Source organism: Oncorhynchus tshawytscha, linkage group LG06 (assembly GCF_018296145.1).
Source record: "Oncorhynchus tshawytscha isolate Ot180627B linkage group LG06, Otsh_v2.0, whole genome shotgun sequence".
NCBI lineage: Eukaryota > Metazoa > Chordata > Actinopteri > Salmoniformes > Salmonidae > Oncorhynchus > Oncorhynchus tshawytscha.
In genome coordinates, this window is record NC_056434.1 from 75,079,186 (window position 1) to 75,363,512 (window position 284,327).

The 284,327-nt window shown below is 42.3% G+C and overlaps 9 protein-coding genes across 28 annotated transcripts; 7 read left to right on the forward strand and 2 right to left on the reverse strand.

Moving 5' to 3' along the window:
- Positions 1-65,369: 65,369 nt before the first annotated feature.
- Positions 65,370-143,178, reverse strand: ccser2a (coiled-coil serine-rich protein 2a). Of its 5 annotated transcripts, none has more exons than XM_042323613.1 (12): positions 143,066-143,178; positions 142,539-142,678; positions 104,744-106,064; positions 104,371-104,576; positions 88,734-88,851; positions 82,735-82,846; positions 82,238-82,427; positions 80,608-80,679; positions 80,434-80,526; positions 79,387-79,515; positions 77,562-77,690; positions 65,370-67,297 (listed from the first exon to the last, which is right to left on the reverse strand). In XM_042323613.1, exons 3-12 carry the CDS (start codon positions 106,059-106,061, stop codon positions 66,578-66,580), a joined length of 3,087 nt encoding a protein of 1,028 aa, XP_042179547.1. In that variant the 5' UTR covers positions 106,062-106,064; positions 142,539-142,678; positions 143,066-143,178; the 3' UTR covers positions 65,370-66,577. The 5 variants fall into 5 exon arrangements, with proteins under 5 accessions (XP_042179547.1, XP_042179548.1, XP_042179549.1 ...); XM_042323616.1 differs by adding an exon at positions 72,531-72,615 and having other exon boundaries at positions 67,059-67,297; positions 142,539-143,166; XM_042323614.1 differs by having other exon boundaries at positions 77,562-77,687; positions 142,539-143,166.
- A 4,292-nt stretch (positions 143,179-147,470) lies between these two features.
- On the forward strand, positions 147,471-158,908 carry LOC112253435 (SPARC). Its single transcript, XM_024425411.2, has 10 exons — positions 147,471-147,622; positions 147,729-147,832; positions 148,020-148,109; positions 149,948-150,020; positions 150,935-151,046; positions 151,149-151,267; positions 151,370-151,524; positions 152,069-152,181; positions 158,384-158,478; positions 158,798-158,908. The coding sequence occupies exons 3-10, from the start codon at positions 148,059-148,061 to the stop codon at positions 158,851-158,853; spliced, it is 774 nt and encodes a 257-aa protein (XP_024281179.1). The 5' UTR covers positions 147,471-147,622; positions 147,729-147,832; positions 148,020-148,058; the 3' UTR covers positions 158,854-158,908.
- A 3,938-nt stretch (positions 158,909-162,846) lies between these two features.
- On the forward strand, positions 162,847-175,339 carry LOC112253085 (protein NDNF). 6 transcript variants are annotated; one of them, XM_024424990.2, is made up of 4 exons: positions 162,847-163,330; positions 166,007-166,217; positions 167,326-167,450; positions 173,267-175,339. In XM_024424990.2, the coding sequence occupies exons 2-4, from the start codon at positions 166,045-166,047 to the stop codon at positions 174,682-174,684; spliced, it is 1,716 nt and encodes a 571-aa protein (XP_024280758.1). In that variant the 5' UTR covers positions 162,847-163,330; positions 166,007-166,044; the 3' UTR covers positions 174,685-175,339. The 6 variants fall into 6 exon arrangements, 2 of the variants coding, with proteins under 2 accessions (XP_024280758.1, XP_024280757.1); XR_002953934.2 differs by lacking the exons at positions 162,847-163,330; positions 166,007-166,217; positions 167,326-167,450; positions 173,267-175,339 and adding exons at positions 167,476-169,012; positions 169,814-169,880; positions 169,966-169,973; positions 170,321-171,820; XR_002953932.2 differs by lacking the exons at positions 162,847-163,330; positions 166,007-166,217; positions 167,326-167,450; positions 173,267-175,339 and adding exons at positions 167,480-169,012; positions 169,814-169,880; positions 169,966-170,135; positions 170,321-171,820.
- Positions 175,340-176,758: 1,419 nt separating this feature from the next.
- On the forward strand, positions 176,759-182,507 carry LOC112253436 (dnaJ homolog subfamily C member 9). Of its 4 annotated transcripts, none has more exons than XM_024425415.2 (8): positions 176,759-176,897; positions 179,333-179,385; positions 180,348-180,566; positions 180,677-180,817; positions 181,123-181,377; positions 181,473-181,559; positions 181,653-181,791; positions 182,225-182,507. In XM_024425415.2, the coding sequence occupies exons 3-7, from the start codon at positions 180,393-180,395 to the stop codon at positions 181,758-181,760; spliced, it is 765 nt and encodes a 254-aa protein (XP_024281183.1). In that variant the 5' UTR covers positions 176,759-176,897; positions 179,333-179,385; positions 180,348-180,392; the 3' UTR covers positions 181,761-181,791; positions 182,225-182,507. The 4 variants fall into 4 exon arrangements, with proteins under 4 accessions (XP_024281183.1, XP_024281182.1, XP_024281180.1 ...); XM_024425414.2 differs by lacking the exon at positions 182,225-182,507 and adding an exon at positions 182,089-182,186 and having other exon boundaries at positions 181,653-181,779; XM_024425412.2 differs by lacking the exon at positions 182,225-182,507 and adding an exon at positions 182,089-182,186 and having other exon boundaries at positions 176,760-176,897.
- Positions 182,508-187,193: 4,686 nt separating this feature from the next.
- Positions 187,194-194,592, reverse strand: LOC112253087 (protein FAM149B1). 3 transcript variants are annotated; one of them, XM_024424992.2, is made up of 16 exons: positions 194,099-194,592; positions 193,562-193,678; positions 193,170-193,317; positions 192,400-192,542; positions 191,851-192,012; positions 191,486-191,644; positions 191,075-191,256; positions 190,773-190,915; positions 190,301-190,369; positions 189,749-189,861; positions 189,322-189,552; positions 188,817-188,940; positions 188,580-188,705; positions 188,350-188,431; positions 188,106-188,255; positions 187,194-187,933 (listed from the first exon to the last, which is right to left on the reverse strand). In XM_024424992.2, the coding sequence occupies exons 1-16, from the start codon at positions 194,143-194,145 to the stop codon at positions 187,851-187,853; spliced, it is 2,079 nt and encodes a 692-aa protein (XP_024280760.1). In that variant the 5' UTR covers positions 194,146-194,592; the 3' UTR covers positions 187,194-187,850. The 3 variants fall into 3 exon arrangements, with proteins under 3 accessions (XP_024280760.1, XP_024280759.1, XP_024280761.1); XM_024424991.2 differs by having other exon boundaries at positions 190,247-190,369; XM_024424993.2 differs by lacking the exon at positions 190,301-190,369 and having other exon boundaries at positions 194,099-194,591.
- A 43-nt stretch (positions 194,593-194,635) lies between these two features.
- LOC112253088 (protein ecdysoneless homolog) lies at positions 194,636-203,344 on the forward strand. Of its 4 annotated transcripts, none has more exons than XM_024424997.2 (9): positions 194,636-195,083; positions 195,478-195,922; positions 196,007-196,094; positions 197,536-197,713; positions 201,462-201,563; positions 201,868-202,090; positions 202,243-202,310; positions 202,396-202,574; positions 202,726-203,344. In XM_024424997.2, the coding sequence occupies exons 6-9, from the start codon at positions 202,059-202,061 to the stop codon at positions 202,888-202,890; spliced, it is 444 nt and encodes a 147-aa protein (XP_024280765.1). In that variant the 5' UTR covers positions 194,636-195,083; positions 195,478-195,922; positions 196,007-196,094; positions 197,536-197,713; positions 201,462-201,563; positions 201,868-202,058; the 3' UTR covers positions 202,891-203,344. The 4 variants fall into 4 exon arrangements, with proteins under 4 accessions (XP_024280765.1, XP_024280762.1, XP_024280764.1 ...); XM_024424994.2 differs by having other exon boundaries at positions 194,783-195,083; positions 202,723-203,344; XM_024424996.2 differs by having other exon boundaries at positions 194,783-195,083; positions 201,462-201,559; positions 202,723-203,344.
- A 24,291-nt stretch (positions 203,345-227,635) lies between these two features.
- LOC112253437 (probable rhodanese domain-containing dual specificity protein phosphatase) lies at positions 227,636-231,264 on the forward strand. Of its 2 annotated transcripts, XM_024425416.1 has the most exons (4): positions 227,636-228,228; positions 228,417-229,196; positions 229,488-229,624; positions 229,767-231,264. In XM_024425416.1, the coding sequence occupies exon 4, from the start codon at positions 229,838-229,840 to the stop codon at positions 230,417-230,419; it is 582 nt and encodes a 193-aa protein (XP_024281184.1). In that variant the 5' UTR covers positions 227,636-228,228; positions 228,417-229,196; positions 229,488-229,624; positions 229,767-229,837; the 3' UTR covers positions 230,420-231,264. The 2 variants fall into 2 exon arrangements, with proteins under 2 accessions (XP_024281184.1, XP_024281185.1); XM_024425417.1 differs by lacking the exon at positions 227,636-228,228 and having other exon boundaries at positions 228,262-229,196.
- A 277-nt stretch (positions 231,265-231,541) lies between these two features.
- On the forward strand, positions 231,542-249,431 carry LOC112253089 (prolyl 4-hydroxylase subunit alpha-1). The gene is made up of 15 exons (XM_024424999.2): positions 231,542-232,270; positions 240,492-240,589; positions 240,843-240,939; positions 241,023-241,174; positions 241,359-241,496; positions 241,577-241,816; positions 242,218-242,441; positions 242,662-242,838; positions 243,449-243,519; positions 246,242-246,341; positions 246,431-246,484; positions 246,945-247,010; positions 247,133-247,201; positions 247,315-247,411; positions 248,207-249,431. The coding sequence occupies exons 2-15, from the start codon at positions 240,493-240,495 to the stop codon at positions 248,275-248,277; spliced, it is 1,653 nt and encodes a 550-aa protein (XP_024280767.1). The 5' UTR covers positions 231,542-232,270; position 240,492; the 3' UTR covers positions 248,278-249,431.
- Positions 249,432-259,099: 9,668 nt separating this feature from the next.
- LOC112253090 (alpha-actinin-2) lies at positions 259,100-280,023 on the forward strand. Of its 2 annotated transcripts, XM_024425001.2 has the most exons (22): positions 259,100-259,407; positions 265,733-265,847; positions 265,941-266,060; positions 266,386-266,472; positions 266,700-266,787; positions 266,995-267,073; positions 268,478-268,559; positions 269,117-269,202; positions 269,606-269,698; positions 269,946-270,176; positions 270,415-270,562; positions 270,760-270,910; positions 272,471-272,579; positions 274,794-274,934; positions 275,272-275,454; positions 275,558-275,692; positions 275,872-276,051; positions 276,209-276,355; positions 276,755-276,832; positions 277,289-277,354; positions 277,520-277,678; positions 277,874-280,023. In XM_024425001.2, the coding sequence occupies exons 1-22, from the start codon at positions 259,276-259,278 to the stop codon at positions 278,030-278,032; spliced, it is 2,769 nt and encodes a 922-aa protein (XP_024280769.1). In that variant the 5' UTR covers positions 259,100-259,275; the 3' UTR covers positions 278,033-280,023. The 2 variants fall into 2 exon arrangements, with proteins under 2 accessions (XP_024280769.1, XP_024280768.1); XM_024425000.2 differs by lacking the exon at positions 276,755-276,832.
- The last annotated feature ends 4,304 nt before the right edge of the window (positions 280,024-284,327 follow it).

Consider the following 284,327-nt stretch of genomic DNA (forward strand, 5'->3'; position numbering starts at 1 on the left):
TATATATATATATATTATTTTTTTATTCAGATTTTCCGGGGGGTGCTGTAGCACCCTCAGCACCCCTAGTTCTTGCGGCTATGTCTGGTGCACTCAACTATTGTACACTGAGTGTACAAAACATTAGGAACACCTTCAGAATGTTGAGTTACACCCTCTTTTGCCCTCAGAACAGTCTCAATTTGGTGTCGAAAGCCTTCCACAGGGATGCTGGCGCATGCTGACTCCAATGCTTCCCACAGTTGGCTGGATGCCCTTTGGGTGTTGGATATTTCTTGATACCGATGGGAAAGTGTTGTGTGTGAAATACCCAGCAGTGTTGCAGTTCTTGACTCCCTCAAACTGGTGCACTTGGTATCTACTACCATACCCCTTTCAAAGGCACTTAAATCATTTTACTTGTCCATTTACCCTCTGAATGACACACATGCACAATCCATCTCTCTATTGTCTCAAGGCTTAAACATTCTTCTTTAACCCATTTCTTCCCCTTCATCTACAATGATTGAGTGGAGTCAACAGGTGACATCAATAAGGGATCATAGCTTTCAGCTGGATTCACCTGGTCAGTCTGTCATGAAAAGAGCTGGACTTCCTAATTTGTTGTACATTTCAAAGATGAAGAGAATATTCACTGAGTGTATCTTTGAATCATCTCTGATTTTTGCCTCTGAGCAGATTATTTAGTCAATGATAAATTACAATTATCTATGCAACATGAATGTCTACATATTCCACATAAATTTCCCCAAGTAGGGGCTGAAGCTGGTACGGTGCATATCTGAGACGAGACGATAAGTGTTGTTGGGGTACATGAGGTGTTGCTCCATCATCGCATCTCCATGGAGAGGACGACGTTGGTCTGAAAAGGAGGAAGGAGGAATACATATATGTCAACAAATGTGCATGTGGTCTCACTTGAGACACGACACAGTAATTGCAACCTTCTTCCCTACATTGGTTTGTAAAGGGTTCTTTTCAACTAATATTTTTTTATGTATTTGCATGATGTCTTAGATTTCAAAGATTGAGTAGAGTTATAATGTTAAGCATAGTTTTGCTTCTGAGCAGACAGGTGGTTAATCATGTTAATGTGATCAATCAACCCATACAATTGTCAATTGCTGTCTGTAGATTTCCATTTTAAGTTATTTCAGGCACATCACGTTATTTGTATAACCAGAATATTATTGAATTATACCATTACCATTATCATTTGCCAGCAGCATACCACCCTCCATACCACTGCTGGTTTGCTTCTGAAGCTAAGCAGGGTTGGTCCTGGATGGGAGTCCAAATGCTGCTGGAAGTGGTGTTGGAGGGCCAGTAGGAGGCACTCTTTCCTCTGGTCTAAAGATATATCTCAATGCCCCAGGGCAGTGATTGGGGACATTGCCCTGTGTAAGGTGCCGTCTTTCAGATGGGACGTTAAATGGGTGTCCTGACTCTCTGAGGTCATTAAAGATCCCATGGCACTTATCATAAGAGTAGGGGTGTTAACCCTGGTGTCCTGGCTAAATTCCCAATTTGACCCTCAAACCATCACAGTCACCTAATAATCCCCAGTTTACAATTGGCTCATTCATCCTCTCCCCTGTCACTATTCCCCAGGTAGTTGCTGCAAATGAGAACGTGTTCTCAGTCAACTTACCTGGTAAGATAACAGATAAATAAAATAAATAAATGTAACTTTGAAGTGCATGCCTTTCATATTTTAGTCAGTCCAAGTGTTTTTTCTCATTCCATACAATAATGAATCCTAGGATTTTCATCTGTTGTTGCTATGTGCTAATTTTATTGGAATAATTAGCATGGGTACAGTAGGCTGAAGACCTGCAATGGTATTTAAATTAAGATGCATATTTTCTTAAGCCTTACTGTACGATTTGTTGTTATGTAATGGTGAAATGTTTAGAATCAGATGGAACATTCAGTAATTATCCTTAGATAACGTAAATGTTTTTCAATCCTATCAACATGTTAAATGTGCAACCAGAGGGAAAAATATTCTAGAACACCTGTTCTTCACACACAGAGATGCGAACAAAGCTCTCCCTCGCCCTCCATTTGGTAAATCCAACCACAACTCTATCCTCCTGATTCCTGCTTACAAGCAAAAATTAAAGCAGGACGCACCAGTGACTCGGTCTATAAAAAAAGTGGTCAGATGAAGCAGATGCTAAACTACAGGACTGTTTTGCTATCCCAGACTGGAACATGTCCCAGGATTCTTCCGATTGCATTGAGGAGAACACCACATCAGTCACTGGCTTTATCATTAAGTGCATCTAGGACGTCGTCCCCACAGTGACTGTACGTACATACCCCAACCAGAAGCCATGGATTACAGGCAACAATCGCACTGAGCTATAGGGTAGAGCTGCCGCTATCATGGTGCGGGACTCTAACCCGGAAGCTTATAAGAAATCCTTCTATGCCCTGCGACGAACCATCAAACAGGCAAAGCGTCAATACAGGGCTAAGATTGAATCATACTACACCGGCTCCGACACTCGTCTTATATGTGGCAGGGCTTGCAAACTATTACAGACTACAAAGGGAAGCACAGCTGAGATCTGTCCAGTGACATGAGCCTACCAGACAAGCTAAATTACTTCTATGCTTGCTTCGAGGCAAGCAACACTGAGGCATGCATGAGAGCATAAGTTGTTCCGGACGACTGTGTGATCAAGCTCTCCGTAGCCGATGTGAGTAAGACCTTTAAACAGGTCAACATTCACAAGGCTGCGGGGCCAGACGGATTACCAGGATGTGTGCTCTGGGCATGTGCTGACCAACTGGCAGGTGTCTTCACTGACATTTTCAACATGTCCCTGATTGAGTCTGCAATACCAACATGTTCCAAGCAGACCACCATAGTCCCTGTGCACAAGAACACTAAGGCAATCTGCCTAAATGACTACAGACACTTAGCACTCATGTCTGTAGCCATGAAATGCTTTGAAAGGCTGGTAATGGCTCACATCAACACCATTATCCCAGAAACCCGAGACCCACTCCAATTTGCATACCGCCCAAGCAGATCCACAGATGATGCAATCTTTATTACACTCCACACTGCCCTTTCCCACCTGGACAAAAGAAACACCTATGTGAGAATGCTATTCATTGACTACAGCTCATCGTTCAACACCATAGTATCCTCAAAGCTCATCACTAAGCTAAGGATACTGGGACTAAACACCTCCCTCTGCAACTGGATCCTGGACTTCCTGACGGGCCGCCCTCAGGTGGTGAGGGTAGGTAGCAACACATCTGACACCTGTCCTGAGATCCTCAAAAGGTTCTACAGTTGCAACATCGAGAGCATCCTGACTGGTTGCATCACTGCCTGGCATGACAATTGCTCGGGCCTCCGACCACAAGGCACTACAGAGGGTAATGTGTATGGCCCAGTACATCACTGAAGCTAAGGCATCCAGGACCTCTACACCAGGCCAGAGGAAGGCCAGTGTCAGAGGAAGGCCCTAAACATTTTCACGACCCCAGCCACCCAAGTCATAGACTGTTCTCTCTACTACCACATGGCAAGCGGTACCAGAGTGCCAAGTCTAGGACAAAAAGGCTTCTCAACAGTTTTTACCCCCAAGCCATAAGACTCCTGAACAGGTCATCAAATGGCTACCCAGACTATCTTCATTGTGCGCCCCCCCTCCTCTTTTATGCTGCTGCTACTCTCTGTGCATAGTCACTTTAACTATACATTAATGTACATACTACCTCAATTGTCCCGACCAGTGCTCCCGCACATTGGCTAAACAGCTATCTGCATTGTGTCCCGCCACCCACCACCTGCCAACCACTCTTTTATGCTACTGCTACTCTGTTCATCATATAGGCATAGACACTTTAACCATATCTACATGTACATACTACCTCAATCAACCCGACTAACCGGTGTCTGTATGTAGCCTCGCTACTTTTATAGCCTCACTACTGTATATACCCTCGCTGCTGTTATTTTTCACTGTCTTTTTCCTGTTATTTTTATTTCTTTACTTACCTATTGTTCACCAAATACATTTTTTGCACTATTGGTTAGAGCCTGTAAGTAAGCATTTCACTGTAAGTCTACACCTGTTGTATTCGGCGCACGTGACAAATAAACTTTGATTTCATTGTTTTTTTCTGACAATTTGCAATCAATCAATCAACCAAATGTACTTATTAATCCCCTTTTACATCAGCAGATGTCACAAAGTGCTTGTACAGAAACCCAGCCTAATACCCCAAACAGCAAGCAATACAGATTTATAGGAAAAACTCCCTAGAAAGGCAGGAACCTAGGAAAAAACCTAGAGAAGAACCATGCTCTGAGGGGTGGCCAGTCCTCTTCTGGCTGTGCCAGGTGGAGATAAGATTACACGGCCATTAAGGCCAAATTGTTCTTCAAGATGTTCAAACACTCATAGATTACCAGCAGGGTCAAATAATAATAATCCCAGTGGTTGTAGAGGGTGCAACAGTTCAGCACCTCAGAAGTAAATGTCAGTTGGCTTTTCATAGCCGAGCATTCAGAGGTCAAGACAGCAGGTGCGAGGGGGGAGGGGAGAGAAAGAGAGAGAGAGAGAAAGAGAGAAAAAACAGGAGGAGACTGGAGCAGCAGTACAACCGTGTGGACTGGGGACAGCCAGGAGTCATCAGGCCTGAGGCATGGTCCTAGGGCTCAGGTCCTCCAGGAGGAGAGGGAGAGAGAATTAGAGGGAGCACACTAAATACAATTCACACAAGACACCAGATAAAACAGGATAATTATAACAGATATAACAGAATGACCCAAGCCCCCCAGCACATACACTGCAGCAGTGTTCATACAGCAGGGCGATGAATACCTCCAAATATGATTTCATTTGCATGTTTGCTTGTAAACAATTAATCCGTTTACAAGATAATCAACAGCTTTCCATACATACATTAGCCATTGGTGTCAAATTGTGACCGTCCGCCTTGATTCAGTCTTACAGTATGTAGCAAAATTTGAAATGGTGTTTTTTACATTGGATAAAAGCAGAGATACAGAGCTTCAAAATGGTAGGTCATACAATGCAAATGAGGAAACAGACTATCGAATATACAGTGTCTATGGGGTCATATTGGACTTCCTAAGGCTTCCACTAGATGTCAACAGCCTTGTTTCAGGCTTCTACTATGAAGGAGGGGGGAATGAGAGCACTTTCAATCAGGTGTCTGGCATGAGCTGATTATGCGCACTCCCGTGAGAGCGACCTGCAATTCTAAAGACAAAGGAATTCTCCGGTTGAAACATTATTGAAGATTTATGTTAAAAACATCCTAAAGATTGATTCTATACATTGTTTGACATGTTTCTACAAACTGTAATGGAATTTATTTTACTTTTCATCGTGTCGTGAATTTGGATTTATGAACTCAAAGCGCGAACAAAAAGGAGGTATTTGGACATAAATTATGGACTTTATCGAACAAAACAAACATTTATTGTGGAACTGGGATTCCTGGGAGTGCATTCTGATGAAGATCATCAAAGGTAAGTGAATATATATTTATTTAATAGAAACATTTTACCCCCTTTTCTCCTCAATTTCATGGTATCCAATTGTTAGTAATTACTATCTTGTCTCATCGCTACAACTCCCGTACGGGCTTGGGAGAGACGAAGGTCGAAAGGCATGCGTCCTCCAAAACACAACCCAACCAAGCCACACTGCTTCTAAACACAGCGTGCATCCAACCCGGAAGCCAGCCTCACCAATGTGTCAGAGGAATCACTGTGCACCTGGCGACCTTGGTTAGCGTGCACTGCGCCCGGCCCGCCACAAGAGTCTTTGGTGCGCGATGAGACAAGGATATCCCTACTGGCCAAACCTTCCCTAACCCGGACGAGGCTAGGCCAATTGTGCTTCACACCACGGCCTTTCCGGTCACAGCCTGCTTCGACAGAGCCTGGGCGCAAACCCAGAGTCTCTGGTGGCACAGCTTGCGCTGCGATGCAGTGCCCTAGACCACTGCTCCACCCAGGAGGCTGGTAAGTGAATATTTATAATGCTATTTCTGACTTTTACTGACTCCACAACATGGAGGATATCTGTATGGCTTGTTTTTGTGTCTGACCGACGTAATCAGATTATTGCATGGTGTGCTTTTTCGGTAAAGCTTTTTTGAAATCTGACACAGCGGTTGCATTAAAGCTTGATCCGAGTGTTCTGTACTAACAACAGCAGTCAAGCCCCCAAGTTAACTTGCTAAATTCCTATCTACCTCCAGAGAACAGCTCACTGAACATTACTCGCCCTAGCAGAGCTGGTTGGTGGTGACTGCAACTGTGCTGTCAAATTGTCCATTAGTAAATTCAGTGCATTTCGCTCTCAGAGCGTTCAGTGTGTACACTGATGACTAGGGTTGATCCAAAAGTTCTGACCTCACAACGGCAGTCAAGCACCCAAGCTAACTGGATGACATTGGCTCGCTTGCTAGCTACTTCTGGACACAAATGAGAGAACACCCCACTCTGATCATTTTACTCGCCCTAGCAGAGCTGGTTATGCTGTTTTCATGTTTTCCAGAGCATTGGTGACTGTAACATGCTTACCATACAGTTCGCAGAGGTTCTAATGTGAACTTTGGACTGGTCTCTTTAGATCAAGAGAAGGTTTTTGATAGAGTGGACTATGAGTATCTGTTTAATGTTATGTCTGGGTTTGGGGAAAGGTTTTTGACCTGTGTGAAGATGTTGTATGCTGTGGCGTCATGTAAGGCCAAGGTGGAAGGGGGGCTCAGTAGGCCAGTCTGGGTGAGACGGAGCATTAGACCAGGATGCCCTCTATTGGGGCAGTTATATTCACTAGCCATTGAGCCATTTTGAGCCTGCTACGCAGGAGACTGCAAGGGGTGTGCTGGAAAGGCATGGGTGTGGTGACAGGCATAGCAGTGTCAGCATATGCAGATGAGATTTCTGTGCTGGTCATGGATGGTCAGGATATGCAGGCACTAGAGATCAGTCTGAAGGTGTATGAGGGAGCTTCATCAGCTAAGGTAAACTGGGGCAAGAGCAAAGATCTGCTATGGGGGGACAAGGGCCCCTCCTCTGCTTCCAGGGGGTTTGCAGTGGGGTTGTGAAGGACTTCAAATTTTGGGGGTGTACCTGGGCTCAGAGAGGTGGGTCAGGAAGAACTGGGAAGGGCTGTAACAGGCAGTGGTGTCAAGACTGGCCGGGTGGCATAGTCACTTTAACTCTACCTACATGTACAGTTGAAGTCGGAAGTTTACATACACTTAGGTTGGAGTCATTAAAACTAGTTTTTCAACCACTCCACAAATGTCTTGTTAGCAAACTATAGTTTTGGCAAGTCGATTAGGATATCTACTTTGTGCATGACAAAAGTCATTTTTCCAACAATTGTTTACAGATTATTTCACTTATAATTCACTGTATCACAATTCCAGTGGGTCAGAAGTTTACATACACTAAGTTAACTGTGCCTTTAAACAGCTTGGAAAATTCCAGAAAATTATGTCATGGCTTTAGAAGCTTCTGATTTGAGTCAATTGGAGGTGTACCTGTGGATATATTTCAAGGCCTACCTTCAAACTCACGGCCTCTTTGCTTGACATCATGGGAAAATAAAAAGAAATCAGCCCGTGGTACCTCAGAAAAAAATGTTAGACCTCCACAAGTCTGGTTCATCCTTAGGAGCAATTTCCAAACGCCTGAAGGTACCACGTGCATCTGTACAAACAATAATACGCAAGTATAAACACCATGGGATCACGCAGCCATCATACCGCTCAGGAAGGAGCTGCATTTAGTCTCCTAGAGATGAATGTACTTTGGTGCGAAAAGTGCAAATCAATCCCAGAACAACAGCAAAGGACCTTGTGAAGATGCTGAAGGAAACAGGTACAAAAGTGTCTATATCTACAGTAAAACGAGTCCTATATCGACAGAACCTGAAAGGCCGCTCAGCAAGGAAGAGGCCACTGCTCCAAAACCGCCATAAAAAGACTACGGTTTGCAACTGCACATGGGGACAAAGATCGTACTTTTTGGAGAAATGTCCTCTGGTCTGGTGAACAAAAATATAACTGTTTGGCAATAATGACCATCGTTATGTTTGGAGGAAAATGGGGGAGGCTTGAAAGCAGAAGAACACCATACCAACCGTGAAGCACAGGGGTGGCAGGATCATGTTGTGGGGGTGCTTTGCTGCAGGAGGTACGGTGCACTTCACAAAATAGACGGCATCATGAGGAAGGGAAATTATGTGGATATATTGAAGCAACATCTCAAGACCTCAGTCAGGAAGTTAAAGCTTGGTCTTATATGGTCTTCCAAATAGACAATGACCCCAAGCATACTTACAAAGTTGTGGCAAATTGGCTTAAGGACAACAAAGTCAAGGTTTTGGAGTGACCATCACAAAGCCCTGACCTTAATCTCATTGAACATTTGTGGGCAGAACTGAAAAAGCGTGTGCGAGCAAGGAGGCCTACAATCCTGACTCAGTTACACGAGCTCTGTCAGGAGGAATGGGCCAAAATTCTTATTGTGGGAAGCTTGTGGAAGGCTAGTCGAAACGTTTGACCCAAGTTAAACTATTTAAATACAATGCTTCCAAATACTAATGGAGTGTATGTAAACTTCTGACCCACTGGGAATGTGATTCAAGAAATAAAATCTGAAATAAATCATTCTCTCTACTATTATTCTGACATTTCACATTCTTAAAATAAAGTGGTGATCCTAACGGACGTAAAACAGGGAATTTTTATGCCAGGAATTGTGAAAAACTGAGTTTAAATGCATTTGGCAAAGGTGTATGTAAACTTCCGACTTCAACTGTACATATTACCTCAATTACCTCGACTAACCGTTGCCCCCACACATTGATTGACTCTGTACCGGTTCCCCCTGTATGTAGCCTCACTTCTGTTATTTTACAGCTGCTTTTTAATTATTTGTTACTTTTATTTTTTACTTAACACTTATTTGTCTTACAACTGCATTGTTGGTTAAGCGCTTGTAAGTAAGAATTTCGCTATTGTATTCGGCGCATGTGACAAATACAATTTGATTTGATTTGAGATGTGGAGAAGTCTGTCCATAATAAAGCACTGCTCTGCCTTTTTAACTACACTATGAACAAGGCAGGTCCTACAGGCTCTTTTGTCGCACCTGGACTACTGTTTAGTCTTGTGGTCAGGTGCCGCAAAGAGAGACTCTGAAAAATACAATTGGCTCAGCACAACATGGCTGGCCCTTTAAAAAGTACATGGAGAGCTAACATTAAAAATATGCATGTACATCTCTCATGGCTCAAAGTGGAAGAAAGGTTGACTTCATCACTACTTGTTTTTGGAAGAAGTGTTGACATGCTGAATGCACCGTGGTGTCTATTTAAACTACTAGCACACAGCTCAGACACCCATGCATACCCCACAAGACATGCAACCAGAAGTCTCTTTACAGTCCCCAAGTCCAGAACAGACTATGGGAGGCGCACAGTACTACATAGAGCAATGACTACATTGAACTCTATTCCACATCAGGTAACTGATGTAAGCAGTAGAATCAGATTTAAAAAACAGTAAAAAATACACCTTATGGAACAGCGGGGACTGTGAAGAGTCTCACACACGTAGGCACAGACACACATACACATGATAAGACATGTGTTCTACACACACATACACATAGATGTTGTATTGTAAATATGTGATAGTGGAGTAGTGGCCTGAGGGAACACATTAAATGTATTGGACAAAGTGTTGTGAAATGTAAAGTCGTGTAATATTTGAAATTGTATATAACTGCCTTCATGTTGCTGGACTTCCAGGAAGAGTAGCTGGTGCCTTGGCAGCAGCTAACGGGGATCCTTAATAAATACAAATACAAGTACAAATGTAACTCATGTTAATTTGCGTGTTCCTTAAAGTCTCAATGCTTATTTTTGCCTCAGGATATTAATTTAACACCATTCCATTTAGGAAAGTGTAACATGCAATTGTATTGTGGATATTACAAGTTTCTTCCAAACTAACAGCCCCTCATTATACTCTACAGCCAAACAAACTCAACATGTGTCAGCTATGTGATAAGTAAATAGATATTTTGTTTATTCTTTGAAAACCTGAGGCCATTGTGGAGTAGTGCCTCTACCTGGCAGATTATCATCTTTTGCTCAGCCTGGTGAAATGGGCAGGCAATGACATAGAGAGGATAAGAAACCCAATGCTGCCAATTTCTGCAGAAAACCAACCGTGCACACCATTGCGGAAACCAAGTAATTCAATAACGTTGCTCCAACACAACATCTCCACTTTTTGACAGAGTCAACACAGAACTGCTTAAATTAGCATTTGTGCTGGTGTGTGTGAAAAAGATGCACTAGCTGGGGAAATACAGTCAATAAGTCGTAGAATGGGCAACAACACCTGTCACCCCCATCTACACCTCCTTTCATCCACTTTCTTCTACCTGGCTATGTTGCCATGGCAACTACAGCGTTTAAGCACATAGAGTATAGTAGGCCCTGGGGGTCCACCTAGGCTTGTAGACTTGGCCAGACAAATAGGGGTTGGTTCACCTTAAGTGATTCAAATGAAGCCTTAATAACTAATTAACTAATTTGGGGATAGGGCAGCATTTCACTCCTCAGAGAGTGACGACAATAGATGAAACTCCTGTTTTTTGCCAGCCAGATGTTCACGTGTAGATGAGAGGACATTTTCATTTTCTGTGTATGAAATGTGTCGTAGTCCAGTAGGCTATCACAAAACATGTGTGGTTTTTATTACCTGTGGTGTATGATGAATCAGTTATTAAACCCCTACTGTGTCAGACCTTAATTCAAAATTAAATTCCCCCATGCCCAAGTTTCATGTTAAAGGTGAACTCCACTCAAAAACTATATGTAGTTTTTATACAGTAATATATATATATATATAAATATTAGTCCACTCTTGATACAGTCCCAAAATGTTTTGCATGTCAGCAGTCAAGTTTTCAAGATATTGGCCTTAAGAAGAAAAGTGTCACCTGCCACATTATCATGATGATGCTAAATAGATTCATAGTCCATCAGGCGGTTCTTACAGATGTCTAAACTGCTGAATAATGGATGTTGTTATTGTCAGCTCTAGTGTTGAATGGTATATCAGTACCACAGTAATATCACAGTACCAAAACATCATAATACTTATGATACCAGAATTTTAGAATACCATAGTACTGTTTGATATGACTATTTCACTTTTGTTTCTAAATTCAGTTGAATTTAGGCATCCTGCTGGCGGAACAACTTCCGGTGAAACTGGAGGGCGCGTAATTCAAATAAATAATCATAAATATTATGGATTTTAAACATTTAGGTACATATAAGTGTCTAATATCTGCTGAAATCTTAAATTCTTGTTAATCTAACTATAACATCTATAACATCTAGCTATAACATGTAGTGTTGTTTTGTTAGATAAAATCCTTCTTTATATCCCAAAACGTCAGTTTAGTTGGCACCATCGATTTGAGTAATCTACTCGAACAACTTGCAGAGAAAGGAATCCGAAAATCTACCCCTAAACTTTGTTTCAACAAGTCAAAATATGTTTCTATTTACTCCTCAGATATCTAAAATGTAATCAAACTATAATATTTATTTCGGAAAGAAGTATGTTCAATAGCAAACCGATTTTAGCAGGTGCGTAATTCCTTCATTGCGAGCTCAATCACGAATTTCCAAGACTGTGTCCTTCTACTAAAACTGTTATTTCTTATTTGATTTTGAAGTTACAAGCCTGAAACATTGAAAATAGACTGCTAACAGTGGAAGCCATAGGAATTTACAATGTGACCTTTCTCTTGCATTTCTAAGAGGATGGTCTCTCTCAAAAAAAACTGGTTGGTTTTTCTTTGGATTATCTCCTACCAAATCTATTGTGTTATATTCTCCTACAGTATTTTTTACATTTCTACAAAAAGCAAAGTGTTTTCTTTCCAATGGTACCAATTACAGTGGGGCAAAAAAGTATTTAGTCAGCTACCAATTGTGCAAGTTCTTAAAAAGATGAGAGAGGCCTGTAATTTTCATCATAGGTACACTTCAACTATGACAGACAAAATGAGAAAAAAAATCCAGACAATCGCATTGTAGGATTTTTAATGAATTTATTTGCAAATTATGGTGGAAAATAAGTATTTGGTCAATAACAAAAGTTTATCTCAATACTTTGTTATATACCCTTTGTTGGCAATGACAGAGGTCAAACGTTTTCTGTAAGTCTTCACAAGGTTTTCACACACTGTTGCTGGTATTTTGGCCCATTCCTCCATGCAGATCTCCTCTAGAGCAGTGATGTTTTGGGGCTGTTGCTGGGCAACACGGAATTTCAACTCCCTCCAAAGATGTTCTATGGTTTTGAGATCTGGAGACTGGCTAGGCCACTCCAGGACCTTGAAATGCTTCTTACGAAGCCACTCCTTCGTTGCCCGGGTGGTGTGTTTGGGATCATTGTCGTGCTGAAAGACCCAGCCACGTTTCATCTTCAATGCCCTTGCTGATGGAAGGAGGTTTTCACTCAAAATCTCACGATACATGGCCCCATTCATTCTTTCCTTTACACGGATCAGTCGTCCTGGTCCCTTTGCAGAAAAACAACCCCAAAGCATGATGTTTCCACCCCCATGCTTCACAGTAGGTATGGTGTTCTTTGGATGCAACTCAGCATTCTTTGTCCTCCAAACACGACGAGTTGAGTTTTTACCAAAAAGTTTGGTTTCATCTGACCATATGACATTCTCCCAATCTTCTTCTAGATCATCCAAATGCTCTCTAGCAAACTTCAGACGGGCCTGGACATGTACTGGCTTAAGCAGGTGGACAGGTCTGGCACTGCAGGATTTGAGTCCCTGGCGGCGTAGTGTGTTACTGATGGTAGGCTTTGTTACTTTGGTCCCAGCTCTCTGCAGGTCATTCACTAGGTCCCCCCGTGTGGTTCTGGGATTTTTGCTCACCGTTCTTGTGATCATATTGACCCCACGGGGTGAGATCTTGCGTGGAGCCCCAGATAGAGGGAGATTATCAGTGGTCTTGTATGTCTTCCATTTCCTAATAATTGCTCCCACAGTTGATTTCTTCAAACCAAGCTGCTTACCTATTGCAGATTCAGTCTTCCCAGCCTGGTGCAGGTCTACAATTTTGTTTCTCGTGTCCTTTGACAGCTCTTTCGTCTTGGCCATAGTGGAGTTTGGAGTGTGACTGTTTGAGGTTGTGGACAGGTGTCTTTTATACTGATAACAAGTTCCAACAGGTGCCATTAATGCAGGTAATGAGTGGAGGACAAAGGAACCTCTTAAAGAAGAAGTTACAGGTCTGTGAGAGCCAGAAATCTTGCTTGTTTGTAGGTGATCAAATACTTATTTTCCACCATAATTTGCAAATAAATTCATTAAAAATCCTACAATGTGATTTTCTGGATTTTTTTTCTCATTTTGTCCGTCATAGTTGAAGTGTACCTATGATGAAAATGACCGGACTCTCTCTTCTTTTTAAGTGGGAGAACTTGCACAATTGGTGGCTGACTAAATCCTTTTTTGCCCCACTGTATATGCATATGCTGGCTTCAGAGCCTGAGCTTACAGGCAGTTTACTTTGGGCACGTCATTCAGGCAGGAAATTGAGAAAAAAGGGGCCTATCCCTATGAAGTCTTAAGCAACACTAGTCTCTTGTATGCGACAGTCCAATACTATCCACTTCACTTTCATGCACATATCACTTGTGGGAGCTGTAATCAGCCAGCCGGCAGCCACATTCCCTTCCAGCCATCACTCATCTGCTTCTCTCAGTCTGCAGAGTGCAGTGTGAGCAAAGTTGATACTTTGTATAATTTCATAAAGCACAGGCCAGTCTGAGTAGGCTTTGCAAGTTTGCTGTCACGCAGTCTCTAGGTGCCAGAGAGGAAAAATAGAGCACAGCTTCACAACAGGCAGGCTTGCAGCTTTACATCAAAGACAACTTATTGTCTCCGGCTCAAACGGTAATAAAAAATATGACCCATATTACTGGAGCTACCTTTTTTCCCTGCGCGTTTTCACACTGATTTTATATAATTTCACAAACCATGTCGCAGGTTGTTTTAAACTAATCCCAGGTTAGTCAGGCAAATGTGATTGGCGTATGAAGAAAGTAAAAGGTCTGCTTCACCACTCATGAGATGTGTTTCAAAGGAAGGATTCATATAGGCCTAATGTAGGCCTAAACTATATCAAACAATCTCTCTCTTTCTGATGGTCCTGATATTCTGTTTGGTGCTTAACATTTTCAAGTTGGGAACTGTGTGTGTGTGTGTGTGTGTGTGTGTGTGTGTGTGTGTGTGTGTGTGTGTGTGTGTGTGTGTGTGTGTGTGTGTGTGTGTGTGTGTGTGTGTGTGTGTGTGTGTGTGTGTGTGTGTGTGTGTTTGAGAGAGAGGGAGGGAGGGAGCTCTGTGTGGGTCTCTTTACTTTAAAGAAGGTTTCATGCTGTGTTTTCTGCTTACTGCCACAATGTAATGCAGATCATTATGCATGTATATTCCTTTCCCCCATTTCTCCAGCCAAATCACAGGTAGGCCTTTGAAAATTTGAGCATATCAGTCATTCTATGCAGCAATGTATTATACAGTGTGAAGTTAAATTATATATGTGTTGTATTGAGTAGAAGTGTGAATATAAGGGACATGTTTTCTGTGTAGCACATTCTCATAATGTTTAGAAAAGAAAAAGCGTCAGAGAGAATGGATGAAGAGGATGCTAGGTCACTCAGAATGTTTTTCTCTGTGGTGTCGTGATAATACTCGGTGTTGTGATACTTGGTCTGGTATGGTATTGTTAGTAAAATGTTGGTATCGTGACAACACTAGTCAGCTCAGCTCTCTCACTACCCATGGTCTATCAGCTAATAAGTCATGAGTTATGTCAAAATATGAAGACTCACTCCTAGCCTTAACCCCCACCCCTTCAAATATGTTAAGGACTGGAGCAGACATCTCAGTATGATAACATCTAACTGTCCCCTCCATGTATTCTAACAAGCTTCAAGACAACATTTTGTGAGACGTTTTTAGGCAGGCATATACAAAGACAATAGGCCAATTGCTGATGGGCCTTTCCTTTACAATTGGAACTATGGGAAGCATCTACAGTAAAATATCATAATTTTTTTCTCTGGTCCTTTCAAAATCTAATGAGACCTCCAATAGAAGTTGGCTGGTCTGTCTATGTACATTAAGGACCACACAGCAGCACATGCTTTTCCTGGACAGGGAGTGGGAGATACACACTCAACAGGAAATTGTGTCTGGCAGTTCGAGCAGCAAATATTTCGGAATTTAGCTGGCCAATGCTACCACTTTAGTAATAATGACATTCTTGCTCATTTTAAAGAAGTACTATTCATTTGGTTAGATTTTTCTTTTTGATTAACAAAATGTTTTAAAGTAGAAGCTTTGAAATAGGAAGCTTATTAGTTCAAAAGGACTGACGTTCTCTATCGTTTTTTAATTGTATTTAAGACATTGAGAGCCTCAGATGATTTTCAGCAGATTTAAACCTTTTCTTTAAATTACACAATGTAAGGCTTCAGCTAGCCCTTGCAGTTTTGTTTAGATTACAATGTTCTTCATTCTTTCTACAGCAGGTCTTACTTTCTCAAAATGTATGAGTAATTTCATCCACATCTCGAATGACTGACAGACAGATTGCGTTAGATGAGGCTAATGACATGTTTGAACACAATATTATTGCAAATAACAGTTTATTTACTCCCAATCTTCCATGGGAAAATGGAATTCATAATTTAGTAGATTAAAATCAGAAATGTTGGACAGTGAATGTGTGCGTAAAAAAAAATGTACGGAAACTGTCAGATGCATTATGTATTACATTTGTTTGGTGGCAGGTAGCATAGCAGTTAAGAGCATTGGGCCAGTAACCCAAAGGTTGCTGGTTCAAATCCCAGAGTTACCTATGTGAAAAATCTGTTGATGTAACCTTGAGCAAGGCACTTAACCCTAAATTGCTCTGGATGAGAGTGTCTGCTAAAATTACAATGTAAATGTTTGTATGGGGTAAACAATTGGTCAGATGGTACGAAAATTCATGTGCTAACAGGTTGGAATGTTTCTATTGGTTATTTAAGTCACATGTCAATGAGTTCTCCCTATGGGCATAGGGATGAGTGAACAGTGACTCATGAATCCCAACATGGTCATGAGTCATGCAAGTCACATTCTGTACAACATATAAGTTACCTATTTGGTATTATACTGTAAGTGATTGAGCGATCACAAGAAATATATTTTACAGTGGTAAATATATATCTTATCGAAGTCATCATTTCCCCCCCAAGTCTGATATTATCTGTGATTCAATTTGGAACATCCATTGAACAGTTAGGCTGTGACTACATGATAAGGCTTTAATTTGTGTATTATGGGTGAAAGCATAAGCTAACTTTACATTAGTCTCTGCAATGAAGCATGTCTTGTTTAATTAAACACAACCAACAGTCCTGTCTCTCTAAATGGATTCTGATTGTGTATGTGTTATTGTGATGAAACATGAAACAGTTGGCCAGGCTCAAGTTAACAAGGATCCACTATCAGAACATGTCTTGGTGTTACAGGGATTTGTATTAAACCCATTCCATCCTGGTAAAGTGCAAATCTCAGTAGTTTGTGACAAACTGTATATGACACTAAAGCAAGCAACATGTGAGCCCTGTGTACTTAGTTTGACCTTTCACTGCAAGCATGTTGTGTGACTTAGTGTTAACATACTGTAACGGTTCTCGAGCATATATCCCTTTGGAACACCTGTGTGGGACAGAGGCAGCAGCAGCAGGAGCAGCAGCAGCTGCAGTGGGAGAGGTTGCACTACCTGGAGAAATGGACATGGGAGGACGAACTGGACGGTAAAGGACCCTGGGCTCAGCCTGGAGAATATCGCCGCCCCAAGGAAGAACTGGAGGCGGCGAAAGCGGAGAGGCGCTGGTATGAGGAGGCAGCACGGCGACGCGGATGGAAGCCTGAGAGTCAGCCCCAAAAATTTCTTGGGGGTGGGGCTCACAGGGAGTATGGCTATGCCAGGTAGGAGACCTGCGCAAACTCCCTGTGCTTACCGGGGGGCTAGAGAGACCGGGCAGGCACCGTGTTATGCAGTGGTGCGCACGGTGTTCCCAGTGCTGCACCCGGTGCGGTATATTCCAGCTCCGCGTATCAGCCGGACTAGAGTGGGCATCGAGCCAGGTAAGGTTGGGCAGGCTCGGTGCTCAAGAGCTCCAGTACGCCTGCACGGTCCGGTCTATCCACATTCAAAAACCCATGCCACACCCTGGCCTGACCCAATACATGAAGATAAACACAAAATACTTCGACCAGGGCGTGACAGAACCCCCCTAAGGTGCGGACTCCCGAACGCACCTCAAAACAATAGGGAGGGTCCGGGTGGGCGTCTGTCCATGGTGGCGGCTCCGGCGTGGGACGTGGACCCCACTCAGTCAATGTCTTAGTCCCCTCTCCTCGCGTCCCTGGATAGTCCACCCTCGCCGCCGACCATGGCCTAGTAGTCCTCACCCAGAACCCCACTGGACTGAGGAGCAGATCGGGACTGAAGGACAGCTCGGGACTGAGGCAGCTCGGGAGTGAGAGGAAGCTCGGGAGTGAGAGGAAGCTCGGGAGTGAGAGGAAGCTCGGGAGTGAGAGGAAGCTCGGGAGTGAGAGGAAGCTCGGGAGTGAGAGGAAGCTCAGGCAGGTTGATGCATCTACCAGATCCTGGCTGACTGGCGGATCCTGGCCGACTGGCAGTTCTGGCAGATCCCGGCTGACTGGCGGATCTGGAAGAGTCTGGTTGACTAGCAGATCTGGAAGAGTCTGGTTGACTGGCAGATCTGGAAGAGTCTGGTTGACTGGCGGATCTGGAAGAGTCTGGTTGACTGGCGGATCTGGAAGAGTCTGGCTGACTGGCGGATCTGGAAGAGTCTGGCTGACTGGCGGATCTGGAAGAGTCTGGCTGACTGGCGGATCTAGAAGAGTCTGGCTGACTGGCGGATCTGGAAGAGTCTGGCTGACTGGCGGATCTGGAAGAGTCTGGCTGACTGGCGGATCTGGAAGAGTCTGGCTGACTGGCGGATCTGGAAGAGTCTGGCTGACTGGCGGATCTGGAAGAGTCTGGCTGACTGGCGGATCTGGAAGAGTCTGGCTGACTGGCGGATCCTGGCAGACTGAAAGATCTGACTGCTCCACGCTGACTGGCAGCTCTGGCTGCTCCATGTAGGCTGGCAGCTCTGGCGGCTCCGTGCAGACTGGCAGCTCCTTGCAGACTGGCAGCTCCTTGCAGACTGGCAGCTCCTTGCAGACTGGCAGATCCTTGCAGACTGGCAGATCCTTGCAGACTGGCAGCTCTGGCTGCTTCATGCAGACTGACATCTCTGGCTGCTTCATGCAGACTGACAACTCTGGCTGCTCCATGCAGACTGACAACTCTGGCTGCTCCATGCAGACTGACAACTCTGGCTGCTCCATGCAGACTGACAACTCTGGCTGCTCCATGCAGACTGAAAACTCTGGCAGCTCCATGCAGACTGACAGCTCTGGCTGCTCCATGTAGACCGACAGCTCTGGCTGCTCCATGTAGACCGACAGCTCTGGCTGCTCCATGCCTGACAACTCTGGCTGCTCCATGCAGACTGACAACTCTGGCTGCTCCATGCAGACTCTGGCTGCTCCATGCAGACTGACAGCTCTGGCTGCTCCATGCTGACAGCTCTGGCTGCTCCATGTAGACCGACAGCTCTGGCTGCTCCATGCAGACCGACAGCTCTGGCTGCTCCATGCAGACCGGCAGCTCTGGCTGCTCCATGCAGACCGGCAGCTCTGGCTGCTCCATGTAGACCGGCAGCTCTGGCTGCTCCATCTAGGCCAGCAGCTCTGGCTGCTCCATGCAGGCTGGCAGCTGGCTGCGCTGAACAGGCGGGAGACTCCGACAGCGCAGAAGAGGAGAAAGGCTCCGGCAGCGCTGGAGAAGCGAGGCGCACTGTAGACCTGATGCGTGGTGCTGGCACTGGTGGTACTGAACCGAGGACACGCACAGGAAGCCTGGTGCGGGGAGCTACCACCGGAGGGCTGGTGTGTGGAGGTGGTACTGGATAGACCGGACCGTGCAGGCGCACTGGAGCTCTTGAGCACCGAGCCTGCCCAACCTTACCTGGCTCGATGCCCACTCTAGTCCGGCCGATACGCAGAGCTGGAATATACCGCACCGGGTGCAGCACTGGGGACACCGTGCGCACCACTGCATAACACGGTGCCTGCCCGGTCTCTCTAGCCCCCCGGTAAGCACAGGGAGTTTGCGCAGGTCTCCTACCTGGCATAGCCATACTCCCTGTGAGCCCCACCCCCAAGAAATTTTTGGGGCTGACTCTCAGGCTTCCATCCGCGTCGCCGTGCTGCCTCCTCATACCAGCGCCTCTCCGCTTTCGCCGCCTCCAGTTCTTCCTTGGGGCGGCGATATTCTCCAGGCTGAGCCCAGGGTCCTTTACCGTCCAGTTCGTCCTCCCATGTCCATTTCTCCAGGTAGTGCAACCTCTCCCACTGCAGCTGCTGCTGCTCCTGCTGCTGCTGCCTCTGTTGCCTCTCATGTGGCTCCTGCCTGTTGACACGCTGCTTGGTCCGTTTGTGGTGGGTGATTCTGTAACGGTTCTCTTCTATCTCCTCCTCTGACGAAGAGGTGGAACAAGGATCGGACCAAAATGCAGCGTGTAGATTGCGATCCATGTTTAATCAACAAAACGTAAACACGAATCAATACAAACACTACAAAACAAAATAAACGTAACGAAAACCGAAACAGCCTAAACTTGTGTCAACTACCACAGCGACAGGAACGAAGACACTCAGGACAATCACCCACGACAAACTCAAAGAATATGGCTGCCTAAATATGGTTCCCAATCAGAGACAACGATAAACACCTGCCTCTGATTGAGAACCACTCCAGACAGCCATAGACTTTGCTAGATCACCCCACTAGCTACAATCCCAATAAATACACACCACATACAAAAACCCATGCCACACCCTGGCCTGACCCAATACATGAAGATAAACACAAAATACTTCGACCAGGGCGTGACACATACGGTTGTGTTTAGGAGTGGAAACAGTTTCATTCTGAGTCTCACTAGGTCCACCCTGAAAACAGAGCTGCACAAGCTTCTGTCGAAAATGATTGATGGGTAAATAACTGAAACTATGATGTTTCATTGCCGGAACGCTCTGAAAAAACTGCCAGGCTACTGTAATATCAATGTAGTGGAGGAATCACAGCAGAAGAAGAAACTTTGTTGATGCAGTGTTTGTATTCAAGTCTTTCAACTGGAAGATCTTAGATGATGGATGACGTTGGCTGAAGAGCAATTCCTATTAAGAAGAGGAAAAAGGACAAACTAGAAAAGATAGAACGAGAGTTCTGGAAGACCAGGAGTTCTTCCAGTTAAACCTCTTCAACGACTTTGTTGAAGAGGTTTATCTGGATGAACTCCTGGCCTTTGATAACCTACTACAAGACTGAAAACAGCCTGCCCATCGTAGTTCTCCAACTCACCTACTACAAGACTCAGTCTTATCTAAGGGCCTCTCTTTTGTACCTACATGTACAGATAAACCATTTGATACGAAAGTAGATCTGTTTAAATTCTTTCGCAAGATTAAACTTAAGCATGTGTTTTCGCGAAACACTGATTCAGGCCAAGAATCAGATCAAAGAACTGGAAACCATTTTAAGCCCAAAAGCAAATTCTGTCCCATGGTTTTAACAACTCCTCGATTAATACCTATTGTAGGTTAGTCGAACAAGAAGCCATGTCAGTATGTACGAGACAAACAAACCACATTCAGAAGAATCTCACTAGAACAGAAGAACAGGCACTCAATGAATTAATGAAAGATTCATCTTTGGTTATAAAACCTGCAGACAAGGGCGGTGCTGTGGTTGTTTTAGACTGAAAAATATAAAAAAGAAATTCAGAGAAAACTGAGCAATGAACGTTTCTATAGAAAACTGAGTGTTGATCCCACACAGGTGTTCCAAAGGGATATATGCTCGAATCTGGAGCCCTATTAAACCACGTGACAGCTTCCACCCTGAGCCAATTAAAAGAGGACTTCCAAGAAGCCAGTTTTTTAGACTGCGCCGTATATGTCACTCCACAGAGGATTATCTAGAAACAGCAGCGGAGATGCGCATGAGGTTTCTAAGAAGAGGCTATCCCTCACAATGTGTGGATGAAGCTCATAATTTGGCATTGGAAAAAACACGATATGAACTGCTACAAAAAGGACCCGCTAAAGCCAAAGAACACTCTGTAATGTTCACAACTACATATACTTTGAATTCGCGAAAAGTGGGAGGTGTGGTCAAGAAACACTGGCATATTTTATCATCGGACCCAGCTTTGCCGGCTGATTTTAAATATCCACCACATATTGTGTATAGGAGAGGTCGCAATTTACACAATAAATTAGTTCATGCCAACTTCCAGCCACAAAATAAAATTAGCCAAGCTCTTTTACGCCCTCTACCAAATGGTAGCTATAAATGCAGAGGATGAGCACAGTGCAACAACATGATAAAGTGTGAATATTTCTGCCACCCACACACAGGAAAACAGTTCCAAATAAATGACATTATTACGTGTTCCACCACCCATGTTATTTACATTATTAAATGTCCATGTGGGCTCTGTTATGTCGGTAAAACCACCCGCTCTCTCAAACAGAGAATTAGTGAACATAAAAGTTCAATCGGGAGAAATGACAGGGATTATCCAGTCGCTGTACATTTCAATGACCTGAAGCATGACATTTCCACCTTTAGATTTTGTGGCACAGAGAAAGTTAAGATATCAGACAGGGGAGGAGATATTAATAATACTCTGAGTAAAAGAGGATGTTTTGGGATTTTCACCCTTCAGACATTATTTCCTAAAGGTCTTAATGATGAAATGCCTATGTATGTTATGTTGTGAATTTGCACATGAAATATGTGTCTCTTGTAGATTATTCTGACGTTTCTCGTATGATGTACCCTATGACTAATGAAAACTTGCTATGTCCTCATTGAGATTTTACAGACGTGTTTAATACGCCTTATTTATACACTTTTGTAATTTATGAAACGCATATTGTTATATTTGGTAGCACTTATTTATTTTTCCTTTGCCTCCAACCCCCTTCGATGTGTAGAACGGACGTGGGTGGGGCCAGGTCTACATAAGGGTGAAACTCAAAAACATCCCAAAAGCTCTAACGAAGGCCGTGTGGCCGATACGTAAGCTTATTAAAGATCGGTGATACTATCAAGAGCAGTGTGCTGTTTCCTTTCTCCTTCATCTTGTTCAATTGTTGCCATGCACCTGCGAATTAGATTGCTCACATGTGCGAGTGCATGTAGCATTTTTTAAGATAAGAGTAATGACATTGTGTATGTAAACCATAAGATACTGCGGATTGCAACACAACATGAAAAGATGCAGGTTAAGTTAATGACATTCTCTGTTTTAATACTGTATGGAAATACTGAATGGTAGGCATACAACCAGGAGGCATTTGATGAATGCAACTTAGTTCGATATGGATGTACATACTGAACATGGGAGAAACTGATATTGGTTTCCATGTTGACATAATTCCCCCTGCCTTTAGAACAGTTGTACCATTTCAAATATTATGCAAGGATGTAATTATGGGTATGAACAATACTGAAAACCCCAGTGCTCAGACTCTAGTCTCACGTCTATTTCCTGTTGACAGATCAGTAGTCGAGTGTGATGAAACGCACATCTGTTGAAGATCAGCAACATATACTTAACATCACTGTACCACACCTTATAATCTTGTCACAAAAAAACTATAAATAACAGCACTGAGTAGGCCATAGGGCATATGAGAGCGTTTTGATGTTTGTTCTGAAATGAAGTAACCTACAATCAATTTTGAACTGGACCATCACATCACATCACCTCTTGTGCTGCCGTCTTCTGAAAGAGGACAACAAATTGGCCATTAGACAGCATGCATGGTAAGAAATTATTAGTAGCTAGTATAGTTATGGGTGAGCTATCGTGCCATGCTTCTCACTCTCTAACCTCTTGAGTGAAACGTGTACAGAACAGAATTTCATGTTCCATAGTTCTAGTTGTTAGTCTAATTGTCTGAAGGTGTATAAAGACTGCACCCCTAATCTACAAATAAGCACTGTGATTTGATGTACAGGATAAATTCAATATGCCCTGTTTTCTCAGTGAAAGTCTGTTGTACAGTACAATATGTACAGTACAACATGTTACTGCATACAGTTTAGTTTCTCCTGTGGCTTGACTCACAAATGGCTCTGTCACACTATTGGACATATATAAGGAAAATTAGTTCCATAGAGAGGGTGGCATGCAAAATCTATTACAAAAGCAAAAAATAGAGTCATTTGTCTGAAAGCTTCAATCACGACTGAATCACAGAAAAAAAACCTCCTTAAGCAACAGTGGAGCTCTCTCTGTCTGCCTCTGACCAGCGCTGTAATTTCACATGGCAAGCATTCATGCCCCCTATCTGTGAGGTGTTTGGCTAACCTTCATCAACATTGGTCATGCAGACTCTCACCAGCAGCTAAATGGCAGGAGATTATATGAGAATGGTCTCCATCTGACATGGGTGACAGCTTGCATTATCTCCCAGATGTGCCTCCTCTCCCCAAGAGCCACGTTAGTACAGCCTTAAAGCAACATTTTATATGCAACACCCACACAGTCACAATCCCTACTCAAAAGTGTTAGACAATGTCCCGAGGGGATGCCTCCTATTTGCAGCATATTCAATTAGACAAGCCAATTCTCCCTAGGATAAGGGGAAGAATTCTACAGTACACATCATAATAAAAAGAAAACTGATTGGCTACAGTGACTGTCTGAATACATGTTAATCAATCCTCCTTGGGGATTGGATATCCTGTCAGCACTGTCAAAGTCACCCTCGCTTTATGCATTCATGTCTATTACCCCCCTGGGCCATGGTACACAGTACACACATATGTCCGAAGGAATAGAAGTGGCTGTAGCGGCAGGGGGACATGATTTCTATGCTGTAGAATGTATGAATTCAGCACTGATGATGAGGTAAAAAGGCTCGCCATTATGTAACCCTAGGATTAAATAATAATGATTTAGCTTTCTGGAGGGGTAATACTGAAAGTGACAGCTGGATTTCAAGTTCCATAATAGTGCATACATTAAACCACTACTGGATCCAGGTACCGTGCCTTCAGAAAGTATTCACACCTCTTGTCTTTTTCCCCAAAAATGTTGTTATACAGAATTCATTTAAAATAGATTAAATTGAGATGTTTGAGATGTTCCACCCCAAAGTGGAATTGTGTTTTTTTAAAGTTTTTTTTTTACTAATTCATTAAAAATGAAAAGCTGAAATGTCTTGAATAAATAAGTTTTCAACCCATTTGTTATGGCAAGCCTAAATAAGCCCAAGAGTAAAACATTGCTTAACAAGTCACATAATAAGTTGCATAGACTCTGTGTGCAATTATAATGTTAAAAATTATTTTTGAATGACTACCACATCTCTGTACCACACACTCAGTTATCTGTAAAGTCCCTCAGTCAAGCAGTGAATTTAAAACACAGATTCAACCACAAGAGAGGTTTTCCAATGCCGAGCAAAAAGGGCACCTATTGGTAGATGTCAAAAAAATCATATTTAAACATTTAAACAAAAATGAAATAAAATACAATATCCCTTTGAGCATATTAATTACACTTGGATGGTGTATCAATTCACCCAGTCACTACAAAGATACATTCCTAACACAGTTGCCGGAGAGGAAGGAAACAACTCCGGGATTTCATGAGGACAATGGTGACTTTAAAACAGTTACAGAGTTTAATGACTGTGATTGGATAAAACGGAGGATGGATGAAAAAAATTGTAGTTACTCCTCAATACTAACCTAATTGACAGAGTGAAAAGAATGAAGCCTGTACAGAATAAAAATATTCCAAAACATGGAAAATAAAGTAATAGTGCAAAAAATGTGGCAAAGCAATACACTTTTTGTCCTGAATAGAAGGTGTTTTGTTTTATTGGATTTGGCCCAAACATTTTACTGAGTACCACTTTTTTCAAGCATAGTGGTGGCTGCAACATGTTATGAATATGCTTGTAGTCATTAAGTACTGGGAAGTTTTTCAGGATAGAAAAGAAACATAATGGAGCTAAGCACAGGAAACTCCTAATTCAGTCTGCTTTCCACAACACACTGGGAGATTAATTTACCTTTCAGCAGGACAATAACCTAAAACACAAGCCCAAATCTACACTGGAACTGCTTAACAAGAAGTCAGTGAACGTTCCTGAGCGGCTGAGTTACAGTTTTGACTTAAATCTACTTGAAAATCTATGGCATGACTTGAAAATGGTTGTCTAGCAATGACCAACAACCAATTTGACAGATCCTGAAGAATTTTGAAAAGAATAATGGGCAAATGATGCACAATCCAGGTATGGAAAGCTCTTACATGCTGACCAGATCGGACATGTCGCGCTGCGAAATAAATGTATGCATACACGTTAATCAATCATTGAACCCAAACTTCTCACGTACGTCAGCGAGCGTCTGCGTGTCCAGATGCTTAAATAGAAATTGGTTCTATTTGTGACGCTCAACACGTTGCAAGTCCGGCCTCTCCCATCTCCTCATTGGTTTTTAGGAACATATACCCGCGTGTGTGATTGAAAGATGAATTTAGGTCCACACTCGATTGCAGTAATGCACCTAAAGTTGGTTGCCAACTGCCATATAAAGTCCAAAATAATAATAAGAAGCCTGAAAGAAGAAGGAGAGATGACTAGAAACAAATTTGGTTTACCGTTTTATCTGTGGATGAATTGTCAGAGTAGCTGACCTTGTACATTTCAGGTAAAATAGCAACCCAATGTTTATATCCCAGGACAAATGAGCTAGCAACAGCAAGCTAGCTAGCTACATTTACATAAATGTTCAATGATTTTCGCCCTGTTCCAAAATTAATATGATCGGTTCTGAGTTTGTTTTGATATTTCAAACCTGCGTGTCCTGATCGTGTTTGGACGTAATGGAGCACGCGGGTCATGTTTCGGGGGACGCATGACTCGAATTTCGTCCCCCGAGCATGTTGGGGAGTTGCAGAGCTGAAACCAGATCAAAAAGGGGTGTATTATGGTGTATTATGTATGTTACGGTGTATTGGGTGTAGTTGGGTGAGAAAAATATGCTTGGTAGCCATATCGAATTCAGACTGTAACACAACAAAATGTGTAATAAGTCAAGGGGTAGGAATACTTACTGAAGGCACTGTAAATGACCTTGTTATATCCATAAGTGACAGGTTGATACATGGATGAGCAGGAGCTGTCATTCTTAAAGAGGGCCACAACCTTTGCATGTGCAGTCTGTCATCCTTGAATTCACATGAGTTAAGTGTCACAGACTTGTTGTGCAGGTGACCTCTGAAGGATCGATTTCTGCTTTATTTGTTCTTCCTTTTGGGCACGAGCGCAATAGATGGTTTGGTATGGCTCTGTGATGAAACCAAATAAGCTGAATTATAGAAATGTGGGAAGAAACGGCTGTAGTCACTTCGATATTAAACTGCTCGTTTATCAAGTAAATTGAGTGAACTACTACTTAACCCCTTAGTTTTTAGTTTGAGTTAGTGCCATTTCAAAAAATAAAATATTCAAGGGATATCTACACAGACCTGTGTCTGAATACAATTTATTGAGAAACAAAACTATTTTGTCTCTGACCTCAGTGACTTGGTGCTGTAGGTACAGGATTCCCAAGTAACATTGAATGCAGTAAACATTTGAAACTTTCGTTGTGAAATGATGTGGTTTAGGGCCATTCTTCAACCCTTCTTCTCTGATCTCTTATCTCAGTGGCAGCACTTACACAGTCACTCACAATAGACTGTTACCCAGTTAACAAAGGTGGACAGAAGACTTAAGGAAAGGTTCCCTGGCTCTTTGTTGATGTTATTTGTGAGAACAGAGTTCATTAAATATGCATAAAGAGGAAGAGAAGATTTTGTCCAACCACAACGCAGTGTTCATTTGACTGTGGTTATTTTTGTTATAGCCGGCCTTATTGATGTGGATGAGGAACTTTGAAGTTCCTAAAAACATGTTCAAGAGTAAACATGTTTGGAAATCATTTGTGAAGGCTGATGTAGAAGTGTAAAATCTAAGTTTAGACATAATCTACAGTTATCACACACAGGGAAAGTCAGCCTCATGCTTAAATGGGCAATCTGCATTTGCTACATATTGGACTTATAAATAACCTTATGATTCTTGAAGAATATTACTTATAAATGCCTCATGAGCTTAGTTCAACTGTCGTACCCCATCAGAAACCATAAGGTAGTACACTGTAAATGTAAACAAACACTGTAAACTAAATGTAAACAAACACTGATGTAAACCATCTATAATTCATTGCTATTGATACACCAAATTACAGGTGAGACACTTTCTCCTAAAGCACCAGGTGTATTGATCTAATCAGTGCACAACGTGGAGTAAATTACCATGTCATTTATAACAAAACACCTTTTAATGAAACATTTTACAGGAACATTTTTACAGGTCAAACAAGAAAATAGTTCCAATTTTTTTCACCATTTGTTCTTCCCATAGGAGATTTTTAGAAACGCTTAGAATAAGGGCTGTGTTTCCTGTTGACTTACCCTGGCATGACGTTTTGATAACCGTGTAAATCTCCCTAGGACAAGGTGGCTTTTATCAATATATTCACCTGTATTTACAGTCCATTCAGAAAGTATTCAGACCCCTTGACTTTTTCCACATTTTGTTATGTTACACCCTTATTCTAAAATGAATTAAATAAAAAAATAAAATCTACACACAATACCCTGTAATGACTAAGCAAAAACAAAGGAATTGTCTATAGAGCTCAGAGAAAGGATTGTGTCGAGGCACAGATCTGGGGAAGGGTACCAAACAATTTCTGCAGCATTGACGGTCCCCAAGAACACACACAGTGGCCTCATTCTTAAATGAAAGAAGTTTGCAACCACAGACTCTTCCTAGAGCTGGCAGCCCGGGCCAAACTGAGAAATCTGGGGAGAAGGGCCTTGGTCAGGGAGGTGACCAAGAACCCAATGGTCACTCTGACAGAGCTCTAGAGTTCCTCTGTGGAGATGTGATAACCTTCCAGAAGGACAACCATATCTGCAGCACTCCACCAATCAGGCTTTTATGGTAGAGTGGCCATATGGAAGCCACTCCTCAGTAAGAGGTACATGACAGCCCACTTGGAGTTTGCCAAAGGGCAACTAAATTACTCTAAGACCATGAGAAACAAGATTCTCTGGTCTTATGAAACCAAGATGTAACTTTTCGGCCTGAATGCCAAGCTTCACGTCTGGAGGAAACCTGGCCCATCCCTACGGTGATGCACAGTGGTGGCAGCATCATGCTGTGGAGATATGTTTCAGCGGCAGGGACTGGGAAACTAGTCAGGATCGAGGGAAAGATGAACGGAGCAAAGTACAGAGAGATCCTTGATGAAATCCTGCTCCAGAGTGCTCAGGACTTCAGACTGGGGCAAAGGTTCACCTTCCAACAGGACAACGACCCTAAGCACACAGCCACGACACCACAAGAGTGGCTTCGGGACAATTCTCTTGAGTGGCCCAGCCGGAGCCCGGACTTGAACCCAATCGAACATCTCTGGAGAGACCTCAAATAGCCGTGCAGGGAGGCTCCCCATCCAACCTAACAGAGGTTGAGAGGTTCTGCAGAGAAGAATGGGAGAAACTCCCCAAATACAGGTGTGCCAATGTAACAGTATAACTTTAGACCGTCCCCTCGCCCATACCCGGGTGCAAACCAGGGACCCTCTGCACACATCAACAATAGTCACCCACGAAGCATCGTTACCCATCGCTCCACAAAAGCCATGGCCCTTGCAGAGCAAGGGGAACCACTACTTCAAGGTCTCAGAGCAAGTGACGTCACCAATTGAAACGCTATTTAGCACGCACCGCTAACTAAGCTAGCCATTTCACATCCGTTACACCAAGCTTGTAGCGTCATACCCAAGAAGACTTGAGGCTGTAATCGCTGCCAAAAGTGCTTCAACAAAGGCTCTGAATGCTTATGTAAAATGTGATATTTCAGTTTGCATTTTTTATACATTAGCAAAAATGTCTAAAAAACTGCTTTTGCTTTGTCATTATGCAGCTATTGTGTGGAGATTGATGATGTCACATCTGCTCCTGCTACGCCCTCTGGTGTTAATCCGGTGTCTTCTTGACCTGCAGTTACTCCCCCTGTACACTCTCTCTCTCTCCCTCTCTCTGTGATTGTGTGGTTGGAGACAGGTATGCTGAGTCAGAGCAGATCCCTACCAGCTGCAACTCGTTCCATAATCAAGACCTCTATAAATACTCAGTCCTGCCACTTCCACTCTGCCAGATCGTAATCTCTGCTCAGTCAGTTCATGATTCTAGCCATGTATTATTACTCAAGATCCTGTTACTCTGCTGTGCCTGTTTCCCTGCCTAACACCGTTTATCCTCTCATTGCAGTTACTGCTCTGTCTCTGGCTCCTGTTCCACATCTCACCACCCAACTACCTTGCTCTGGATTTTACTCATCACCACTACCTTGGATTCCCCCCAGGACCTGTTTACCCTGATCTACACAGCCAACTCCAACCTCTGACTCCACATCTGGTTTTTCTGCAACACCATCCGAGCTACCCCAGATCTGTACTCCATATCTCTCTGTGCAACAATAAATATTTTGGTTCATTCCTGTTTCCTCATCAGAGTCTGCTCTTGGGTTCCCCTGTGTCGCTCCGCTTAACAGATGAGGGAACAAAACAGTTTAATCAATTTTAGAATAAGGCTGTAACCTAACAAATGTAGAAAGTCAAAGGGTCTGAATACTTTCCGAATGCATTGTACCCCCCAACAATGAAATGCTAATTAGCTGCTGATGTGGCTATCATAAATAACTGCAAATGACATGATGACCTGGATGAGACAAAGGTAAGAATCTCTGGATTAAATATGTAATGTTAGCCAATTTATTCATTACAAAATGTAATGCTATCTTTTTTTTTAAATGTACAATTATGTGAACTCTTGACACAATACCTGATAGCAAAGGTGTCAGTTAGATATGACGTACAGGAAGTTACAGGGATTTGTAGTCTTGCATGATGTCTACTTTGATGCTATTTAGAATTTTAGAATCTGAGAGTAAATAGAGCCGAATATATTGATAGTCACCTTGTTCGAGAGAGAGTTACATTGTTATCAAAACGCCAGGGTAAGCCTACAGGAAACACAGCCCTTATTTTAAATGTCTCTAAAAATTCCCCATGGGAAAAATGATTGTTGGAAAAACGATTGTAACCATTTCCCTGTTTGACTGCTAGGTTGTATGGGTATTATGACACCTCCACTGTGGGGCTCTATGAATGTTTTGTTTTTCAACGCCAAACCCACCATCGGTGTGCATGGCCAAAGAGCTCTATTTTCATGTCATCTGACTATAGCACCGCCTGGAGTTTGATCAATGCCATTAGCACTTGGATTGGAACCGGTGCTACGGTTAGATGACTTGAAAATAGAGCTCTTTGGCCAAGAACCAGTGTTGGGTTTTGCATCGAAAAACAGAAGCATATGCAGAAAGGTACCACATACCTACAGTAACATATGGTGGTGGATCTTTGTTATGGGGCTATTTTGCTTCTTCTAGTCCCACGGCCCTTGTTAAGGTCAACGTCATCATGAACCTTACCAAGTACCAGAACATGTACTTGAACCCCGTTGAAAGCCTGTGGTTTGAATTGAAGAGGGCAGTCCAGAGAACAAGATAAAGGATATCAAGGATCTGGAAAGATTCTGTGTGGAGTAATGGTCTAAGATCCCTCCCAATGTGTTCTACAAATAATAAAACATTTAAGAAAAAGGCTCAGTGTCGTTATCCCCGCAAGGGGAGGGTGCTAGAGTATTGAAAACGGGCTGCCAAAACTGTTAACCTTTATCTTTTAGATTATTTTAGATTTTTTTAAAACTTGTTTAACAACATCTCTTTCTCTGAGAAATTGTATTAGTATAAAATGGGGCTATTAATTTCACAATTTTAACATATAATTCACATTCACAATTTTATATAATTTCACCATTTTCTTTTGGCATACAACATCGCTTGGTGCTTGTTTTATTTCTTTCCTAGCATTTTTTGCTCATCTTTATCAAGGAAGCCAATAATTACCGACCTGATTGTATATGTTCTGGCTCTGGTCAGTGTTGCTTTCCCAAAATCGCAGACTTTTACTTTGACGTAAAAGCTCTGATGCAAATATGTCTGTTCTTCCTACAGAGAGTTTACCATTATTTCATTCTGGATTATTTGACTCACACAAATTATATTTGGCTTGGATGTTACTCCTTAATGTAACATTCTGGTAAACCTCCTTCCATGTCCATGGCAGCACTTTCTAGAGAAATATGTTGCTCAGAAAATGTGATAATAGGGAACTTGGTTACTCAGGGGAACCTATCTAGCTGAGATATGATAAAAGCCTTTCAATCACAATTTGATGAATCAAAGTGCCCTGCAGAGTCCATTCTTTGCCATAAAATGTATTATTTTTTCATAGAAAAAAAGACTTCTACAGTAAGTATATCGAACAAGATGAGGATGGCTCCCTGAGAACTCCCTAAATTATGAAACATGTTAGGGCTCAAGAAACTGGACACCAGCACTCATATCACAGCAACCAGAACAAGTTATATTGTTGAATCATGCTGTAGTTTCAAATGACTTCGGTTTCAATTCCTGCCTGGCATTGTAAGAAGTAAAACAGAACAACAAATACTAGCTTTATTGATTAAATCATACCCCCTTGTCCTGCTAAATGAAGGCAGGCACATATCCACAGGTATCAAATCAGGAAAACTATATAACAAGTCTACTAGTTTTACAGCTGAATATGTGGTGACAAGTAAGGAGGACATCGACTCATCATTGGGACTCAAGTCGTTTTTGGTTCAGAAATAGTGTTGATTTACAGAAATGCGAGAGTAATTACAACACTGCATGATTTGACAGGCTCACAAAAATAAGATCCTATTTGATGTCAGAGTAATTACTTTGTGTATTCCCCAAATAGATGACGTTATTAGCTGCTAAGATCAGAGAATTCACAATGAGTAATGGTTTGGAAGATAAATGGTCTAACACCTCTGTACTTTAAGCTTTTTATATATAATTTCCCCACGTTCATGGAAACCGCATTCACGGTAAACTCTTCATAAACGCTGCGGTCGGCTCAATTGGAAATTACCTTTAAATGTTAAGCGCATTTAAGGGCTGTTAAACACACTGTGTTTAGCAACAATATAGGTGTGTGTGTGTGTGCATGCGTGCGTGTGTGCGTGTGTTTTGGATTGTGTAGTTTTTTTCTTCTGTTTTTATATTTTCGTATTCCTACGACTATTCTGACAATGTGGTGCCAGAACAGGCGTCCCCAGTAGGTAGTATAAACACGTACAGTTGAAGTCAGAAGTTTACATACACTTAGGTTGGAGTCATTAAAACTCATCTTTCAACCACTCTACAAATTTCTTGTTAACAAACTATAGTTTTGGCAAGTCGGTTAGGACATCTACCTTGTGCATGACACAAGTAAGTTTTCCAACAATTGTTTACAGACAGATTATTTAACTTATAATTCACTGTATCACAATTGCAGTGGGTCAGAAGTTTACATACACTAAGTTGACTGTGCCTTTAAACAGCTTGTAAAATTCAAGAAAATTTGAATCAATTGGAGGTGTACCTGTGGATGTATTTCAAGGCCTACCTTCAAACTCAGTGCCTCTTTGATTGACATCATGGGAAAATCTAAAGAAATCAGCCAAGACTTCAGAAAAACAATTGCAGACCTCCATAAGTCTGTTCATCCTTGGGAGCAATTTTGAAATGCCTGAAGGTACCACATTCATCTGTACAAACAATAGTACGCAAATATAAACACCATGGGACCACGCAGCCGTTGTACCGCTCAGGAAGGAGAATCATTCTGTCTCCTAGAGATGAGCGTACTTTGGTGCGAAAAGTGCAAATCAATCCAAGAACAACAGCAAAGGACCTTGTGAAGATGCTGGCCTCTGGAGAGCCTTGCGGTTGTGGGCGGTGCAGTTGCCATACCAGACGGTGATACAGCCCGGCAGGATGCTCTCATTTGTGCATCTGTAAAAGTTTGTGAGGGTTTTTGGTGACAAGACAAATTTCTTCAGCCTCCTGAGGTTGAAGAGGCGCTGCTGCACCTTCTTCACAACACTGTCTGTGTGGGTGGACCATTTCAGTTTTTCCATGATGTGTACGCCGAGGAATTTAAAACTTTCCACCTTCTCCACTGCTGTCCCATCAATGTGGATAGGGGGGGTGCTCCCTGTGCTGTTTCCTGAAGTCCACGATCATCTCCTTTTGTTGATGTTGAGTGAGAGGTTGTTTTCCTGACACCACACTCCTCTCTGTAGGCTGTCTCGTCGTTGTTTGTAATCAAGCCTACTACTGTTGTGTCGTCTGCAAACTTGATGATTGAGTTGGAGGCGTGCGTGGCCACGCAGTCATGGGTGAATAGGGAGTACAGGAGGGGGCTGAGCACAAACCCTTGTGGGGCCCCAGTGTTGAGGATCAGCGAAGTGGAGATGTTGTTTCCTACCTTCACCATCTGGCGCGGCCCGTCAGGAAGTCCAACACACAATTGCACAGGGTGGGGTTGAGACCCAGGGCCTCAAGTTTAATGATGAGCTTGGAGGGTGCTATGGTGTTGAATCCTGAGCTATTGTCAATGAAGTGCATTCTTACATAGGTATTCCTCTTGTCCAAATAGGATAGGGCAGTGTGCAGTGTGATGGCGATTGCATCGTCTGTGGCCAAATTGGGGTGGTAAGCAAATTGAAGTGGGTCTAGGGTGACAGATAAGGTGGAGGTGATATGATCCATTAAAATAACATAAGATTTATCAGAAATACAGTGTACATAGAATAGACATTGTTAATGTTGTAAATGACTATTGTAGCTGGAAATGGCAGATTCTTTATGGAATGTCTACAGTACAGAGGCCCATTATCAGCAACCATCACTACTGTGTTCCAATGGCACGTTGTGTTAGCTAATCCAAGTTTATCATTTTAGAAGACTAATTGATCATTAGAAAACCCTTTTGCAATTATGTTAGCACAGCTGAAAACTGTTGTCCCTGATTAAAGAAGCAATAAAACTGTCCTTCTTTAGACTCGTTGAGTATCTGGAGCATCAGCATTTGTGGGTTCGATTACAGGCTCAAAATGGCCAGAAACAAATAACTTTCTTCTAAAACTCGTCAGTCTATTCTTGTTCTGAGAAATGAAGGCTATTCCATGTAGGAAATTGCCAAGATACTAAAGATCTCGTACAACGCTGTGTACTACTCCCTTCAAAGAACAGCGCAAACGGGCTCTAACCAGAATAGAAAGAGGAGTGGGAGGCCCCGGTGCACAACTGAGCAAGAGGACAAGTACATTAAAGTGTCAAGTTTGAGAAGCAGACGCCTCACAAGTCTTCAACTGGCAGGTTCATTAAATAGTACCCTCAAAACACCAGTGTCAATGTCAACAGTGAAGAGGCGACTCCGGGATGCTGGCCTTCTAGGCAGAGTTCCTCTGTCCAATGTCTGTGTTCTTTTGCCCATTTTAATCTTTTCTTTTTGTTGGCCAGTCTGAGATATGGCTTTTTCTTTGCAACTCTGCCCCCTCAGATGTGCATGACACTGCTGCCTGATATCCCTAAGGATGAAGTGAGAGCCGGGCCCACTAGCTCCTTAACCAGAGAGGCTCCTAGGGGTTCAGTGAAGCAGGCAGATCACCAAGGAAGGAGAGAGCTCATTAACCACAGGGAATATAATCACAATAGCTCTGCATCCTGCTGCTCATAAGAACAAAGGGGGAAAAACACGACACAAGCAGTGTTAACTGACAATGCGTTAAATGAACGGGGTGAGCCGTACAAATGGGAATTAGCTGCCTTTCACGGTGTGGTAATTGAAAGTGGTGTCTGCCATTTGAAGTTTAAAATTTCATTAGTGCTCTGGCTGGGACAGGATAGAGTAAGGACAGGGTAGAGGGCCGCTATAGTGTTGGCCAATCACTCAATCACACTACTTGATGAGGTGACTGGTCTGGCAGAGTACCTGCCATATGAGGTGACTCTGGTCTGGCAGAGTTCCTTTCAGTACCTGAAAGGAAGGCCTGCCATAGAGATTACATTATATGAAGTGACCAGTCAAACGCTTTTGGCAAAGTCTGTTCACAGCTGTAATTCCCAGTTAAAACACAGTAATCCAATGCAAATTAAATGTCTACATTGATAACTTGACAAGACAGTTGGTAGTCCATAGAGTATTACTTGGTAGTATTTAAGAATAGTATTTTTTCTGGGTGGCTTACTTTTCTTAGGAGTTCCATCTCATCATAAACTTTTAGAGGACAGAGCAGTAAGATGTTGAGTGTGGAAACATTGTTTAATACACACTTGGTCACTGATCCTGATGCCCCTTTCTTTAGGGGACTGTGAGGTGGGGGTGGGGAGGATAGTTGCTCAGGCTGGGTTGATTAATATTTCACAGTCGGCCCTCCGCCTTGTCTCTCTACATCAGTTCACACCTGACGCAGCTCTGCCGTGCCTCTAGAACACACCGTCACCGTTCTCCGCTGTGTCCTTGTTCCTCCAGTGCACGAACGCCCAGACAGGCTGCATTAGAGGGCCGCGGTCGACAGGTAACCTTCCACTACTGTCCACTCCGGTTACAGCAGCACGGCCAAATGGCTTAGCAATTCTTTGCTGAGCTGTGTGTCCGGGATGTTTAGTGTTTTAAATGGATCAGACAAGCATTAGAAAGAGGAAGACCAGAGGGCAAGAGAGCAGTGTAGTGTCCCTTGAGAAATGTATAGTGCAGCAGTCAATGTTTTCAACCAGGGAGAGAGAGAGCAAAGTTGCTGAGTCATTTTAATCCTGACTATCAGCGATCAGGACAGAAGCCGTGAGGTTGAGTGAGCGCTCTGTCACTAAAGATGCAGGTTAGAGACCACTTAAATAGAACTGATAGGTATTTCCGTTGCTGTCTGATGGTGTTGGCACTTTTCTCCTTCCTTGCATTTTCTTTGTGGGCACTTTATGGCAGTCTAGATCAGTGCCCACACACTGAGGTATGATTAGTGTCAGATTTGGTCTTGGGCTTGTGGTAACAGAGTAATTCTGCTTTGTAGTAAATGATAAAGACCATGTTCCCAAGTGAAAACCAAAAAGAAAAATAGAATAGGCATTAATTCACCCCCCACCAGACCACCAACAGGAAATGAATGAATTTATACAGCACAATTAACATTTTACCTTCTTATAGTTAAGTAAGGAATAGGTAAATTGAGGTTACTGCAACTACACTCCCAGGTGCAATGTTTGTTTTGCATTTGTCAGAATCCAATTGAGTTGCAACTAGAGCCCAATCAATCTCCAGAGATTCCCTGGGTGAGTCCAGCAAAGGCACAGAGAAAGACCCAGCTGTCCTGGCTGCTGCAAATCAACATCATTTCAGACTTGGCATTTGCAGCAATGAGAGTGAAAGCAAATCTGTTTGCTGCCGTTTCATAACCGAGGTCTGAAACTGATAGGTGTTCTTTCTAAAGCTAATCAACATGGTTGAATGAATTTAGAATAGTATATTCTCCCACAGAAAATAAAATGTTGGTGTTTTACTGTATCAAATTACCGTCTCCCCAATATTGGCCTCCCCAATTGTGAGGTTTCCGTGGCTTTGTTAGGCTGCCCTCTTGCTTTGTCAGGGAAATTGTTAATATTCCATATGCTCATTACATTAAGCGTTTTGGCAGCCAAGCTCCCTAGACTTGATGTTTTGTTTGTGTATTGTTAGCCACCACATAATGATGAACAAGGTATTTTTGGGGGAATAGAACAGTGTTGTTTGTGAGTGGTTGGGGAGCATTGTGGCCATGGAGCCCTGCGAGGCCTGACGTCATTCAAAGGAGATGTTCTTGGCGTCTGAGAAAATGTAACAATGACATATTTCATGTGTTAGTTGCGTTAGTTGCGTTAGTTAACAATGCGTTAGTTATACAAGACAATATGATATTAAATACTATTTTCTGGACTGGCCATTTACATAGCTTTGCTCTCGCTCCCTGTATCCGTCTCTCTGTCCCCCTCCCGCTCTCTCTCGGCCTCAAGGGAGACAGTCCTTCATTATAGACATGGCCCAGTTTAGCATGTACGGAGCAGTTCCCATCGATCTGTTTGGCTCTCCAGACCTATCCCATAGCACTCTCATTAGGGAGAGCCTGGGGGAAGTGTTAGCACACGCACAGTAATAAGGGCAGATTTAACAAGGCTCATCTCACCCATCTTCATCTCTCCTCCTCAGACCACCCCTCTCCCCTCTTGAACTTCTTTACTGCAGCTCTGCTAAACACTCTCTCCCCTCTCCCTCATAATTCTCTCTCTTCCGTCGCTCCCTGTCTGTCTCCCCCCTTCCGTCCTCTAATGTGGAATACACACACCTCTATATTGTAAAACAAGCTATATTTCTATTATATCTGGTTATCAGATCAAATCAAATTGTATTGGTCACATACACATGGTTAGCAGATGTTATTGCGAGTGTAGCGAAATGCTGATGCTTCTAGATACGACAGTGCAGCAGTATCTAACAGGTAATATCTAACAATTCCACAACAAAACCTAATATCTAACAAATTCCACAACAAAACCTGATACACATAATCTAGTAAAGGAATGGGATAACAACATATACGTATATGGATGAGCAGTGACAGAGCGGCTATAGATCGTAAAGAATAGATTGTGAAGGATACAGTATACAGTATGAGTAAGAGATGAGTAATGTGAGATATGTACAATTCTTAAGGTGTCATTATTAAAGTAACTAGTGTTCCATTTATTAAAGTGGCCAATGATATCAAGACTACAGAGAGGCAGCCGCACCTGTACTGACCTCGCCTTCTGGATGGAAGCGGGGTGAACAGGCAGTGGCTCAGGTGGTTATTGTCCTTGTTAATCTTTTTTGCCTGTGACATCGGGTGTTGTAGGTGTCCTGGAGGGCCGGTAGTTTGCCCCCGGTGATGCGTTGTGCAGACCTCACCACCCTCTGGAGAGCTTGCGGATGTGGGTGGTGCAGTTGCCGTACCAGGCGGTGATGCAGCCCGACAGGATGCTCTCAATTGTGCATCTGTAAAAGTTAGTGAGGGTTTTTGAGGTTGAAGAGGCGCTGTTCCTGAGGTTGAAGAGGCGCTGTTGCGCCTTCTTCACCACACTGTCTGTGTGCGTGGACCATTTCAGTTTGTCCGTGATGGGTACACCGAGGAACTTAAAATGTATGGAAGCATGCGAAACTGTATCCTATTCCCGAAAGACTGCAAAGAACCCATTACTCCTGCCAATAGTCAACCAATTAGTCTACTCCCTACACTCAGTAAGATATTGGAGGGTATTGTGAGTAGACAAATGTGGGAGTACATGGAAAAGAATGATCTGATTACAGCCAATCAGCATGCTTATCGCAAAAAAAACATTCCACTACCACCGCATTGGTTGACATGACTGACCAGTGGCTCAATGCTATGGATAATGGCAAGTTTGTGGGTGTACTATTTTTAGATTTCAAGTGCAGCATTTGGTTTAGTAGATCTTGAAATAATTTGGACAAAATGAATGCATTATGGTTTTAAGGAGGTAGCATTGAATTGGGTACAGTCATATCTAACTGACAGGAAACAGTCCACCTATATCAATGGTTCATTTTCTTCCCCTCATGTGTTAAACTGTGGAATACCGCAGGGCAGCTGCCTAGGGCCACTTCTTTATTTAATATATACCAATGATCTTCCCTATGCCTTAGCTGAAACTCAAGCTTCTATATTTGCAGATGATACTACAATTTATGCTGCAAGACAATCGGTTCAACAGGTACAGCAATCTTTACAAGGAGATTTGGAGAATATCAGGGAGTGGGTTTGCCAAAACAAACTTGTTTTAAACACCAAGAAAACCAAAGTTATTTTGGTCTGTTCAACTAGGAAAAGGCCAAAACAGCATGGGATACAATTAAGTATGGGAGGAGTACAAATTGAAGAAGTGGCAGAAACCAAACTGTTGGGAGTGCAGCTAGACATCATGGTCGTCTCAAATAACTAATCTATGTAAAAAAATATGTATATATATATATATTAAAACAGCATGCATAATCAGAAGGATAGCTAAATATTTACCAGGAAAACTTCTTCAGCAAATAACACAAGCATTAATTGAGAGTCAGGTGAACTACTGTTCAGTGGTCTGGGGAAATGCATCATCAAGTGAAGTTAGGAGGCTGCAGAATGCACAGAACAAAGCAGCAAGGATTGTTTAAGGTAGAAATATGGTTCTTCTGTTGCAGTCATGCGCAGTGTTCTTGGCTGGTCATCAATCGACAAGATAATTGAAAAACATGCTTATTTTATTTCATAATATAATCATTTAAAACGGCCAAGTTCTATTCACAACGGTATTCAGTTGGTAAGAGACAGACATTCCGTAAATACTTGGAATAGATTGTCCATCATCTATGCGTTATTCAGACAGAAAAGAGAAATAGGCAAAATAACATTTAGATTTAGAGCAATAAAGAAATGGAATCAATCAACTGAGCAAACTATAAATCTTTCAATAATAAATGTAAACATTATTTTAACATTATTTCCAAGATGTCGTAGCAGTCAGTCAGACGTCGTTGTCCTGTTGTGTCCCTTGTATATATCGTTTTTACATATTTTTCTTCGCATATCTTTTAAAATATTTTGCTAAACCTCAACATCTAAATACTCTCCTGCAACCCGCCTCACCCAATGTAGCGTGGATCTGCTTTTTTTTCTCTGAACATTTTCATCTGGATCTTCACAACTAGCTAACCACAACCCCGGATAACTACTCCTGGCTAGCGTTTCCATCCACTTAGCTTGAAGCTAGCCCGGCCAGAGCTCCTGTGCTACCCCCGAAGCATACTCCTGGGCTACAATATCCGGACCCCTTCTACAGCCGGTATGGGGCATGGAATCCTGCAGATCCCCTACGACTGGAATACCGACATAATCTGCCCAAGGACTCAGGCGTGACGCCCGCTGAAGGCCCATTATGCTAACCAGCTAGGCTTGCTTAGCTACCTAGAGCTACTTGGAACCCTACTAATAACACGACCGGTCTATCGACGTCATCGCACGAAGAGGCAAAATACAGACTCAACCCCATCGCGACGTCCCCCAAAGGCTAACTTTCTAGCCCTTGCTATCTGCTTGCTTGCTATCTGCTTGCCTGCTAACTGCTAACCTGCCCCGGTCTACTAACTGCTAGCTTGTTTAGCCCCGGTCTGCTAACTGCTAGCTTGTTAAGCCCCGGCCTACTAACTGTTAGCTTGTTAGCACAGGCCTGCTAACTGTCTGAATCGCCGTGTCCCCAGCCAGCCCAACCACTCACTGGACCCATATTTATTTTCAATCTCTTTTCGATTTTTAATTCGATTATACATTCCGGTAACCTGCCTCACCCAATGTGATACGGAATCGCTATTATTTTTAATTTTAGAACACATTCAAGAACCTCCAGAAGCCAGTATCGAACTGTCTCTCCACAACAACGCCGGATTCCTGGACACTGTGATCACTTGGCTACATAGCTGGTGTCTGCTGGACACTGTCATCACTTGGCTACATAGCTGATGCCTGCTGGACTGTCCATTAATCACGGTACTCCATTCTGTTTGTTTATGTTTTATCTGTCGGCCCCAGCCGCGAACTCAGGCTCTGTGTGTAGTTAATCCGACCCTCTCTGCCTAGTCATCGCCATTTTCCCTTGCTGTGCTAGTTGATTAGCTGTTGTTGTCTCACCTGTTGTTTTAGCTAGCTCTCCCAATCAACACCTGCAATTACTGTATGCCTCGCTGTATGTCTCTCTCAAATGTCAATATGCCTTGTATACTGTTGTTCAGGTTAGTTATCATTGTTTTAGTCTACAATGGAGCCCCTAGTTCCACTCTTCATACCTCTGATACCTCCTATGTCCCACCTCCCACACATGCGGTGACCTCACCCATTACAACCAGCATGTCCAGAGATACAACCTCTCTTATCATCACCCAGTGCCTGGGCTTACCTCCGCTGTACCCACACCCCACCATACCCCTGTTTGTGCATTATGACCTGAATATATTCTACCATGCCCAGAAATCTGCTCCTTTTATTCTTTGTCCCCAACGCTCTAGGCGACCAGTTTTGATAGCCTTTAGCCGCACCCTCATACTACTCCTCCTCTGTTCCGCAGGTGATGTTGAGGTAAACCCAGGCCCTGTATGTCTCCAGGCACCCTCATTTGTTGACTTCTGTGGTCGAAAAAGCCTTGGTTTCATGCATGTCAACATCAGAAGCCTCCTCCCTAAGTTTGTTTTACTCACTGCTTTAGCACACTCTGCCAACCCTGATGTCCTTGCCGTGTCTGAATCCTGGCTTAGGAAGGCCACCAAAAATTCTGAGATTTCCATACCTAACTATAACATTTTCCATCAAGATAGAACTACCAAAGGGGGAGGAGTTGCAGTCTACTGCAGTGATAGCCTGCAAAGTAATGTCATACTTTCCAGGTCCATACCCAAACAGTTCGAACTACTAATTTTTAAAATTACTCTCTCCAGAAATAAGTCTCTCACTGTTGCCGCCTGCTACCGACCCCCCTCAGCTCCCAGCTGTGCCCTGGAAACAATTTGTGAATTGATCACCCCCCATCTAGCTTCAGAGTTTGTTCTGTTAGGTGACCTAAACTGGGATATGCTTAACACCCCGGCAGTCCTACAATCTAAGCTAGATGCCCTCAATTTCACACAAATCATCAAGGAACCCACCAGGTACAAACCTAAATCTGTAAACAAGGGCACCCTCATAGATGTTATCCTGAACAACTGGCCCTCCAAATACACCTCCGCTGTATTCAACCAGGATCTCAGCGATCACTGCCTCATTGCCTGTATCCGCTACGGGTCCGCAGTCAAACGACCACCCCTCATCACTGTCAAACGCTCCCTAAAACACTTCTGCGAGCAGGCCTTTCTAATCGACCTGGCCCGGGTATCCTGGAAGGATATTGACCTCATCCCGTCAGTTGAGGATGCCTGGTCATTCTTTAAAAGTAACTTCCTCACCATCTTAGAGAAGCATGCTCCGTTCAAAAAATGCAGAACTAAGAACAGATATAGCCCTTGGTTCACTAAGGTCTTCAAAAGCCAAGTCAACAAACAGATCACTGACCATCTCGAATCCCAACGTGCCTTCTCCGATGTGCAATCGGGTTTCCGAGCCAGTCACGGGTGCACCTCAGTCACGCTCAAGGTACTGAACGATATCATAACCGCCATCGATAAAAGACAGTACTGTGCAGCCTTCTTCATTGACCTGGCCAAGGCTTTCGACTCTGTCAATCATCATATTCTTATCGGCAGACTCAGGAGCCTCGGTTTTTCTAACGACTGCCTTGCCTGGTTCACCAACTACTTTGCAGACAGAGTTCAGTGTGTCAAATCAGAGGGCATGTTGTCCGGTCCGCTGGCAGTCTCTATGGGGGTGCCACAGGGTTCAATTCTCGGGCCGAGTCTTTTTTCTGTATATATCAATGATGTTGCTCTTGCTGCGGGCGATTCCCTGATCCGCCTCTACGCAGACGACACCATTCTGTATACTTCTGGCCCTTCCTTGGACACTGTGCTATCTAACCTCCAAACGAGCTTCAACGCCATACACAACACTCCTTCCGTGGCCTCCAACTGCTCTTAAACGCTAGTAAAACCAAATGCATGCTTTTCAACCGTTCGCTGCCTGCACACGCACGCTCGACTAGCATCACCTCCCTGGATGGTTCCGACCTAGAATATGTGGACATCTATAAGTACCTAGGTGTCTGGCTAGACTGTAAACTCTCCTTCCAGACTCATATCAAACATCTCCAATCCAAAATCAAATCTAGAGTCGGCTTTCTATTCCGCAACAAAGCCTCCTTCCCTCACGCCGCCAAACTTACCCTACTAAAACTGACTATCCTACCGATCCTCGACTTCGGCGATGTCATCTACAAAATAGCTTCCAATACTCTACTCAGCAAACTGGATGCAGTTTCTCACAGTGCCATCCGTTTTGTTACTAAAGCACCTTATACCACCCACCACTGCGACCTGTATGCTCTAGTCGGCTGGCCCTCGCTACGTATTCGTCGCCAGACCCACTGGCTCCAGGTCATCTACAAGTCCATGCTAGGTAAAGCTCCGCCTTATCTCAGTTCACTGGTCACGATGGCAAAACCCACCCATAGCACACGCTCCAGCAGGTGTATCTCACTGATCATCCCTAAAGCCAACACCTTATTTGGCCGCCTTTCCTTCCAGTTCTCTGCTGCCTGTGACTGGAACGAATTGCAAAAATCTCTGAAGTTGGAGACTTTTATCTCCCTCACCAACTTTAAACATCTCCTATCTGAGCAGCTAACCGATCGCTGCAGCTGTACATAGTCCATTGGTAAATAGCCCACCCAATTTACCTACCTCATCCCCATACTGTTAATATTTACTTTTCTGCTCTTTTGCACACCAGTATCTCTACCTGCACATGACCATCTGATAATTTATCACTCCAGTGTTAATCTGCAAAATTGTAATTATTCACCTACCTCCTCATGCCTTTTGCACACAATGTATATAGACTATTTTTTTTCTACTGTGTTATTAACTTGTTTATTGTTTACTCCATGTGTAACTCTGTGTTGTTGTCTGTTCACACTGATATGCTTTATCTTGGCCAGGTCGCAGTTGTAAATGAGAACTTGTTCTCAACTAGCCTACCTGGTTAAATAAAGGTGAAATAAAAAAATAAAAACATTTTTTTAATGATTTAAATATAATACATAGAAATGCTGTGTGACTATAGTAGATGAAGAATCAATATTTTTTAGATTGAGTATTTATTGGGGCATTATGTTAGTATGTTATGTATGTTTGTAATAGTGTGTTATATGTGAAAATATGTTTGTACTATAAATTGTATTTTAATGTTTAAGAACTCTTGGAAGATTAGTCCAAATGGGGACTAAAAGAGATCCAAATCAAATCAAATCTCCACTGCTGTCCTGTCGATGTGGATACATGTGTGCTCCCTTTGCTGTTTCCTGAAGTCCATGATCATCTCTTTTGTTTTTCTGACATTGAGTGAGAGGTTATTTTCCTGACACCACACTCCGAGTGCCCTCACCTCCTTCCTGTAGGCGGTCTCGTCGTTGTTGGTAATTGTCTCCAAACTTGATGATTAAGTTGGAGGCGTGCATGGCCACAGAGTCAAGGGCAAACAGGCAGTACAGGAGAGGGCTGAGAACACAGCCTTGTGGGGCCCCAGTGTTGAGGATCAGCGGAGTGGAGATGTTATTCCAACCTTCACCACCTGGGAGCAGTCCATCTGGAAGTCCAGAACCCAGTTATCATCCCAGAGTTGAGGGAGGTCTCTGCATGACTAATAATGTTACATCATAATGATTCTGTATGTAGAATATCACAGCTATTCCCCAACACTGCACCATCATATCTCTTTCAACGCCTCTCATTCATCGCTTTGAAATGTCCAATAAGAAGGTCAATGACAGATGTGAAGGGGAAAGAACACATTCTAAGATTGTGCCTGTCTATCAACAGAATCCATTTTCAGTGGAGCACCACAGAAAATGAGAGAGTGGAGCTGGGTGTGTGTGTGTGTATGCGCCGTGTGTATGTGTTTCAAAGGAAGGATTCATATAGGCCTAATGTAGGCCTAAACTATATCAAACAATCTATCTCTTTCTGATGGTCCTGATACTCTGTTTGGTGCTCAACGTTTTCAAGTTGGGAACTGTGTGTGTATGTGTTTGTGGGAGAGAGAGTTGTGTGCGTGTGTGTGTGTGTGTGTGTGTGTGTGTGTGTGTGTGTGTGTGTGTGTGTGTGTGTGTGTGTGTGTGTGTGTGTGTGTGTGTGTGTGTGTGTGTGTGTGTGTGTGTGTGTGTGTGCCTGTGCCTGTTTCGTGTCTTGTTTAAGTGCTCTGAAAGACTGTTGACCAGGAGCATGTCTTTGAATAAAGGACAACTCTTTTAGGTTTTGGAGGAGGAGAGCAGTGCTACAGTATATGATTTTCTGAGCAGGTATTGAGTGATTGGTGTGTACCAAGTTAATCTCTCCCTTCCTAGTTTTAGGAGTACAAACACTTTTAAGGCAGCTGTTCCTCTTGAAGCTAAACTTTGCCTTCCTTCTCCATCGTGCCTGAGAGGCATTATCAATAGCTAGGTCATTCATTAAAGCAGCTAACCTCCCATCCCTATTCCTGTAGCAACAATCATAGAAATTGTTAAAAGGTAAAAAATTAAATAATTAAGATAAATGCAACAGTTGGACAATGGATGAAGATACCTTAAAAAAAATGTGTTGTTGTATTACACAACCTAACAGTGCTCCATCGCTGTGAATTGTATGGTTCACGTGTCCAATTCGAAGGTTAATGACAGATGTGGAGAGGAAAGAACACATTCTAAGATTGTGCCTGTCTATCAACAGAAACCATTTCAGTGGAGCACCACAGAGCACTGAGAGAGGGGAGCTTTGCGTGTGACTGTCTGTTTAAGTGCTCTGAATCTGAAAGAGAGGTGACCAGGAGGGTGTCTCTGAATAAAGGACTATTAGGTTTTGGAGGAGGAAAGTAGTGATATAGTGCCTTCAGAAAGTATTCATACCCCTTGACTAAATTCCACATTTTGTTGTGTTATAGCCTGAATTCAAAATGGGTTCAATTGATTTAGTTCTTACTCATCTACACACAGCACCCAATAATGACAAAGTAAAAACATGTTTTTTAGAATTTTTAGCCAATTCATTGAAAATGAAATACAGAAAGGTCTAATTTAAAGTATTTACACCCCTGAATCAATACTTTGTAGAACCACCTTTGGCAGCGATTACAGCATTGATTTGTCTTTGGCATGTCTGCATCAGCTTTGCACATATGGATTTGGGGATTTTTGCAGATTCTTCTTTGCAGATTTTCTCAAGCTCTGTTAAGTTAGATGGGGAGCGGCGGTGAACAGCAATCTTCAAGTCTTTCCACAGATTTTCAATGGGATTCAAGTCTGGGCTTTGGCTAGGACACTCAAGGTCTTCCACATTTTGGTTTTGAAGCCACTGCAGCTTTGCTTTGACTGTATGCATGGGGTCATTGTCCTGTTGGAACGTAAATCTTCTTCCCCAGTCCGTCGTTCTCATCAAGTATTTGCCACTAATTGGTTCCATTCATTGTTCCTGCTATCCTTACCGTCTCCCAGTCCCTGCCACTGAAAAGCATCCCCACAGCATGATGCTGCCACCACCATGTTTTATGTTAGGGATGAGCTGTGCCTGGTTTTCTCCAGATAAAATGCTTTGCATTCAGGCCATATAGTTACATTTTTGTTGTTCTTCTGGCAGGATCTCCCATCTTAGCCAAGGAACTCTGTAGTTATGTCAGAATGGTCATTGGGTTCTTGGTCACCTCCATGACGAAGGCCCTTCTGGCCTGGTTGCTCAGTTTGATTGGACGGCCCGCTCTAGGCGCAATCTGGGTAGATCCATATTTTTTCCATTTCCCAATGATGGAGACCACTATGCTCTTGGAAATGTTTAACATCACAACTTTCTTTGTGAGATCTACTGACAGTTCCTTGGACTTCATGGTATAGTTTCTGCATGCACTGTCAACTGTGGGACCATACAGTATATAGACAGGTGTGTTTCTTTCTAAATCTAAACAATCTCAAGGATGATCAAAGGAAATTGGATGCAACTGAGCTCAATTTAGAGTGTCATTGAAAAGGAGACTGAATAATTATGTAAATGACATATTTCTGTAATTAATTTAATACATTTGGTAAAATTTCTAAGCACATGTTTTATATGTCATTATGGGGTATCGTGTATATAGGTCAGACAAAATAGATCTAATCATGTTTTTATTGAGGCTCTAACACAACAAATGTGGAATAAGTAATGTGGTATGAATACTTTCTGCAGGCACTGTATATGACATCTAAGATTTTCCGGGCAGGTATACAGTGATTGGTGTGTACTGCAAAGATGGCCACACTATACCAGAAATTGCATATTATCAGATATGCTAATATGCTAAAATACAATACGTCAGAAATCTTCGTCATGAACCATAGTACCAAATGACACCAAATTTGGAATGTAGACCCATAGTGCATGTCTTAGCTTAGTTTGAGAAAGGTTAAGGGAATGGTAAAAAAAGGGTGTCCATTTAAACCACTATAAATCCATTTAAACCACTATGAATCCATTTAAACCACTATGAATCCATTTAAACCACTATAAATCCATTTAAACCACTATAAATCCATTTAAACCACTATAAATCCATTTAAACCACTATGAATCCATTTAAACCACTATAAATCCATTCCACAGTGGTGTATTAACATATCATGGGCATCCCTAAGATGAACCACACTGAATTTGGTGTTGGTATTTCAAAAAACAAAACTATTAACAACTCATTTTTTGCATTTGTAACGCTAATGCACAAAATCATCTTCCTCTAATGAACCTTAAGTCAGATTCACTCCAGATGTTGTTTATAGACTCATCATTGCACATAAAGGAAGATAGTTCCTACATGATAGAGCACTTACTTTGTTATCCGGCTGATCTTGTGTCCTTTCTGTCATACTGTGAACATCATTCATTGCTGCTCGCAGCTATATTTACGAATTACTGTTCTCACAATCTCTTGCGTAATTCAACAAGTGTGTAAAGAGAAGGACACCCACCCGATCAACAAGCCTTGCTCTAGAATTTTCCTGCACCACAGAATTGACATGAATTCACTGAAAACCTGCACTTACACACGATTATATTAACGTAGCTTAATTTTGGCTAGCTAATAGCCTAACCACCGATCAAGCAACATTACATCGTCAGGAAATTGTGAATGGACAAAACGTTAAAATCCTGTTGCTGCAGAATTATTTTGCTGTGACAATATTGATCAAATTAAGATCTTACATCTCCACATACTTGTTGTTTGTGAGATCAGACATAATCACTATAATCCAAGTTTTCATTTTTGGAAGTTGCTTTTCAACTATATTAAATGATTACTGTTTTCAATTGCACAAACAATGAACCTCCACCAAAATAAAGTTATCTTTCTTCATTTTCTTTGTGATACAAGTGCTGAGACGATGCATTACATCCAATACTAAGAGTTGCCATTCTTATAGATGCAACGAAAAACCATTGTATTCCATTGAGCCCACTTCAGACTCAACCGGCGTGTGTTTGACTGACAGGTCATTACAAACTTTTCCACAGTTGTAACATTAACAATAAAAAACGAATGGCACCACCAATGGTGTGGAAAAGTCGCAAGAGTAAAAGGAAATCAATCAATTATTCCAGTGATTTTGCACCCCTCAAATCCTCATTTGTGAGGGCCATACGTTTAGCTATTTTCTGTGCTGGAGTGTACAGTATAGGGCCATACAAAATGTTTGATTTTTTTGCCTATTTCTGTAGTTTTTTTCAGAAAATTGCGTTTTCTCAGTTTTGTTTTTCCAGGTATCAGATTTGTCTGTCTTTTTTGTTTTTCGCTTTCAAAATCACACTTTTTATTAATAGACCAACAATGCTTACAACTACATCAGGACACCACTTTGGATGTCTGGGAAAAATCTCATTTTTATTTTATTTTGGAGTGTAGATACCCTTTAATTCAAGTGCACACCAGCAAGAGACTGGTTTGGTCATGGTGTTTCTATAGCACACATGTTATTGCAGAGTTTGCTTAACAAATCGTCACTGAATTGATGCAAATAATGATATCATTCTACTACTTTGTAGTTAAAGGTCCAATGCAGCAAATATCTTCAAATATCTCAGTCAGGGTTTGCCTCTTCAGAAAGTTGAAGGAAAATATGATTCACTGATGAATTGTGTTCATGTCTTATGATAATCTTGGGCATATGAATTATTTTTCTAATAAATTCAATACATTCAGTTGATTTCCTACTAAATTCTAAGTACATTTTTGAATATTGTTGAATTCCGTTGTTATTGTTGATTCCGTGATTCCATCCGCGTTCTCTGCATCATGGATTTTTATAGGGCCGTAAGTGTAGGCAAAGCTCTCTAAGTATTGAGCTCAGTGGAGCCCAGAGGCTAGAATGCCACACCTTCTGCAGCTGTGCTTCTATGTTCTCCTGTTGGGAGGAAGTGGAATTCAATCAATCCACCATTGAGATGATAAAGCGGCCGTCAGTGGGGCTGGCCACGTTTATCAATTTCTGACAAATACGCTACCGGCAACATCAATCTAGCCTAATCCCACCAACTGAGGGACAGGTGGGAGAGCGATCAGAAGGGTGTCCGTGACCTCCCTCTGTTGTGTCATATAAAGAAGAGGACAAGCAGCTAGGTGAGGCAGGAGATAAGTGGAGGATCTTGTGTGACACACTCATGTCATTTTTTTATTTGTTGACGTCAACACAATATTTTGTTACTCATTGATAAATTGGACAATAAAATATTAATATGTGGCACTTAAAAAAACTGACACTAAAGTAAAGGAACAATTTTTTGATGAGAGGCAGAACTTTAAACGGAAGGTTCTCAGTCATTGAACTGTGTTGCTCTGACCATGATGAAGGACCTTCCCATTGAAGTGAATGAGGTTCCATGTGTTGCCGTTTTCCCTTCGCCTTACTCTTCATTTTTGGCTGGCTGTATTTTTCTTTGTTAGTCATTCAAGTCTATTATGAAGATTGATTTCACACCACTTTAATCCTTTTCATTCTCTAAAGGTTGCAATTATGTTGTTGGAGCCACAATACCTCTATTGAAGTGGAGGTGTATGTCTTTATGATTGGCTGCTCAAGAGAGCTACAGACATAAGTTGAAAGTATATTTCATGCCCCCATCCCTCACTTTTTGTTCAACACCCACCTGGCCCCCTCTGCCCCGCAGGGCTGCCTACTGAGAGTGCTCCAACTCTACACCAACAAACATTAGTCTGTAATGACAGCAATAACACTGCCAGCTGGGGAAATATGGGCTTTGGAGACTCAATCATGAGGTAACAAATAGGAACGAAACAGGCAAACAGTAATATGACTTCAAGGCAGTGGTGTTCTATTTGAAATAAAATAGTTTGAGCAAATATCGGAAATATATGTTGTCTATGATCTAATGACAAGTCAAGGACGAGAAAGCACAAAGGAAGTTGCAGAAATGAAACAGTTCAAATCGTCGTTGAGTATGCCATTCCCCGATTCCTTTCATCTCTCTCTACAGAGAACAGATAGGCTTTTGAAAAATGTTGTGTGGCAGTCAGTATAAACAGAAAGACATACTGGTAGCCTCTGTCAGGCACAGGTAAAGTATGACCCACTTAACAGACTAGAAGATTTCTCTAACATGGCGAATCATTTCCATATCAGCAAAATCAATGTAGTGGCAGAACAGCTGGCAATGAACTCCCCAAGAAATGTGCTGAGCCATTCCTTCTAGTAGAGGGCCCTTGCCTTGCTTTGCCTCTACTACTCAGCCTAATTATTAAAATCTTGAGGTGCTACACATTAAACAGGTCCCTACTTAAGAGTTAAAGTGGTTGGAAATCTCTGAGGTGAGGATTTATAATTTCAAAAACAATCTAGGTGAAACCACCTTGCATCCATCTTGGTAATGCCCCACCTTTGTGAAAATATTTTCAAAACTATGGAAAGGCATTTATTAATGTCTTCATTCATTTTTGCCACATTGTATTCAATTACAGACACCACTGAGACGCCATCGTCTCACCTAGCCAACAGGAAATGGAAATGCGCAACGCCAAATGCTAATAGTACTCGATAAAACTCAAACTTTCATTAAAACACACATGCAGGGTACTCAATTAAAGCTACACTCGTTGTGAATCTAGCCAACATGTCAGATTTTAAAAATGCTTTTCGGCGAAAGCATGAGAAGCTATTATCTGATAGCATGCACCCCCCGAAATACCTGAACGAGACGTAAACAAAAGAATTAGCGTAGCCGGCGCTACACAAAACGCAGAAATAAAATATAAAACATGCATTACCTTTGACGAGCTTCTTTGTTGGCACTCCAATATGTCCCATAAACATCACAATTGGTTCTTTTTTTCGATTAATTCCGTCCATGTATACCCAAAATGTCCATTTATGAAGCCCGTCTGATCCAGAAAAACAGCTTTCCAAAAAACAGCTTTCCAAAACGCAACGTTATTTTTTTAAATTAAAAAAGTTGCCTATAAACTTTGACAAAACACTTCAAACTACTTTTGTAATCCAACTTTAGGTATTTGTAAACGTTAATAATCGATCAAATTGATCACGGGGCGATCTGTATTCAATAGCAGCAAGTCTTGAAATCATGGACGATTTTCTCACTTTCATAACTTCCCAAGGTGTACCCTCTGACAGGAAGTGCCTATTCCTCATTTCACCAAAGATTAACTTCAACTCAATTCCCAAGACTGGCGACATCGTGTGGAAGCTGTAGGAACTGTAAACTGGGCGCTATCTATTTTCCTTTGCCATAGACAATACAGGGAACTGGCGGAGGGATATTTTTTTGTTTTTTGTGAACAGTTTTTCCTTGGGGTTTAGCCTGCTACACACGTTCTGTTATAGTCACAGACATGATTTAACCAGTTTTAAACTTCACCTCCTCTGATGTGCAGAATTCTGATGAACCGGCTGAGGTGTGAGAGCCTGATGAGCCGGCTGAGACCTCCCCGGTTGCTTCGGTCCTGACCCCCGGACCTGACACCACGAAACACGAACAACGCACAGCCCTGAAGCTGAAACAGAAACAATGACGACTGGGGAAGAAACCAAAAGGAGTGTGATATTAATTAAGGGCAGGTAATCAAGGAGGTGATGGAGTCCAGGTGAGTTTCATTATGTGCTAATGCTCGTAACAATGGTGATAGGTGTGCACCTTAACGAGCAGCCTGTTGACCTAGAGGCTGGAAAGGGAGCACACGTGACACCCTTTGCCTTGATGACAGCTTTGCACACTCTTGGAATTCTCTCATCCAGCTTTATGAGGTAGTCACCTGGAATGCATTTCCATTAACAGGTGTGCCTTGTAAAAGTACATTTGTGGAATTTCTTTCCTTCTTAATGCGTTTGGGCCAATCAATTGTCTTGTGACAAGGTAGGGGTGGTATACAGAAGACAGCCCTATTTGGTAAAAGACCAAGTCCATATTATGGTAAGAACAGCTCAAATAAGCAAAGACAAACAACAGTCCATCACCATCATTACTTTAAGACATGAAGGTCAGCCAATGCGGAACATTTCAAGAACTTTGAAAATGTAGTGCAGTCGCAAAAACCATCAAGCGCAATGATGAAACTGGCTCTCATGAGGATTGCCACAGGAATGGAAGACCCAGAGTTACATCTGCTGCAGGGGATAAGTTCATTAGAGTTAACAGACTCAGAAATTGCAGCCGAAATAAATGCTTCAGAGTTCAAGTAACAGACACATCTCAACGTCAACTGTTCAGAGGAGACTGCGTGAATCAGGCCTTCATGGTCGAATTGCTGCAGAGAAACCACTACTAAAGGACACCAATAAGAAGAAGAGACTTGCCTGGCATCCACAATCACCCGACTTCAACCCAATTGAGATGGTTTGGGATGAGTTGGACTGCAGAGTGAAGGAAAAGCAGCCACGTTCTCAGCATATGTGGGACAGTCTCCTTCAAGACTGTTGGAAAAGCATTCCAGGTGAAGCTGGTTGAGAGAATGCCAAGAGTGTGCAAAGCTGTCATCGAGGCAAAGGGTGGCTACTTTGAAGAATCTCAAATATAAAATATATTTGGATTTGTTTAGCACTGTTTTGGTTACTACATGATTCCATGTGTGTTATTTCATCATTTTTAAGTATTCTACAAATGTAGAAAATAGTCAAAATAAAGAAAAACCCTTGAATGAGTAGGTGTGTCCAAACTTTTTACGGGTATTTATTCCTTAAAGTATATCTATTTTTTATTACTTATGTTACTGTCCCCAATATAACAAAAACATGCTTAAATACATGAAACTCTGTCCTTGAAATTTAATTGAATTACAGTAGAATTCCATTCATTTCTATGGAGGACTGCTCCTACTAGGGAGTGCCAATATGGCACACAGTTGACTTTAAAGCCTCTCGATGGCCAATACATAGCATCAGCAATCCAGGGTTTATACATCATCGATTCTCACTGCCGTAATGTTATTTTAATATCATAATACTCCTGACATGATTATCCCTCTCATGTATGGGTGAAGCTTCTCATGGATATGAGCTATTACTCAAAGATGAGTGTGTGTGTGTTGTATTCGTGGGTCTGATAGCATAGTATGCTCTATGTGTGGGTGAGTGTACTGTATGTTCAGGAGTGTTTGTGATTTTTATTCCCAGTCATCTCAACAGCCCCTTGTTCTTGGAGCACCTCTCATTAATCTTTCATAGGTCCTCTAGTCACCGTGTGTATACTTTGGGCAATTAGCCGGTGTTCCCTGCTGTACAGTCTGGCCTGTGGTGAGCGAGTGATAAATCTTTGACGCGGTAGGTGTTGATAAATCAGTGGCAACAGGCCCCCTTAGGATCACCTCCACTACCATCATTAGCAACCAGGCTGCATCCTAAGACGGCTTTATAGTGAAGTGCTATTGATCTCCATAAACGTGTAGGGAGCAACACGTTCTCTTGCTCCTATCACGGTTATGTTGCGTTCTTCGTTTTGCTCCTGAAATGATGATTTGCTATCTCAGTCACACTTCAAACCATCCGCGAGGTTGTTTGATCTCTCAAGTACTGACACAGTCCTCCTAATTTGAGGCCAACTGAGAAACGACTGAGAGTTTAGGCTGTGATCCTGTGTTCAGTGTTTTGTGTCTCTCTATTTGTTGTCTTTAGTCTGACGGAAGAGATCATTTGATGCACCGGTCGGCGTTTGACAGTGTTGAGATTCACCCGGTAAAGTTTTTCTTCATGAGCCTTACATACAGGCCAAGTGAGGTGGTGTTTAATCTGGAATTTGTTCTGGAAGATACATTTTAACAGACCAATAAGCCTAAGCCATCCCTTGAAATTTGCAAGATACAGAGAAACGAACAGTTTAGGAAGAAAATTGTGCTTACAAGTGATATGGACAACTTCAAAGCTAAGGCAACAAATGATCAATGCATTGATACTGAGTAATAAAGCAGAGAGGAGTTCAACTAATTGCATTGATGGCGTCAGTTTACCCAATACAAACTATTTAATCATCATTGACAAGGCCCAATGGATACCCTGATGAAGGTAGTTTAATCGCAGAATACATTGTCAGAAATACTTTCTTTCCCAACTCTTTAATGGGTCTATTTGGATACAGAGTATACAGTGGGGCAAAAAAGTATTTAGTCAGCCACCAATTGTGCACCAACTGTATGTGTAGAATTAATCAAGCAGACCAGCTAAGACAAACTAATGACAGACTCTTATCTATTTTCATCCATAAAGATGCAAGTCATAAAATCATACAAATAAGCCTGTCCTCAAAGGCTGGTTCTTGTAATATATTTGTTATATGCCAGCAGGATTTTATCAATATCGAGTGATCTCTCTGTCTGAACATATAGTAGTCACTAGGTGGGAAGGAGAGAAAGGACACATAAGAAATATCTTCAAAGCTTAGTGGCATTTTCTGTATGTACATGTCTCTCCCTTTATTGCTGTCTGAAACACAGACACACACAGACACACAGACACACACACACACACACACACACACACACACACACACACACACACACACACACACACACACACACACACACACACACACAGTAGTGAAGCAGCTCCAATTGATTTCCTTTCTGAATTCTGTACTTGGATGAATTATTCCACTCAAGTCAAAGTCTCTCGAATAATGAATATTAAAATTTGAGATAAAAGATTAGCCAGAAAAGTGTGAATTATATCAAACATTAACATCTCAAACATGGATTGTGTTTATTAATTAATAACAACAAACTCAAACTTGAAAAAGAGGTGAAGGAGCTCTCTTTATATTTCCAAAAGCATTCTATCCCTCAGGCTTGTGTGTTTACAATCTTCAGTCAGAGGCTAGGTCAAGGTTATGATTACACACAGATTTTCTCACCTCTCTCAGACCTGTGTGAACTCCTGATTAGAGTGAATAGCTTGCTGGGAGTAGGAAATTCAATTATGTTGCCTTGGAGGCACCTGTGAAATAATGACTCTATATTCTTTTCTCACCTAGCAAACACTTTTTTCTCTGCAAATCAACACTGAATCAAAATGGGTAGTCTTTCTGAGAAACTATTGTGACAACATATTGATGTACAGTAACAGCATGCAGTTATATACTGTAACATTGTAATAACAGGTTCATGTCCCTTCTGTGTTTTACATTGTAATAACAGGTTCATGTCCCTTCTGTGTTTTACATTGTAATACCAGGTTCATGTGCCTTCTGTGTTTTACATTGTAATAACAGGTTCATGTCCCTTCTGTGTTTTACATTGTAATACCAGGTTCATGTGCCTTCTGTGTTTTATATTATAATACCAGGTTCATGTCACTTCTGTGTTTTACATTGTAATACCAGGTTCATGTCCCTTCTGTGTTTTATATTGTAATACCAGGTTCATGTCCCTTCTGTGTTTTACATTATAATACCAGGTTCATGTCCCTTCTGTGTTTTATATTGTAATACCAGGTTCATGTCCCTTCTGTGTTTTACATTATAATACCAGGTTCATGTCCCTTCTGTGTTTTACATTATAATACCAGGTTCATGTCCCTTCTGTGTTTTACAATTATACATTATAATACCAGGTTCATGTCCCTTCTGTGTTTTATATTGTAATACCAGGTTCATGTCCCTTCTGTGTTTTACATTATAATACCAGGTTCATGTCCCTTCTGTGTTTTACATTATAATACCAGGTTCATGTCCCTTCTGTGTTTTACATTATAATACCAGGTTCATGTCCCTTCTGTGTTTTACATTATAATACCAATACCAGGTTCATGTCCCTTCTGTGTTTTACATTATAATACCAGGTTCATGTCCCTTCTGTGTTTTACATTGTAATACCAGGTTCATGTGCCTTCTGTGTTTTACATTGTAATACCAGGTTCATGTCACTTCTGTGTTTTACATTGTAATACCAGGTTCATGTCCCTTCTGTGTTTTACATTATAATACCAGGTTCATGTCACTTCTGTGTTTTACATTGTAATACCAGGTTCATGTCCCTTCTGTGTTTTACATTATAATACCAGGTTCATGTCACTTCTGTGTTTTACATTGTAATACCAGGTTCATGTGCCTTCTGTGTTTTACATTGTAATACCAGGTTCATGTCCCTTCTGTGTTTTACATTATAATACCAGGTTCATGTCACTTCTGTGTTTTACATTGTAATACCAGGTTCATGTCCCTTCTGTGTTTTATATTGTAATACCAGGTTCATGTCCCTTCTGTGTTTTACATTGTAATACTGTCAAACGTGTTTTTCCCACAGCAATAATCGAGTAAATGTACATTTTTATAAACAATGCAGCACTGTTACAAATGAATGTTGGATTGCATTCATTCACTGGATCAGCTTTTAGAATATAAAGGGAAAGGGCCATACCTAGTCAGTTAGACAACTGAATTCATTCAACTGAAATGTGTCTTCCTCATTTAACCCAACCCCTCTGTAAAATCCCATTATTGACACCACTGCTTATCCTACCAGTCTTACTGCTCAATATGCTATCTGATAATTGATAATTGTGCGCTGATGCAGTCCATTTACATCTCTTTGAAGACCACCTCCCTTTAATAGAGGCACGGCAGCCTACACTGTGGAAGTGAGGCAGGAAACCCCTCAAACAATGCAAGTCAAATGTAAAAAGTTTCCTCTGTGCCTTTGTGCTGTGTCACAGCTTAGGTATTTAGAAGCCCTTGTATGAATTGACAAATGTTGCTTCATGGAGCAAAGATGAGAGGGATAAAAACAGAAAAATATAAAATATTTCAATACATTTCCTTTAGATTAAAACTGATAACTCATTAATGGACAAATCACAGACTTGCCATGCACATTATTAATACTGTTAATGTTTCATTAAGGTAAGATCTTCCTTGACATGTACTTAATGCATAATAAAGACAGAGTAAAATGTATTTATAGTTGATCAAACAAGCACTATAGATAGAATTATCATTACTCTCCAGGGTCTAGTGAGATTTTCTGAAAAGTTAACTGTCGGAATCAAGGCCAACACTTTCCTTACCCACAACTCCAAAACCCACTAGATGTTAATTAGCTCTAGCTGGTAAAGCTAGTGTGAGACCGTAATTAAGTGACTTTGATTTTGATAGCGGAAGCTGAAGCTCTAGGGCATAAAGATCAGGGGTTGCTGGGATAGCTCTTCAGTTTAGGGTTTGCGTGCCACGGCATGGGGGTCTTCATTATGCCTATTCTGTTGCAAAATGTTTCTTAAACGGAAACAAACGGAACTAGAAACTCCCGTTTAGCCTAATGATTACAACCAAGGTTCCAGCTCTCTACTCATATGATCTCTCCTTGCATTTTATTAGTCCCCTGAAGTTGCGTGGTCGCTCTAATTAAACATTGGAATCTATATCTGTGCATGGATATTTTTTCTTTACCCTGGCCTCAAAGTAGAGATAATCAATCAAATCTGATAGTATTGTACAGAATAGCCAGAAATACAGAATAAGTGGGGATGGGAGAACCTTGACCACCTGTCAGATTTCTTGTCAATCAGTCACCAAGAGTCTAAGTGCTTCCCACCAGTTTTCATTCACTTTTCAGCTAATTAACCTCCTACCAGTCTAATCTGTAAGTAAGTTCAAGTACACAGTTTCTTGAATGCTTCAGCAGAATTAGATTGATATTCCCATATTCTTAAAAGCTGTCACGTGGAGAGAGGTTAAAGTGAGCGCACTCTTAAAGGGCGTCCTATGCAGAGATCGATGGTAGAGAATATGGTGCACTGTAGAGAATACTAGACTGGAAGGAAATTGAAGTGACTCCCTTTAACTCCCTTTCTCCCTGGCATGGTTTGCCTCTGCCCTGTAGGCACACGTACTACACACATTCAATAACAGCACATTGGGATATTGGTGTCTCTAGAAACAAACACAGCGGGTAACATAGATTTTCTGTTTGACGTTGTGAGTGACAGAGTGGCTCATTTCTTCATTAAAATCACACAGGGACACTTCATGACAACCATGACTAGTGTTGTTTTGTCACTGTCTATATTGACACTGAAGTTCAAGTACGCACTTCCTCAGAGAGTTATGTGATCAACAAGTTCACACACACACACATGCATCTTGCTTTATATATGGGTTTAGATGACAATGTCACGAAAACGATGCTTGAGCTTCAAGGGGGAAGAAGGCTGTGTGTTGTTATGGTTCTGGATGGCCAGATACTGTAGCTAGCAACAATTACAAGAAATGGCCATTTGGTGAATTGTAAGTGGCTTGTTAAAGCTTGTTTGATCTTGTTCTTGATACCATGTCTTGTTTTAAGGTCACGTCTATGCTAATATGGATAACATTTGCTAGTTAGCAAACCATCAACTGTAACGATGTATTTGAGGGACATGTGCTCATTGTGCAACTTTATTTACAGTACCAGTCAACAGATTGGGCACACCTACTCATTCCAGGGTTTTTCTAAATGTTTTGTATTTTCTATATTGTAGAATAATAGTAAAGACATAAACTATGAAATAACAAAAGTGTTAAACAAATCAAAATAAATGGTATATTTGAGATTCTTCAAAGTAGCCACCTTTTGCCTTTAAGACAGCTTTGCACACTCTTGGCAGTTCCCACATATGCTGAGCACTTGTTGGCTGTTTTTTCTTCACTCTGCGGTCCAACTCATCCCAAACAATCTCAATTGGGTTGAGGTCAGGTGATTGTGGAGGCCAGGTCATCTGATGCAGCACTCCATCACTCTCCTTTTGGTCAAATAGCCCTTACACAGCCTGGAGGTGTACATGTCGAAAATAGTAAAAATAGAGAAAAACCCTTGAATGAGTAGATGTGTCCAAACTTGACTGGTACTGTATGTTTTCAATAAACATTAAAGACAAAATATAGTTTACATGTTATCAACAGAGATTTTGTTCTAAAAATCTTTCCTTTTAATTACTATGTTATTTTCCACAGGCGATATTCTGTAGCTGACAGATTATTTACTGCTGATTAACAAGGATGCAGGGACTCAATCTGTACTTCTGGACATAGCTATCATAGAGGAGGAAATATGAAACAAGAAGATCCTCCTTGTTCAAACACACAACCATAGACAACTGGGAGATGTTTGTTTACCTGACTTCTGCAAAACCTGGAACTCAGTACACAGTGGACTCAGTTATATATTTTTCGGATGAAAGCTTGCACATTCTGTATGTACACAGCTAAGAATTGTGTTTTTTATTACGATTTTTCAAGGGGTGCTGCATCACCTTCAGCACCCCTACTTACTGTGGCTATGCCAAGCTTTCAATAGAGCGAGGGTGATTGGTGCGGAAGTGGGGTCAGGGTTCATACACTGTCCTGCCAAGTGAGGCTTCAAAAGGATAGTGTCTTCAAAGACTCTGGTTCGCTCCCTTCCCCCTATTGCACCTTAGATGACTGGATCCTCCAGACTCCCCTTTGACTGATAACTCTCCCAAAGCTTCAAAGCTAGGCAACTAGCTGCAATACAGGCCCATGACACCCCAAAGACCTCTACAAACTGAGCTGTTATCTACAGTATGTGGGGTTTCTCATTCGTCTATCAAACCTACAGGGAATATCACTACAACTTCTGACATGGGATGTTGAAGTCAGCATTCTGCTCATAAGGATTCAGCTTTCAGCTGCGGAACGATTCTGTAGTTTGTTAGTGAAATATTACAACATTTTGACATTTTAGTCGTTTAGCAGATGCTCTTTGCAGCACGTCTGGTCCTCAAATGTACATGGAGGGCCAATGTCAATAACGTGCATGTCAGTCTCCTGGTTCAGAGTTGAGGAGAGATGAACTGCGTCACTGCTGGTCTTTGTAAGAAGTAGTGACATGCTGAAAGTATCTAATTGTCTGTTCAACCAGTTAACACACAGCTAAAAAAAAACATACATACCCCAAAAGACATGCAATCAGGGGTCTCTTCACAGTACCCAAGACCAGAAGAGAGGCTGGAAGAAGCACAGCACTGTATAGAGACCTCAAACTCAACTATGGACATCAAAACCACTTTCACAGTATTTTCTCCATTGTTCCCTTCTAACCAGGGACTGGTTTAGACATGGGACACCAGGTGTGTGCAATTAATTATCAGGTAGGACAGAAAACCATCAGACTCCAAACCTCAAACGGTAAGAGTTGAATACCCCTGATATATTGAGCAATGACTACATGGAATTCTCTTCCAGGTAACTCAGGCATGCAATAAAATCTGTTTTAAAAAACAGATAAAACAAAACCTCAAGAAACAACACAGACTCTAGTGACACACACCCACATACATTATTATTATTATTCATTTTTCTTTATCTTCTCTTTCATCTTAAAATAGTGCTAGTGTTCTTTAGTCGTAGTGTTTTTAGTCAAATTCAATGGCGACACGGCATTCATTTGAGCCCCACCTGTTAAGCTAAAAAAAGATATATACACAAGAAATACTTTATTTAAATTTAAAAATGGTGCCTGTTTTGCATTTATTTAGGAATTAATACGTGTCACATATCACTTTGCAAACAATGTATAAAAAAATTAATAAAGGCACATGCAAACATGGTCTCTTTTTTGCTTTCTTGAGTAAAGCAGCTCCAAAATGCAGGTGTTTCAGCCTAGCTCAGTGCTTTCTGTGGTTGTAGGGCAGCCAGTGGAAAATACAGGGTGTCGGGGTTGGTAATGTTCTCTAGTTGCTCTGTGATTGGCTCCGTGTTCTGTCACTCATGGGGACACTACGTCACCACAAAATCTATGGGGAGAGCTCGAAAATTCAAGTCCCTTTGGTGCTGCCATAGAGTTATAATAGAAGTGCCCATCCAAAAAGGCTCAAGGTCATTGGCCACAGATAAAATTACATCAAATCACATTATATCTACCGTAGTTTTGATTGGACTGATCATGTCAACATCATACTTTCAAAATCTTAGCTAGCAAGCTAGCAGTCATCATCATGAATCAAGTTGACAATCTACTGGCAAATCCTTTTCAATATGAAAAGAAATGAAGAGAAATTATAGATAAAACGTATCAGGGCTCATTGGCCATTGAACATAAACATTATACAAGAAGTTGGAAATCGCAAATTCAACAATGCATTTTGAAGGAATTAGTGGCTTACTGCAAGCATTAGTGGAGTGGGTGTGTGATCCAAGTCTGAGTTTAAGGGTCTCTTTTCCTACAAGAGCACAAAACGTGGAGGCGACATTTAAAGCTGTCTTTGAAAAGCCAGTCAGGTAAAAAGCTTATGTCTTAATTAAAGGGGCATTGTTGTATTTTGAGACAGTTTTGAATATGCAAATAAGCCAATAGGCAGATGGGTATTGTCAGATTTTCTGTATGGTAAAAATAATTAATTATATTTTGTAAAGTGGTTTCTTGCATCATACAACACAATACAATGCAATGTACAGTAACCTATTTGACCCATGGTGTCACAGACCAAGTAAATATTAATAATGTAAAAACGTTTTTAAGTCTCATGCAATGTAGGCCTGCATTGAACACCACCTATAGGCTATATCATAGAAATCAAAGCTATTTCCATGTGAAAATGTTATAGGATTTGCTACATTGGTTTGGTTGATAGGCCTACACTATGCTCAAACAGTCACAATAGCCTATTGGCTACTGTCGAAAACTGTAAGGGTACAGCCTCAGTGTTCACTGTAAACACGCACCGGAAGATGCACAAATGTCAAGTTTCCGCTCACAAGACCTAAAATGTATCATTGGTCGTGTTTTTCTTTAGTCATAGTGTTCTTAGTTAAAATTTGTGTTGCTGTTCCTGTCCATTAGAGAGCTAATTTTGTCATGCGCTATGTTTTGTGTGGACCACAGGAAGAATAGCTGCTGCTTCTTCTACAGCTAATGGGGATCCGAATAAAATAATTTTAAAAAATCCTAAATCTTATCCAGAGCAACTTAGTTAGGACTTGAACAATTCAGAAAACAAGACACAGTAGTTTCAGCACAATCTCCATTTATTCCATCCACAAAACTCATACAGTAGGGGCACAACACCAGGAAAACCATAGATCTGTTGCCATCATATAGACAGAGGACTCATCTTTGTATCTGTGCCATTTTAGCATCTTTATCTTTTTATTTAACCTTCATTTAACTAGACAAGTCAGTTAAGAACAAATTCATATTTACAATGACAGCCTACCCCAGCCAAACTTTAACCCGGACAACTGTGCGCCGCCCTATGGAACTCCCAATCACGGCTGGTTGTGATGCCTGGAATCAAAGCAAGGTATGTAGTGATACCTCTAGCACTGAGACACAGTGCCTTAGACCTCTGCACCACTCAGGAGCACTAGCATCTGTAACATGAGCAGCGCCATTGAGGCCGTCTCCATTTTATTGTAGTCAATTTTCTTCATGATTGGCTGATCCCTCCTGATGACCCAGTTAGACATGGACTACAACAGGGTCACCAGGAGCGATCAACCAATGAAGTTGTAAGTCCCACCCAGTTGACTACATTAAAATGGAGCTACAGTACCCATGCTAATATGGCCTATAATTCTCTATGGTTGCCGTCACCCTAGACGAAGTTGGCTGCAGAATCATTCATTCTCTCTTCCTCCTAGTATTACATTAATAAATGCCACGTGACATCCATATATCTGGCATGTCAGGTCTGAATCAGTTGATGAAAAGGCCTGGATGAAAACAAGCAACAGACAACAATGGCCCACAATAACAGGGTTTGATGCTGCCTGCTTTAAAGCATGAATAAGTGCAATCCTGCACAACAACAACTTGACATCTTTCACTGCTTGACCTGAGGTAAATGACTCAAAAACAGACGTGGCAAGTTTGATACAGTCTTTATTCTCACACAACCTCCAGGAGAGAGAACGTGACGTAGAGTACAAACGGAGAAAGGAAAACACGAAAAAATCCAGTCAAATCTTTAACAATTCTCCAGTTTAGTGTTCCTTCCGTCTCAACTGTCATTTAAAGTGCATCGCTGATTAGCTTAAAAAAAAAAAAAATCCACTTGCATATAGGTAAACAACAGTTGTTAGGCATATAGCGTTGCTTCAATATCAGTATCTATATTGGTTAATATAGCTGTTGTTTCTTACAATATTGCACGTTATGCAATGGGATAATGTATTACAGCAGGATGGGTGGATAGGTGATTTGACATGAAATACAGAAACAAGAAATGTTAAGCATTGAAGATAGACAAATACCTCTCACAACGGGTGTAACGGTTGTACACTTTAGTAACTAAGTAAGTAATCAGCAAAAGAGTTAACTGGTGTGTAACCGACTAGTGGTTTATGTGTAAGTAGTGGAGAAACAGGAGGGAACTCTAGTCCTGTTGCATTAACAGTGTAGGTAGATTTACAAATATTACTTAACCCCCATTTTGTTAGAAATGTGATCAGAGTAAGCCCAAAGCCTTGACAGACAACCAAACAGCAGAGTGGACAACCATATCCTAAACTGAACCTGCATGTAATCTGTAATCTTTAACAACAGCTACAAACAAGTAAAGCATAATATCCTAATGATGATAGGCAGGCAGCTATGTTCCATTAACTAACACGATGAACAAGGCTTGCTAGATTTGCCACTAAAGAGAACGTAATAGAAATGGCTACTTAATTAATTCCTCTTGTTTTGTTGTGTAACCGATGTGAAATGACTAGCTAGTTAGCGGTGGTGCGCGCTAATAGCGTTTCAATCGGTGACGTCACTTGCTCTGAGACCTTGAAGTAGTGGTTCCCCTTGCTCTGCAAGGACCGCGGCTTTTGTGGCGCGATGGGTAACGATGCTTCGTGAGTGACTGTGGTTGATGTGTGCAGAGGGTCCCTGGTTCGAACCCGGCTAGGGGATGGACTAAAGTTACACTGTTACAGTTGCAGTGTGGGCTCTTTGTTCTGGTTTAGCTAGCTCAGGGGTCTCCGGCAATTTATAACATGAGATCTACTTCAAAAAATGCTGCGAGTTACTCATTTATTTGCTTACTTTTTTATGTTGTTTCACTCAGACAATTACAATTACTTATTGAAAAACAACAACATTGGATGTTCAGAGTCCATGTCAATGCATAAATCACATCAAAATAGAAATGTTAAGGTCTTGAAAAAAACAAACAAATGTATACGTTTGAGTGTGATTCCCCTTTAATTCAAGTGCACACCTAGCAAGAGACGATGTGTTTGGCTAGCGATTTATCTGTTTAGGCCTAGTGCACATCATGGCAGAGTACGGGATGCAAGATCGACCTGTTGGACCCCCGAGATAGTTATACTCCTGCTTTAGAATAATTGATGAAAGCTATTGATTGGCTGATGGAGAGAACAGCATTACCCTTTCTCCCTGGTTTTATTTCTGTGGCCTGTGGGCACATACTGTACACCTGACACACACACACACACACACACACCCAATGAAAACACTGCCAGATTGGTATATCTAGAGACTCACACACATCCTCCCTTCTCACTAAAAACCAAGGTCCTATTGATTTCTCTGTTTGGAATTACCAAGCAGTATTGACTGACAGGTCTGGATGGCATGGGACATCTCACCATGGCAAACACAAATATTCTTTCTCCCACAAAACAGACAGACAGACACACACACACACACACACACACACACACACACACACACACAGAGACACACACACAGACACAGACACAGACACAGACACACACACACACACACACACACACACACACACACAGACACAGACACAGACACAGACACACACACACACACACACACACACACACACACACACACACACACACACACACACACACACACACACACACACACACACACACACACACACACACACACACACACACACACACACACACACACACACACACAGTCCTGTCATCACCTGGGCTCAGCTCAGTCCCCAAGGACCACACTGGCACCCATCTTGTCTTGCTGTAGGGGACAGATGGATCAATATCCCTATGAGAACTTTCCAGAAGTGTGTGTATCTCTCAGTCAGTCGGATTTATACTAAATGAAAAAACAAGACACTGTTGACCATCTAGCTAACTGTAATAAATTACTTGAAACAACACTACTGTGTACAGTGATTTGAATTTATGGACAGCGCCAAAGTGGTGAGAGTATTTGGTGTGTGTGTGTGTGTTTCATGTGTGCATGGTATTAATGGGTACTGTAAAACAGAGAGTGCCAGAGGCATTAACTTACAGCCATAGCCCACATTCATGGAAGCTGTCATAGTCTGTCAGAAACTGTTAAACACACTCTCCATGTCTGGATGCATCCAAACGTTAACCACTATTCTGAAGAGGAGATAAACATAACCCTCAAATCCTCAAACTGACCTTAGCTCTAAACTCAAAATACAATAAACACTGATGTTGATCTCAAAGGAAATGGAGAGCACCCACACAGACACACATCACCTTACATACTCATAGAGGTGGAATAGGACGACAAGATGAACTGTGGTTTATTCAGGAGAATTCTGTGTATGTTTGAGCCTCTTTCTTTGAATGATTCTTCATTCAATCCACTTCCCTGTTTGAGCAGAAAGCTCCACTCCTTATCCCCCCCCCCCGCTTTTTTTCTGTCATTCTATGTTTACCCTCTGGGGGTAATGTAACATTGCTGATGTCATGGAAGACCATGGTCAAACCATGTTCTGCTGTTCCAGAGGAAGGACCCATGTGAGTGTGAGTAGAGTTGACCGGAGCATTCTGTACATTCTTGGCGTTCTTAAAGAAAACACACAAGTGAGATTACCAAATAAAAAATATGAATGTTTGTCATATATATAAAAATAATGACTATGTGCAATGAAAGGCTGCTAAGTAAGTAACTGGACAATTTATGAAGGAGATTTGTCAGTTAGAAACAGTCCCTCCACGTATCTCAGTCATAACCATGAGGCTGTGGAAGAGGCGAGATGTTATACAGTATAGTATACAATATATTTGATGATGTGAACTCTTCAATGGATCTTTGGCTTGGGGAGGCGTGACAGGATGGGGGGAACCAGGACTCTAGCTCTGAGAAGTCCCAGGTCTAGCATTTCCAGACTAGGAGGGCTGGTGCTCTCGAGGTCCCTCCTGACCCCCAGCGTGCGGGGCTGAGCAAGCACACCGCGGCCCAGATAGGGGCCCACTGCCTGGGGACCAGAATTGAAGCAGGGTAGACCCCTGGAGGGAGGCGGCAGCTGCTTGGTCCTGTGGTTGGCCAGCAGTCCTACAGAGCTTGATCGGAGAAGAGAGCCATTAGTGTACCTCTGAGGCAGAGCTGGGACAGACACACGCTTGTGGAGGCGAGGCCGCTGCAGGACGCGAGGGCAGCCAGGGCCCTCTGGAGAGGCTCGCTGCCCCCCGTCTGGCCTGGACAGTGCTCCTGTTGCTGGGCTGCTGGCTGCAGGGAGCCCCTGGGTAGGGCTGGGGGTGGTCCCAGGCCCTTCTCTGTCATTGATGTTGAGCTGGGTGCTGAGTAGCACACTCAACTCGTCTGGGTTGGGCACTGGGGGAGTGTCGACACCCATGGCCGGGCTTCTAGCAGGGCGGTCAGAGTCTGTGCAAGGGGACCCATCTCCCCTGCTCCTCCTTCTCTGGGGGTCACTGTGGCCCTCTGTGAGGGCTGTTTTTACTAGTCTTTCCTGGGTGAGGTGCTCGTGGTGGCTGGGGCTGGAAGGCTGTAGTATTTGAAGCTATGGAAGAAAAACAAAAAACATACACATTATTATCAATTCACCAGTAGTGAGTTATCCTTCTTAAAGGTCTATAATTGATGAAGATGTTCATTTACAATGTAAATGTATTCTATCTACAATTTCAGGTGAGGTTTCCCCATTCACTTTTTCAATTCATTCTTGGAACAAAAACTTGCCCTTAAAAATGGGTGAAAACTGTAGACTGTGGACAGCGAGCCAAGATTCTTTGCCCTGAGGACTTGTTTGTACTCTCTAACAATCAGTGAGAGTAGTAGTAGCAGTAGTCAAACAGTGGTCCTCCCACCCACCTAGCACAGGCCAGTGCATCAGACAAACAGCAGATCTAACACTGGGTAGAGTCGGGGAAGAGCACAGCTGGCTGCTAGCTGTGGGTCCTGAGTTCAGGGTGACCTATCAGTTAGTATGTGGTACGAGATTATTCTCCTGTCGGGAGAGAACCAGGCTGGAGCAAGGAAAGGCCATGGTTAGAGCAGGGTTTTGAGGGCAACCATACTCCACTCTTCTTTACCCTGTGGTGATATCCAGGGAGAGGGGAATGAAGGCTTGATGTTGTGGTGGTTGGGGTTGTGTCTCTCAGACAGCCTGAGGGTCATACATCAACCAGATGTCTGTAGACATAAAACAGACTGGTATACTAACTGGTCTGTGGGCTTATATACATCCTAGTCAAAGGTTGAAAGCATGAACTTGTTAAGGACTAGGAGCAGAGGAGGCTGTTGGGAGGAGCTATAGGAGGACTGGCTCATTGTAGTGACTGGAATGGAATACATGGAACGGAGCCAAACAAGCGGTTTCCATATGTTTGATACCGTTCCATGTATTCCATTCCAGCCATTACAATGAGCCGGTCCTCCCATAGCTCCTTCCACCAGCCTCCTCTGCTCCTAGTCCTTAACAAGTTCATGCTTTCACGTCCTTTATTGTCTGTGAACCTGCAGTCAATAAAAAGGGACTATCTTGTGATGATCATCCCCCTAAATCCTACAAATCCTTAGGAGGCTGCCATCTTTATGATCTAGCATGAGTCAGTACTCTAGTTTTTTTTTATTTATTTAATATTTTACCTTTATTTTACTAGGCAAGTCAGTTAAGAACAAATTCTTATTTTCAATGACAGCCTAGGAACAGTGGGTTAACTGCCTGTTCAAGGGCAGAACGACAGATTTTGTACCTTGTCAGCTCGGGGATTTGAACTTGCAACCTTTCGGTTATTAGTCCAATGCTCTAACCACTAGGCTACACTGCCTAGTTTTGCTCCACGGCCCTGTGTCAGGGTGGGGCTGGGTTGGGCAGTCAATTCAGGAAGTGATTTGAATTTAAAATCTGAAGAAAAAAATGTGCTTCTACCTTTCAGTTTATTTAAGTCATTAAAAATAAATATCATATTTCGATTATTGAATTGTATTGTTGGTTTACTTCCTGAATTGACTGCCTACAAACTGAATTGAGCCCAACCCTGCTCTGTGTGAATCCCTCCTAAGCCAAACGCAACATACTTATGATGGCCCTGGTCTGGCCAAGGCAGTCTGCCTCAAACATCCAACAGGACACCAGGGAGGCGTCTGTTCCAGCAGTAACCTGACAGAGGCAATGGGATGACTAGGCCCACAGCTCCACCTGGTGGGCATCTCCCGTACTACACCAATCAGATATGGTAAACATCATGATTGTCTTTGGTGATTATGCTTTTTATTAGATTACCATGAGTACCTCCTGCCTGCAATTAATTTTTGATAACATTCTAGACATTGTCAAGCACAACCACCAAAAAGAACAAATGTAACAAAATACATTACATCACCAAAAGTATGTGGACACCTCTTGTCGAACATCTCATTCCTAAATCTTGGGCATTAAAATATGGAGTTGGTCCCCCCCCTTTGCTGCTATAACAGCCTCCACTCTTCTGGGAAGGATTTCCACTAGATGTTGGAACATTGCTGTGGGGACTTGCTTCCATTCAGCCACAAGAGCGTTAGTGAGGTTGGGCAATTAGGCCTGGCTCGCAGTCGGTGTTCCAAATGTGTTCGATGGGGTTGAGGTCAGGGCTCTGTGCAGACCAGTCAAGTTCTTCCACACCAACTGTCGACAAATCATTAATGTTTGGACCTCGCTTTGTGCAAGGGGGCATTATCATGCTGGAACAGGAAAGGGCCTTCCCCAAACTGTTTCCACAAAGTTGGAAGAACAGAATCATCTAGAATGCCATTGTATGCTGTAGCATTAAGATTTCCCTTCACTGGAACTAAGGGGCCAAGTCCGAACAATAAAAAAATAAGCCCCAGACCATTATTCCTCCTCCACTAATCTTTACAGTTGGCACTATGCATTGGGGAATGTAGCGTTTTCCTGGCATCACCAAACCCAGATTCGTCCGTCAGACTGCCAGATGGTGAATTGTGATTCATCACTCCAGAAAGCATGTTTCCATTGCTCCAGAGTCCAATGGCTCAACACCACTCCAGCTGACGCTTGGCATTGCGTGTGGTGATCTTAGGCTTGTGTGTGGCTGCTCGGCTATGGAAACCCATTTCATGAAGCTCCCGACGAAACAGTTCCTGTGCTGACGTTGCTTCCTGAGGCAAAAAATTGACAGACTGACTTGTTGGAATGGTGGCATCCTATGATGGTGCCACGTTGAAAGTCACTGAGCTCTTTAGTAAGGCCATTCTACTGCCAATGTTTTTTTATGGAGATTGCATGGCTGTGTGCTCAAATTTTATACACCTGTCAGCAACGGGTGTGGCTGAAATAGCCAAATCCACTAATTTGAAGGGGTGTCCACATACTTTTGCTGATGTATTGTATGTATGAAAAAATAGCACACCATATTGAAATCTAAAGCAGAAATGTGTAATTAAATGAGAAATCAAGTGAACAGTTTTCTATCCCACAGGAGTGGCCAGTGTATAAATAAGAGGTTCTACGTCTGTGATTTTGAGTTTATAACACCATTTACAAGTATCTGCCCGGGCTATCAAACCAATCTCAACAACCCATCCCGCTGTGTCAATAAAACTACAGTGATTTAAGCATAATGAGTGCAGAAGGACCTAGATATTGTGGAATTGAAAAATGATACTAATTTAGCTCCCTGGAAATCCCCCTATTATAACCCTCTGAATATTGCCAATGATGATCATTATCTATTTCAGCTCTAGTTTAGTGCACAATCGTATATTGGTTGCTGCGAAAATAGTGGCAATTTCAATTTTGTAGATTAGAGCCAATGATACAGGGGGAGAGAAGCCTGATTGCTTTCATTTGTCGACTGCTGGCTTAGCTAAACTGTTTGTGATTACATAGTGGGACAGCGAAAGCTGACAACAGCGATAATGGGGCTTCAAATACATGTGGCCTTGTTCAGGAGTTGTACTTTTTTTTTTAAAGCCAATTTAAAAATTCAGTTGATGTTTATTGATGCATGCATTATCATTTAACAGAGCAATGCAGGCCCAGCAGGAAGACAAGGTAGACTCCAAACTCAAGCCAAGGCATGCAGATGCACATCAACACTGGCATGCTTTCATTGTGCCACGTCATGCTACGCCAGCGTGCAGGGCCCAGGGTGATGGTTAGACGGTTACTGTACCACGCTTGTCAGTGATGTAATGCACAACGTGCTCCATTCCTTGCCAAAGGCATTATGGGAGAGGCAGAGGGAGAGAAAGAACATAGACATGGTATTCCCAGAGAGAGAGAGGGAGAGAGAGAGAGAGAAAGAGAGAGAGGCAGAGGGAGAGAAAGAACATTGACAAGGTATTCCCAGAGAGAGAGAGAGAGAGAGAAAGAGAGAGAGAGAGAGAGGGTGAGAGAGAGGCAGAGGGAGAGAAAGAACATTGACAAGGTATTCCCAGAGAGAGAGAGAGAGAGAAAGAGAGAGAGAGAGAGGGTGAGAGAGAGGCAGAGGGAGAGAAAGAACATTGACAAGGTATTCCCAGAGAGAGAGAGAGGGAGAGAGAGAGAGAGAAAGAGAGAGAGGCAGAGGGAGAGAAAGAACATTGACAAGGTATTCCCAGAGAGAGAGAGAGAGAGAGAAAGAGAGAGAGAGAGAGAAAGAGAGAGAGGCAGAGGGAGAGAAAGAACATTGACAAGGTATTCCCAGAGAGAGAGAGAGAGAGAGAAAGAGAGAGAGAGGGTGAGAGAGAGAGAGAAAGATGGGATGAGAGATCGATAGACAGATGAGAAAGACGAGCAGAAGGCAGACTGAGAGGAGAGAGACACACACAGGATTAAAACAGGGTTAAGATAGTAAGGTAGCTGAAAAGGAGCACTTGAGTGATGACATCTTCACTGGCATCCACATTTTCGCAGACAAATACCTTGACCAATAACCACTCCATCATAATGACTCAGTGTCCCATTCAGGCACAGAAAAATACAGACATACTCACATCACACCTGAATTCAAGGGTTAAATGGTTAATTGCAAACAAGCTCAATCCAGTGCATTTGGCTACAACACATTAAAACAGCTCCCTCTTTCATCTCTCTCCCTCTTTCTCACTCTCATTCTGTGTTTACATGGTACGAGGTAGACGGCAAACCAGATGTCGTTGTTTTCAATAAGAGCATGACGGTCAATGCCATTGAGGTTACTGAAATCACCATAGCAACGCATTCCATCTTGCTCGTTTGCTTTTGCCGTCGCAGTCTTTCTTGCTTTCTTGTCCCGCTATGCCGACTGGTATAACTGTTTTTGTGTCCCTCATCTAAACGCAGGATAATATCGTGTGTGGACTCATAACTCTGTCAATGCACCCCTTTGATTTGACAGCGGGATTGCCACATTATGTTTGTCAATCCTAATACAAGAGCAGCCAATAGACTGCCCCAGGTTGTGGAAATGCACCCTTCTTCGGAGTCTTGACTCCCTGTCACTGAACTCATCCAAGCATTAGCTAGTCTTGTTCCTTTACACTAGGGTGTCTGATAACGATCCAAGTCCATTTACTAAAACTACCCGTTGCGTTTGCTCACTCAACCTTGCTACCAACTGATTTCCCCAAACACACAGGTGACTGAACTGAACACCACTCACCCTCCTAACTGAATTCAAGTGTTAATGGGTAGATCATATTAAAGGAAGAAAGTAATGATATAGAGAAACATGTCAAGGGGGGCAGAGACACGGGATAATTGAGGGGAGCAGAGAAGGAGACAGAAGTGTAAGTGAGAGGGTCAGAGGGGGGTTGGGTTAGTGACTCACTCTGTCTGCGCTGGGGCATGCTGGTGCGGGGCGGCCCCTGGTACTGGCTCTGCCAGGGGGAGAGGAAGGGGGCGGGCAGCACACCCTGCACAGAGAAAAGACAAAGGAGGCGTGACATACAATGACACACACAGACACTGACTGACACACAAACACTGACTCACACACACACACACACACAGACACTGACTCACACACACACTGACACAGACAGACACTGACAGACAGACACTGACACACACAGACACTGACTCACACACACACTGACACACACACTGACTGACAGACACACTGACTCACACACACACAGACACTGACTCACACACACACTGACACAGACAGACACTGACACAGACAGACACTGACTCACACACACACTGACACAGACAGACACTGACAGACAGACACTGACACACACAGACACTGACTCACACACACACTGACACACACACTGACTGACAGACACACTGACTCACACACACACAGACACTGACTCACACACACACTGACACAGACAGACACTGACACAGACAGACACTGACTCACACACACACTGACACACACACTGACTGACAGACACACTGACACTGACTCTGACACACTGCCAATGACTGACACACACACACTGACAATGACTGACACACACAGACACTGAATGACACTCATACTGACACTGAATGACACTCACACTGACTGACAGACACTGACAGAGACACTGACTGACAATGACTGACACACACACTGAATGACACTCACACTGACACTCACACTGACTGACACACACACCCTGACACTCACACTGACTGACAGACACTGACAGAGACACTGACTGACAATGACTGACACACACAGTGACAATGACTGACACACACACACACACTGCCAATGACTGACACACACACACTGACAATGACTGACACAGACACTGAATGACACTCATACTGACACTGAATGACACTCACACTGACACTAAATGACACCCACACTGACACTGAATGACACTCACACTGACACTGAATGACACTCACACTGATACTCACACTGACACACACACTGACTGACACACACGGACACTGACTGACACACACACTGACACACACTGACAGTCACACACACGAACACACACACTGTCACACATTGACTGACACACATTGACTGACACACACTGACTGAAACTAACACACACTGACACTGACTGACACTCACACTGACACTGAATGACACTCACACTGACACTCACACTGACACTCACACTGACACACACACTGACTGACACACACACACTGACACACACTGACACACATTGACTAAAACACACTGACTGAAACTAACACACACTGACACTGACTGAAACTGACACACACACTGACTGAAACTAACACACACCGACACTGACTGAAACTAACACACACTGACACTCACTGAAACTGACACACACACTGACTGAAACTAACACACACTGACTGAAACTGACACTGACTGAAACGGGGACACACGGACTGAAACTGACACACACTGACACTGACTGAAACTGACACACACACTGACTGAAACTAACACACACTGACTGAAACTGACACTGACTGAAACGGGGACACATGGACTGAAACTGACACACACTGACACTGACTGAAACTGACACACACGGACACTGACTGAAACTGACACACACGGACACTGACTGAAACTGACACACACGGTCCCTGACTGAAACTGACACACATGGACACTGACTGAAACTGACACACTGACACTGACTGAAACACACTGACTGAAACTGACACACACTGACTGAAACTGACACACACTGACTGAAACTGACACACACTGACTGAAACTAATACACACTGACACTGACTGAAACTGACACACACTGACACTGACTGAAACTGACACACAAACTGACTGAAACTGACACACACACTGACTAAAACTGACACACAGACTGAAACTGACACACACTGACTGAAACTGACACACACACTGACTGACACACACTGACACTGACAGACACTGTTTTCTCCACAAGACATCCAGCCATGATTATGAGCGATTGTGTGAGTAGGAAGCATGACATCGACGAGCATGAAAAAACACACACCCTGTTAACATGCTAACGTTAGTGGCATGACGTTTCGACTTTGTAAAGACCATCTACAAAAGTAAGAAAGGTAGAGTCACATATTGTAAAGCCAGTCACCCTGTCGCAGAACTAGTGCTTAATTTGACTTCTCATTTCCAGGTGAAGGGGTGCAGGGAGGAAGAAGGAAGGGTTATCAACCCAATCTCTCCATTTCACTCTGCAGCCAGGGACAGACATCAATGTCAGTCAGCAGACAGCAAGTAGCCCGAATCAATTGTACCCCACTGTTCCTCCCACCGCTACCACCAAGACCACATCGCTCACTCTGTCTGTTATTTGTCTCCTCTTACATCCTCACTCTCTGTTTCCCTGCTCTAGGATGTCAATGCAAAAACATAACACTTTTGAAAGGCATACAAGTTAAAATGCATGTTGTACTTATGTGAACCTCTCTCTAATACTTCCTTTATTTTCAATCGGTGTCTCTCTCGCTCGCTCTTTCCCACAGTCTATTACGTTTAGCACTGAATAATCAGACAGAATGTTTGTCTGTGTGTGAGGGCGAATGCCTGTCCTCAATAACCGCCCCAATCCCACCTGAAGAGTCCCAAACTGGGCATAAACATAAAAGCATTCTGGGTAAAAGAGGAGTGGAGGGGCGGCCGCAGGCGCTACGTTAACCAGAGATGACAGTCAACAGGTTCTCCTGACTGTTTGGGGCCGGCTCTTAAATTGCTCAAATCTCCTCAAGCCGAGCGGGACATATATGCATCTAGGGTGAAAGAGATTGGACTCCCTGGGGGGCCCCGCGCTATTTCAAATACCCACACGTTTAGGGAAGTGGATGAGAAATGAGGTTTCTGATCAACCTCCTCCCTGTCATTCTTGTACAACACAATTACAGCAGAACCCTTCTGCATGGCCACCTGCCACGGCTTCATTTGCAGAAAGGAAAGTTTGAAATGGGAAAGAGGGCCTGTGCTTGCCTAGAGCTGACAGTGACTGGCATTTTTATTGGGCTGTCTGCAGATCAGGGAGAGCTTTCCCATCTTCATCTAACATTCTGGGGTGAAGACGTAGCTACTTCCCATGTCTGACAGTTCAGGGGGAACACTTTTACTTTACTGACTTTATTGTCCCAGTGAAATGTTGTTGCAGTATCATGTACACGCTTAAAGTGGTGTTTAAATACAAATTGACAATAAAAAATGAATAACAGTTACATACAGTGTATACCGATGAAAGAAGACCAGCCTGCTGACCTTACTGGGTGCATAAGATCAGAACATTAACCAGAGCTGTTTAGAAGGTATATCACACCTGACACAAATGATTGTCCAGTTCTGTTTTTCATGCCGGGGGTGTCCTATACCTGCACCCAGAGGGGAGTAGTTCAAAGTCCAGGTACAGGGGGTGGTTTGGGTCTAAAAGTATTTTGTGAGCCTTGCTGAGGGCCCTGACCTCAAAGATCTCATCCAGGCCTGTCTGTTTTGACTCCAAGTACCATTCTTCCTTTGGTAATAATCCTTCTCAGCATATTTTCTGTCTGACAGTGGCATTGCCAAACCAACAAACAATACAAAATGTTTTAAAAAGTGAATACTTGCTGTACAAGATGTACAGGAGTGGGGACAAAACACATCCCTGTGGGGAGCCTGTCTTGGTGGTGCGTTGGTCTGATACACGGGGACCCACCTTGACCTCTGGCTCAGGAAGTCCAACAGCCACAACCCCCCACCCCCATCTAAGAAGAAGTCCCTTACGAGTGAGTCTCTGTGCCAGAATGTACGGCTGGGTTGTGTTAAAGGCAGAAGAAATGTCAACAAACTTGGCGCCCTCCAGATATCTAGGGGTGGCAGGGTAGCCTAGTGATTAGAGCGTTGGACTAGTAACTGGAAGTTTGCAAGTTCAAATCCCCGAGCTGACCAGGTACAAATCTGTCGTTCTGCCCCTGAACAGGCAGTTAACCCACTGTTCCTAGGCCGTCATTGAAAATAAGAATTTGTTCTTAACTGACTTGCCTAGTTAAATAAAGGTCAAATTGAAAAAATCTATAGATCATGTTGAGGAGCGTAAGAATGGCATCATCAACTCCTCTGCTGGACTAAATGAAAAGGGTCGAGGACATGGCTTTTCACAATTTCCGCAAAGCATTTCATTACTAAGGATGTCAAGGCGACACGGCAGTTGTCATTCAGCACAGAGGTATTAGATCCTTTAGGAATGGGTATACTTGTTGAGTTGTTCCACAACAGTGGCAGGTGTTGCTAGATGAGGGAGGATTGGAAATTGTAAAAACACCAGATAATTGTTCAGCACATAACTTTAACACTATTTTGTCTGGGCCTGGGCTTTCGTGTGTATTACATTCCCTGAACTATTTCAAATCATCAACCTCTTTAACAATAAATCTCTCACACATTTGTAATGACACTTTCATTAGTTGCACCTCGTCTGATTCAAATTGTGAGAAGAAAACATTCAGTTCATTAGCCATGTTCTGCCCCACATGTCCACTGATTTTGTCTGGGCCTCAAGCACACAAGTAGATGGACCCGTTATTAGATGGATTTGTCTTTCATCATGATGTCATTAGTATGCTAACAGTGTCTTGGCCTAGCATGTCAGTGTGAAGCAGTAATAAGGTGTGCATACTGCTGTTGATTTGTTCATGATGAAGCAAAGCACAAGCAGTTATACTAGTAAAGTGTTCACTTCCCCTTTCATCTTACAAACTGGTCTGAGGCCTTATTTGTAGAGCATGGTGTCATTGCTCATTACAAATGATCAGGGCATTAGCAGTTCTGCTAGCAGTGTCCTGAAGTACCTTGTATCATCCACTAGATGAAAAGTATTTCGCTAGACTGAGGACAGCACCAAGAAAAGTGATACAACCCAGGTCTGTACACAAATGTTTACTTCGGTAGTTCTGGCAATTAAATTTGCACCTGTCTGATAATATGAAGTTGTTTTACAAAGCAGCAGCGTTCTGGTGGTAGCTGGGGGCAGGGCGGTGAGTGTGGAATCTCTGGGGTCTCTCTCTTTCTCTCTCTACCTCTCTCCCTCTCTCCCTCCTGCTGACAGGATGACAAGAGCATAGTGTCTAATTACCACTTCGATAATGATAGAAAGAAAGGGAGGGGAAAGGAGAGAGAAGGGGGAAAAGAAAATAGAAAAGTTTGAGGAGGAGAGACAGGAAGACAGTAATTAGCCTTTTGTCTTGGTGTGACGAAACAAGGTGTTGCATTCTATTATTCTTCCTGCCTGTTTGATTTTCTACATTATTAATGAGGCCATTTGGTATTCCCCTGTTGTCTAAGCCCTTTGTTCAGAGACCTCTTCTCCTGTCATCTTTCAATCCTGAACCTCCAGGCACACATGCGCACTCTCTCGATCTCTCTCTGTCACTCTCGAATCCCAGCATTGCATTAACAGTGTATCAATTAAGCCATAGGGAGTTATATCTCATACCATGAGTACCATTCATATCTTCTGCAGTTAATGTGGACTACGTTAAATCTATCAAAGTGTGGTGTGTAGAAGACTCCCGTTCCGTAAGAGATCAGAAAGCCCTGACAACATCCTGATCATCAGTAGTGTATTGGGTAAACTCTGAGTAGTGTATTGGGTAAACCTCAAAAAGAGACTGGTAGGCAAGGACCTGGATGTCACACAACAACAGTATCGGTAGTAATTAGGATCAGAGAAGATATTCGACTTCTGATTAATTATTTAATTAATAAGATGAGGTCTAAGGGCGTTCCATAGTGACATCGTGTGAGATAAGTCATGCTTCAACCACTGTACCTGCTAGCGACATGTGTCCCACATCCGAAGACACATCCATAATTGGTAGACGGTTCTGATTAGAGAATCGCCATTTGTATCGGCGATCAGTGAACAAGAAACTATTCAACCCAGTTTTTAGATGCACACCCCTCCATAAATCAAAATCTAATATGGATGCCAATGTTTTGTTCTGGTTTTGCACACACACATTTCCTCTACTGCAAGACTGATTAGCTAGACACACAGGTGTGAAACACAGACCAGTGTGTACGCAAAGTGAGGATACAACATGGAATGTGATGCCAATGGCGATTCTCCAATCAGAACCGTCTACAGATTATGGATGTGTCTTCGGATGTGGGACACATGTCGCTAGCAGGTACAGTGGTTGAAGCATGACTTATCTCACACGATGTCACTATGGAACGCCCTTAGACCTCATCTTATTAATGAAATAATTAATCAGAGGTCGAATATTGGGCCAATGTTCCACCTGCTCCAACAGTCCCTTTGAACTGTCTGTGGAGAAAGAGTGTGTGAGTGAGTGAGTGAGTGAGTGAGTGAGTGAGTGAGTGAGTGAGTGAGTGAGTGAGTGAGTGAGTGAGTGAGTGAGTGAGTGAGTGAGAGAGAGAGAGAGAGAGAGAGAGAGACAACAATAATAATTAAATAGGGAAAGAATAAGCAAGAATGACAAATACAGAGGTAGAAAGATAAAAGAGGTAGCCACTACACCTGCCTTGTGTGTAGATGGCTGAGGGCTGACGGCTTAAACACACAGACAGTCTCACTATCCATTAAGTGGTTCCACCATTTAGGACAATGGTGATGGGGTGGGGGATCTGGAGGTGTAGTACCAGTGAGTAAGTTGAATGGGAGGAAGGGGACTATAGGTGATGGACTGACTTGATGACTGACTAGCAGTGGACAGATGAGACTGGCTGTGGGTCTCCATTCTCCAGGTATATATTATACAGGTGTACTCACGGCATGGCTGTTTCCTTGTCCTCTCCAGGGGGTCTGTGTGGCCTTGTCTTGGTGCGTCTGTCTGTCCTCTTCCAGCGACGGTGCCCTCTGGTGACAGTGACAGCTCCCAGGCTGGTCAGCGTGAGCAGACTGGGGCAGGAGAGAGAGTTACCACTAATGTATCAGGAAAATACAATAACAACTGATCCACTAAGGTGAGTTGGTATTCAAAAACTACTAGACCCTATTAACTCTAATACTATGGAGGTCATTCCCAGTGGGTTTTCAACTTTAGACTATAGCAGTGGATCAGTTGCTAATTCACAGTTTGTCGTTAAATAATGTATTAATTCCAGGAGCACCAAGGTCAGATGAGGGGAGGTTAATATTCAATCCAATTGGTAACTTCATATAATCAATTAAGCTGAGCTACATTAAAATTCAACATACCCACATCTGTCTCTCTCCTCACAGTTCAATAAGAACAACACCAACCACCCTTTGCTAATGAGTAAAACAGAACATCTGCATGAACTCCTGGCAGCTCAACCCACAGAGCATTCAGTATTTCTTACTCCCTATTTGGCTAATTATATCATTCTCTCTATTATTCTTTCTCTCATCTACTATTCAATCAGTAACTCCCTTACTATTTCTCTCCATAGTAATGAATTATTATTATATCTCCCCTCTCCCTCTCCCTCTCCCCCTCCCCCTAATTGGGAGAACTAGAGCGGTTGGAACACTGATGTTGCTCTGACATTTGCTATTACTGTACCTTACGTTGCTCTGACATTTGCTATTGCTCTACATGGGGAATTTGAATAATGTCAGTGGACAGTCTGGTTGTTTACCTAACGAGCACACTAGGCCCTGGACACTAATGAACGTCACAACACTGATGGATCCATGTGAAAGCAAACATAACTGAGGTTAGTATGTCGGTGTCTTGACTATGGAATTCGTAGAAATACAACTCCCACGTGTAATGTGTTGCATTATGATGGAGGCAAAAGCACTGGCAGAGAATGACTGCCGTTGTCTCACTGACCCCTCCTGGAGACTCACCGCCTGTTGCTGTCGTGTGAGCTTCGTGATTGTCCTGTCCTTATCCCTCAGCTCCTCCCTGAGCTCCCGCACCTCCTTCATTAGCTCCTCCAACTGGAACACATACACAGTGGTTCATTCTGAACACGGCTAACAATGCTACTTGTCTTGGTTCCTGGATGTGGCTGACTGTACCTGTATAGTTGTGCTGTTATCCTCCTCAACCTCCTCGCCCTCTTTCACAAGCTCTGGGCCTCCATCCTCCATCTACAAACACAAAGCAAACACGGTTCAGTATTCTGAACTATACTACATGGGGGCAGACAGCATGACTAGCTGTATGGATATTGACAGTTGATTATAATGACACTACTAATTGCTACTAAGTTTGGAGCCTCTTCTGTAATGTCTTCTGTAGACAGGCCTTGCTCTAGCTAGCCTATAGCCAGCTGGGTACACTGATAAAGCCAGTTGCTCGTAGCTCAGCGAGATCAATTACGATTAAAGTAGAGCGTCATTCTACAGCTGCTGCCCACAGCACATCATCACAGCTCCAAAGAAAGATAATTAAGAAGAGAACATCTAATGGTGCCCAAGGCCAAACTACCCTGCTAAATACAGACAACAAACAGACAGACTTACTTTCAGACTTTCTCAATTAGACATTTTTGTCATTTAGCAATTAGATGACTATAATCAACAGCAACAGCATTACTTAGTGTTACGAACCTTGCATAGGTAGGCCTGTTATGACCCCCCCCCCCGTCCCGTCCCGTCCCGTCCCATTTGCTACAATCTCTACATTTTGCACAGTCAGAGGTCAAATTAACATGAATCAAATATTGGTACAAATAACTCACATTTATACTCACTTTGGTCACAATAAAAGATGTTCCTTTTTTGGAGATAATTAACATATTCTAGGCTCTGACAAGCAAATCAAATTACTATCACAGAGTGGCTGTGTGGTGCTTTGTCATGTCACAGACCCTCTTTGGGCACAGTTGACTTGTTTTGGAGGAATGTAATGTGCTGAGGGCTGTGAGGGCAAAGCCAATATCACCCAGCCTGACACTAACATAGATAATGGGGTCCTATAGGGCCAGACAGAGACGCTGTACCGTCAAAAGCTGTACACTACTGATTAACTGTCTCACACATCACATCACTGACACTGTGTGTTTGTGTGTGTGTCTCTGTTGAATGGAATGCTTCATCTGACAGATCTATTAAGTGATTAAGGAACCACAGGTAACCAAAAGGGAGGAGGATTGGCTCCAGGAGTAATAACAGGTAAGAAGAGATGACTGACACACAGAATAAAAACCTGTGCCACAGCTTAACTGTTGCTCACTCTCAAGACATGGGCATGAGACATGGCATTCAGAGTAAAGCCAGCAGCTATTTTCTACATCACAAAATGGATTAAACCAGTGCATCTCTGCTACACAGGCCTAAAGGGTCACTGTGACTGGCATGTGGCAGTGTATATTTCTACTGCCTTTAAACTTCAGAAGCCTTCTGTCACCTGGATATTTTGATGTGTGATAAACTCCTATAAAGCTACTGCTTAACAAAACATGTGCAGCCTCCGTCTGGCAAATGAAAAACTCTAACCTGACATCATAGTTATCCTAATCAAGTGACATTTTATTGGACGCTAAATCTATTTGATTCTAAAAGGAGCTGATGCCAGTGACAAGATGTGATTTCCACTTGCTTAGTCAGTAAATAGCTCAAATCAACTAAGTGATTAGATTGGAATTGTATTGAGTTCCTAAAGACTGCCTTCGAGACTTTGAGGGTGTGTGTGTGTGTGTGTTACCTGTAATAAACTCTTGAGTTTGAGCAGCTTGTTTTTCACAGAGCTGCAGTCCTGGGCCATGTGTTTGAGTGTGAGCTCGTCCAGCGCCCCCGAGTAGCCATCGTGTCTCCCTACAGGAGGAAGAGGACGGGGGCCAACCATGAACCCTCCATGACAAGTGTAACCCTCATACTGCTGGAACACTGGACCCCTGGGAGAGGATGGATAGAGAGAGAACAGAGAGAGAGGAGAGAGAAAAAGAGGAGCATGTGTTATTATTATATTATAGAAAGAGGAGAGGCAGTAAGAGAAGGACCTTTGCCACATTGACTAGGCTTAAATGGGAAAATTAAGTCACTTACCAAATGCACTCTGGCTTTATCCAGAAAATATCCAATAATGGCACATCATATTTCACACAGCAGCTTTATATTCATGAATACAGCACACCTAGTAGACTATGTTGTGTTTGGTCTTTTTTGCCATTTTCATGCTGTAGAACAGCTTCTGAGTCTCACCTGTTGTCATTATGGAAGTGGTCTAGTCCATTCCAGCGAGGCTGCCTCCTCCTCCAGTGACCCTTTCGTCCCCCCCTCTCTGAGCGGTCAGAATGGGCCATCTCATCAGCGTCTAGATGGATGGATGGATAGATAGATGGGTCATCCACAAGGTAGCTTAGAAGTGTGTGTGTGTGTGTGTGTGTGTGTGTGTGTGTGTGTGTGTGTGTGTGTGTGTGTGTGTGTGTGTGTGTGTGTGTGTGTGTGTGTGTGTGTGTGTTAGTGGTTCTATATTTTGCAACAGCAGAGGAGGCTGGTGGGAGGCTGAAATGGAATAAATGGAATGGAGTAGGGCTGTCCACGACAAAAACAAATCTTTGTCGACCAAGTGTTCTTTCGACGAATCAATGGGTCAAAATATTTTTAATCAACTGTATTATGCTCTGAGCTTGTCTGATGCTTTAAGCAAACTGTTTGATTAAATAATTAAGACACACAAATGACTACAGGGAGTCCTACTGCAATTGATTTGATTGTGCCGGGCTCAGACTTGCTGCGCTGTGTTAAAAAAGACAGAATGACTGTGTGACTAACACCCGTTGTCTCTATCTCCTCCTTGCTGCAGCAACCACCACAGAACATCAACAGTGTTAATCGTGCTGCATAATTACAGCCAATTCTGATTGTATTCGACATGTGGTTGCGTGAGGCTTGGTGCTCACGGAATCAGTAGGCTATTAAACAAACACACATATAGGTAACACAAGCAGGATCAATCTTATTTCTGTCGATCGGAAAGTATTCAGACCCCTTGACTTTTTCAAATTTTGTTTACGTTACAGCTTTATTCTGAAATGGATTAAATTGTTTTTACAATCTGCACACAATACCCGCATAATGATAAAGCAAAAACAGTTTTTTATAAATGTTTGCAAATGCATAACATTTTTGGAACTGAAATATCACTTTTACATAAGTATTCAGACCCTTCACCCAGTACTTTATTGAAGCACTTTGGCAGCGATTACAGCCTCAAGTCCTCCTGGGTATGACGCTACAAGCTTGGCTCACCTGTATTTGGAGAGTTTCTCCCACTCTTCTCTGCAAGTCTTCTCAAGCTCTGTCAGGTTGGATGGGGAGCGTTGCTGCACAGCTATTTTCAGGTCTCTCCAGAGATGTTCGATCGGGTTCAAGTCCGGGTCCTGGCTGGGCCACTAAGGGACATTCAGAGACTTGTCCTGAAGCCACTCCTGCATTGTCTAGGCTGTGTGCTTAGGGTTGTTATCCTGTTGGAAGGTGAACCTTTGCCACAGTCTGTGCTCCTGAGCACTCCATAGCAGGTTTTCATCAAGAATCTCTGTACTTTGCTCTAGTCTCCTAGTCCCTGCCGCTGAAAAACATGATGCTGGCACAACCATGCTTCACCTTATTTTTTGTATTTATTTTTTTACATAAATTTTTAATTAACATTTATTTAACTAGGCAAGTCAGTTAAGAACAAATTCTTCTTTACAATGACGGCCTACACCAGCCAAACCCGGATGTCACTGGGCCAATTGTGCGGCGCCCAATGGGACTCATAGTCACGAACGGTTGTGATACACCTTAGGGATGGGCCATTTTTCCTCCAGACGAGACGCTTGGCATTCAGGCCAAAGTGTTCAATCTTGGTTTCACCAGACCAGAGAATATTTTTTCTCATGGTCTGAGGGTCTTTTGGAAAACTCCAAGTGGGCTATCATGTGCCTCTTACTGAGGAGTAGCTTCTGTCTGGCCACTCTACCATAAAGGCCTGATTGGTGGAGTGCTGCAGAGATGGTTGGACTCCAATCAAGTTGTAGAAACATCTCAAGGATGATCAATGGAAACAGGATGCACCTGAGCTCAATTTTGAGTCTCATAGCAAAGGGTCTGAATACTTGTAAATAAGGTACTACTGTTTTTTTGCAAACATTTCTAAAAAACCTGTCATTATGGGGTATTGTGTGTAGATTGTAGATTGCTGAGGATTTTTTATCAATTTTAGAATAAGGCTGTAATGTAACAAAATGTGGAAAAAGTCAAGGGGTCTGAATACTTTCTGAAGGCACTGTATATGGATGATTTATGAAGCCAGGCACATTTAACAGTTAGGCTATTGATTATGGACCTAATTCAGTCAGGGTATCCTCTCGCCTCACTTTTCTGAGACAATTAAGGCAAGGGCTGTAATCGAACGTGGGAGAAAGCACATTTGTTTTAAAATAATTACATTTTTATTTGTTTGCACCATTGTTCTTACATAATATAACAATATACAATTTTAGTAGCACGTCTTAGACTATGGCGTTCCCATGGCCTCCACAATAGACAGGTGTCTTGTACATCATGATTTTTTTGTGTGTTTTTTTTGCTACTGCTCAACTAAAGAAATCTCGGTCGACCAACAGCCTATCGACCAAACAATCGACCAGTCGACTAAGTGGGGTCAGCCCTAGAATGGAGTCAAACGTGGCTTCCGTTTGTTTGATGTGTTCAATACCATTCCATTCTGGTAAGCAGAGTCCTGTATACACTGTGCCAAGCATACACAAACATTGCCTCATGGGACAAGGTTAACTTAGGGGACTTTTATTTGTTCTCACACACACACACACACACACACACACACACACACACACACACACACACACACACATCTCATAACACATTCACTGATTTGTACTGAATAAGACATCAAACCCAAGAAGAAGGCTTTAAGCTAAGGCCAACAGTCAGACAGTAGGACTCTCGGGGGTTAACATCAACAGAGAAAATTAACAATCTTATACACACCCACAAAACACTTACAGTGGGGAAAAAAAGTATTTAGTCAGCCACCAATTGGGCAAGTTCTCCCACTTAAAAAGATGAGAGAGGCCTGTCATTTTCATCATAGGTACACTTCAACTATGACAGACAAAATGAGAAAAAAAATCCAGAAAATCACATTGTAGGATTTTTAATGAATGTATTTGCAAATTATGGTGGAAAATAAGTATTTGGTCACCTACAAACAAGCAAGATTTCTGGCTCTCACAGACCTGTAACTTCTTCTTTAAGAGGCTCCTCTATCCTCCACTCGTTACCTGTATTAATGGCACCTGTTTGAACTTGTTATCAGTATAAAAGACACCTGTCCACAACCTCAAACAGTCACACTCCAAACTCCACTATGGCCAAGACCAAAGAGCTGTCAAAGGACACCAGAAACAAAATTGTAGACCTGCACCAGGCTGGGAAGACTGAATCTGCAATAGGTAAGCAGCTTGGTTTGAAGAAATCAACTGTGGGAGCAATTATTAGGAAATGGAAGACATACAAGACCACTGATAATCTCCCTCAATCTGGGGCTCCATGCAAGATCTCACCCCGTGGGGTTAAAATGATCACAAGAACGGTAAGCAAAAATCCCAGAACCACACGGTGGGACCTAGTGAATGACCTGCAGAGAGCTGGGACCAAAGTAACAAAGCCTACCATCAGTAACACACTACGCCGCCAGGGACTCAAATCCTGCAGTGCCAGACGTGTCCCCCTGCTTAAGCCAGTACATGTCCAGGCCCGTCTGAAGTTTGCTAGAGAGCATTTGGATGATTCAGAAGAAGATTGGGAGAATTTCATCTGACCATATGACACCAAAATAGAACTTTTTGGTAAAAACTCAACTCGTCGTGTTTGGAGGACAAAGAATGCTGAGTTGCATCCAAAGAACACCATACCTACTGTGAAGCATGGGGGTGGAAACATCATGCTTTGGGGCTGTTTTTCTGCAAAGGGACCAGGACGACTGATCCGTGTAAAGGAAAGAATGAACAGGGGCCATGTATCGTGAGATTTTGAGTGAAAACCTCCTTCCATCAGCAAGGGCATTGAAGATGAAACATGGCTGGGTCTTTCAGCATGACAATGATCCCAAACACACCACCCGGGCAACGAAGGAGTGGCTTCGTAAGAAGCATTTCAAGGTCCTGGAGTGGCCTAGCCAGTCTCCAGATCTCAACCCCATAGAAAATCTTTGGAGGGAGTTGAAAGTCCGTGTTGCCCAGCAACAGTCCCAAAACATCACTGCTCTAGAGGAGATCTGCATGGAGGAATGGGCCAAAATACCAGCAACAGTGTGTGAAAACCTTGTGAAGACTTACAGAAAACGTTTGACCTCTGTCATTGCCAACAAAGGGTATATAACAAAGTATTGAGATAAACTTTTGTTATTGACCAAATACTTATTTTCCACCATAATTTGCAAATAAATTCATTAAAAATCCTACAATGTGATTTTCTGGAATTTTTTTCTCATTTTACAGGCCTCTCTCATCTTTTTAAGTGGGAGAACTTTCACAATTGGTGGCTGACTAACTACTTTTTTCCCCCCACTGTAGATTACAGACACAGACAGACAAACAATTTATCTTCCAAACAGAGCAACCAAGGATCATAAATATTTGGCGACACTCTAATCAAACAAGCCATTAATGAACTGAGACAAAATAAAATTGTGTGCCAGTCTTCAAATAACTCAAACTGCCAGCCTTCAAATAACTCAATCTTACTGTTGTAGCATGAGAGTTCTTCAGCTGAGGACGAAACAAATAACTTATGCAGCCTCTCCACATACCGCAACTGAAGACGAGCCTGTCTAAATAGTTAGCCCAGTAATTCCACACGTGACCTGCTACATTCCAACATGCTCTGCTACATCCGTCAACTTCTTCTCAACAAAACTCAAATCCAAACATTACAAATCCAAAGTGGTAAAATGAAGAGGGAAAAGAGTGGGCTAAAGTCCTAGTCAGCTTTTTAAAGGGCTGGAGAAACTCTTCCACCCTGCTGTCTGTTTTCGGAGAAACTCCCCAAGTGGCCAGAGAGGGAGAGGCTGGGGTGGCTGTGTCTGTGGCCAGGCTGGGAGTCACCGGCTTGGGCAGGGTGGGGAGAGGCCACCAGGATCTCTCCTGTCATTGGAGCTGGAGCCTGCCTGCAGGAGAAAATAGCAGGGCCTCCTTTTCCCTTCTCCCTTTCCCCTTCCTGCTTGGCTGGCAGAACCTGTGCCCATGGGAAGGAGGGAGGAAGGGGAGGAGAGGGAGGATGGGCCTAAGGCTATGCTACATTGAAGATCCCTCCTTTCCTCCCCTCTCTTTAGGCCTGCCACAGAGGGCTGAGCTTGGCTGGACCCTCTGTCCGCTCCCCTGTCCCTTAACTACGACCCCTCGCTACGACATACAGAGCTATAAATAAATATGATCTCTTTCCAGGATGCCGGTTGGATTCACAATCCTTCAGAGTGAACATTCCTGTCACACACACAACACACTCAATGTAGTGCTCTGTGAACTGAAAAACCAGGCTCTGTGTGTGTTTGAGTGTATAGAGACAGAACGAGATGCACTTTGGGTTGTCTGTGAGTTTTATGGTCATAAAGGGACCCTTGTTAGCAATCCTTTGGCAGGACTGGTCAGCAGTCTCACACTGGGCCGAGTGTTTTCAGAGCAGTGGAAAGAACTGCATTCGCAATGAATGACACTGTCAGTATGGCATTCACAATACAGTGGAGAGACTTCATAACCTAAGATTCATGATCAATGACCAATGAGCACTGACGTAGGGAGTTTGTGATGGCTTGTATAATGTAACAAAATGCCAGAATCTTTCTCTCACGCAGACACACACATAGGTGCCCACGCACCCCCACTGCACACCTACACACACAAATACAATCCTGCTGTCTCTGAGAATAGAGACCTATTCACCAAAACTATCTCGTTACTTAATCAGCAGTTGAAATAGGACCAGAGGAACGTGTCATGATTAGAGATTAAATTGTAATTTCCATAGGTGTTCCATGATTACATTTACAGAATGGAATCAAAAGCTACACTCAAAAGGTGAGAGGGTCTGGTCACAGTGATTAGGCTTTCATTGTAATGATTAGGGCTCTACTGAACCAATCACTAGTGTTAATGAGCACCAAGCCTGGGGAAAGATGAAGGAAGCGATGACTGTACCTGGAGCCACTGCTGTCTGTGTTCGTTGAGAGCCGTCCTCAGGGAGGTCCACGTCCAGCATGAGGTCGTCATCCTCCAGGTCAGCTGGCTCCAGGGGGTCCAGGTTGTTCAGAATGTCCTGCATGGTGGGAGAGACAAAAGTTGGTTCAATTAATGTTATGTTATTTTGATTCAATTTATATTATGACAATAGTCAAGCTAGTAAGTCAACTGTTTTGTTTTGTCAGTTCACAAGAGATCCTCAAAAAAAGATTGTACAGAATGTCGGGGTATTTCAAAAAACATCTCATAATGCTCCCATCTGTAAAGGCATGATTAGTTCACTGTTTTTGTCTGCCGGTGCAAAAGTAGTGAGTACATTTTTATGCTAACAGTTCTCCTTTTGAATCAGACTCTCAGGGACAAACACAGGTTGTTATTCAAAACAACAAAAAGCAGAGTCGGAGACAACAAAAGATTTGCAGAAATGAATTTCTCAAAAGAAACATCACTCTTGAATGAGTATAATAATGTAAAATCGGTAAGTATGTCTTATTATTAAAGCTAAAATAGTCTGCACTTTGCTTGTTGTTGAATTCAAAGCATAACGTACCCAAAAGCAAAAAAGGCAAGAGTACAACTTACTACTTCAAAGTATGAAGTACTTGTATGAAGTATTGCTTTCCAAAGCATCAATTCCCAGGCCATTTTGTGCTTCAGCAGAAAATGAAAATACATAGCGAGGCCTCTACTTGAAGAAGTACCCATAACATGATGGTGGTTGGTGGTATTTAATGGATGGTGTGTTATTAAAGGTTAGAGAATGGTTATCTAAATCAAAAACTGGCATTGAAGCAGGGAACCATTGTAGAAAACAGAAAAATAACATCCAATATCTTCTGTTCCATACTTATATCTGCCAGTGCACCCAACTGAACTGTACTCAGTCTTTCTCCCACACGCCTGCTCTCCTCTGCTCCCTCCTCTGCTTTTTTACTACTTCTATTATCACCCTCTTTACTTCTCCCACTCTCTCTTTTTCCCTTTCTCTGTCCTCTTCCTCTCGTCTCCTCACTCTCTTCCATTTTCCTCATCTCCTCCCCCTCCCCCACTCTATCCCTCTCTCCTCTAGAGGTTCCTCATGCAGAGCAGGCCTTAGTCACGGCACGTTGCTCGAGAGGAAATGGCATTTCACACCGGTAGGCTGCAGCTTAGATGCTGAGCGGGCCACATAATCTCCCCCAAGGAGGAGGAGAAAAAGCCTGGTTGAATGAACTGGGAATCTGGGGTCATATTTCACACAAATCCCACTCCAGCTGACTGCCCTGGGGCTCTGACGTTAGAACCGCCAGCCAAACAGAGAGGACTGGGGGGTCCAACAGAACCACAGTACCACAGCAGGTCCCCATGTTGAAATTAAGCTAGCGCCAGTGGTGGTCCCCTCAGTGGTGCTACACCTCCTGTTCAGTAGATGGAGACTAATGGGCAACTGATTTACAGGATTAGCATGATTATCCCTCTCTCTCGTCATACATCTTTCATATAAAGATAATTCATTCATTGAGCTTACACGATGTTCAAATATTTAATCGATTGAGGTTACATATTATTCACATTATGATTACATCAATTCAGAATGCATTTTGCTGTGGTTGTGCACAGGTACTGTAACATGCTATGGAAATTCCTGCAACATTCTGTGTCCCTCAGTCAGTTAACCTCACATTCCCCATCTTCTCCCTACTACCCTCTCAATCTGCACCCGGTGGGGAGATCAATGAAGAATAATAAACCAAAGGAAAAGCCTTGGCCCATTCAACCCCATATTGAATTGAAACTTCAAACAAACACAACTCTCTGTTCAGATATGAATCTGAGGTTAGCTGAGGCTCAAAACCCACACAGATTACCTCATATGACCCACTAGTGTGATTAATATATGATGTAGCTTTGCCCCCACAACCCAAGCCCTACAGAACTTCAGTCTGCCTAACCCAGAAACGTAATCAATACAAAATGAAACTAGAACATATAAAAAATGATTGTTCTACTGTATAAGGAATTATGGGTACAAATATAAAAATCCAAACTTCTAATATATCCTAGAGAGGCTTAAGAAATTAGTCTGATCAAATCAATATCTGTCGCAGATTCTCAGACGTAGTCACCAGCCCCTCTGCCTGAGATTAGAATTATCATGGCATTTTCATTACATGTCCATTCTGTTTCCCATAACTCTCAATGAAGGCTTCAGAGCTGCCTGCAGATCAACTGCTGCTCCTTCAGTAGATCTTCACTCTAATTGAAGGTCAGTCCCAGACTAAATGTAACACAGTGGGGCTTACTGCAATGTGAGATACTGAAGATCTCAAAACTGTTTCTTTGATAAAAGACCCATACAGTATCTCCAAATCAAGTTTTACTAAGCTATGTGTGAGTGTGCCTCCACAATGACATTATGTTGACCTTATTCTACACTGAAGTTCTGAGTTGAAAGCACTAAGCTTGTCCTTTAAATATAAAATATGCCTTCTACCTCTACAATGATAGCACTTCTTTGTAATCCAATTATTCGACTCATTTACTGCTCTTGAACTAATGCATTTCCCCAAAACCCAATTCTCAGGCTCTAGCCAACTGCATATGACCATTCTCTGTGGTTCTATAAAAGATGTAATGTGGTGTAATCTAGGCGTCCGTTGCTGCAAAGGGCTTATTGACTTTTACAGGGACAATTAGAGGGTCACTATGAGCACGGAAAGTGTTAGAGAGATTGATGAGAGCAGAACTTCCCTTCCAAGGACACTAGAATGATACTGACTTGGGCACAAAAGAGAGATTTAAGGAGAGATGGCCCCATAGCACTGATCTAAGGTCAGTTGTGCTGCTTTAGGTTGGGACATTCAGGGTTGGGATGGTTAAAGGTGATAGGCAAACGTTTCCCTGTACATTTAAAAAAAATCTTTTTTTTTTATAACAGCTACATTTGAAAGACCTTCAAAATCGTGACTTGTCCAGATAATCAGAGACTAAAAACCAGCAAAACATAACAACATTTCTTATTCATTGTCATATCGCGCAGTCTGTTGACAGACGCTACGATACCATTTATGTTACATGTGTCTGTCCACAAAAATTATGAGCTCACAGGCTGGAGTTTGTACTGTTGGGAACACAAGCAGAATTTTCACATTTTCCATTAGAACCAGCTATTCCAGTGAGGAAATAATCCGGTGCCAGGATCATTTGCCCTCTGACTGCCTACAGTGACCTCACATTCAGAAACTTTCCAAAAAGCGGAATCCGCATTGACCACCATAGAGTCAGCGAACGTTTTATTTCTGCTTTGGTTATATGGGCAGCAGAAGTGGTGGGAAATAGATCACTGCTCTTTCTCTGCTTCTGGTGACATGTGCCTCTTAGTTCAGCCAACCCAAACCCACCAGAATGTGTTGGAAGGACAGTGGTCGGTGTAGATTGGTTTAAATTCATCCAGATTTAAAATGGGAAAAACGGGGGACATTATATGCACGCTTTCATTTGCGGAAGCAGAAGCGGATTCTGACGCCAGTGTGTGAATACGGCTTGAGAGCGGCGGCGGTCAGATTTATGCTAAATGACAAGACAAGAAGCTGTTGTACATCTAGCTGACTATAATAAATGACTTGAAACGACACTGTTTGCAGGGTTTTGTATTTAAGGGCAGTGCTAAAGTGGAGCGAGTATTTGGTGTGTGTGTGTTCTGATATGGTGTCTCTTTGTACTTGGCATGAGGGAATTAGGCCTTTCATAATTACACTACATACATCTCTCCCTCTTCACTCCATTTTCATCCTCCTGTCATCTCCATTTGATGTGAACAGAGCTATGGGGATAAGTGAGTGACAGATTCGTCCTCCACTCTTTTCATAAACCTCTGCCTTCATTATGCCTCCTTCAACCAGGTGCCTGCCTTTGCCTTGCCTGACTGCCCACACATGACTGCTTTTATAAACTTCATAATCAATTCAACAAACTCAAAAGTGGCAAAGTAAAAGTAAGCCTGGTTTACATCAAGCAGACTCCATAAGGAAAGACGCTAGGAGGCAAAACTAGCCAGTTTTAGAACGTTATGTTGTGGAAGAAAATGAGTCTAAATGGAGATTAAATGGAGACCTTCGACTATCACATTTAAAACAGACTAAGGGAGTTACTAATAGTTACCACTGTGGTCAGCAACCAACAGGAAAATATGATGACTACATTGAGCCCACTAATCTTAGGGCTGACACAGATCACCTTCATCATTGTAAATAGCTACTTTCAAAAAACAGTAGTAACCACTATCAAATGTGTTTGTTCTGGCTGACGACACATTGGTTCAGTATAGCAGCTATAAATGCATGCAGGCGTATGTCATATACTAAGAGGGAAGACAGAAGGCAAGAGAGAGAATTAAAAAATCAATGAATGATCAGACAAGACAATGTAGGGACATGTTGGCAATTTCTGCACGGCAAACAAAGCAGCCTAGATATTAGCTAACTAATACGACAACAGTCTGCTTGCTGAGTGTGTGTACTATAAACAGCAGTGTACTGCAGAGAGAAAGGCTTAAGCACCTAGCTCATTTATCTGCTAATGAATTAGGCTGTCACCACCCAGCGCTACAAAGCCTAACATTAGATCCAAATAAATAAATCAAGAAGCAGCAGCTCTGCAGCTTTGAAGTCAGAGAGGAGGCGAGGATTAGAGACAGAGCGCCGTCAGGAGCTTGCTCTGCTACTGAGAGGATATGTCTCACATGAGAGAAGCCGAGTTAAAATAAAAACACAGCAAATACTAGGTATCTGCAGGAATAAGGAATGAACAGGCCAAGGAGAGAGTAAGTGAAAAGAATAGAAGAGAGAGTGGCTTCACATTGTTTATTCCAATGTCTATCAGTTACAGCATTTCGGGGGAAATAGCCATTTCAGGTACATAAGAATGAATATAGACAGCCACTCTACAATATGTCTTCCTCTGGCTATTTATAACCAAATCACACGTTTTTATTTAAATGGAGGCTACAGAAGTGTCATTACACTTTTTGATTTCACTTGGTTTTGAGAAACTTACCCCACCCGCGATAGACCTCCTCGGGCTCATTGGGCAGTATTAGGGAAAGCAGAAAACATGAACAACGGCTACAGAAACACCCAAATACGGCATTTTAGAAACAGCAAAGCTCCCAATATAGTGAGGCAGGTCTTTAGATGTTGTACATATGAAACCGTGTCATTTCGAACTTTATCCAGACTGTTATATTTCATTTTGTTGGACTCAAGCGTTACACTTCATGCATATGCATGCACTTACATTCTTGTTTCCATTGTGATGATAGTGATGGTTTCTATAGCAACCAAATCAAGCCAAATAAATATTAGCTGTTGCCATATCATTATAGCCCATTTAGGACATATCTTTGCCGATATCCACAAAACAGACAAGCGTCAACTTTCATCTGCAGGATGCTTGTACACACGCAAGCAGGCGGAAGAATGGGAATGTGAACGTATCGCTCAAGTTAAACAAAATATCATGCCATTTATATCCAAAACAGAGATGAATAAAAATGCAATTATAATGCATTAAAACCTCTAATATGAGGGCAGGAGTACTTCTAAATATGAAGCTGGTTGTCTACTACTCAACAGCAGGCTATAGGAAATCATCAAGTGAAAAACATGGAAACCAAGTGATGTATTTCTCTTACCACACACACACACTTATGTCATATTTAACGTAACACTGCCATCAAGCGGAGTCACAGAGGTATTGCAACACAGCTTAACTAGGATGACTGTGATTTGTTTTGTCTGGGTTCTGTGTTATGAAGCTCTTTTACAACACAGGATCATAAGACGTTTGTCAGGTTAATCCTACACCAGATGACAGATCATCATGGCTGGCTGTTGCCTCTTAAGAGACTTGTCTGTCTACACTGAGTGTACAAAACATTAGGAACACCTTCCTACTATTGAGTTGCACACTCTTTCAGCCTCTGAATGGCACACATACAAATCAAATCAAATTTGATTTGTCAAATGCATTGAATACAACAGGTAGACCTTACAGTGAAATGCTTACTTACATGCCCAGAACCAACAATGCAGTTCATGAAATAGAGTTTGGGTGTCAAGGTAAATAGTCCGGGTGTCCATTTGATTAATTGTTCAGCAGTCTTATGGTTATGGGGGTAGAAGCTGTTAAGGAGCCTTTTGGTCTTAGACTTGGCGCTCTGGTACCGCTTGCCGTGCGGTAGCAGAGATAACAGTCTATGACTTGGGTGACTGGAGTCTTTGACCATTTTTTGGGCCTTCCTCCGACAGCGCCTAGTATATAGGTCCTGGATGTCAGGAAGCTTGGCCCCAGTGATGTACTGGACCGTACGCACTACCCTCTGTAGCGCCTTACGGTCAGATGCCAAGCAGTTGCCATTCCAGGCAGTGATGCAACCAGTCAGCTGTAGCTGTAAAACTTTTTGAGGATCTTTGGGCACATGACAAATCTTTTCAGCCTTCTGAAGGGGAAAAGGTGTTGTCGTGCCCTCTTCAGAACTGTCGTGGTGTGTTTGGACTAGAGGTCGACCGATTATGATTTTTCAACACGATTACCGATACCGATTATTGGAGGACCAAAAAAAGCCAATACAGATTAAATCTGATTTTTAAAATTGATTTGTAATAATGACAATTGCAACAATACTGAATGAACACTTATTTAAACTGAATATAATAGATCAATAAAATCAATAAAATCAATTTAGCCTCAAATAAATAATGAAACATGTTCAATTTGGTTTAAATAATGCAAAAACAAAGTGTTGGAGAAGAAAGTAAAAGTGCAATATGTGCCATGTAAGAAAGCTAACGTTTCAGTTCCTTGCTCATAACATGAGAACATATGAAAGCTGGTGGTTCCTTTTAACATGAGTCTTCAATATTCCCAGGTAAGAAGTTTTAGGTTGTAGTTATTATAGGAATTATAGGACTATTTCTCTCTACACCATTTGTATTTCATTAACCTTTGACTATTGGATGTTCTTATAGGCACTTTAGTATTGCCAGTGTAACAGTATAGCTTCCGTCCCTCTCCTCGCTGCTACCTGGGCTCGAACCAGGAACACAACGACAACAGCCACCCTCGAAGCAGCATTACCCATGCAGAGCAACCACTACATTACCCATGGGGAACAACCACTACAAGTCTCAGAGCAAGTGACGTTTGAAACGCTATTAGCGCACACCCCACTAACTAGCTAGTCATTTCACATTGGTTACACCAGCCTAATCTCGGGAGTTGATAGGCTTGAAGTCATAAACAGCTGCTGGCAAATGCGCGAAAGTGCTGTTTGAATGAATGCTTACGAGCCTGCTGGTACCTACCATCACTCAGTCAGACTGCTCTATCAAATCATAGACTTAGTTATAACATAATAACACACAGAAATACGAGCCGTAGGTCATTAATATGACCGAATCCGGAAACTATCATCTCGAAAACAAGACGTTTATTCTTTCAGTGAAATACAGAACCGTTCCGTATTTTATCTAACGGGTGGCATCCATAAGTCTAAATATTCCTGTTACATTGCACAACCTTCAATGTCATCTCATAATTACGTAAAATTCTGGCAAATTAGGCGGACCCAAACCGTTGCATATACACTGACTCTGCGTGCAATGAACGCAAGAGAAGTGACACAATTTCACCTGGTTAATATTGCCTGCTAACCTAGATTTCTTTTAGCTAAATATGCAGGTTTAAAAATATATACTTCTGTGTATTGATTTTAAGAAAGGCCTTGATGTTTATGGTTAGGTACACATTGGAGCAACGATACACACTGCATCGATTAAATGCAATGCAGGACACGCTAGATGAACTAGTAATATCATCAACCATGTGTAGTTAACTAGTGATTATGATTGATTGATTAATTTTATAAGATAAGTTTAATGCTAGCTAGCAAAGTACCTTGGCTTACTGCATTAGCGTAACAGGCAGTCTCCTCAAGGAGTGCAATGTCATCAGGTGGTTAGAGCGTTGGACTAGTTAACTGTAAGGTTGCAAGATTGAATCCCCTGAGCTGACAAGGTAAAAATCTGTTGTTCTGCCCCTGAACAAGGCAGTTAACCCACCGTTCCTAGGCCGCCATTGAAAATAAGAATGTGTTCTTAACTGACTTGCCTAGTTAAATAAAGATTAAATAAAGGTGTAAAAAAAAAATATCGGCCAAATCGGTGTCCAAAAATACCTATTTCCGATTGTTATGAAAACTTTAAATCGGCCCTAATTAAATCGGCCATTCTGATTAATCGGTCGTCCTTTAGTTTGGACCATGATAGTTAGTTGGTGATGTGGATACCAACAAACTTGAAACTCTTGACTTGCTCCACTTCAGCACCGTCGATGTTAATGGGCCCTGTTCAGTCCTCCTTTTCCTATAGTCCACAATCAGCTCCTTTGTCTTGCTCACATTGAGGGAGAGGTTGTTGTCCTGGCAGTCTCTGACCTCCTCCTTATAGGCTGTCTCATCGTTGTCAGTGATCAGGCCTCTACCTCTGTTGTGTCATCAGCAAACTTAATGACGGTGTTGGAGTCGTGCTTGGCCACGCAGTCATGGGTGAACAGGGAGTACAGGAAGGAACTAAGCACGTACCCCTGAGGGGCCCCAGTGTTGAGGATCAGCGTGGTGGATGTGTTGTTGCCTACCCTTACCACCTGGGTGCGACCCGTCAGGAAGTCCAGGATCCAGTTGCAGAGGGAGGTGTTTAGTCCCAGGGTCCTTAACTTTTTTTATTTATTATTTTAAATTGAATATCCAAAACATACAATATACTTGCAGTGAAGCCTCTCAACAACTACACCATACCAGTCATCCAATAGACTCCCATTCAGAGCGACACACAGAAGCATCCAGGGACAATGCCCTGCTCAAGGGCACGTTGACAGATCTCCCACCTGGCCAAAAAACATGAACCCTAACACTCCAAGATCCCCCCCCACAGTTCCCAATTAGCTGTCCCTCAACCATTCAAGACCCTCCCAAACCCCTAAGAATATATATATATATATATATATATATATATATATATATATATATATATATATATATATATATATATATATATATATATATATATATATATATATATATATATATATATATATATATATATATATATATATATATATATATATATATATATATATATATATATATATATATATATATATATATATATATATATATATATATATATATATATATATATATATATATATATATATATATATATATATATATATATATATATATATATATATATATATATATATATATATATATATATATATATATATATATATATATATATATATATATATATATATATATATATATATATATATATATATATATATATATATATATATATATATATATATATATATATATATATATATATATATATATATATATATATATATATATATATATATATATATATATATATATATATATATATATATATATATAGAATATAAGAATATATATATATATATATATATATATATATATATATATATATATATATATATATATATATATATTTAAATACAATTAATTTCATTATTCACCCCCAAGAATCCCCCAATGCACCAACAATCAAGAGAATGAAGTAAATAGAAAAAAGAAAAAGATAGAAGAAAACAGCAAACAAAAAATCTATAAAAAAGGACATAAAAAAGGACATCAAGGACAATGCCAACTGTATATGTTTGTGTGCATGTCTGGCACTTTTACATGTATGTGTGTGTTCTTGTATGCATTTATTTGAATGAGAGTGTGTGTATATGTATGTGCACAAACACCTGCATGGCATCAGCCTCAGGCAAACCGGCATTAGCTGTAAAAACACTGATCCTCAGGTGTCATTCAAACATACTTTTTATTATGTTTTATTTTGAGTGAGCTTTTCTCTAATGTGGTTATTGGATCTGATTTTAATGGCTAGCATTTTGATGGCCATAACGAATAGATATGGTGACAGTGGACACCCTTGTTTAACTCCTCTTGACAATTCAAAACTCTCTGAGAAGTAGCCGTTATTTACCGGTTTACACCTGGGGTTGCTATACATTATTTTTAGCCATTTTATAAGAGAATTACTGAAATTGAAAAAATCCAGGCATTTATAAATAAAATCCAGTCTTACTTTATCAAATGCCTTTTCAAAATCCGCTATAAATACAAGGCCTGGCCTCTTAGATGTTTCATGACATTCTATTATTTCTAGTAGTTGTCGTATATTATCTTCAATGGATCGTCCATGTAAAAAACCTGTCTGATCAGGATGAATCAGGATGAACAATACCTGGTAAAACCTTTTTAATTCTGAGTGCTATGCATTTCGCTAGTATTTTTGCATCACAACATTGAAGTGTTAGATAGACTGGGTCTTTATATTTGCCATCTGGGTCTTGTTTTAATCATAGAGAAATCAGACCTTCCTGCTGAGTACCCGACAGACTACCATTTCTATAGGAGTAGTTTAAACAATCTGACAATGGCGCTTTTAGTATATCAAAAAAGGCTTGACATACCTCTACCGGTATGCCATCAAGTTCTGGGGTTTTTCCAGACTGAAAGGATTTAATAGCATCAAAAAGTTCTTCCTCTGTAATTTGGTCTTCACACGGATTTTTCTGTACATTTGTTAACTTCTTGGATATAGGGGGTGCTCTTTTAATTTATGGATAAAAAAATGTGCCTGTTTTAAGCGCAATATTTTGTCACGAAAAGATGCTCGACTATGCATATAATTGACAGCTTTGGAAAGAAAACACTCTGACGTTTCCAAAACTGCAAAGATATTATCTGTGAGTGCCACAGAACTCATGCTACAGGCGAAACCAAGATGAAACTTCAAACAGGAAATTATCAGAATTTTTGAGGCTCTGTTTTCCATTGTCTCCTTATATGGCTGTGAGTGCGCCAGGAATGAGCCTGCCCTTTCTGTCGTTTCCCCAAGTTGTCTGCAGCATTGTGACGTATTTGTAGGCATATCATTGGAAGATTAAGAGACTACATTTACCAGGGGTCCGCCCGGTGTCCTTTGTCTAAATTGGTGCGTAATCTTCAACTGGAGGCATTTGCCCATGAGATTCAGAGGAGAACGCAATTAACCGATCGCTGCAGCTGTACATAATCTATCGGTAAATAGCCCACCCATTTTTACCTACCTCATCCCCATACTGTTTTTATTTATTTACTTTTCTGCTCTTTTGCACACCAATATCTCTACCTGTGCATGACCATCTGATCATTTATCACTCCAGTGTTATTAATCTGCAAAATTGTAATTATTCGCCTACCTCCTCATGCCTTTTGCACACAATGTATATAGACTCCCCTTTTTTTTCTTACTGTGTTATTGACTTGTTAATTGTTTACTCCTTGTGTAACTCTGTGTTGTCTGTTCACACTGCTATGCTTTATCTTGGCCAGGTCGCAGTTGCAAATGAGAACTTGTTCTCAACTAGCCTACCTGGTTAAATAAAGGTGAAATAAAAAATAAAATAAAACGCACACTTCCACGAACGATATATCATCGAAGAGATATGTGAAAAACACCTTGAGGATTGATTCTAAACAACGTTTACCATGTTTCAGTCGATATTATGGAGTTAATTTGGAAAAAAGTTTGGCGTTTTGATGACTGAATTTTCAGGTTTTTTTGGTAGCCAAACGTGACGCACCAAAAGGAGCGATTTCTCCTAAACAAATAATCTTTCAGGAAAAACTGAACATTTGCTATCTGAGAGTCTCCTCATTTAAAACATCCGAAGTTCTTCAAAGGTAAATGATTTTATTTGAATGCTTTTCTGGTTTTTGTGAAAATGTTGCCTGCTGATGCTAACGCTAAATGCTATGCTAGCTATCAATACTGTTACACAAATGCTTGTTTTGCTATGGTTGAGAAGCATATTTTGAAAATCTGAGATGACAGTGTTGTTAACAAAAGGCTAAGCTTGAGAAATAGCATATTAATTTCATTTCATTTGCGATTTTCATGAATAGTTAACGTTGTGTTATGCTAATGAGCTGCGGGGATAATTACACTCCTGGATACAGGTTTTTTTCGTAGCTAAATGTGATGTACAAAACAGAGCGATTTGTCCTAAACAAATAATCTTTTTGGAAAAACTGAACATTTGCTATCTAACTGAGAGTCTCCTCATTGAAAACATCTGAAGTTCTTCAAAGGTAAATTATTTTATTTAAATGCTTTTCTGTTTTTTGTGAAAATGTTGCCTGCTGATGCTAACGCTAAATGCTACGCTAGCTATCAATACTGTTACACAAATGCTTGTTTTGCTATGGTTGAAAAGCATATTTTGAAAATCTGAGATGACAGTGTTGTTAACAAAAGGCTAAGCTTGAGAGCTAGCATATTTATTTCATTTAATTTGCGATTTTCATGAATAGTTAACGTTGCGTTACGGTAATGAGCTTGAGGCTGTATTCACGATCCCGGATCCGGGATGGCTAGAATCAAGAGGTTAATTTTCTATTTTTTATATTATTTGGAAAGAATTCCTTACCGTAATCTTCATTCAGTGGGATAGAATGGGACGGAAAAGAGAACATCTGCCTAAAATAATTAGCTTCCTCTTTTAAAATATCATTCGGAAAATCATGGATGACTCTGTCTTCAGTAATGAGTTTCTCCAAATTATTTTTGTTAGCGTTCCTGTACTGGAGATTCAGGAAGCATTTTGTGCATTTTTCTCCATATTCCATCCAGTTTGATTTATTTTTGTAATAGATTACATTAGATCATTCTTGAATAAGTTCCTAAAGTTATTTTTGTTTTTCCTCTAACATATTTTGTATCTCTGTAGTGTCATTTTTATTGCTATCTACCTGTACTATTAGTTAGTCTTGTCTCTTTAGACAGAAACTGCTTTTTTATTATTGATGAATATTGAATTGAATGACGTCTGAAGGTACAATTGAAGGTAACCCAAACAATAAGGGGATTTGCTGAACCTATATTATACTGGAAAAATTCAGTTATAAATTATTTTTTCTTAGTTAAAAATATGTTGTCCTCCAATACACTTCGATACAATTTCCAATATCCCCGTCCTCATGGAAAATCTATAAGAGTTATGTGAATGCCAATTAAATGATGATCCGATCGCATTCTGTCTCCTATTAAAACTTTTTTTAACCTTTGATGAAAGAGAAGAAAGTAGTCAAGATGAATAGCTTGATTAAGTCTCCTCCATGTATATCTCGCTAGGTTGGGGGTTTTTAGTCTCCAAATATTAACTATTTCTAATGTGTCCATAATATTTGTGATTTCCTTAAGGGCACGGTGATGATTGTTTGTAGAGTGATTACCTTTACGGTCCATTGAGGTACTTAACACTGTATTATAGTCTCCTAACATAATGATTTGATCATTTGTTGCCTGTACGTTCAATAAGTTGGTACAAATGTTTTCGAAAAAGTATGGATCATCCTGATTTGGACCATATAGTTGAATGAGCCAAATCTCTTTTTCGTCAACTTTCATATTCAAAAAGATCCACCTTTCTTGCGAATCATTCCTGACTATTTGCAAATTCAGATCAACATTTTTGTTAATTAATATCATCACACCTTTGGAGTTCCTTTGTCCATGACAGAAAAAAATGTCACCACCACATTCCTTTTTCCACACAACTTCATCTAAGGATGTAGAGTGAGTTTCCTGTAAACAGTATATGTTATATTCCTTTACTTTTAGTCGCATAAAGACTGATCTTTATTTTTTTGGAATCTGCTAAACCATTACAATTATAACTGGCTATACTTATTTCACCCCTTACCATAACTAGATACTATTCTCAGTCTAAATTGACCATAATTAGTGCTTGTAAAATTACTGCCATCAGAGGTATTATGACGGTCAAAATTAGAGCATCAAATGTCTGATATTTAGAATTTAAGAAATAGGTTCTAGCAATATCGGTTTTATTCCCTTGCCTGTTTGCCTGTGAGCCAATGCCACAGATGTTAGAAAATTGAGACAAGATATTATGTGTGAAGTATATCTGAGTAGGTTGGTGTGTATGATTTAGGATGTGATTTAGTGAGTGTGTACGATGTCTGTATAAGAATAAGATTATAATGTGTGCTGTCCAAATAAATAATAACTCGGCCAATTTGCATGGTTGAGTGTCTGTGTGTGTAACATGTAGTGCGTATAGCCTTAATATTCATGATGATAATTGTAATCCATATCGTATCACTGTCATAGTTGCATCATAATTAACTTTAACATCATTGAAAAACACATCCCAGCATTTCCATAGCAATTGACGTTTCACATGATCATGAAAGACACATTGCATTACTCTAGAGACAGCTTCACTACAGTACAAATGTGTTCCGTACAATATGTTATTAGAGTCCCCTGTTCTACTCCAATCTATACTTCTTTATCGGTGTAACAAATGGCTTTGGCCACATGGTGTCACCCTACATACATGCTTTACTTTGCTGTGTTTGCTCTGAATCACGTGTTCCAAACAAATGCAGCACATCTCAAGGGTGCTTTGACCTAATAGGCCAAACAATTAGGACACATTATGTTAGATGGACCCTATTCTACTAGGCTTACCAGATACATGAATGTCATTGTCATTGTATCAGTGCAATGATTTATGGCTCAGTTGGATTGTGGGTTCGATTCCCGAAGCCGCACGCATGACTTTAAGTCGTTTGGATAAAAGTGTCTGCTAAATATTATTATTATATATTAGTGAGAGTCACTCACACCCACTCAGAACAGTTGGCATCCCCAGACAGCTCTCTCCCCAATACACACTGTCTCAGTTGTCTATGCACCACTGTTCGGTCAACAATTCTGTGTCTTCATGTAATGGTAAACCCCAGAGGAAGGGAAGAAAAGACTAAGCTGATTAACTGTTTTAAATCCCCGTCATTAAGCTCGTTAAACATTCCAGAGCCAATGGCACCGGAACACCGAGAGGAAAACAGAAAGAAACTGTTCGATTATCTCTAGGAGATCATATGTGGCTTGTAAGGAGCTATGCAGACATTCCAGAATCTGGGAACCCCACGGGAGGGAGACCTTGGTTGGGAGTGGGTGGCTGGCAGCCTTGGCATTCACATTCCCTTTCTGACCTGAGTCTTTGTCCTCCTAATCCCTAATTAAGGATCTAGTTTAACTGAATTTTTAGCAGCGGGATCAATTGATAGAATAAAGCAGGTAGCTCTTGCTGGGAGGATTGGACTGACATAATAGGGTCAAAGGTACACACTATCAGGCCTCTGGTGAATACCAACACTAGTCAATCTGATGAATTAACTTTGTACTGTACTGTGCATCATACAGAAATGACAGTATGTCATTACTAGTCAGTGATACTATATGAAGTGTATGCTAAGCGGAAGACAAGACAATTGCTGACAATAAAACAGTCTGTTTTTCTAAACAATGACTAAATATTCTCCTGACACTCTCTATGTTCTGACTGTATCTGACCAGCCAGGTAAATATGGGTGTTTTCGTGTGTATGAATTTGGTGCCCTGGGGCAAACCAAGCGTTGACTCACCATGCTGTTGAGGCGGTCTGAGTCGTCATAGCTCTCACATGGGTGTGTTCTGGGTCCCAGGGGCTCCAGATCCTCCTCGTCCCACATGTAGGTGCCCCCCGAGCTGTTGGAAGGGGACAGCTCCAGAGACGAGCCCTGAAGGAAGTCTGCCCTCTCTGGGGGCAGGATGTCAAGGGCTGTCCTCACCCCAACTTCCTCCTTCCGCCCTGCAAAGGGGACACAAACAGGACAATCAGTTCATACATTTTACTGACTGTCAGGAATTATGGGACTGAAACAGTGTTATAAAAGCTCTAGAGTGGTTAATCGTGGCAAATAGTAGTAACAAAAGAAGATAAGATTTCAGCAGGTGTTTTTTTTTTTTTTTGCTTACCTGAGAGGCTCATCTCATTCCAGTCCATGGTCTCATTCAGGAAGCTACGCAGGCGGGTCTGAGTGGCAGTACTACCTCTCGCCCTGTTGTCTGGGACATCCCCATCAGCCAGGTTATTAAAGTCATCCAAGAACTCCTCACTGGTGTCTCCTCGAGAGAGCGATGAGGCTGAGGAGAGAGACATGTCCTCTAGCCCCTCCCCTGTCCCCCTGAGCTGCCCCCCTGAGGTCCTGTCGCTGTCACTAAGGGGGTCTGGAGTGAGGGTGAGGGGGGGTGACTCTGCCCTATCCCCGTCCCCCACTCCTCCAGCCCTGACCTCCCCCTTCACCCTCCCTGTAAACAGGGGTTTCTGCTGCTTGACCTGGTCAGGCCGTGTCAGTCTATAGCCCAGAGCAGAAGGCTTGTTCAGAACACAGTTGGGGAGAAGAGGTTTTTTCAGGGCACTAGGGGTTGTGGAGGGGGAGCCGGCTGAAGAGAGGCTCCTAGGATACTGAAGCCCCCCCAGCCCTGTCCCCAGGCCGAGGCCCATCCCCAGGCCCTGCCTCCCATTCGACAGCTGGTGGGGTCTGATGTGGTTGGTCCTGGGTGGTTGTAGCTGTGTGTTGGCCAGAGGCTTGGCCAGCTCCACTGCCCGGTTAAAGGAGAAGGAGCGTGCCATGGGCAAGTTGGTCGGGGACGGGATCTGCTTGAAGTGGGTGAAACTCTGCGAGCGCACCATGTTGTCCAGTGTGAGGGACTTGAGGCTGTCGCTGGACTGGGACAGGCTATCTCTAGAGCTGCTGTGAGGGGAGCTGGAGCTGGCCCGTGGCCTCACCAGCCCTGACTGTCCTGAGCCATCAGTAGCTCCATTTTGGCCTAGTTTGGGGCCTCCACTGAAGGAGGCGCTTTGCCCCTGTCTGGGCCCTGCCTTGGGGCTGGTCTTTGCGACTTGGCGGGGGATGGCCCTGGGGCTTGAAGTAGATGACTCAGACGAACCAGAACTCCTGACCCTCTTAGGGGTAGATGGGGACGGTTTCTTGATCTCCCTCCCCCATGTGGAGTGCTGAGTCTTGGGCTTGTCCCCTCCCTCCTTTGGGCATGCATCATCTTCAAGGCTAGTGGGGGTGGTTGGAGTACTGCCACCGTCTTTCCTCCATTTTAGAGAGAAGGAGGAGGCACGGACCACCCCATTGGGTCTTGCTTGGGGGGTGGTCTTGCTGTCTTGGGGTGAAGGGGTGGTTCCATTGGGCAGGGGGCTGGTGACCCCCGTGGTGGGGCGGACACCGAACTTAGGCAGTCTGGACACCATGGCAAGCTTGATGGGTGTCTTCTCTTCCATCAGCTGCCAGCACAGTGTGTGTGAGAGAGAGAGAGAGAGAGAGAGAGAGAGAGATCAAAAGGGAGAGAGGTCAAAATTTAATTTCTGTTGCAAATTCATACTTTCATGCATGCGTGGATGTGGCGGTCCTGGGCTGGTGTGGTTACACGTAGTCTGCAGTTGTGAGGAAGGTTGGACGTACTGACAAATTCTCTAAAACAACGTTGGAGGCAGATTATGGTGGAGAAATTAACATTCACTTCCCAGGCAACAGCTCTGGTGGCCATTCCTAAGGTCAGCATGCTAATTTCACTCTCCCTCAAAACTTGAGACATCTGTGGCATTGTGTTGTATGACAAAACTGCACATTTTAAAGTGGCCTTTTATTGTCCCTAGCACAAGGTGCACCTGTGTAATGATGATGTTATTTAATCAGCTAGTTGATATACCACACCTTTCTAGTAGATTATATTGGTCAATGAGAAATGCTCACTAATAGGGATGTAAACAAATTTGTGCACAACATTTTGGAGAAATAAGTTTTTTGTGCATGTGGAAAATGTAGGAGATTTTTTTATTTCAGCTCATGAAACATCGGACCAACACTTTACATGTTGCGTTTATATTTTTGTTCAGTATATATACAGTATGTTGTAGCAGTGAGACAGACAATGACATGATGTCAGGATTCCTAGATTAGTAATAATTTATTTGGGTCAATGACTAGACTGGAAACCGGCATTGACACAAGGGTTCCGGCCCTACTGCGTTCTGTGTCGAGCGTGGCAGTCTGGCACAAGATCAAAGCTAATGTAACAGTATAACTTTAGACCGTCCCCTCGCCCATACCCGGGCGCAAACCAGGGACCCTCTGCACACATTAACAATAGTCACCCTTGAGGCATCGTTACCCATCACTCCACAAAAGCCGCGGCCCTTGCAGAGCAAGGGGAACCACTACTTCAAGGGCTCAGAGCAAGTGACGTCACCGATTGAAACGCTATTTAGCGCGCACCACTGCTAACTTGCTAGCCGTTACACTAACTCATTGTTATTTTTTTATATGCAAGTTGAAAAGAGTAAACATTCTGGAGTCAATCCCTGATAGACAGAATCCTTTGTTGGACTGTACAGTACCAGAAACAACCGTCTGTTATTTCACTATTTCAATATCAGCCTTTTCCTCTAAATCTACAGCGTTAGATTTTTAAACCACAGACAATGAAGAATGAACTTTGAAAGATATTTGGCGGACTTTCCCCATTGTCTTCTCTATTCATTACCACTTTAGATATGCTTCAATGGGACCTCTGGGTCCCCCCCCCCCCCACTTAGCAAAGCGGATGAGTCACAGCTACCTTATCATAAAAACACCAGAGCGCCATAGGCTTTATGATATCACAGAACCATAGGGCATAATAGTGAATCATATTTGGTTCAAAGGGAAGGGGAAGTTTTAGGTTCTGCATGTAGTATAGCTTCCTTTTCTTGCAGCATCTGGTAAAGAACTTTCATCTTCCTTATCCAACGGTTCCCCATTCCCAGACTCATTACTACTCATCTGGATCAGCTCCAGAACAGAGGCTGCATTAAGGCAGCATACACACACACACACACACACACACACACACACACAGAGGTACAAAGCAGGTCATTTCATATTGACAATAATAAGGGCTTTTGTAAAGACCTTGCTGATGCTGATATACGTGCCGGTCCCCTTAACCAGGTCAGAAGGTTGTGGAGGAGGGGAATTTGCATGTCTGGCTTATCTGACACAGGAATAGTGGGACAAGTATAGTCCATTTAATTCATGAGCATGGATAAACTGCTACACGGTGTCGCTCATCCAAGGGCCATGCTGACTGGCATCATTGTTTTTTTTTTTTTAATTGTCCATCATCAGATAAGTCCCTTCAAAGGGGAAATTCCAGGTAGTTATGGGAACTATAGCGGCTTAAGAGGAAACTCCAGGGTAGTTTTAGTTGGTCAACTTAAGACTATCAGAACATAATGGGGTAAAGAAGAAATGTGTTAATAGAAGGAAATAGAATTTAAAGGGATGTGTTGGCCTGATTCCCAACCCCACAGTGCAGCCATGTGAGATGTGGACATCAGATCCTGGGGGTAAGATGCCAAGAGGGCTTGGCCAAGTACAGGACAGGACCCCAAGTAGGACACTGAGGCTGGGACTCAGGCCAGCTCAGTCAATACTGAATGGAGGATGGACGTAAGCCGTTGGTGAGTTTAGGCCTAACTCCATTATCCTTCAGTTATAACCATTCAACTCAAATAATGAATGCAGCCTGGGTGGTCTGGGCAGTATATTGACAGACTCCAGTCAGAAGCCTGTCAAAGAGACACCATTGCCTGTAATAACTAGTAGTCAACTTCAAAAATAAATAATTCTAGAGGACTAATATGTGTTTCCATAGTATTCATACACAACCACAGAATACGGGGTGCTAGTTAACCTAATACATACGGATATCTACTGCTCTATTGGTAAAGGGAAATTCCACAGTAACAGGGACACTGAGACTCAAATCTTTCACATAAAAACGTATGTCAAACAAAAAACAATAATTGCAAAGTTAAACAAACCATGCAACTCTATGCACAATAAAATTAATTTTAACAATTTCCAAAGACATTTTTACAAAAACACATTTACTTTAAGAACAGTGCAGATGCAAAGTCTGGTAACAAAACGGATGACAGTAACAGCACAAACTGTCATTCTGTTAACAAACTTTTCAACTGTACTGTTCTTCAAGTAAATGTGATTATAAAATTATCAGTGGACATTTATTAAAGTAGTCCTTGTTTAAAGGCCCAAGGCAGTCAAAAACTTGATTTCCCGGTGTTTTATATATATTTCCACACTATTAGGTTGGAATAATACTGTGAAATTGTGATAATGCCCTTTAAGTGTACGAGCAGTTTGAAAAGAGCCACCTGAAATGTCTGCCTGCTTTGGAGGGATGGAGTTTTGGCCTGCCTTGTGACATCACCAGGCGGTCAATTAGTCAATAGGCCAATAAGAAAGACTGTTCCAAACCTCTCTGTCAATAACAGCTAGTTTTTAGGTTTTCCCTCCCCACTGAGATCACTCTCAGACAGTCTTGCTCTTAGATTATAAACTATTTTTGTTTATTTTTAACCATTTTAATTGAAAGCAATCAGTTCATTGTTACCCAAAAAGGATTTAATCAAATAACATTTTATTTGTTACATGCGCAGAATACAACAGGTTACTTACAAGCCCTTAACCCACAATGCAGTTTGAAGAAAATACCTAAAGAAAGTAAGAAATAAAAGTAAGAAATAATTCAAGAGCAGCAGTAAAAGAACAATAGTGAAGCTATATACAAGGGGGTACCGGTACAGAGTCAATCAATGTGCGAGGGCACCGGTTAGTCGAGGTAATTGAGGTAATATGTACAGGTAGGTAGAGTTATTAAAGTGACTATGCATAGATAATAAGGTACTTGATATTGAGAACAAAATGGATGCATTGGACCTTTTGTTACATCCATCGTTAGATGAATTAGACCAAGGTGCAGCGTGGTAGACGAACATCTTACTTTTATTTCAAATGAACAAATGAAAAAATACAAAACAAACGTAAAGTTCTGCAGGCTATACAGAAACTAACAAAAATCAAGATCCCACAAACTAAGGTGGAAAACAGGCTGCCTAAGTATGATCCCCAATCAGAGACAACGATAGACAGCTGCCTCTGATTGGGAACCATACCCGGCCAACAAAGAAATATAACACATAGATTGCCCACCCTGGTCACACCCTGACCTAACCAAAATAGAGAATAAAAAGGATCTCTAAGGTCAGGGCGTGACACCTTTAACTTTGCAATAATTGGTTTTTGTTTGACATACATTTAGAAAACTCAGAATCTCAGTGTCACGCTGTTCCCGTGGAATCGCCCTAAACCGGTGATAGGCAACTGGCGGCCCCGCTTTTGGCAAGTTAGTGTAGCGGCTAGCTATCTACACTTGTATTAATTATGGTCAAATCACTGACCGAGGGGCCCTCATTGATTTTGTTAGTTACTCTCACTCAGAAATCTAATTGTTCTCTCTACCCCATGGCAAAATGTATACGATTGCAGGAAGTTAGCTGTAAAACTGCACATTTTTCTCTCCACCCCATGACAAAATGAGTAGAATTGCATGAAATGTGTTATAAAATTCCAAAATCTGCTCTCCGCCCCATGGCAAAAGATTTAGAATTGCAACAAACTTGCTTTAAAACTGCAACATTTTCTCTACGCCCCATGGTAACATTTATACAATTGCAGGAAATTAACATACATTTTTTTCCTCTCTGCTGTCAAGAAGAGGTCCGCTAAAATTGTTGGTCGCAAGGTGGGGGGCCAACCCTATCAAAATTGCCCATCCCTGCCCTTTTACATTGATGTGCCACTTCCTATTCTTGCTGAGTAAATCATTGTGTTTTGGAAAAACCTACAGAAGTGTACGTAAAACTAAAGGATGACATTGGGCCATTAATCCACAAAGCTGGTTTGTGTGTGTGTGTGTCTGGGAACACTGACCTCACACTACACATTGACCCACATTCCCACACGCACACACTGTGCCATCACCAGCCCAAACTGACACTGCAATGTAATAGAGAATAGAGTTGCTGCCAGCCTCACTAATCTGCCTTGCACGCGCACACACTCTTAGAAATCAGGTCAGTCACTGGAGACAACGTAGCCAAAGCCTCTTTGCCCAGGGAGGGGGTAGGGCAGGGTTGTGGGGGAGGACGGGCATATACGGAGTTTCTCACTGACGCACTGCTGTCATAGTTCAATAACCTCACCCAGGTTCCATTCATATCCAGAGTGACACACGACTACACCCTGATGCAGCTTCGGCAACCATCTTCAGCTGGCCAGGAAGGCTGCCTGATATGTGCGTACTTATCCTCTATAACCCCCCACACACACACACACACAGAACATACTGTATCTTAAATGTATTTATTTCAAGAATATTCACACCAATAATTGAATTACCAAAACAGAATCACTAGACCAGTAAATGTAAAATACACATTTTCTCTGCTCTGTAATGTATGATATACACCCATTCACCTGAACAAAATTGCTAACAACTGCTGCTGTACTGAAGGCATTAACTCATTGTCCTCACAGCTTAATTTATGGCCTGCACTAAGACCAGTACAAACATGTTAGCACAGCCTCATTAAACAGAAACAAATAGCAACTGTAAGCAAACAGGGCAACTGACACACATCCAGTATAAGAAGTTCATAGAGTAAGGGTTACCAACACACCATCTGTCACTCACTCAAAGCTCCTACATTATCCCCTCCCCCAAAGCATTGTGGTAAATAAACATCCCTGAACTAACACACTATACCACCTGCCCTTCTATCCACACTCATCAAGTCTGATGAAACCTCGCAGATATCCAGTAATCCAGGGATGTATATACAGTTGAAGTCGGAAGTTTACATACACTTAGGTTGGAGTCATTAAAACTCGTTTTTCAACCATTCCACAAATGTCTTGTTAACTTCTTTGGGGTAGGGGGCAGTATTTTCACATCCGGATGAAAAGCGTGCCCAGAGTAAACTACCTGCTACTCAGGCCCAGATGCTAGGATATGCATATTAGTAGATTTGGATAGAAACACCTATGAAGTTTCTAAAACTGTTTGAATGATGTCTGTGAGTGAAACAGAACTCATATGGCAGGCAAAAACCTGAGAAAAATCCAACCAGGAAGTGGGAAATATGAGGTTTGTAGGTTTTCAAGTCTTAGCCTATCCAATATACAGTGTCTGTGGGGTCATATTGTACTTCCTAAGGCTTTCAACAGTCTTTAGAACCTTGTTTGAGGCTTCTACTGTGAAGTGAAAGAGAATGAGAGCTGATTGAGTCATGGGTCTGCCAGAAGGCCATGTGCTCAGTCAGGCGTGCGCCAGAGTTAGCTCCGTTCCCTTTCATTTCTAAAGACAAAGGAATTCTCCGGTTGAAACATTATTGAAGATTTATGATAAAAACATTCTAAAGATTGATTATATACATCGTTTGGCATGTTTCTACGAACTGTAATATAACTTTTTTGACTTTGTCTGGACCTAGTGCCTGCGCATTTGGATTACTGTACTAAATGCGCGAACAAAAAGGAGGTATTTGGACATAAATTATGGACTTTATCAAACAAAACGAACATTTATTGTAGAACTGGGATTCCTGGGAGCGCATTCTGATGAAGATCATCAAAGGGTAGCCTAGTGGTTAGAGTGTTGGACTAGTAACTGAAAAGTTGCAAGTTCAAATCCCCGAGCTGACAAGGTACAAATCTGTCGTTCTGCCCCTGAACAGGCAGTTAACCCACTGTTCCTAGACCATCATTGAAAATAAGAATTTGTTCTTAACTGACTTGCCTAGTTAAATAAAGGTAAATAAATACATTTTTAAAAAAGGTAAGTGACTATTTATAATGTTATTTCTGACTTTTGTTGACTCCATTACATGGCGGGTATCTGTATTGCTTGTTTTGGTCTCTGAGCGCTGTACTCAGATTATTCCATGGTGTGCTTTTTCTGTAAAGCTTTTTTGGTAAAGTTTTTTCTGTAAAGCTTTTTTTTCTGACACAGCGGGTGCATTAAGGAGAAGTATATCTTTAATTCCATGCATAGCAGTTGTATTTTCATCAACATTTATGATGAATATTTCTGTAAATTGACGTGGCTCTTGGCACTTTCACCGGATGTTTTGGAAGCAATATATAATGCGTCAATGTAAACAGAGATTTTTAGATATAAATATGAACTTTATCGAACAAAACATACATGTATTGTGTAACATGAAGTCCTATGAGTGTCATCTGATGAAGATCATCAAAGGTTAGTGATTAATTTTTATCTCTATTTCTGCTTTTTGTGACTTCTCTCTTTGGCTGGAAAAATGGCTGTGTTTTTTTGTGACTAGGTACTGACCTAACATAATCGCATGGTATGCTTTTGTTGTAGCCTTTTTGAAATCGGACACTGTGGTGCAATTAACAACAAGTTTTACTTTAAAATGGTGTATAATACATGTATGTTTGAGGAATTTTAATTATGAGATTTCTGTTGTTTGAATTTGGCGCCCTGCACTTTCACTGGATGTTGGTCAGGTGGGATATTAGCGTCCCACGTACCCTAGAGAGGTTAACAAACTATAGTTTTGGCAAGTCGGTTAGGACATCTACTTTGTGCATGACACAAGTCATTTTTCCAACAACTGTTTACAGACAGATTATTTCACTTATAATTCACTGTATCACAATTCCAGTCGGTCAGAAGTGTACCTACACTAAGTTGACTGTGCCTTTAAACAGCTTGGGAAATTCCAGAAAATGATGTCATGGCTTTAGAAGCTTCTGATAGGCTAATTGACATCATTTGAGTCAATTGGAGGTGTACCTGTGGATGTATTTCAATGCCAACCTTCAAACTCACTGCCTCTTTGATTGACATCATGGGAAAATCAAAAGAAATCAGCCAAGACCTCAGAAAAAATATTGTAGACCTCCACAAGTCTGGTTCATCCTTGGGAGCAATTTCAAAATGCCTGAATGTACCACGTTCATCTTTACAAACAATAATACGCAAGTATAAACACTATGGGACCACACAGCCTTCATACCACTCAGGAAGGAGATGCGTTCTGCCTCCTAGAGATGAACGTACTTTGCTACGAAAAGTGCAAATCAATCCCAGAACAGCAAAGGACCTTGTGAAGATGCTGGAGGAAACAGGTACAAAAGTATCTGTATCCACAGTAAATTGAGTCCTATATCGACAGAACCTGAAAGGCCGCTCAGCAAGGAAGAAGCCACTGCTCCAAAACCGCCATAAAAAAACCAGATGACGGTTTGGAACTGCACATGGGGACAAAGATCGTACCTTTTGGAGAAATGTCCTCTGGTCTGACGAAACAAAAGTTGAACTGTTTGCCATAATGACCATAATTATGTTTGGAGGAAAAGGGGGAGGCTTGCAAGCCGAAGAACACCATCCCAACCGTGAAGCACGGGGGTGGCAGCATCATGTTGTGGGGGTGCTTTGCTGCAGGAGGGGCTGGTGCACTTCACAAAATAGATGGCATCATGAGGAAAGACAATTATGTGGTTATATTGAAGCAATATCTCAAGACATCAGTCAGGAAGTTAAAGCTTGGTCGCAAATGGGTCTTCCAAATAGACAATGACCCCAAGCATACTTCCAAAGTTGTGGCAAAATGCCTGAAGGACAAAGTCAAGTTATTGGAGTGACCATCACAAAGCCCTGACCTCAATCCTATAGAAAAGTTGTGGGCAGAACTGAAAAAGTGTGTGCGAGCAAGGAGGCCTACAAACCTGACTCAGCTATACCAGCTCTGTCAGGAGGAATGAGCCAAAATTCACTTATTGAGAGAAGCTTGTGGAAGGGAATGCTGAAATAAATCATTCTCTCTACTGTTATTCTGACATTTCACATTCTTAAAATAAAATGGTGATCCTAACGGACCTAAGACAGGGACGGACTTCTTACTCGGATTAAATGTCAGGAATTGTGAAAAACGGAGTTTAAATGTCCTTGGCTAAGGTGTATGTAAACTTCCGACTTCAACTTCTGACTTCAACACACACACACACACACACAGTACCAGTCAAAAGTTTGGACACACCTACTCATTCCAGGGTTTTTCTTTATTTTTTACTATTTTCTACACTGTAGAATATATATATTCTCGATAAAATGTGTATGATTTCATTGCCAAAGTAATACTACGTGGTGGGTGTACCTGTAAGTGAAATCTCTAATGTAGTGTCTAATGTAACCTACATAATCCATATCAAACAGATTAGACATACAGCTCAGACATGGCCATGTCTTAATGTGTCCTCCATTCAATCAGAGTGCACTGCAGCTGCATCATCATCTGTTTAGAGAGTGGATCTTTCCTTACTCCCTTATGCGTTTGGAGAGCTTTTGATTTGGCAGTGCAGCTTTCCGGAACGCATTTCCGACCCAGCGGCTACAGTTAGTACTTGGCAAAGATACAGCAAGCCTAGAAAATGGTTTGAATTGTGCAGGACAAAATACAGACAGTATAGACGTTGAGTTAGATAATTGAGTTTTCTTGTTTGGCATTTCTGTAATGTTTAGAGTTTAAATTATTGGGTGATATGATGGCCCGACAAGCAGTGGGAGAGGGTCAAGGAATGGAGATTGTATAAGCAAATAATTATTACTTACTCCTCTAGCAAATCTCTCTTACTCTCACACACACACACACGCACACGCACACACACACACACACACACACACACACACACACACACACACACACACACACACACACACACACACACACACACACACACACACACACACACACAGCCTCGAATCAGTCCACGCCCCCTTGAAATACAGACTAGCATTCTTCAAGAGCAACAGGATGGACACAGATAGCACATGACAGCTCCTGGGCTGTAATCAATTGGGAAGTGGGGTTACGCATGAGTGCATCATACAGCAGCCGTCCCGGCCCCCATCTCCAAAACCCCATGCTGCCCTGCTATAACCCTCCCCACGCCCTTCAGTCTCCACTATCTGCCAATAGGTCTGAGTACAGGAGCGACCAATAACTACTAGGCCTTTCTCTCCATAGAAGTATCTCTCTTCTATCTTCATCTCAAACACAACCAACCAACCTAGGGAGCCTCTGTCTAGATACTAAGAGCTAGGTCATAAGGGCGGTAAGCAATGAAGGAGGGAAGAGATAGGAAAAGCGAGGGGGAAACTGGGTTATCATGCTGTATCTTCTTTCCATTAATGGGCCTTGGCACTGGTTTCCAGTAGGGCCGGGATGATACCAGTATGACGATACTTGTTAGTATCATAGCAAGGAAACAAAGTGCAAAGCAGAAATAACGTCTTTAGGAAAACAGCCCTAATGTTGGAAACATACATCATTATGTTGTCATCCAGAGTCACGTGTTGATTTTCCAAGCTCTAGCAGACAATATTTTATGCATAAAAGGTTTTTAAATTACCAAAGTTTGGTCTGCTTCTTGTTATCATTTTTGTCATGGAAAAGAATACTGGTATCTACTGTAACCTCCTAGTTTCCAGGAGGTTACAGTAGACCATGGCCTCTCCCAAGTCCTCTCTCTTCATCCTCTTACTGAGCAGAGCTGAGCCAGGCTCCACAGTTTGCTCTCTGCACTGCAGCCTCAGTAAATCTAACTGTCATCGGACTCTTAGAGTGAATCAATTTGTCTGATCATTTACTCTACACCATCAGTTTTGATGGGCAACTGGTCCCATTCTCAGACATACGCCTAGAAATAGAGAACTAGAGCTTTCCCAGTAGAGGTAAACTCACAGCCCCCCATGCAACACAACCCTGTCAGTCTAACCCAGATGCAGTAGTTCATCCATATCTGGACATGGACTCCTTCCACTGGCTCTGCAAACAGAAGGCTGTGTAAAAGAGAGACATCCATTAGTGTTTCTCAAACCCCGATACATGAAGCAGATGGTTCGCTGAAACTAATTTAAACAGTTCTCAAATGCAAGTTGTACAATCGGAGGGCCTTAGAGAACAATTGCGTGCCAGTCCTTGGAAAAGGGTTGAGAAACACTGCCTCAGTATAGTGTAACCTCCCTCCACCATTCCCAAAGGGATCCCAAATTAGCCATTAGCTGATGCTAATTGAATAAGACAGCGAGGAAAGCTACACTGAGGCTATGCTAACTAATGAAAATCGAATGCGTTAGCAAAGCTATACTCATGCTACGCCAAGTGATGCTAAATGATTGAGAGAGCATGGAAAGCTATGCTAGTGCTATATTCTAACAAGCAAATCAAATGGATGAGGAAGCGTGATGCAGGATAGGCTTCCATTACCGTGCTGCACTGCACGTGGTGCTCCATCAGAGCAACGCATTACACCACACTATGCCACCACCCATCTCTCACAGTGACTCAATGACAGCAGGGGACATCCCTGTAGACATTACAAGCAGCACTTCGCTTTCCGCGGGAATAATACATTATCTTTGCAGTCCACCTGCCTTGACACCACAAAGTCTTCTAGTTACTCAAGTTCCCAGACATCAATGTTGAAACCACAGTTAGATACTGTTTAGACATTCAGTACAGCTCATGCATTTTCTCCCGTGTCTTACTGTCACCCAGTTGCGATATTGCTACGCAGGGACACAGAAATAACCTTTTCAGTTTCAGTTTGCTATGTATTCAGTCTGACTGTATACAGCATGTGTGTGAGATTGGGTGGGGAATTAAGGGAGAACTGAAAGGGGCTTTCAAGGGTCCTTTAGTATTTGATGGGGCGTCTTTTAGGAGCCAGGTTAGAGATGTACAGCATACTTCACACAAGTCTCTCACACAAGGCAGTGTTCGGAGCAATGAAAGTGACAGTGGCAAATTTAGAGTACTGTAAATGAAAGAAAGGGTACATACCACCAAGAGATCATTCACACACACTTTACCCAGAAAAAGGCTGATGTGGCATTTCTCAGTGTGAAACTAGTCACAAGCACACAACTGTGACTACTAAATGAAATATCAACTTGGTAATAGCTATGAGAACCCATTTTAGAGGGCTCAACAGACACATTTCAGAGAGATATCTGCCAGTAAACAGGATCTGTTATCGTTCTATTAAAGACAGTGTCAATCAGTGAAGGCTGCCGAGGGGAGGACGGCTCATAATACTGCTGTAATTGAGTAAATGGAATTCCATTCACTCCTTTCCAGACATTATTATGAGCAGTCTTCCCCTCAGCAGCTTCCACTGGTTTCAAGTTGTTCCCCAGTCAGCCAGACATTCTGTAAAGAATAAGAACTATTGAGAATGTTCCTCAATAGCCACTCTTTACAAGCGTCTGTTGATGTCATACACCATTTTGATTCGCATTCAACCTTGGCTTGTTTTCACATCACATTTATTCTAGCTGCAGAATGGTTCTCGACCATTGATGGCCTGATAAATCCTACCCCTGCAAAACCTATGTGAACTTTCCTCCACATCTAAATGATGAGTTTGCAGCATATTTCAGAGATAAGATGACACCCATTAGGCTGGGTATCAGTCAAGCAAGACCTGAAGTTTGATGACATGTGCCCTAGCATATCACGCAAAGGCACTATGGATTACATTTCCGTGGATGACACAGACCTGCTCAGGAAAGTGATTTCTCAATTTAAGCCGTTTACCTGCCTTCTCGATCCTATCCCCACCACCTTCTTAAAAACAGTTTTTAACTGCATATCTGAAGAAGTGCAAACTATTGTTAATCCCTCCCTGTTAACAGGCGCTTTCAAACCCACTGCACTAAAAACCTGCTATAGTGGATTCTTCAGGTTTTAGCTATTTTCTCCATCCTTAAATTCTTAAGCAAGATTCTGGAGCAATTGGTTTTCAAACGGCTAAATGATAACTTTATTTTTGAAAATCCCCATCTGGTTTCCGGGCCCTTCACAGCATAGAGAACCCCTTAGTTAAAGTGGTAAATTAACTTAGAGCCAATACAGATGCCAAACAGCTCTCTGTCCTTGTATTCTTGGATTTAAGTGCTGCATTTGACACTGTTGACCATGATGTCCTTCTGGACAGAATGTAGAGATGGGTTGTCCTCTCTGGTCCAGTTCTAAATTGGTTTAGGACGTATTTAACCAGTCAAGAGTTTTTTGTCACCCTTGGTGAACATAACTCAGAGAAAATACATCACATGGCGTTCCACAAGGTTCGATTTTGGGTCTGGTACTGTTCAGTTTATATATGTTACCCCTTGGCAGCGTTAGCATTGATTTTCACTGCTACGCAGAAGATACACAACTTTACATTTCTGTGTCACCAGAGGATTTTAGCTCCAAAGATAAATTATTAGACTGTATTAGTGATTTAAATACTTGGATGGCTCACAACTTCCTCCGGCTAAATCAAGACAAGACCGGGGTACGGCAATAAAATAAACGGCAATAAAGATAGAACCCCAGTTAAAAGGCCTAGGTGTTATTTTATATTCCTGAACTCAATTTCAAATCACACATTAGTAATGTGACCAAAATAGCTTTTCACCAACTGAGGAACATTGACAAGGTGCGTCCGTTTCTCTCTCAGGTTGCTACAGAGAGACTCATCCATTCTTTTTTTACTAGCAGGCTTGACTACTGTAATGCTCTCCTGTCTGGTCTACCAAAAAAATCCTGCAAAACATATAGAATGTTGCAGCATGGGTACTGACCAAGACCAGACGGAGAGCACACAATACAGCGGGTTCAAGGTCTGCACTGGCAGCCTGTGAGTTTTAGAAATAATTTAAAGATTCATTTATTGTTTTTTAAATCAATCCACAATTGTGCACGCCAATACATGTCAAATCAAATCATATTCGTCACATGCGCCGAATACAACAGGTATTCAGGTACCTTACAGTGGAATGCTTACTTACGAATAGGCGCCCTGTGTGAACATTTTATGAAACAGTGACATATACTCTGAATGACCTAAAATCATAAATCCCATATTGTTCTTTCAGTCAGGCCAACCCAAGCTTCACTCTGCAAGTAGGCTAATAGTAGGCCTACTATTGAAATGAAGCTGTCACCTGAGGTCACCTATTTTGGATTCAAAACGGCAAACTTCGTCAAAAGGTGACTAGTTTGCATCCTTGATTACAGAACAACTTTATTGACCTGAAATTAGTGCTGATTGCAGGTTAAAAAAAAATAAGTATATGTTGTTCTCTAGAGTGCATACAAATAACACTAATGATTTAAGCATATGTACTTTGGTTGGTGTCCATATTGATCGTGTCCCTGCTTACAAATATCTGGGCATATGGATAGATGAAAACCTGTCTTTTAAAAAGCATATTGATGAGTTAGTTAATGGGCCATAAAAATGGGCTTCTTCTATAGAAATCTCGCTAAATAGTAGAAAGGAGATCATTCAGTCGACGTTCCTGTCAGTCCTAGACTATGGTGACATCATCTATATGAATGCAGCTGCCATTTCATTAAAGCAGTTAGATGCAGTTTATCATAGCCCACTGTGCTTTATTAAGGGAGACAGTTTTAGCACTCATCACTGCATTATCTTGCAGAAAGTTGGTTGGCCCTCTTTGATGTCACGTAGGTTGATACATTGCTATGTTTTTATTGATAAAGCCTTTCTACAAGAAGACCCACTGTACCTAACATCATTACTAAACTTACCACACCCGGTCTAAGGGACAGCTAACTCTGGAAATTCCTTTGGTCTTTACCTAGTTAGGTAAATTAGCGTTTTGTTTTCTTGTACCTTATTTGCGTAACAATCTTCAAAATGTTCTTAAATGTGATGTTCTGGTGCCTCTAGGGCAATTCAGAAAGTTGATTGAGGACCTTATTACTGATGAGATGAATGTGTTAGGTTTTTATGATAGTGTTTTCTTCTTTCTGCTTGCATTTTGATGTGTGTATTTTCTGTAATGTACAGTATGTAATTCAGAGCTCATCTGTAAAAGAGAGCTTGGTCTCAGTATGACTCCCCGATCAAATAAAGGTTCAATACAAATGTCAAAGTGGAATTCTGTTTTTACACATTTTTACAAATGAAAAGCTGAAATGTCTTGAGTCCATAAGTATTCAACCTCTTTATGGGGAGCCTAAATAAGTTCAGGAGTATAAATGTGCATAACAAGTCACGTAAGTTGCACAGACTCTATGTGCAATAATAGTGTTTAACATGATTTTTGAATGACTATCTCATCTCTGTACACCACACATACAATTATCTGTAAGGTCCCAAAGTTGAACACTGAATTGCAAACACAGATTCAACCACAAAGACCAGGGAGGTTTTCCAAAGCCTTGCAAAGAAGGGAACCTATTGGTAGATGAGGTATAAAAAAAAAGAGAAAAAAAAGCTGACATTGAATATCCCTTTGAGCAGGGTGAAATTATTATTATTATTAATTACACTTTGGATGATGTATCAATACACCCAGTCACTACAGTTGCCGGAGAGGAAGGAAACCGCTCAGGGATTTCACCATGAGGCCAATGGTGACCGTTACAGATTTAAATGGCTTTGATTAAAGAAAATTGAGGATGCATCAACAATATTGTAGTTACTCCACAATACTAACATAAATGACCAAGTGAAAAGAAGGAAGCACGTACAGAATAAAAATATTCCAGAACATATATCCTGTTTGCAATAAGGCACTAAAGTAAAACAAAAACAAAACGTGGCAATGAAATGTCCTGACTACAAAGAATTATGCTTGTTGCAAATCCAACACAACACATCACCGAGTACCACTCTTCATATTTTCAAGCATGGGAGTGGCTGCATCATGTTATGGGTATGCTTGTCATTGGCAAGGACAGGGGAGTTTAGGCATAATCCTAGAGGAAAAGCTGGTTCAGTCTGCTTTCCAACAGACACTAGGAGACAAATTCACCTTTCAGCAGGACAATAACCTAAAATACAAGATCAAATATACACTGGAGTTGCTTACCAAGAAGACATTGAATTTTCCTGAATGGCCTTGTTAAAGTTTTGACTTAAAATCCGCTTGAAAATGTATGGCAAGACTTGAAAATACCTGTTTAGTAATGATCAACAACAGAGTTGACAAAGACTGAATAATAAAAATAATGTGCAAATATTGTACAATCCAAGTGTGCAAAGCTCTTAGAGACTTACCCAGATTCACAGCTGTAATCACTGCCAAAGGTGATTCTAACATGTATTGACTCAGGGGTATGAATACCTTTGTAAATGAGATATTTCTGTATTTAATTTTCAATATATTTGCTAACATTTCTAAAAACAAGTTTTCACTTATATAGTATTGTGTGTAGATGGGTGAGAATTATTATTTTTGTAATCTAAATAACCTCACACTCAACGTCAACAAAACTAAGGAGATGATTGTGGACTTCAGGAAACAGCAGAGGGAACACCCCCCCATCCACATCGATGGAACAGTAGTGGAGAGGGTAGCAAGTTTTAAGTTCCTCAGCATACACATCACAGACAAACTGAATTGGTCCACTCACACAGACAGCATCGTGAGGAAGGCGCAGCAGCGCCTCTTCAACCTCAGGAGGCTGAAGAAATTCGGCTTGTCACCAAAAGCACTCACAAACTTCTACAGATGCACAATCGAGAGCATCCTGGCGGGCTGTATCACCGCCTGGTATGGCAACTGCACCGCCCTCAACCGTAAGGCTCTCCAGAGGGTAGTGAGGTCTGCACAACGCATCACCGGGGGCAAACTACCTGCCCTCCAGGACACCTACACCACCCGATGCTACAGGAAGGCCATAAAGATTATCAAGGACATCAACCACCCGAGCCACTGCCTGTTCACCCCGCTGTCATCCAGAAGGCGAGGTCAGTACAGGTGCATCAAAGCTGGGACCGAGAGACTGAAAAACAGCTTCTATCTCAAGGCCATCAGACTGTTAAACAGCCACCACTAACATTGAGTGGCTACTGCCAACACTGTCAATGACACTGACTCTACTCCAGCCACTTTAATAATGGGAATTGATGGGAAATTATGTAAATATATCACTAGCCACTCTAAACAATGCTACCTTATATAATGTTACTTACCCTACATTATTCATCCCATATGCATACGTAGATACTGTACTCTATATCATCGACTGCATCCTTATGTAATACATGTATCACTAGCCACTTTAACTATGCCACTTGGTTTACATACTCATCTCATATGTATATACTGTACTCGATATCATCTACTGTATCTTGCCTATGCTGCTCTGTACCATCACTCATTCATATATCCTTATGTACATATTCTTTATCCCCTTACACTGTGTATAAGACAGTAGTTTTTTGGAATTGTTAGTTAGATTACTTGTTCGTTATTACTGCATTGTCGGAACTAGAAGCACAAGCATTTCGCTACACTCGCATTAACATCTGCTAACCATGTGTATGTGACAAATAAAATTTGATTTGATTTGATATTTTAAATTCAGGCTGTAAATTTGGAATAATTCAAGGGGTATGAATACTTTCTGAAGGCACTGTCTTTTATAAAGAAAGACATCCTCATATGCGTTCTCCTGTTCTATTGGTTTTCTATAAACTTTCTTTCATTGTCTAGCAGCCAAAGGCATTATCCTAGTCATATTAGCAACCCATAATAGTTGTTGAATCTTAAAAACTCCCCTCTTTCTATATTATTAATTTCCATCTCTGTCCATAAAACCGCTTGCATGAACAGTGCGCATTTCAGAACGGTGTTTATCTGCACATTTTGGAACATTCGCCCATAGGCCTATTGATATGTGCACATTGCTGCACTTAAATAGGAAAAAATAGTTCATCAACATTTTAAGCTAAACATTGTGATCTGTTCCATCAGCCTTACCTATTGATACTGTGTATACCTCCACTAGACTACTTTGATATGCAGCATGGGGATAAGAAGTGAGTACACGCAATTCCCACTGAAAAATAAGTGGGTATGCGGTATATACCTGCATATACCCTCCACTTCACCACTGACCCACCCTGTCTTCAAGAGCATATTGTGTCTCAACCGATGGCAAGTACAAAACAAAAACCTCAGGTGATATAAAGTACAACATATGTGAATATGAAGAAAAAACACAGTTTTAGATAATTCACATTAAATTCACTATACCACGACAACCCTGTTTATAAGTTTTTAATGATATCAAACTCAACTGTTTATCTTTACCAGTGATGAAGACATGGATGTCTCATGGTATAGTGGGGTATGCAAAATGGGTCACCTTTGAGGAACTCCATCTCTTGAATGTTTTGGCATTCAGGTCCAAAAAGTAGACAAACATGTATGGAAGATTTTGTTGAATTAAAAGGGATGCTGTTAAAAAGTGCTTGAATTCATATGGATTTACCATATGTCTCTTGTCAATCACTGCTCCCCTCCAGGCCTCCAGAGTGTTGCAGCGGTCTAAGGCACTACATCGCAGTGCTAGAAGCATCACTACAGACCCGGGTTCAATCCCGGGCTAGATCACAACCGCCTGTTATTGGGAGTCCCAAAAGGCGGCACACAATTGGCCCAGTGTCGTCCGGGTTAGCAGTGGGTTTGGCCGGGGTAGGCCGTCATTGTAAATAAGAACTTGTTCTTAACTGACTTGCCTAGTTAAATAAAGCATAAATAAAATTAAAATAAATAGTCTATTGATTTCTGAATCAATATCGGGAGAAAATGACAAATAGTGATACAGTAGCAACTCAGAACCGCCGTCACAAACATTGAATCTAATTTCTCCATAAAAAATTATAATGACTCCCTAATATGATGTGTGCTTCCGGATAATGGCCCTGTGCGCTGCTGCAGTGGGAGTCAGGTTAGATTTTTAATATAGGAAATGTGACTTGAAAAGGTTTGAACAGCTATATCACTGAAATCACATTTCCCAACAACAGCAATCTTTTATCTTCTTAACACTCAGCCGTGTCCTGTGCAGTGTGCAGGCGTGTTAGTGCTCACATGACCTTCGACATCAAACACTGTTAGAAGACTGCAGTGCGTTTGACAACCCGTTTACTTCTTGGCCTCTGATTGGCTGCGGGGGAGAGCGAGGCTGATGAATGCCCTGCAGCAGCGTTGGTGGTGTCAATCACTGTCAGTGAAGTCATTAAAGGAGTTTATCGAGCGACAGGAGGACATACTTAACTCTACTCTCTCACCCATAGAAAATAATATCATATTTATGCTGACATGCCTTTTGCCATTGATAAAAGGGTAGAGTTGAGAATCCATTGGTAATTACATTTTAGTCGCCGTCATCAGATGCTCTTCTTAATTCAATAATGACTTCAACTCTAAAGTAGGCATCAAATCTGTGCTCAGTACTTCTGATGTTTTAGAACACATAGCCATATTCTTTATTCGCTGATGTGGAAATCACGTCTTTATTCCTGGCTGGTGGAGGAGGAATGTCCCTTGCAATGCCTGAGCAAAGACATGTTACAAGGAGCTGAACAGGCACGCTGGGCATGTGCCCAGGGAACCACCAACCAATTATTTTGTTTGGAGAGAGATAAGCCTTGCTTTTTCTTTCTGTGGCTGTGCCACTGTGTGGAAGTCATGTGACATTCATATGACCCAGCTTTCATGTACTTTAGACACACACAATTACACTGGAGGGTTGTGAACAGCACAAAGAAAATATGGAAATACTTTACCTTGAGAAATGGTGCATCAAGCTACTATGAGTTAGCCTGGTCACTGTGTTCACCATACTGTCATATATTGAAGTAAAATACCTTTTTAATGAAGTTCGTATCAGATACCCTAGTATCATGTTGCCAAAAGCACAAAGGAAGACAGCTGGTTGATCGCCCGTTCTATGGCAAAGTGGACATGATCACACAACCTGCCCATATCACAACATGAGAAGACACAGCAAATGCATCCACATGCAATATGACACCAGCATTACATTGGAGACCATTCAGTAGATCACAGATAAAGATCAAGACAGGAGAGCTGAACCACCAACACTCAACTAATCTCCTCTATGTTGTCAAATCTGTTTCACCTCGGTCTTATTGTAGCTGGGGACTTTAATAAAGCAAATCTGAGGAACGACAACACTATCAACATACAGCTGGCTGGTTACACACTGTACCGGCAGGATAGAACAGAGACGTCTGGTAAGACAAGGGGCGGCGGACTATGTACTTCTTGTAAATAACACCTGGTGCACGATATCTAAGGAAGTCTCGAGCTGTTGCTCGCCTGAGGTAGAGTATCTCATGATAAGATGTAGACCACACTATCTACCAAGAGAGTTTTCATCTGTATTTTTCGTAGCTGTTTACATACCACCACAGTCAGAGGCTGGCACTAACACAACATTGAATGAGCTTTATTACGCCATAAGCAAACAAGAAAACGCTCACCCAGAGGCGGCACTCCTAGCCAGGCACTTTGGATGCAGGGAAACTTAAATCTGTTTTACCAAAATCCTTCAGCATGTTAAATTATGCAACCACAGGGGGAAAACACTCTGGACCACCTTTACTGGTACTTCCTGCTTTAATTTAGCTTGTAAGCAAGAATCAGGAGGATAGAATTATGGTCAGATTTGCCAAATGGAGGGCGAGGGAGAGCTTTATTTTCACACACAGAGATGCATTTAAAGCTCTCCCTCGCCCTCCATTTTTGCAAATCTGATCATAATTCTATCCTCCTGATTCTTGCTTACAAGCAAAATTAAAGCAGGAAGCACCCGTGACTAGATCAATAACAAAAGTGGTCAGATGAAGCAGATACTAAGCTACAGGACTGTTTTGCTAGCACAGACTGGAATATGTTCCGAGATTCCTCCGATGTCATTGAGGAGTACAACACATCAGTCATTGATGCACTTACAGATGAAGACAATGTCGTCCCCACAGCGACCGTACGTACATACCCCAACCAGAAACCATGGATTACAGGCAACATCCACACTGAGCTAAAAGGAAAGAGATGCCGCTTTCAAGGAGTGGGACTCTAACCCGGAAGCTTATAAGAAATCCCGCTATGCCCTCCGACGAACCATCAAACAGGCAAAGCGTCAATACAGGACTAAGATCAAATCGTACTACACTGGCTCTGATGCTAGTCGGATGTGTCAGGGCTTGCAAACCATTACAGACTACAAAGAGAAGCACAGCCGAGAGCTGCCCAGCGACACGAGCCTACCAGATGAGCTAAACTACTTCTATGCTCGCTTTGAGGCAAATGGCACTGAAACATACATGAGAGCACCAACTGTTCCAGACAACTGTGTGATCACGCTCTCCGCAACCAATGTGAGTAAGACCTTTAAAACAGGTCAACATTCACAAGGCCGCAGGGCAAGACAGCTTACCAGGACGTATACTGCGAGCCTGCGCTGACCAACTGGCAAGTGTCTTCACTGACATTTCCAACCTCTTCCTGTTCGAGTCTGTAATACCAACATGTTTTAAGCAGACCACCATAGTGCCTGTGCCCAAGAACAGTAAGGTAACCTGCCTAAATGACTTCCGACCTGTAGCACTCACATCTGTAGCCATGAAGTGCTTTGAAAGGTTAGTCATGGCTCACATCAACACCATTATCCCAGAAACCCTAGACCCACTCCAATTTGCATACCGCCCCAACAGACGATGCAATTTCTACTGCACTCCATACTGCCCTTTCCCACCTGGACAAAAGGAACACTACAGCTCAGCGTTCAACACCATAGTGCCTTCAAATCTCATCAATAAGCTAAGGACACTGGGACTAAACACCTCCTTCTGCAACTGGATCTTGGACTTCCTCACGGGCCGCCCGCAGGTGGTAAGGGTAGGTAACAACACATCCGCCACGCTGATCCTCAACACAGGGACCCCTCAGGGGTGCTCGCTCATTCCCCTCCTGTACTCCCTGTTCACTCACGACTGCACGGCCAGGCACGACTCCAACACCATCATTAAGTTTGTCTATGATAGGTAGGTGGTAGGCCTGATCACCGACAAAGACGAGACAGCCTATAGGGAGGTCAGCGACCTGGCCGTGTGGTGCCAGGGCAACAACCTCTCCCTCAATGTGATCAAGACAAAGGAGATGATTGTGGACTACAGGAAAAAGAGGACCGAGCACGCCCCCGTTCTCATCGACAGAGCTGCATTGGAGCAGGTTGAGAGCTTCAAGTTCCTTGGTGTCCACATCACCAACAAACTAACATGGTCCAAGCACACAAAGACAATCGTGAAGAGGGCACAATAAAACATATTCCCCCTCAGGAGACTGAAAAGATTTGGCATGGGTCCCCAGATCCTCAAAAGAATTTACAGCTACACCATCAAAAGCACCCTGAATTTTTTATTTAACCAGGCAAGTCAGTTAAGAACAAATTCTTATTTTCAATGACAGCCTAGGAACAGTGGGTTAAATGCCTATTCAGGGGCAGAATGACAGATTTGTACCTTGTCAGCTCGGGGGTTTGAACTTGCAACCTTCCGGTTACTAGTCCAACACTCTAACCACTAGGCTACCCTGCCACCCCATAGAAGTTGACCGATTATGATTTTTCAAGGCCGATACTGATGCCGAGGAGGACCAAAAAAGCCGATACAGATTAATCAGCCGATTTTTTATTTTTTTTATTTGTAATAATGACAATTACAACAATACTGAATGAACACTTATTTTAATTTAATATTATACATCAATAAAATCTATTTAGCCTCAAGTAAATAATGAAACATGTTCAATTTGGTTTAAATAATGCAAAAACTAAGTGTTGGAGAAGAAAGTAAAAGTGCTATATGTGCCATGTAAGAAAGCTAACGTTTCAGTTCCTTGCACAGAACATGAGAACAAATGAAAGCTGGTGGTTCCTTTTAACATGAGTCTTCAATATTCCCAGGTAAGAAGTTTTAGGTTGTAGTTATTATAGGAATTATAGGACTATTTCCCTCTATACCATTTGTATTTCATTAACCTTTGACTATTGGATGTTCTTATAGGCACTTTAGTATTGCCAGTGTAACTGTATAGCTTCCGTCCCTCTCCTCACTCCACCCTGGGCTCGAACCAGCAACACAACGACAACAGCCACCATCGAAGCAGCGTTACCCATGCAGAGCAAGGGGAACAACTACTAGAAGGCTCAGAGCGAGTGACGTTTGAAACGCTATTAGCGCGCAAACTAGCTAGCCATTTCACTTCGGTTACACCAGCCTCATCTCGGGAGTTGATAGGCTTGACGCACAGCAAAGAGCTGCTGGCAAAATGCCCGAAAATGCTGTTTGAATTAATGTTTACGCGCCTGCTTCTGCCTACCACCGCTCAGTCAGATACTTAGATACTTGTATGCTCAGTCAGATTATATGCAACGCAGGACACGCTAGATAATATCTAGTAATTTCAGCAACCATGTGTAGTTAACTAGTGATTATGATTGATAATTTTTTATAAGATAAGTTTAATGCTAGCTAGCAACTTACCTTGGCTTACTGCATTCGCATAACAGGCAGTCTCCTTGTGGAGTCCAACAAGAGAGAGGCAGGTCGTTATTGCGTTGGACTAGTTAACTGTAAGGTTGCAAGATTGGAACCCCCGAGCTGACAATGTGAAAATCTGTCGTTCTGCTCCTGAACAAGGTGGTTAACCCACCGTTCCTAGTCCGTCATTGAAAATAAGAATGTGTTCTTAACTGACTTGCCTAGTTAAATCAAGATTAAAGGTGTAAAATATATATATAGTTTTAATTAAAAATCTGTAAATCGGCGACCAAGAATACCTTTTTCCGATTGTTATGAAAACTTGAAATCGGCCCTAATTAATCGGCCATTCCGATTAATCGGCCGACCTCTAATCCTGACTGGTTGCATCACAGCCTGGTATGGCAACTGCTCGGCCTCTGACGGCAGGGCACTACAGAGGGTAGTGCGAAAGGCCCAGTACATCACTGGGGCCAAGCTCCCTGCCATCCAGGACCTCTATACCAGGCGGTGTCAGAGGAAGGCACTAAAAGTAGTCAAAGACTCCAACCACCCTAGTCATAGACTGTTCTCTCTGCTACTGTATGGCAAGCAGTACCGGAGCGCCACGTCTAGGTCCAAAAGGCTTCTAAACAGCTTCTACCCCCAAGCCATAAGACTCCTGAACACCTAATCAAATGGCTACCCATACTATTTGCATTGCCCCCACTTTTACACCGCTGTTACTCTCTGTTGTTGTCATTTATGCATAGTCACTTTAATAAGTCTACCCACATGTACATATTACCTCAACTAACCGGTGCCCCCGCACATTGACTTTGTACCGGTACCCCCCTGTATATAGTCTCACTATTGTTATTTTACTGCTGCTCTTAAATTACTTGTTACATTTTATTTTTATCCCAAAAAAATGTAACTGCATTCTTGGTTAGGGGCTCGTAAGTAAAGATTTCACTGTTGTATTTGGCGCATGTAACTAATAAGACTTGATTTGAAGCTTAATGTACCAGGACAGGCAGTAATAGTTTATTAGCTTCCAGAACTCACAATGCCGACAAAGAAAAGTCACACCAAAAAGCCTGACTTAACAAGTGAAAGTTTAGAGTCTGAAGACAAAGGTGCCATGCAAGCTTCATGTGCTAGTGGTAGAAGCAGGCGATAAACACATGCAGTGCCGTTAGACCAGAAGATATCCTCAAGGCCAAAGATATGAATGCAGAATTCTCTATCAAATTCGAAAATGTACTGTCTGTAGTTGACAACGTTATAGAGGAAGTCCAAGGATGTGCTAGGCAAATCTCTTAGGCTGAGGTACGCATCTCTGGAACCGAAGACAACATTATAGCCCTGCAGGCACTGCTCTTGAGGAAAAGGTTGAATCGTTTAACTCTAAACTTGTTGATTTGGAGGGCCGCAGCAGGAGATCGAACTTGAGACTAGTACATCTTCCCGAAGGCGCTGAGGGGAGCGATGCTTGCTCATTCCTAGAGTGTTGGCTTCCCGAGGCTCTGGAAATGGAGCCACTCCGCTCTCCTATGATCATTGAGAGAACTCATTGGATTTCTGGCCCAGGATCAGACCCCAATGCACCCCTGCGGGCTCTGATAAGGAAGTTCTTAAACTATAAAGATGAGATGCACGTGGTGAATGCAGCCAGGGCGAAAGGGAGAGTACTCTACAAGTATTTTCAAGTTATGTTCTTCCCAGATCTTTCCATGGAAGTCCACAAGCAGCAGAAACGCTTCGACAGTGTCAAGCAGCGGCTACGGGCTAAGGCTATCCGGTATGGAATCATCTTTCCAGCGTGCCTGGGGGTCTCCCACGGCGATCGTTCCTACATTTTTGAAACACCAGCCGAGGCGGAGCAGTTTCTTGAGAAGCTAGGCAGAGGTGTGGAAGCGGAGTAACGCAGAATTGGCCATACCAACCTATTTTTCTGACATTTTTGGAACTGTTGCTTTTGGTTATGTCTAAACAAGTATTTAACGTTTGAGCCAGTTCACCGTGTTATAAATGATCTAGTAACATAGAAGCACTGTCTATTGAACTATAATAACATAGCCAGTTTGCAAGTAAGCCTTATTATAATTTCCTGTAGCATGAAACTTTGCTTTTATACATCGGAACAACCTGGTAGGGGTTTGTTTTATTTCGGCCTATATGAAGCTAGATCACGGTGGCCTTATATTCTGGCTCACTCCTGCTATTTTGTTTAGTTCTTTGTTAAATGGTGAACACAATATAGTGTAATGACAAGTGGCGGGGCAGAAGGTGTACAGAGGGGGAAAAACCGCAGAAGAGGCTCCTCACGTGTGTGTGGATCTGTTGAGCACCTTATACGGAGTGTCACAGAGAGGGGGAGGGGGAGGTCTGTTAGAGACTTTGGGGTAAGAGGGTTAATCACACATTCGTGGTTGATTGTTAGGCATGTGTTTTTGTACAATGACGTGCTTTAAAGCGTCCTTTGTGTTTTTGTTTATGGTGGTAACAGAGGTCTATTGGCATGGTTACTTTGATAACTCTACCTACATGTACATACTACCTCATCTGGCCGGTACCCCCGCACATTGCCTCTGTACCGGCATCCCCCCTGTATACATTGTTATTTTTTGCTGCTGCTCTTTAATTACTTGTTACTTTTATCTCTTATTCTTATCCATATTTTAAGCTGCACTGTTGGTTAGGGGCTCGTAAGTATAAATAAATACTTATTTTCCACCATAATTTGCAAATAAATTCATTAAAAATCCTACAATGTGATTTTCTGGATTTTTTCTTCTCATTTTGTCTGTCATAGTTGAAGTGTACCTATGATGACAATTACAGGCCTCTCTCATCTTTTTAAGTGGGAGAACTTGCACAATTGGTGGCTGACTAAATACTTTTTTGCCCCACTGTATATTTTTATACGGGGTACCTTGCTGTCTGAGCAGTTGAATTTAATTAATGTGTATGGTCCGAAACGAAGATGACTCTAAATTCTTTCACAATTTGCTTCTAAACCTTTCCACACTTACAGGAACTGATATTGTTGCAGGATACTTTAATTGCACTTTAGATTCTGTTAAAGATCGCACCTCAGGTTCAAACTACTCCCACACTGCCGATTTTGCAGGTTTACCTACTTACAAAGCATGTAGAGGTCTGTCATGTTTATCATAGGTACACTTCAACTGTGAGAGATGGAATCTAAAACAAAAATCCAGAAAATCACATTGTATGATTTTTAAGTAATTAATTAGCATTTTATCGCATTACATAAGTATTTGATACATCAGAAAAGCAGAACTTAATATTTGGTACAGAAACCTTTGTTTGCAATTACAGAGATCATACATTTCCTGTAGTTCTTCCCCAGGTTTGCACACACTGCAGCAGGGATTTTGGCCCACTCCTGCATACAGACCTTCTCCAGAGCCTTCAGGTTTCGGGGTTGTCGTTAGGCAATACGGACCTTCAGCTACCTCCAAAGAAGTTCTATTGGGTTCAGGTCTGGAGACTGGCTAGGCCACTCCAGGACCTTGTGATGCTTCTTACGGAGCCACTCCTTAGTTGCCCTGGCTGTGTGTTTCGGGTCGTTGTCATGCTGGAAGACCCAGCCACGACCCATCTTCAATGCTCTTATTGAGGGAAGGAGGTTGTTGGCCAAGATCTCACGATACATGGCTCCATCCATCCTCCCCTCAATACGGTGCAGTCATCCTGTCCCCTTTGCAGAAAGGCATCCCCAAAGAATGATGTTTCCACCTCCATGCTTCATGGTTGGGATGGTGTTCTTGGGGTTGTACTCATCCTTCTTCTTCCTCCAAACACGGCGAGTGGAGTTTAGACCAAAAAGCTCTTTTTGTCTCATCAGACCACATGACCTTCTTCCATTCCTCCTCTGGATCATCCAGATGGTCATTGGCAAACTTCAGACGGGCCTGGACATGCGCTGGCTTGAGCAGGGGGACCTTGATTGCGCTGCAGGATTTTAATCCATGACGGCGTAGTGTGTTACTAATGGTTTTCTTTGAGACTGTGGTCCCAGCTCTCTTCAGGTCATTGACCAGGTCCTGCCGTGTAGTTCTGGGCTGATCCCTCACCTTCCTCATGATCATTGATGCCCCACAAGGTGAGATCTTGCATGGAGCCCCAGACCGAGGATGATTGACCGTCATCTTGAACTTCTTCCAACTTCTTCCATGCCTTCTCACCAAGCTGCTTGCCTATTGTCCTGTAGCCCATCCCAGCCTTGTGCAGGTCTACAATTTTATCCCTGATGTCCTGACACAGCTCTCTGGTCTTGGCCATTGTGGAGAGGTTGGAGTCGTGTTTGATTGAGTGTGTGGACAGGTGTCTTTTATACAGGTAACGAGTTCAAACAGGTGCAGTTAATACAGGTAATGAATGGAGAACAGGAGGGATTCTTAATCTGTTGGTACTAGGGGGCAGTATTTTCATTTTTGGAAAAATAACGTTCCCAAATTAAACGGGATATTTTGTCAGGACAAGATGCTAGAATATGCATATAATTGACAGCTTAGGATAGTAAACACTCTAAAGTTTCCAAAACTGTAAAAATATTGTCTGTGAGTATAACAGAACTGATGTTACAGGCGAAAGCCTGAGAAAAATCCAACCCTGAAGTGACTCATCTTTTGAAAGCCCTGCGTTCCGATGCATCCCTATTGAGCTGTGAATGCCCTATCAACCAGATTATGCTTTCTACGTATTCCCCAAGGTGTCTACAGCATTGCGACGTAGTTTTATGCATTTATGTTGAAGAATACCCGTAGGCAGCTTCATTGCGCAAGTGGTCACCTGATGCTCCCAGAGAAATTCTAGCGTAAAATACAGAGGTAGCCATTATTCCAATCGCTTCTACTGAGAAACCAATTGTCCCATTTGATATATTATCAAATAGATATTTGGAAAAAGCCTTGAGAATTGATTATAAACAACGTTTGCCATGTTTCTGTCGATATTATGGAGCTAATTTGGAATATTTTTCGGCGTTGTCATGACCGCAATTTCCGGTCGATTTCTCAGCCAAACGTGAAGAACAAACGGAGCTATTTCGCCTACAAAAATAATCTTTTGGGAAAAAATGAACTTTGGCTATCTACCTGGGAGTCTCGTGAGTGAAAACATCCGAAGTTCTATTCAATGCCATTACAGTATCCATTGACTTAGGACTCAATTTACAGTTCCTATGCCTTCCACTAGATGTCAACAGTCTTTATAAATTGTTTCAGGCTTGTATTCTTATAAATGAGGCAGTAAGACCAGTCTGAATGAGTTGACCCTGACGTGTCACAGAGCTTTTTCATGCGCAATCCTGAGAGAGTGCATTTGTTGATTACCTTTTATATTGACAACATTATTGTCCGGTTGAAATATTATAGATCATTTCGGCTAAAAACAACCTGAATATTGAATATAAACATCGTTTGACATGTCTAGAGAGGTTAATAATGTTTCCATAATGTTTTATGTATTTCAGAGTATCCTACATAATAACTACTGCTGTACACACCTTTCTATTAATTTACTGCCCATAATGTCTATACACACCATCATATAAATATATATTTATAATCCGGATTCTGACATTGCTCATTCTAATATTTCTATATTTCTTAATTCATTTCTTTATATTTTGGGGGATTTGTGTGTATTGTCCCACTCCTTGAAAGCGGCAGCTCTACCCTTTAGCTCAGTGCGGATGTTGCCTGTAATCCATGGCTTCTGGTTGGGGTATGTACGTACAGTAATTGTGGGGATGACATCCTCGATGCACTTATTGATAAAACTAGTCACTGACGTGGTGTACTCCTCAATGCCATCAGAGGAATCCCAGAACATATTCCAGTCTGTGTTAGCAAAACAGTCCAGTAGTTTATCATCTGCTTCATCTGACCACTTTTTTATAGACCGAATCCCTGGTGCTTCCTGCTTTAATTTCTGCTTGTAAGCAAGAAGAATCAGGAGGATATAATTATGGTCAGATTTGCCAAATGGAGGGTGATGGAGAGCATTGTACGCATCTCTGTGTGTGGAGTAAAGGTGGTCTAGAGATTTTTTCCCTCAGGTTGCACATTTAACATGCTGATAGAAATGAGGTAAAACTGATTTAAGTTTCCCTGCATTAAAGTCCCCGGCCACTAGGAGCACCACCTCTGGATGAGCATTTTCCTGTTTGCTGTTATACAGCTCATTGAGTGTGGTTTTAGTGCCAGCATCAATCTGTGGTGGTATCCAGACAGCTACGAAAAATACAGATGAAAACTCTCTAGGTAGATAGTGTGGTCTACATCTTATCATGAGATACTCTAACTCAGGCGAGAAAAATCTTGAGACTTCCTTAGATATTGTTCACCAGCTGTTGTTTACATATATGCATAGGCCCCCACCCTGTGTCTTACCAGAGGCTGCTGTTCTATCCTGCAGATAGAGTGTATAACCCGCAAGCTGTATGTTCTTAATAATGTTGTTGTTCAGCCACGACTCGGTGAAACATAAGATATTACAGTTTTAATGTCCTGTTGGTAGGATATACGTGCTTTCAGTTCGTCCCTTTAATTTTCCATGGATTGAGCATTAGCTAGCAGGACGGAAGGCAAAGGCAGATTAGCCACTCGTTGTCTGATACTCGCAAGGCACCCTGATCTTTTTCCGAAAAATCTTTGTTTCCTTCTCCAGCGAATGACGGGGATCTGGGCCTGGTCGGGTGTCTGTAGTATATCCCTCCTGTCCGACTCACTGAAGAAAAACTTTTTGTCTAATCTGAGGTGAGTAATCGCAGTTCTGATGTCCAGAAGTTATTTTCGGTCATAAGAGACTGTAGCAGCTACATTATGTACAAAACAAGTTATGAACAATGTGAAAAAACAAACAAAATAGCGTGGTTGGTAAGACGTGGTTGGTAAGAGCAGATAAGACAGCAGCCTCCCCTCCGGCGCCATCGTCAGATTGTAGTTGTCATGGGCAACAGTCCCCTATGTGACTTCTGTATAACCACTAAAGCGCACCAACTATTGTACTTTACTACTTTCCCTACCTGCTAACTCAGTAGAGGTCAGACTAACAAACCAATAACACTGCACTGACAGTCACTGAGGTGAAAGCTTGGCGTAATTTCATTGACATGTTTAGGGTTCTCCTCACATGACATAGACAGACGGGCAGACTCAAAACAGATGCTCAAAACAGACATGCCACAAGTTCAATCACTTCAATTGCAGTCCTCAGCCACAATCCACTGATACCAACAATGACATCACTCACAACCCTCCCTTTGCTGTAAAGTGATACGACACTCCTCTCATATCTCATTTGACATATGTAACAAGATCAGACAACCATGACTGCTTATGAGTCATATGATGGATGCTAGCCAATCATAATGGGGGGTATGAGAGTGATGGAGATCAATGCTAATGCAGTTGGATTCAATACACACCCTATAGCTTCTTAGTCCACAATGTGTTTAAAATAGTATTTTATTAGCTCCATCTCATTTCCATGTCTTTAGCCAGTAGGAGGGGCATGCTATTGGGCTATGTATTGAACAGGAGAGCACTGGTTTCAAATGTCACCATCTCATAAATAAGTGAAATCAAAGTGTTACCAAGACCACAATCAGGTTGTTAGAGAGGCTATGTAGTGGTAGGTGAGAAGAGAGATCCCATCTGACAGTGAGTGCTTGGCATATCCTAAGCAAACTCTTTGGGAAGAATAAGAGCTTGCAGTAGGTGGAATGTTTATGGCAATGTTGAATAACAACATGAAAAATAGTGGAATGGATTTACTCCAATATTTGACACAAGAAGAAACCAATTCAAAAGAGAGGACGCTGAATGTCATCCTCACTTTCTTGTGTGTTATATGTTCAGGAAAACACCCTCATGGCAGTTAAGCATCACATTAGCCTGCATACTGGATGGCTATTTTAAATGTATAATAGCTTTTTTAAGCGAGCAACAGACTACATTAGACATGGTGATGCTTGGAATTGGAATGACTCAGCAGTTTAAAGTGCAGAAATCCAAAGCCAGCATACTAAAGCTTTTACATATAGGGCATTGTTCACACACACAGACATGCACACACCCATGTGCACTTTCTATAAAGGCACCACTTCAGAGTGCAGCAGCAGTCCATAAGCAGGACTTATTGGTCCCAGCCCTAGCCCTGGGGGAAAAGAGCAGACCCTATGCTGAAACTAGTATCACATGACATGAGGGGGGTATTATTGAATGAAACAACATGGAGGCCTAATGGAGGGGGCCTCTAGGGGCTCGTATAGGAAGGTCTCAATGGAGCTGCCAGCTGCTGTTGAGAGCTGGAGGGCATTACTAAGAGACTGGAAACAGCACATATGCTGCTTGTCATCCAAACACATTAGAGCCAAGATGGCAGTCAGCACAAATCAGACTTGAGGTGGGACACATCATGCTGATGCCTTGCCTAGCCTTAGTATACACATTGATACAACACACCTGTCTGCCAGTATTAGCAGCCCCTGCACATTAATAATCTACTTAAGTGCAATGAGGCTCATAAATATCCTATGATTCAAAACACTCCCAATCAAACAAAGATCCATAATCTTACCCAACACACCTGTGTACACACAATCCCTTCACATCCATGTCACAGTGTTGCTTTTGGCTAGTGGCAAGTCCAATCATACATTCTGAGAGTCTGTTTATTACTAATTTAGTTGAAAAAGATATGGGAATAAATGTTGCAATGATTGACAATGAGAGACTAAAAACAGTGCCACGCACACCTTCCACCCGACCGTGAAACACATAGCTCTGTCAGATAGCAGCAATAAGCAGGGCTAAATATAGCTGTAATGATAGGCCCCATAGTGAGACTGTGGAGACGGAGAAACAGATTAGACTACCGTCAAAGTCACATCAACCCCACATTACAACCAGCTCTACTGAAACTTTTCAGAGTGGGGTTTGCGGGCCACTCTGACATTCATGTTCTACTGTTACACACACAGTCTTCCATTGAGCACTGCTAGCCAAATCCTCTCTGGGGTCAGACATTCAATTGTTATAGAGATGTTATAACACATTGCTAAACCGCAATACAATTCAAAACAACAGACATGAGATTACACTGCCAGGCCACTCTGGCAATAAAGGTGTTGAGTTTAAACCAAGCTGTTAAATACTCAGTTGTTCAATGCTCACTCACCTTAAAAATAGCAGGTTAGTTGTAAATTCAAGACCTTGAGATACAAGTAAACTCTTGACTCTCAGTGACACAGTTCTGTGACTAAACATGCAACCTTTATGCTGGTGTGGTCTAGTAATGACATCTTATCTGCTCAACTAGACAGTTTTTCAAGGCCACCACCATTGCTGGGTATGACTGGTTTGTGCTGCTTTCACACACCGGCCATGACAGATTGTGTGTATTAGAAATACACGCACATATATACACAGACATACACACAACCTGAGTATACCCTGATACTACGAGTTGTGGAGGTCCTCCGTGGGCAGAACCTCTGTGGAGACATTCAGCTGTTGTGAGGTAGTGTGGTACTAAACACAAAGTAGCAAACGCAGCAGGCTGGGACCTACACAGACAGGTGCCAGGGGAACACACACAGAGATATGTTGAAGTGGAGGAGAACGCCTCCATCAGAGCACCAAGGAATGTCCAGCTCACTTACACTATGGAGTGTCAAAACTGGAAATGAATACAATCAGTCAGAGGAATTCTACTTTTTCTGTACATTTGGGGTGATGGTACAGAGAGCTTAGCGCTGTCTGGGTTATCTATTTCACTTGGCAGACAGTATCACATGTCATTGACAATAACTGGCCTTGGTGGATTATGTATCAAAATCATGTGTATTAAAAGATGCAGTCAGGGAACTTAAGCACAACAAATTTGTAACATATTGTACGAATTAGATTCATAACATATCAGACTAATTGCTAACATATATGTTAGCAATTTGTCTGATAGGTTATGCAGTGCCTTCGGAAAGTTATATATATGCAGTGCCTTCGGAAAGAATTCAGACCCCTTGACTTTATACACTTTGTTACGTTACAGCCTTATTCTAACGTTGATTAAATTTAAAAAATGCTCCCTCGATCTAAACACAATACCCCATTATGACAAAGCAAAAACAGGTTTTTAGAAATGTTTGCTAATTAATAAAAAATAAAAAACGGAAATATAACATTTACATAAGTATTCAGACCCCTTTACTCAGTACTTTGTTGAAGCACTTTAGGCAGTGTTTAAAACATTGAGTCTTCTTTGGTATAACGCTACAAGCTTGGCACACCTGTATTTGGGGAGTTTCTCCCATTCTTCTCTGTAGATCCTCTCAACCTCTGTCAGGTTGGATGGGGAGCGTTGCTGCACAGCTAATTTCAGGTTTCTGGCTGGGCCACTCAAGGACATTCAGAGACTTGTCCCGAAGCCACTCCTGTGTTGTCTTGGCAGTGTGCTTAGGGTCGTTATCCAGTTGGAAGGTAAACCTTCACCCCAGTCTGAGGTCCTGAGTGCTCTGGAGCAGGTTTTCATAAAGGATCTCTCTGTACTTTGCTCCATTCATCTTTCCCTCGATCCTGACTAGTCTCCCTGTCCCTGCCGCTGAAAAACATCCCCACAGCATGATGCTGCCACCACCATGCTTTACCGTAGGGATGGTGCCAGATTTCCTCCAGACGTGACACTTGGCATTCAGGCCGGAGTGTTCAATCTTGGTTTCATCAGACCAGAGAATCTGGTTTCTCATGGTCTGAGAGTCTTTAGGTACCTTTATGGCCACTACCATAAAGGCCTGATTGGTGGAGTGTTGCAGAGATGGTAGTTCTTCTGGAAGGTTCTCCCATCTCCACAGAGGAACTTTGGAGCTCTGTCAGAGTGACCATCGGGTTCTTGGTTACCTCCCTGACCAAGGCCCTTCTCCCCCGATTGCTCAGTTTGGCCAGGCGGCCAGCTCTAGGAAGAGTCTCGGTGGTTCCAAACTTCTTCCATTTAAGAATGATGGAGGCCACTCTGTTCATGGGGACCTTCAATGCTGAAGAAATGTTTTTGTACCCTTCCCCAGATCTGTGCCTTGACATAATCCTGTCTCGGAGGATGGGGGTATTTGTGTGTAGATTGCTGAGGAATTGTTTTTATTAATCAATTTTAGAATAAGGCTGTAACATAACAAAATGTGGAAAAAGTCAAAGGGTCTGAATGAAGGAACTGTATGTATAGTTTTTTTTTTTTGAGGACGTAACAGATCATATGAAATGGATGACATACTACACAAAAACTGGGACCCGTTTTGGCTTGTGAGCACAACTTCCATAACTACTGGCTGAAATTATACAAAAGATCTGGAGCGTCACATTAAGTGCCCTCTAGTACAAATGTGAACAAAAAATATGAATAATAATACGTCAATGAACAGTTACATAATTCCCGTAGTTATTTTTTACCACTATTACATAAATGTCTAAGCATAGCATAAACATTCACGGTACAGTAACATCCCCAGGGTTATAACAGTGTGTCTTCTGCATGGCTGGAGAGGAGTAGGGAAAGAGAGAGTTTGTACTATTGGCCTTAGGATGATCGGTTGACAGATGCAGAGCCGTCGGAAAACGTGTGGGGGGTCGGCATTTGCCACAGTATTTTTCAATTATGTGTGGCAGCGCCACACCACTATTGATTTAGTTTAACAAAATATATTGACGCAAACATTAAAATAGTTGTTTTTTTTAGACTGATTTGCCTCGTGATTTGTCAACTCACACACAATTTATCTGTCCTTCACATCAGAGTGTTGCTTCAGGCTCTTTGCAAGTCGTGGCCAATCAGATTCACAGAAATCGCAGGTTGTGAAGGCCGGGCACAAAGCACAAAGCTCAAGGCGTGCTCTTCACTTTCCTCCAGTATTTATTTAACAAGCGTGATAACACATCACTCCCGACAGACACAAGCAAAAACTCTATACATCTAACACGTGAGATCTGACATGCTGTATGGCATGGAAATTAGACTATTTTTCAGTCTGATCAACTGTAGGCTACTATCAACAGCAGCTGCATAGTTTAGCCTACTACATACAGTATGTGCCCTGTCCCTCTGGCCAGGGTAAACGAAGTGGTAACGCTGTGTATTTATAGTCCATTTGATTGTGAGAAAATGTGAATGGGATCACATTTGGTTTAAATTCAAACTTGGGCTGACTAGGCAACCCACACTTTTTCAATCCAAAATGATTAACTGGAATTAATCAATAAACACAATAGCTGACATAGATTGAGTAAATGTTTAATTAGGCCTACAGTTGCATAGGGCAGGACTACACAATGGCAACCTGGATAAAGCAAGCTCAGCCCTGTGAGTATTATTGTCCAATTAAGATGCTTTCTCTGTGTATAAATATAATTCATATGAACAAGTACAAGGCTGCTGCAGTTTGACAGGGTTTTTATATTCCCCAAGGTGAGGAGTTTTTCTAAACCATGTGACCTGATTCTAAAAAACTTGGATCCCATCATAGCCCATATTAAACCTTTTTACAACAGATTAATCATGTCATACCATGTAAGATCCATAGTTTCACCTGGTTAGGTTACCAGATCAGGAAAATCTATTGGACCCAGAATAGTTTTTCCGCCACTAGGGCTGTAGCAGTCATGACATTTTGTCAGCCGGTGATTGTCATGCAAATAACTACCGGTCTCAATGTAATTGATCATTCATAAACATAAACACGTTTAGCATCTCCTGGCTTCCACGCATAGCCTACAAGCCACAGAAGCATACCGTTGGAACATCTACATTTAAAAAGTTTTTTAAAAATCTATTTAATATAGCCTATACAATGGTATACTGGCCATATACCACACCTCCTCTGCCTTCTTGCTTAATAATAAGTGAAAGTCGTGGTATATACCACAACTATGACAAAACATATTTGTACTGTTCTAATTACATTAGCAACCAGTTTATACGAGCAATAAGGCACCTGGGGGTTTATGGAATACGGCCAATATACCTTAGCCATGGTATATTGGCCTGTACCCCCTCATGCTTATTGCTTAAATATACCAGTGACTAAACACAACAGTGATGAGAGACAGAGAACAACCATTTGAGCCATTGCAATATGCCCATTCTAGAAAATATTATATAAAATCATTTACAAGTGATCCATGTATTGTACTTTATATTCCTTACTCTTCTACAGGACTCAAAGGATTACCCTGAGTAATGACTTCTGTTATTGACATGTTATTGTGGTTATCATGTAAATATTGTATATTTATATACGGTGTCTCCTCTTTACCTATCACACAGGTGACATGCGCTCAGAATACCATGGATAAAGAAAAGTACTACAGCGTAGTAAACTAATTGTACACTTTGAATTAGTATAGTGGTAAACTTTTTAAAGTAAAATGGACTCCTACCTGGAAGAACAGAATTATGAAGTTATTCGGTCAGGTTTACTAGGGTCCACGGTCCAACGAAGGCAAGTGTCAGATGAAGGCAGTAGCTGTCCTGAAGTTGAAGTTATCCTCTTGGTATCACCATCGCCACGTTTGTTTCTCTATGTAACAACAGTTTTCTTTAGAATGTGAACAATAAGTGGAAAATGCAACAACAACAAAAATGGCAGAAAGAGAATTATACCGCATTTTCTCACTAAAGCCTTCTAAACTATTATTGTTGTTCAATAAAACATTATCTTGAGTCTTGACGTTGAAATGTGGTTACAATTCAATTATTGTAATATGCCTAATGTAAAGAACCTTGGAAATAACCCCAGGTTTCGCTATAATCTCGTCCCCAGACACTTCCGCTTCATATGCGCAATAGCCTGGGGACGAGGTTAGTTGCACTTTAGTCATGATAAACGCAAACTACAGCATTATCGTGTCAACACCGATACAATGTAATGATAACGTCGAATGATGTTCGGAAGCAACAGTCATACATATCCACGTGTCCGTGCCGTCAAATAATTCAAACGTCCATCAGAAAACAGTTCAGCGGAATTCTCAAAGGAGATTAGATGCATGATGCTTTATCATTCCAGCATCCTCCTCTACTTGATGGGCGGAGCGTTCAGACGTCACCTGGACCTCAATAGAGTCCCACGGCGGAGGTGTCATAATACCCATAAAACCTAGCAGTCAAACAGGGAAATGGTTCCAATCGTTTTTCCATCCTTAATTTTTCCCATAAGATATTTCAGAAACACTTAAAATACTGTATGTGTTTCGTGTAGGCTTACCTTTGCATGACGTTTTGATAACCATGTACTTCTCTCTTGGACAATATTACTTTTACCAATATATTCAGCTCTATTTACGCTCAGATTCGAAAATGCTAATTGATATCAAAGTAGACATGCAAAACTACAAATCCCTGCAAGCTCCTGCACATCATCTCTAGCTGACACCTTTGCTAACAGGTATTGTGTAAATGTAAAACTTGAACAAGTCAGTTTACAGAATTGTCCATTTGAAGAAATTTTGCCAATTTATTAATTACTACATTTAGCTAACATTAGATAATTAATCCAGAGATTCTAACCTTTGCCTTGATTCACCAGTCTCGTCCCGATCATCATAGCATTTGTAGTTCTTTATGATAGCCTCATTAGCAGCTAATCAGCATTTCATTTTGGGGGGGGGGGTAAATACAGGTGAATATATTGATAAAAGTCACCTTGTCTTAGAGAGATTGTCTTGTCTTAGAGAGATTCACACGGTTATCAAAACATCACGCCAGGGTAAGTCTACACAAAACACAGACCTTATTTTAAGTGTTTCTAAAATCCTATATGGGAAAAATGAGTACAGTAAAATGATTGGAACCATTTCCCTGTTTGACCACTAGGATTTTATGAGTATTATGAGTATTATTACCAAAATACTCAGAGTGATATTGTTCGTGAGCATTATTTTGGGTGGCAGGTAGCCTAGTGGTTAGAGTGTTGGGCCAGTGTTGGGCCAGCACACAGACACAGTATATGACTCTTTCTCTTCTCACATCAATACACGTACATTGAACAATTTTCAGAGGGATAAAAGTGCATGTTTTTGTTCCACTCTTAGCAGTTACCTCTCAAATCCCCTTTGGTGGTCATCCATGTGAAGGGAAACTTCTCTTCATGACATTTTAATCTAGTGAGAAACCTGAGAGCTCTCTGGTCTAAATGTTTAAAACCAATAAACGAAGGGAATAACTTACATTCGAATAGAAAATACATACATAAAAATTGAGGTTCTGTTGTGGGATCATGTACAGTACAATAAACCAAGTTATTCATGTAATGATATGTCTAATAGAATCTGTATAGTGGTCATGCATCACAATGACCACTAGGTGACAGTGTTAAGCTTCTCCTGACATCGCCCCCAAGTCAGTCAGTCATCTCACTATCTTCAGCCCACAACAAACTGTATAAAGTGTGTCCCTTTATAAGGACTGAAGGAAATATTAGATGTTCATACCTAGAAGTTTCTCTGAAAACTGAGAAAAGCAATTGCTAGGGGCATCATATGTTTGTCCATTGTGATTACAACACTCCCAGGACCTCTATACCAGTACCTGTCAGAGGAAGACTCCAGCCACCCAAGTCATAGACTGTACTCTCTGCTGCCGCACAGCAAGCTGTACCGATGCACCAGGCCTGGAACCAACAGGACCTTAAACAGCTTCTACCCTCAAGCCATAAGACTGATAAATAGTTAGTTAAATAGTTAACCAAATAGCTTCTTGGAGTATCTGCATTGACCCTATTTGCACTAACTTTTTTGACTCCTCACATATGCTGCTGCTACTGTTTATTATCTATCCTGTTGCCTAGTCACTGTATTCCTAGTTATATGTACTGTTGAAGTCAGAAGTTTACATACACTTAGGTTGGAGTCATTAAATCTCGTTTTTCAACCACTCCACAAATTTCTTGCAATAAACTATAGTTTTAGAAAGTCGGTTAGGACATCTACTTTGTGCATGACACAAGTATTTTTCCAATAATTGTTTACAGACAGATTATTTCACTGTATCATAATTCCAGTGGGTTAGAAGTCTACCTACACTCAGCTGACTGTGCTTTAAACATCTTGGAAAATTCCAGAAAATGATGTCATGGCTTTAGAAGCTTCTGATAAGCTAATTGACATCATTTGAGATGTACCTGTGGACATATTTCAAGGCCTACCTTCAAACTTTATTTATCCATTATTTTACCAGGTAAATTGACTGAGAACACGTTCTCATTTGCAGCAACGACCTGCGGAATAGTTACAGGGGAGAGGAGGGGGATGAATGAGCCAATTGTAAACGGGGGATTATTAGGTGACTATGATGATTTGAGGGCCAGGAATTTAGCCAGGACACCAGGGTTAACACCCCTACTCTTACAATAAGTGCCATGGTATCTTTAATTCCCTCAGAGAGTCAGGACACCCGTTTAACATCCCATCTGAAAGACGGCACCCAACACAGGGCAGTGTCCCCAATCACTGCCCTGGGGCATTTGGGATTTTTTTTAGACCAGAGGAAAGAGTGCCTCCTACTGGCCATCCAACACCACTTACAGCAGCATCTGGTCTCTCATCAAGGAACTGACCAGGACCAACCCTGCTTAGCATCAGAAGCAAGCCAGCCGTGGTATGCAGGGTGGTATGCTGCTGGTGAACTCAGTGCCTCTTTGCTTGACATCATGGGAAAATCCAAAGAAATCAGCCAAGACCTCAGAAAAAAAGCTGTAGACCTCGGCAAGTCTGGTTCATCCTTGGGAGCAATTTCCAAATGCCTGAAGGTTCCACGTTTATCTGTACAAACAATAGTACACAAGTAAAAAAGATAGACTATGGTTTGCAACTGCACATGGGGACAAGATCGTACTTTTTGGAGAAATGTCCTCTGGTCTGATGAAACAAAAATAGAACTGTTTGGCCATAATGACCATCGTTATGTTTGGAGGAAAAAGGGGGAGGCTTGCAAGCCGAAGAACACCATCCCAACTGTGAAACACGGGGGTTGCAGCATCATGTTGTGGGGGTGCTTTGCTGCAGGAGGGACACGTGCACTTCAAAAAATAGATGGCATCATGAGGCAGGAAAATTATGTGGATATATTGAAGCAACATCTCAAGACATCAGTCAGGAAGTTAAAGCTTGGTCGCAAATGGGTCTTCCAAATGGACAATGACCCCAAGCATACTTCCAAACTTGTTGCAAAATGGCTTAAGGACAACAAAGTCATGGTATTGGAGTGGCCATCACAAAGCCCTGACCTCAATCCCAAAATGTGTGGGCAAAACTGAAAAAGCATGTGCGAGCAAGGAGGCCTACAAACCTGACTCAGTTACACCAGCTCTGTCAGGAGGAATGGGCCAAAATTCACCCAACTTATTGTGGGAAGCTTGTGGAAGGCCACCCAAAATGTTTGACACAAGTTAAACAATTCAAAGGCAATGCTACCAAATACTAATTGAGTGTATGTAAACTTCTGACCCACTGGGAATGTGATGAAAGAAATAAAAGCTGAAAGAAATAATTCTCTCTACTATTATTCCGACATTTCACATTCTTAAAATAAAGTGGTGATCCTAACTGACCTAAGGCAGGGATTTTTGTATAGGATTAAAATTCAGGAATTGTGAAAAACTGAGTTTAAATGTTTTTGGCTAAGGTGTATGTAAACTTCTGACTCCAACTGTACATATCTACATCCATTAACTCGTACCCCTACACATGGACTCGGTACTAGTACCCCGTGTATATACCAAAGTTATCGTTATTCATTGTGTATTGTATTTATTATTACCTGTTATTACTTTTCTATTATTGCTCTATTTTCTTTATCTCTGCATTGTTGGGTAGGGTAAGCATTTCACTGTTTGTCTACACCTGTTTTATCAGACGGCTACAGTATCACGGTCCGCTAATACTAGTAATTGTTTTATTCTTCTGATTTTTCAGGTTGTTGCTGCAGCACTCTCAGCACCCCTACTTCCCGGGGCTATTGGGAAAGGGGAACTGGTTCTCATTGAGGCTGGCAGTACATCACAGGCACATACATTTACAGGCCAGAGCACACATGGATTCAGCCAATACATCTCTCTCTCTCTTTACATCATATGTAAAAATCAAACCCCCTAATAAACACTCTCACAACACCTACTGTCTGTCTGAATTGCATTTTCTGTTTTCATCTAATTGATTGATTGACTGACTGAAGGTGCATATATTTTCTCTGAGTATTTTGGTCTGCTGATGTGGCCTATACACAGGGGGCTATTGTGAACTGAAGATTAAGAGGAGGAGGTAGAAAGGAGGGGAGAGGAGGGGCAGATAAGGCAGGATTGTAAGAATAGGAGATCAAATAAAAGGAGGGAGAAAGTATAGGCAACAGAACTTAAAAACAGATACCTTTAAGGAACGGGTGTAAAGGAGAGGGAAATATGTGCAGCTGGCAAGACACAGAACAGCAAGCGGAATAGCAACAGAGGATAGAAGCAAGTGAAACTCTGGTAAGATTTCTGAAGCTGTCTGGGAAAATGACTTGTTCCATATAATGACTTCCTCTGTTGATGGCTAATGTCCTCCTGTCCATGTAACTCAATCTGTCTCCTACAGCACAGGAATTGGAAATTATTGCTTTCTTTTGACTGAGCCTCATTGTTTTTTTCTGGATGATTCGAATGACTGGTGAATAATGGAGGGATATTACACCAAATAAGGTAATATGTGTATGTTGTCCAAGCATATATCTCAAAGTTATATTTCACTTTCACTCTTCCGTAAGGGTTATTTTACAGTGGATCATATAAAAGGAAATTGTTTTATGTAATTCATTTGATATACAAGTAGTATACATAAATTGGCCATGTCAAAGAAATAGTTCTGTTTGGTTTATTTCTCCTGCAGGACTGTTAGAAACGTTCTTCTCTCGCGTTCAGCCTTACTATGAACCTGCTCTTTCTGCTGGTCCTGGCTTTTCACAATGACCTGACCATGGTGAGTATAACCATTCTCCTCCTTACATTAGGAGGCTGGGACCTGTTCAGGAGAGTGCAATGTTACAGAAGGTTCAGACAGAAATGTTACAGAAGATTGTAGAACAGATGTAATTGCTTGTCTGTCACAGTTTATGGTCTGTCATGTCGAATAGTGAATGTTGTCAGCTCTATTCATTATATATCTGTCTGCAACGTTCTACATTTCTGATCTGGTTAAATACGTCTCTAGTAGGACGGAAAGTTGGGACTTTTATACCTTGAAGAATGTTCATAGACGTCAACACATACTTTTATATCCAGCCAGGCACCTGGTAAAAGTGCATAGCTGAGGAAATCACTTGGTATGTCAAAACAACTGAAGGAAAAATAGTAAGTCTTTACTGAAATAGAAAAACTTGATGTAGCATACACATTGAGACATTTTCCCACATGTTGAAATGAGTTGGAGATAAATCAACATTCCTCTGTTTGTTATTGAGATGGATTTGAGTTGGAGTTGTTAGGCAATAAATTTGTGTTAAAGGAAAACTCCACCCAAAACTAGCTTTTGGTATTTGTGTAATTAGTCCAATGTTAATATAGTAAAAATATATTTTGCATGTCAGCAATCAAGTTTAAGATCACTTTCAAAATACAGAAATCACATGATGCAAAATGCATCACGGTCATCATATTGATGTGACCAAGGCGCAGCGTGATAAGCATACATTGTTCTTTTAATGACAGAAACCCACTGAACAACCGTGACGCTGTATACCACAAGTGCTGACAGGTAACTACACATAGACAATAACCCACAAAACCAACATGGAAAATGGCAACCTAAATAGGATCCCCAATCAGAGACAACGATAAACAGCTGCCTCTGATTGGGAACCAATTCAGGCCACCATAGACCTACCAATACCTAGACATACCAAAACCCCATAGAATTACAAAAACCCTAGACAGGACAAAAACACACATACCCACCCTTGTCACACCCTGGCCTGACCAAAATAATACATAAAACATAGATAACTAAGGTCAGGGCGTGACATCATGCCAGCTGTATTTCTGTATTTTGAAAGTGATATATCTTGAAAACTTGATTGCTGACAATGGACTAATGAAACAATTGGGTTTTGGGAGCTGAAGGAGCTAAAGGAGCTGAGGCTCCAGTATTTTGGGTCACAACCCACTGGGCACAGACGTCAACGTGCATTCCACATTATTTCAACGTAATTTCATTGAAACGTAATTTCATAGAAACAATGTTGATTCAACCAGTGTGTGCCCGGTGTGTGCCCAGTGGGATTGCACCTGTTTCTCATCAGGTGCATTCAGGGCAGATGTGGGTCTGGCTCAGACTACAAAGACCATAGTAGTGGATTGAGGATAGCCCCCCCCCCAGTGCCAGTCAGGGTTTCATACACTACAGGGATTATAGAGGAGACAAGTCATCGATTTACATAGCTTCAATACGAACAGTGAAAGGACTTGAATTATCTTGAAATTATTTGCTATCAGTGGCAGACTGTCAAGCATGTACAGATTTATCTTGGTTGAAGATAAATCTGAAAATTTGGGAGAGGTTCTGACTGTTGCTTGGCCTCTATTTGTCTGAGAACCCAACCACCCAAAATATAATTCAACACAAAAGTCTGTTTTCAAAACAGAGAAGTTAAGTTATCTACTCATGCTGAGTGGTTAGGCCCTACAATATGTTGTACTACTACAGCATTTTCAAAAGAACACAGCATTAAAAGACAAACACATGTTCAAGGTTTATTCCATGTTACAAACTGATAACAGACTAGTCTGTCTCTTTTTGCCCCCGAATTCTCTGTGTTCCAGGGAGGCAGAGCCCAGCGCAAACAATGGCAGGCTGAGAGCAGTCTGAGACCATATCTGGGTAGAGTGGACCCAGGTGAGATACAGTTGAAGTCGGAAGTCTACATACACCTTAGCCAAATACATTTAAACTCAGTTTTTCACAATTCCTGACATTTAATCAGAGTAAAAATTCCCTGTCTAAGGTCAGTTAGGATCAACACTTTATTTTAAGAATGTGAAATGTCAGAATAATAGTAGAGAGAATGATTTATTTCAGCTTTTATTTCTTTCATCACATTCCCAGTGGGTCAGAAGTTTACATGCACTCAATTAGGATTTGGTAGCATTGCCTTAGATTTCTTTAACTTGAGTCAAACGTTTTGGGTGGCCTTCCACAAGCTTCCCACAATAAGTTGGGTGAATTTTGGCTCATTCCTCCTGACAGAGCTGGTGTAACTGAGTCAGGTTTGAATTTTCCAAGCTGTTTTCTAAAGGCACAGTCAATTTACTGTATGTAAACTTCTGACGCACTGGAATTGTGATACAGTGAAATAATTTGTCTGTAAACAACTGTTGGAAAAAGGACTTGTGTCATGCATGTTCTAACCGACTTACCAAAACTATAGTTTATGAAGTGGTTGAAAATCGTTTCTTAATGACACCAACCTAAGTGTATGTAAACTTCTGACTTCAACTGTAAGTCTGCCATCATTAACCCTAAAAGCGCCAAATTGGTAATGCTGGCAAAGAGGCACTGTCAAGCAGTAACACTTTCTCTTTTATTAACCTTTTGTAACACAAGTAAATGGTTTTAATGCCCCCAAATTAACATATCTTTTAACATTTGCACACATTTATAGTGAAATTGGATGTTTAATACACGTTGACCTTGTTTGTTTAGACTGCAAATAACGCCATTGTAGTTCTGTATCGACTGATTTTATGTTCAAAGCATGAAGTCTCTTCCACCTCCCTCCCTCTCCATTTCTCCATCTATCCATATGCAAGTCCTACTATGTGAGCTTCTGAAGTGTCACAGTCCAATGGGCTCCTGGTGCCAGGTGGTGCAGGACAACGGAGTCCTCTTCCCAAAGTGTGTGTGTCCTAAGATCTGCCCACGGTAGGGCCACACCACAAACTTAATTAAGTTGTATTCAAGTGATAAAGAAAGGTGCCTTGCACTACAGTATGTCATTGTGCTTGTAATGACCTATGTGTGCAGGCAGGGGGCACCAGTGTGCAGTGTTCTGGGAAGGACCTATGGGAACGAGTGTCTGCTGCATAGAGAAGCCTGCCGCAAGAGACGTCACATTGGACTGGCTCATAAAGGGCCTTGTCTGGGTAGGACTCACAAACACACACAGTACTGCAGTACTATACCTACATAATAAGTCTTCTTCAAGATCAGGTTCCACTTCATGCTTGCTTATATTTGTTTCCAAGTTCCCAAGGCAAACTGTACAGAGGAGGAGTATGGCCAGTTCCCATACCGCCTCATGGACTGGTTCCTCCTATTGAGTCGCATGGGAGAGTCCTACGTCCCCTACGCCCCGCCTCAGAGCTGCCTGAGCCACACCCAGCGCTCCCAACTAGCCCAGGTAACAGACAAGACAGAAGAATAGAGCTGGGCTACTCTGGTCCTGGAGGGCTGCAGTGTTCGCAAGATCTACCGCACCTGATTACACTTATCATGAACTAACTTGAAGAGCATGAAGAGCACTTTGGCATAAGAGCACTTTGATTTGTGTTGTGGTGTGAAATTGTTAGTTACCTGGAGCAGATGTCATTTAAGGTTGAAAAGCTCCTGTGTAGCTTATTGTGTGGTCTTCCACTACTCAGAATGAGGGAGCATTCAGGAACCCCACTATAAATAGACTTAGTCAATAATCACTAAATGATTCAATAAGAAAGATAACTGGGTGGTAATATTATATCCTCATTCCTGCCTTCCTGACCTCTAGCCCTCCCTTTATCTATTCAACTAACCACATCTTTAACCCAGCTTTGTCCTCCTCCCTCTCTCTCTAGACTGTTCATCCTCCTTTTAGGTAAATTGGCATTAGGAGTGCTGGGGTGAATAGCTCATTGTTGTCATTCAATATTTCTCTGCTTCGATGTTCCTCTCTCTCCCGAATTGTATAGCGGAGGTTTGGCCTGCTGGACAAGAACAAGGATGGAAAGCTGAGCCGGAAAGACCTGAGGAAGCTACGCTACAAAAGAATGCCTCTAGAGCACTGTGCTACCTCCTTCTTCCAGTGAGCCCCACTCTGAATACACACTTACACTTAATCTTTCTTGTCCTCTATGCACCGCATACAAATTACGACATGTCCAAATCCCCATTATGTTTATCCCTGTCTTTATCAGTTGCCAACTGTCAATATACTTTAATCTCAGTCAATACAGGAAATCAATTCAAATTCAACTGATGATTTGAGAACGTCATGAAAAAATGTGAAATTGGGGGCAATGACCTATTTGTAAAGAGAAGGTCAAATGATTTCCTTAATGTAAAGGATTAAAATGTCAATCGCCCCCATTCCATGTTGCACCTCCCATCCTCATGTTCTCTCTGCACCCCATCCTCAGCAGACATCATCTGTGCCAACCCCCTTCCTGTGAGTCCCCCCTCTCCCTCTACTACTCAGCCAACCCACCTCCCCACTCATCACACTCTCCTCTCTATCTCATCCATTCCTCTAACACTCCCTCCTCCATACCCCATGTCCTCATCCCTCTCTTTCCTCCCTACTAAGTCTATCCTCTCTCTCTCTCTCTCTCTCTCTCTCTCTCTCTCTCTCTCTCTCTCCACCCCTCTCCCGCCTCAGTCATAAAGCTGGTGTGTGTTGCCAGTCTGCAGTGACAGGTTTTGTGGGAGTGGGGCTGGCTGGCTCAATGTCAACCTATTCCCAGCGATAATAATGTTTATTACCCACTGTGCTTCCCGCTGTGTGTGGATTAGCACAAATGGAAACGGTACCCTTCAAAGATAATGTTTCTGTGTGGGTGAAGACAAATGTCAGTCTGTTCATATTGTATGCAGATGTGTTGGTTTGCATAAGTCCTTTGCGTTTTTTGTCTGTGTGTGTGCATGCATGCATGTGTGTGTGTGTATTTGCAATAGTATGTTTGTTTATGTGTATTTGTATTTATTAAGGATCTAAGGCAGCAGCTACTCTTCCTGGGGTGCAGCAACATAAAGGCAGTTATATACATTACATTTCATACCACTTTTCACAACATATTAAGTGTGTGCCCTCTGGCCACTACTCTACTACCGCATATCTACAATACAAAGTCCATGTGTGCATGTGTGTAGAGTGTGTGTGTTATCATGTGTATGCGTGTGTCTGTGCCTGTGTTAGCGTCTCTTCACAGTCCACTGTGTATTTTTATCTGTTTTTGAAATCTGATTCTATTGCTTGCATCAGTTACCTGATGTGGAATAGAGTTCCATGCAGCCATGGCTCTATGTAGTACTGTGTGCCTCCCATAGACTGTTCTGGACTTTGGTATTGTGAAGAGACCTCTGGTGGTATGTCTTGTGGGGTATGCATGGGTGTCTGAGCTGTGTGCTAGTAGTTTAAACAGACCTCTGGTGGCATGTCTTGTGGGGTATGCATGGGTGTCTGAGCTGTGTGCTAGTAGTTTAAACAGACACCCTGGTGCATTCAGCATGTCAATACATTTTTACAAAAACAAGCAGTGATGAAGTCAATCTCTCCTCTACTTTGAGCCATAAGAGATTGACATGCATGTTATTAATGTTAGGTCACTGTGTATATATAAGGGCCATCTTAAATTAAGTTAAACATGTATTGTCAATGTTTATCAGTACAGCATTATGACAGCATTTTCTAAACTGCAGAGCCAATTGTAATTTTCCTAAGTCCCTCTTTGTGGCACCTGACCACACAACTAGACCACACAACATGTTTTGACCATGGTTGTTTACAATCCAGGTTTACTCCAAGCAGTTTAGTCACCTCAACTTGCTTAATTTCCACAGTATTAGTTGATGTTTAGGGTTTGGTAAATTATTTTTCCAAATACAATGCTTTTAGTTTTTGAAATGTATAACTTATTTTTTGCCACCCATTCTGAAACTGACTGCACCACTTTGTTAAGTGTTGCAGTAAATTCACTCGCTGTAACGGTTTTCGTTGGTGGAAGGAGAGGAGGACCAAAATGCAGCGTGGTACATATCCATAATACCTTTTAATCAGGAATGAATACAAATTACAAAGGAACAAGAGAATAAATGAAAACCAAAACAGTCCCGTATGGTGCAAACACTGAAACTGAAAATAATCACCCACACCTCAAAATGGGAAAACAGGCTACCTAAGTATGGCTCTCAATCAGAGACAATGATAGACAGCTGCCTCTGATTGAGAACCATACCAGGGAAAACAAATAGAAACAGAAACCTAGACCTACAACATAGAATACCCACCCACATCACACCCTGACCAAACTAAAAATAGAAACAAAAAAAGAAATCTACGGTCAGGGCGTGACACTCGCTGTGGTAACTGCCGTGTAAAGTATAGAGTCATCCGCATACATAGAAACACTGGCTTTACTCAATGTCATTAGTAAATATTGAAAAAGGTACAGAGCCTAGACAGCTGCCCTGGGGAATTTCTGATTCTAGCTGGATTATGTTGGTGAGGCTTCCATTAAAGAACACCCTCTGTGTTCTGTTAGATAGGTAACTATTTATCTACATTATAGCAGGGGGTGTAAAGCCATAATACATACATTTTTCCAGCAGCAGACTATGATCGATAATGTCAAAGGTCTAACAAAACAGCTCCCACAATCTTTTGATCATCAATTGCTCTCAGCAAATCATCAGTAATTTGTGTAAGTGCTGGTCATGTTGAATGTCTTTCCCTATAAGCGTGCTAAAAGTCTGTTGTCAATTTGTTTTTCTGTAAGATAACATTGTACGTGGTCAAACACCATTTTTTCCAAAAGTTTAATAAGAGTTGGTAACAGGCTGATTCGTCAGTTAATTAAGCCAGTAAAGTGGGCTTTACTATTCTTGGGTAGCGGAATGGCTTTTGCTTCCCTCCAGGCCTGAGGGTACAGGCTTTCTTGTAGGCTTATATTGAAGATATGGCAAAAAGGATTTTCCATCCAAGTTGTCAGACCCAGGTGGCTTGTCATTGTCACCTTAAATTTGATTTAAGGTGCTCCAAAGCTTTTTACTATCATTCTTTATATAATTTATCTTTGTTTCATAGTATAGTTTCTTCTTCTTTTTATTCATTTTAGTCACATGATTTCTCAATTTGCAGTACGTTTACCAATTGTTTGTGCAGCCAGACTTATTTGCCATTCCTTTTGCCTCATCCCTCTCAACCATAACATTTTTCAATTCCTCATTAATCCACATTAATTTAACAGTTTTTACAGTCATTTTCTTAATAGGTGCATGCTTATTAGTGACAGGAATAAGCAATTTCATAAATGAGTCAAGTGCAGCGTCTGGTTTCTCCACAGTCCAGAAAATATTCTCATCAACATAGGAATCAAGCTACTATATTTGCAGATGATACTACAATTTATGCAGCAAGACAATCGGTTCAACAGGTACAGCAAGCTTTGCAAGGAGATTTGGAGATTATCAGGAAATGGGTTTGCCAAAACAAACTTGATTTAAACACCAAGAAAACCAAAGTTATGTTGGTCTGTTCAACTAGGAAAAGGCCAAAACAGCATGGGATACAATTAAGTATGGGAGGAGTACAAATTGAAGAAGTGGCAGAAACCAAACTACTGGGAGTGCTGCTAGACAACTGCTTATCATGGTCGTCTCAAATAACTAATCTATGTCAAAAAAAGGAGTCAAAAAAAATATTAAAACAGCGTGCATAATCAGAAGGATGGCTAAATATTTACCAGGGAAAATCCTTCAGCAAATAACACAGGCATTGGTTGAGAGTCAAGTGAACTATTGTTCGGTGGTCTGGGGAAATACATAATCTAGTGAAGTTAGGAGGCTGCAGAATGCACAGAATAAAGCAGCAAGGATTGTTTTAAGGCGGAGATATGGTTCTTCTGTTGCAGTCATGCGCAGTGTTCTTGGTTGGTCATCAATCAACAAGATAATTGAAAAAAACATGCTTATCTTATTTTATAATATACATCATTTAAAACGGCCAAGTTCTATTCACAATGATATTCAGTTGGTAAGAGACAGACATTCCGTAAATACTAGGAATAGATTGTTCACCATCTATGCGTTATCCAGACAGAAAAGAGAAATGGGCAAAAGAACATTTCAATTTAGAGCAATAAAGAAATGGAATAAATTAACTGAGCAAACTAGAAACCTTTCAATATATAAGTTTAAACATTATTTAAAAACAATTTAAATATAGTATATAGAAATGTTGTGGGACTATAGTAGATGAAGAATCAATATTTTTTTAGAATGAGTATTTATTGGGTCATTATGCTAGTGTATTATGTATGTTTGTAATAGTGTGTTATATGTGAAAGTGTGTTTGTATTATAAATTGTATTTTAATGTTAAGGACTCTTGGAAGATTAGTCCAAAAAATATATCTCTCTGTTGATATCACATACATTATCAAGCATTTCACAAATATTGTCCAGACACTGACTGTTAGCATTTGGTGGTCTATAGCATCTTCCCACAAGAATGGGTTTTAGGTGAGGCAGGTGAACCTGTAGCCATATTACTTCAACCGTATTTAACAGTAGATCTTCTCTAAGCTTTACAGGAATGTGGTTCTGAATATAGACTGCAACACCACCCCTATTGGCATTTCTGTATTTTTTATAACCATGTAATGCTACAACTGTATCATCATCACTGTAAACTCTCCTTCCAGACTCATATTAAACATCTCCAATCCAAAATTAAATCTAGAATCGGCTTCCGATTTCGCAACAAAGCCTCCTTCACTTACGGCGCCAAACATACCCTCGTAAAACTGACTATCCTACCGATCCTCGACTTCGGTGATGTCATTTACAAAATAGCCAATACTCTACTCAGCAAACTGGATGCAGTCTATCACAGTGCCATCCGTTTTGTCACCAAAGCCCCTTATACCACCCACCACTGCGACCTGTATGCTCTAGTCTGCTGGCCCTCGCTACACACTGGCTCCAGGTCATCTATAAGTCTATGCTAGGTAAAGCTCCGCCTTATCTCAGCTCACTGGTCACCATAACAACACCCACCCGTAGCAAGCGCTCCAGCAGGTATATCTCACTGGTCATCCTCAAAGCCTACCCCTGCTTTGGCCGCCTTTCCTTCCAGTTCTCTGCTGCCAATGACTGGAACGAATTGCAAAAATAGCTGAAACTGGAGACTTGTATTTCCCTCATTAACTTTAAACATCAGCTAACCGATTGCTGCAGCTGTACATAGTCCATCTGTAAATAGCCCACCCAATCGACCTACCTCATCCCTGTATTGTTTTTATTTACTTTTCTGCTCTTTTGCACACCAGTATTTCTACTTGAACATCACCATCGATCACTCCACTGTTAATTTGCTAAATTGTAATTGCTTCGCTACTATGGCCTATTTATTGCCTTACCTCCTCATGCCATTTGCACATACTGTATATAGACTTTATTTTTTTTCTATTATGTTATTGGACTGTACACTTGTTTGTTCCATGTGTAACTCTGTGTTGTTGTTTGTGTCGCACTGCTTTGCTTTATCTTGGCCAGGTCGCAGTTGTAAATGACAACTTGTTCTCAATTAGCTTACCTGGTTAAATAAAGGTGAAATATATAATATATATATATATATATATATATATATATATATATATAAATATATATATATATTAAACATGTATTATTTAAGTGAGTTTCAGAGATAGTCAGAATATGAATGTTGTCTGTTACTAGCAAGTTATTAGTGCCATGAACATTGTTTCTTAGGCTGCATACAGTATGTTAATGTGGGCTATTTTTAGCACTTTTCTGGGATGCTAGATTGTTTTTATTGCTTTACTGGGAAACCTATCAGCAGCAGACATAACAATGTTATTTATGTTTGAGCTGATTTGAGTGGGGCAAACCTCCTCAGTGCTAACAGTATAACTCTGGTTCATAGGCACACGATTACTGTATACAATAGCTGTAGGATCGACAGAGGCATTCAGGGGAGTTAGAGGGACATAAATTAGGTTACTTACATTGTGACTGTCAACACTGCCGGGATAATGTACATTTGCTACAGCATTACAACAACGACACAGTGGTAGGGATTATCTGAGCTGGGCTTGGGTCATTGATAAGTCATGACCCAAGCCCGGCCAGGAGTCAAGATGATTTGGATGGACTCCTGTAGAGCATCTTCTGTTTCCAAAAGGTGTCAAAGTTATCTATAAATGTTCTTCCAACAGAGCTACAGTAATCTTTTATGTGGTATTGTGTATGTTTATTCTCTGCATACAGGTCGTGTGACCATAACAAGAACACTAAGGTGACCCTGCATGAATGGATCTCCTGTCTGGTGGATCGCTCAGAGATCTGGTTCCACAGCTTCATGTGTGGGTGCAATCCCTTAACTTCACTATCCAAACTATGCAACATTATCAAATCAAATCTAATTGTATTTGTCACATTCTTTGTAAACAACAGGTGTAGACTAACAGTGGAATGAGTACTTATGGGCCCTTCCCAATAACACGTAATAATAAATACACAATGAGCAACGATAACTTGGCTATATACACGGAGTACCAGTACCATTACCCTTAAAACCTAGTGAGTAATTTGTTTCGTCTTTAATTGAACTAAATTTGATTACAGCAAATGCTTTGATTACAACAATTGATTATAGCAAATGTTTCTTTCTCTCTCTGACAGCTATGAAAATGGGATCCGGTAAGCTGTGTCCCATGAAGACTGACAACCACCTTTGACCTGGATATGAACACCTCTCTTCTCGCATTGTGTATTATTGTGTTATCATTTTTTTTAAAAATGTTCTGTTACTTCTCATTTTTATCTCTCTGCGTTGTTGGGAAGGGCCCGTCAGTAAGCATTTCAATGTTAGTCTACACCTGTTGTTTATGAAGCATGTGACAAATAACATTTGATTTGATTTTAATTTGTCTACATGTGCATCTGTTTATCAATGCTATCTACATTCTACAATCATCAGCATCAATTAATCACCCACTGTCTGTATCATATTTCCACTACTCCCTCTAACGGTCACACTCGGTACTGCATTTATTTTTTATTAATGACATCATTTGTTTTGAGAAGTCCACTGTAGATTCGTCTGTGTGGAGAAATGGCCTGTAATAAATGTCTATGAGTCTTGGCTACCATCTTAGTGTCTATATGGGGATGGCCGGAGGAGAGAGGGTCTCATTAAGAACCAGGAGGACGTGTTGCATGGATCAAGCATTCAATTACTGTGGAGGGAGAGATAGATGGTGAAAGCCTCACAGAGACAATGGGACACTGTGATGGAGGGAGGATGGAGGGAAGAGATAGAAAAGAGATGATGTAAGGAAAGGAAGCTTAGTGTGAGAAGCCGTTACCAGGGAAGGGAGCAAGGGATAATAGGGGGAGACGGGGGAAGAAAGAGGAGTGTGGTAATGCACTGTAAACGAAGGAGGGAAGTAAGAAAGTGTGTTTATGGAAAGGGGGGTAATGCACTGTAAATGGGGAGTAGAGATGGCGGTGGGTAAAGTAATGCATGAAAAATGGATCAGAAATGAGAGAAAGAACAAAAGGGGGATGGAATAGTCTGAGAGAAGTGGGAGAAGAAGAGTCACTGAGAAGAGGTTTGATGTTGTGGAAATAGTAGCCATGGCGTATGATATTTGTCAACAGGAAGCAGGAAATGAAGAAATAATGCCCTCTTGTAAGGTCAAAGAGCCAAATCATCAACCCTTACACAGTCCAGTACATCATTTTGAGATATTTGATCTGATGCCTCAGCTTTTCCACAGCTCTCATTATGTTTTGTTTCATCTGTGCGTGTGTGTATTCTAAAAGATCAATAGGGGATGTGCGCGGCCCGGGGTGGGTTCCTCAGTTCCACTGGTGTCTCTGGATTAATTATCCCTCACATTTTTCTTTGCCGGGAGGAGGAAAGATAGAGAGAGATATTTCAATATTCAACATAAGATACAGATGCTTCTCAGACACGGGGCAACGGAGGAATGAGATTTGCAATGTGCCCAGATAAACCCCCAAAGAATAAAAACAAGATTTTTTTTCCTGATGTCTCAGATTCGCTCTCGTCACTTTTGATTAAGACGAGACCACTGGAGGCAGTATCAGAGTTTTAGAAAAGAAGAGAGGAAAAAACAGACGGTGAGAGGAGCTGTAAATGATCAGATATAGGAGCGTGATCGGAGATCAGCCAATTGAGAGCAGGCTGTATTTAGTAATGAGTGACCTGCACATCAAGCTGTTAACACAGTCACCACGGCAAGTGGAAAGGAGCTCTGAATACAAATTCCATCCCCCCCTTCAATTGCTCCCCCATCCCAGGGGACTCGCTCCTTTATCTGTGAAAATGAAATGTGTTGTTGGGGCCACCCCTGGAGGTCCCTGCCTCCCTCCCTCTTTGCGTCTTCATCCCCTACATTAATACATTCCCACTCATTACCTCAAGACCTCCTGCCCCACCTCCAACTCCACCACCCCCATCCCCCACACCCAGGGGAGGGTAAAACTGATCCACAGGGCCACCCTCCTGTCCTGCCCGTTGTCCCTGCCCCTCTATTCTTACTCACACTCACCTACAATCTTCTTCTCCTCTTTCTGTTGTCACATGTTGGATGTTGTATAGCTAGATCTTTCACATCCCCCAACCCAACCTTCTCCCCTCCCCGTGGTGATCTGATCTGAGATGGTGAGATAGTGTATGTCTCTCTCTCTCTCTCTCTCTCTCTCTCTCTCTCTCTCTCTCTCTCTCTCTCTCTCTCTCTCTCTCTCTCTCTCTCTCTCTCTCTCTCTCTCTCTCTCTCTCTCTCTCTCTCTCTTCTCTCTCTCTCTCTCTCTCTCTCTCTCTCTCTCTCTCTCTCTCTCTCTCTCTCTCTCTCTCTCTCTCTCTCTCTCTCTCTCTCTCCCTCTGCCAGCTCAGGAGCAGATGGGTGGCTGGTGATGATACGTTGTTAAAAATAAAGATTTCTGTTAACCCGTTGTCAGCTAGCAACCTCTCTCTCTTTCTCAATTCAATTAAAGGGCTTTATTGGCATGGGAAACACATGTTAACATTGCCAAATATCTCTATCTCAAACACTGGCCAGGCAACACTCCACAACACAGTCACTGCACTGTGTTGCTACATCCAGTCACTCTACAAACAGTCACCATGCTGTTTGTCCCGTACAACTGAGCCCCCAACCCTAAAAATATTCCATTTAATACATGATCGTCATAAAGACGGTGCCTGCATTATGCATGACTTGTAAGCAGACATAAATAATGAATGAAAGTGGCAATTGTGCAGTTTCTTTCATGCAATTATTTAAATGAAATTTTCTCTCTTGGTTTTTGTCGCTCTCAGCGGACAGAGTTAGTCCAGTGACTGTTTGTTGATAAATTATTAAGGGCAATATAAGAGAGGGAAAGCTGTGAGATCAAAAGAAATATCCAGGCCAGCTCTGATGGCGCAGACCCCACCAAAGAAAGAAAGAGAAAATGAGAGATGGAAAGAGGCTCTGCGTTTTATGGGTGTCTGACCTGGTATACCTGTCATAGGCTAGCAGGCAAGCTGAGTTACCTTATAGATACAACGGTGACAGAGGTGGATTCTGGAACAGGAATACTTTCCTGACATTACTTTCAGATATGCTGATCCATTTCCCCCCACTAAACAGCAGCACTGAAATAAATGTAATATACACGCAGTCAGCTGTAAATGGGCTATAACCCCCAAAGGTCAATCAGAATCTAGCCTTCAAAGCATCAGCTATATCGTGCTCTGCCAGATTTTCAACTTTTAAAACTTCAGAGGGATTCTAAAGTGGGCCAGGGAGGGAGAAATAGGGGGAGAGCTGATAGCTTTGAAAGAGTCCAGCAGCGGTGAGGGGTCCTTCCTAAAAAAGGTGACAGATTTTGATACTGCGCCGATCATTAATATTCTCATTAATACATTTGCAGGAGGTATTGCTTTAAGCCCCCATATTGCATAGGGCTCTGAGGTTAGTATAATGACAGACAATACCCCCTCTGGGTGAACTGGCGCCATTCAGAGCTCCTCAATAGCCTTGCTGAAGTAGCTAAAGAATGGGTCAGAAAAGCCCTGGTGAGGGAAAAAAGAGGGGAGTAGCACACAATGCAAACGATATTGATTAAAGACCAGAGCAGAGAGTACCTACATGAGGCTCTCTATTGTGTGTCTTTGTGTGGTGATGAGAGGGAAGGCTGGGTGGGGTTGGAGAGCCACTGATATCAATGTGCTTCTTGCTCCTCTGAGAGCTGTACTTGTCCTCTACGTGGCTCCGTACCTCCTCACACCACACCACTCCAACCTATTTCCCGGCTTTAGACATTGCTTGCCCCACTTATATACTGTGTTGTGCTACTGTCACTGGCTGGTGTGGACACAGTGGTATTTCATTGACATGTCTTCTGTCTGTTAAGCCATTATTCTTGTGTTCATAGTCAATTAGAGGAACTCTTGGCACCAAATCAAAGGCCAGAACAAGATGTGATCTCAAGCTCCCAGTTCATAATCAAGACAGATCTTATCAGATCCTCCAGCGAATGGTTAATGTGGGCTAGCTTTGTATCATCACCCTCTCCCCATCCTCTGCCATTGTTCCTGACAACCCCCCTCTGCACACTCCCTTCACCACCACCCCCACTCTGCGACCTCACCATCCGTCCCCTCACTCTCACCCACTCACTCACTCAGTCACTCTCAGTCTGAACAGACACCCACACACACACACACACATACACACATGAACACTACACACGTGTGTCTACCTCTGTTCGATTCTTGCTGCTCACTTTACAGTGAGCTCGGGACAGGACTGGAGAATAGGAGAGAAAAAGAGGAGAAGAGAGGAGAGGAGAAGAGAGGAGAAGAGCGAGAAGAGAGAGAAGCTTTACTCACGGACTGGCTGACATTCACATAGCCATCACAGATCTTGTAGGACACGTACAGAGCAAGGCTCCACATGTGACTGAGTGGGACCTGCAGATACCCAATACTGTGTCTTGGGACCTGAACACACACATTGGGAGTTGTGCCGTGGTAGCCAGACACCTATTAAAGCAGAGAGGCAAACCCCAAGGAAGGGAAGGGGGCGTCCAACAACAATCTGAGTGTTGACTCGAGCTCCTCCTCCCGTCCGTCTCTCATCCTCCTCTTGTCCATCTCTCCTCTCATCCTTCGTATTCTGCTCTGGAGTGCACTGTGAGGTAAGGACACGCATGTTGTCGTTGTCAAGTGCCTGTGTGTGCATCATCTTGAAATGTTCACATCGATAAACAAGCCTGGATGTTATTCAAACTTGTTTTCTACATCAGAGCCTTTTTTTTCTCTCAGTCTCAGGAGGTTGGAGAAAGCTATGTGGGGGTTTGGAGTACTTTGCATTTGTTGTCGGTGGGACAAATAGATGACGCAGATAGTGAAGCTTTTATGTTGTTCTTCTTGTTTTTATTTACATCATTTTCTGCATAGCTTTCCTCTAAACCATTGTATGTTTGACTATGACTGCTTGCTTGTTAATCATTTGTCTGGCTCCCTGTCCGTCAGACTGCCTCGTTCTCTGTGTCTCTCTGTCAGCCTGTTTCTCAGTCTGTTCCTCTAGTTCCCCATAAGAGTTGCTAAGTGTGAATGTGTAGTGGGAAGTGATAGCAGACGGAAAGAGGACCTATGCAATGAAGATCCAGCAAGGGTATGTGTGTGTGTGTGTGTGTGCACATGTGTGTGTGTGTGTGTGTGTGTGTGTGTGTGTGTGTGTGTGTGTGTGTGTGTGTGAGAGAGAGAGAGAGAGAGAGAGAGAGAGAGAGAGAGAGAGAGAGAGAGAAGGAGAGAGAGAAAGACGGGGTGGTGGATGTGAGGGAGAGAGAGAAGGCTAACACACTCAGACACTAGCAATGGGGTAGAAAAACAGCCGTAAAATCTTATCAAGGTCCAGCTCCCCCTACCCTCCACCTCCCACCCCCTCGCCATATCATGCACCCCCTCATGCCATTTAATCTGTCCCTCCAACCCACTCAAAGGAGGCAGATGGGACCCCTGAGTCTAGGACAGAAGGCATCTGACACCGTGTCCATACTGATAACTTACAGTAGGACTGAGCACTCTGAAACTGACTCCAGGCCTGTGTGCACTGAGACACCGCGAAGGCTGATTAGAGATAGCAAAAATAAAGAAATTAGATAGGAGCGACTTACTGTAAGAGAGACAGAAATGAGAGATGGAGGAAGAAAGAGAGACATGATAATAAACTCAATGCCCCAATCCTGTGGCAGGAGAATGTCTGTGAGGACCGCGTGTGTATTTATAGAGAGCTTTGGTTAAGTTCACCATTTTCTCTCTCTCAGAGAAAAAGGTGCTGTATAGAACCCAAAAGCCTTTCCTCATAGGAGAACCCTTTGAACAACCCTTTATCGTTCCAGGAAATACCCTTTTGGTTCCAAGTAGAATCGTTTTGGGTTCTAACTCTTTCCACAGAACATTCTATTTGGACCTAAAAAGGGTTCTACCTGGAACCAAAAGGGGATTTATCTGGAACCAAAAAGGGTTGTCCTTTTGGCTGTAATTTGCTGAGGAGACGTATGCATATTTTATCAGCAGGCACATTTAGAGAAAAAACAAGTCTGAATGAGAGAGAAAGACACAGAGAGACAGAGAGAGAGAGAAGGGGTGTGTGAGAGAGAAGAGAACAGAGAGACAGAGGGGGTGGGGGGGCAGAGGTCTGGTTTATAGTATGCATGTGGCACCAGTTATGAGCCAATTAGACATGGAGCTGTAGTCAACACCACTTAGCTTAAATTGTGTCTTCTTCCATCACACTTTCTCTTATTTTCCTGTCACAGTCTCTCTCCATTTCTCATTCTCTATTACTCTGGACCCCATGTCCTTCCCCTCCTCTCATTCTCTATTACTCTGGACCCCATGTCCTTCCGCTACTCTCATTCTCTATTGCTCTGGATCCCATGTCCTTACACTCCTGTCATTTCTCTCATTAGTCTCTCTCTCTCCCCCTCCCTCTCTCATTTATCTTCCTCCCCATCTCCCTCTCTCCCTGTAAAGCTTTATGGGTTGCTCACTCCTCTACTGAGATAATGAGATCCTCCGTACTTTGTAATGATGCAGCTGTTGTTGGTGTGGAACTTGGAGGTCCCAGGGCCTGATCAAGACTCAGATTCATCTGCCTACTGCCTATGTACGATTGTCATCTGATCTGCAGGGCACAGCCTTGACGCTGACAAACACACGCCAACAAGAGGACGTTTTTGAAGACTGTGACTTTGAACGAATGCATTTTCTCTCTGGAGACAAGAGCCAAGACCTGTAATCATATCTACAAATCATCACAACAGCGAGAACAGGAAAGAAAAAAAACATCCCAATCTGAAAACGGTTTCAAAGTTCTTGCAGCTTTGTCTGCTGTTGTCAAAATAATCTGTATTCCAAATGGATTATACTAAAGCACCTCCAGGTGTTGTTTACATCAATCCAAAGTAAATTGGCTGCTTTTCTCCGATAACAAGGGATGTAAAAGACCATGAAAAAATACCCTATATTTAGAGAACAAACCCATTTGAACTACCTTACTATAAATAGAGATATACAGTAAATTCAAAGGAATCCACTTCTGAGTGATATTTGCAATCCACCTCACACTTTGAAAGTCGTACAATGAGGGATTTTACACCACGTGTCAAGCTGCGCCATACAGATCCAGAGTATTATAGCAAGACAGTTTGCTTTCCTGCATGAATAATTCCGTGTGAACAGTGGAAATGTTACCTCACCTTAATGAATCATCTGCTGCTAGACCTCTTTAGTACTTGATGAATGGTAGGAGCAGAACTATGTGATGGAACTGATGGATGCTTTTTACCTTTCCCCTGATCTTTCAGTTCCTGGGGGACGGCATAGTGGTGTCTGAGTGTGAAGGATGGCATCGATGGCCTGGCATCTCTGCCTGGCCGTGTCTCTCCTCTGTGGCACCCCCTGGCCCCAAGGACACTCAGCTCTGGCTCCTGAGAACGAGGTGCCACTCCGCCCCACCGCCTGGCTGCCTGATGGAAAGGTCACCACCATGCATCTGCCCAAAGGACGCACCCGGAGGTACAGCACAGAGACCCCATCAGGGGAGGTGGATAGTATTGCACACTAAATGTTTGTGTTCCATGTCCTGGACATAGATTGAAATACTTAAGAGAGGCCTCTGTTTAATATCCTGTTTTTGACCAACTTTATACTGTCACTACAAAGGGCTATAATTACAAGGTACCTACATGGTGATTTCCTGTGTAATTCCTCATGGGTTTGAGCAACAACAATGATGGTCTTAATCTTAATAGCCATTCCTTTAGTTGTTGGAAAGGCAGTGGTTCAGTGCTGTGGCCCCATGGACAGGAAGAGCAGCCCACTTGGCCCAGGCTCTGCTGATCAGTGCCAGTTGTAGAGCTCTAACACTGGGAGCTGTAAATTGGAATCTGGGCATCCGTGTGAGCTGCAGTCTGTCCATTGATGCATTTGTGCATGATGAAACAACATTTTTAGAAAATGAGAAAAAAAATCTGTTAATGATGATTCTAATGAATCAATCAATTAATCCAAGTATTACCCTTCACAACTTTAGCATGGCACAGCTGTTGAGAAACAGCAGCACAGTAGCAGTTGATCCAGAACATACATGTAAAAGAAGGACGATACTTTTCAAAGGGCAGAGTAAATATTCTGGTGGCTGTGATAACATAGAGGTCAATTACGTTACGTCTCGATATTGAATGACTCACCTTGATGAGTGATGCTGGTGACAGTACAAAGACGATCAAATAATGATGTCAGAATCAGCCGGTGATAATGATGTAATGGTCAGTTGGTGAGTTTGAATCTAATTCTATTGTGACGATGAACAATAAGCTTGTAGAAGGAGACTATAATGTCTAAGCACAGAGATGTGGTGGGTCTAATGTGGAGATGTGAGCAAAGAGATCTCTATCTGTACAGCGCAGGTCCATGGAAGTTCATCACGGATTGTTAGTTGACCTCTCCTTCTTAACTTTATGGGTTTATCAGTGTATGGAGAAAAAAGCTGATAGACATTTTGTACATTTTTTAAATGCCTTGGTGGCTACATGTTACAGTACCTTTCTAAGTGTGGGACAAAAAAGGCATGAAAACGTTTGAAGTGGAATCTCTTTTTTGTGTGGTACCTAACTTCGTGCAGGCTGTACTTCACACTGAAGAAGAAGGTTGCGATGATGTCTGTGACCGTCAGTCCCTGTGACCTCCCCATCGAGTGGACCCTTGAAGCCCGAACCCTGAAGGACAAACCGCCTAAGAGTCTGCACTGTGAGTGTGAAACACTGATAGACAATAAAAGCAATTACACATAACACCCTCTCACATGTAATTTATATTCATATCAATTCGGTTTCATTACACCACAATCCAATTCAAACTGGAGACATTTATTTTTGACATAGTGGCCATTAAAAGACTAACCCTGGTCATAAATGTCTACAAGATAGGAGAGACTTAATCAATCAATTGGTCTTGTTCTCTCTTTCCACATCTTTGTTTTCCTCTCTCTCGCTCTCTTACTCACACCCACAGTACTGAGCCCAGGATACTGAATAAAACCGGTTTCGTATATCACTGGACAATCTTTCCAAGCATTTTACCTTTTGCTTTCTTTAATTTCAAAGCAAGAAGGACAGTAATATATCTAAATGTCACACTTTTTTCCTGAATGTAAGAGAGATTAGACTGAAGTGTTGCCAGTACTTGAGAATAAGAGAGTTAAAACATTTGCCATTTCAAATAAGACATATACTGAGTGTGAAATAGATAGGTTTGTACAGAACGGCATGCAAGTTCTACTCTGTACAATATAAACTGAAATTCAGCTTAAATTAGACCTTTACCATTCCATTGAAAATGTATCATATTCTCGCCCAAGATCAGACTCTGCAGTTTTTATTTGTGATGCTATGGGCTAAGTGAAACCCGAAATAGAGCATATCTGGTGAAAACCTCTTCAAGAGTTGCAAAGATATAACTTGAGTGACAAAATAAAGAAGATATAAATCTAAGCTACATTACTACATTAATTTAAATGTTATAATAATCTATGCTTGTGCATCAAAAAAAAAAAAATAGTACATCGATTAAACACAAAAGTTGCCTATTTAGGCCAGAAATGAACATCCTCCATGACCCTCATCAGCCTGCTTAGTTAAAATCAGTGGCTATTCTAGATGGACAGACAGCTTTATGAAGTTAACAGCGACACATACACTGAGTGTACAAAACATTAGTCTTTTTCTGAGGGCAAAGGAGGGTGTAACTCAATACTATGAAGCCGTTCCTAATGTTTTGTACACTCAGTGTAAATCATTCAGTGTGGCTTCCCAACCTATGCTAAATTATTCAGTTTGATTGTGTAACATTTGGTACCCTTTCATTTCAGTAATAAAGAGTAACTGCCCCTAAAACCCAGGAATCCCTTTGAAAACAGTATATGTGGCATTGATGTCAGAAACATTTATTCTAGTGTCGAAATTGACTAAAAAGTGTACATTGGATACATTTGGTAATAAAGTCAGTATCGTCTAAAACGGAGTGAAACCTCCATACTTCAGAACGAGTAAATGACGGTTGGGGTTGGATTACGATGTCAACATATCATGCCCCCTTTTTCCAAGCTCCACGTGCACATCGCCCCTCCGCCCACGTCGCTTCCCTTCCTTGAATGTGGCTTCATTATTTCTTCGCCCTCAACGCGTTCAAAGAATCACGGCGTGAAAAGCCCAATACGGATTGCACAGCCAACAACTATGGTTTGCATGCCCTGCGGCTGGACCCTATCACGCGGAATAGGTGGTTGGAGTTTATTGCGGTCTCCAGTGGTGGTGAGTATACCGGTTGCTAGACCATAGACTGCTGGTGATGTATATTTTGATCATCATTATCACTGTGATCGCTAGCATAGCTGACTTTAGCTAACTAGTTAGGTACCAAGCTAACGTTAGCCTACCTCAGTACAATTCGGATTTGGCTTGGAAACATGATAACATTTCAAAAGAAGGCAAATAATTAGTAGCAACACCTTTTGTCATGATTCTGATGTCACCAGATAGCCAGCCAACTAAGATTGAGGAAACCACCATATTTTAGCTAGCTAACGTTAGCATTGCTAGCTATCTTTGACGAACTTTTCTAGTAACAGTAATGACAACATTGGCATCTCTCTAAAGTCAATTTGATGACATCATAATATGGCACAGTTGTTTCCTAATAATTATTTGCGTACTTTAACAATGTCGTCATATTTCCATGCAGCTCTAAATTAGTGTAATTTAGACGAAACTGTCACATTAGCCGCAGAGACGAGATGCAACCCATGTAGGGCACAAATAGATACTGAATGCAGCTAGCTAGTACCACCATAACTAACTCATGTCTGACAACAACAGTGTAGTGACTAGCAGCAACAAACTTAAACCAACCCAGGGCCATAGCAAAATATGTCATATAGTTGGTTGCATGGTGTAACGGCGTCACTGCCCTGAATCTGATCCAATCTGGAGCCAGTCAGTTTTACATCTGTAAAACAGAATTACGATCCAAATGAAATGACGTTATTTTTCGAGCTCTGTTTGTTTATAATTGAGGGATGATGATGATAATCCTTGACCCTGTTTTTCTGTTAGATAAAGTGCACAGTTGGGTGCCAGACTGATCCCCTGGTCATGAATGGACCTACCAAAAGGAGCAAAGGTGGGTATCATAACATGTCCAGCAATGTGATTGCAATGGTTTAGAGACCTCCAAAAATAATTTAGTTCACCTGTTATTTTCACAGCTTCTAAGGTAAGACCTCAGAATAAAAGTTGTCATGCGACACAATTACTCGTGACACCTGTTGCCATTCTCCCTCAACGATGAAAAGGACACGCCATCATGAGGCCTCTGATAGTGGCCCGCGTTACTGCACAGATGACACAGTCGGCTTCATCAACAACAACAGGGAATGTGTGTTATGTGAAAAGTTGTATTAAAAAATACATGGCTGGATAAACTAGTAGGCTAATTCCCCAGCCAAGCAAATACAATTAGTAGATACATTTTGGTTAAGTGCATTAGCAAAAAGCTTTGTCCTTTCTTTAGAACAAAATGCAATTTACTACTTGGCTGTCTATTATATCACCCTGTCACAGGCCCTCCCTGTCAACACAACCTCATAAGATTGCCTGCTGCAGTTGTTCGAGAGCTGTCCAGTTTACAGCCAAACATCCAGCATAGAGAAGACCAACAAGGGGGCCCTCATCAGCATCATGCAGACATGCCCTGGTGTAACAGTATAACTTTAGACCGCCCACTCACCCATACCCGGGTGCGAACCAGGGACCCTCTGCACACATCAACATGAAGCATCGTTACCCATCGCTCCACAAAAGCCGCGGCCCTTGCAGAGCAAGGGGAACCACTACTTCAAGGTCTCAGAGCAAGTGACGTCACCGATTGAAACGCTATTTAGCGCGCACCACCGCTAAATAGCTAGCCGTTTCACATCCGTTACACTGGCTGTGAGCATTCCTATGAATGGAACAGTCAATCACATGTTGGCAAGTATCTGGTTAGCAACCTTCACCTATCGGTGGCAACTGCTTTCACAGGGTCATCTTCTGTACAAATACAGAAGGTAACCTATTTCATGATACATTTGATAACCCAATTGTGAAACATTTATGTAAACTGATTATTTGTTGCTTATTTTCTAATTCTTAGATGCATGTAGTGTCCAGGGTACAACCTAGCCTGGTGAATCCAGCCTGATCGCTGTGTTCATCATTCTACTTCACTTCACATTTTAGGATATCTGAAGTGAAATAGAAAGGTGAACGCAGTGATCAGGTTGGTTCCACCAGGCTAGTCATACCCACGATTGATATTGTAATCGTGTGTGACCAACCAGTATCTTTGATAAGGGGCCAGGAGCTGATCGATGCTGCTATGCCCATCAATGGGATGACCAGACTCACGTAGGTTTAGTCTGACCTGTTCAAACTTCTACATAAAACCTGTTTGTGTAACCCAGATGTTACCTATGTGTTCACAGAAACATGTATGGAGCCAGCACATGTAGACTTGCAATATTATGTGATGAAGTCCAGACTGACAGACAGGCTTGATACTGATGTTTTTGAATGGAGACCTGGCACTCAGCATTCAAATGTAACTAGACACAACTTATTTGTATTGTCTTTTTTGTTTGTTTTTGAATGCTTTCAGTCAATGAGGAGAGAGAAACCTTGTGTATTCTGCACTGTGATCAGGGAACTCCTGTTATATACAGTATAACACACAGAAAGGTATGACCATACTTGACATGTTTTCCAAGGTAGCCCCATTACCACCAGACAAAATACCAATAGGCACAGTATCTGTATCACCTGGGAATGACAATGAAAGGTGTACATTGTTATGTTAGCTGAACACTGTTTTTATGGCAGTGGTATTAAAACTTTTTCAGCGGGGACACCCACTGCCGACCCCATATCTAATGACAACCTTAAAAATCTGTAAAATTAGATTTTCACAACAACAAATAAAATTGAGATCTGTTGTATACATTTACTCAATTGTATTTTTCAAATGATCTTCCTCTGTAAGGTTTGTATATTGTCCCATGCAATAAATAAAACATTCAGAGTACAGATTATTATGTGATGGGTTGTTTATTCTACATGGGCCTGTTACTACTTTTGAAAATGATCAAAACTCTTAGTTTAGAATATCTACATAAATTCAGCAATTGCATTCTTCCCATGTCACTCTGTAGGATACTGACCTATTCAAAACTTCCTCCGGCATCTGACCATCTGCCTGTAGTTATTGAACTCAACCTGCAGGAGGTTTGTTGTGATTGAGTTTGGGGGAAACGGCTGCGGGCAAGGTTCTGTCAGATGGGTGTCTTGGTGGTGGAAAGGATACGCCCACATCAAACGACACCTCCAAGCCAACTCATGTTTGGCTTCAATCATGGCCGTCAATCCCATTTTATTTATAAAGCCCTTCTTACATCAGCAGTTGTCTCAAAGTGCTTATACAGAAACCCAGCCTAAAAACACAAAGAGCAAGCAATGCAGATGTAGAAGCACAGTGGTTAAGAAAACCTCCCAAGAAAGGCAGGAATTTACAAAGAAACTTAAGAGAGGAACCAGGCTCTGAGGGATGGACAGTCCTCTTCTGGCTGTGCTGGGTGGAGATTATAAGAGTACATGGCTATTAATGCCAGATTGTTCTTCAAGATGTTCATAGTGGTGATGACCAGCAGGGTCAAATAATAATCCCAGTGGTTATAGAGGGTGCAACAGGTCAGCACCCCAGGAGGAAATGTCAGTTGGCTTTTCATAGCTGAGCATTCAGAGGTCGAGACAGCAGGTGCGGTAGATTTTGGGGGGGGCAGTGCATCCGGTGAGAGAGATGGGAGAATTAGAGGGAGCATACATAAGATCACACAAGACACCAGACACCAGATAAGACAGGATAATTACACCAGATAGGACAGACTGACCCTTGCCACCCAGCACATAGACTACTGTAGCATTGATACTGGAGACTGCGAGGGGGGGGTCGGGGGAAACTGTGGCCCCTTCAGACAGGGCCAACCAGGCAGGATACAACCCCAACCACTTTGCCAAAGCACAGCCCACACCAAAGTGATATCAATAACTTAGTACCCTGAGAAAAGGCGGAATAAAGCCCACAAAGTTCTTCCCCACCGCACGAGCCAAAGGGGACGCAAAACCGGATAGAATGATCACATCAGTGACTCAATGCCGCCAGCATTTCTTGAGGCGCACGCCAAAAAACTAGGCCAACTCAGCAGGTGCAGTTCCCCTTTATGTCAGGAGAAACTATAAATGCTTATGGTGAAAAGGGGTTCATATGAATAAGGTAAACTCTTTTTAGCACTTCATTGATTATAGTTGAGTACTGTATGAATTAAAAGTAATCAAGATGCATATTGAACTGTAAGACTATCTTCAATGACTGTGAGAGCACGTTCTGTCTAGTTAGTGTAAGTCTGTGTGTGGCACTGTGTGCATGTATGAGGCAGAATATTCATGACCTATGGCTTAACAGTGTTTTCTGCACAGGGAGTACCAAGAAGAGTATGCCAGAGGTGTGGTGGAGAGGACCTGGAACTAAAGCCAAGATACACACCTACACTGGCAATGCCATGAACACCTACACAGGTCCTTCGTACGCCCCAGCATCTATCTACATCCTCAGGCTGCGGTCCAAGGACCAGGACACCAGGGCTACTGTGTACCTCCATGAGGGCTCTGGGACCTCCTGGGCCTTCCCACAGCTTCCCTCTGACTCCCATGTCCACACCCTGGGTGTAGGAATGACCAGTGTCACCCTCAGCTGGGCCCCCAGTGCCCCCCTCAAAAGGCTGCACACCCAACGCAGCTATGACTACTGTGTCCTCGTCAATCGCAAACACAACTACCGCAACCTTTGTGCCGCCCAGGAGGGCATCAGGAAGGAGCGGGAGAAAGACAAGAAAAGGGAGAAGGACAAACAGAGGAAAGTAACTGTGTGGCCGATTCTCAAAGACTGGTGGTGGCAGCAGTGGGATGCTGACACTGAGCTCCAGTCACCCGCTGCGCTCCGTAATGACTATGGTCATCTTCAATGTGTTTGTAAGGGAACAGAGAGCGTGTGCACGGTCTCTGAGCTCGTCCCTGACACGCAATACTACTTTGACGTTTTTTTGATTGACAGGCTAAATGGAACCAGTGCCGCATATACTGGAACATTCGCTCAAACACACGAGGAGGCCCGACCAGCTATCACACCACTTAGGGAAGGGGAGCTCCGGTGGGTGACCTTCCGGGATGGAGGCTCAACCTCTGGGGAGATCTTTAGCTTCCGCCCCCGGGGCTGGCAACAGAGTGGCCTGCTCACTCTACAGAGCTGCGAAAGCAGTGAGAAGATCAACATCACTGTTTCCAGCAAGGGCAAAGAGCTCAGCTCCCAGGCTGTGGGAGAAAACCTGGCTCAGATCTGGCTCCAGGGCAGCCCTTCCTACCTCATCCACTTGGAGAAAGAGGGAACGGCAGCTCCCAGACAAGCTGCTCCAGGAGTGCTGAAGGCCTCTGTTAAGATGCAGGTGTCCTCCACTTACCATCGTCAAGGGATACCTTCGCTCCCCTCCACTCTGCAGATAAAGTCTTTCAACAGGCTCAGGAGCTGTGAATCTGTCACCCTGGCCTGGATGGGCACAGAGGAGAGGAGCCTTTACTGTGTGTACCGCCAGAGGCTGGGTAAGGGGGGTGGTAAGAAGGGAGGCACGGCACCCTGCCTGGGGCCTGAGTCACGGTCGGACACTGAGAGGGTCCTGTGTAAATACTTCCAGGAGCTCAACCCTCGAAGGGCTGTCACGACAGCCGTGATCGGAGGCCTGGAGCCTGGGGTGGCCTACATATTTGATGTCTATCTAATGAGACGCTGGGGGATCCCCATAAAGTACAGCAGCAAGACAGTAAGAACCAGGAAGGAGTGCTGAGCTGCTGCCCACTCCTAGTCTCAGTCTGCAGCAGCATTGGACTTAACAAAGAGATGATTCACAAAGACTTACCATGAAAAAGTAATTCTACTACGAGGGAGACTGTTAAGAAATGTGGTACACCCTGTGAAGAGTGGTCACATTTGAACACTGGTACTCATGGATTGGGTAGGAGTAGCAGAGGGATGACTGCACACCAGCAAAATTCATTCCATTTCAGTAACCTGTGCTTTTTGTCTTTTTGTTTATATTTGTTGATGATGTGCCAGTTGTCTAGGTACTAATTGTGTGACTGAGTACAAAGGAGGATATACGTTTTTGATTAATACAAATTTTTAGTGAAGACTGTGCCAAAAAATATGCAACAGAAGCAGATAGAGATTTGATTATACTTTGCAATGGGGAGAGAGAACTTCTGGCAATGACCTACAGTATATATTTAGTGCTGCATTGTTTTGTTTCAATATTCTACAGGCTTAAAACACAGATAGGGTAATCTATTGATGCTTAGCGCAAAGTTAATGTGTATCTTGTGTTCTGCTTTCGCATGAAGTAGATAAAATTTGTTAGCGACTAGCTTCATTGTCGTTGATGTATTATTGTGCTATACTTCAAATACACCAATAAACACACATTAGGTATCTGTATCCTGGAATCAACATTCATCACTATCCTCTTTTGGTTGACTTGTCTCTTTGCTTAGTTAGTTGAGAAAACAAATTGAGAGATCAACACACCCCTACCCTATACTAACTTGCATTTATTTATCTCTAGGCTGCTTAGATGATTACTACAAAACTAAAGAGTAAGACTAAAGATCATAAATCTCAAATCTAAAGAACATGATTTAAAATACTTTCAATGACAATATTATTGATATAGAGGCAATAATGATTGAGAGATCACTGCACTTCCTGATTTGACCTCATTAAGAAATGCTAGCAGCCATGACTGAATTCAAACTTGAGTTGGTTTTTGGGTGTGGTTTGATGTGGGTGTCTCTTGTTGTGTTTGAAGGTGGGAACAGGTAGCCAAATTATATTGGCAATTAGCTTCAGCTGGCTGGTGTGAAATAGTGGCAAAGTTGTCCCTACCCCATTGAAGTTGAAATTTAAAATGGTAAGGAATGGTTAAGATTTAGGGTAGGTATGTCCCAAGGATCCCGGATAACACTGACCAATTTCAAACAAAATTGACCATGGGCTTTACAATGGCATCGCCTGCAGCTACTCCGAATTGATGATTACTTGGGAGCAGCCAGCTGTGGGCAGGATTAAATTAACCCAAACCAAGGAAAACTGTTAGGATATCCTTCATTCAGTTACATTTTTTTCTTCCTATCAATCTGTTTTGGACAAGACTGACTTTATGACCAACATTTACCTATTTACACTTTGTAGTCAATTTTGACACTAGAATAAATGTTTCTGACTCATATCGATTCCACATAGGCCATTTTCAGAACGAGAAGTTTTGTAGGCGAAGTCAGTTTTTTTTTTATATATATAAAAAAAGTACTACTTTTTCTCCCAGATTTCGTGGTATCCAATTGGCAGTTACAGTCTCGTCTCATCTCGGGAAAGCCGTGCGTCCTCCGAAACAGAACCCAACCAAGCCGCACTGCTTCTTGATACAATGCCCGTTTAACCCGGAATCCAGCCGCACCAATGGCGTTTTGACCACGTGCTTTAAGACCCAAACGGCGTTTCATACGACAGAGCCTGGACTCACTCGAACCCAGAATCTGTAGTGGCACAGCTACTGATGCTGTGCCCGACCACCCCGCCACTCGCTTAAGTCACTGTACCTGCTTCAACAGACAGAATGGGTGTTCGTCAACCTGTGCCTAAAATGATTGACACAAATAGTTACCACAGTCAAAGTCATAAACCCCGCCCATGTAAAAAAAAAAAACATGTATCTTCTAAAAATGAGATTTGAAACCTAACCTCCACCAAACTGCTAACTGTATGCCCAACACTAACCTTAAATTAAGACATATTAAGCACGTTTTTCATTATCTTTTACGATAGACTTTGCTGCTATGGTAACTAGTGAAAGCCACACAAACGTAACATACGCAACAACAAAAAAAGAAGCGCGTTTACGCTACGTACACTCCGTTGACAGGACAGCGCGCCAAATTTTGTAAACAAAGCAAGTGAAGCTTTCAACCAAATATCCACCATTTTGATAAAGAAGAAGGTTTCAAGGTAGGTAGAGGTTTTAAAACGCTATTACAAATAACGTTATGAATAACGTGTGCAGACAATAATTGTTTTGAAATCATTTACAGGGGCTTTCTGCACTGCATTTAAAAAAAAGAAAAAAAAGGGCGACATTGCCACTGTTTTGGTAAACAAGAGGGCTGGAGAAATGTAGCGAAGTACGTAAGCGAACCACTCAAAATTGATGGACAAAACTAGCTATGCATGCATACATACAGTAGCTACAAGGACTGAACATCAACGGGAATACAATTGCAGTTTTAATCATGTTTTGACGCAATACAGTGTTAGCCTAAAATGTCATTGTTTACAAACAATGGAGTTAAACAATATTGTATTTAGGGTTCTGATGGGGTATAGCAGTTGAACTAAGCTCATGAGTGATTTATAAGTTATATTCTTCAAGAATCATTGGCTATAACGTTATGTGGTTACATTTCTCCAGCCCTCAGTGATATATATATATATATATATACACACACACACACTTGAAGTCGGGAAGTTTACATACACCTTAGCCAAATACATTTAAACTCAGTTTTTCACAATTCCTGACATTTAATCCTAGTAAAAATTCCCTTTTCTTAGGTCAGTTAGGATCACCACTTTATTTTAAGAATGTGAAATGTCAGAATAATAGTAGAGAGAATGATTTATTTCAGCTTTTATTTCTTTCATCACATTCTCAGTGGGTCAGAAGTTTAAATACACTCAATTAGTATTTGGTAGCATTGCCTTTAAATTGTTTAACTTGGGTCAAATGTTTTAACCATAAGTTAGGTGAATTTTGGCCAATTCCTCCTGACAGAGCTGGTGTAACTGAGACAGGTTTGTAAGGCCTACTTGCTCGCACACACTTTCCCCACACATTTCTATAGGATTGAGGTCAGGGCTTTGTGATGGCTACTCCAACACCATGACTTTGTTGTCCTTAAGCCATTTTGCCACAACTTTGGAAGTATGCTTGGGGTCATTGTCCATTTGGAAGACCCATTTGTGACCAAGTTTTAACTTCAATTGTCTTGATGTTGCTTCAATACATCCACATCCTCCCTCATGATGCCATCTATTTTGTGAAGTGCACCAGTCCCTCCTGCAGCAAAGCACCCCCACAACATGATGCTGCCACCCCCGTGCTTCACGGTTGGGATGGTGTTCTTCGGCTTGCAAGCCTCCCCCTTTTTCCTCCAAACATAACGATGATCATTAAGGCCAAACAGTTATTTTTGTTTCATCAGATCAGAGGACATTTCTCCAAAAAGTACGATCTTTGTCCCCATGTGCAGTTGCAAACCGTAGTCCGGCTTTTTTTTATGGCGGTTTTGGAGCAGTGGCTTCTTCCTTGCTGAGCAGCCTTTCAGGTTATGTCGATATAGGACTTGTTTTACTGTGGATATCGATACTTTTATATCCGTTTCCTCCAGCATCTTCACAAGGTCCTTTGCTGTTGTTCTGGGATTGATTTGCACTTTTCTCACCAAAGTATGTTCATCTGTAGGAGACAGAACGCGTCTCCTTCCTTAGCGGTATGACGGCTGCGTGGTCCCATGGTGTTTATAGTTGCTTGCTATTGTTTGTACAGATGAACATGGTACTTTCAGGGGTGTGGAAATTGCTCCGAAGGATGAACCAGACTTGTGAAAGTCTACAATTGTTTTTCTGAGGTCTTGGCTGATTTCTTTTGATTTTCCCATGATGTTAAGCAAAGAGGCACTGAGTTTGAAGGTAGGCCTTGAAATACATCCACAGGTACACCTCCAATTGACTCAAATGATGTCAATCAGCCTATCAGAAGCTTCTAAAGCCATGCCATCATTTTCTGGAATTTCCCAAGCTGTTTAAAGGCACAGTCAACTTAGTGTATGTAAACTTCTGACCTACTGGAATTGTGATACAGTGAATTATAAGTGAAACAATCTGTCTGTAAACAATTGTTGGAAAAATTACTTGTGTCATGCACAAAGTAGATGTCGTAACCGACTTGTCAAAACTATAGTTTGTTAACAAGAAATTTGTGGAGTGGTTGAAAATGAGTTTTAATGACTCCAAGTGTATGTAAACTTACGACTTCAACTGTATATACAGTACTATTCAAAGTTTGGACACACCTACTCATTCAAGTTTTTCTTTATTTTGTACTATTTTCAACATTGTAGTATAATAGTGAAGCCTTCAACACTTTATTTATTTTTGCTATTTTGCACCCCAGTATCTCTACTTGCACATCATCATCTGCACATATATCACTCTAGTGTTAATGCTAAATTGTAATTATTTCTCCTATTGCCTTACCTCCCTAATCTTACTACATTTGCACACACTGTACATATATTTTTGTATTGTGTTATTGACTGTATGTTTGTTTATCCCATGTGTAACTCTGTGTTGTTGTTTTTGTCACACTGCTTTATCTTGGCCAGGTCGCAGTTGTAAATGAGAACTTGCCTCAACTGGCCTACCTGGTTAAAGAAAGGTGAAATATATACAAATATTTTTAAAGATGGAATCATGTAGTAACCAAACAAGTGTTAAACAAAGTAGCCACCATTTGCCTTTGACAGCTTTGCACAATTTTGGCATTCTCTCAACCAGCTTAACCTGGAATGCTTTTTCAACAGTCTTTAAGGAGTTCCCACATATGTTGAGCACTTTGTTGTCTGCTTTTCCTTCACTCTGCGGTCCAACTCATCCCAAACCATCTCAATTGTTTTGAGGTCGGGTGATTGTGGAGGCCAGGCAAGTCTCTTCTTCTTATTGGTGACCTTTAGTAGTGATTTCTCTGCAGAAATTTGACCACGAAGGCCTGATTCACGCAGTCTCTTCTGAACAGCTGATGTTGAGATGTGTCTGTTACTTGAACTCTGTGAAGCATTTATGTGGGCTGCCATTTCTGAAGCTGGTAACTCTAATGAACTTATCCTCTGCAACATAGGTAACTCTGGGTATTCCTTTCCTGTGGCGGTCCTCATGAGAGCCAGTTTCATCATAGCGCTTGATGGTTTTTGCGACTGCACTTTAATACATTTTTAATGTTCTTGAAATTCTCCTCATTGGCTGACCTTCATGTCTTAAAGTAATGATGGAATGTCTTTTCTCTTTGCTTATTTGAGCAGTTCACGCCATAATATGGACTTGGTCTTTTACCAAATAGGGCTGTCTTCTCTATACCCGCCTACCTTGTCACAACACAACTGATTTGGCTCAAACACAAAGGAAAGAAATTCCACAAATTAACTTTTAAGAAGGCATACCTGTTAATTGAAATGCATTCTAGGTGACTATCTCATGAAGTTGGTTGAGAGAATGCCAAGAATGTGCAAAACTGTCATGAAGGCAAAGGGTGGCTACTTTGAAGAATCTCAAAGATTAAATATATTGAGATTTGTTGAACACTTTTTTTGGTTACGACATGATTCGATATGTGTTATTTCATAGTTTCAATCGCAGATTTCCCTTTTAACCTAAAGTTGAGAGATCGGGATGTGGCTACTCGACCAGTGTCAAGCACTGTTCAACACCTCCAGCCTCTATGGGGTGCTGGGCGTTTCCAAGGATGCGACAGACGCAGAGATCCGACACAGCTACTACAAGGTGTCGCTCAGGGTTCACCCAGATCGTGCTCCCGAAGACCTGCAGGCAACAGAGAAATTTCAGGTGGGAAAGTGTCATCTAAAACACCTACTCAAATCTGCAGTTAGCCTAGTTCACCTAGCTAACTGTCTAGAGTTGTATTTTACTGTATTTACCTAGCCCCTATCTTTCAGGTGCTTGGGAAGTTATATGCCGTGTTGAGTGACAAGGAGCAGAGGGCAGTGTATGATGAGCAGGGACTTGTGGCTGAGGAATCTGACTCACTGCAGCAGGACCAATGCTGGGAGGAGTACTGGAGGTTGCTGTTCCCTAAGGTAGCCTAACTATATAACTATCTAAAGCTGATTAACATCTTCTCCATACACCGTATTTACTTTTTAGGCCCTCCTGAGAGAACTTTTCTTTTTCATACCTTAGCCATAAAATAGTCACTAGACGTGTGTAATTTTGAGTAATGTACCTTAATCATTACAAGACTGTCATCAGCATCACCCAGTACCATCTTCCTCTGTATCTCCCCAGCTTCTTGACTTTCTTTATCCGCCTGGAAGCAAATAACAAACACCCAGTATAATGTCACAATTAGAATTTGTTCTAACAACCATCTCTCCTTCATTAGATCACATTGGAGGACATCCAGGAGTTTGAGAGGAAGTACAAAGGCACGGAGGAGGAGAGGCAGGATGTGATGCAGATTTACCTGCAGCACCAGGGGAACATGGACGCCATCATGGCCTCAGCCCTGTGCTGCTCTCAGGAGGACGAGCCCAGGATCACAGCCCTTATACAGACAGCCATCCAGGCAGGGGAGCTCACGGCCTACCCTGCTTTCACCCAGGAGAGCACCAGGAAGAAGAAAACACGCAAACATAAGGTACAGTGTGCTTTATACAAATACTTGTACACACTCACTTCCTCTGTTGGTAATTCTTTTTAGTTCATATTTGTGAGAATACTTTGTTCTTCCAGGCTGATGAAGAAAGACAAGAAGCTGAGGAGAGGCAGAGAGAGATGGGACTCAATTATGCTGATGACAGTCTTGTAATTATGTTAAAGGTAAGTTGAATCACACAACCAAGATCTTAACTGGTGACTGTTTTAGGGGTTCAGGTACAGCATTAATGGTGTGTATTTTTGTCTCGTTAACAGCAAAAGCAGAAGTCCAGAGAGCAGAATTTAAACTCTTTCCTGTCTGACCTGGAAGCTAAATACTCCAAGGGAGGAAAAGCCAAAGCAGGAGGGAACGGAAAAAAGTGAAGACTTCAAACCCTTGAAGGTAGAGGTTAAGGTAAAAATTTGATCAAAACTTGACACCTGCATGCCCCCTAGTCACACATCTATCACGTATTTCGTTACAAATTATCTTACTGATCTAAGCTCCGCTAGCACCTCTGCTGAAAGTAGAATATGGCTTCTACTGCAGTGAGGTGAATTGTCCCAGTACTTAAACAGCCCCTCTATTCCCTCGAAAGTCTCCTGTGCCTTACACTAAGCCCTCATCACATTAAGGTTTGTTAGGAAAACATCTAACACCTACCTTTTAGTTGGAGTCTCTCTAAGGCTTGTCTTTTCTCTTCCCATTAAGGTATGCTATGTGAAACCCCAAAGTTTTGTGCTTGTCTTTTTTACATGGGAAAATAAAGGTAATGTGCTTATAAAAGTACAAAGAAGCCAGTCGAAGCATGTCAGTCTTCAAAAGGCTTTTGTTTCTCCCTGCATAGTTGGACTTGCCATTCGGGTCATCCTACGAAAATTGTCTTTCCTGTCCCCTACCTTAACCACCAGGATAAACACGTATGTTAGATAATGACATGTTGTTTTAATTTAAGTGTTTTGTTAATAAAACATATGTAAAACAGATATTGCAAACTATTTGTATATAGTGCGTTCAGAAAGTATTCAGACCCCTTGATTTTTTCCCCCCACAGTACTACTTTACAGCCTTATTCTAAAATGTATTAAAAAACATGTTTTTCCTCAATCTACACATAATACCCCATAATGACAAAGCAAAAAAAGTTTTAGACATTTTTACAAATTTATTTAAAATGAGCTATCATATTTACATAAATATTCAGACGCTTTACTCAGTGACTTGTTGAAGCACCTTTGGCAGCGATTACAGCCTCGAGTATTCTTGGGTATGACGCTACAAGCTTGGCACACCTGTATTTGGGGAGTTTCTCCCATCTTCTCTGCAGATCCTCTCAAGCTCTGTCAGGTTGGATAGGGTCGTCGCTGTACAGCTATTTTCAGGTCTCTCCAGAGATGTTCGATTGGGTTCAAGTCCGGGCTCTGGCTGGACCACTCAATGACATTCATAGCCTTGTCCCGAAGCCACTCCTGCATTGTCTTGGCTGTGTGCTTAGGGTCGTTGTCCTGTTGGAAGGTGAAGCTTTGCCCCAGTCTGAGGTCCTGAGCACTCTGGAGCAGGTTTTCATCAAGGATCGCGCTGTACTTTGCTCTGTTCATCTTTCCCTTTATCCTGACTAGTCTCCCAGTCCCTGACACTGGAAAATATCCCCACAGCATGATGCTGCCACCACCATGCTTCACTGTAGGGATGGTGCCACGTTTCTTCCAGACGTGACGCTTGGCATTCTGGCCAAAGAGTTAAATCTTGCTTTCATCAAGATTAATCTATAACGAAACAAAATGTGGAAAAGGGGAAGGGGTCTGAAAACTTTCCAAATGCACTATATATACACAGTTGAAGTCAGTACATACACGTACATACATTTAAACTCAGTATTTCACAATTCCTGACATTTAATCCTAGTAAGAATTCCCTGTCTTAGGTCAGTTAGGATCACCACTTTATTTTAAGAATGTGAAATGTCAGAATAATAGTTTAGAGAATATTTTGTTTCAGCTTTTATTTCTTTTATCACATTCACAGTGGGTCAGAAGTTTACATACACTCAATTAGTATTTGGTAGCATTGCCTTTAAATTGTTTAACTTGGGTCAAACGTTTCAGGAAGCCTCCCACAAGCTTCCCACAATAAGTTGGGTGAATTTTGGCCCATTCCTCCTGACAGAGCTGGTGTAGCTGAGTCAGGTTTGTAGGCCTCCTTGCTCGCACACGCTTTTTCAGTTCTGCCCACAAATTTTCCATAAGATTGAGGTCGGGGCTTTGTGATGGCTACTCCAAAACTTTGTTGTCATTAAGCCATTTTTCCACAACTTTGGAAGTATGCTTGGGGTCATTGTCCAGTTGGAAGACCCATTTGCGACCAAGCTTTAACTTCCTGACTGATGTCTTGCGATGTTGCTTCAATATATCCACATAATTTTGCTCCTTCATGATGCTATCTATTTTGTGAAGTGCACCAGTCCCTCCTGCAGCAAAGCACCCCCACAACATGATGCTGCCACCCCCGTGCTTCAAGGTTGGGATGGTGTTCTTCGGCTTGCAAGCCTCCCCCTTTTTCCTCCAAACATAAGGATGGTCATTATGGCCAAACAGTTCTATTTTTGTTTCATCAGACCAGAGGACATTTCTCCAAAAAGTACTATCTTTGTTCTCATGTACAGTTGCAAACCGTAGTCTGGCTTTTTTTTATGGCAGTTTTGGAGCAGTGGCTTCTTCCTTGCTGAGCGGACTTTCAGGTCATGTCGATATAGGACTCGTTTTACTGTGGATATAGATACATTTGTACCTGTTTCCTCCAGCATCTTCACAAGGTCCTTTGCTGTTGTTCTGGGATTGATTTGCACTTTTCGCACCAAGTACGTTAATCTCTAGGAGACCAAATGCATCTCCTTAGCAGTATGACGGCTGCGCGGTCCCATGGTGTTTATACTTGCTCACTATTGTTTGTACAGATGAACGTGGTACCTTCAGGCATTTAGAAATTGCTCCCAAGGATGAACCAGACTTGAAGGTCTAAAAAAATAAAAATAAATTGGAGGTCTTGGCTGATTTCTTTTCCTATTCCCATGATGTCAAGCAGAGGTACTGAGTTTGAAGGTTGGCCTTGAAATACATCCACAGATACACCTCCAATTTACTCAAATGATTTCAATTAGCCTATCGGAAGCGTCTCAAGCCATGACATCATTTTCTTGAATTTCCCAAGCTGTTTAAAAGCACAGTCAATTTAGTGTATGTAAACTTCTGACCCATTGGAATTGTGATTAAATTAAATAATCTGTTTGTAAACAATTGTTGGAAAAAGGACTTGTGTCATGCACAAAGTAGATGTCCTAACCGACTTGCCAAAAGTTTGTTAACACGGAATTTGTGGAGTGGTTGAAAAACAAGTTAATCCAACCTAAGTCTATGTAAACTTCTGACTTCAACTGTATATATTTTGCAGAAAATATATTTTTCTCCCACTCTAAATGTCATAATACATTAGAAAGTATTAGTTATTTAGTGGATTACTTAAACTAATGTCAACTAAATATAACTCATTTACAGGGAATAGCTGTCCCTCAATTTCATGTCAATGGTGTTACGCCATTAAATAACATTTATAAAAGCAACATCCTTGTGAACTTCTTCCTGGGTCGAATGTTCATTGGAGCTGTTTTGAAAAGCACATGGTGAGTCTGCAGTAGAGGTCGACCGATTTATGATTTTTCAATGCGGACACCGATTATTGGATGACCAAAAAAGTCGGTAACGATTAATCGGCCGATTTGTGTTTATTTATTTGTAATAATGACAATTACAACAACTGAATGAACACTTATTTTAACTTAATATAATACATCAATAAAAATCAATTTAGCCTCATAAATAATGAAACATGTTCAATTTGGTTTAAATAATGCAAAAACAAAGTGTTGGAGAAGTAAAAGTGCAATATGTGCCATGTAAAAAAGCTAACGTTTTAGTTCCTTGCTCAGAACATGAGAACATATGAAAGTTGGTGGTTCCTTTTAACATGAGACTTCAATATTCCAAGGTTAAGAGGTTTTAGGTTGTAGTTCATAAGAAGGTATTTATAGGACTGTTTCTCTCTATACCATTTGTATTTCATATACCTTTGACTATTGGATGTTCTTATAGGCACTTTAGTATTGCCAGTGTAACAGTATAGCTTCCGTCCCTCTCCTCGCCCCTACCTGGGCTCGAACCAGGAACACATCAACAACAGCCACACTCAAAGCAGCGTTACCCATCGCTCCACAAAAGCCGTGGCCCATGCAGAACAAGGGGAATAACTAAGTCTCAGAGCGATTGACGTTTGAAACGCTATTAGCGCGCACCCCACTAACTAGCTAGCCATTTCACATCGGTTACACCAGGTATTAGGCTGATAGACTTGAAGTCATAAACAGCGCTGTGCTTGCGAAGAGCTGCTGGCAAAATGCACGAAAGTGCTGTTTGAATGAATGCTTACGAGCCCGCTGCTGCCTACCATCGCTCAGTCAGACTGCTCTATCAAATCATAGACTTAATTATAACATAACACACAGAAATACGAGCCTTTGGTCATTAATATGGTCGAATCCGGAAACTATCATGTCGAAAACAAAACGTTTATTATTTCAGTGAAATACGGAACCTTTCGGTATTTCATCTAACGGGTGGCATCCATAAGTCTAAATATTCTTGTTACATTGTACAACCTTCAATGTTATGTCATAATTACGTACAATTCTGGCAAATTAGTTGGCATATACCGACTCTGCAATGAACGCAAGAGAAGTGACACCATTTCACCTGGTTAATATTGCCTGCTAACCTGGATTTCTTTTAGCTAAATATGCAGATTTAAAAATATATACTTTTGTTTATTGATTTTAAGAAAGGCATTGGTGTTTATGGTCAGGTAGGCGTGCAAAGATTGTGCTTTTGTTCACAAATGCACTTTTGTTAAATCATCCCCCAGCGTTGCATCGATTATATGCAATGCAGGACACACTAGATAAACGAGTAATAGCATCAACCATGTGTAGTTATAACTAGTGATTATGATTGTTTTTTATAAGATAAGTTTAATGCTAGCTAGCATCTTACCTTGGCTTCTACTGCATTCACGTAACAGGCAGGCTCCTCGTGGAGTGCAATGAGGCAGGTGGTTAGAGCGTTGGACTAGTTAACCGTAAGGTTGCAAGATTGAATCCCAGAGCTGATAAGGTAAAAATCTGTAGTTCTGCCCCTGAACAAGGCAGTTAACCCACCGGTCCTTGGCCGTCATTGAAAATAATAATGTGTTCTTAACTGACTTGTCTAGTTAAATAAAGGTGTAAAAAAAAAAAAAACGGCATCCAAAAATACAGATTTCCGATTGTTATGAAAACTTGAAATCGTCCCTAATTAATCGGCCATTCCGATTAATCTGTCGACCTCTAGTCTGCAGTCTCTTCATGTTAGCAATTATGATTAATTTGGTCATTTCATGCGACGCTTTAAGATTGGTCGCTGGTGTTACACAGTTTATAGTATGGGGAAAAGGAAATTTGTTTAAAATAATTGATCAAATCACATGATTAAGTAATTTATTAACAATTTAAGAAGTGTGGTTTGAGCTACTGTGGCCACCATCTTAGATATTCTATATTTTCTGATTTTTTTCACTGGTTAATGTTCGTCACTGGTGTTATAGAATATGTTTTGTTTAAATAATTTATATATTATCATTAACCTTTTTCGTCTTGGAATATATATGTAAAGTAAATACTCAAATTACATTCTGGAAAGCCTTAATTGTCATTAAAATATAGGGAACACCGGTGACAAAGGCAACACACATTTTAATGTAATATACAAAAAATAATATGCTGTCATTTATTTTCATTAACATTGTTACGGCATTAACTATTATGACTAATTTGTAAAAACTTTTTATTGGCTGGTCAAAAAGCCACCATTTTCATAGAATGACTCATTCCCTGCATAGAAGAATTTAAGAGTATAGAGATCAGAGAACATAAACAATATACATACATACATACAGATAGGTTTAATGAGACGGGTTACTGTCTTTGGCAGCCAGGTAAGCAGAGTTCCAACATACAAAAATAGGGCTCTAGAAAAACAAAAAAAGCATCAAGTAAAATCACCTAACAGTACAATGTAGAAATGTTCTTTGTTATATAAAGTGTTGTTGAAGGCCCCGTTGGGAGTGGCAGCAGGGCCTTGCATCCTGCCGTGCTGAGGTGGTTGGTGGAGGCGGCCGAGGTTGATAACACAGCCACAAAGCCAAATTCCACAGCCAAAGTCAAAATTAGCAAACAATGTATAGCTTTTCACTTTAAAGTTAGGCATATGGTTAGCAGTGTGGTTAGGTTTAAAATCATATTGTAAGAAGAGAAATTGTAGAAATGGGTGGGGTTTAATGATAATTAAGACTTTGTGGCTGTGTTAACTAGTGACAACTGGTTGAAGGGACTACAACCCAGGTCTGCTACTGCGGGATGTGAAGCCCCCCCGGCTGTAGGAGCGTGCTGGGACTGACACAGGCACCAGTACAGCTGAGGAGAGCAGGACAAAGATGAGTGTTGATAGTTAATATTCAAATCATCTGAAAATAATGACTTTTCTCATTAGATAACCAGAGGCTACAACCAAATTCTCTCAAACATAATTAGACCGCAACCCAGCGACATGTTTTATAAATGCGGACCACAGATGGCTCCTACTGACCTGGGGGAGGGGCTTGTGTGTCAGGCTCCTCCTCATCCTTGATGGGGGAGTGGCCCAGAGGGTGGTGGATGAAGGAGTCCAGGAAGGAGGAACTGCTGATACCCAGACTGATGCCCAGACTGATGCCCATCACTCCAATGCCCAAAGAGTCTGCCAGTGTCCCAGACAGAGAGTCAATGAGTCAGCCACAAAAATTAATGTGTAGAAATTGTGTACAGTATTCAATGTAAAATGAGGTGCCCACCTGTACCCAAAGATTCTCTGCCAGGACGCCCCTGTCCAATGTTGTCCAGCACCGTGAAGGAGCGGCGGTAAGGGGTGTCTGACTGCAACAGAACCCAGAGTTAAATCTCACGGACTGGGCCGCAGGCAAACATATTCCATATTTATCCATTACAATACAAACCTACAAAATATGCCTAAATCGTTCTGTAGTGGTATAATAACTTTTACCGTGTGTGACTATAGCCATACCCTGTAGGTGTGGGTGGTGTTGGGACGGGAGAATACGTCCAATTGATGAAGCCGATCCCGAGGAAGCAAACAACCAGCTTCATCTGTAACAGCACTATGGGCACGACTGGACAAGCCTCTATGCCGCTACACACACAAAATAAAATAATGTTGTGTTATTAGCAGGTGATAGATTTAAGTGTTGTCAAGTCAGTGCAAGATGTACAACTATTATGCAGAGTTCTACTCATCCAATACCTGAGTAGGTCTGAAGTGCTGTCCAGAGTGCGTGGGTTCAGCTTCTTCTGTGCCGATGGGGGGAAGGAGTGTGTTCCTGCTCAGAGGTATCAGAGGCGAGGCCAGGCGGTCACTGGCTGTGGGTCTGGAGAGTAACAGCCCTGTTCACTTTCCACACTTTCCATAAAGTTACACAAGTCTCTTTAACATGGAGCAAACTGAAATCATTCCACATGAGGGCAAATTATACTGTATGCTTCACACAGATCTTCTTTAACTCAGGGTTCATTAAAAGTTCACCCGTTGGTACTTAATCACACACAACTCCTCACATCTCTTCCACTTCCCTTCTGCTGAACAGAATGCCACAAGGCAAGAGTTAAACAGCAAACAGCTTTCAAAGTAATCTCTCTGAACAGACGGTTCTCCAGCTTCAGAGCAATAAATAAGACGGGAGGGAGGCGGTGTACATGGAAGAGGACAGGGACCAGATGGAGAATGGGTAACCCCGTTTAAGTTAACTCACAGGCGTGTCCCACGGATGACCTCCTCCATGGAGCCGGCGGCACTGAACTGTGTCAGGCAGGGAACCAAGGGCAGAAGGGTGCGTGGGGGGGGGTTACGGCGTAGCGCCGACTGGGGCGGACGGGACAGAGAGGAGGAGCTCTGCTCTAGCACCCGGCGAGGACGGGGCTTGCTGGACGGAATCACACTGGACCCTGGCCGGTGGGTCACCACCACCCTCTCCTCAGGATCCCTGAGAAGGAAGCAGTGAACCTTAACTCAAAGTAACATATGCAAAAACCTACATATCCATAGCTAATAACCGTCTCTTGCTCTCTTATTTAATGAGATAAAAGGTGAGTGGTTCACGGCTACAGTTAACTCCTTATGCTACACTCTACTAATAAAGATTGTTATAGTATCATCATGAGTATGATCAGTCTCCATACTGAGCTCTCTCCATCACGCCCAGGTTCCTCTGCTGCAGGGGGATGCCGTGGATCACTATGAGGTCGTTGAGGTTGTGATGCGTCACCGCTGCCCCTACTGGTACCCGACTGGACTGTAGGAGGGAGGGAGGCAGAAGAAGATACAGTTAGACTAGGCAAAAGTGGTCATTCACCTAAAAAAAAAAACAGCCACATCATCCCTACGGACACTTGCACGTCACCACAGTCAGCTCCAACTTGGAATTTCTACATGCAACCAAGTGGAGACGACATACCACCACCCACTTGAGACCAAACAGACGATTAGACAAAATAGCAAATTAAAGCGGGAATTAAATAAAAGCATTCCAAAATGGTCATTATTGAACTAAATAAGAGACGTGTGTAAAAGAAATACTCAACAATTGGTTAAGAAGTATGAAAGTGACTAAAAGTGGTATGGTTTGTGTTATTCAACAGGCACAAGCACATTCAGTCTAGGAGTGAATAATAACATGCCGCTGTGGATGGCGTCGATCGGCGCCATTTTGGCTCTGGGTGAGAGTTACATACAGTGGATGGCTTTTTCTGCTTTTTGGATTTCCGTCTGGACTTGTGCTTTGAGACCCTTGATTTTGTGGTCTTTGGGGGAAAAACGGATGACCAAATGAGAGAGAGAAAAGGAGAGAGTGAGGTGGACAGATACAAGGTTGTTGGTTTGAAAGGTGTGAAACAGACCAAGGAACAAGACAGTAGGGGACAAAAAGAAGGAAGGAAAGAAAAAAGGATTAAAGTTAATGAATTGATAGCCTTCAAAACAAGAGTGAGAAGAACTACGGACAGCAGGGGAAAACAATTCAGCATCAGTGTGACTGTTTTCAGTTTGCCGAATTTGTCCTAAACTCTCAAACACATCTGAAGGTTATTATGGAGTTCAATCACAGTGCTTATTAACATTTCTTATTGACATAAAACCTACATCCTAGGAGTCGGATGTTCCACTCTCTGAGAAGGTGGTCCTTCAACCCCCTCTCAGGGCACTGACCTGGGGTTGCAGGCTGCCTGTTAGCTGGGGCACCCTGACCTGGCCTAGCCTGGGGAGAAGGGTGGGATGTGTGGACAGAAGCAGGAAAGGATTCTCAGCATCAGACTGTGATGGGATGAAGTTCACTGCAGTCTTCTCATCATCTGTCAATAAGAAGGGGGCAGAATACTGTCAATTTGACTGATGGATTTGTTGGTTTAAAAGTCAATGACAAGTCAAAAGTGCCTATAAGACATAGCCCTGTGGTCCTACTTGAGACATAGTCCTGTGGTCCTACCTGAGATTTTGCTCTGTGGTCCTACCTGAGACATAGCCCTCCCAATGCCTGCGGACCAGCTCCTCCATCCAGCCAACCAGCTCTCGCCACACGTCGTCAAAGAGCAAGTCCAGGGCCGCCTGTCTGCGACAGCGATAGGGAGACACAGGAGGCAGGCAGTACCTCCGCCGACCAGCCCCCACCCACCCCTGCTCCCACTCATCATCCCTGTAAAAGTCAAACCACAGATTAAACCATCAACACAACAAACCTTTTGCAAAATAATGTCAAAGTCTTTCAAATACTAAGCTTTGTTTTAGGTTACTTGGTACAATGGAACCCTTGGAATAATCCTAAAAGTAGGCTACAAGCTCAATCAAGTGCACCATACTTTAAAGTATTTGAAATGCCCCTACATTTAAAGCGTCCTAAATAGGAGAGCTGGGTGGTGACTCACAGGTCCCTGCTGTCAAAGGCCAGGTACTCCTCCACCAGGCCTTCAGCCTCGATCACCTTGGGCCTGTCATGACCTCTGGATCCACTGGGAGTGCCAGGGGGGTGGTCAACTGCCACACAGGGCCTGGACAGCACAGCCCTTCTCCCCTGCACACACAGACTGGACACACAAACAACATGGTTCACACTGACATCGGTTTCTCAACAGCATCAGTCCAAACTTTTTAGACTAGCCAGTGCCAGTATGCCTTGTGTTACTTAGTTCACTTGCTGTTTGACAAGCCACACAGTATGTAGGTCACAAAACCACAAAGCCAACGGTAATCTATAATTGATGGGTTAACAGCATCAGTAGCTAGTGCTCACTCTGTGCTGGGGCCGGGCTTGTCCTTATCCTGGGGCTTGCTACTACTGCTGTCCTTCTGTCCAGCTGCAGTGGTGCTGGCGGGTGTCCCGGGCCCCTTCCCTGAGATTGCGTACCACTGAAAGCCCTCGTCACTGGGACACACCAGCTGACTACCCAGAATCCTGTGGGTTCACATAGTAGGGTGGATAGGAGGTGAAACAGTGATTAGAACTTAAATGAATCCAACTGACAGGAAAATTCATTTATTTGATTAACAATTTAATTTTGTAATGCTGAGCCAATGGTCTAGGACACATTCTCTCATTGTGTATAGGGGCCCAATGGTTTTGGGCCGATCATTATGTGGTAAGTAGTTCCTTCTCGGGTTTGCAAACAAATCTAAATCAGATTTATCTTCGGTATCTTTAAGTCAGACTGCTCTTTTTAAGAAGTATCACTATACAGCAGCCAAATGACCTTCAGCAATACATTTACAGGTGAGAAGTGGAAGGACCCAGGCTAGAGTGGCAGTAATGTGTGAGATGAGGGGGTGTAGGGTGAGGACCCACCGTAAGTGAGGGAACCTGAATGCCCACTGATGACACTCATCTTGCAGCCCCAGTAGATGCGCCCCACCCCGCCCCTCATAAAGCTCCTCATCAATCTCCTCAAACATTTGCTGCACCTGTTGCGACGCCGCCTTGTCAAACTCCTGAGGGATGGAGAGAGGGAAGGGAAAAAGAGAGTGAGAAGAGCCCCGACCGAGAGGCACACTATGACAGAAGGTCGTTGCTTTTCAAGCTACTTATCAATTATTAGCAGCATGTCGCTGAGCGCTGTTCATTTCACAGCACGCTACATGGCTCCCAGGTGACTGTGTAAGTGATTGTGCTGGAGCAAGTAGTACCATTTGCATGTATATTTCAGACTGTGTGTGCGTGCACAGGCGAGTGTTTGTGTGTACTGTACAATGTTAAGGTCGTAACTTAGGACTGTAGGGGTATGAGTTCTATGAGGCCTTCTGAGGACATGGCTGTGTAAATAAATCAGAGATTTTTTGTTTTGTTTCTGAAGACAAGCTCTAGAAAGCTCAGCATCACGACGAAGCAAAACCATGAGGGAAATGACCTCTGCAGACAGAGCAGATTGTCCTCATTACAATACAAGTCATTACAATACAAACATGATTACTCTAATTTAATGGTAATCTGCATACAAGACTGTTGTAGCATTCAGCATGGCTATGCCTCGCTATATATGCACTTCAAAATACTCAGAACATAGGGCATTTGAACTGGAAGATTCTGGCAGCCAGCTGAGAAGGTGAGGTGAGACTCACATCATAGCCCCAGGAGAAAACAGAGCTCCTCTCTGTAGAGATGCCTGTCCCTGTGTAGCTGTGGATCCCAGACCAGGCCCGCGTTGTGTTTCCAGTGGTGACCGTTGGAGAGTCTGATCGGTTAGAGGCTGCAGACGTCGTCTCTGAGCTGCAACAGAGGACAGACATTGTTTACATGTTGCTGTACGTTACAGTGTTGTGTGTTGTTGAGTGTACCAGGGAATATTTTAGAGCAGTGAGGTATATTACTGTGCTGTTCAGATTATGTAACTGGCTACCTCCCTCTATTTTGTCTCCTTCACACATCTAAACAGGATCTGTGAAAGCAATATGGCTGCTCCCTACAAGTGTACATGCTTTCACCTGTCCGGTTCATGAAAAACAGGTCATACCTGTTGTAAGTTGAGACAGCTTCCTGAAGGTCATGGAGGAGGTGCTGGGGGAGGAAGTCATCTTCTACCTCTTCTGGGAGAGGGTGATGGTCAAGGTGGCTTCGGGATAAGCCACGACTGCAGAGAAGGGAAAATATAGCTGAATAAAACATGAATAAGCAATAGCATTGATATATATATATCTTTCATTGTAATACTTTGGTGGGTTGATATTTATTGTTGTAAAAAGACATTGATCCCAAACAAACAAGGAGTGAAATATGAGGTAGAAGTGGGACCCTTACGTCATCAGTTACAGCATTGAACAACATCATCCTATTGCATCCATTTGTGTAATGGAGGCAACTGACCTTGGCTTAGTTTGATAAATGGGCTCTCACATGATCACTACATTATCCTTTACGTTGTCACCCGATAATTAGCTAACCAACAATCTAACTTTAGTCTATCAGGTTACCATATTTCAATCTCGAATGACAGAAATTACAGTTAACAAAGAATGAAAAACTTGTCCACTAGCTAGCAACTATTACTTACATCTCAAGACTGTGCGTTACCGGCCGCCTGGTGTATCGCGAAATCATCCTTTTCTCCGTTTTTATCGCCTCATGCCCCCCCGAGTGTCCTCTCTCACCGTGCTTCCCTCTGATTCATGGCCCCACTTGCCCTTTTGGCAGAGGTTTGTCATTTTCAGCCGCCCGCGGTTCAATAACACCTGTACACCCTAGCAAGTTACCTAGCTAGCTAGCTTCGTTGTCTTTGATGTGGAACTTAATTGCAGCGAACTTGCTAACGTTAACAAACATTAGCTAGCAATCTAGCTACTAGATTCGCTAACGTTAGCTAACTGAGAGGGAGAACCAAACCGCGCAGTTGTGCACGAAGTGGCCTATTAATATACAATGCAGTGGAATACTTCAAATAAAACGCGGCCTAAAAGTATTATGGTATTATAGGTTATGTTTCAGGCAGTGCCAGTAAAATAATCAATATAGCCATTAACTACAGCATCCCTCACGACAACAATAACAAGGCTGTCATGGATACCTAACTTTCTTATCCCTATACCTCACGGGAAATGTATTTTGATCTCCTCTAAATGACCTTTTGCAAAAATATAAAAGACTACAACTCCCTGTGTTCTGTGCGATATTCCTATTGCGCTACAAAATTATGTCCGTCTCTCACCTGGGAACGTTGTCTACGTATAGAATTCAAAACAATTGTGATTCCACATTTTTTGTAAATTGTACAACTTTTCTATTGATTCATTATATTTTTTGTGTATCGTAATTTTGAAGCAAAATTGAATCGAAGTATATTATTATTTCTGGGATAAATGCGTGTCGTATAGGAACCAATTACAAAAACGGTAGTATTATAACCGAGATCTATTAATGGTAGGGGAAAAAATAGTTCCTCTAACGGCATGAGAATGACAGAACTTGACAACTAATTTTATTTTTATGGGAGTCCTTCTTGAAGATTAACGTTAAAACATATACATAATAAACAAGGCAAGGTAAGACCTCTCTCAGAACTGTGACCTAAGTTAACGTTAATTGATCATGCGGTTAGCTAGTGAAGACACTGACTAGTTAGGATGCTAGCTTCATTTTATTGACATGACTTCGTTTGCAAATGTCATGTAATGTTCAGTGTAAAAGAGTAGGCCTATCATTGAAGACTTATAGATCAAGATATCATGTGATCAATGGCAGTTACATATAGTTACACAATAAGTTTATCGATAAGACAAGCTGCCTGTCTGAACAGTTTGGAGGCTGAGCTTGTACCCTATAATTCAGTTATGATTCAAATGTCATTATAGAGATGTCGTATGATCTGACCTACAACAGTCTCTGCTGATAACAAAGCAAAGAACATAACTTATCTTGTTATTGCTCATATCATAGGTTCATCAAGCCACCCCCACTATGGACCCACTTGGGAGAACAGCCTTGCTAGATGGCATGGTCCAGTACTATCTCTTCTTGGTTCAGCCTAACCTCTTAGACACACAGTCTGATGATCTACGTCTGAGACTGGCCAAGGTTGCCCCTCTCCTTGTGCAGTATATCTGGCAAGAGCAGCCATTCAACCTCAAGTACCACACTGAGAAAGGCACAGTACTGGTTCTGACCTGGATACAAATGTTTTTTGAGGATTGAAGGATTTGTTATACAAATCATTTTGATGCTTTGACTGAATTAATGGTGATCATGTCTTGATTGTACCTGCAAGGGGAGTTCCTGCACACTTTGGAGGCAGCGCTGTGTTTGGGGACAGTGTGGAGGATGAGTGGTTCATCTTATACCTCCTGCTTCAGATCACACAAGCCTTCCCAGAACTTGGTGCCAGGTAGAGTGGAGCACACAGTCTGCAAAGCTCTGTATTACTTCCAGTTAGTTTCAACTTCCCAGTGATATTTATTTTAACTTGCAGGCTAGAGTACAATAATGGGGAGTTCCTTCTGATTGAAGCAGCAGACTATCTTCCCAAGTGGTTGAACCCAGAGAGCAGTGGAAACCGAGTAAGTTGTCTACTTTTGATGTAGCCCATTTAGCGCCTATTTACGATAGTATTTTCTGTCCAGGAAGTTATGTTAAGAGCCCTGACACTTGCACTAAAAGTTAACACACATGCGGTACTATTTTCACATCAAATTAAATTTTATTTGTCACATGCACTAATTACAACAGATGTCGTTTTTACAGTGAAATGCTAACTTACAAGTCCTTAACCAACGATGCAGTTTTAAGAAAATACCTTAAAAAAGTAAGAGATAAAAAACAAATAATTAAAGAGCAGCGGTAAATAATAACAGCTGGGCTATATACAGGCGGTACCAGTACAGAGTCAATGTGGAGGCTATATACAGGCGGTACCGGTACAGAGTCAATGTACGGGGACACCAGTGTTGAGGTAATTGAGGTATTTATGTACATGCAGGTAGGGTGGCTATGCATCGATGATAACAGAGAGTAGTAGCAGGAGTCTTATGGCTTGGGGGTAGAAGCTGTTTAGAAGCCTCTTTGACCTAGACTTGGTTCTCCAGTACTGCTTACCGTGCGGTAGCAGAGAGAACAGTCTATGACTAGGGTGGCTGGAGTCTTTGATGATTTTTAGGGCCTTCCTCTGACACCGCCTGGTATAGAGGTCCTGGATGGCAGGAGGCTTGACCCCATTGATGTATTGGGCCGTACGTACTACCCTCTGTAGTGCCTTGCGTTCGGAGGCGGAACAGTTGCCATATCAGGCAGTGATGCAACCCATCAGGATGCTCTCGATGGTTAAGCTGTAAATTATTTTGAAGATCTGAGCCATGCCAAATCTCCTGAGGGGGAATAGGTTTTGTCGTGCCCTCTTTACGACTGTCTTGGTGTGCTTGGACCATGTTAGTTTGTTGTTGATGTTTTGGAAACAAAATGAAAATTTGTACACCTTTATAGGGTTAGGGTTCCCACATGGCCATACTACAGCAGTTGTTTACGTAAAACAGATGGAAGACAGTTGACTACCTGTGCTAATTAGCTATCTGCGTCTCTGAACACCTGTGCGTAAATGGAAGACGGACGCCATAAACGTTTTTTCACTGAAAAATACTGTCGGTTGCAACTGTGTTTAAAACAGTGTACGACAGTGTATATTTTACATTTGTGAATGAATTTTTATGTGATATGATAGTAGATGGCTTTATGTTTCTAGAACCGTACTGCAATTGACAATCGATTCACGTTTACATGGAATGTTTGGGCTGCCAGAGCCAATTCTCCTCTAAACAGAACATGTAAGGTCCTTGAACTGTAAGGAGTAACATCAGGCTCCATTATTAGGCTATGTGTGATGACTACAAATTGTTTATCACAGTCTATACATCTCTTCACATAGCTGACTATCCCTTCGTTTGTTGCCTCTGTAGGCCTATATCAGTCTGTCCATCTGTGTCTCTCCCCCTGGTTCTGGTCTGCTAGGTGTTCCTCTACAGGGGTGAGCTGTACATCCTGCCCTGACCTCCCGCTCTAGTGGAGTTGGCCTGCCCATGAACGCAGTGCCCAGCGTGAACCATACTCTGGTCCTGCTCTCGTCCCACACACAGGCCTGTCTGGCCTGCCCCAAGATCCGCACTGCTCTAGGGAAAAGACTGGAGGGGTGAGTGACGCAGCAGAAACAACACTATGAAGTGTTGAAGTGATTGTAAGGTTTCTGTTTGAGGGTATATTTGAGTCTTATGATTAGGGCCAGGCCTTTGGCTGTTTTCTTTCTAGCCCGCATTTCGATCATCTGACCTCAAGAGGCCGATATAGCGCCTTCTCACACCACATGTGAATTAATTGTCACGTGTGCACACGTGACAATCTAATGTAATTATCCAATTAGTCCAAAATAAATTCCCAACCATGTGGATTGACTTCAAGTCAATTGTTTGCTGAAAATTGTCATCAGCAGCCTACACTTTAGACTAATGCACCAAATTATTACACAATCAACATAAATATTTAACTTATTGTTTGTTATCAACATTATATAGGAATAATCCGCATTTTATCTATGAAAATGGAGCCTATTGTCGAACAAAGTAGCCATTTTCATTCGCTATAGAAATACATGTAAATGTTGAGGATATGCAAGCGCCAATATCCCAAAATGTGCGATTTTCATTAACACAAGTAAAAAACCGAGTTGTAGTCTGGTCAACCAAAATAGAAAGCCTCTCTATAATAATGGACGAATCCACTGACTCCACAAGACCAATATTTTTCATGTAGGAGAGCTGGGTGAAGATGTTTAGTTGTTCTGACTGCTACAGTGTATTTACAGGAAGTGAACTATTCAAGTGTTGGCATATCATTCCAAGTAGGCTACCTGCGCTTTTACGTGCGCTTTGTGGAGGCGGGGAAGTGTATCTCTCCAAATCCTCGGTCTTAACAGAGTTGGAGAAGTTGTTGGGTTATTTTTATAGTGAATGAAAATAGGCTAGCCATTTTATGTTTTGAAAATAATTTCCCCCTCTAAAATTTAGGATATAAAAAAGTCCTTGCTATCCTGAATTCTTGGGACGTCCCAACTCAGACGTTACAATGTAAAAAGATTAAGGTTTAGGTAAGGGTAGGGGTTAAGTTTAGGGTAGAGACCTCTTAAGGACCCAGATAGCAGTAACAGATGTAAAAATGGCTATCGTTCCCATATGTTAATGGCCCAATGCAGCCGTCAAATATTTTCCTGGTAACAATTAAGTACCTTACTGTTTTCAATCAAAATGGTAAAAAATTAACCGGTAACTTCTTAGCAAGAGCAGTTTCTCCTGCAAAAAAGAATTGAGTGGGGAGGGGAAAACTGAAAATGAGCTGTTATTGGCAGAGAGGTTTGGAACTCTTTCTTATTGGTCTATTAACTAATTAACTGCCAAAACTCCATCCCACCAAAACATGCTGAAATTTAAGGCAGTCTGTTCAAGCAGCTTTTACACTAAAAGGTCATTATCATAATTGTCATAGTGTGAAAAAATAAAATAATATTTTGTATGTTCACACACACATAGTTGAAGTTGGAAGTTTACATACACCTTAGACAAAAACATTTAAACTCAGTTTTTTACAATTCCTGACATTTAGGTCAGGTCATCTTAGGTCAGTTAGGATCACCACTTTATTTTAAGAATGTGAAATGTCAGAATAATAGTAGAGAATTATTTATTTCAGCTTTTATTTCTTTCATCACATTCCCAGTGGGTCAGAAGTTTACATACACTCAATTAGTATCTGGTAGCATTGGCTTTAAATTGTTTAACTTGGGTCAAACGTTTCGGGTAGCCTTCACAAGCTTCCCACAATAAGTTGGGTGAATTTTGGCCCATTCCTCCTGACAGAGCTCATGTAACTGAGTCTGGTTTGTACATTTTCTATAGGATTGAGGTCAGGGCTTTGACTTTGCAGGAACAGGTCTAATAAGCAAAGAGAAACAACAGTCCATCATTACTTTAAGACATGAAGGTCAGTCAATCTGGAAAATGTCAATAACTTTGAAAGTATCTTCAAGTGCTGTTGCAAAAACCATCAAGCGCTTTGATGAAACTGGCTCTCATGAGGACCGCCACAGGAAATAAATACCCAGAGTTACCTCTGCTGCAGAGGATACATTTATTAGAGTTAACTGCACCTCAGATTGCATCCCAAATAAATGCTTTACAGAGTTCAAGTAACAGACACATTTCAACATCAACTGTTCAGAGGAGAGTGCATAAATCAGGCCTTCATGGTTGAATTGCTGCAAAGAAACCACTACTAAATGACACCAATAAGAAGAAGAGACTTGCTTGGTCCAAGAAACACGAGCAATGGACATTAGACCAGTGGAAATCTGTCCTTTGGTCTGGAGTCTAAATTGGACATTTTTGGTTCCAGCCGCCATGACACGGTGTGGGTGAACTGATGATCTCCGCATGTATGGTTCCCACCGTGAAGCATGGAGGAGGTGTGATGGTGTGGGGGTGCTTTGCTGGTGACACTGTCTGTGATTTGTTTTGAATTCAAGGCACACTTAACCAGCTTGACTACCACAGCGTTCTGCAGCAACATGCCATCCCATCTGGTTTACGCTTAGTGCTTATCATTTATTTTTCAACAGCTCTATGAACCAACACACCTCCAGGCTGTGTAAGGGCTATTTGACCAAGAAGGAGAGTGATGGAGTGCTGCAGCACATGACCTGGCCTCCACAATCACCCAACCCCAATCAAATTGAGATGATTTGGGAGGAGTTGGACCGTAGAGTGAAGGAAAAGCAGCCAACAAGTGCTAAGCATTTTTTTTTTCATTTAACTAGTCAAGTCAGTTAAGATCAAATTCTTATTTACAATGACGGCCTAAACCTGGCCTAACCCGGAGGATGCTGGGCCAATTGTGCACTGCCCTATGGGACTACTAATTGCGACCGGATGTGATGCGGCCTGGATTCCAACCAGGTACTGCAGTGACGCCTCTTGCACTGCGGCGCAGTGTCTTAGACCACTGCGCCAATCGGGAGCCCTATGTGGGAACTCCTTCAAGACTGTTGGAAAAGCATTCCTCATGAAGCTGGTTGAGAGAATGCCAAGAGTGTACAAAGCTGTCATCAAGGTGGCTACTTTGAAGAATATAAAATATATTTTATTTGTTTAACACCTTTTTTGGTTAATACGTGATTCCATATGTGTTATTTCATAGTTTTTAATGTCTTCACTATTATTCTACAATGTAGAAAATTGTAAAAAATAAAGAACTCTTGAATGAGTAGGTGTGTCAACTTTTGACTGGTACTGTATATGATATAAAATTGAGCAGACACTGTAGCACATAGGATTTGTACCAATGTACGTCAGGAGCACTATCTGTAGCCTAATGGTTATTAGACAGCTTCAATCTTGACAGCATGGCATTTGCTTCTATTGATTGTTAACCCAGAGAACTGATTACACATGTTGGAGTATAATTGTTCTATTACTGGTTAGAAACAGAAACAAAAGATTATGCAATCTTGCAAACAAAAGTAAATCATTGTTCAGTGTGTGAGACCGCTAATCTCTGATGCTAGCTAACCAGTAAGGTGTTTTTATATTCTCCTGAACAGTAATATTTCCTAGATTACTCATAACAGCCCTCTATTTTACGTTTCAATGAGCATAGCGGTATCGGGCTGTTAGCATTGCAATTGTCAGTGATTCATAATGTTATCCCTTTTGGTGATGATGTGTTATTGTGGTTGTTGTCTGTGTCAGGGGTAGCTGCAGGGCTCTGCAGGAACACCAGGAACACTGGTGTCTGTTTGTCTACATGTGTGCCTGCATATATGTGTGTGAATACACTCTATCCTGTGGTGTGTGTGTGTGTGTGTGTGTGTGTGTGTTTAACTCTGGTGGCAGGGCCCCAGGTGAGGAGATCCTTCAGCTGCTACAGAGCTGGGATCCCTGCAACGTGGAAGAACTGAGGAAACGCGAGGCCCATCTTCCCCCAGAGGACAGTGGGTAAACACCTCCTATTACTACAGTACAGCAGTCACTCAGTCTAGTATCAGCTCAGGTGTAATGAGTAAAATCCCTGTTATTATATGACACTTACCGCGCTGATATGTTCACATCACAAAGTAGACTGCTGGCTTTCGTGTCAGATAAAACCACACGGGCATAAGGCCTGGTGATTTTTAGAGGAAGGGTTCAGCCTTTACTAAACATACCCATATCGTAAACTGGTTAAATAAGCGGTTTCCAAAATGATGAGCTAGAATGAGTTGGTTGAAACACTGATTTTTCTAATGCCCCCCATCTCCAGGTGAGAGTTGGCTGGATATTTCAGCCCAGGAGCTAGAGCATCTGTTGGAGCATAGGTCGAGGAGTGGGGGTGGGTGGCTTAAGCCAATCCACACCGAACAGACGCAGGGGGGGGGGAAGGGGTGAGGAGGAGGAGGGGGCAGCTACAGCCTGGTGGCTGTGACCCAAGGCATAAAGAACTTCATCAACGCCATGTCTTCACATGAGGGGGCCCATCTACCCTGGTGAGACTGACGGACTGTCTGTCCACACTGTTCTACTTAGCCCTGTATGCGGTATGCTAACTGCTATGAGATAATACTGTGTAGAATGCTAACGTATGCTAGCTGCTGACTGTAACGGGTATCAATGTAATTTGCCTTTGTTTATGTTACAGGTCCCATTCAAATGAGCCTTTCGGGTTTGATCCAGACTCTATGGCCAGTGCACTGGACAGACTACTGGGTATGTAGTTGCTAGTAGTAAGTTCAATATGAAGGCCATATGTCACAGGTGGTCAGTGTACTTTTTAGCTATGTCGACATGTCAGGGGCTAAGGATGAGGAGTTGGATTCAGGTGACCTAGATGATGTCGATGAGGCCGTGGATGGTCCTACCGGACTGCGAGGGGATGAAGGGGCAGAGGCTTCGGAAGGTCTTAGGAAGTACATGGATGAGATGGACCATGACCTTTTGGGCACCAGCATGGGACAGAGCTTCAACCAGCAGGTAAGATATGTGATTGATATTTACCACTTCTTGTTGCAGTGTGCAAATTCTGTAAAGAGTTCTTTGGAAAGAGGAAGGATTAGGGATATCTAAGTTGCATTAATTGCATATAAATATGTCAAATAACGATTGTATTCTATGATTCCAGCAGGGCACCAATAAAGCAGGCCCAGCAGCCAATGGCTGCCCTCGTTCCCCCAGTGGGGAGGGTGTGCTGGGTGAGGATGAGGAGATCCAGCCCCTGGACATAGACCTTAACATGGTCACTAACCTCCTGGAGTCTCTGAGCTCCCGGGCTGGCCGGGCCGGCCTCTAACCTGCTGCAGAGTCTGGGCATCCACCTGCCACCCAATACTGACCGTTCATGCTGAACACCTGCCCCTCAACTCTGACCATTCATTGAGAACTCTGACCGCTCATTATGCCCTAGCAAAGAAAATCACCCAACACCTAGTTCTTACTGTCTGCGCAGCCTAGATACACTGCCCTTTAAACTTTTTGCTCACAGAGTACACCATGGACCACACCAGAATCAATAATGTACATCAGGACAGTGGTTTGACAACTGGATCATGTTTGCCATTCTGAATGCAGGATCTAAAAGGTAACTGTAACCCTACAAAGTTGTGATCCTAACGTAGAGGCACTTTCTCCCCTTTTGGATATTTGAATCGGATTGTCCTAAATATAACATGTAGTTTCAAATGTTTTTTGTTTGTTTTACAGCACTTAAATCATTACTTAGTCAAATAATAAAGTCGTACAGCACATTGATATATCAGCTGATGTAAGAAGGGCTATATAAATCAATTTGATTTGATAATTTTTTGGGGACAAAATGTGTAGTCATTTTCTAAATATATGATGTTAAATGAGGTTTCAAGGCAGTGAAAATATTATTTTCTTCGCTTACCCTGTGCCTTATTATTACACAATCTCATTGTGATTCAATATTAACCAAAGCCCAGACAATTTTAGTAATCCATTTGAGATAAACATGTGGACTTGCTTACTGTTAACTTTTTATTGTTTCATGTGGGGATTTGAAAAACCTTGAAGACATAGTGTGTCTCTATGCAGAGTTTCCCAAACCTTATCTTCGGGACCCCAAGGGGTGCACGTTTTGGTGTAGGCCCTATTTTGGTTCAGCTTTGTAGTTTCTAGGGCAAAAACCAAAACGTGGACCAAGTTTGGGAAACACTGCTGTATTGGTTTCTAGCACTTTGAGTAGAGATCACTTTCTGAGTCTAAATGCAAGCTGAGATCTACTGCTCAGATTTGAACTATGCAATTAAAAACAGTTCTGTATCAATGAGGTTTGTGCAATAGGCTATAGGCCCAGTACATTATCACTGCCAGTTGACTATGCTTGAATTGCCCTGTCAGTGTTGTTCTACTCAAACTATTTTAAAATTATATACAAAAAAAAAATAGGAATATGATCACACTGGTAGTATATAATTTGTTGTGCCTGGGTGGCAGGGTAGCCTAGTGGTTAGATCGTTGGACTAGTAACCGGAAGGTTGCAAGTTCAAACCCCCAAGCTGACAAAGTACAAATCTGTCATTCTGCTCCTGAACAGGCAGTTAACCCACTGTTCCTAGGCCGTCATTGAAAATAAGAATTTGTTCTTAACTGACTTGCCTAGTAAAATAAAGGTAAAATAAAAAATAAATAAAAGTATTACTTGTGAGGCTGACGAGCATAATATACAGCGCATTCGGGAAAGTATTCAGACCCCTTCACTTTTTCCACATTTTGTTACGTCAAAGCCTTATTCTAAAATGGATTAAATTACAAGTTTTTCCTCGTCAATCTACTCACAATACCCTGCAATGACAAATCAAAAACAGGCTTTCAGACATGTTTGCAAATGTATAAAAAACATATCTTATTTACAGAAGTATTCAGACCCTTCCAGAAGGACAACCATCTCTGTAGCACTCCACCAATCAGACCTTTATGGTAGAGTGGCAAGATGGAAGCCACTCCTCAGTAAAAGGCATGTGACAGACAGCTTGGAGTTTGCCAAAAGGCACCTGAAGGACTCTCGGATAATGAGAAACAAGGTTCTTTGGTCTGATGAAACCAAGATTGAACTCTTTGGCCTGAATACCAAGTGTCATGTCGGGAGGAAATGTGGTACCTTCCCTATGGTGAAGCATGGTGGTGGCAGCATCATGCTGTGGGGATTTTTTTCAGCGGGTGGGACTGGGAAACTAAATAGGATCTTAAAAAAATGATGAATGGAGAAAAGTACAGAGATCCTGCTCCAATCAAAATATATTTGAGACTTTAGATTTTTCAAAGTAGCCACCCTTTTCCTTGATGACAGCTTTGCACACACATGGCATTCTCTCAACCAGCTTCATGAGGTAGTCACCTGCGATGCATTTCAATTAACAGTGCCATGTTCATTTGTGGAATTTCTTTCCTCTTTAATGAGGTTTGAGCCAATCAGTTGTGTTGTGACATGGTAGGGGTGGTATACAGAATATAGCCCTATTTGGTAAAAGACTAAGTCCATATAATAGCAAGAACAGCTCAAATAAGCAAAGAGAAACAACAGTCCATCATTAAGACATGAAGGTCAGTCAATGTGGAAAATTTCCAAAACTTTGAAAGTTTATTCAAGTGCAGTTGCAAAAACCATCAAACGCTATGATGAAACTGGCTCTCATGAGGACCGCCACAGGAAAGGAAGACCCAGAGTTACCTCTGCTGCAGAGGATAAGTTCCTTAGAGTTAACTGCAACAGATTGCAGCTCAAATAAATGCTTCACAGAATTCAAGCAACAGACACATCTGAACTTCAACTGTTCAGAGGGGACTGTGTGAATCAGGCCTTCATGGTCTGTACCACTACTAAAGGACTGCAATAAGAACAAGAGACTTGCTTGGGCCAAGAAACATGAGCAATGGACATTAGACCGGTGGAAATCTGTCTTTTGGTCTGATGAGTCCAAATTTGAGATTTTTGGTTCCAACTGCCTTGTCTTTGTGAGAAGCAAAGTAGGTGAACAGATTATCTCTGCATGTCTGGTTCCCACCGTGAAGCATGGAGGAGGTGTGAAGGTGTGGGGGTACTTTGCTGGTCACACTGATTTATTTAGAATTCAAGGCACACTTAACCAGCATGGCTACCACAGCATTCTGTAGCGATACGCCATCCCATCTAGTTTGCACTTAGTGGGACTATCATTTGTTTTTCAACAGGACAATGACCCAAAAACACACCTCCAGGCTGTGTAAGCACTGTTTGACCAAGGAGAGTGATGGAGTGCTGGTTCAGATGACCTGGCCTCCACAATCACCCAACATCAACCCAATTGAGATGGTTTGGGATGAGTTGGACCGCAGACTGAAGAAAAAACAACCAACAAGTGCTCAGCATATGTGGGAACTCCTTCAAGACTATTGGAAAAGCATTCCTCATGAAGCTGGTTGAGAGAATGCCAAGAGTGTGCAAAGCTGTCATCATGGCAAACGGTGGCTACTTTGAAGAATATAAAATATAACATATATTTTGATTTGTTTAACACCTTTTTGGTTAATACCTAATTCCATATGTGTTATTTCATAGTTCATTGTTCAAACTTTTGACTGGTATTTTATATATTTTTTTATATTTTCTGGACTGATGGTCTGCATCTGATGTTCAGTCTGAGGGGAGCTAAGGAGCAGCAGTGAGGCTGCCTCTCACTGTCCCTCCTCTCTCTCCCTCTCAACTGAGAAAGGGGACACAGTCTTTCAGCTGATGGCCAAACTCAAGTCGCACTGCATTATTTCTGCCTCATGCACACATCCATGTTGTTACTCCTATGATCAGTGAAAGTGAAATATTCCTAGATTTAAAGAAAGACAAGCTGCTAATAATAACAACGCAAGCTAATCGGAACACTTTGCTATACTCATTCATTGCAGCTGCAGTGCTGGTTGTAGTGTGAGTTGAAGTAAGGAAAACACGCATTTCATTAAAACAGCAGACATGGTGATCTGACCAGTTGGTGACCACCGACATGGAGTGTATTGCTTATTTCCATTCATCTTCTCACTAACCATGTTTCCATCCACAGTTTTTATGCGAGTAAAGTCATACCAAATGAAAAGAAATCATGACAGTTGTGACGGAAACAGGAAGCCGACAGATCATTTGTTCGTTTGATATGTTGGGATCTTTTTGTGTCTGTAAAATGTATAATGCGAGAAATTACATCCTCACCGAGCGAAAGGATGGAGCTGGCGCTTTCAAGGAGCGGGACACTAATCCCAACGCGTATAAGAAATCCCGCTAAGCCCTCAGACGAACCATCACACTTTAAACAGATCAACATTCACAAAGCATGCGTGGACCAACTGGCAAGTGTCTTCACTCACATTTTCAACCTCTCCCTGACTGAGTCTGTAATACCTACATGTTTCAAACACACCACCATAGTCCCTATGCCCAAGAAAGCGAAGGTAACCTGCCTAAATGATTACCGCCCCGTAGCACTCACGTCGGTAGCCATGAACTGCTTTGAAAGGCTGGTCATGGCTCACATCAACACCATCCTGCCGGAAACACGAAACCCACTCCAATTTGCATTCAACAGATCCACAGCTGACGCAATCTTAATCGCACTCCACACTGCCCTTTCCCACCTGGACAAAAGAAACACCTTTGTGAGAATGCTGTTCATTGACTACAGCTCAGTATTCAACACCATAGTACCCACAAAGCTCATCACTGAGTTAAGGACCATGGGACTAAACACCTCCCTCTGCAACTGGATCCTGGACTTCCTAACTGGCCACCCCCAGGTGGTAAGGGTAAGCAACAACACATTGGCCATGCTGATCCTCAACACTGGGGCCCCTCAGGGGTGCATGCTTAGTCCCCTCCTGTACTCCCTGTTCACCCACGATTACAACACCATCATTAAGTTTTCTGACGACACAACCGTGGTAGGCCTGATCACCGACAATGATGAGACAGCTTATAGGGAGGAGGTCAGAGACCTGGCAGTGTGGTACCAGGACAACAACCTCTCCCTCAATGTGAGCAAGACAAAGGAGCTGATCGTGGACTATAGGAAAAGGAGGGCCGAACAGGCCCCCATTAACATTGAAGGGGCTGAAGTGGAGCGGGTCGAGAGTTTCAAGTTCCTTGGTGTCCACATCACCAACAAACTATCATGGTCCAAACACACCAAAACAGTTGTGAAAAGGGCACAAAAACATAATTCTCTCCTCAGGAGAGTGAAAGATTTGTCATGGGTTCCCAGATCCTTAAAGTTATACAGCTGCACTATCGAGAGCATCCTGCTGACCAATTAATCAAATGGCCACCCGTCTATTTACACGGCTGCTACTCGCTGTTCATTATGTATGCATAGTAGAGGTCGACCGATTAATCGGAATGGCCGATTAATCAGGGCCAATTTCAAGTTTTCATAACAATCGGTAATCTGCATTTTTGGTCACCAATGTTGGTCATCAATATTAACTACACGTTTGTTTGTTTTTTTACCTTTATTTAAGGCAAGTCAGTTAAGAACAAATTCTTATTTTATGGTTGATGATATTACTAGTTTATCTAATTTGTTGCATATAATCGATGTGGTGCCAGTTAATTTATCATTGAATCACAGCCTACTTCGCCAAACGGGTGATTTAATAAGCGCATTCGGGAAAAAATCACAGTCATTGCACGAATGTGTACCTAAACCATAAACATCAATGCCTTTCTTAAAATCAATACACAAGTATATATTTAGTTAATATTTTGTATATTTAGTTAATATTGCCTGCTAACATGAACTTCTTTTAACTAGGGAAATTGTGTCACTTCTCTTGCCTTCTGTGCAAGCAGAGTCAGAGTATATGCAGCAGTTTGGGTCGCCTGGCTCGTTGCAAACTGTGTGAAGACCATTTCTTCCTAACAAAGACCGTAATTAATGTGCCAGAATTGTACATAATTATGACATTGAAGGTTGTGTAATGTAACAGCAATATTTAGACTTAGGGATGCCACCCGTTAGATAAAATACAGAACAGTTCCGTATTTCACTGAAAGAATAAACGTTTTGTTTTCTAAATGATAGTTTCCGGATTTGACCATATTAATGACCTAAGGCTCGTATTTCTGTGTGTTATTATGTTATAATTAAGTCTACGATTTGATAGAGCAGTCTGACTGAGCGGTGGTAGGCAGCAGCAGGCTTGTAAGCATTCATTCAAACAGCACTTTCCTGCGTTTGCCAGCAGCTCTTCGCTGTGCTTCAAGCATTGTGCTGTTTATGACTTCAAGCCTATCAACTCCCGAGATTAGGCTGGCGATACTAAAGTACCTATTAGAACATAGAATAGTCAAAGGTATATGAAATACCAATGGTATAGAGAGAAATAGTCCTATAATAACTACAACCTAAAACGTCTTACCTGGGAATATTGAAGACTCATGTTAAAAGGAACCACCGGCTTTCATATGTTCTGAGCAGAGGAACTTAAACGTTAGCTTTTTTACATGTTATATATTGCACTTTTACTGTCTTTTCCAACACTTTATTTTTGCATTATTTAAACCAAATTGGACATGTTTCAATCATAATTGGTCAACCTCTAATGCATAGTCACTTTACAAATTACCTCAACTAACCTGTACTCCTTCACATTGACTCAGTATCCCCTGTATGTAGCCTTGTTATTGTTATGTAATTTTCTTGTGACAAAACTATAGTTCAAAATGTGATGGAAGCACATATAACTTAAACGAAAGTCAGTTTGAAATAAAAATAGAACTGTTTGGCCATAATGACCATCGTTATGTTCGGAGGAAAAAGGGGGTCAAAGAACACCATCCCAACCGTGAAGCACGGAGGTGGCAGCATCATGTTGTGGGGGTGCTTTGCTGAAGGAGGGACTGGTGCACTTCACAAAATAGATGGCATCATGAGGTAGGAAAATTATGTGGATATATTGAAGCAACATCTCAAGATATCAGTCAGGAAGTTAAAGCTTGGTGACAAATGGGTCTTCCAAATGAATAATGACCCCAAGCATACTTCCAAAGTTGTGGCAAAATGGCCTAAGGACAACAAAGTCAAGGTATTGAAGTGGCCATCACAAAGCCCTGACCTCAATCCTATAGAAAATTTGTGGGCAGAACTGAAAAAGCATGTACGAGCAAGGAGGCCTACAAACCTGACTCAGCTACACCAGCTCTGTCAGGAGGAATGGGCCAAAATTCACCCAACTTATTGTGGGAAACTTGTGTAAGGCTACCTGAAAAGTTTGACCCAAGTTAAAAAAATGTAAAGGCAATGCTACCAGATCCTAATTTGAGTGTATGTAAACTTCTGACCCACTGGGAATGTGATGAAAGATATAAAAGATGAAATAAATCCTTCTCTATACTATTATTCTGACATTTCACATTCTTAAAATAAAGTGGTGATTCTAACTGACCTAAGACAGGGACTTTACTAGGATTTGTGAAAAACGGAGTTTAAATGTATTTAGCTAAAGTGTATGTAAACTTCCGACTTCAACTGTAAATGTGATGAGTTTGCGGCATATTTCAGAGATAAAATGACACCCATTAGGCTGGGTATCAGTCAAGCAAGACCCGATGAGAAGGTCTTTATGTGCCCTAGCCTACTACGCAAAGGCACTATGGATTTATTTTCCCTGGTTGACACAGACATGTTCAGAAAAGTGTTATCACAATTTAAGCCTTCTACCTGCCTTCTCGATCCTATCCCCACCACCTTCTTCAAAACAGTTTTTAATTGCATATCTGGAGAACGGCACGCTATTGTTATTAATCCCTCCCTGTTCAATGGCACTTTCCCCACTGCACTAAAAACTGCTATGCTGAAACTCCGTCTGAAAAGTAATCTAGATTCTTCAGCACTCCAACATTCCATTCTTAAGAAAAATTCTGTAGAAATTGGTGTTCAAACAGCTCAATTATTTTTTTTTTTGCCAACTAAGTTAAAGTGGTAAATGATCTTAGAGCCAATACAGATGCCATACAGCTCTCTGTCCTTGTGCTCTTGGATTCAAGTGCTGCATTTGACACTGTTGACCATGATGTCCTTCTGGACAGAATGTAGAGATGGGTTGTCTTCTCTGGTCCAGTTCTAAATTGGTTTAGGACGTATTTAACCAGTCAAGAGTTTTTTTGTCACTCTTGGTGAACATAACTCAGAGAAAATACATATCACATGGCGTTCTACAAGGTTCGATTTTGGGTCTGGTACTGTTCAGTTTATATACTTTGGGGAGAACAAGTATTTGAAACAATGCCGATTTTGCAGGTTTTCCTACTTACAAAGCATGTAGAGGTCTGTAATTTTTTATCATATGTACACTTCAACTGTGAGAGACGGAATCTAAAACAAAAATCCAGAAAATCACATTGTATGATTTTTAAATAATTAATTTGCATTTTATTGCATGACATAAGTATTTGATCACCTACCAACCAGTAATAATTCCGGCTCTCACAGACCTGTTAGTTTTTCTTTAAGAAGCCCTCCTGTTCTCCACTCATTACCTGTATTAACTGCACCTGTTTGAACTTGTTACCTGTATAAAAGACACCTGTCCACACACTCAATCAAACAGACTCCAACCTCTCCACAATGGCCAAGACCAGAGAGCTGTGTAAGGACATCAGGGATAAAATTGTAGACCTGCACAGGGCTGGGATGGGCTACAGGACAATAGGCAAGCAGCTTGGTGAGAAGGCAACAACTGTTGGCGCAATTATTAGAAAATGGAAGAAGTTCAAGATGGCGGTCAATCACCCTCGGTCTGGGGTTCCATGCAAGATCTCACCTCGTGGGGCATGAATGATCATGAGGAAGGTGAGGGATCAGCCCAGAACTACACGGCAGGACCTGGTCAATGACCTGAAGAGAGCTGGGACCACAGTCTCAAAGAAAACCATTAATAACACACTACGCTGTCATGGATTAAAATCCTGCAGTGCACGCAATGTCCCCCTGCTCAAGCCAGCGCATGTCCAGGCCCGTCTGAAGTTTGCCAATGACCATCTGGATGATCCAGAGGAGGAATGGAAGAAGGTCATGTGGTGAGACAAAAATAGAGCTTTTTGGTCTGAACTCCACTTGCCGTGTTTGGAGGAAGAAGAAGGATGAGTACAACCCCAAGAACAACATCCCAACCGTGAAGCATGGAGGTGGAAACATCATTCTTTGGGGATGCTTTTCTGAAAAGGGGACAGGACGACTGCACCGTATTGAGGGGAGGATGGATGGGGTCATGTATCGCGAGATCTTGGCCAACAACCTCTTTCCCTCAGTAAGAGCATTGAAGATGGGTCGTGGCTGGGTCTACCAGCATGACAACGACCCGAAACACACAACCAGGGCAACTAAGGAGTGGCTCCGTAAGAAGCATCACAAGGTCCTGGAGTGGCCTAGCCAGTCTCCAGACCTGAACCCAATAGAACATCTTTGGAGGTAGCTGAAAGTCCGTATTGCCCAGCGACAGCCCCGAAACCTGAAGGATCTGGAGAAGGTCTGTATGGAGGAGTGGGCCAAAATCCCTGCTGCAGTGTGTGCAAACCTGGTCAAGAACTACAGGAAACATATGATCTCTGTAATTCCAAACAAAGGTTTCTGTACCAAATATTAAGTTCTGCTTTTCTGATGTATCAAATACTTATGTCATGCAATAAAATTAATTACTTAAAAATCATACAATGTGATTTTCTGGATTTTTGTTTTAGATTCCGTCTCTCACAGTTGAAGTGTACCTATGATAAGAATTACAGACCTCTACATGCTTTGTAAGTAGGGAAACCTGCAAAATCGGCAGTGTATCAAATACTTGTTCTCCCCAATGTGTGTTACCCCTTGGCAGCGTTATCAGAAAGCACATCATTGATTTTCACTGCTATGCAGTGCATTCCATGTCTGAAATGTGCTGTATAAATAAAGCTTGATTGGATTTTATTCAAGTCCACTGATAATTCCTGTATGGTTGAAGTTAACAATCAATCCAGCCCAAAGGTTAGGAAAAAAATGCAATCGTAGTAAAAGTCCCAAGAAATGCACCTTGGGAGTTGAAGTCTTGGTCTTAGAGTGAATTATACTGCTCTGTAGTAAAGCTATGTATCCTGCTCCTGGCACAGATCTAGGATCAGATTATCCTTGACAAATCCTCCCTTTTATCATTAGGAGGAATGCAAAACTGACTTCAGACTGACTAGTCTCTACGATCAACTTAATCCTCTATGTTGGATCTCTACAACAGGCTGTACAAAGGTCTTGTTAATCCTCGTGCCGTGTGAAGTAGTGCTGCAGCCAGCGGTGAGAAGGCCAGAGCGGCCATGTCGACCAAGAGATTCTGTAGCGCTCCCAGCAGCAGTATGGCCAGCAGGTACCCCATGAATAGCAGACTATGCCAGCTACCCTCGCTCAGTGCCCGGGGGCCCTCTGGGTGCAGCAGGCACAGGAAGCCCAGCACCAGGCTCTGGTTCACCATCAGGGTGAAGTACAGGTCAAAGGGTGAGATGTGGGAGCTGATGTGGCGCCGGTGCTCGTTTTCAGCCACCTTGGCCAGCCAGGTCAGAGAGAGGCTGTGGAGAAGGAGGGCCAGTGGGGCGTAGAGCCACTCCAGAACCTCCACTGATGGGACACCCTGAGACACTGCAGGGAGAAGGGGTGAGTTAGTGTACTGACACAACAGATGATTGACACACCATCACATTTGAGGCTATGAGTCTGTTATTAACTGGTAAATGCTGGTTAGAGAGCCGACTTTCCCCTCAAGCTAAACACTGTAAACGCATTTACCTGTGATAGTGACAGAGGTGAAAGTGATGACTGTGATAAGGCCCATTAGGTGGACTGACGGGAGTAGTGCCAGTCGCAGGCCGTGGCTCCAGCCCACACAGAGCAGAGGCAGCAGGCCCATGGTGAGTGGGTACATGCCAGAGTGGGCACTGGCCTCTGCCCACACACCCAGTACAGCCTGGGCACTCCCACAGATAGAGGGCACCAGCAGGCGCTCTCCCAGAGACAGAGAGTAGGGCTTCAGTGGTGCCAGGCCCACGGCATGGAGGACCAGCAAGTATAGCAGAGTCACCAGCACCTGGGAGAGACATGCCACAAACACAGGTAAACATTAGCCATTTTAAACATTAGCCATCAATAGCCATTTTAAACATGAACCATCGTGGAGATTGCAAGAGTTAGCCGATTATGTCCTGCCAGTATCAAGAAAAAAACAAACTCAGGTGATTTAGGGTATTTCATGCCTTGGGCCTGGGTCTTCCAATCATGCATGTGCAAAACATGTACTGTATCAATTCACCCAGGATCCCACTCACAGATATACTGTAGTTCAACTTCACATGCGCAAGTACAGTGAAATGCTTCACTTGCAAGCTCAACCCAACAGTGCAGTAATCAATATCAAAATAGTATAACAAATAAAAAAATGAAATGTATATATACTTTTTTAAAAACACAATAAATAAGAGAAGAAGCTATATACAGGGTCAGTGCCAGTACCGCATTTACAATGTGCAGGGATACTGAATTATTTGAGGTAGATATGTACATGTAGGCGGGGATTAGGAGAAAGTGACTGGTAGCAGGATAAATAATAAATATGATAATAATAACTAGATTGCAAGTAAAGTTGTGAGGCTTGCTAAAGCTCTTTTAAAAGTATTTTTGTGATAGTGAAAGAAGTTTAAAAAGTTGTACTTTGGTTATATAACTTGAATAGTGAAATCATAGTCAGTAGTGATCAGTAGATTTGGTCAGTAGTTGTGTGGTTCAGTAGTTGTGGTCAGTAGTTATGTGGTTGTGCTCAAAATTTGTGTGGATATAGTAGTTAGATGTGTGCTCAGCAGTTGTGTGGTTGTGGTCAGTTGTTGTGGTCAGTAGATAAGTGGTCAGTAGTTGTGTGGTCAGAAGTTTTACAGTTGTGGTCAGTAGTTGTGTGGTTGTGGTCAGACATTGTGTGGTTGTGGTCAGTAGTTGTGGTCAGTAGATGAGAGATCAGTATTTGTGTTATCAGAAGTTGCGTGGTTGTGGTCAGTAGTCATGTGGTTGTGGTTACTAGATGTGGAAAGCAGTTGTGTGGTTGTGGTCAGTTGTAGTGGTCAGTAGTTGTGTGGTCAGAAGTTTTGCGGTTGTGGTCAGTAGTTGTGTGGTTGTGGTTAGAAGTTGTGTTCTTGCGGTCTGAAGTTGTGTTGTTGTCTGTAGTTGTGTGTTTGTGGTCACTAGATGTGGTCAGAAGTTGTGTTTGTGGTCAGTACTTGTGTGGTTGTGGTCAGAAATTGTGCAGTTGTGGTCAGTAGTTATGTTTTAATGGTCACTAGATGTGGTCAGCAGTGGTGTGGTTGTGGTCAGAACTTATGTGGTTGTGGTCAGTAGTTGTGTGGTTTTGGTCAGTAGTTGTGGTAGGTAGTTGTGTGGTTGTAGTCAGAAGTTGTGTGGTTGTGGTCAGTAGTTGTGTGGTTGTGGTCAGGAGTTGTGTGGTTGTGGTCAGACGTTGGGTGGTTATGGTCAGTAGTTGTGGTCAGTAGAAGAGAGGTTAGTGGTTGTGTGGTCAGTGTTGTGGGGTTGTGGTAAGTCGTTGTGTGGTTGTGGTCAGTTGTTGTGGTCAGTGGTTGTGGTCAGTAGTTGTGTGGTTGTGGTTGTGGTCAGCAGTTGAGTGGTCAGTAGGTGTGTTATCATAAGTTGTGTGGTTCTGGTCAGAAGTTGTGTGGTTGTTGTCAGTATGCCTGTAGTTGTGGTCACTAGATGCGGTCACACATTGTGTGGTTGTGGTCAGTAGGTGTGTGGTTGTGGTCAGACGTTGTGTGATTTTATCAGTAGTTGTGGTCAAAAGTTGAGTGGTAGGAAGTTGTGTGGTTGTGGTCAGACATTGTGTGGTTGTGGTCACTAGATGTGGTCAGAAGTTGTGTGGTTGTGGTCAGACATTGTGTGGTTATGTCACTAGATGTGGTCAGAGGTTGTGTGGTTGTGGTCAGAAGCTGTGTGGTTGTGGTCAGTAGTTGTGTGGTTATGGTCAGAAGTTGTGTGGTTGTGGTCAGAAGTTGTGTGGTTGTGGTCAGACATTGGGTGGTTGTGGTCAGTAGTTGTGGTCAGTAGAAGAGAGGTCGGTAGTTGTTTGGCCAGAGTTGTGTGGTTGTGGTAAGTCGTTGTGTGGTTGTGGTCACTAGATGTGGTAAGAAGTTGTGGTCAGCAGTTGAGTGGTCAGTAGATGAGTGGTCAGTGGTTGTGTGGTTATGGTCACTAGAGGTGTTCAGCAGTTGTGTGGTTGTGGTCAGAAGTCGTGTGTTTGTGGTCAGTTGTTGTGTGGTTGTGGTCAGTAGTTGTGTTTTTGTGGTAAGTCATTGTGTGGTCACTAGATATGGTAAGCAATTGTCTTATTGTGGTCAGAAGTTGTGTCATTGTGGTCAGTAGTTGTGTCGTTGTGGTTAGTAGTGGTGTGGTTGTGGTAAGTCATTGTGTGGTTGTGGTCACCAGATATGGTAAGCAATTGTGTTATTGTGGTCAGAAATTGTGTGGTTGTGGTCAGTAGTTGTGTGGTTGTGGTCAGAAGTTGTGTGGTTTTGGTCAGTAGTTGTGTTTTTATGGTCACTAGATGTGGTCAACAGTTGTGTGGTAGTGGTCAGTAGTTGAATGGTCATTAGGTGTGTTATCATAAGTTGTGTGGTTGAGATCAGTAGTTGTGTGGTTGTGGTCATAAGTTGTGTGGTTGTTGTCAGTAGCTCTGTGGTTGTGGTCACTAGATGTGGTCAGAAGTTGTGTGATTGTGGTCACTAGTTGTGCGGTTGTGGTTAAAAGTTGTGTGGTTTTGGTTAGTAGTTGTCAAAAATTTGAGTGATCAGTAGTTGTGTGGTTGTGGTCAGAAGTTGTGTTGTTGTCGTCAATAGATGTTGTCAGTAGTTGTGTGGTTGTGGTCTGTAGCTGTGTGGTCAATATTTGTGTAGTTGTGATCAGTAATTGTGGTCACTCTCTTCACTCTCGTCATCATTTTTGCCCTCTGTGTCTGTGAGTATCAATAGCAACGGCTCCATTTAGGCTGCTCAATGATGACATAGAGACCTGTTAGTAGACTAGAAACTTTTTGTCGCTCTAAACTCTGTCAAACATCCGTAACTTTTTATTGGTATAAACTATTCCTAATCCGCTCTATCCAAACAGAGGGGTACATCCCACCCTTCTCTTTAGAGACAGGCAAACTAGCCAGTTAAGTTATTTAGAGCACTTAGCATGATCCTGCAAAGGAGGACGAAGCTAGTAAGCATTATAAATCTTCTCTTTATCATTCCAGATTGTCCAGACCGGGAAAGTATTCTTAATCTTAACGTTAGCTGTTTGGTCTGAAACAGATTGACAAATCATGGCAATTTGAAGAGCTATGGAGACATTCGATGAAGCGAGTCAAGCATTGCTAGGCAACAGTAGCATTGGCAACACTGCTGCCTTTTGGCTAAAGCAAGTGTGAGAAACCTGCTAACATACAGTACAGTGCATGAAGATGAATGGAGCAAAGTATATAGAGATCCTTGATGAAAACCTGCTCCAGAGCGCTCAGGACCTCAGACTGGGGCGAAGGCTCAGCTTCCAACAGGACAGCGACCCTAAGCACACACCCACGACAACGCAGGAGTGACTTCGGGATAAGTCTCTGAATGTACTTGAGTGGCCCAGCCAGAGCCCGGACTTGAACACATTCAAACATCTCTGGAGAGACCTGAAAGTAGCTGTGCAGCAACACTCCCCATCCAACCTGACAGAGCTTGAGGGGAATTGCAGAAAGAATGGGAGAAACTCCCCAAATACAGCTGTGCCAAGCTTGTAGCATCATACCAAAGAAGACTTGAGGCTGTAATCACTTCCAAAGGTGCTTCAACAAAGTACTGGGTCTGCATACTTATGTAAATGTGATATTTCACTTTTCTATTTATAATACATTTGCTTTGTCATTATGGTGCGGCAGGGTAGCCTCGTGGTTAGAGCGTCGGACTAGTAACCGCAAGGTTGCAAGTTCAAACCCCCGAGCTGTCAAGGTACAAATCTGTCATTCTACCCCTGAACAGGCAGTTAACCCACTGTTCCTAGGCTGTCATTGAAAATAAGAATTTGATCTTAACTCACTTGCCTGGTTAAATAGAGGTTAAAAATAAATAAATGAGGTATCGTGTGTAGATTGATGAGATAAAAATATATATATTCCCCGATATTCTATTGTTTCCAGTACTTGTCTAATATTATCTCCAATATATCGTCCATGTAAAAAAAACTGTCTGATTAGGATAAATAATATCTGAAAATACCTTTTTAATTCTATGCTCCAAGCATTTAGCTGGAATTTTTGCATTACAGCACTGAAGTGTAAGAGGCCTCCAATTTTTTAAATGGACTGGATCTTCATACTGTATATACCACTTGGATCCTGTTTCAGTAATAATTCAATCAGACCTTCTTGTTGCATGACCGATAATCTACTGTTTATATAGGAGTGGTTAAAACATGCTAAAAATGGTCCTCTGAGTATATCAAAAAAAGTTTGGTATACTTCCACCGGTATGCCATCCAGCCCTGGAGTTTTCCCGGACTTAAAGGCTTTAATTGCATCAAGAAGTTCTACACTACTGACGATGCGCTCCCAAATTTCACCACGCTCACTGTTCATTAACTCTTGGAAGTGCTTGCACAAAGGATAGTAACATCTCATCCTGTGTTCTTGTAATCTGAATATCTGGACTTGTCCAGTGATTGCTGAGAAAGATCAGCTGACAACAGGGGAAAGTCCTTGTGGCGGCACGGAGAGACGGCTGACCGGAGGGAATAGACCCCACTGGGACAGTCATGGGGTAGCTTCCCATTTCTGTAGTTTCCCATGCTTCACAGTATGTTGGAAACACCCGCTTTAGCTACAGAAAGTCAACATACGAGAATACCCCTAGAGTCTGCGAGAGCGGGGGCGGAAGATGACTCATCGGCTGACAACATGGTAACGACTGGACTGGAAACGACTACGAGTAATGAGAGCACAGCACAAGAGCACACCACAGCAACTGTCACAAGTTCTGCTGCAACAGTGGGCCACAAACAGATGCAGGTATGTGTCTGTGGTTGGAGGAAAGTTACATCACACCATGGGTTGAGGATCCACCAGGGGAAGAAGGGGTGTTTGGGTAAAGAGAGACAGAGAACTCGCATTGATTACTTTCTGCGAAAGCGATCAAATCAGTCGAATGAAGCACAGCATCTGGACGTAAACCATAGTTTGCAGTGCATCAGTACCACTGTCATGGAGGACGTAAACTCAAGCACCGAAGTAACAACTGAGGTGGAACCAACAACAGGAGTGGAACTCACCCAGCCTCCCAGACCTGCAGTCGAGAGGAGACTGCCAGGGCACAGACCGTATGTGAAGTGGCCTGGCGCCAGTGACAAGAAGTTGTGGGAAACAGTGAATACTGACCTTACCTTGACCCTCGAGAAACTTCGAGGCACAGTGGAGAAGAAGTTGGAGAGGATGGGGGACATCATCTATGAGTACGGGACAGAAAGATTTGGAGTGGAAGAGGCAAAAGGCGGGAGAAAGGTTCCAACCCCACCAGTTTCCAGGAGGCAACAAGAAATCAAGTGCCTCGTTCAAGAAAGGCGGCAGCTTAAGAAACAGTGGAAGAAGGCCTCGGAAGTGGAAAAGGAGGGCATAGAGGCACTTCAGGCTGACATCAAAACCCGGTTGGCATCCCTCCGTAGAGCAGAGAACCTACGGAAACGCAGAAGGAAGAAAGAGCAAACTAGAACTCGATTCTATAAAGATCCCTTCAAGTTTCTTAAAAGTCTCTTCACAAAGGAAAAAGTGGAGCTCTAAAAACAACAAAGAAAGACCTAGAGGAGCACCTGAGAACAACAAACTTTGACTCAAAGCGACATGAACATCTGGCCATCCCATCAGATATCCCACCCATTGAACCCCCGGAACATCATATTGAGACCAGCCCTCCGACATGGAAAGAGGTGGAAAACACAGTTCGACAGGTAAGAACAGCATCAGCCCCCGGGCCAAATGGAGTCCCGTACAAAGTGTATAAGAACGCAACAGACATCCTGAGGTTCCTCTGGAGGCTTATGAGAACAGCTTGGCAGAAGAAGATAATACCCAAAGTGTGGTGTAGGGCAGGCGGGGTCCTGATCCCTAAGGAGATGGATGCAGTGAACATCAGCCAATTCCGCCCAATCTCCTTACTGAATGTCGAGGGTAAAATCTTCTTTAGGGTCATTGCCCAGAGGATGGCCGAGTACCTGCAAAGGAATGCGTACGTCGATACATCTGTACAGAAGGCAGGAATATCAGGGTTCTCTGGCTGCTTGGAACATTCCAGCATGATCTGGCACCAGATCCAAATGGCCAAGGTGGAGAAAAGGGACCTCCATGTAGTCTTCCTCGGCCTCGCCAATGCATTTGGTTCTGTGCCCCATGAACTCCTGTGGTCTGCCTTCAGATTTTTCCACATACCGGACACCATCACAAACCTGGTGAAGTCGTACTTCCAGGATCTGCAGTTCTGCTTCATCACCTCAGAGTTCACCACCTCACGGCAGTGCCTGAATGTAGGTATAATGGCGGGATGTACCATTTCTCCGTTGGCATTCACAATGGCAATGGAGGTTATCATCAGATCCTCAAAATGGGTTGCTGGTGGACAGCGAGTCGACTCTGGTTTCCGCCTCCCTCCACTCAGAGCCTACATGGACGACATGACAACATTGACCACCACTGTCCCATGCACCAGGAGACTGCTCAGAAAACTCGAGGAGAACATCAGCTGGGCCCGTATGAAGATTAAACCATCCAAGTCACGCAGCATCTCGATTGTGAAGGAAGTACTCTCTGACCTGAAATTCTTCATCGGAGATGACCAAATCCCAACAGTGTCTGAGCAGCCGGTAAAAAGCCTTGGAAGGTGGTATGATGCAAGCCTGAAGGACAAAGACCAGGTGCAACAGCTGTGCAAAGACATCAGTAGTAGCCTACAGTCCATCGACAACACCCAGCTACCTGGAAAGTTAAAGGCCTGGTGTCTGCAGTTTGGTCTCCTACCCCGGGTGTTGTGGCCCTTAGCACTGTATGAGGTTCCAATCTCAACAGTGGAGAAGATGGAAAGAGGAGTCACAGGCTACTTAAAGAAGTGGCTCGGAGTTCAACGATACCTTACCACCATAGGCCTCTATGGAGATGGTGTCCTCAAGCTGCCCCTCACCAGTCTAACAGAGGAATTCAAGTGTGCAAAAACCAGGCTCCAGATGACACTGAATGAATCTCGAGACCCAGTGGTGAGCAACAACGCGCCGACCTTGGCAACTGGGCGAAAATGGAGGCCAGGAAAAGCAGTCCAGGAGGCAACAGCAGCCCTCAGACATGCTGACATTGTGGGTCATGTTCAGCAAGGGAGAGGAGGCCTTGGTCTAACTAGCCATGCTGCTTGAAGTAAGGCCACTGCACCTGAGCGGCGGAAGATGGTAGTGCTGGAAGTACGCCATCAGGAGGAGGCTGCAAGTTGGGCCAAGGCAGTCTCTCTTGCCAAACAGGGACAGTGGACTCGATGGGACAGTGTGGAGAAGAGGAAGATCAGCTGGAAGGATCTGTGGGCCATGGAAGCGAGGCGGTTGAGCTTTTCCATCAGAGCAACATATGACGTCCTTCCAACACCAGTTAATCTTCACCAATGGTATGGTGAAGATCCGGACTGTGCCCTCTGTTCCATGCCAGCCAACCTCAGGCACATTCTCACAGGGTGTAAAACAAGCCTCACCCAAGGACGCTACACTTGGCGTCACAACCAAGTCCTTAAAAACCTTGCGTCCGCCCTGGAGGACAAGCGAGCTGCCACCAACTCCCTACCACCCACAGCAGCATCACACTCCTTACGGACAAACTTTGTCCGTGAAGGGGCTAAACCACCGAAGAGCGGCTCTACACCATTAGAGCGAGACCAGCTGTGCTTGGCCCGCGACTGGAAAATGCTAGCTGACATTGGCCGGCAACTTGTGTTTCCTCCGGAGATCGCAACCACCACCCTAAGACCTAACATGGTGCTCTGGTCCCGTTCGCTCAATAAGGTCTTCATCATTGAGCTCACAGTACCCTGGGAGGACTCAGTAGATGAGGCTTATGAGCGAAAACATCTGCGCTATGCTGATCTAGCTGCCGAAGCACGGCATCATGGCTGGAACACAGAAGTCCGACCAGTGGAGGTGGGCTGCAGAGGTTTTGTGGCAACATCTACAACCAGACTGCTTAGAGACCTGGGAATTAAGGGCCAGAGCCAGCGTTCGGCAATCAAAGCTGTATCGGAGGTGGCAGAAGGCAGCAGTCAGTGGCTCTGGATGAAGAGGAAAGACCCCAGCTGGGCCCCGAAGTGAGAGGGCCAGGAGGTATGCGGTCAACAATGCTTGACTCAGGGAGGAGGACGCCCCTGCCATGCATAGTCCCATGGGATGTTGGCTATCAACAACTAGGCAACTCCTATGACTAATTGGGAATGGGACGCAAGTGTATTATTGATCACCCTGTCGCTGGCCGCCTTTGGGGTGGGTGTATAGTGTGAAAGGCCGAAACACCCTAGGAACCAAAGGTACATTACTGACGATGCGCTCCCCAAATTTCACCACGCTCACTGTTCATTAACTCTTGGAAGTGCTTGCACAAAGGATAGTAACATCTCATCCTGTGTTCTTTCAATCTTCCTCTGTAATTTGGCCTTCACACGAGTCTTTCTGTACAGATGTACATTTTACATTAATAATAGGAAAAAAATCTATACAATTAGCTTCGGTTACTGGAGATGGAGGAGACTGAAATGAAAACATATTCTTAAAGTACTTCACTTCCTCTTTCAAAATATTGTTCGGTGAATCATGCAGGACTCCATCATTTGTAACAAGTTTCAATAAAAAAATTGGTAGCATTTCTATGTTGATGACTGAAAAATTATTTTCCCCATATTCCATCCAGTCCATTTATTTTTTATAATATGTTACACTGGATCTTTCTTGAATAAGTTCCTCCATTTCTAATTGTTTTTCCTCTATCTTAACATATGCCTCTATGGTACAGTTTTTATTGCTATCAAACTGTACTGTTAGTCCTTCAATTTCCTTTGTTAATATGTACTCTTTTGACCTAAATTGCTTTTGTTTTATTGATGAGTACTGAATTGCATGGCCTCTAAAGGCACATTTAAAAGTGTCCCATACAATAAGGGGAAGATGTACATTCTCCCTACTTCCACTCACACTACAACCAGCACTGCAGCTGCAATGAATGAGTGTAGCAAAGTGTTCCGATGAGCTTGCGTTGTTATTATTAGCCGCTTCTGTCTTCTTTATTATCAAGGAATATTTCACTTTCTCTGGTTATAGGAGTAATGCAGGAATAATGCAGTGTGACTTGAGTTTTGCCATCAACTGGAAGACTGTGTCCCCTTTTCTCAGTGGAGGGAGAGAAAGTGGAGGGAAGGTGAGTCGGGTGAGAGGCAGCCTCAACACTGCTCTTTGCCTCCCGTCAGACTGACCATCAGATGCAGGCCATTAGCCCAGTAAAAAAAAAGCTAATGATTATGCTCATTTAGCTGTGCCTCACAAATTATACAACAAATGACCTATTACCAGTGTGATCATATACTGTACACGGTTTTTTATATGTGTATATATAGATGATTTAAAAATGGTCAGAGAAGAACAACATTGGCAGGGCAATTCAAGCATAGCCAATATGCAGTAATAATGTATTGGGCCTATAGCTTACTACACAAATGTCATTGCAACAGAACTGTTTTTAATTGGTTAATGTTGCATAGGCTTACGTTGTTGAAGTCATGTTTTTTTTAAATTGAGTGGTAGATCTCGGCTTGACTCAGAAATTGATCTCGACTCAGAAAAGGTTGGTGACCGCTGCTGTAAGTGTACACATACATGGAGACTCCCTAATATACAAGCACACATGTTCACTCATAACCACATTATATAAGCACATAAATCAAGTCAAATTGTATTTGTCACATACACATATTTAGCAGATGTTATTGCGGTTGTAGTGAAATGCTTGTGTTCCTCGCTCCAACAGTACTAGCATCAGGGGAGTACCCATACTAATCTATGGGAACAGATTGATAATATGTGACTAGAAGCACATTTCAGGAATTAGCAATATTATTATTTGTAAAAGTTACCACATAGCAAAGGCCTAATGATGATAAGAAACATTATGTTGGCTCATGATAAATCCCAACACCACAACTCAAAACCCGACACAGATTATTCCTATAATAACCTTGAACAAATGGTGGCCTACCTGTACAAAGGTGATTGGTACAGCAAACGGGTAGTGGTACTGGGGAATGAAGATGTCAGCTACAAAGCTGCGGAGCCGATCTGCCAGGGCATATAACACCACGACCACAAGGGTGGCGCTAAAGCAGAGTAATGGCACCAGAGGCTTCCATACATCAGATGAAAGCCTCCTCAGTGTACAAGCACTCCTCCTCCATCGCATCCACCAGGGACTGCTCAGGGAACACAATGGTACAGAGTGTTACGCATGGAGTGTATGTAGTTCATGAGATTATTGATTAACACGTACACTAATTGGAATGCACTGCAATTAACTGCTTATCAAACAAGTGTCTACATTTAAGTACTATTTAACTATTGTCTACTATTATACAAAACAGGTGAATACCATTCTGTGAGGAGACAGCCCACAGTAGTGGGGTGGGTACCCCTGTGGTTCATTGTCATAGTCCAACTGCCTCTCAGCGAGGGGAAGAGGGGCTGGAGTCAAACTATCAGCCCTTCTACTGCAGCAGGTAATGGAGGTAGAGTCATCGTTCCTCCACTCCCTAAATATTGGGCGATCACCGATCACTTCCATGGCATAAATCACATTGATATCTTTATTTCTTTATATTTTAACTTACCATTGTGTTGAGGTACTGTAGTTGTAATTGCCAAAACACTTTGACAGAACAATAAATGGAATACACCCTATATATACTCAGACACTAATCTATAAGCCCTGAACTTTAGACTCTGTCACTAACCGGCTACCACCTGGTACTCTACCCTGCACCTTAGAGACTGCTGCCCTACACTCTTAGAAAAAAGGTGCTATCTAAAACCAAAAAGGGTTCTTTGGCTGTCCTCGTTGAAGATCCCTTTGAATAACCCCTTTTGGTTCCAGGTAGAACCCTTTAGAACCCGTTCTATCTGGAATAAAAAAGGGATCTCCTATGGGGACAGAACCTTTTTTTCTTAGAGTGTATGTGCTGTACATAGTCATTGAACACTGGTCACTTTAATAATGTTTACATACTGTTTTACCCACTTCATATGTATATACTGTATTCTAGTCAAGGCTTGTCCTATTTAAATACTGCTGTACACACCTTTTCTATTCACATACTGTCTATACTGTCTATACACATAGCTAATTTCCTGCAATGCTATTCATTTTGCATGAGGTTTTGTACTGTGTATTTTATATACTGGATTCTTGACATAGCTCACTCTAATATATCTACAATACATATCATTCTTAGTTTATCTTGTGTAAATGCATCCGGTGTATACTGTATATGTATAGATTGCATTTGGATTACTTTTACAGTGCTATTTCGTTCTACATTTCTTAATTTCTTGTTATTTTAATCATTTTCTATTTGTGTGCTTGTTTGACATTTTACTGCATTGTTAGGAGCTAGTAAAATAAGCATGTCGCTGCACCCGCTATAACATAGGCTAAACTGTCTACGCAACCAATAAACTTTGATTTGATTTATAAGAAAATGTTCTGCTGTTTCCTAGACATTTCATATCCACCTTTCTATCTGTAATCTGTAATATAGGGTGGGAAGATTGGTTTGATTTTACAAAAAGGCATGCTATTAGTAACATTATCAGATTGGAAATGTCATTATGTAAATAAACCATGCATACATACTTATTTTACATCTTGGTAAACGGAACTTACTGAAGGGACGATGATACTGTACAATGGTAGTGTACATAGCTAGTCTGTTATGTAACCTCACACACGAGAATCATAAACATGTGACATAGGCACCATATAAAACTCAAATAGACCCAAGCATAAGAACAGCAAATCTAACATTGTTACACTTAATATGTGCATGATGGAAACGGTCAAACTGATGGACTTACCATTGAGTCTCTATTCCATCATGGTGTTTTTACAGTAGGTGTTTATTCCACTTATTCAACATTCCACAATCTCCTCCAGCGTCCCTCTTCTTCCTCTCCTCTCCAAGCAATATCCACATATGAAACAGGTTGGTGGGGTATATTAACCACAGAAGCGTGTTCCATATCAACCAGGTTTAAAACAGTGCCCTTCCTCTGTTCTGTGGGGTAGCGGTGGAGTGTGTGATGGCCAATGGCCCGAGCGGAATGCATTTTCCATGAGAACCTACATGAACACTAAGCACTCATTTAGGTATTGACATCTAGATGGACTTTAACCTCACAAAGTGTCTCTGTTGGTGGGCAAAATCCACTAACAAATAAAGTATGTGTCTATATATTGTTGAAAAGGGAAATATTGTTACATTTGCATTGCATCAAACCCCATCTCTATTGTGTTTAACAGAAAAGGATTAAGCAACAGTAGCCCTCTAAAATGAGTGATGAACAGTTGTTCTACACACCATATGTAAATAGATCACCCAACGGTGGCTGATATAATCCCTAAAAGGAGAGGTGTTTTCAGATAGAACAATCTGACAGATTTTACCCCATGCATGCCAGCTGGTTATATACCCAGGATGCAAATGTATGCATTGTATACCCTGAAGCTATTTGGAAAATAACTGTGAGCCACATTGTAGATGGTTATAAACTTTGACACATTGTACAAACAGCATGGCTTGGTCCTGGTTTTATGCTATATGCTTGTAGAGCTCATACTATATGTAGCCTATTGTTAAAAGCACATATACAGTACCTGTGTGTGCCATGATTGCTTTCTATACTGTATGGAAGTTCTGTTAGACCTATGTATGATATTTGACTTTCCTTTCTTAAATTCCTAAATAAACAATGTATTTGTCTGATCTATGCTCAGCATTTGTAGCCATACATATTTACCTTATCATTCAACTAGGACACTAGAACACAAATGTGACATGCCATACTGCTTAGTATGACTTCATGGAGGTGTGTCTAATCCTACAGTAACCCTGGTGGGAATCTCATCACTGATCATTCACAGCGTGGTACAGACATCTGCTTGTGACATTGTTGACCCCCCCTCTCAATTCAAAGGGCCTTATTGGCATGGGAAACATACGTTTACATTGCCAAAGCAAGTGAAATAGATAATAAACAATAGTGAAATAAACAATAAAAAATGTAGAGTGAACATTACACTCACAAAAGTTTAAAAGGAATAGAGACATTTTAAATGTCATATCTCTCTCTCCGCTCGCTCTCTCTGTCCTAACTCTCCGCAGCACTGACACTCCTGTGCTATTCCAGCAGAGGAGAACAGCAATTATCAAGTATTTCTGAAAACATTTTATTTTTTTGGCCTGAACAAATGACTGAAAATACATGTGTTAGTGAACACAGAATATGCATGTGAGTGTGTATACTAGCTGGCCTCTGTATCTCCCTACCAAACTTCACAACACCTCAGAAATGTCTAGTAACCTGAGCCATGAAGCCATCTGGGCAAAGCGCTCAAAGTAAACAGACTCATGTGACTTGAGAAGAGAAGGAGGTTCTCTGGTCTCTGTATTCAAACAGCAGAGAGGGCCTAATGCATAGCCAGGGTACTGTAGCAACATGCCTGATCAAACTAGCACACAACACAGTGTGGAACCTGGAGAGACGGATTCATCAAGATTGGTTGATACTTTATCAGTAACATCAACAGTTCTACTTATCAAAATAATTAATCAAGCTGAAGTCCTCACCATTGTGTGGTTGTGTTGTATTGTATAATAATATAAGCTTATACCCCTAATATATTTCAGTGTCTATGACTGCCATAGGTATTCATAAAAAGATCAACAATTGAAATATCTGTTGAACATGTTGGAGGTGTTTAATGGATCTGTCGATTGTAGAATAATATAGAATAATTATTGACTGAATCATTTGATTTGGGAGGGATGGAGTCATATGACAGGGGTCCATGAGGAAAACCTGATTTGGGGTGGTGTTCATGGTCTGACTAAATGGTAGACTGAGACCGAAGGCCATTCTCTTCTTTCTATCACTCTCCTCCCTCACCTGTCACAGCCAGCACCCATGTGGCATTCTAGAGCACTTATCACTGCTAAGTCGTCAAGGCAACCCGCTAAAATAAGGCCCTGACAAGGAGGTGTGAGAGTGACTGAGAAAAAAGGCAAGGAAAACAACTCTTTTACACCGGAGCCAAGCAAACCAGTTTTGTGGCAATTTGACAGACATTTAACCGTATATATATTTGGTTGGCTGGTCAAGAATTTGCCAGAAATTTTGACTATTCTCACTATGGAAGGATATCTCCCTGATAAGGGAACATAGGGGGCAGCAGCTGCGCCTCCCAAATGTCTGGCACTAGGAAACAACATGGGCATAGTGGTGTCCAGGTGAGTGTAAGGTCTAACTGCTAGCTATAGGCATCTCAGCTTGTGTCAGTAGTCTAATATGGGTTACCGTGCATGCATCCCTGAAGAATATAATTATGTTGGTCAAATATATTGCTGAATAAATAATACATCTAATGTCCTTTGTTAACGCTGGGTAATGCAGCTCTGTCTTTGTGTATTTGTCTCAGAGTGACTAACTGTCGTGTAGAACCATCCAGAAAACGCAGCAGCGCCTTGCAACCAAAAAACAACACCCCCTACAGGAAGGTCAATGGTACTATCAAATCATCCCAATGTAACACACTGACTCCAGTGCAGAGACATACCCAAGGTAGGTTATCAGCCCATATTAGATCAAGTGGATATAAGATTAAGTATAAATGCGGATTTAAAGTTGTGACTGGAGTTATCATGAGGGGATTTATGATCAAAGGACCACAATCTGGGCCTCCCGAGTGGTACAGCGGTCTAGAGCACTGCATCGCAATGCTAGATGCGTTACTACAGACCTGGGTTCATTCCCGGGATGTGCCACGACCGGCCGTGGACGGGAGTCCTATAGGACGGCACACAATTGTCCGGGCGAGGGGAGGGTTTGGCCGATGGGGCTTTACTTGGCTCATCATCATCACGCTCTAGCGACTCCTTGTGGCGGGCCGGGTACCTGCAAGCTGAACCCAGTCGCCAGTTGAACATTGTTTCCAATATGCATTTCGGCTCTGTGTGTATGATTTTCTCTGATGTGTGTGTGCGAGCGCAGGTACATGTGTGTGTGCATACTGTTGTCCAGTAGTGTGTGAGCCTGAGGTGCAGGAGGTGTTAATTCCTACCTTCCCAGAGAGGGTAAGTGTGCAGAGAGGCTACATCACCCCCCAGCAGGTATATAACCTGTTGAACGCAGAGGCTGGACATCCCGCTCTACATGATCCGAATTACATCCTCATCCTGGACTGTCGCAGTGCAGAGAGGTGGGAGCACTCACGCAACACAACTTCAGAACACAAACATGCACATCCAATGTAGCCACTTGATCACTACACCTCACAGACTTGTTGTAGATATGTGGAAGTAGTGTAGGGGCCTGAGGGCACAGTCTTAATGTGTTATGAAATCTGTTAAAATTGTATAACTGCCTTCATTTTGCTGGACCCCAGGAAGAGTAGCTGCTGCCTTGGCAGGAACTAATGGGGATTCATAATAAATATAAATACTTACTGTAAAAGCATTGTGTTGATATGTGTGTGTTCATTGGTTGTCAGGTACAAGCAGAGTCATCTGGTTACAGCCAGGGCTAGTGTGACAGTGATCCACCCAGATCTGGGCTGTCTGATCAGCTGTGTGCAGCTCCAGGAGTTCTCTATCATATTGTTGTACGCTGAGGAGGGCCACAGCCCAGGTAATACACTGCACACTCCTTTGCTACAACATAGGGAGCATCCGACACAATCAACACAGACACTGTACAACCTCAGCAACACAAAAGCACCCTTCTAACCTTCACTGTGTGGTTGTTTTATGTCTGTCTGTGTGTGTATCAGTGGGCAGTTTGGAGGCCAGGGCAGCCTCCCCGTTCCTCCAGCGCTGCTTCTTCCAGCTCAGTGACCTGGGCATGGACCCTGTCATCCTCCTAGGGGGCTTCGCCGCCTTCCACACCCTCTACCCCTTCCTCTGCAACTCCCGCATGCCTCTTCTAGAGCCCGACAGGTACGCCCTCACCATCTACCCCTCTGAGATCCTGGAGGGGGAGCTCTACCAGGGCTCAGCTGCTCAGGCCTCTGACTACCACATCCTTGAGAACCTTAACATCACCCATGTGGTCAACGCTACGGCTGAATGCCCTGATGCATTTCCCAGCACCCTCAGCTACCTGAGGCTGCGGCTGAGCGATGACGCCCAGCAGGACTTAGTGGAGGCGCTGCCCCAAGCTGCGAGGTTCATCGCTGGAGCCCTGAGCAGCGAGGTTGGGGGTAGGGTGCTGGTGCACTGCAGCATGGGGCGGAGCCGTAGCTCAGCGCTAACGCTAGCCTTCCTAATGCAGCACCAGCGCTGGACACTGCTGCATGCCATCCGCTGGCTGAAGGAGAGGAGAGCATGCACGGCGCCCAACGTGAACTTCCTGCGGCAGCTGTTGACCTACGAGGAGCAGCTGTTCGGACGAAGGCTTACCTCGCTGGACGACATCCGCCTGTGAAGTTATGTGGTTTGGGCAGTGCAGTTTCTGTGCATAATTCATGGAGAGAGAGGTGGACTGTGGACAGAGCCCACTGTGATTCAAATAATGGCGTTTTTAATGACTCATTGGGAGAGTTGTATGACCTTGATGGTCTTAATAACTTTAAGCAGTTTGGTTTTCTTTGTCATTGTTGCCCTAGGTCTAGGACTGTGTTTTATTAAGGGTTATTTGAGGGATGATGTTTTTTCAGAACACTAGGACGCTGATGTTGCAGCATTAGAGTGAATAAGGGGAGAGGAAGTGAATATATTTGCATCAGTGCTGATACCAGCTTATACAGAGGCCATCTGTGTATTCAATGCTTGGTTAGAAACTTGTTCAGCTCTAATATTTTGTCTGGGACCTGGTAGAGCTACAAATAATATAAACATATTTCCCTGTTCTCCTATCACTGAACATAAAACTACTGAACAGTTATGCTTAGAAGAAAGCAGAGTCATTTGGTGGTTACTAGACATTTTGCATTCAAAGTGAGGATGCTCTGTGTATGAAACACGCAGACATAAATTCCAGTTGAAAGGGCCTCAAGAGGTCAAAGTTGGGTTGTTATTGCCATATCGTTTACACCTGTGTCCAGGCCTTTGAATGGAGTAATGAAAGGCAGAGGAAATGGAGGAAGTAACCTACATAAATTAGTACAATAGTGTGTTTTAAAAACTGTGAACAGGTCACTGCAAGGATAAAGGAGAATGGGTATTGAGTTGTTTTTTCCCCCAATACAAAAGTGGACACACATACAAGAGTTTGTTCACACTGACTGTACCGTGCAGAAAGGTACTTTCTTACAAAGTAATAGATGGTTGTTTCTGTACACAGTGCTAACAGTGGACTATCCCATTTGATTCATAAGACTGAATGTGACTGAATGTACTGTATCCCCCCCCCACACACACACATACACCAAGCTCCTCCCCTGCAGCTCTCTCCAGCCAGCTTCCTTCTAGAAAAACTGGGAAGCAGATCGAGACTCTTCTGGAATGTGGAAGGACCACATGATAAATGACCCCGCCTCCTACTACTGGGGTGAAATTGGCGTCTATAAAGTTCTTAGTACCTGTGCCTGTTAAAGAAATAACCATGAAACTTACAGTTAACAAATCCAAATAGAGAAATTCAGTTTGGTGTGACTATTGCAGCCTGACCTTTAGGCTAAGGGCCTATAATGGCTTACATTGCTTAAATTAGTTACATACACATATTAAATTTTTAGGGGCAAACTGTCAAAGTAAGAATCAACCAACATAAAAGGACAAAAACATTTTTTAGTAGGGCTTGGGTCTAGGCTAATTAAATGTAAAAGTGTTCAGATGTGGACATAAACCAAACACCAGTGGTCCTCTACAATACACACTGTAAACAATAGTGCATTCTGGAATGCCTAATAGACTAATTATTCATCATATTTAGGAGTAACATCATTTTATCACGTGTCTGGAGCAAAACGTCCATGTTAATGGTTATATCCCAATAATGACAGGGAAGTAAGGGAACACTTCAGAATTGGTGTGGAGGCATGCTCAAAAATTCTCCTCTGAAATTTCCCAGTACCAAACTAGGGTTGAGTGCGTGTGTGCGACTCTGCACGTAGCAGTTTCCGTGGATAGAACCTACCGCCAGATGGCGAGCCGAGGACCGATGACACGCCGAGGCGAGGATAAGAGCGACTGGAGGTTGGGGCTGTCATAAACGGTACCAAAGCAACGAGCAGGGACACCTTTGGAGAGCTTGCGAGCGGCTGCCGGGAATATATTTTGGCCACCGGAGTGTTTTTGTGCCACCGTTCCAAGACAAGTCTCTCTTATCATTTCGGTAATAATTCATGTTTGTTTGCATGTTGACAATTATCTGTTTGTCTAAACCTAGCCTAGTGTTGAATTTGATTACCATATCGGATGAGACCTGTATTATTAATATATCAATAACTTTCTCTACAAACACGTTGCATGTCCAATATGTGATATCAATTGCTTTTAGTCAGCCTATTGTCTCTATTCTATCAATCACTCGTCTTGCCATTTATTTATTTGTAGCCTACTTTACGCACAAAACCTAGCGCCAGGCATCCTATTCCAAACCCATCCACTGCGTAAAATTCCGATGCAACGTGGGTATGAGTTTATTTACACATGACTGTGCCTGCGAAATCTCTCCGTCTCAATAGACTAGAATGCTTTGAAAACGTTACAGATATTGCTATATTAGGCTATATTTTAAAATGGACATAGTTATGAATATGCCATGGCATTAGCAGGCTATCAAAAGGAAATGTTATACAAACCTTCCTTGGCTAAAATTAATAAACCTGACACTAAACGAAATCGACAACCGTGGCTGTTACGTCGTTGTTAGTGATTGTTACATAGCGGCAAGTCATTTATGCACACGTTGTTACATAATTAACGTGTATTTACTGATCTACAAAGGCAAATTGTGTTTATTGACTGAAGGGGCTAACTGAGTTACTTACTGAATTAACAAGTTGTCTCAATATTCAGTTTCTTGCCGATTGCACGTAGTAGAGCAATCACATCATTCACAAACTCACATCCCGAGAAACGTCCTTGCGGGGGAGGGGCGAAGACGTGGCAGTGCTCTCCACCTTCTCTCTGACTGATTCTGGAACTTTCACTCATAACTACAATACCGGTCAAAAGTTTTGGAACACCTACTCATTCAAGGTTTTTTAAATTTTTAAAAACTATTTTCTACATTGTAGAATAATAGTGAAGACATCAAAACTATGAAATAACACGTGGTAAGCAAAAAAGTGAATAGATCAAAATCAATTTTATATTCTTCAAATAGCCACCCTTTGCCTTGATGACAGCTGTGCACACTCTTGCCATTCTCTCAACCAGCTTCATGAGATAATCACATGGAATGCATTTCAATTAACAGGTGTGCCTTCTTAAAAGTTAATTTGTGGAATTTCTATCCTTCTTAATGCGTTTGAGCCAATCAGTTGTGTTGTGACAAGGAAGGGGGGTATACAGAAGATTGTCTTTTATCAAATAGGACTAAGTCCATATTATGGCAAGAACAGCTCAAATAAACAAAGAGAAACAACAGTTCATCATTACTTTAAGACATGAAGGTCAATCAATACGGAAAATTTCAAGAACTTTTAAAGTTTCTTCAAGTGCAGTTGCAAAAACCATCAAGCGCTATGATGAAACTGGCTCTCATGAGGACCGCCACAGGAAAGGAAGACCCAGAGTTACCTCTGCTGCAGAGGATAAGTTCATTAGAGTGACCAGCCTCAGAAATTGCAGCCCAAATAAATGCTTCACAGAGTTCAGGGAACAGACACATCTCAACATCAACTGTTCAGAGGAGACTGTGTGAATCAGGCCTTCATGGTCGAATTGCTGCAAAGAAACCACTACTAAAGGACACCAATAAGAAGAAACACAGGCCAAGAAACACGAGCAATGGACATTAGACCGGTGGAAATTTGTCCTCTGGTCTGGAGTCCAAATGGGAAACTTTTGGTTCCAGCCGCCATGTCTTTGTGAGATGCGGTGTGGGTGAACGGATGATCTCCGCATGTCTATTTCCCACCGTAAAGCATGGAAGAGGAGGTGTTGTGGTGTGGGGGTACTTTGCTGATGACACTGTCTGTGATTTGTTTAGAATTCAAAGCACACTTAACCAGCATGGCTACCACAGCATTCGGCAGCGATATGCCATCCCATCTGGTTTGGGCTTAGTGGGACTATCATTTGTTTTTCAACAGGACAATGACCCAACACACCTCTAGGCTGTGTAAGGGGTATTTTACCAAGAAGGAGAGTGATGGAGTGCTGCATCAGATGACCTGGCCTCCACAAACCCCCGACCTCAACCCAATTGAGATGGTTTGGGATCAGTCGGACCGCAGAGTGAAGGAAAAGCAGCCATCAAGGCAAAGGGTGGCTATTTCAAATATAAAATATGTTTGGTATTGTTTAACACTTTGTTGGCTACTACATAATTCAATATGTGTTATTTCATAGTGTTGATGTCTTCACTATTATTCTACAATGTAGAAAATAGTTTAAAAAAAGAAAGAAAAGCCCTTGAATGAGTAGGTGTTCTAAAACTTTTGACTGGCAGTGTAAGTCTTTATTCTTCTTAGCCTGGTGTCATAGACTAGATTTAACATATTCAACTTAAATCCGGATCACTAAATTGAGTATGTTAAGCTTGGCATGGTTACATAAGACAGAAGGTTACTTAACACAAATACGAAAGTAGGGTGGCTGGGTAGGCATATAATGAGAATGTCATGCAACATGTTCGAATCTCATCACAGACAAGTTTCAAATTTGTGCTAATTAACAACTTTGCAACTACTTAGCATGTTAGCCAAACCTAACCGTTTAACAGAACTCCTAACCATATCCCCTTAGCCACCTAGATAATGTTAGCATTAGCCACCTTGGCAACGTTAGTCACAACAAATTGGAATTTGTAACATATCTTGTGTTTTTCAAATTCGTAACATATTGTACAAATTGCAATTAGTAACATATCATACTAAATGGAGGATGGACATCCACAAATGAACACATACAGTACCATACGAAACATAACATATACTAATGTGAGTATCCTGGATTTACATTTACTATGTTACGTCTACCCCTGCATCCAGGTAGTTATTCTCCCAAAAATGACTGTAGTACAGTTTGGGGATTTTTTACTTTTCAGGTTTATGTAAGTATTTGGGCTTCAGCAGCCCTCAAATATATGGACTATAGTAATAGAATGAATTGATGTCACACTTCAAGTTTGTTTTTGGTGTCAGGTTGTGTGACCTTTGTGCCTCCCCTTTCACTGATATTTCTCACCCGACCAGGATAATACTAAACTGGGCCAATGATGTCCTGTCAAATGGTGCATTTTGAGCTCTCTCTCTAGTGGGGTGTTTTTGTGAAAACCATGGCCACTGGTAAAGAGTTACGACTGAGGATAATGATATTACTTTGAAGGTTGTAGCTATCAATTGTCCTATTAACAATCACCCATATTAGCAAACGTATTTAATTTCAAAGTTCACATTACTCTAGTAGCGCCCTATAGGTTATTTATTGTAATGAACAATATCAGCAAAATCTCCATGATAAGTGGTCGGTTTGGTCGGTGTCGATCATTTCCGGATTATCTTTCCACCTATAGTGTGGGGTCATTGTATCAGGGGCGCAACTTTGGTTTTAGAAGTGGGGGGGAAATAATAATAATAATTCTTATAAAAAAAATATTTTGATCCAGTCGGATATAACACTCTAAACAGCCTACCCGACCACTCGGAGACGTCTGCATGGTCTCACCGTTGCCTCGTCTTGTATCACATTCCAATGATAAAGCTGTGGGGGATAAAAATGCAATTTCAGAATGTGAGGGGGGGCATGTCCCCCCCGTCCCCATTGAAAGTTGCGCCCCTGCATTGTATGGTTTATGTTGTATAAAATTGTAAAGATAAGACCTTTATTAAATGACTTGCGAGGTTAATACTTCTCTTCTATAATATCAGTGGTTTTGTATGTCTAGGATATTGCAGGTTTTACAGAGTATCTGTACAGACGGGTGCTCCACGACTCTCCCTGAAAACCACAGGAATGGAGCCTTCATATCTACATTTCAAGTGTCAAGTCATGCAGTCTGAAATTTCTCCATGGCATACACTCTTGGCAAAATAGGTGATATCTAGAACCTAAATGGGTTCTTCAGCTGTCCCCATAGAATAACCCTTTGAAGAACCCTTGTTGGTTCTAGATATCACCTATTTTTCTAAGCGTGTAGGCCATGGAGAAATTTCAGACTGCATGACTTGACACTTGAAATGTAGATATGAAGGCTCCATTCCTGTGCTTTTCAGGGAGAGTCGTGGAGCAGAGAGGGTTCTACATGGAACCCAAAAGAGTTCTACCTGGAACCCTTTTTTGTCTTTGTGGTCATAACGGATCAGTTAGCATCCATCATAACAGGTGATTTTTATTTAACTAGGCAAGTCAGTTAAGAACAAATTCTTATTTACAATGATGGCCTACCGGGGAACAGTGGGTTAACTGCCTTGTTCAGGGGCAGAATGACAGATTTGGATCTTGTCAGCTCTGGGATTCAATCCAGCAACCTTTCAGTTACTGGCCCAACACGCTAACCACTAGGCTACCTGCCACCCCCTGTGCTTATAAGATATTCCAGTTGAAGGTGAAACAAAGCTCAAACAAAAGGTTTCATTCTAATAGTGTAGGATGTTGACACTTAGTCTGGTCATCCAAAGTTTAGTCATGACTGTGTGTGTTTCATCCAGCCTTTGAAATACACTAACAGCCCCTATAACTCCCTTTTAAAGCCTCAAACTTCACTTCACAAATGCCGAAACTGTAACAATGTGAGGCTAATGATCTAAAACTTTAAAAAATGGGATTGACAGACCAGGAAGGTTTTCTCACTCACAAGTGATATTCTGTCTGTGGCACTGGCACAATACCTATGTCACCTAATACAACCACCACCTGCTTTGCCAATCCCTTGTCCATCCCTTGTCAATATTTCCTTTTCCCACTTGCTCTCTATTTGCCATGCGTTAGTAACTGGAGGGTAATGACTGACTTCTGTAAGTGTAGCTTGGACATGAGCCTCAAACTGTGAATGAGTGATTGAACCTCATTGAGGTGTGTGTGTGTTTCCCAGGTAACACATAGTAATGAGAGAGTTGACGTAAAAGGACTTAACTCTACAGTAGCACTGAATAACACTAACCTCAGGCTTGTTTGAAACAAATAGGCCCTACAGGCATATGACAAGTACTAACAGATTATTGGTCCAAGGAGGTTAAACCTCAGGGAAAGAACGCAGACTCATTTTGTAAAGTGGTTCGTCTGTTTTCTATACAGGCATAGTGATTTCTCCTGGGACTGGTTACTGCTAGTTGAAACCCAGTTACGTATGGGCGTCTGTAGAGCAGCCATTTGAGGTTAGTGGCTCTCTTAGAGGCTTGGTAACAGTAACACTTTACATGCTCTGGCATAAAACTTTGAGGCCATTCTCATAACAGTGACACTGTCACTACTGTCTCTCTGCAATAAGGTTGATATTCTTATGAGTTTTATAGCAGATTGGCAGCATAAGTGAAGTGTTACTGTCATTTGAGCACCAGTGCGAAACATTACTTTAAGTGGTGTAGTACTGTGTAAGACAACTCTGTGTCTCTCTGTGATAAATAGAATTTAACACATGAACGTATAAAGCATTTAACGTGTACATACCGTTTTGCTCTTACAGTTCTTGGCTTCTGGCTCTTTCCACCCCCTGTTGACCTTCATAGAAATATCACCTGTATGTTTCCTTTGTTTTCAATCAAATCCTCACTCTGTTTAAGAAAATGAGGACTTGCCTAAGCCTGTCCATTGCCTAAACCCTCAGTAGATAGTCTCTGTTGGCTGAGTTGGTGCCAGAGGGGGGAAGGTACGTGCAATGACCTTTACATTGGCAGCGGGTTAGTATTTTTTATACATACTTCATACTTGGCGCTGCTTTCAATCCTGTCTCTCTTTGACCTCCTTATTCATATCATGGTGAGTTATGCGTAAAGGTAATCCTATATGCCATAATTATAGATATCCAAATATTAGAAATAGTACTTGTGACCTTATTTTTTGGGTCCTTCCTACTTCCTCAGCCTTCTTCTTTTTTCTTCTTTTTTTCCCACCTTTATTTAACCAGGTAGGCTAGTTGAGAACAAGTTCTCATTTACAACTGCGACTTGGCCAAGATAAAGCATAGCAATTCGACACATACAACAACACAGAGTTACACATGGAATAAACAAAACATACAGTCAATAATACAGTAGAACAAAAGAAAACAAAAAGTCTATATACAGTGAGTGCAAATGCGGTAAGTTAAGGAAATAAATAGGCCATGGTGGCGAAGTAATTACAATATAGCAATTAAACACTGGAATGGTAGATCGGTGGAAGATGAATGTGCAGGTAGAGATACTGGGGTGCAAAGGAGCAAAATAAAGAAATACCAGTATGGGGATGAGGTAGGTAGATAGATGGGCTGTTTACAGATAGGCTAAGTACAGGTGCAGTGATCTGTAAACTGCTCTGACAGCTGGTGCGTAAAGCTAGCGAGGGAGATGTGAGTCTCCAGCTTCAGAGATTTTTGCAATTCGTTCCAGTCATGGGCAGCAGAGAACTGGAAGGAAAGACGACCAAAGGAGGAATTGGCTTTGGGGGTGACCAGTGAGATATACCTGCTGGAGCGCATGCTACGAGTGGGTGCTGCTATGGTGACCAGTGAGCTGAGATAAGGTGGGGCTTTACCTAGCAGAGACTTGTAGATAACCTGTAGTCAGTGGGTTTGGCGACGAGTATGAAGCGAGGGCCAACCAACGAGAGCGTACAGGTCGCAATGGTGGGTAGTGTATGGGGCTTTGGTGACAAAACGGATGGCACTGTGATAGACTGCATCCAGTTTGTTGAGTATGCACAGTAGATAACACGTGCACAGTAGAATGCAGATGTGTGTCACCAGCTTGTATGTTTTAGATGTCAGTGATCGTCAGTCTTGTGTCAAGTGTCTTCCAAACTATCTTCGAGGTTGACAGATTGGTATTTATGCATCAGTGCAGCTAGGATTTAGATGTATGCACCTGTTTTGAGTTATGTTTTGACTGCAGGATTTAAACAATATAAACTCTTACACTAGGATGAATTGGTGTGTGTCAGCTACAGGACAAAGAGTACTACTGCTTTCAGCCAGACCAGCTACTGTTAACACAGGGAGGTTATACTGCAGTCTTTGTCCAATGTTGCCATTAGTTCTTACATGCTTAATGAGATTAGGTATGCTAGATAAGCTAATGTGTAGAGGGGTGATTCATTTTTGTTGCTAAATAGATAAATCTGCTGGATAGTACTGTAGCATTCACGGAACTTCCAGTGATAAAGTTTCCCGCAATGTGGACTTGTCTCTATTGATGAGGTATTGTCTGTGTGTTTTAAAGACCCCAGGCTAATAGGGATGTGTGTTTGTGGAATAGATGTAATATCTATGTGTGAAGTCCCCTCCTCCCCTATCTGGCCCATCCATCCCCCTCCATGTCCATCCCTGAGGGCAATATAGACAGGCATGTTTGTTCAAACAAGGCCCACGCTACTTCCCTGACACACACACACTGGACGACTAGTGGAGGCTCGCTATGGGGGTAGGAAGAGCACAGTACCACTCCCGCAGGGCTAAGTCATGTCTAGATAGGGGCAGCCAGGCAAAAGCCATGACAGTGCCAACTCCAGAGCTCATGTGCCAAACTAGTCACTCTATGGCCACATCCAAGGGGTTATATTCATCTCAGTGTGGTGGGTGAGGCAGAGAGGAAGTCATTCAATGTAATACTGTTTTAGAGGACTACTCTCTTTGAAACACACGCGCATGCATGCACACACACACCCACCCACACACTCACTCGCTAACACTCCCTTTCTATTTTCTGTTTGCTATTTCCCCATGGCTTATCCTTCCACGGCCTCACACTGACGAAACCACTCTTTGGGGGTTGAGGATTGAGGCCTTGCTGTGTCAGCCTGCAGACAGCCAGGGTTAGGGTTTGTCCTGCCTTCAAGGAATGTCCATTCCCACTTCTATTTTAAGTATTTGAGAGGCAGCACAGGTATAGCTAATTGTATGTGTTTTCTGACCTGTGTGTCAGGACAGTCTAAACTGTGGGGGGAAAAGATCAGTGGACTATGATGCTATAAGTTTCAGATGTATCGGAGAAATTCTGTGAAATATAATTCGCAATTATATTCTTCATCAGGAAATTCTCTCCTGTAGATCATTGGACCATTCTGTCAAAAGGGAACCCCGCTGTTGATTATGACTATTTCTAGTACATTAGATGACAGAGTGTTCGAGTGAGCAAACAATATACGTTCATTGTCCTTCTTTCACTCCTCCTCATTCTGGCCTCCTCTCTTTTCCTCTCTCTGCCACCTCATCTTTCTCTATTCTATCTCTCTGTCTTTCTCTCTCCCAGTATGTCCAGGATGGAGCGACAGTGTTGGGGGTATTTACTGGTGTTGAGCTACCTGTTCCAGACTCTTTCAGCCCACAGTGACTTTTACACATCCATCGGTGAGACTCCTCCCTTCCTTATGAGATACATAGTCATATGGTTGTGAGACAGGTGTTGGGTCTGCCCTCAAAGCCTGTCTATCAAGCACATACTGGGCATTTTATCTACCCGGAAGTACGGGTTTCTACTCATTTCTCATCTACACAGAAGTTGAAAGATATAGTACACAGTGTATTCCTTATCATCATGTGTATGATTGGTTTAACTAAACTTAAAATAAAGTTTGATGATGTGTGTATTTTCCTCCCTTAGGTCACATGACAGATCTGTTGTACACAGAGAAAGACTTAGTCACTTCACTGAAGAATTATATCACGGCAGAGGAGAACAAGCTGAAGCAGGTTAAACAGTGAGTGTCCACACGCACACGAGCAACAGCACACACACACACAGAGTAGCTGAATTGTGTCTCTTCTCCCATCCCTCTCTTAGGTGGGCAGAGAAGCTGGATGTGTTATCAGCCATAGCCATGCAGGACCCCGAGGGCTTCCTGGGAAACCCAGTCAACGCCTTCAAACTGATGAAGAGGCTGAACACAGAATGGGGAGACCTGGAGAGCCTGGTGCTGAAGGACACCAAGGAAGGTTAGATATGATGACACTATGAAGTTCACATTAGAAGAGATGAAAAGGAAGTTGAAAGGTAGTCCCAAAGCAGCAACGACAGATACTCGTTTTTTAACAGAAAATATTTGCTTCAATGTTTGTTTGTCTTTTAGATGCTCACAGTGAGCATCCTCACAAATGAGGATCTCTGTCCTTCTCTCAGGCTTCATCTCTAACCTGACCCTCCAGAGGCAACACTTCCCTACCGACGAGGACCAGACAGGTGCAGCCAAGGCACTGCTCAGACTGCAGGACACCTACAGACTGGACACCAACACCATCTCTACAGGAGACCTGCCAGGTAATGTGTTAGGGAGCGCTAGAGAGAGAACCTCAGGCCTTTTATAATTTGTAAGTTTGTAACCACTGACTCATCCACAGGAGTGACGCACAAGAGCCCTATGACGGTGGAGGACTGCTTTGAGCTGGGGAAGATTGCCTACAGCGAGGTGGACTACTACCACACAGAGCTGTGGATGGAGCAGGCCCTGAAGCAGCTGGACGAAGGAGAGGAGTCCACCGTGGACAAGGTCACCGTGCTGGACTACCTCAGCTATGCTATTTACCAGCAGGGGGATCTAGGCAGGGCCCTGGAGCTCACCAAGAGGCTACTCATGCTGGGTGAGTTACCCTAATGCGGCTCAGAATGAATGAGTTAAACTAGTCACACCGGGAGTGATTTGAAGGACACACTGACAGAGTTAAAGGAGAGCACACTAAAGGAGCTAAGTTATGGGATGGGTATACTTGGAGGTTAACTGGTAGTGTAACACTGTGAATGTTAATGAGTGCTGAGGGAATATGATGCCATCCAGGTGAATCATTGAACAACAGCTGCTGACCTGTATGCCCAGCATAAACTGGTATAGAGGATTACTCATGAAATGTCCCAGGTGGCAATAGGGTCTGAAGTTAGTGATTCAGATAGATCCAGATGAAAATTCTAAATGACTCTTCCTTGTCTGTTTACTGTATGAGCATCAGTATTCCATCTCACTGTCCCCTCTCTCTCTTCACTCCAGACCCGGAACACCAGCGTGCCAACGGCAACCTGAAGTACTTTGAGTTTCAACTGATAAATCAGAGGAAGGCCCAGGCCCAGGAGGCCCAGAAGGCCCAGGAGGAGGGCAAGGAGCGAAGGAAGAGACTGACGAGTGATGCCTCCAAGAAGAAGAAGCGCTTCAGGGAGCCTGTCCCAGAGAGGAAGATGTATGAGATGCTGTGTCGAGGGGAGGGCATCAAGCTGGTGAGGAGGAATTACTCACTCACACACACACACAAAAAAATGTATCAACCCCTACAAAAATGTCCATTCATTATAATCAACATATAAATATAAATATTTCCTGTTACTGCAGGATTATTTTCCTGCTATAAAAACTGGCTCAAATGAAGATCCTACATCTGTACGTGTCAATCTGTCTATCTTCTTACCTCCCTCCGCCCGCCCCGTCTCTGCCTTGTAGACCCCCCGCAGACAGAGACGGCTTTTCTGCCGTTACTTTGACAACCACGGTCACCCCAAGTACCTCCTGAGCCCGGTGAAGCAGGAGGATGAGTGGGACCGGCCCTACATAGTCCGCTACCATGACATCATCTCTCACGGCGAGATCGAGAAGGTCAAAGAGCTGGCCAAGCCCAGAGTGAGTTCCACTCTCTGTCAGTGTGTGTGTGTGCTATATTGAGATAATAAGGGTTCAGAAGGGTGTCATGGCCACACAGATGTGTCTGACGGAAGGGTTTCATGGTCCTACAGAAGTGGATTTGCTGTGGATATGCTCTGAGGCTCGTACTAGTAACTGTCTGACCAGCTGCAGCTGTGTCTGCAGAGTCAAGGCCACTAGTAGACAGAATGAATAGGAAATGTTCATGCTAAACATAAACACTCTTCCCACTGGGCACAGACATAATTTCAACGTCTAGTTTTGATTTACATTTGGTTGAGTTGTCAACTAACATGAATTCAAGAAAACATGTCACCATGTCATTAGATTTAGGTTCAAAGACAGCATTTCCTTACATTGATGACTTTTTCAAATCCAATCAGTCAGAAACAGGACTTTTGCTATAAATGGTTAGACAGGATGTATTCCCAGAAGGAACAGCAAGCTTTTAGTGTGTGTGGTGAGGGGTGTATACCAAAGAGCCATGGAAGTGGAGGTAGGTTGAGCCCTGTTAGCCCACCCAAAGCAGGGTCTGGGGGGTGGAGGTGGTGTCAGGGTACCCTCTAAACCCCCTCTCCCTGCCTTATAGCTCCGCCGGGCCACCATCTCCAACCCCATCACTGGTGTGCTTGAGACTGCCCCCTACAGGATCAGCAAGAGGTAAGGTGTAGCCAGGTACAGGCAGGGGGGAGGAGGGTGTCAGGGGGGGGGTGGAGCAGGAGGGAGAGCACCCATAACCCCTCTCCTCATTCACACCCCAGCTCAAACCCCTCCTCTTACACCTGCCACTGGCCTATGCCTCTGAGTCCAGACCGTATTCCTCCCTCCCTCCAATGCTGGAAGACTCCTCTGCAGAAGCACAGAACCATACTTTTACTGAACCCTCCTTCACTCTCTCTGAATCATTTTCTTAGTCTAACCATAAATCAGATTCTAGAATAGTCCATGGGTGTTCTAGAAGCTCAGAGTATAAGCTAATGAATAAGGAGATATGATTGTATGGTCCTGTCTGTGGTGAAAATGTGTTTCTGCTCAGGAGTTCTCTAGGATGTGAACCCATTGGAGTGGGAGGAGAAAAGGTGTAGTTGCTTTTGGCCAACTAAGGGTGTGTCGGGAGCAGTACTTTTCACAAATCCTCTGTTCCTTTCATCACTAATGTAATCACTAGTTTAGCATTCTCCTAAACTAGAGAATAAACCATTAAGTTATACTACCCTTGGTTAAAGGACTGGCCCTGAAACAACCCCTGGCATACTGCTAGAATAACATTAACCGCTTGTGACCGAATCTGCTTTTCTCTCTCTGTTTCTTTCACTTCCCGTTTCCCTCTACTTCATCTATCGTTTTGGTGTGTTCTCTCTCTCTCTCTCTCTCTCTCTCTCTCTCTCTTTCTCTCTCTCTCTCTTTCTCTCTCTCTTTTTCTCTCTCTCTCTCTCTCTCTCTCGTGCCCGGGCAACTAGCCATGGCAGCCACAGTACATGACCCCGCTAACTGGGAAACTCGCCATGTACAGAGTCTCCAAGAGGTAAGGGGTCAAAGGTCATAATACATTTTGACCCCCCCCCCATCCCATCCCATACCGCCCTACATCCCCAGGATGTGCTATCCAGGTTTTGGCAGGTCTTTGGGTCAGTAGGGCCACCTCTTTCTGCAATGAATCTATGCTGCTCTCTTACAATCAGATGAATGAGGTCATTCTGGCTTCTCTCCTCCTCTGTGCTACTGTGCAGACAGGGCCAATTACACCTCAAGTTTGTGCACACGAACGAACGCACATCCACACACATTCTCTCTCTTCAGTTCATGATTTTGATGAGTAGTGAGTGCCCACTTGTATAGATCTAATATACCAGACAACCCCAATCTATGGTCAGACTGCTGATTGTAGGGGAACATGCCAATCTTTAGTCATAGTTACTTTAATAACTTTCATCTTCTTAAAAATAGAAATGCTCATGCCACACCCATACCACACCCATACCATCCCACATCACTTTGGTTTTTACTGCCCCTGCTTATTACTGTGTATATTGGAGTGTATATTTGTGTGTGTGTTTGCTAGGGTGTGCACTTGTGTCTGTATGCAAGTGTAGATGTGTGTGTGTGTCTGTCTGCCTGTGTGTCTGGGTCTGTGTCTTCGTGTTGAAGTATGTGCAACTGTGTGTGTGGTGAAGGGTTAACTGAACTGAGCGTGAACCTCATTTAAACTGACAACGAGGTCAAAGTGGGAGAGTAATCACAGCAGGGGAGAGAATTTGAAGGAAGAGAGACTTTTTGACCTAACCACCACTCTATCATGTCCAATTTATATTTTACCGTCTTCACTTCCCTAACAGCAATAAATCTAATAAATCACTTTACTCACACACACACATAGACTAACACACATCTTAGTTTTGAATTTGGCTAACCTTACAAGGAATTTCAGTATTAAATAATACACACAGTATATTGCACTGGGAAAGAGGAGTCATCTTATTGGCTGAGAGATTCAACAATGTATCCAATAAAAAGGGATGGTGTGTGTAGAGCAGATGGCTGAACTTGAATGGACCTCAAACGTTAGCCCTCTCACCGTGAAATCATTACGGCCACAACTGCTACAACTCTCACTTTATGCAGTGTATGGCAAATCTACTAAGCAGAGAATCTACCATTTAAATGCTATTTTCTGTGGTTTGACACTTTTTTATTTTCACACTGTGCCTTGTGGTGCATGACCCAGAAAAACGAAATAATCTTGAGGTCCATGAAATGACAGATAGGTTATTGTGACGTCTTTATATGATATGTGAAAGAAGCCATGACTCCCAGTGAGAATGGAATGCTCCCTGTTGGAGGGGGTGGTTTAGACCACTGGGCCAGGGTGGATGGTGAAAGGCTGGTAGTGTTCACTAAAAGCATTCAAAAAATTCTCCCCTCTGGGCCCCTAAAGTAAACTCATCAACCTCCAAAGCCCTTGTGACCCCCAGAACTCTCCCAAGTCACGCGATGACTGCAAACTCAGAGCTTCAACCTATAGAAGGCTTACATTATTGAAAAGTACATAAAAAATATGCACAACTGTATTTAGTTACTCCTTAACTTCACTCTGACCAATGTACGCTGAGCTGATTGGAGACTCTGTCGGGATGCTTTCTAAAGTCCTTCCTCTTCCTGTCTTTACGCTCCTCCTACTTCTCATGTATCATCTGCACGTAACACATGAACCTATTGTAGTTTATATATTTCATCTTCAGCAGTAGCTTGCAGCATGCTTTGTCTGTTCTCTCTCCCTCTCCTAGACTGTTCATCTGTAATAACTACTGTACTATAGGGACTTTACCACCCCCCTGTATTTGACCTGTTATCCTTGCACCCCTGTGCCCTTCCCCTGTCCCAGTGCATGGCTGACAGCGTATGAACACCCAATGATTGACCAGATAAACCAGCGGATTGAGGACCTCACAGGTCTGGAGATGGACACTGCGGAAGAGTTGCAGGTAAAGTGTGTGTGCTTGTGTGTGTGTCGTTGTTTGAGATGGTTGACAGTTACATTTCCAATATTAATGATCTCACTGTTGCTTTGCAGGTTGCAAACTATGGTGTGGGTGGGCAGTATGAGCCCCACTTTGACTTTGGACGGGTTAGTATTGCCCTGCAGCCTTGATTTAATGACCGCACACATTACTGCTGTATGACGTTTTTGGATTGCATATAGCAGGGATCATCAACTAGATTCAGCAGCCAGACGATTCTTTTCTTGAGCAGATGGACAGGGGGCCGGACCATAATTACTAATCATTTGTGGACTGCAAATTGACCGCAAGAAGCCCAAACAGATATACTGTATGTGATTGTACACAAATGTTAGCAAGGTTTGAAATGATTATGTTTTAGTCAAATGACATATCTCTCTATTATTTATGGGACTACTTTGGAACAGAATTCCAAAATTAAAATAACTTGGAGCTGTTTTGATGGTGTTGTTAGAGTCTTTTATGTAAACAAGAAAATCGAATGGGCAACCGTGACATTTAGGATCTGGCATTTCTGCTCATAATGATCACGTGATGTCAGGATCATTTGTTTTTCTCGCTCTACAGAAAGATGAGCCTGATGCCTTCAAAGAGCTGGGCACTGGAAACCGCATAGCCACCTGGCTTTTCTATGTGAGTGCTCTGTATTCATGGGACTGCTTCCTTCTTTGCCCCCTACCCTAAAATAAATACTATTTTTTTGGTCTCTTGAAGAGTCCAAGGTGATAATAGTTTATTTTTTAAATCGATTCTAGATGAGTGACGTGGCAGCAGGAGGTGCTACAGTATTCCCAGATGTGGGTGCTGCAGTATGGCCCAAAAAGGTGACTAAAAGCTTGTGAGCAATGAGCATGTGTATTTGCAGCCTAGAGTGTGTGTATGACTGTAGGTACATAGTTCCCTGTAACCTGTCTCTACTGTGTGTGATGTATTACAGGGGACTGCAGTGTTCTGGTACAACCTGTTTCCCAGTGGGGAGGGAGACTACAGTACAAGGCACGCAGCCTGCCCAGTATTGGTGGGCAACAAGTGGGGTGAGTTTGTGTGTTGAAACTACCTAAATTTAGCTCTGTAAATGTCTATGACACTGTTAAAACCATAGACATCCTAATAAATTACCATTATTACTAGTTACTAGTTAATTCCTAAATCTGTAGTTATAACTCCTGCTACTGTCATTCCTTTACTTTTCTCAAGTGATCATTGTTGTGGTCTTCACCAAGTTATCTCTGATATAAACTGAGTGTAGAAAACATTAAGAACACCTTCCTAATATTGAGTTGCCCTCAGAACAGCCTCAAATCGTTGGGGCATGGACTCTACAAGGTGTCGAAAGCGTTCCACTGGGATGCTGACCCATGTTGACTCCAATGTTTCCCACAGTTGTGTCAAGTTGGCTGGATGTACTTTGGATGGGGGACCATTCTTAATACACACTGGGAGCTGTTGAGAGTGAAAAACTCAACAATGTTGCAGTTCTTGGCACATACTACCATGCCCAGTTCAAAGGCACTTAAATATTTTGTCTTGCCCATTCACCCTCTGAATGGGACACATACATAATCCATGTCTCAATTGTCTAAGGCTTAAAAATCCTTCTTGAACCTGTCTCCTCCCCTTCATCTACACTGATTGAAGTGGATTTAACAAGTGACATCAATAAGGGATCATAGCTTTCACCTAGATTCACCTGTCTATGTCATGGAAAGAGCAGATTTTCCTAATGTTTTGTACACAGTATTCCAGACTAGAGTACTGTATATTTTTTTACCAGACTAGGCTATGGTACAGTAGCTAACTTCTTTCTCTGTCCTCCTTGTCACCCTCAGTTTCTAACAAATGGATCCATGAAAGAGGGCAGGAGTTCCGGCGACCCTGTGGCCTGAATGAGACTGCATGATGGGGAATGAAGGCTTTCCCTTCCACGCCCCTCTTCCTCTATCCCTCTCCTCCTCTACCCCTCTCCTCCTCTACCCCTCTCCTCCTCTATCCCTCTCCTCCTCTACCCCTTGCTTTCTCTTCAACCCCAGGGCCTGAGAGCACTGCTGTGGATGACAGGCCGTGAAAAGGGGGCCATTGGCATCCCTCCTTCTCCTCCTCTTCCTACCTCCTTCACGTCATCCATTCCTTACCCCAGCTCTGTACCTCTCTGAGCCCAGGATGTTTTGGGGCTTTCAGCTTGGACAGTATTAGTGGTGTTCTGACTGACATGGTGCTCTGATGGCTCTTTGATATGTCTCAAGTGAACACGTTGTGTGTTCACCCTTATGTCTTTGTTTGCACTCTTTACGGGCTCTGTACACAGCAAAAATGGTCATTTCAGAGCACAGAGCACTGCGTCTTGCTCTGTTCTAATGTAAATAATATGTCCTCTCTAAGTGCATCTCCATAGTATGCCATGGACTGTTTTCTCAATTCAGGTCAAGTGTTCACTCCATCTCTTATTTCAATACTGATGTCGCTCCAGTTTATACTAACATATCTCTCTCAAAAACACACACCACACACACTCCAACACTCCCACATACAGCACAGACAATCTTATGTGACGTTTAACTGTTTATAGCTGAGGTATCATTTGTTTATTGTTTTTTAAGATCTGGTTTGGTATTTAACTGACTTTGGATTTGAATACTCACTCACATTTTTAACAGAACATTTGATTCTTTGGCCATACAGATGAGTTGCACTTCCCCATTTGTGTGATGGAAAAGAGGGAGGGAGAAACATTGGACATGGTGTTTTTAAAATCTTGGAAAATTCAATCAGATTCATGCAACCTTAAAGTGTATCAATGTGGGCCCATCCAAAAAAAGTTGTGGTGTTTTTTAGAAGGCAAGACAAATCATTTCTGGTGTTTTCCCCACTGAAAAGTATTGTGAGGCCTGTTTCTTTATGTAATACTATCTGGGGGCCTCAAGGAGAAACATGATATTTATATCTGACAAGATTCACCCATTGTGTGGTTTGTACGTCCTTTCAAATTTGCAGGAATATTTTTGGAAGTGTGAAATTAATGTTTTCTATAGAAATAAAGTCTAAATGTCATTGCTACCCACCTGAGTGATGTTGTTTTTTCCCCCTCTCATCAACTACATTTTAAAGCCCTCAGCTATGACCCCTACATTTTCAGGTGGGTGTTTTGTAGGCCATCTTCACTAAAATATCCAATAGGAAGTAGTGTAGTCTATGATGGTTTATAAAAGCTACAATGGATGTGAGAGATGCTATGTACTGTTTATGTGTGAGGAAGGAAGAGAAAGTGTGTGTGTGTGGTCAGCTGTAGATACACGGGGCCATATCAGAACACTGGCCTGGCTCCAGATTGATTGGAAGGGAGGAGGCCTCTGTCTGTGTTGGTGAATGAAAGAGTGTGTTTGGTATCATCAGAAATACAATATTGTGTGCATGTGTGCATGGATGGGTGGGTGAGGATGCGCCTGTTAAATCACTGCTAGGACCTGATTGCTCACACACCCTTGCCTTATTAGAGTCCAGAATAACATTCCTAAGATCTGCACTGTTGGAGGTGACAGTGTCCAGACCTGGGAATTAAATTCCAAGAGCTAACTGCGGCTTCTCTCCCTAATCACTTCAATTATCCTATGGTGTCCTACAGTGCCTCTGTGTGTACACAGATGGGAAAGCACTTATTATCTCCAAAGTTATTATCACTAGGGCCATTTTCTTTTCTTTTTTTACCTGGTATTTCCAGCATTATCCACTAGGTTTGCTGCCTGTAGAAAATACTAAGAAAAGTTATATAATTGACACAAGCTGTCTTCAATCAATGAATCCGACCGGGACTCAAACCCGGGTCTAGCACCTGTCAAGCCAACAAAATGAACTATAGAGTACCACAGTATGAGTCATAAGTGCTACTACTGCAACCACATCAGTTGAAATTATATTGTCAATGCTTTGGATGCTAAGATGAATTGTGCTGCCCTATTCCTAGATTTGTCAAATGCTTTTGATGCAGTTGATCATTCAATCTTGTTGAGTAAGCGGTCTGTGTTAAGCCTTGGCACTGATGCCTGTATGGTTTCAGAATTATCTTAGCGACAGAACCCAGGCTTTTATGATAGACGGATAGATGTTTAATATTGTGTATTATGTGTTTTATTATAGTGTGTTTTATTTGTAATGTATACGGTGCATTCGGAAAGTATTCAGACCCCTTGACTTAAAGCCTTATTCTAAAATGGGTTTAATTGTTTTTTTCCCCTCATCAATCTACATACTATACCGCATAATGACAAAGCATAAAACAGGATTTTAGAATAATTTTTTATTATTTTTATTTTTTAGAATTTTACAAAATAAAAAACGGAACAATCTCATTTACAGAAGTATTCAGACCCTTTACTCAGTACCTTGTTGAAGCACCTTTGGCAGCGATTACAGCCTCAAGTCTTCTTGGGTATGACGCTACAAGTGTGGCACACCTGTATTTGGGGAGTTTCTTCCATTATCTGCAGATCTTTTCAAGCTCTGTCTGGTTGGATGGGGAGTGTCGCTGCACAGCAATTTTCAGGTCTGTCCAGAGATGTTCAATCAGGTTCAAGTCCGGGGTCTGGCTGGGCCACTCAAGGACATTCAGAGACTTGTCCTGAAGCCACTCCTGCGTTGTCTTGGCTGTGTGCTTAGGGTTGTTGTCCTTTTGGAAGGGGAACCTTCACCCCCAGTCTGAGGCCCTGAGCAGAGATGGAAAAATTACCCAACTGTCATACTTTATTAAAAGTAAAGATACCGTAATAGAAAGTGACTAAAGTTAAAAGGAAAGTCACCCAGTAAAATAATACTTGAGTCAAAGTCTAAAAGTATTTGGTTTTAAATATACTTCAAGTATCAAAAGTAAATGTAATTGTTATATACTTAAGGATCAAAACTAAAAGTATATATTACATTTCACATTGCTTATGTTAAAACCTCTACGGGATTGGTGTCCCCCCTGTCGGACGGTTGAGCTAACGTAGGCTAATGTGATTAGCATGAGGTTATAAGTAACAAACAAAATTCCCAGGACATAGACATATCTGATATGGGCAGAAAGCTTAAATTCTTGTTAAATCTAACTGCACTGTTCAATTTACAGTAGCTATTACAGTGAAAGAATAGCATGTTATTGTTTGAGGAGAGTGCACAATTATAGATAAATAAACCAATAAGGCATATTTGGGCAGTCTTGATGCAACATTTTGAACATATATGCAATGGTTCATTGGATCAGTCTAATACTTTGCACATACACTGCTGCCATCTAGTGGCCAAAATTCAAATGGCAACCGGACTGGAAAATTATGGCCTTTCTCTTGCATTTCAAAGATGATGGTACAATTTTTTTTTAAATAAACGTTTTTTTTCTTTGTATTATCTTTTACCAGATCTAATGTGTTATATTCTCCTACATTAATGTCCCATTTCCACAAACTTCAAAGTGTTCTTTCAAATGGAATCAAGAATATGCATATGCATAATATGCTTCAGGTCCTGAGCTACAGGCAGTTAAATTTGGGTGCGAAATAACAACACAATGTCAAATACAGGTAGCCTGGTCAAATAATTAACATCCAAACACCTTAACTGTTACTCTCTCGCGGGAATTCCACTAACGGTCCTTATGTAGCCAAACGTAGCTGCTGCTCATTCCATTTGCTCGAAAATTGATGAATGGTTAAAAAAAGTAAGGCCCGCGTCCATGGAGACATACCAGCTCTACTGGTAGTACTGCTACTACCAGCAGTACTACACCTGCACCTGTCGACGACACAAGTTGTTCTTCCACGAGCACATCCGATGCTAATTCTACATTTGTTGTAAACCCAGCTAGCATGGACTCTGACAATGTGAATCTGATGCAGCCGAAGAACTACTGTCCCCTTACCCGGGAAAGCACTGAACAACAGACAGGGAGGTTGGACAATCGAAGAGGCGCAAATATAATGAGAAATACATTGATTTGGGGTTCACTTATATTGGGAGTAGTGCCTTTCCTCAGCTACAGTGTGTTATATGTGCAAAAGGACTATCTAACAACTAGATGAAACCTTCACTCTTCAGCAGGCATTTAGAAACAAAACATGCCAATTTGAAAAAGCCACGGGAGGTTTTATTGCGAGAATTAAGATGACTTTCAAGTAGTAAGACATGTAAAAGCAACAGATACCATTAATAAGAAGGGGCTAGAAGCATCTTATATGGTGAGCTACCGAGTGGCTAGGACAGGCAAGCCCCATACTATTGCGGAGGAAATCATTCTTCCTGCTGCCGCGGTTATGGCTGGGGGAAAAGGACAAAAAAACTACACAGACAATGCCTTCATCAAACAACACTGTTTCACAACGCATCAGTGACATGGCAGGAGATGTTTTGAAACACTTACTGCTTCGCATACAAGCCAGTGAATTCTATGCGTTACAGCTGGATGAGTCAACAGACGTGGCGGGCCTGGCGCAGCTTCTGGTATATATGTCTGTTACGTTTATGGGGGTAAATTAAGGAAGACATCCTCTTCTGCAAACCACTGGAAACCAGGACAACAAGAGAGGATATTTTTTAATTATTGGACAGCTTTGTGACATCAAATGGACTTTGGTGTTCAAGATGTGTTGGTATCTGTATTGAATCGTGCAAAAGCCATGACAGGGAAACATAGTGGAGCGGTAACACGCGTGCAAGCAGTTGCTCCCGATGCAATGTGGGTACATTGCAGCATCCACCGAGAGGCTCTTGCTGCCAAAGGAATGCCTGACATTTTGAAAGACGTTTTGGACACTACAGTGAAAATGGTTAATGGCTTTGTTATAGCAAGGCCCTTGAACTCTTGTGTATTTTCAACACTATGCAATGATATGGGCAGCGACCATGTGACGTTTTACAACATACAGAAGTGTGCTGGTTATCAAGGGTAAAGTATTGACACGTTTTGAGAGACGGGCTTAAAGTTTTCTTTACTGACCACAATTTTCACTTGTCTGAACGCTTGCATAATGACGAGTTTCTCACACGACTGGCCTATCTGGGTGATGTTTTTTCTTGCCTGAATGATCTGAATCTAGGATTACAGCGCAGGTACTTTCCCGAAACGGATGACACAAACAACTGGATTCGTTATCCCTTTCATGCCCTGCCTCCAGTCCACTTACTGATATCTGAACAAGAGAGCATCATCGAAATTGCAACAAGCGGTTCTGTGAAAATTGAATTTAATCAGAAGGCACTGACAGATTTCTGGATTGGGCCGCGCTCAGAGTATCCTGCCTTGGCAGATTAAGCTGTTAAGACACTGATGCCCTTTGCAAGCACGTACCTATGTGAGAGTGGATTCTCTGCCTTCACTAGCATGAAGACTAAATACAGGCACAGACTGTGTGGAAAATGATTTAAGACTGGGACTCTCTCCAATACAACCCAACATTGCAGAGTTACGTGCATCCTTTCAAGCACACCCTTCTCATTAACCTGTGGTGAGTTACTCACAATTTTCGATGAACAAATAAGGTTTTATGTGTAAGATGGCTAAGTAAAGAGCAAAATTATTGATTATTATTATATTATTATTTGTGCCCTGTTCCTATAAGAGCTCTTTGTCACTTCCCATGAGCCGGGTTGTGACAAAAACTCACACTGATTCTTATGTTTAATAAATGCATCGTAAAGTGTGTGGCAGGCTTACAATGATGGCAAAAAACAAAATTTGAGAGTGCGCTGACCCTGGTGCTAGAGGGGGTACACAGCTGGAGGTTGAATGTTTGAAGGGATACGGAACTATAAAATGTTTGGGAACCACTGCTTTAAGCAAACCAGACCACACAATTACATTTTTTATTTATGCATATCCAGGGGCACAATCCAACACTTAAACATAATTTACAAACAAAGCATCTGTGTTTAGTGAGTCCGCCAGATCAGAGTCAGTAGGGATGACCAGGGATGTTCTCTTGATAAGTGTGTGAATTTGACCATTTTGCTGTCCTGCTAAGCTTTTGAAATGTTAGTAGTACTTTTGGATGCCAGGGGAAATGTATGTAGTTAAAAGTAAATTATTTTCTTTAGAAAAGTGGGGGAGTAAAAGTAAAAGTAGTAAAAAATATCAATTGTAAAGTAGAATAAAGACACCCCAAAAACTACTTAAGTAATACTTTAAAGTCTTTTTACTTAATTACATTACACCACTGGTCCTGAGCGCTGTGGAGCAGGTTTTCAACAAGGATCTCTCTGTGCTTTGCTCTGTTAATGTTTCCCTTGATCCTGACTAATCTCCCTGTCCTTGTCATTGAAAAGCATCTCATTAGCATGATGCTGCAACCATCATGCTTCACCGTAGGGATGGTGCTATATTTCCTCCAGACGTAACACTTGTCATTTAGGCCAAAGAGTTCAATCTTGGTTTCATCAGAACAGAGAGTCTTGGTTCTCATGGTCTGAGAGTCCTTTAGGTGCCATTTGGCTAATTCTATCTGGGCTGTTATGTACCTTTTACTGAGGAGGGGCTTCCGTCTGGACACTCTACCATAAAGGCCTGATTGGTGGAGTGTTGCAGAGATGGTTGTCCTTCTGGAAGGTTCTCCCCTCTCCACAGAGGAACTCTGGAGCTCTGTCAGAGTGACCATTGGGTTCTTGGTCACCTCCCTGACCATGGCCCTTCTCCCCCGATTGCTCAATTTGGCTGTGCGGCTAGCTGACAGGTGTGTGCGTTTCCAAATCATGTCCAATCAATTGAATTTACCACAGCTGGACTCCAATCAAGTTCTAGAAACATCTCAAGGAGGATCAATGGAAACAGGATGCACCTGACCTCAATTTCGAGTCTCATAGCAAAGGGTCTGAATACTTACAGTGCCTTGCGAAAGTATTCGGCCCCCTTGAACTTTGCGACCTTTTGCCACATTTCAGGCTTCAAACATAAAGATATAAAACTGTATTTTTTTGTGAAGAATCAACAACAAGTGGGACACAGTCATGAAGTGGAACGACATTTATTGGATATTTCAAACTTTTTTAACAAATCAAAAACTGAAAAATTGGCCGTGCAAAATTATTCAGCCCCCTTAAGTTAATACTTTGTAGCGCCACCTTTTGCTGCGATTACAGCTGTAAGTCGCTTGGGGTATGTCTCTATCAGTTTTGCACATCGAGAGACTGAAATTGTTTCCCATTCCTCCTTGCAAAACAGCTCGAGCTCAATGAGGTTGGATGGAGAGCATTTGTGAACAGCAGTTTTCAGTTCTTTCCACAGATTCTCGATTGGATTCAGGTCTGGACTTGGCCATTCTAACACCTGGATATGTTTATTTTTGAACCATTCCATTGTAGATTTTGCTTTATGTTTTGGATCATTGTCTTGTTGGAAGACAAATCTCCGTCCCAGTCTCAGGTCTTTTGCAGACTCCATCAGGTTTTCTTCCAGAATGGTCCTGTATTTGGCTCCATCCATCTTCCCATCAATTTTAACCATCTTCCCTGTCCCTGCTGAAGAAAAGCAGGCCCAAACCATGATGCTGCCACCACCATGTTTGACAGTGGGGATGGTGTGTTCAGGGTGATGAGCTGTGTTGCTTTTACGCCAAACATAACGTTTTGCATTGTTGCCAAAAAGTTCAATTTTGGTTTCATCTGACCAGAGCACCTTCTTCCACATGTTTGGTGTGTCTCCCAGGTGGCTTGTGGCAAACTTTAAACAACACTTTTTATGGATATCTTTAAGAAATGGCTTTCTTCTTGCCACTTCCATAAATGCCAGATTTGTGCAATATACAACTGATTGTTGTCCTATGGACAAAGTCTCCCACCTCAGCTGTAGATCTCTGCAGTTCATACAGAGTGATCATGGGCCTCTTGGCTGAATCTCTGATCAGTCTTCTCCTTGTATTAGCTGAAAGTTTAGAGGGACGGCCAGGTCTTGGTAGATTTGCAGTGTTCTGATACTCCTTCCATTTCAATATTATCGCTTGCACAGTGCTCCTTGGGATGTTTAAAGCTTGGGAAATCTTTTTGTATCCAAATCCGGCTTTAAACTTCTTCACAACAGTATCTCGGACCTGCCTGGTGTGTTCCTTGTTCTTCATGATGCTCTCTGCGCTTTTAACGGACCTCTGAGACTATCACAGTGCAGGTGCATTTATACGGAGACTTGATTACACACAGGTGGATTGTATTTATCATCATTAGTCATTTAGGTCAACATTGGATCATTCAGAGATCCTCACTGAACTTCTGGAGAGAGTTATCTGCACTGAAAGTAAAGGGGCTGAATAATTTTGCACGTCCAATTTTTCAGTTTTTGATTTGTTAAAAAAGTTTGAAATATCCAATAAATGTCGTTCCACTTCATGATTGTGTCCCACTTGTTGTTGATTCTTCACAAAAAAAATACAGCTTTATATCTTTATGTTTGAAGCCTGAAATGTGGCAAAAGGTCGCAAAGTTCAAGGGGGCCGAATACTTTCGCAAGGCACTGTATGTAAATAAGGTATTTCTTTTTTTAATTTTTTTAATACATTTCAAACATTTCTAACAACCTGTTTTCGCTTTTCATTATGGGGTATTGTGTGTAGATTGATGGGGACATTTTTTAATTTTTTAGAATAAGGCTGTAAATGTGGAAAAGGGGAAGGGGTCTGAATACTTTCTGAATGCACTATTGTGTTTTATTTATGTATTGGGTTTTATTTGTAAACATATACAGGGCTCTCTTGTAAAAATAGTTTTTTAAAATCTCAATCCCTGTTTAAATAAAGGTTTATACAGAATAAATAATATCCATTAAACCTAGCGGTCAAACAGGGAAATGGTTCCAATTGTTTTTCCACAATTCATTTTTCCGGTAGGGGATTTTAGAAACGCTTAAAATAAGGGCTGTGTTTTGTGTAAGTTTATCCAGGCATGGTGTTTTGGTAACCATGTAAATCTCTCTAGGACAAGGTGACCCAAAAATGAAATGCTAATTAGCTGCTAATTTGCCTATCATAAAGAACTACAAATGCTATGATGATATGGACGAAGCTGCCAAATCAAGGCAAAGGTAAGAATCTCTGGATTAACTATCTAATGTTAGATAAATGTAGTAATGAATAAATGGGAAAAATGTCTTTAAATGGACAATTTTGTGAACTGTCTTGTGCAAGTTTTAAATTAACACAACACCTTTTAGCAAAGGTCTCAGCTAGCGATGACACGCAGGAGCTTGCAGGGATTTGTAGTTTTGCTTGATGTCTACTTTGATGCTGATTAGCATTCTCGAATCTGAGAGTAAATAGAGCTGAATATATTGATAAAAGTCACCTTGTCCTAGAGAGATGTACATGGTTATCAAAACGTCATGCCAGGGTAAGCCTACACGAAACAGCCCTTATTTTAGTGTTCCTAAAATCCCCCCTGGGAAAAATGAATGGTGGAAAAACGATTGGCCACTAGGTTTTATGGGTATTATGACACCTCCACTGTGTGACTCTATGCCAAGAGGTCTGAACCTCTTGAGGAGCCTGAGGTCATTACATTATCCCTTTCCTAAAGCATATCTTATGCTTCCCAGCTGAAAAATTTGACGCATATATTTTGATAACATTTAATGACGTTTTTGTTTTTGGTCTTAGTCAAAAAATAATGTGGCTGTTTGTGCACACATTTTTTCTTGAGGCAAGTCCAGTAGTCGAAGTCTAGGCCCCTTCGTTGGTGATTGATCAACAGTATTACTCCTAGTAAAAGTGGAAACATTAAGTCATTAAGTGTTTGTTGTCATCCAACAATAGATGACAAATTTTCATGAAAAAATGTCACTCTTCGAAATACTGCACCAAACATCTTAGCTATATGGAAAATTGCAAGACTAACCTCTGCCAAAACTTGAACATTAATGACAGATTTCTTTAGTTATCTTAAATTAATTCAGACTATTTCGAGAATGTGTTTCTGACTATGTTGTTGCTATGGTGGCTCACGAGGGACAAACAACAGTAATATTGCAGCTTTTTTCTTGTTTTTCAAGCGAAGGTCATTCGGGAGTATGCATTGCCTAGCCTAGTTCTGCCAGGAGCAAACCAAACCTATCTATGCGGACACTATAAGGGGATAGCGTTTCTTCATTTTTCTCTTTTCCAAGCCTCTCACTTGTACACGCCTCTCCGATGACCTCACAGGCCCCATACCACTTCTGACAAGACAGTCAAGCCAACACATGAACCATTACGCCAATAGGTCGGACATTTTGGCATAACGATTAAGGTGTTGGCTGGACAGTCACAGGGTTCGAGTCCAGGTCCTGCCAACTCCCCGAGTTCGCCACAACATGGTTTCATTGTCTCAACTGCCCCTAATTTACTACAACTTCCGAGTGCTTTGGAAAAGGTCAGCTTGAGCAAAGTGAGGTGTAGAATCACTGATCTACAAATAGGATTCCTTGACAAATTATAGGCTTTGTTCAATTAAGATCCGTAGAGTAACGCCTCCCCTGGCTTATTAGCCGATCCGCCTACCGATTCCCCCACAATCGTGATGGGGCACACCATTTTCACGCCACTTCGATACAACGTGATATTCATATCAGGTTAGGGAAGCATTTTCACCAACCCTTTCCCTAACTTTAACCTCAATCTCCCAACCTGCTTTATACGTTTCCCTAACCTGCTACATCGAAGTGGCGTGATAAGAGTGTTTCCTCTAAGTGTATAGCGCCCTGCGCGCCTGTCATGTGACCTGTCAGTACTAATTCGGTCTGGCAACTGCGGCCAGACCGAACACCGGCAAGCGTGTGAGAGAGGGAGTCAAATAGAAAGATAGGGAGACAGAGGAAGTTACCCAGCCCAGAAAAAAATATTAAATTATCAGTCAAAATACATAAGGATATTGGAAGACAAAAACGAATTGAATTTGGGAGAATACAAAGACCTAAGACGCAATGATGACCCAAATAGAGACGACAGTGCATTATAATAACGGATTCGGGGATGAGGAGGACTACATGATACAGGAGGATGAGTGGGACAGGGACATGTTGCTGGACCCTGCCTGGGAAAAACAGCAAAGAAAGGTAAGTCAAGAGAGACCTGCAGATAACCAATTTAACTTTACGCAGTACAGTAGGACTACTTTACGCACGTGATTGGGAGTTCATATGAGAGCAAATTAACATTTGTTTGCATTTCCATTGTTTTATTAATTTAATATTGAATTATTCACGTTGAGCGCAGGCTCAAAACTCTGTCTCTTGTTCCTGGTATTTGGTTCAGCCGGAGCCGGGGGTCTGTCTTGGCTCCAGTTGACGGGAATATTGACGGACGGATGCGGTGGGTACCAGCTAACAATAGCTCAATGAGCGGCTCTTAACTTGCCATTCCACTGATACGCGAGGAATGAGAACTGTCAACAGATGCTTCTAACACATGATGACGTCCTTGGGATTAGAATGGATGCTATATCTAATTTTAGTGTCGAGACCAAAAGGCATTATAGTAGGTTAATCCAGTGTCCTTAGTGTGGAATTATTTTGTTTATAGAAACCACAGAATACTGTTCCAAGCATCTGAATATTAGGCCCCCAAATCAGTATCCGTCATGAGGGTGCTGCAGCACCCCTGATAAATCACAATTTGTAACCTATATTTAACTAGGCAAGTCAGTTAAGAACACATTCTTATTTAAAATGACTGCCTACCCCGGCCAAACCCAGTCCCAATCACGGCTGGATGCGGGACTGTAGTGACGCCTCTTGCACTGATATGCAGTGCAAATAAAAATAAAGAAAAACCCTTGAATGAGTGAGTGTGTGTATATATATATATATATATATATATATATATATATATATATATATATATATATATATATATATATATATATATGTGGGCTCCCGAGTGGTGCAGTGCACCCCTTCTTCCTGCTGCAATGAGCATTTCGAAAGGAAGACATAATAACCTTTTGTTTTACTATTTTCTACATTGTAGAATAATAGTGAAGACATCAAAACTATGAAATAACACGTAGTAATCAAAAAAAAGTGTTAAACAAATCAAAATATATTTGAGATTCTTCAAAGTAGCCACCCGTTGCCTTGATGACAACTTTGCACACTCTTGTAATTCTCTGAAACAAGCTTGACCTGGAATGCTTTCCAACAGTCTTGAAGGCGTTCCCACATATACTGAGCACTTGTTGGCTGCTTTTCCTTCACTCTGCGGTCCAACTCATCCCAAAACATCTCAATTGGGTTGAGGTCGGGTGACTCTGTGGAGGCCAGGTAGTCTGATGCAGCACTCCATCACTCTCCTTGCTCAAATAGCCCTTACACAGCCTGGAGGTGTGTTTTTGGGTCATTATCCTGTTGAAAAACAAATGATAGTCCACTAAGCGGACACCAGACGGGATGGTGTATCGCTGCAGAATGCTGTGGTAGCCATAATGGTTAAGTGTGCTTTGAAATCTAAATAAATGACCGACAGTGTCACCAGCAAACTCCCCGCACACTATCACACCTCCTCCTCCATGCTTCACGATGGGAACCACACATGCGGAGATCATCCGTTCACCTACTCTGCGTCTCACAAAGATAGGGCAGTTGGAACCAAAAATCTCAAATTTGGACTCATCAGACCAAAGAACAGATCTCCACCTGTCTAATGTCCATTGCTCATGTTTCTTGGCCCAAGCAAGTCCATTCTTATTGTTGGTGGCCTTTAGTAGTGGTTTCTTTGCAGCATTTTCGACCATGAAGGCCTGACTCACGCAGTCTCCTCTGAACAGTTGCTGTTGAGACGTGTCTTTTACTTTACCCCTGTAAAGCATTTATTTGGCTGCAATTTCTGAGGCTGGTAACTCCAATGAACTTATCCTCTGCAGCAGAGGTAACTCTGGGTCTTCTTTTCCTGTGGCGATCCTCATGAGAGCCATTTTCATCATAGTGATAGTTAGTTTTCTTGAAATTTTCCATATTGACTGACATTCATGTCTTAAATTAATGATGGACTGTAATCTTTCTTTGCAAATTTGAGCTGTTCTTGCAATAATATGGACTTGGTCTTTTACCAATTAGGGCTATCTTCTGTGAACCACCCCTACCTTGTCACCTCACAACTGATTGGCTCAAACGCATTAAGAAGGAAAGACATTCCACAAATGAACTTTTAACAAGACGGATCCCAGGTGACTACCTCATGAAGCTGGTTGAGAGAATTCCAAGAGTGTGCAAAGCTGTCATCAAGGCAAAGGGTGGCTACTTTGAAGAATCTCAAATATACTTTTTTGGTTACTACATGATTCCATATGTGTTCATAGTTTTGATGTAGTCACTATTAATCTAAAATGCAAAAAATTGTAAAAATAATGAACAACCCTGGATAGAGTTGATGTGTCCAAACTTTTGACTTGTAATGTATATACATACAAAAATTATAATATTTGTGCACTTGGTCTTTATTACTACTGTATGAGCGGGTTGAAAAATACTTGTCAGCAGAGCATTTCACCATTTCCCCAAACTTTATTGCTATGGAAGAGGTTGAACTGTACCTCAAATATATTGGTTTAACAAGGCAAAACAAATATTTATTTTAGGGGTATGCTAAAGAAGACCTACATTTGAAGTCAGAAGTTTACATAGAGGTTGGAGTCATTTAAAACTCGTTTTTCAACCACTCAACAAATTTCTTGGCAACAAACTGTAGTTTTGGCAAGTCGGGTTGGGACATCTACTTTGTGCATGACAAAATTAATTTTTCCAACAATTGTTTACAGACAGATTATTTCACTTAACTCACTGTATCACAATTCCAGTGGGTCAGACGTTTAAACAGCTTGGGAAATTCAAGAAAATTATGTCATGGCTTTAGAAGCTTCTGATAGGCTAATTGACATAATTTGAGTCAATTGGAGGTGTACCTGTGGATGTATTTCAAGGCCTACCTTGAAACTCAGTGCCTCATTGCTTGACATCATGGGAAAATCAAAAGAAATCAGCCAAGACCTAAAAAAAACATTGTAGACCTCCACAAGTCTGGTTCATCCTTGGGAGCAATTTCCAAATGCCTGAAGGTACCACGTTCATCTGTACAAACAATAGTACGCAAGTATAAACACCATGGGACCATGCAGCCGTCATACCGCTCAGGAAGGAGACGCGTTCTGTCTCCTAGATATGAACGTACTTTGGTGCGAAAAGTGCAAATCAATCCCAGAACAACAGCAAGGGACCTTGTGAAGATGCTGGAGGAAACAGGTACAAAAGTATCTATATCCACAGTTAAACGAGAGCTATATCGACATAAACTGAAAGGCCGCTCAGCAAGGAAGAAGCCACTGCTCCAAAACTGCCATAAAAAAGCCAGACTACGGTTTGCAACTGCACATGGGGGCAAAGATGGAACTTTTTGGAGAAATGTCCTCTGGTCTGATGAAACAAAAATAGAACTGTTTGGCCATAATGACCATCATTATGTTTGGAGGAGAAAGGGGAGGCTTGCAAGCCGAAGAATACCATCCCAACCTTGAAGCACGGGGGTGGCAGCATCATGTTGAAACAGCCTCAGGTGTTTGGTGCTTTGTTGCAGGGGGGACTGGTGCACTTCACAAAATAGATGGCACCATGAGGCAGGAAAATGATGTGGATATATTGAAGCAACATCTCAAGACATCAGTCGGGAAGTTAAAGCTTGGTCACAAATGGGTCCTCCACATGGACAATGACCCCAAGCATACTTCCAAAGTTGTGGCAAAATGGCTTAAGGACAACAAAGTTAAGGTTGGAGTAGCCATCACAAAGCCCTGACCTCATACCTATAGAGAATTTGTGGGCAGAACTGAAAATCTGTGTGCGAGCAAGGAGGCCTACAAACCTGACTCATTTACATCAGCTCTGTCAGGAGGAATGGGCCAAAATTCTTATTGTGGGAAGGCTACCCAAAACGTTTGACACAAGTTAAACAATTTAAAGGCAATGCCAAATACTAATTGAGTGTATGCAAAGTTCTGACCCACTGGGAATGTGATGAAAGAAATAAAATCTTAAATAAATCATTTCAGATTTTTAAAATAAAGTGGTGATCATAACTGACCTAAGACGGGGAGTTTTTACTCTGATTAAATGTCAGAAATTGTGAAAAACTGAGTTTAAATGTATTTGGCCAAGGTGTATGTAAACTCCCGACTTCAACTGCATGTGCCTACTGAGGGCCTTCTGCCTGATATAGTTGGATAGCAATTATGACCACGTGGAATTTGTTACAGTTCTCAGTATCTTCTCTGGCGTCTTAAGTAGGACTCTATATTAGCTCTTCTAATAATTTCCCTTAACTTTAATCCTATTACCCAGTAAGAGCCACAGAGGAAGACAGGGCTGCCCTTGAATAAGACCTGCTGACACCCTGAACTGTCCTTACCTTTATACAGTATCCTAACATGCCCATTAGGCTACAATGTTGTAGCACATGCTAGGTGTTCCACCTGACACAACCAGGCATGCCACCCACTGATTTGGCCTGGTGTTGTGAAAATAACCTTGGCACATAAGACATTCTTGGAATCAAGAAGAACAATGAAGAAACAGCCTCAGGTGTTTGAACAAGTTTGAAATTATCTAGTAAAATCACCTATTTTTCTTTTATCAAATAAATGTAGGATTCTTAGACGCCTTACAAAACATTATTGAACTTAGATTTTTTTACCTCCGGAACACACCCCATAAAGCCACAAAGGCTCAGCTACTTCAATGACGGGTGGTCCTCATTGGACATGATTCATAAATATATTTAGCTCTGATCGTCAGGGCTGATGGAGGGGGGAAAAGGGGTGGGGGGGTCAGCAACTCTGGCGGGGTCGGGTCTGGAGGGCCAGCCATGTTCTAACGAGGAGGCAGCCGCTCCATGTCACATACACTTTGGTCTCTTTTGTCATGTGGAATGCGGCCTTTGTTTCAAAGCCTCTAATATTCCTAATTTGGACAGGCATTCCACCGGGCAGCCTCTCCAGATGGGTGACATTAACCCACAGCCTCTGGGGGACCAGGCTATGTGCTATAAGAACTTAAGGGCCAGAGGATCACTCTCCCAGTCATGCTGCGTGAACTGGAATGGCATGAAAACACAGCATGTCAATAAAGCCTACAAACATTCCCTGTGTTTACACACAGTACCGTCAACACTGTAGATGGAAGCTGGAGGCAGATTTAGAAATCACATTCCTGGTTGTTGTAAGGAGTATAATTGAGGCTGATCCACTGAGGCCTTTTGAGAAGAGATGTTCAAAGTATCCCGTTCAATTTACTTTAGATCACTCCCAGTTTGTGACACATCCAAGAAATTACATATTTAGGTGTTTCAAATTAGTCCCATAGCCCTCCACCCGTTTTAGCCTCTGCTCTTTCGGTATTCACATACCTGGAAGGGCTGGATAGATTGGGAAAGCAATATGGCAACAGCTCCACTTAGCATTTTTTATTTACCCGACAGTAGTTAACATTTTTGTAAAAGTGTGTCTCTTTTCTTTGCAAAGAGAATCACGTGAGAGAAGAGTGCACTGTTTGCATGTGGCATTTTCATCTCATCTTGATATTCAGTGAAAATGTTTTCTCCCTGTCTCTTATCACTAGGACCACCAGAGCATGCTAAATTGAACACCTTATATCCTCTGGAAAGTGAGCTTGGGTCTGCTCAGGGCTTTCAACTTTACGGTGTTGATTGCCTTTGCATTCTGTTTGCTGTTGTGGGATAACTTAATATAAACATAGCAGGAGAGAGTGCTCATGTTGAAGTCTTGCATAATGATACAGTACAAAGCATGAACACATAATTAAAATCGAATTGTGGGAGCACAAATTATTTTATCCTTTACAATAGGCGCTAGGTTGGTTGGAGGGAAAGTGTTATTTTAAACCAAGGGGTTTGCTGACCCTCAACAAATAGGTTCATCTCAATATGTGGCACTTGCCACAGGGACCAGAGTCATCACAATTTATGACCTCCGGCTAAGTCCTGCTAAGCTGTTCTCTTGTATGTTTTACAACCAGGCTATATACCAGAGCTGGGCGATATGGACAAAAATCCATATTGTGATGAAAGAAATTGGGGAGGTAGCTACATTCATAACGTTGGTTGGCAAACACTTTCAAATGGGAAGCGTATATGATCCTTCCAATTGGAAAAGTTCATGTCAAATTCACCGTTCAAGTTTTAAAACGTTGAACATTCTACTTTAGATGAATAAGACCATTGATGGAAAACCTGCTCAATGTTCTCTGATGAGCTCACAGGAAGTCTCTATCATCAATGCTCAACCCCATCCTAATTTGAATTCACTGCGTCAAAGTTATGTGAAAATTAAATTGGACTATTTGTATTCTACTCACCAAAATATAATTTCCTTTGTAGACCTTCACAGCCTGGTGTAACTCCCACCTGAGGAAAGCAGGAACACAGATTGAGAACATTGAGGACGACTTTAGGAATGGCCTCAAACTCATGCTTCTCTTGGAAGTTATTTCAGGTAATGTTTGTTGAATATATAGTTGAATACATAGTTGAATACATCGATTGGTAGTCATTCCACTTAGAGTTAAATGCTGTTTGTTTCTCCCAGGTGAGAGGTTACCCAAGCCTGACAGAGGGAAGATGCGTTTTCACAAGATTGCCAACGTCAACAAAGCCTTAGATTTCATCACCAGCAAAGGAGTGAAACTTGTCTCTATTGGAGCTGAAGGTGATGTTTTATTCAGGCAGTACTTCATGTTCAGGCAGCTCAATATCTTTTGATTTGATTAATCCATTCATTATTTTATATTTTAGTCATTTAGCAGACACTTTTATACAGAGTAATTTACAGGAGCAATTAGGGTTAAGTGCCTTGCTCAAGGAGACAATGACAGATTTTTCACCTAGTTGGCTCATAGATTTGAAACCAGCGAACTTTCAGTCACTGGCCCATCACTTTTGATCGCTAGCCTACCTGCCACCCCATTATCTTTTTGCAGTTCCCACTCTAATTATGTGATAGATCTGATGGTAATTGGATGTTTTCCTCTCAGAAATTGTGGATGGTAACATTAAGATGACACTGGGAATGATATGGACCATCATCCTCCGCTTTGCCATCCAGGACATCTCTGTAGAAGGTAAGATACAACAATTCAAACACAATAGGATACTTAAAAAGATGCCTTTATTACCATTGTATAATAGATGATGTCCTGCATATGGATACAGTGTTTTTATACTGCAGCTACCTTCTTAGCCAGGTCTCCCTTGAAAAGAGATGATCTGTATTGACTTCCTGGTTTAATGAAATAGAGATCTCACTGGGGAATAGCGCTGTTGAAGAACTATTTATCTCTTCTCTCAGAAACCTCTGCAAAGGAAGGCCTTCTCTTGTGGTGCCAGAGAAAGACTGCCCCCTACAGGAATGTCAATGTCCAGAACTTTCATGTTAGGTGAGAACACTTTTTAGGCTTTGACTTATATGTATTTTTTCTATTTTATTATATTCTGTACTAATGTGTTAGTACTAAGTGATAAGACAGGCAAAGCTTGCAAACACTGTAGCTCTCTAGGACCAGCACTGGTAAACTTTACTCAGTTATCATACAACTCTGACTTCTGACCTCTGACCTGGTTATCTCTGCTGCCTGCTGGTGAAGCTGGAAGGACGGACTGGCCTTCTGTGCCCTGATTCACAGACACAGGCCTGACCTCATCGACTACGCTAAGCTCAACAAGGTCTATTGTGTGTCCCAAACACTAACCATGATGGTGTCAAGTGCCTCCCACATACTAACAGAGAAGGGTTCCCTAAATCCAGAGTAATAACTCCAGTCTTTTCCCACAGCGTGGATTAACAGAAAGTTATTGACTTTTGAGAAGCAGATATTAGAGTGCTTTGTTATGTTTAACTCTCCCAATTTCTCCTTACTGATGTCTGCATTCACTGTCTTAATGACATGCTCACCTGGCCCACCATTGTATAAAGCTGGAAGGACGGTTTAGCCTTCTGTGCCCTGATACACAAACACAGGCCAGATCTAATCAACTATCACAATCTGAAGGTATCGTATGTGTAAATAAAAAGTAGACTATGTTGTGTGTAGAATTGCGTGTGCACTGTGTAGTTGTATGCTGTTCTAGGCATATCCTTTGGTAGACTGGGTCACTGTAGTGCATTCATTAGAGTTCAAGAGTATATTGGTGTATCGGTGTTCAGGTGTTGTGTATAGACACATTTAGTCAAACAAAATGTGTACGTGTCAAGAGTAGGCCACAGTGTGGAATATACATGTCTCTCCTTACACCTTGTAAGCTGTGGTCTTTTTAATAGTGACTGACATTTACATCTCCATCCTGAACTGACTTAGTCCTGACTGGGAATAGACAGAGAAATGTGAGTCGCATCCCAGAAGAGTCCAGGGTTTACCTCAGCTGTGGCTGGCAGATACCTGTGCCTGGTACTGCTCTTTATAGGGCAATCAAATCTATTCACGGTTGTTTGGAAATAGACAGGAAAATGGATAGATCAGTGGAACCCAAATCTTTTGGAAAGCCAGAGGCTTTGGGTTTCAGTAGAGGAGTCCCCCCTCTCTCATACATACACGCACACGCACACGCACACACACACCTATATCAGAATCACCTTTACATGCCCCTCTGCCCCCCCCCCCAACACTCCCACGAGTGCATTGAGCCTAGACAGACCCTGTCAGCTGTCATGTCTGGCTCCAGATGAGCGGGCTCAGTAAGCCCTCAGTGTTAGCTTGCTGAAATGTCTCCGTGTGGGGAACAGGCTCATGGGTATCTGCCCTCCCTGGATCTCTGCAGCTGCCACTGTCCTGTAACAGGCCTTTTCCCCTTGGCCGGCATCAGTGGAACAGACTTAGGACAATAGCAGCAGCATGAGCACTCTCCTCCCACTAAACACACTGACTCACCCTACCCCATTAGTGAGGAGGCACTTACTGACTGTCTGTCACCTGATGGTTAATTCCATCACTGGATACACGACAGTTTGTAAACTGGTTTCAAATACTGTACACATGCACATGTTTTCTCATATAAAAAGTAAATGAGAAGATGACTTTGTTTATTCGTTTAATTGGAAAGTATGTTTCTATAATATTTATAATTTTCTAGGATGATCCCATGGGGAACCTGAACCTGGCGTTTGAAATAGCAGAGAAGCACCTGGATATTCCCAAGATGCTGGACGCAGAAGGTAATGTCTTCTAAGGAAACAAAGTTTTGAAAATCGGTATTAGCTATAGGCATATCATTCTGCTCATTATGAAAACATAAACCATCTTATCTGGTACTGTAATGGTGGGAGTCAGACTGTGGGTTTTGTTACAGGATTGCCTGGAAGAGATTGCCAGAAAGATTGTCTGTACTTGTATGCACATTGTAATGATTGAAGTCCTATGTGCCTGGTCTCCCCACACAGATTTTATAAGTGCAGCCAGGCCAGACGACAGGACTGTTATGACCTATATGTCCAGTTTGTATCACACATTTGCAGTGGTACAGAAGGTGAGGGGACATTGATGCTGTGTAGTCCTAGATGCAACGTGACCTGGTCCTTGTTTAGATCTCTTTGCCATAGACCACCCCACCTTCCCTCCAGGATAGCCCTGCGCTAAGATGTTCAGGTTTGGAGTCGATCTGTGGTCCTTTTCCTCTGTCAGTGCTCTTGTGTTTCCTGTCTCCACCCTCCCTATCTTCCTCCTTTTGTACTTGTTGTCTGTCACCCTCTTCTGTCCCTCCCTCCCTCTGTAGACATCATCAACACCCCCAAGCCTGATGAGAGAGCTATCATGACCTATGTGTCCTGCTTCTATCATGCATTTGCTGGAGCCGAGCAGGTATACAGCTTGCACCATGAACAGTTTGAATTAAGTTTGTGAATGCAATGTGTTGTGGGTACAATACTTCCTAAACCAATTGATGATGATTACCATATGCCTACCCCCCTCGCTTCACCTCACCACTCTTTCCCCACCCCTCACTTCTCCTTCCCCCTCCCCTCACCACTCTTTCCCCCTCCCCTCACCACTCTTTCCCCCATTCCCTCACCACTCCTTCCCCCTCCCCCACATCACTCTTTCCCCCTCCCCTGAAATCTCTTTCCCACCTTCCCTCACTTCTCCCCCCCCCCCCTCCCATCCCCTCACCACTCTTTCCCCCTCCCCTCACCTCACCTCTCTTTCTCCTCTCCCCTCACGTATCTTTAACCCCTCACCTCTCTTTCCTCCCTCCCCTTGGTAGGCTGAAACGGCAGCCAACAGGATTTGTAAAGTGCTGGGTGTGAACCAGGAGAATGAGAAACTGATGGAGGAATACGAGAGGTTGGCCAGCGAGGTAAAGCAACACAGAAGCATACATTTGGACGTATGCTTTCATATAGGTCAACTTTCTTAGGAGAGCTACTTCTACCCCAATCTGAATACTCAAGAAGTAAATTGTCTTACACAAACTTGTAGGAATGGAATTTCCCAGTATTTAAATCAAATTCAATGTCGAATTCCTACTTAACTAAATTGAGAGGAATGACAACAAATGAACCGCAAATGAAGCTCCACCCCATCACCACCCACTGTGTTTGTAGCTACTGGAGTGGATCCGCCGGACCACCCCATGGTTGGAGAACAGGACTGCAGAGAAGAACATGGTTGAGATGCAGAGAAAGCTGGAAGATTTCAGAGACTACCGCCGCATGCACAAGCCCCCCAAGGTGCAGGAGAAGTGCCAGCTGGAGATCAGCTTCAACACCCTGCAGACCAAGCTGCGCATCAGCAACCGTCCCGCTTTCATGCCCTCGGAGGGAAAGATGGTGTCTGTAAGTGTAAACACCCAGCATTCAATGAAACATCATATCAAACTGATGAAATAGTCATCAGTCAAATTACAGTAGTTGTAGATAGCTATGGATATAGATAATCCAAAATACCGAGGTAAACACCAAGGCACTTTTGCCAAAACGCTGATAGACTTAAAAGCCTTTTTAATAGCATATCTACTGAGCGTGGTGCTTTGCTGGTTTTGACCCGTGTCTTTGTGTCTCGGTGTGGCTGTAGGACATAGCCAGTGCATGGCAGGGGCTGGAGGGGGCAGAGAAAGGCTACGAGGAGTGGCTTCTGACAGAGATCCGAAGACTTGAGAGACTGGACCACCTGGCTGAAAAGTTCCGCCAGAAAGCCAGTACCCATGAGACCTGGGCTAATGGTCTGTCTGGGATATGATTGTCTGTCTGTCTGTGGAGGGTTTACTTATGTTTCTGGTTTGTCTAGAGTTTGAAGTTTGAATGTAATTGATTAGCTCCAAATCCTTAGAGATTTGTCAATGGGAAAATGTCAGTAAATCTTCAGCATTTGTTTTGGCTAATGTCTCAGTCTCTCTCGCTGTCTGTGTGTATGACCCAGGTAAAGAGCTGATTCTATCTCAGAAGGACTACGAGACGGCCACCCTGACGGAGGTGCGGGCGTTGCTACGGAAACACGAGTCGTTTGAGAGTGACCTGGCTGCTCATCAGGACAGGGTGGAGCAGATCGCTGCCATCGCACAGGAGCTCAAGTACGGATCCTTCCTCTGATCTTCAGGCTAGGCATCCCGCTAGCGGGACAACTTCTGGTGAAACTGGAGGGGAATTCACGCAATTCAAATAAATAATCATAAAAATGTTGGATATTAATCGTTTAGGTACATACAAGTGGCTTATATCGGTTGAAAGCTTAAATTCTTGTTAATCTAACTGCACTGTCCGATTTACAGTAGGATTTACAGAGGAAGCATACCATGCGATTGTTTGAGGACGGCGCCCCACATCAAAATATTTTTCCACCGGCACAGTTTTCATAAATTCACAAATAGCGACTAAATATTCACTTACATTTTGAAAATCATCCTCTGATTTGTCATCCAAAGGGTCCCAGGTATAACATGTCATTTTGTTAGATAAAACCCTTCTTTATATCCCAAAAAGTCAGTTTAGTTGGCGCCATCGATTTGAGTAATCCACTCGTTCAACATGCCAAGATAGGAATCCGAAAATCTACCCCTAACCTTTGTTTCAACAAGTATGTATGTATGTTCAATAGGAAACCAATATTAGCAGGTGCGTGTTCTCTTCATTGCGCGCTCACACACGAATTTCCAAGACTGTGTCCCTGTAGTTAAACTCATTATTCTTACTCGTTTTGGAAGAAACAAGCCTGAAGCCTTGAACATTGAGTGCTGACACCTAGTGGAAGCCATAGGATTGAATAATTTCCCTATACGTTACATTGTAAGAGCATGGGCTCTCAAAAAAAAGAATTCTTTGGATTTTCTCGTACCATATCTATTATGTTTTACTCACCTACATTATTTTTTATCACCTACATTTCTACAAACTTCAAAATGTCTTCTTTCCAATGGTACAAATGCATATCCTGATTTCAGGGCCTGAGCAACAGGCAGTTTACTTTGGGCACGTCAGTCAGGCGGAAATTGAGAAAAAAGGACCCTCTAACCCTCCTAACCATCATCCCAACCAAGTCCTATTCCTAAAATCATGGCTTTGACAAGGACTGCGACTGGAATTCTTCTTAAATAATACCAATGTCACAATCGTCGTATTGAGGAGACCAAAGCGCAGCGTGGTGTGAATGCATACTTTAATGAATGGACGAAAAAACACGAAGTACACTAAACAAAGTAGACCAGACCAGACCAGACCAGACCAGACCAGACCAGACCAGACCAGACCAGACCAGACCAGACCAGACCAGACCAGACCAGACCAGACCAGACCAGACCAGACCAGACCAGACGAACGTGACTGCTATAGAAACTGAGTGCTAACATGCAACATGACATAGACAATAACCCACGAACCACAATACAAAACAGGCCACCTAAATATGGTTCCCAATCAGAGACAACGACAAACACCTGCCACTGATTGAGAACCATATCAGGCCAAAACACATAGAAACAGACTAACTAGACATGCAACATAGAATGCCTACTCATATCACACCCTGACCAAACAAAACATAGAAACAAACAATGCAAATAATGGTCAGAGTGTGACAACCAAACCGTCTGAAGTTGCTCTTCATTGACCTATATGCTGCCTGTGGTGTTGTGCAGTGAGCTGGACTATTATGATGTGGCTGCTGTCAACCAGAGGTGCCAGAGAATCTGTGACCTGTGGGATCAACTTGGTACACTGACCCAGAAGAGGAGAGAGGCTCTGGAGGTGAGTGAAGGGGGTTGAAGTTTGGGACATGACATGTTATATTCCCAGCTAAGGTAAACTGGCTAAGCTGTTGTGCCAAGTGAAAAGTAAGCCAGCACAGTACAGCTTGGTAGTGTGGGAATGAGAACCAGTTCCATGAATCCAGAAGAGAGCTGAAGAGGTAAGGCAGTGAATGATGTTACCTTGGGGTGGGGCGGATTGTTCACAGGACAACTTAACCCATAGTAATGCTAAATCTCATCTATATTATATTGACATAGCTAGGGATGAGATATGAATACACAGCTGATTGAGGAGGGTGGGGTAATTGGTCCACTTAGTCTACTGATGGCACATATACAGTGCCTTCAGAAAGTATTCACACCCATTGACTTTTTCCACATGAAGTTGTGTTACAGCCTGAATTTCAATTATATTATATTGAGATTTATGGTCACTTGCCTAAACACACAATAACCCATAATGTCAAAGTGGAATTGTGTTTTTAGAACTGCTTACAAATAAATAAAACATGACAAGCTGCAATGTCGTCAGTCAATAAGTATTAAACCACTTTGTTGTGGCAATCCTAAATAAGTTCAGGAGTAAATAATTTTCTCATCAAGTCACATAATAAGTTGCATGAACTCACTTTGTGTGCAATAAGTGTTTAACATGATTTTTGAATAACTACCTCATCTCTGTATCCCACACATTCAGTTATCTGTAAGGTCCCTCAGTTGAGCAGTGAATTTCAAACACAGATTCAACCACAAAGATCAGGGAGGTTTTCCAATGCCTCGCAAAGAAGGGAACCTATTGGTAGATGGTTAAAAATGTAAATAGCAGATATTGAAAACCCTTTGAGCATGGTGAAGTTATTAATTACACTTTGGATGGTGTATCAATACTCCCAGTCATTGCAAAGATACAGCCTTCCTTCCTAACTCAGTTGCCATAAGGCCAATGGTGACTATAAAACAGTTACAGAGTTTAATGGCTGAGGATGGATCAACAATATTGTCGTTGTCACGATCGTTGAAATGAACGGACCAAGGCGCAGCGTGCGTAGAGTTCCACATACGATAAACAGCTGTCTCTGATTGGGAACCATACCAGGCCAACATAAACCATTAATCACCTAGATGACCCACCCAAGTCACTATCATGCCCTAACATAATATTAAACTAATTGACAGAGGGAAAAGAAGGAAACTAGTACAGAATAAAAACATTCCAAAACATGCATCCTGTTTACAACAAGGCGCTAAAGTAGTACTGCAAAAAACGTTTTTTTCTGAATACAAAGTGTTTTATGTTTGGGGCAAATCCAGTACAATACATTACTAAGTATCACTCTCCATATTTTCAAGAATAGTGGTGGCAGCATCATGTTATGGGTATGCTTATAATCGTTAAGGACTGGGTAGTATTTCAGGATAAAAAAGAAATGGAATAGAGATAAGCACAGGCAAAATCCTAGAGGAAAACCTGGTTCAGTCTGCTTTCCACCAGACACTGGGAGATGAATTCACCTTTCAGCAGGACAATAACCTAAAACACAAGACCGAATCTACACTGGAGTTGCTTACCAAGAAGTGAATATTCCTGAGTGACCGAGGTACAGTTTTGACTTAAATCTACTTGAAAATATATGGCTAGACGTGAAAATGGTTGACAGAGCTTGAACAATTTTTACAAAATAATGGACAAATGTTGCAAAAGCCAGGTGTGGAAAGTTCTAAATTAGATATTAGATTATTAAATTAGATATTTCTGTATTGCATTTTCAATAAAACATGTTTTCACTTTGCCATTATGGGGTATTGAGTGTAGATGGGTGAATTAAGGCTGTAACACAACAAAACGTGGAATAAGTCAAGGGGTATGAATCATTTCTGAAGGCACTGTATATAGATATGGTTACCTGTCCAGCATCTGGCTGGCAGGATGCCCACAGTCCTTTTCCTCTGATCCATACTGGGCACTCATGACCTACAAATTTGTCAAGACAAACAGCCAGGCCTGGGATTAGGGTGACTCAAATGGGCTGCTGTCTGCCCCCTCTCCCTGCCCAAAGGAAGGGGTCTAATCCATGCAGACCACCTTGCCAACTCAGCAGTCAATTGGGTCATGTCAATGTGATGCATCCTGGGATTAGCAGTCCAAACAGGCAATGTTGATGAATTGTCAATGAGATTAATGACAAGTGTTTTTTTCTCTCCTGTTTTCCAGAGGACAGAGAAGTTGCTGGAAACCATTGATCAGTTGTTCCTGGAGTTTGCCAAGAGATCAGCACCCTTCAACAACTGGATGGAAGGGGCCATGGAGGATCTGCAGGACATGTTTATTGTACACACTATCGATGAGGTCCAGGTACATAATTTTTATTTATTTAACTAGGCAAGTCAGTTAAGAACAAATTCTTATTTTCAATGATGGCCTAGGAACAGTGGGTTAACAGGCTTGTTCTGTGGCAGAACAACATATTTTGACCTTGTCAGCTCGGGGAATTGATCTTGCAACCTTTCGGTTACTAGTCCAATGATCTAACCACTAGGCTACCTGCCGCCCCATAATGCTTGCTATTAGTATTTTAATCATTCTATGGTTGTTACAACTGTTACGTCATTTTGACACAGTGCCCATTACTTGCCATGTTCTTGTAAGTACAAACCAACACAGCAACTTCTCCTCTCCTCCTTCCCTGCAGAGCCTGATCTCTTCCCATGAGCAGTTCAAGGCCACCCTCCCAGAGGCAGACGGAGAGAGACAGGCCATCCTGGGGATCCACATGGAGGTGCAGAAGATCTCCCAGAGCTACGGCATCAAGGCCAACCTCATCAACCCCTACAGCACCATCACCACCGAGGAACTCCTCGCCAAGTGGGACAGGGTAGGACCTCGAAATTCACATACATACACTTGAGACACGCATGCATATACAGTCACTTTCTATGTCAGATTGATGTATGTGTTGTCGTCATGTTGCTGACCAGGTGAAGAAGCTGGTTCCCCAGAGAGAAGGCTCCCTCCAGGAAGAGCTAGCCCGGCAGCATGCTAGCGAGAGGCTGAGACGGCAGTTTGCTGTCCAGGCTAACCTCATCGGACCATGGATACAGACAAGGATGGAGGTCAGAGAGTCAGCCATCTGTTTAGTGTCTAGGGCAGGGGTCTCTAACACTGTTCCTGGAGAGCTACTCTCTGGTTGTAACCTACAGGATGGTAGCTCTTCAGGAACAGGGTTTGAGAGCCCTGGTCTAGGGGTATCTGGAACAAAAACCTGAATTGCTCATGTGTGTGGTTCTGACAGGAGATCGGCCACTGCTCCCTGGAGGTGGGTGGTACCCTGGAGGACCAGATGACCCAGCTGAAGCAGTTTGAGCACGTCATCGTCACCTACAAGCCCAACATCGACAAGCTGGAGGGAGACCACCAGCTCATCCAGGAGTCTCTGGTGTTTGACAACAAGCACACCAACTACACTATGGAGGTACTGCAGAGCACCACAGAGAGACGGTCTCTGCATGCAGTCTATTAAGATTAGATGTGGTCATGGGGATAATGATGATGGATGTCTTTGAGATTTCATTGGCAACAGGTTAATCTGCCTGTCTGTGTCTATACCTGTCTTGGCATCATGGTAACAGCACATCCGTGTGGGCTGGGAGCTCCTCCTCACCACCATCGCCCGCACCATCAACGAGATCGAGACCCAGATCCTGACCCGTGATGCCAAGGGCATCAGTCAGGAACAGATGCACGAGTTCCGCTCTTCCTTCAACCACTTTGATCGGGTACAGTGCTCCTTCCGCTTCCTGTACTCCCGGTTCTCTGATTCATATATTAACATTTAACCTGAATGGCATGCTAAGTAGCATAATACCACTGACAAAAGAAATCATTCTCACCTGTCTTGCCTTTCTTATTCAGAAGCTGCGTAAGGAAACTGGGGTAACTGTATATTGTTGTTGATACTGTACTACGGTCACTGCTCTCTGGGCTTGGTTGTTTAGACAGTTAAAAAATATAATACAACTATTGTATGATAGTGTAATGTACAGGTCTATAAAAAAACAAAGTATTTGATATTGGTTCCACATTGTTGTAATGCTATATGTTATAAACACTTGCATGTGTGTGAGAGAGAGACACTTCTGAGTGTGACTAACACCCCCTCTAACACCTGGCCCCAGGAGAACACAGGCAAACTGCGTTGTGAGGAGTTCAAGGCCTGTCTCATCAGCCTGGGTCATGTGGGCAATGACCATCAGGTACTCAACCCTACTGACCTCTAAACTTTCCTGATCCCTGACTGACCTCTCGCTGATGACTTGGCCTTCTTCCATCCCTTCTAGAGTAGACCACACCTGCTGCTACCTCATATGTTTTTAGTTGTATCGATATTTTGACAGTTGGGCTCTACAGCATGACAATGTTGGTGGCAGCAGCTTTGGCCTGTTATGACAGTTCATTTAGAATTGACTCCTAAAGTATTTATTGTCTCTCACTCCATGTCTTCTAATGTTACTGTCACTGTGTCCATCTGTCTGGTTGTGTCTGTGTCCATTTCTCTGTGTTAGCTTTGGCCTTCTCCCCTTCCCGATCTCCCCTGCTCTGCCATCCACCTTCTCTTTATCTCCCTTCTCCTCCCTGTCCCATCCCTTCTCCTCCCTGTGCGGTGACCCACTCCCAACCTCCACCCTACGACCCTTGACCTCTGACTACAGAAGAAACACGGGGCGATGGACACTGATGACTTTAGGGCCTGTCTGATCTCCATGGGTTATGATTTGGTAGGAGTCTCAATATGCTCATGCAGAATTACAGTATGCAAACAATGCATAATAATACCAAAAGGTATTGATAATATACTGTATGTGTAATGACGCAATGACGAATAAAGATATGTGTTCCTTTCTCTGATCTCTCTCTCCCTGATCTCTGTCTCTGACTGTCAGGGTGAAGTGGAATTTGCCCGCATCATGATGCTGGTAGATCCCAGTGCCACTGGCATGGTGTCTTTCCAATCCTTTATCGATTTTATGACCAGAGAAACCACTGACACAGACACCGCCGACCAGGTCGTGGCATCCTTCAGAATCCTGGCAGCCAATAAGGTGTGTGTGTGCGAGAGAGAGAATGTGAATGGGAGTGTGGCAATTGAGTGTACCATGTCAATCACACAGAAGGGGTGAATTCAGTATAACAGTAAAGAGGCATATTATTCTGTCAGATTAGGAAAATTTGGTAGAGCGGACTTCTCTAAATGAGCCCGTTCTCTCCCCCTACCCCTTCTCCTCCCCCCTCTACAGCCCTACATCCTGGTTGAGGAGCTGAGGAGGGAGCTCCCCCCTGACCAGGCAGAGTACTGCATCTTGAGGATGGCCCCCTACAGTGGTCCAGGGGGACCCGTGGGGGCTCTAGACTACACCGCCTTCTCCACTGCCCTCTACGGAGAGAGTGACCTCTAACCCTGCAAGATGACCCCCAAGATTGACCTTTTGATGCCAGCCAACACTTCTGGATGAAATCCCCTTTAACCAAACACACTGTAAAAGCAAGGCAAAGTTAGCTATGTTAGATTCACATTAGGTAGATATTGTACATTTGCCTACTATTGTGTGGCACAGTAGTTTCCCTCATATGAGTTCTGCGGTGAAATGAAGATAGCAGATAACAAAAACTGTTCTTCTAAGAAAAATGATATGATTGTATAAGCTACAATAGTTTGATATAATAGACCAGTTGACTACAGTAATAGCAGCAGTTGGATTGTAGCTAGAACAGAAAAATAGCAGACTAATAGTAAACATTGTGTCCTCATCTCCTGTTAGTGCCTCATCAGGAACTAACATACAGTATGAGTTCTGATTGGGAATAAGACAGAGTGGTATATGATGATCCAAACATCAGGATTAGGATTATTTAAATGTTGGGATATCTGTTTGCTGATTTGTGAGATTAGATCTGGACTAATTTAGCAAAATCTTGATTGAAATGACAGTAAAGTATCATAATAGGTTCTATGATAGCACACTGATAACTGTGTAAGGTTATCAAGTGTGCCTCTCATACTCCATTCTAAAAAAGTAATGACCAACATGTTGTTTATGTCAACAAAATGTACTTGTGATATAATCATAGCACATGGTGCCTGCTCTATGCTAACTTTTCTCGCAAGTTACCCAATATAAATGAAGAACAGTTTGGCTAAAGGCTATGAGTGATTAATTGAACAATACGTTCCACAGTTCATACACAATATATACATCTCAAACCCAAAGCTAAGAGCCTCTTCACACACTTAGCTGACATTTTTTCATAAACATGTCGGCTACACGTTACTCAAATGTAAACCTCTGGAGGTAGTGCACAACACTCTCTCAAACAGTTGAAATGTATAGACATTTTCCTAATATTTGAGACTAAATATTGCAGTAACAGTCTGTTACATTCTGAAATTGTTGCAGTAGCTGCCGGCTGCACTGAGCCAGGTAAAACTATGGAAGCCCATCCTCACCACCAAAAACATGTCAAATGATGGCTATGATTTTTAAAACATGTGTAACATTTGTGTGGCGATTTCAGAGGTGGCACCACAGGTCCCAGAGTGGTGGGAGAATTTTTTTTCCCTAGGGCCCAATGTTTTTCACGATCTGGCAGTAGGCTAACCTAACCAACTCTGTACTATAGTTGTAGCATTTGACGTAGTAATAAATCAGCTGTACAAAAAAAGAGGTTTTATATGGGCTATGATGGCACCAGAATTTTTCTGATCACGTCATGTGTTTTTTAAAAGCCCCTGGAAAACTCCTGGCCCTAGGGAGGATGGAAACATTAAAACCCTTTACACAGACAAAGAGAGAACAACTGCCATTGGACAAAAAAAGACAAATGAACAGATCTGAGCTAGCTGTATGCAGGATTGCATCATTTAGGCCATTGTATCTGTAATTAAAAAGATACTCATACTGAATGTCATCACTATTGTGTTGATTCATTAATTCCAGTCAGTACTTGTTTTATTAAAAAGGCCTAGCTAGCCTAGCCACCCGAAGTGTGAATATAAACCAAATATGATCACATTTTCTCAAAAGACAAATAAATGTGTCTATTTTGGGCTATAAATACATGTCTTATGCTATAAAATCGTGATGTTAAGTTTTCCCTGGCCAGGTGTAACGGATGTGAAACGGCTAGCAAGTTAGCGGTGGTGCGTGAGTGTGATTATGAGCCCAAAGAGGGCCATCATCATGTGTGTAGTGATGCACTATTTCCGCTACATACAAACTATTTAATGTTGCTAAATACAGTTAGACATTAACTATAAAAATGTGTGACCCACACTGAAAAACATTTTCTTCAGCGTTAATTGATGCTAATGTCGCATACAGCGACAGTTGTTAACATATTAATATCTCAGACATATTCCCTGTAGCTCATTAAAATTGTTGTCAATATCTTCCTGCCTTTGAGACATTTTTGTTATCAATCCAGTATTCAAGAAAAACCTTTCTTACCTGTATCTTGTCTATGTTTCCTAGGGGAGGGGTATGTTGCTTTTGTGTGCATGCGGCCAGTGGAGTGCAGGTAGTAGTTTATGAATAAGCGTATACATTGTCGTGTCACGATGGGGTGTTTACTTTGTGAGACACATATTCATTTTTTGAGTACTTTTGTGCCAACATGGCAATGTCCCACTATGTACTTCAGATGAGAAGGCCGGGAACAGACAGATGTATGGTACGATATGTCAAGTTTGGTCCAATTTATTTCGCTACAGGTTATTTGCAATGTCACACTGAGCCCAAGTGTCTTTCTTTGGAATACATGTTTTTTCTCCTTTAGTATTGAGCACACGAATGCAGTCTGAATGACTAGAAATTGAAGTTTACATTAAGTAAAATATTGTGACTTGCTTCAGCACTTTAACACTTTAAAAGTATTTTTGTGTTAGTTGAAGAAGTTTAAAATGTTTTACTCAAGTGAAGCAGTGAAATATATAGTTAAAGTTAAATATATTAAAATATCTGGTCTGATTACTTTGACAGACTACTATATCAACCTTGGTGTCTCACCTAACTATCTTATGTTGAATCCACTAATGTAAGCTCTGCTAAATGACTAAAATGTACAAATGTAACCTTATTATTTTTGGAGTGTTGGGCAGTTAGATCACATATATCATCACAAACAACTACACCCAGACTACTACACATTTAATCAAAAGGAATTAGAAAAGGGGCACTTAGTCTGGTACAGTTTCATTGCCATGGCCATTCATACTGTACTGAATACTGAATATCCACTGTTAATATGGATATATTCAATAACAAACCATTTGTACTCTTTCTCTGCTGTTGATTAATTTCCTAGTATTTTTCTCACTTCCCCTATGTCAGATTGTTACAGTACTACTGCTGCTCAACTTACTGTATGGTTTGAAACTTAACGTAATATATCCTAATTATAATACACTAATTATTCTGTGATAATAACCAGCAACATACACAGTTAAAACATGTTTGTTTTTTTGAAAAGGTCAAACTGACACAATTATCCAAAATAAAATATCATCATGGCTGCCTCTGCATGCATGCAATACACCCTCCAGATTTTTGCTGCAATCAATTCTGAAATTTTGCATGGCAATATGCAATGATTTTATCCAATTGTCTTGAAAATGTGCCGATGAGGGGGATATAGTTTGTTGACGTGTGGCTTGATTGAACCATATATTGCGAGCCTTGTTTTTGTACTGCTGTGATGGGTCAGTTTTGTGCAATAATATTGAGATGATTTGACTGTTTTATGCAGAAATAGTGTGGGATTGGTAAAATTTGCAAGCCCTCGCATTGAGATCGCAGAATCCTGGAGGCACTGATATATGATCATTCCGATTGATTCATACTATGACAGATCATCAGTTTATGAACTCTACGGGTTTGGAGAGGCACTTCTCACTATCATGCCTGTTGGTTTGTTGCCTCTCTATCACTCCCTCTCTGCCTGTTTGTCTGTTCATGATAACAACAAACAAAGTCTTAACACATGGAACACACCTTCATGACCCATATTTACTGTGATGAAGTTCAAGACCTTAAAGCACTCAAATTTTCCAGATAGTTTGCCAGGAGTGATGTGCAGGCAGTTTCCAAGAACCTTACTTACAGTCATTTGAACTTCTTTGAATAAAACTCTTGTGCCCTCTTTCTTTCTGTTCTTGACTGGTGGCACATGAATTAGACAGTGATTGTGCAATTAATTATGTAGCTAGCAAGTATTCTTGGCCTCAAAACATTCACTATCAGTTTTTCACACAGTCAGAACTACCCAGCGTTAGCGTGGGTAATGTGCAATCACTGGAGAACAAACTGGATGAGCTCCTGTTTGAGGCTATCCTATCAATGGGACCTGAAACACTGTAATATCTTATGTTTCTTGTGGCTGAACAAGGACATGAATATACCAGTCAAAAGTTTGGACACACCTACTAATTCAAGGGTTTTTCTTTGTTTTGACTATTTTCTACATTGTAGAATAATAGTGAATACATCAAAACTATGAAATAACATATATGGAATTATGTAGTAACCAAAAAAGTTTTAAACAAATCTAAATATATTTTATAGTTGAGATTCTTCAAAGTAGCCACCCTTTGCCTTTATGACAGCTTTGCAAACTCTTGGTGTTCTCTCAACCAGCTCCATGATGTAGTTACCTGGAATGCATTTCAATTAATAACAGGTGTGCCTTGTTAAAAGATAATTTGTGGATTTTCTTTCCTTCTTAATGCATTTGAGCCAATCAGTTGTGACGATGTCTCGCTGGTTTTGCTATGCATTGTCAAGACCGAATGGTAAGATGAAGGGAGAAGGGGCGTGTCTCTTTGTTAACAACAGCTGGTGTGTGATCTCTAATGTTAATAAGGAAGTTTTAAGTTTTTGCTTACCTGATTTAGAATACCTCATAATAAGCTGCAGACTATACTATTTACCATGAGAATGTTCATCTATATTTTTCATAGCTGTCTGTTTAACACTACAAACTGATGCTGGCACTAAGACCACACTCAAAGAGCTGTATAGGACCATAAGCAAACAAGAAAATGCACATTCAGAGGTGGCATTTTTCATGGCCGGTGATTTTAATGCAGGGAAACTGAAGTAAAAATGTAGTAAAATGGACAAGCATGTCACCTGGTGAACTAGACAAAACCTCCAGGGGACAATGACACAACATCCCCAAAATGTCCTAAAAACATCCTCTGGGACCAATCAGTAACTAGACAAAACTTCCAGGGGAACATGACACAATGTCTTTAGGCAACCATTTTGTGATGTGCCAGGGACGTCGTAACGACTTATTATTGCTTGCAGGGTATCACCCGTAGCACATGTTCATAGCTATGAAATTATTTGAAAGGCTGGTCATGGTTCACATCAACACCATCATCCCAGACACCCTGGGCCCCCTCCAATTCGTATACCGCCCCAACATATCCACAGATGATGCAATCGCTATTGCACTCCACATTGCCATCGCCCACCTGGACAAAAGGAATACCTATGTAAGAATGCTGTTGAGCGCTCCCCATAGATTTTGGGGTGACATAGTGTCCCCATGAGTGACAGAACACTGAGCCAATCACTGAGCAACTAGAGAACATTACCAACCCCTACACTCTGTTTTTTCTGCTGGCTGCCCCACCACTACAGAAAGCACTGAGCTAGGCTGAAACACCTGCATGTTGAAGCTGCTTAATAACTCAAGAAAGCAAAATAGAGACCATATTTGTATGCGGCTTTATTAACTCAAACGTTTTTTTGTAACTTAAAAAAAATACATTTTTGACATTGTTTGCAAACTGATATGTGACATGTATTAATTCCAAAATAACATGCAAAACAGGCACACACAAAAAACGGTGGGGCTCAAAACAGGTGAGGTCACCCTAAATGAAGAGCTGCCACTTATAACAATAAATAATTTTTCAAATATTTAAAGTGGGAACTTTTGCTGTGGCAAGTCTTATTCATTAGGCCTACTCTGCACTATTCAATAAAACGTCTTGCCTCATGTGTTATAGGGCTACCTGTCCTATCAAATCAAATCAAATGTATTTATATAGCCCTTCGTACATCAGCTGATATCTCAAAGTGCTGTACAGAAACCCAGCCTAAAACCCCAAACAGCAAGCAATGCAGGTGTAGAAGCACGGTGGCTAGGAAAAACTCCCTAGAAAGGCCAAAACCTAGGAAGAAACCTAGAGAGGCACCAGGCTATGTGGGGTGGCCAGTCCTCTTCTGGCTGTGCCGGGTGGAGATTATAACAACATGGCCAAGATGTTCAAATGTTCATAAATGACCAGCATGGTCGAATAATAATAAGGCAGAACAGTTGAAACTGGAGCAGCAGCACGGTCAGGTGGACTGGGGACAGCAAGGAGTCATCATGTCAGGTAGTCCTGGGGCATGGTCCTAGGGCTCAGGTCCTCTGAGAGAGAGAAAGAAAGAGAAGGAGAGAATTAGAGAACGCACACTTAGATTCACACAGGACACCGAATAGGACAGGAGAAGTACTCCAGAAATAACAAACTGACCCTAGCCCCCGACACATAAACTACTGCAGCATAAATACTGGAGGCTGAGACAGTAGGGGTCAGGAGACACTATCCTATCACCTCCCTTGGCTGCCTGTGAGATATTGTGCGCCTTGACAATGAGAGACGTGGGTGGCCAAGCTATTGAGCAACAATACATTTAG

What these genes read in the sequence shown, in the direction of transcription:
- ccser2a (XM_042323613.1), bottom strand. Translation starts at nt 106,061, where the DNA reads ATGGAAGAGAAGACACCCATCAAGCTTGCCATGGTGTCCAGACTGCCT. An exon ending in CACTTCCATAATGACAACAG is followed by an intron (nt 82,428 to 82,734) that starts GTGAGACTCAGA and finishes ATCCTCTCCCAG; the next exon opens with GGGTCCAGTGTTCCAGCAGT. An exon ending in TCACACGACAGCAACAGGCG is followed by an intron (nt 79,516 to 80,433) that starts GTGAGTCTCCAG and finishes CTCCTGCCCCAG; the next exon opens with TCTGCTCACGCTGACCAGCC.
- LOC112253435 (XM_024425411.2), top strand. Translation starts at nt 148,059, where the DNA reads ATGAACCTGCTCTTTCTGCTGGTCCTGGCTTTTCACAATGACCTGACC. An exon ending in TTCACAATGACCTGACCATG is followed by an intron (nt 148,110 to 149,947) that starts GTGAGTATAACC and finishes TCTGTGTTCCAG; the next exon opens with GGAGGCAGAGCCCAGCGCAA. An exon ending in AGCGCTCCCAACTAGCCCAG is followed by an intron (nt 151,525 to 152,068) that starts GTAACAGACAAG and finishes CGAATTGTATAG; the next exon opens with CGGAGGTTTGGCCTGCTGGA.
- LOC112253085 (XM_024424989.2), top strand. Translation starts at nt 168,752, where the DNA reads ATGACGGTTGGGGTTGGATTACGATGTCAACATATCATGCCCCCTTTT. An exon ending in TATTGCGGTCTCCAGTGGTG is followed by an intron (nt 169,013 to 169,813) that starts GTGAGTATACCG and finishes TTTTTCTGTTAG; the next exon opens with ATAAAGTGCACAGTTGGGTG. An exon ending in ACCTACCAAAAGGAGCAAAG is followed by an intron (nt 169,881 to 173,266) that starts GTGGGTATCATA and finishes TTTTCTGCACAG; the next exon opens with GGAGTACCAAGAAGAGTATG.
- LOC112253436 (XM_024425415.2), top strand. Translation starts at nt 180,393, where the DNA reads ATGTGGCTACTCGACCAGTGTCAAGCACTGTTCAACACCTCCAGCCTC. An exon ending in AGAAAACACGCAAACATAAG is followed by an intron (nt 181,378 to 181,472) that starts GTACAGTGTGCT and finishes TTGTTCTTCCAG; the next exon opens with GCTGATGAAGAAAGACAAGA. An exon ending in GTCTTGTAATTATGTTAAAG is followed by an intron (nt 181,560 to 181,652) that starts GTAAGTTGAATC and finishes TCTCGTTAACAG; the next exon opens with CAAAAGCAGAAGTCCAGAGA.
- LOC112253087 (XM_024424991.2), bottom strand. Translation starts at nt 194,145, where the DNA reads ATGATTTCGCGATACACCAGGCGGCCGGTAACGCACAGTCTTGAGAT. An exon ending in GGCGTGATGGAGAGAGCTCA is followed by an intron (nt 189,553 to 189,748) that starts GTATGGAGACTG and finishes CTTCCTTCTCAG; the next exon opens with GGATCCTGAGGAGAGGGTGG. An exon ending in CAGAGAATCTTTGGGTACAG is followed by an intron (nt 188,256 to 188,349) that starts GTGGGCACCTCA and finishes GGACACTGGCAG; the next exon opens with ACTCTTTGGGCATTGGAGTG.
- LOC112253088 (XM_024424994.2), top strand. Translation starts at nt 202,059, where the DNA reads ATGTCTTCACATGAGGGGGCCCATCTACCCTG. An exon ending in GAGGGGGCCCATCTACCCTG is followed by an intron (nt 202,091 to 202,242) that starts GTGAGACTGACG and finishes TTTATGTTACAG; the next exon opens with GTCCCATTCAAATGAGCCTT. An exon ending in GACAGAGCTTCAACCAGCAG is followed by an intron (nt 202,575 to 202,722) that starts GTAAGATATGTG and finishes CTATGATTCCAG; the next exon opens with CAGGGCACCAATAAAGCAGG.
- LOC112253437 (XM_024425416.1), top strand. Translation starts at nt 229,838, where the DNA reads ATGGACCCTGTCATCCTCCTAGGGGGCTTCGCCGCCTTCCACACCCTC.
- LOC112253089 (XM_024424999.2), top strand. Translation starts at nt 240,493, where the DNA reads ATGTCCAGGATGGAGCGACAGTGTTGGGGGTATTTACTGGTGTTGAGC. An exon ending in TGACTTTTACACATCCATCG is followed by an intron (nt 240,590 to 240,842) that starts GTGAGACTCCTC and finishes TTCCTCCCTTAG; the next exon opens with GTCACATGACAGATCTGTTG. An exon ending in CCCACTTTGACTTTGGACGG is followed by an intron (nt 246,485 to 246,944) that starts GTTAGTATTGCC and finishes CTCGCTCTACAG; the next exon opens with AAAGATGAGCCTGATGCCTT.
- LOC112253090 (XM_024425001.2), top strand. Translation starts at nt 259,276, where the DNA reads ATGATGACCCAAATAGAGACGACAGTGCATTATAATAACGGATTCGGG. An exon ending in TGTCTCTATTGGAGCTGAAG is followed by an intron (nt 266,061 to 266,385) that starts GTGATGTTTTAT and finishes TTTTCCTCTCAG; the next exon opens with AAATTGTGGATGGTAACATT. An exon ending in GAATCCTGGCAGCCAATAAG is followed by an intron (nt 277,679 to 277,873) that starts GTGTGTGTGTGC and finishes CCCCCTCTACAG; the next exon opens with CCCTACATCCTGGTTGAGGA.